This window comes from Trichosurus vulpecula, chromosome 3, assembly GCF_011100635.1.
Source record: "Trichosurus vulpecula isolate mTriVul1 chromosome 3, mTriVul1.pri, whole genome shotgun sequence".
Classification (NCBI taxonomy): Eukaryota; Metazoa; Chordata; class Mammalia; order Diprotodontia; family Phalangeridae; genus Trichosurus; species Trichosurus vulpecula.
The window spans coordinates 318,553,254-318,810,017 of record NC_050575.1 but is presented as its reverse complement, the minus strand read 5'-3'; the positions used below and the strand labels follow the sequence as shown (position 1 = coordinate 318,810,017).

The window sequence follows — 256,764 nt, the reverse complement described above, 5'->3', positions numbered from 1 at the left end:
AGGAGGTTGGAATAAACGTAAACAATTGTTCAAACCTTCACCACTTCTCTCTTGCTTTATTACGATAATAACCTAAATGGTCTCCCTGCTTCCAGTTTCTCCCCATCCTCCACACAGGTGCTAAATTGATATTCCTAAAACACAGACCTGATTATGTCACTTGTACCCTCAAAAATCTCCAATGGATCTCTATTGTCTCTAGGATAAAAAAATCTTCACACTGGCATTTAAAAGTCGTCTACAATATGATTCTCACCTACGTTCCTATTCTTATTTCATGTTACTCTCACATTCTCTCAGTTCCAGGCAAACTGAACTATTAGCCACTCCACACACATAATATTCTACTTCTTGCCTCTCTTCCATTCCTTCATGCCTAGAATGCACTCCCCCCTTCCCCACTTTTGCCTTAAAGAATCCCCAGCTTCCTTCAAAGCACACACAAATCTGCTGCCATCTCCTACAAGAGGCCTTTCTTGATACCCATCCCCCAGCTCCATTCATTAACACTTTCTCCCTTTTGAAATTGCTTTGTATTATTTCGTTTGGTGGGAAAGGGAGTTTATCTGCTAATTAACTGATTACCCTGATTAATTGCTTTCCACTTACATCACAATTATGAAATCACAGAAGGAGGAGGGGCAGGTAAGGAGACAAAAAAGTATTGAGGTCTTAAAAGAAGCGCAAAGTAGTTCTATAGTCGAGCTTGATGGGATTTAACTACTATCTGCCTCCATATAGAGAACTCTTGGTATTTTTGATACTGCTAATTTGGGTTTTTTCTTTTTCTTTTTTTTAATCAAGTGAGCCAATGTTTTATCTATTTTATTGGAGGTTTTTTCATAAAACCAGCTGTAATTTTACTTATTAGTTCAATTTTTTTAAACTTTCAATATTAGTATTCTCTCCTTTGACTTTTAGGATTTCTATTTTGGTATTTAATAGGGGTTTTAAAATTTGTTCTTTTTCTAGTTTTTTTTTTTTTAATTGCATGCCCAATTCATTGACCTGCTTTTTCTCTTTTCATTGATGTAGGAATTTAGGGATGTAAAGTTTCCCTTAAGCACTGCTTTGGCTGCACTCCACAAATTTTTTAGTGTCTCATTGCTGTCATTTCTTTAATGAAATTATTGTTTCTATGATTTTTTCTTTGACCCACGTATTCTTTAGGATTAGATTATTTAGTTTCCAATTAGCTTTTAACCTATGCTTGCACAGCCCTTTATTCAATTTAATTTATATTGTATCATGGTCTGAAAAGTGTGCATCTAATATTTCTGCTCTTCTGTGTTTGTTTGTGAGGTGTTTTTTTGGTGGGATTTTTTTTTTTTGCCCTAATACGTGGTGATTTTTTTTATAGAAAGGTGCAATTACAGCTAAGAAATGTGTTTACTTTTTTCTATTCCCATTCGATATTCTCCAGAGGTCTATCATATCTAACTTTTCCAAAATTCTATTCATTTCCTTACCTTCTTTCTTATTAATTTTATGCTTCAATTTACCTAGGTCTAAGAATGGTAAATTGAGATTCCCTCACTAGCATAGTTTTATTCTGTATTTTCTCCTGTAATTCATCTAACTTTTCCTTCAAGAATTTAGATGCTATGCCATTTGATGTATATGTGTGTGTGTGTGTGTGTATGTTCAGTACGAACATTACTTCATTGTCTAAGGTATCTTTTGGCAAAATGTAGTTTCCTTAATTATCTCTTTTAATTAGGTCTATTTTTGCTTTTGCTTTGTCTAAGATCATGATTGCTACCCCTTGCCTTTTTTACCTCAGCTGAAGCATAATAGATTCTATTCCAGTCCCTTATTTTAGCTCTGTGTATGTGTCTTTCAGTTCCAAGTGTATCTCTTGTGAAGAACACGTTTCATTCTGGTTTCTGATCCATTCTGCTATACATTTCTATTTCATGGATGAATTCATCCCATTCATATTCACAATTGTGATTACTAACTGTGTATTTCTCTCTATCTTATTCTCTTCTATTTATCATTTTTTAACCCCATCTCCTTCTCAAAAATCTGTTTAATTTTTGATTGCTACCTCCCTCGACATACTCTCCCTTTTAATACCACCTCTCTTTCTCCTAGCTCCTTCTCCTCTGTTGGGTAAGATAGATTTATATACCCAACTTTCTCTCTCTCTCTCTCTCTCTCTCTCTCTCTCTCTCTCTCTCTCTCTCTCTCTCCCCCCCCCTCCCCCCGCCCCTCCCCCACCCATGTGTGTGGTTGTGTATGTGTGTGTGTGTGTATTCTTGCCTTTTCAAAACAGTTCAGATGAGAGTGAGGTTCAAGCATTGCCTGCTCTCCTCCACCCTTTTTCCCCTCCATTGTAAAAACTGCCTCTTATGTGAGATAGTTTTCCCCATTCTTCCTCTCTCTTCCCCCCTTTCCCAATGCATCCCTCTTTCTTACCCTTCCATTCTCTTTTTTGAGATCATCCCAACATAATAGACTCACACCCATGTCTCCCCCCCCCATCTAAGTAGACTTCCTCTAATTGCCCTAATGATGACAAAGTTATTAGGAGTTACATGTATCATATTCCCATGTAGAAATGTAAATAGTTCAGCCTCATTAAGTATCTTATGATTTCTCCTTCATGTTTACCTTTTTCTGCTTCTCTTGAGTCTTGTGTTTAAATGTCAGATTTTCTATTCAACTCTGATCTTTCTATCAGGAACATTTCAAAGTCCTCTATTTCATTAAATGCCCATTTTCCCCCTGTAGGATTATGCTCAGTTTTGTTTGGTGGATTATTCTCGGTTATAATCCTAGCTCCTTTGCCTTCCAGAATATCACCTTCCCAGCTCTCCTCTTCTTTACAGGTAGCAGCTAAATCTTGTGTGAGCCTGAATGTGGCACCACAGTACTTGAATTATTTCTTTCTGGCTGCTTTCTGTATTCTCTCCTTGACCTGGGAACTCTGCAATTTGGCTATAATATTCTTGGGAATTTTCTTTTTGGGATCATTCTCAGGAGGTTATTGGTGGATTCTTTCAAATTCTACTTTGCCTTCTGAGTCTAAACTATCTGGGCAGTTTTCCATTACAATTTCTCGAAATATGATGTCTAGGGGAGGCCTGTCAGCCCCAACCTACGCGCTCTTCACTGTAGCTAGGGTGGCAGTGTCTTGATTGTGTCCAAAGAACTGATAACTTCCAGTCTTAAAAAAGATAATGAAAAAGAAAAGGGGAAAGAAACAAGGAGAAGAATTGTATACAATACACTTCTTTGGAGGGAAGGTTACATTGGTGAAGGACTTCAAGGAAAATGTGGTCACATTAACAATTGAAATGGAATTTTGAAAATGGTCTCTAGGTTCTTTTTTTTTTTTTGGTCATAGCTTTCAGATAGTAGAATAATTCTTAAATTATCTCTCTTTGATCTATTTTCCAGGTCAATTGTTTTTCCTATGAAATATTTCACATTTTTTCTATTTTTTCAGTTTTTAAATTTAATTTTATTGTTTCTTGAGTTCTCATAGAGTCATTAACTTCCATTTGACCAATTCTAATTTTTAAAAGCATTATTCAGTATTTTTGTGCCTCTTTTACCAAGCATTTGTTCTCTTTTCATAATTTTTTTTGCATTTATCTCATTTCTTTTCCTAGTTTTTCCTCTAACATTCTTATTTGAATTTTTAATTTTTTTTGCTCCCTTTTAAAAGCTCTTTTAGGAATTCATGTTGGATTTATGTCTAATCTGCATTTTTCTTTGAGGTTTTGCTTGCAGATATCTTCAAGTCATTATTTTCTCCTGAGTTTGTGTATTAATCTTCCCTGTCACGTAATAGCTTCTTATAATCAAGTTCTTTTTTATGTTATTGTTGTTGCTTGCTCACTTTTCCAGCATATTTCTTAACTTTAGACTTGATGTTAGAGTCATGCTGGGCTCATCTCAGTGGGGTGGGGGTGGGGTGGTTAGCCTGAGCTTCTGTAGCTCTTTCTGGTGGCCTATAAATTTTTGGTGCTTCCAAGGTGGTGTGATCTAGGGAGAATTCTGGTCACCATCCTCTCACTGTGAGCTCTGTTTCTCACCCAAGCAGGGCCTCTGCTCCCTCACACCTGCATTCCTCTCTACCCTGGAACTGTGACCTGGAGCAGGGAAATGGGCAAAGGAACTGCCAAGTGGTGCCTGGTCCTGCACCCAGTGCTAGCATAGGGGTCCCCATAATTTTATTTTGACCAGTTGTTGGGGCACCCCATTGTTGCTGCCACCTAAACCTCCAAACCCCACTGCTGATGCCACTTCTTCTGTACTGCCTTCCTATCCAGCCTCCACTCCAGTATCTACAGAATTCTCTTTCTGTCCTCTTAAGCTGTCCCGGGATGGGAAAATGACTCACCGTGGCCTTTTTTGGGGAGGCTATCCCGCTCAAAATTTAACTTGATGGGCTTATTAAAAGTTGTTTAGAGGCTTGGGTTGGGGGAGCTCACTAGAAATGTTCACTTCGTTCTGCAGTCTTGGCTCCAACTCCTCATTTCTTCTTAAAAAGTTGAAAGATACTCCACAATTACCATTTCATTCTTCTTCATGAACCCAGCAGACATCTCTCCCCCTCCATTACCCTAACTACACAGGCTGTCAAGATACTCAGAGGATGGGTGAATATGTATATAAAAGTTATGATAAGTCATTTGTTTCTGATTCAGTTCAACCATCCTTCTGTTGCCAATGTGATAAGAGCTTAATTAAATAGTAAGAGACAATTGGATATGTTTTATGGGGCAGTTATAACATGCTCAGGATACTGTATAAGCAATAAGGTTGAAAAGCAAATGCTTTTACCTGCTCACCATGTGTATAAATGGCTCAATTAAACAGACCTTGAAAGGAAAATTACTTTTTTCCCCACTATAAATTTTTTGAGACGTTTAAAAATTCTTCATTTGTTGCTCCTCTGGAGGTGTTTTAGCCCTCGAGCACCTTAAAAGATTTCTTCCAAATTTGTTTTCTTTTCCCTCTCATCCATCCATTTCATTCCCTTGATGGGCATTGATTCTGCTTGAAGATCGCTTTTGGTGCCAATCCTGAATAAGAGGTAGCTGTGACTAGAGAGGAAAGCCAGAAATACCCATGTTCAAGCCGTGTTTCCCACACATACCAGCTGTGTGACCTAGGGCAAAATTCACTTTATCTCTCAGCCCTTTAGACCACTCTCTAAGATGACAAGGTGCAATTAGGGTGCCAACTTGCAGTGGGAACCAGATGTGAGTTCCAGTTCCAACCCCACAATGAACTGGCTGTGTTGCTATGGGCACATTGCTTCCCTACTCTCAGTCTCAGTTTCTTCATCTATAAAATGAGAAAATTGGATTAGATGAATGATCTTCAGAGTCCTTTTCAGCACAAAAGTTCCATACTTCTGTGTTATTTTCTAGCAACATGACCCAATTTGATCAATATTTTTTAAAAAAATGTCTGTACTTTTTAGCTTTAGGTTCCACAGTTCTCAACCTTGCTTGTAAAAGGTAGTAAATAATTACTTGGACTTTTCCCCACATATGAGCTAGAAAACAGTCCAGATAGAGGTCAAGTTTTAGGACAATGGCTAGATCACATAATCCCTTCAACAGGATAACCTGCCACATTTCAGTCTGCCTGGCAGACTGCTTATTCCCTTTCAGAGGGAGCTGGAAGCCTTCTTTTTAAAACGACCATAAAGGGAGAATTACCTTGAAAATGGGCCAGGAGATATTTGAATCATTGTGTAATAGGGGTTTCTTGTACAGATAGAACATTCTATCCTTCTGTTGAAAAATAAAAGCTAAATTCTAGTTTAAAAAAAATTTTAAAAAAACAAAGCATAGAACTGTTCAGTTTTCTGAGACCCAGTCATACCAACTGAGGACATTCTGAAACTCTCTGTCCTTGGTTGACTTGGGTGATTATCAAAGAGATAAATGTGACCGAGCATGACCTTACCTAATTAATTAACTCATGGTTAGAAAGTACTCTCAGTTCCCTAAGTAAAAGAAACAATGGGTATTCAGCTAATTATGATCTTGGCTCAATAACTGGGCTAATTAAGATGAGAGTTTTGGGCTTTCTGACAGTTTTCACAAAAGTGATGAATTCAAAAGAGAGCCTCAAGGGAAGCAAACTTGAGATACTTTATAATTCAATCTGGGGGCCTAATCAGTTTGAGGATTGTAAGTCAACACTAGTATCCCCAGAATAATAGGAACTCCCATGGGCCAATGCAGGGAACTTAAGCATGATATCCCTTATCAGGCAAATTGGTTTATTGTGCCATAAATCATGAATGGGTATTTGAATAGGTCACTTGGAATTTTCAGCACCCTCCCAAGCTAGGTTCCTTCAGACAAAAGGAAAGCAAGTCACTTTAGTCTCTGTTTTTTGGGGTTTTTTTTGTTTTGTTTTTGGTAAAAACAAGGGAATGCTAAGATTTAGAACTGGAGTTTCCTTTGAGATCATCTAGTCCAATCCCTTCAACTTTACAGATGAAAACACTGAGGCCTAGTGAAATTAAATGTCTTGCCTGAGGTTAGGGTTCTGGAGCTAAAGTGTAATGACCTCTCCTTTCCCCTCTCTGGGCTCTTTATGTCCAGAAACAAGCAGAAAAACCCAAGACAGAAGTTTTTGACTTCAGGGTAAGAGTTAGAAACCCTCGCTATCTCTCACTTGTGGTTATCATTTGTCCTTCATTTTGGAAGAAGACCAATAACATCATGGGGCAATATCTTGATTCATGTGTTACTTGGATTTAAATGAGGCAGAGTTGCACAAGTCATCAGCCTCACTCTCTCTTCCAGTCATGTAAGTCCAGTGACAAGACAAAAGTCAAGATGACTGGCAACAGCCTGGGATGCGGTGGATGACCTTGGCGTCTTTGATGTCTGACCAAGTGTTCCGCAGCACCTACTTTGGCAACCTTGGCCATTGGAACAAATTGTTCTCATCCGCCCTTTCTGCTGCCTATTGGTAACCTTCAGTCTGGTTTAGCCCATGGCAGAGGTGTTACCTGGGTGTGGCCACTGCACATGCTGCAGCTTCTTGGAGCCACAGGTGAGAGTTGAGTGCCAGGTGGACACCAAAGGTGAATGAGAAGCCCTGAAAAGGGCTCAGCATGCCCTCCCACCACAGGAGCTAGTCCTCCTTCAATACCCTATATACCGCACTTGTGGTTAATGGCAAAATCAACCACAAATTACCTCTCACTGGCTGTTAATTACAAAATAAATAGCTTGCCCCTTTCACCAGAGAGAGAGCCTTTGCTTTGGTTTCCCCTCTGAAAAGTAAAAACTTCTCGAGATAGTATTCAAACCTGTGTGTCTCATATGTGCTTACATTTTTTTTGATTTAATTGAGTTGAACTGATTGAATGCATTTGAATGGAATTGAATATGAAGGATATTGGACATAAAAACTTTAATTATCCAGTTTGGCCTTCTGTATTCTGCTCCACCACAGTAACTACTCTCCAAGCACTAAGGGAGGTATTTACCACAAGGAAGAATTTTTTCTGCCCATTATCACTAGAAAAAGCAGTGAATATTTATTTAGATCCAATTGGGGGACACCTACATTTCTTGCTTACAGCATAGAATCCTCTATTCCCTTCCTATTTCCTAATAAGTGCCTTTCTCCCTTATATATATATATATATGTATATATATATACACATATGTACATAAATACATATACATGCATGCATGTGCGCATACACGTGTTACTTTCACAACACTCCCTCAAGCACCATTAGTCTTGGAAAAGTCTCAGAGGCCCATGAGTCTGCCAGTCCCTTGTAACAGCTAATCCATGCCAGGCCCCAGGCCCAGGGGAATTTGTCCTGGCTGACACAATCTCTGTTGCTTTCCTTCAGCCTCTCTTTCATCAGTTTTCTCAGCTTTAGTTTTAGTTGTTTAATTAGCAAACAAGAGGTTAGAGTATCAAAGTAGAGCATGCAAAAGTGGGATGAAGTCAGTGGAAAAATCTGATCTCTGCTCAGACCTGGCTCTTCTGTAGGTTTCTCAGCTAGATTGTCTTGAGATCCTTAAGAGCTATGACCTGTCGTGTAATTCCATAGAATTGCCCTCAGTGACTTGAGTATCAGGGTTAAGTAAATGCCTGGTGGCTGGATTTGATGATTCTTTTCTGTAAGCATAGGGACAAAGGACTGGGAAATGTTGATCTTGTTGTGATCTGGGGAAAAGAATCTTGACAGCTTTGTCATGGTGGTTGTTTTTTATTTAATATTAAACAAATAACATATCTTTTTCTCTCCCACAGACCTATACCCTCCCCCATTAGGGAAAAAAGAGAAAAATAAAAAATAAAACCCTCCTAACATATGAATGTAATAGGGATCTGGTCTGGCACATGCATAGACCCCCATCAGCTTTCTCTATGTGGAGGACACTGGGAAGATGACTCCATATGACAGGTAAAGACAGTAGCCTGGAGAGACTGAGGGCTACACATGGACATTCTGTAACTGGTTCCAGCTGGCTGACCACACATTTAGGAGGAGTCTTTTTCTATTGGCTGCATTTCCAGAAAAATCAGTATCTTCAAAAACGATCAGAAGCAGCTTCAGCAAGGGGTGTGCTGGTAAACGTTTAACAACAGGCTCTCTAAGGAAAGAAAAGTGCCCATGATATACTGTTAAGTTTAATTTTCATTATTATTATTTTCTCCATCATTATCTTAAGACACCACAATCAACAAAACAATGACTCCAAGCCCTGATTCATATTTTGCTGATTTCCAAGACACAAATGGTCATACGGAAAAATTAACAATAGTTTTAGGAAGCAGCTCCAGCACACCCCTAATCTCAGCCTTCTCTCTCTTTCCTCCATCCTCATCCTAGCGAGCATGATGACTCCTTCAAGCTAACAGGATCATTAAGAGATTTGTCAGGCCTTCTCAGGCCATATGACCCCTGAGATATATTGGTCTGATCTTGGGCCTTTTCATTTATTCTTTTCCATTCTAGGATCAGAGAATGAAGTCTCTGAACAAAGGAGAGCAAGCCAGAGGAATCTGACAACAGGAATCTAGGCAAGGTGTTGCAGCCAGCCTAGGATCAATTCACCAAGGAGCAAAAGGCAAAGAGCAATCTTTGGGAGTGAACTTGGGGACCTCGATCCAGGGAAAAGACTCATCAGGCAGTCATGCCAAATTCAGACATGAACTAGTGAAACAAACGCTTTGTTGGAACTGAGCTAGGTTTTGAACCTACCTCCTTCAGAAGCTGAAATATTATAGGGAAGAATAGGCCCCAAAGGTATTAGGGAAAATATTCTTACTGTCTGTATCTTTGAAATAAAAATCCTTTTGTCAAAGACAGTTGATGTTAAATGAAACTGAGATGCTAGTAATTCATCCCTTTAAAATGGGGGAGGCCTAGCTGATTGAGACTCAAAATAATGGCAGAAGAGATATCTCCCAAACCTTTCTGGGCCAGAGCATACATGTTATATGCATAGTCAAACAAAACAAATTCTTCACTTGGCCATGTCCAAAAATTATGTCTCATTGTACATTCTAAATCCATCACTTCTCTGTCAGGAGGTGGGTAGTATGCCCCTTCATCAGTTCTCTGGAATGGTGGAATGGTAGTTATTGCATTAATCAGAGTTCTTATTCCAAATTATTTGTCTTTACGTTGTTGTTATTGCATACCTTGTCCTCCTAGTTCTGCTCATTTTACTTTGCATTAGCTCATATAGGTCTTCCCAAATTTTTCTGAAACAGTCCTGTCATCATTTCACATGGCACATTATTCTACTACCTTCATAGACCATAACAATTTACTCATCCATTTACAATTGATAGACACCTGCTTAGTCTCCAATTCTTTGCCAGACCTTTGTTTTCTTTGCCTTCAAAAAAAAATAAGCTGCAAATTAGATAATTTTACAGAGATGCTACCAGGAAAACATTCAAATGTAGTTGAATTTTGAAAGGACAAAAAACTTTTTTATTTAACTAATCAATCTTAATTGATTTTTAGAAATATTGAACCTCTAAAAGAGAAATAGGAAGAAGCCAATGAAGACAAAAGTCAGAATGTTACAGTTAGCTTATTGGTACAGGTCCTGGTTATGGTCATAACTGGCTGGAGAAAAGAAGTAAGGAGGGAAGGGTGTTAAAAACCTACTTTCCAGAAACAGTAGTGACCACCTATATTAAATGATTCAGCCTGAATAGGTATAGATTTCACTTTAAAATTTTAATGTATATAAATCAATGAACAAAAAATATATGTGAATAATGAGAATATTTACTTTTACTTTGTCTAAACGTCTGTACAAAACCCCAAAAAAGTCATTAAGTTGGGCCTATTTTGCAACATTTAGCCAAAAACCTTCAGGGAATTATGACATAAGGAATTACATTCTCTTTAGGGGTAAAGGGATTGAATTGTGTGGAGACTTGCTTTCTTTGTCCCTTAAGGCCACCTAGCCCCATCTTAGCTATTGACTTCAAGTTTAAACTTCCTTGAGAAAGGAATCCAGGAGGAGGAGCCAGGATGGTGGAATAGAGAAGCACTCAGCTGAGCTCTCCTAACCTTCCCTTCCAGACAACTTTAAAATGACATCTCAGATTGAATTCTGGAGAGGCAGAGCCAACGAAAGGTCAGAATGAGACATTCTTCCAACCCAACACAACATAGGAAGTTGGAAAGAGAGATCTGTGACACTGGGGAGGAGGATGGCCTGGAATCCACCAGTGGTGAAACTAGGTGATAGAGACAGAAACAGCAACAGCTTTAGGAACTCTTAAACCAGAGACAGTAAGGGGATCTGGCAAATGTGCAGAAAGAGTTTAAAGTACTCTTGTGCTAGCACTGAATTCAGAACTAGACATTGTTTGGCAACTCCATTGCCTGTACCCATTTCTGGGTCATAGTTCAAAGCATGAGAGGACCACTTGCAGTCAGGAGAGAGTGAAAGCCCTGAGGGGGAGTACCATTTCTGGACCAAAGGGATCAGAGACCCTGAGGAACAGTATTGTTTCTGGTCCCAAGGGAGCCAGGGTCCTAAGGAGCAGTACCAATTGCAATCCCAAGAGATCAGGGCCCTTCCTAAGACCAGAATATAGACTAAGAAAACCATGTTCACACATCTCCTTAGATCACACTATCTTGGAAGCACCAAATCCCCAGAACTAGCTCTGTAAATAACAGTGTGAAGAAGCCTAATGTTAGAGAGTACCTCTCTCCCCACCACCACACTGGTAACAGAACCCAGCATTAACATAAAGTTCTAAATCAAGAAATAGGGTGGGAAAATGAGCCAACACTGAAAACAAAACAAAACAAAAACAAAAACAAACTTGACCATGAAAAGCTACTATGGTGATAGGAAAGATCAAGACACAAATGCAGAAGACAATGAAGTAAAAACAGCTACAAGCAAAGCCTCAAAGAAAAATGTGAATTGTACAAAAGCTCAACAAGAATTTCTAGAAGAACTAAAAAATGATTTCCAAAATCAAATAAGAATGGCAAAGGAAAAATTATGTAAAGAAATGAAAATGAGGGGAAAAAATATGAAAGGACAATTAACAGCTTGGTAAAAGAGATACAAAAAATGCTGAAGAAAATAACACTTTAAAAAGTAGTTGGCCAAATAGAAAAAGAGGTACAAAAACTGACTGAATAAAATAATTCCTTAAAAATTATAATTGGGCAAGTGAGAGCTAATAACTCCATGAGACATCAAGAAACAATAAAAACAAAGCCAAAAGACTGAAAAAATAGAAGAAAATGTGAAATATCTCATTATATCTCAATAACTGACCTGGATCAAGGAGAGATAATTTAGTAACTAATGGATTATCTGAAAGCCATGATCAAAGAAAGAACCTAGACATCATGTTTCAAGACATTATAAAGGAACAGTGCCCTGATATCCTAGAACCAGAAGGTAAAATAGAAATCAAAAGAATCCACTGATTGCCACCTGAGAGAGATCTCAAAATGAAAATTCCCAGGAATATTATAGCCAAATTCCAGAGCTCCCAGGTCAAAGAGAAAATACTTTAAGCAACAAGAAAGAAATCATTTGAATACCATGGAGCCACACTCAAGATCACACAAGAGTTAGCAGCTAACATGTTAAAGGACTGGAGGGCATGGAATATGATATTACTGAAGAGCTGGAATTAAAACGAAGGATAACCTACACAACAAAACAAATCAAGAGAAAAATGTATATTTAATGAAATAGGGGACTTTCAAGTATTTCTGATCAAAAGAACTGAATTGAAAATTTGACTTTCAAATACAAGACTCAAAAGAAGCATAAAAAGGTAAGCATGAAAGAGAAACCACAAGGGACTCAATAAGGTTAAACTGCATACCTCTTTATATGGAAAGATGATATATGTATCTTCTAAGAACTTTATCGTTATTAGAGCAGCTAGAATGATTCTACATAGAAAGAGAGTATGGGAGTGAGTTGATTACACTGAGATAATGTAAAAAAAATGAATAGGAGACAAAAAGGGATGTCCTGGGAGAAGGGGGAATGGGGAGGAAGAACAGGAAAAAATTATCTCATATAAAAGAAGCATGTAAGCAAGAGCTTTTAGAGTAGAGGGGAAAATGGCAGGTGGATGGTAGGCAGCATTTGAACCTCACTACATCTAAATTGATTCAAAAAAGGAAATATGTGTGTGGAATAGATCACATACACAATACACAGTAGTAAGTGGCCATAGTAATCCAGTGTTAGATAAACCCAAAGATCCAAGCTTTGGGGTGGGGGGCGGTGTAAGAATTCAATATTTGACAACAATTGCTGAAAAAACTGAAAAGCAGTTTGGTAGTAACTAGGCATAAACCAACATCTCACACCATATACCAGGATAAGGTCAAAATGGATAAATGATTTAGACATATAGGGTGATATTATAACTGAATTAGGGGAGCATGTGAAAATGTACCTATCAGGTCCATGGTTAATGGAAGAGTTTATGACCAAACAAGAGAGAAGATTATGGGAAGTAAAACAGATAATTTTAATTACATAAAATTTAAGAGTTTTGCATAAACAAAAATAATTGTCAAAATTAGAAGGAAAACAAGAAACTGGGAAAAAGTTTGCAACAAATTTCTCTTATAAAAACCTCATTTCTCAAATATATGGGGAACTGAACCAAATTTATAAAAATATGAGTCATTCCACAATTGATAAATTGTCAAGGGTTATAAACAAGCAGTTTTCAGATGAAGAAATCAATGCTATCAATAGTCACATGAATAATAGTCTAAATCACTACTGATTAGAGAAATACAAATTAAAACAATTCTGAGATACTACCTTACACTTGTCAGATTGGTTGAGATGACAGAAAAAGGAAAATGACAAATGCTAGAGGGGATGTGGAAAAATTGGGACAATAATGCATTGTTGGTGGAGTTGTGAACTCGTCCAATCGTTCTGAGAACAATTTGAAGCTATTCCCAAAAAGCTATAAAACTTTTTATACTCTGACCCAGCAATACCGCTACTAGGTCTGTATCCCAAAGAGATCGAAGGAAAAAGGGAAAGATCTGTTCGCACAAAAATATTTATAGCAGCTCTTTTTCATGGTGGCAAAGAATTGAAAATTGAGGGTATATCCAGCAACTGAGGAACATCTGAAGAAGTTCTAGTATATGATTATGATGAAATACTATTGTGCTATATGAAATGACAAGCAAGATGGTTTCAGAAAAACCTGGGAAGAATTATATAAACTCGTGCAAAGTGAAATGAGCAGAACCAGGAGAACATTGCACAAAGTAACAGCAATATTATAAGGGTGATCAGCTGTAAAAGACTTAGCTATTCTGATCAAGACAATGAGCCAAGACAATTCTAAAGGACCCATGATGAAAAATGTTATCCATATCCAAAGAAAGACTGTTGAACTATGAATGCAGGTTGAAGCATACATTTTTAAACTTTATTTTCCTCATTTTATTTTGTTCATGTTTTCTTTTGCAACACAGCTAATACAGAAATGTATTTAGCATGACCTCACATGTATAGTCAAAATCAAATTCCTTGCCTTCTCAAGAAGCAGGGAGGAGTGGGAGGGAGAGAGAGGATTTGGAACTCCAAAGTTTAAAAAATGCTTATTAATTTTTTATATGTAATTGGGACATATTTTATGAAATAAATTTAAATAAGTTTTAAAAATCTAAAAGAGACAGAGAAAGAAAGAAAAAAAGGAAGGAAGGAAGGAAGGAAGGAGGGAAGGAAGGAAGGAAGAGGGAGGGGGGAGGGAGAGAGACAGAGAGACAGAGACAGAGACACACAGAGAGAGAGAGAGAGAGAGAGAGAGAGAGAGACAGAGAGAGAGAGAGGGGAATCTAGAACACTCTACCAAACTGAGGTGTCTAAAGATTTACACCCAAATATGCTACTGAGCCTCAATAATTGAAAACTGTTTTAAAGAGAAAAGGACAAAAAGAAAAATCCCAAATCTTCAGATTTTAAGGGTAGAAATTAGAAAAGGGAGTAATGACACCCAGGAAGGGTGAGAACCACTAAGAAAGAGCTAAATGGCCTGAAGGGATAGAGATTTTATATTTCACATAAAGGAATTACTCTCTCAACTATAGGATAGGTGGCCAACCAATAATAAGTCAACATTTGTATGACACTTTAATATTCATAAGATATTTTATCTACGTGATTCCATTTGAGCCTCTGATCTCATTTGAGCCTCTTGCTAATCTTATGAAGTACCGTATGTATTTTTATGGTCATTTTACCATAAGGAAACTATAAAGTCAAGTTGAATGACTTGTCCATTGTTCACACAATTCAATTTAACTCAGTTCAGTCATTCACACAATTGGATCTGTAGTCAGGTTGAATTATCAAGCACTGACTGCTGCTGTTCAAGGCACTATGAAAGATGCTGAGCATAGAAAAACAAGAACAAAAGAGACTCTGCCCTCAAGAAGTTTATATGCTATTAGAGGAAGAGTTAAATTACCACAGATTTGGGGGAACTTCATTTTTTCAAATAGACAGTGACATATTTATTTTGTTGGGCATCCAATATGTAGCCTGTGGGCCAAATGTGGCTTGTTTGAAATTTTACTCCCACATTCCCCCAAACTGTATTCAATTAGTCAGCATTAGCCAATTGGCCAGTAGGGCTTAGACTCTCATATCCCCTTATTCTTTTCCCCTCCCCATTATAATTGAAGTTACTGGGTGACATGCCAACAGACTTTGATCAATTAGTAAGTGTAATTGAAGCTGAATATAATTAATTATATAGATGCATGTTACCTGCTCACATAAAGATCAATGACCATGTGCCAGACCACCCTGGATGTCCTGCAAAAGATAATCACTCTAGTTAATAGCCCCCTAAGGCTTTATCCCTTACAAAGAGGGTATATGAAATTTGTTCTAATCAGCATTAGAAGCAGAATTCAAACCCAGGTCTCTCCTGACTCCATTTACACTGGTGTGACCCTGGCTTTTCAGGTTACATGCAATTCAGGTTACGTATATATTATCAGCTATAAAAATGGGCTAGGACTAGGTCTATAACACCAAGGCAGAATGGGTGAAAAACCATTTGGTATTGCTCATCTGCAAGGGCAGGAACCAGCAGTTTGAGTTCACATAATCTAGCATTAAGATGAGTTGCAGCAAACTTGTCTAACCATATTTTAACAGTTCTAACTTCTGTTTATTATCAGTCCTATTTGGTTTCAATATGTGGATCCAGTTTCTCCTGAATATTCTTAAATAGTAATGATAACTCACATTTTATATCATTCTTTAAGATTTGCAAAGTACTTTCTATAAATTAACTCATTTGATGCACATGATAGCACTCTTGAAATAGGTACTGTTCTTACCACCATTTACAGAAGAGGAAACAGGCTAGGAGACTGTTAGTGATTTGCCCTGGATCAGACAGGTAGTAGGTGTCTAAGGCTGAATTCGAATGTGTCTTCCAGATTTCAAGTTCTCTCCCTAGACTACTGGCCCTGCTTCCAGCCCAGCCCCTGAAACTGTCATTCCAGGAAGCTATCCCTATGAAGAACCCATCAACTGCTGATCATCTGCTGTCTATGGGGCAGGCAAGGCAGTTTTTTCAGTGGAAATGACATTAAAGAAAATGCATTGTCATCTGCTTTGCAGCTGCATGCTGTATCATGTGACATTTCCATCAGATTTGCACCTGAAACCTACAATGTCCTGTCTTCCCCATTAGAATTAAGCTCCTCAAAAGGAAGAATTGTCTTGTTTTTCTTTCTTTCTTTTTTAAAAAATAGTACTTTATTTTTTCCAATTAAATGTAAAGACAATTTTCAACATTCATTTTTTTATAAGATTTTGAGTTCCAAATTTTTCTCCCTCTGCCTTCCCCAAGACGATAAACAATCTGATATAGGTTACAATCATGTAAAACATATTTCCACATTAGTCGTGTTGTGAAAGAAGAAACAGAACAAAAGAAAAAGACATGAAAAAAACAAAGAAAGTGAAATTAATATGCTTCAATCTGCATCCAGACTCCATCAGTTCTTTCTCTGTGGAAGGCATTTTCCATCACGAGTCTTTTGGAATTGTCTCTGATCATTGTGTTGCTGAGAACTAAATCAATGATAGTTACTGATCATTGCACAATGTCACTGTTATTATGTACAATGTTCTCCTGGTTCTGCTCACTTCAATCTGCATCAGTTCATGTAAGTGTTTCCAGGTTTTTCTGAAATCTGCCTGCTCGTTATTTCTCATAGCATTGTTGGATCAGTTCACAACTCTACCAAAAGTGCATTGGTGTCCCAATTTTCCCACATCTCCTCCAACATTTATCATTGTTCTTTTCTGTCATTAACCAATCTGATAGATGGGAGCTTGTACCTCAGAGTTGTTTTAATTTTCATTCTTCTATTTGATATGATTTAGAGCATTTTTTTCATATGGCTATAGATAGTTTTGGTTTCTTCTTCTGAAAAATGCCTATTCATATCTTTTGACTATTTATCAGTTGGGGAATGACTTGTATTCTTATAAATTCAACTAAGTTCCCTATATTTGAGAAATGAAGCCTTTACCAGAGACATTTGCTATAAAATTTGATCCCCAACTTTCTACTTTCCTTCTAATCTTGGTTGCATTCGTTTTATCTGTGCAAAAACTTTTTAATTTAATATAATCAAAATGATCCATTTTGTATTTCATAATGCTTTCTATCTCTTCTCCATAGATCTGACAGGTAAACTAATCCTTGCTCTCCTAATTTGCTTATGGTATCACCCTTTATGTCTAAATCATGTACTCATTTTGACCTTTTCTTGGTATGTGGTGTGACATGTTAGTCTATACCTAGTTTCTGCCAAACTTCTTTCTAGTTTTCCCAGCGGTTTTTATCAAATAGTGAGTTATTTTCCCAGAAGCTGGAGTCTTTGGGTCTATCAAACAGTAGATTACTATGGTCATTTACTACTGTGTCTTGTGTACCTAATTCATTCCACCAATCTACCACTCTATTTCTTAGCCAGTACCAAATAGTTTTGATGATTGCCACTTTATGGTATAGTTTTAGACCTGGGCCATCTTACTTTGCTTTTTTTTCTTTCTGTTCTTCTAGATGAATTTTATTATTTTTTTCTAGTTCTTATAAAATGATTTTTGGGTAGTTTGGCATGGCGCTGAATAAGTTAACTAATTTAGTAGAATTGTCATTTTTATTATATTAGCTTAACCTACCCATGAGCACCTGATATTTTCCCAGTTGTTTAGATCTGACTTTATTTGGGTGAAAAGTGTTTTATAATTGTATTCATATAGTTCCTGGGTTTGTCTTGGCAAGTAGACTCCCAGGTATTTTATATTGGTGACAGTTATTTTAAAGGAAATTTTTTCTTTCTATCATTTGCTTGTCTTGTTTTCTTTGTTGTATCCTCAGACCTTAGCACAGTGTTTGCATATAGAAAATGCTTAATAAGTGCTTTTTTTCCATTTATTCATTCATTCATTGGTCCCTCTCAAAATATAGAAAGATCTGGGGTAAATTTATGGAGAAGCACTTTTCTGCCTGTTGGGATTTTTGAAGTCTTGAAAGACTTGCAAACCAGTGTACTACTGAGACACACTTGGGTCAGTACAACTGGTGACTCTATAGAAATGACTTCTATGATCTAGAATGTTGCCCTAACCACCAGTCTTTCCTTTGTCTGAATTAGGTGTTCTTGAGCTACTTAGTTGTATGGGCAAAAAGAGGGTTTGAAATAAGGAGAATTATTGGGGCCTAAGATGTAGAAAATAAATAAAGATATATGAAGAACATATTCTTTATTCCCCATTTCTTTTTCCCTCTCCATGTTTTTCTTTCATTTTCCCCCATTTCTTTCTTTCTTTCTTTTTTTGCTTTTCCCACCCCCACACCCACTCTACTTGTTCAAATGCTTCCAAATATTTTTCTTTCACAGGACTTGCTAAATACTGTAGATCAAATGTTAGAAATATGATAGAATGCTTAAGGTAATTTATTATAAACAGCAAGACTTGAGTGAACTCAGAATTAAGCACAGCATGTTCTCTGTGTGGTTCTGGGTAATTTTTCCAGCTAAAGTGATTAGGACGCTCAGTGGGAATGAGGTGGTGGGTTTCTGTATTTTGTTGTTGTTGCCAGCCTTGTGAGAGTATCACTGCTGCCCTTATCTAGTAGTGTCTATACCATGAAATTAAGTTTTATGTACACTGTCACATTGAATGGGAACAGTGAGGTCACTGAAACAGAGGCAACATATGGGAAAGAATATTAATTCTATGTTTATAAGAAACTAGGAGTGAATTTTCATCTAGCGAGAATTAGAGTTTTATTACCATCAAAGTGAATTCCCTGAAGCTGAGGCCAGCCCATAGGGAGGTGAGAGTGAGGTAGGAGAGCAGGCATTTAGGAATCCAGCCGGGGCCAGGCAGAGTCATAGCACATTGTGGCCTTTGGCTAATGAACTGATTCTCTTGAAGGAAGGCTTTTCTGGCATCTCAAGGCCTTTCTGGGGGTACACTTTGAGGCAGTGTGGCATAGTGAGAAGGATGCTAGACTTGGAGTCAGAAGACTTCAAATCCCACCTCAGAGACTAGCTATATGACTACTGGCAAATCGCTTAGTTTGCCTGAGCCTGGAATAGCTTATCTGTAAAGTGGAGATAAGCATAATTACACTAACAACCAGGGCTGCTCTACAGCCCTTTAGGTGCTATATAAATGTGAGTTATTATTGTTATTACCACTGTGGTTATCCTTTTGGCCATTATTTTAACTAGTATCCTCCCTTCCCCCTCTCCCATCCTGTCCGGTCTTGGCCGGAGGGTGTTTTGAGCTTCTTCAGCCAGAGGAGTTGCGGAGCACTCAGCAAAGTGCCTAGCACATAGCAGGCATGGGATATATACTTATTCTATTCCCCTTCCTCTCTTATTTGTGTCTGGGTTTTATTTGCAAAGAATCACAGAATCTGAGAAGGGGAAGCAAACACACAACCTCTCTATTCCATCCTGTACCTGACCAAGAATAGCATCTGAAACAAGTGATCATTCACCTTACTATGATGGGGAATGCGGAGAGAGAAGGGGCACCCACTGCCTTCTCAACCAGCCCATTCCACTTTTTGCTGTTGTTCAGTCATGTCTGACTCTGTGTGATCCCATGGACCATTCTGTCCATGGGGTTTTCTTGGCAAAGAAACTGGAGTGGTTTGCCATTTTCTTCTCTGGTGGATTAAGGCAAACACAGGTTAAGTGACTTGCCCAAGGTCACACAACTAGTAAATGTCTGAGGCCAGATTTGAACTCAGGTGTTCCTGACTCCGGACCCAGTTGTCTTATCCACTGAGTCATCTAGCTGACTCTAGATTCATTCCACTTTCAGCTGTTTCTAATTTTTCTTGAATTGCACGTAAATCTGGTGCTTTTCAGCTTTTACCCATTGTTCCTCACTCTACTTTTTGGAGCCAAGCAGGACAAATCTAATCCCTTTTCCAACAAGACCTCCCTTCAGATACTTGTCGACAGTTATTCTGTTCCCATGAAATCTTCTCTCTTCCATACTAAACACCCTAGGTCATTCAAGCAAAGCTCCCAAGGCTCTTTGGTATCCTGGCTGCCTTCTTTGTATGATGTTCTCTAGTGTTTCCATTTCCTTCCTATAATGTGATGAATACAATACTATAGATATAGTCCAACGAGGACTGAGTACAGAATTGCTCTCCATTTCCTAGTTTTCTCAATACAGCCTAAAGTTACGTTAGCTTTCTTGATTGCCACAATCATATTGTTGACTCTTCATAAGCTTGCAGTATATTCAAAAGCCCAGATCTTTCTCAGACAAAATGCTTTGTAGCCGTGGTTTCCTCATTTTATACCTGTGAAGCTGATTTTTAAAAACCACTGTATAAGACCTCACATTTATCCCTATCAAATTTCATGGTGTTAAATATGGCCCAACGTTTTAACCTGCTGAGACATTTTTGGATTTAGTTTATGACACATCCCCCCTGTTTTATATCCTTCCCCATGGCCATCTGCAAATTTAATAAAGATATTATCTATGCCTTCATCTAAATCACTGAAAAACATGTTAAACAGAATGGGGCAAAGGAAAACCCCTGGGACATTCCCTTAGAGACAAGGGTATGCTGGAGTTAGATCTAACCAGTTCATACGAATCAATTGTTAAATTTTCGGCGTGAGCACCTACACCTCAGAAATCTACTACAAATTAGGGCTTAATTTACTGTTTTATTCATTTTCTAGACTTAAGAAAGCGTTAATAATACAGATTAAACAGATACAGATCATACATTTTAGCCCCAGAGAACCTGGTTGTTAAACATTTCCCAGCATACCTCTGTATTGCTTTAGCAACAGGAGGGCAGTAAAAGGCTCAGAAAATGAAGTCATCACTGAAGTTGACTGGAGGTCTGCTGAGTGCAGGCTAATAATAATAATAATGATAACTGACATTTGTATAGTGCTTTAAGGTTTGCAAAGGACGCTACATCCGTCATCCCATTTGAGCCTCATGACACCTCTGCCCAGAGACCTCCCTCCAAGTGGCTAGCCCAGTTATTACTGACTACTCTTTGGGATTAGCCATTCATCCAATTCTGAATCTAACTATACTATCATCTGGTTCCCATATCTCTGTCTTGTCTACAAGAATAGAATGAATTTGTCAAATGCTTTGCTAAAATGTAGATAAATTTTGTGTGTGTGTGTGTGTATGTACATATATATATATGTATGTATGTATATGTATATGTATATGTGGGTATCTCTACTGACATCAATCCAATTAACCCTATCAAAAAAAAGTTAGTTTGACATGATCTGTTCTTGGTGAAATGTTGACAGTGATCACTGTTTCCTTTTTGAGATGTATACTAATTGTCCCATTAGCAATACATTCTAGAATGTTGATGGGAATTTAAGTCAAGTTCACTGACCTAGAGTTTGCTGATTGCACTCCTTTCCTAACAAAGCAGATATATAACACAAGTCTCCATTCCCCTCACTCAATACTCTTTCCTCTAGATCATTCTGCTTCTCTCAATCATCAGCTGCAAAGGTAACCTCCCACAGTCCAAAAAAATTTAATTTTTTAAAGCTTATGATGTTATTTTTTCATTAATGAGCATTTTGTAAATTAATCTGTCCCTCCCATGACACCCCCACCATGAACAAATAAAACCACCGTCCCCCCAAAGTAAAATCCTCAATGCATAGATGCATAATCTGGTGAAGTAAATCCCCATGTTAGCCAAGTCTGAACATGTACGTCTCCTTCTGCATTTTAAGCTGATCCCCTCTTTTTAAGGTAGTGAATGGTATGTTTCATCTTCATTCTTTTGAACTATTGTCATTGCATTCACCAGGGTTATAAATTCTTTCTTACGTAGAAAAATTCTTTCCTATATAGAAAAAGAAAAACAAAAAGTCTCTTTTTCTCTATGATGTTATCTGAGAAGGTTAAATTGATTCTGTACCATTTTTATTGATCCTATTTACAAGTAACTTGATTTTGGCTTGTAACTGCCTAAGTCTTGGTTCTTTATCACTGAACTTTGTTCAAAAATTCAGCTGGCATGCAATGAGTTATTAATCACTGTTCTATTTTTGCCCCAAGGAATAATGCTATCATTGGGGAATGTGGTGGACACTAGAGAGCCTAGTCTAGAATCTTTCCACCATTAAGCTATCCTTCAATGATATTTGGTTTGCCAGCCAAAGGAGTGTGGCCCATCGTCTTCTAACTTTGTAGGCATACTCAAACAATGAAGATGAGGGAAGGAGGCAGATTGTTGCTGGCCCTTATTCCCAGCTTCTAACCAATCATATCGTCCCCCACACCTCAGCTATGTAACCAATCATGTTGTCCTTGACTCCATGATGACACCTACCCTGTTCAGCTCTTTGTTCTAACCTTAAAAAAATGAACTATCTTCATCTCAGGTGTTTGGCATAAATTGAGGCAAGCCATTTACCCCTTTATTAATAGCTTCACACACTTTTAATAAACTGTCATCTTGCTCGAAGAGAACGTGCCTCAGTCCACTTTTGCTGAATTTTATTCGTGACCTATCATTATGTAAGTTGTCCTTCTTGTTCTGCTTCACTCAGTTCATAAAGTCTACTCAATTTCCTCTAAAAACAGTAAACACACCAGCAGTTGTCATTCAATGCTGGTTTTTGTACTTAATTACGTGGTGATTTTTTTACTTTTTAAGAGCAGAAATGAGAAATCGCCCTTCCCCTGTGTTGAATATTTCTCCTGCTTTTATTCTGTCATCCTCTTCTTGATGATTTTCATCCTTGAAGAACGTTTGTGAAAAAATTTTTATTTCCTGTTATGTGTACATAATTAAAAATTCTTCAGAAAAAGTTTGATAAACTAAATAGTGGCTATAGAACTAATTTGTATTTTTTGCTTAAAGAAGAAAACAAGGTGTGATTTATTCTGTTAATTTCATAATTTTTTATGCGCTGTCATAATGATATTCCATTATATCCATATACCATAGGGGTTTTTTTTTTGGCCATTCCTCAATTGGACACCCCCTTTGTTTATACTTTTTGGCTACGATGAAAAGAACTACTATAAATATTTTTGTATATATAGATCCTTTTCCTTTTTCTTTGATTTTGTTATGGGAACAGGCTTGGTAGTGGCATAGCTGAGTCAAAAGGTATACACAGTTTGGTAACTTCTTAGGCCTAAGTTCCAAATGGCTTAACCAAAATGGCTCAACCAACTTATAACTCCACCATCAGCGCATTTCTGTGCCTGTTTTCCTGCATCCCCTCCAACACTTGTCATCTTCCTCATTTTAGATATAAAGTAGAACCTAAAAGTTACTTTAATTGCATTTTTCTAAGATATTAGTGATTTAGAGAATTATAAAAATATGATTCTCGATGACTTGGCTTTCTTCCTTTGAAAACTACCTGTTTGTGTCCTATAACCATTTATGTGTTGGGATATGGCTCTTAGTCTTATAAACTTCAATCTGTTCCTTACAGATCTTGGATACAAGATCTCCGTGTTGGGGTTTAGGCTCTGCCCACCCAGGGACACCCAAAACAGTTGCTGTTTCAACTCTGCCCACCCAGGGACACCAAAAACTGTTGGGGTTTCATGATGTGTTGTGGTGGAACTGTCTCAAAGAATTCAGAGTCAGACCACCTATTATCCAAGTATAGGCATTTATTGAGATTGACCCCTCTCATGAAGTGGACTAAGTTCCAAGAGGAACCAGCAACTTCAAAGAAAGCAAGATGGATTTTTAGAAGGTAATGCAATTACATAACAGAAATTATGAATATTAAAAAGGCAGGAGGGGTTTGTTAAGGGATTAGGTAATAGGGGAAGGGTCTCAGCCACAGTGAAACTTCGCATGTGATTACCCACAGTACATATAGAAAAACCCATTTTGGGAAAGGGTATGTATAATGATATTGATAATGATATTATAATAAGCCTCTCTATGTCATAAATTCACTCTAGGTCCGTTCTTTACTATTATTGCGCAGGTGCCTACTTAGGGAAAGTCCCTTCTATTGTTTTGGGGTCCACATCCTGCTTGGGCATCCTGGTTTTGCTGCTTTCTGATTGGCTGAGTACTGTGGTCCTCTCTAAGGCTAGATGGATGTGGTTATGGCTCAGTGCATGGACACACCTGCTGTTTCTGTGGGAAATGTGAGGAATGGGTTTGGAGGCAGTGGATCCCATCACATGGACATGCCTGCTGTTCTGCGAAAAATATGAGTTCATGGACATACCTGTTTTTCTAGCAAGCAGTGAGACATATTTGAAGAAGTTAGGATATTGAGTGTGTGGGTGGGGTGTCAGTGGCTAGGTAGGGGTAGTGGGCCTGCTGTTCAGTGGGGCATATAAGGAAATTAGAATATTGGGGCTGGGGGCACCTTTATTAGGATTCCATCATTTGGATATGAGATCTGAGAAACTTAGTGCAAAGATTTCTTTTAGATTTACCTGTTTCTCTTCTAATTTTTACTGCACTAGATTTGTTTGTGGAAAAACTTTCTACAATCCATCCATTTAAAAGGCCATGAACCCACCAAACCATATAGCATAGCACCCTGTCATTTAAACCTAGTGAACTTCTATTCACCTCCTTTCAGAAAAAGTTCTAGAGGCGTCTGCATTTTGTAAATCAAATTAAATTAGAATTGGTCCTCATTTGTCATTCATTTGCCTTTCCTTTTTTCTTGGCAAACAAACACGAATAATCAAAATAGTGATGTCTAAATGGCTCCGAAGAAAGGTCTCTGTTCAACCTTGCTTTGTTTCTTGGGGGACAAGAAAAAGAGAAAAAAAAATCTACTCCCATAGCCAAACCCTATAATTCAACTTGACTTGTCCTTACCCTCTGATTAAAGCCTTTTTTAAATAAGAGATAAGAAGCTGAGATCTGCATTCAGATAAAGATACTTAACATAGATCAAAAGGGCTTGTACACATGTCAGTTGGATTAAATGACAGGATATGGGGGGGAAGTGGTGAGTACCATATCCAGTTACTTTATGCACAAGCTCATTTGCTGAATGCAGGTACTCTAATAGGTTATGCACTCGTATATGGAAACTATGGAAATTAATGGAAAGCAATCTATAATGGTTAGAGTGTTTGTTCTGATATGGATCCAAGATTACATTTCTCCTAATTAGTATACTGCTATAATTTTTTATAACTGTCTTCTAGCCCTGTCTAGAGTAATAAATTATCCTAAAAACTTTTAACTTGCTTTTTTCTGGGTATCAGCAATGTGTTATAAGTACTTGATACTTCAGGTAAATACATTTAGTAACTTGGTATTTCCCAGCTCCATTTCTTAAGTCCATTTGAATGAGAAGAGATTAGAAAAAAGGGAATACATTCTTAAGGTTCCTCGCTGGAACCTTAAATTCTGTACGATTTTGTAAATTTCATTTACAGAAGTTCTGAGTAAAAAAAAAAACCCAACAAATTTCTTATTTAGGTTGTATTCTAGAAGATTGTAAGCTCCCTGGAGGCAGGAATAAGGAGCATCTCCTTATTTGTATCCCCAGTGCCTAGTACAATTCTTAACAAATGCTAATGCATGCTTATTGATTGACTGATTGGCCCAATGTCTGTCTTTCAGAAAAGACCTACCCAAAATATTGAAAGGAGATTGGGAAGGAAGGATACCATGGAGGAAATATGCCTTAATTTGCTAAATAAAATGATGTTCACTGCCCAAGAAACATGAAGGTATGCTATCTATGCTTTTCTATGCCTTTATCCAAGTCACTGGTAAAAATGTTCATTAGCAAGGGATCAAGGATAGATTCTTTGTAGGATCCAAAAAAAAAAAAAAAAGATAAAGCAAAACTAAAACTAACCCCCTAGAATTATTTCACCATACTATTTTAACAGTCTTTTGAATTATTATGATTTAATATGATGGAGACCAGAATTGTATAAAGCCATTTAAGGCAGTCTTCCATAGATTTGCATGAGGTGGTGGGGGGGGGGGTTGTACTTTCTTAGCTCAAAGGATTCACTAAAGTATAGAATCCTACATCTAGAAGGGACTTTCAGAAAAATCATCTAGTTTACCCTCCTCCGACCTTTTTAGCCATCCTCCTACCTTCACTGGGCCATAACCAAACCACCAAGGAAGCTATGCATCTTTTATTTTAAAGACTTAGAGAGAAGATTGATTCTATGACCTCCTCCAAGAACCCGTTCTAAAATGTAAATGCCCTTTCTGTCAGGAAATTAATCTTTCTTTCTAAACTTAATGCCTTATGTTATAGGTCACTGCCATTTTTTCCTGTTGTATCTTCAGTGGAAATAGGAAACAGTTGATCACTTGGCAGCCCTGTAGGATTCTGCTCTACATATCATGTGTACCCTTTATAATTAGATTAGAGCAACGGTAATTATGTTTGCATGCCTGAGCATACAGAGGTCAAGTCCCTGATCTCAGGAGAGTAGATTCCATCTCAGAGGTAAAGCTGTTTAGTAGCTGGCATTTTGATCACAGACTGCAGAGGTAGGTCTTTTCCCAAACAATGAATCCCTGTGCTCATAGCTCCTTTTCCAAATGGTAAACCAGGGCTTGTGAGATTTATTAATGCCCAGATCACATTTTGCTCCTCTTGAGGTCAGTTTCATCTCAAAAATTAGTAATGTCCTTTATATAACATTTCCATTTTTCATCATCTAATCTGAGAACATGAGATTCCATTAAGTCTATTTACATTGTGACTCAGAAGCTAGATTATGATTTTGGGTGTGTTCTTACTAATATCTCAGGAAACTACTATACTTAAATTACAATACACAAGCTTTTTTGTAAAGCATTATGTTTACATTTTAGGAAGGGTGTTGATAATCCAGAGCACATCCAACAGAAGACAGGCAGCATGGTGAAGGGCCTCAAGATCCTGCCATATGAGGATTTGGCAAAGACGCGCATTAGGGCCAGTTGAGAGAACCCAAGATGTTTAGCCCTCAGAAGATTTAGGGTGAAACAGGTATTGCAACAGCAAATAGATTTATTCTGCTTAGCCCCAGAGTGCAGAACCAGGAACAAATGTTGTAGGTTGTGAAGTGGTAAAGGATAGGCTTGATGGAACTCTTAGAGCTATTCAAAAATGAAATGGAGTCTTAACCCCAATTGCCTTGCCTTCCCCCCTCCAAAAGAAAAAAAAAATGAAATGGAGTGAGCTGTCTTGGAAAGTAGGGAAACCCTCCTTCACTAGAGATCTTCAAGCAAAGACCAGATGAAAACACTTGATAGATATATAATAAGTCCTGGATTGATATGTCATAGAGGGGATTCTTGTTCAGATATGGATTAGATGAGATGATGGCTAAGGTACTTTCCAAGCAGGGGTGTGCTAGAATGAGCATCAAGAAGCTCATGAGACCAAGGCAAAAATACGGACTTTCAATAAAATAGAGGACTTTCAAGCTTTCTCAGTGAAAAGACCAGAGATGAATAGAAAATTTGACTTTCAAACACAAGAATCAAGAGAAGCACGAAAAAGTAAACAAGAAAGAGAAATCATAAGGGACTTACTAAAGTTGAACTGTTTTGTTTACATTTCTACATGGAAAGATGATGTGTATGATTCATGAGACCTCAGTATTAGGGTAGCTGAAGGGAATATGCATATATATGTGTATGTATATGTATACATATGTGTGAGTGTATGTATGTATATATGTAGGTGTATATATAGACAGAGGGTACAGGGTGAGTTGAATATGAAGGGATGATATCTAAAAAAATAAAATCAAATTAAGGGATAAGAGAGGAATATATTGAGAGAGGGAGAAAGGAAGAGATAGAATGAGGTAAATCATCTCACATAAAAGTGGCAAGAAAAAGCGGTTCTGTAGGAAGGAAAGAGGGGGCAGGTGAGGAGGAATGAGTAAATCTTGCTCTTATCGGATTTGACCTGAGGAGGGAATACCCTACACACTCAATTGGGTATCATACCCCACAGGAAAGAAGGAGGAAGAAGATAAAAAAAGGGGGGATGATAGAAGGGAGGGCAGATGGGGGTGGAGGTAATCAAAAGCAAACACTTTTGAAAAGGGACAGGATCAAGGGAGAAAATTGAATAAAGGAGGATATGTTAGGAAGGAGCAAAACATAGTTAGTCTTTTACAACATGAGTATTGTGGAAGGGTTTTACATAATGATACGCATGTGGCCTATGTTGAATTGCTTGCCTTTTTAGGGAGGATGGGTCAGGGGGGAAGAGGGGAGAGAATTTGGAACTCAAAAGTTTTAAAAACAGACATTCAAAAACAAACAAAAAAAAAGTTTTTACATGCAACTAGGAAATAAGATACACAGGCAATGGGGTGTAGAAATTTATCTTACCCTACAAGAAAGGAAAGGAAAAGGGGATGGGAGGGGAGTGGGGTGACAGAAGGGAGGGCTGACTGGGGAATGGGGCAACCAGAATATACCCCATCTTGGGGTGAGGGGGAGGGTGGAAATGGGGAGAAAATTTGTAATTCAAACTTGTGAAAATCAATGCTGAAAACTAAATATATTAAATAAATTAAATTAAAATAAAATAAAATAAAGAAGCTCATGAGAGCTGATTGTTAAATTTTCAAGGCAAGCATTTATACCTCTGAAATTGCCAAATTCTGCAAATCCAGGCTTGCTTTGTTGTTTTGTTTATTATCTGGACTTAAGAAAGTGATGGAGAAAATATTGATAAGGCAAACTACATTTAAAAGTGTATCACTTTGTTTTTTCTCAGAGGGTTAACTGTTAAACATTTACCTGCATGCCCCTGCTTCTTGCTCTGATGTGGCCTGCTATATTAGCTCTTCATTTTGAAACTCTCTTTTCTATTTATCACTGTTCCTAAACCCACCCCTTCATACTAACCTCTGGCTTAATGTGGTCCTGGCTGCAACATATACCGTAGACTAGGGCTTTTTCTCCTGGTGACCTGTAACAGCAAGCACCCTGACATACCCAGGATGGCCTGCTAGCATAGGTTCTTTGATCTACTTTTAAAGGAAAGATAGCTTTAAAAGGGGTTAACAATATTACTTTAATTATATTTGCTAGTCCAGGGGAGAGGTCAGCACCCTGAGTATGAAGAATATACAAGCAGAGAAATTAGCACAAAGACCAGCAGACAGGGCTCCAGCTGTCTGAACAAAGTAATACAACCACCTACATATACCACCAGATCAGGGGAGCATGGATACATCTGAGTAGTTGGGGGACTCTGAACAAATGGCTACTCAGAGTCCTGTCCAGGGAATCAAAAGGTCCTTGAACCTCCAAAGTAAATTCTCACCTCAGAATATATATATATATATATATATATATATATATATATATATACTTCTCAGAGCCAGAAGGCATCACAACCCTCATGACTCAGTGCCTGATTAACTTGGTACCAAAAATGTGAAAGTCTTCCTACAAGCAAGCCTCCCAGTAAGCAAGCTTCCCCTTTAAGCAAGTTCCTCCTTAGGCAAGTTCCTCTCCCAGTAGGCTCTATGTGACTCAGGATGTATCACAGCTGTGATTGAACATATGTGGTCACACAGGCCTATTAATGGACAGAGGAGATCTTCTTTTTCCATTAACATTATATGACCTCTTTTTGCATTTTGGCAGCTTTCTTTCATGGCCTGACATGCACAGTGCAAAGTGCACATGCTTTGTGTTCAGAACCAAAGCTGCAATGAAGATGCAACACTGCAAAAAACATCTTGTATTCACAACGTATTTGATTTCTAATTAATTTTTGGTCATTGAGTGTTCAGAAACCTTTTACTTTCACCAAACGGTAAAAAACAGCCCACTGTTAGTTTATCGAGGTCGAGACCCACAGTTTAAGAAGGATTGCCTTAGATCTATCTCCTTTGTGATCTAGGCCTTGCCCTAACTCCTAGCCTGTCCTAGAAGCTTACCTGCATATGGCCTATTGTTTCAAGGCCTTGTGGTCTGTTAGGTGATCATGAGTGAAAATAGATTAATCCAATAAACTAACCTTTGTTAATGTATGAGTGTAATGTTGATTCTTCCCTGCCTATTAATAGGCCTCTTGTGGAGCCCATTAAGGGAAGCTTGCTTAGAGGAGGCTTGCTTACAGAAAGGCTTTCACATCTCTTGTTAATTTCTAATTAGGCACTGAGTCACGAGGATTGTGATGCCTTCTGGCTCTGAGAAGTGTATATATACTCTGAGGTGAGGTTCTGCTTTGGGAGCTTGCTTCTTGTGATCCTTTGATTGAGACTCTGAGTGGTTATGTGTTCAGAGCTCCCCAACTGCTCATATGTAAAGGCTCTCTCGATCCAGTGGTGTATGTAAAGCATATAGCAATATTGCTTTGATTCAGGCAGTTAGATCCCTGTCTGTTAGTCTTTATTTCTCTGCTTGTATTTTCTCTGTTTGTATTTTCTCTGAAGTTAGGTTGCTGACTTTTCCCTGAACTAGTGAATGTAGTTAAACAAGATTGTTGACCCCTTATACAGCTATCTTTCCTAGTAAGGCAGATCTGAGAACCTGTGCTAGCAGCCATCCTGGGTATGCCAGTGTGGTTGCCATTACAATGAGTCAGCGAATGTGTTATTCTTTTTAGGCAACATGCAGTCTTGGCTCTGCTAAAATTCATGTCTTTAAGATTCCCTTAAGAAATAATGGATGAAATTTCAGATCCTGTGGCATGAAAGGGAGGGTGATAATCTGAGTCTGTCATGGGGGCCCTGTATACTCCTCAAATCATGCCTACAAGTTATTTGCCTATGGTAACAGTACATAGACCCCATCTCTTATATCCATCTGTTCCCAGACAGCCTTTGATCCAAAACCTTTTTATTCTTTGAATAAAGTCATAATTAGGATAGGGTAGCTAGAGCTTTTCCCTAGGGCACCAATATTGAGGGAGACATGCTACTTCTTTATAGTGGTTCTCTGGCCTTTTGAGCCCATGCCTCATGGTCCTCCACCGATGATGTGACAAACAGCATCTCCTAAGAGTCCCAGACCCTTTCTAGTCACTTTTCCTCATCATGACTTTATCCTATCTGCTACCTTTATTGTACCTTGGAGGCTAGGGTCAGAATTTCTAGGGGACAAGATGCTCAGTTTCCTGGAATGACTATATGGCCAGGGTGAAATGTAATTTCTTCTTTCTCTCCTTTTCCCACCATTCGCCCTCAAATGAATTTTCTGTGGGTTCCAGAATTCCCAATTACAATTCTGAGACTGAGTCAATCCTTCCTTTCCCATTCTATGGCTCAGGCTCATTTTTTCCTATAGCTAAATAGTCCTGGGGATTGAGTTTGGCTATTCTGACATTAAAGTAATTGGAAATAGACTAATTTGCCCCCCTACCACATAGATTTTTCTGGATATTTATTAGAGAGCTTCAGGCTATCAATCTTAGAAATGATTTCTTTTTTGTTCTGTTTGTGTTGCCCAGAGTCCAGGAGCCCAAGAATCATGGTAGCTCAAGGCAGCTGGGGTTAGCAGTCCAACTTGCCTGCAGGGGGTTGGCATTATTAGGAGTGTGATGTGTATTATGGACTGGGGGAAGTCTGTTCTAACAAGGAGAGGCATATGCAGGCCATCTGTGTCTGAGGTGGGTTTGTGCTAAATGGGCTGCTCCCTAAGTAATCTACTCTAGCAGGACACAGGGGATGTATAAAAATGAGCAATTATATTTGAGCCTGTTATGTTCCTCCTGTGGCAATATATCTCCCTGACATGCTTTTTTCTCCCCAGTGAGAGAACGCATGTGAGGCCAGTGAATATACAGTTGGTCATATCGAATTTACTGACTTTTCCTCAAGTCTTTAAATGTGACGCATTTCAAACCTTCCTGTGTAAACTGTGTAAAGAGAGATGGAATGACTGGGAGAGACCCCGAGAAAAGAAAAAGGCAAAAAGAAACCCTTTCGAATCTTAATCTCTCAAGATGACAGCTTTAAATCAGTACTTTTCAGATCTCTTTGTGGGATACTTCAAAACCTCATACCCAATCATATTATAATTCTGTTTCTTATCCACTTGTGATAGCTTTCAGAGGCCAGGAATTCTCCAATGCCTGTCAGAAAAGGCCATAATAGGGATACATGCACTTGACTGAATTTCCCGTATTGGTTATACTCAAGGGTTGTCAAAGGAGAATGATTTGTCTTCTTCGCTATCTTTAAATGAATCCATCCAGTTGCAAAGGTCATGATGCACAAATATACCTGTGTCACTGGCTTCCTCAGATAATCCCTGCATTCTGGAGGATGGCTCTTGCTACTCTTCATCCAGGATGTCCTGCCACAGGTGCTCTGCTAGAAGGTGGGTCCCAAGAGGAGCTTGGCAGGATAGTGCATCAGCATCCTCAAGCTCCTCAGGGTCTCTTGGGGGAGTATATTGTTCCTAGGGCTCATCTCCAATGCCTGTCATGGTACTGGGGGAAACAGAATAGGGCCTCTGTAAGAATCTGTCTTCTGACTGCTAGAGAAAATTCTCATCAGCACCATTTGCAGCCCTCCTCTTTTCCTCTTCTGACCCTGTTCCCTTCTTACTGCTTCCAGCTCTAAAAACCTTCAACAGACATGTGGATAACTTAGCCCCTCACTCCTCTCTCTTTCTCTCTGTGTCTCTCTCGGTGTCTCTGTCTCTGTTCCTGGCTTTCTCTTTCTATCTTTGTCTCTTTCTCTGTCTCTGTCTCTGTCTCTCTATGTCTCCGTGTCTCTCTCTCCATCTCTGTCTTTCTCTCTTTCTGTCTCTCTCTCTCTCTCTGTCTCACTCTCTGTCTCTCTGTCTCTCTCTGTCTCACTCTCTGTCTCTCTCTCTCTCTGTCTCTCTCTCTCTGTCTCTCTCCGCTGCTTACTTTTCTGCCCAGCTCTGTTTCTGTTCTATGTCTCTCTCTGTCTTCTATCACTGTCTTTCTCTTCCCCCTTCATCTCTTTTACTTGTTGTTGCTATTTTTATTCAGTCATGTCCGACTCTGCAAGACCCCATGAACTTGGTCTATGCGGTTTTCTTGGCAACGATACTGGAGTGGTTTGTCATTTCCTTCTCTAGTGTGTACCCATTTGTAGATAGGGGACTGAAGGAAATAGGGGTTAAGTGACCTGCCCAGGGTCACACAGCTAGTAAGTAAGTGTCTGAGGCCAGATCTGAAATCAGATCTTCTTGACTCCAGGTCCAATGTTCTATCAACTGCACCACCTAGCAGCCCCTAATGATTCTACCCTTGACTAATTTCAACTTTACTTTTGCTCTTTTTTGTTTACAAACTTTGTTGGCATTTAATAGGCATGACTGACAATAGAATCTATACCTTAGGCACAGAGATAAAAGCACTGCCAAAAATAGGATCCTGGGATTTCTTTAGGTTGGCACTGCAACTACACAAACAAATCTGCCTTTTTTCTATGGTTTCTGAAGAAATGTGGGGAATAGGAAGAAAGGGAGAAGTAGACAGACTAATTGAGACTAGGTACACATATTTGTTCTCTTAAAGCAATAGGTAATATTTTGTGAAATGCAATGATGACTTAAGAATTCCTATACTTCCTACATTCCTAAACTTTCTACGTGACTTAAGAATTCCTATACTTCTTACATTCAAAAGCTTTCTTTGTCTATCTCTATGTCTGTTTGCATGTCTGTCCTCTCCATCTCTGCTTCCATCTTTGTTTTTCTCTCCTATATGTCCAATACTGTGTCAGGTGATGGGAATACAAAGACAGCTGAAATAGTACCTGCCCTAAAGTAGCTTATATTCTATAAAGGGGAACACTATGCACATGCATGTGTACACACACATTTCTGTGTATGTATGTGTATATATCCATGCATATTTGTATATACATGTATATGTTATAAATATATGTATATATGCATGTATATTACAAGTAGTAATTGTATTTTTTCCCCTTCCCACTGGACTACTTACTTGTCTTGGCAGAGGGGCTATGCTGTGCAGGGTTACCCAAGACAGACAGCTCATAGTGGAGAGTTCTTACAAAAGATGATCCTTTGGTGAAGAAAATGGCAAACCATGCCAGTATCTTTGCCAAGAAAACCCTATGGACAGTACTAAAATGATGGAAGAAATGATGTTGGAAGATGAGCCCATCAGGTTGGAAGGTGTCGATCTTGCTACTGGGGAAGAGTAGAGGACAATTGCAAGTAGTTCTAGTACTAAAGAAAGTACTAAAGAAACAGTTGGATCAAAGCCAAAAGGAAGCTTGGCTGTGGATGCATCTGGTGACAAAAAACAAAACAACAACAACAAAAAAACCAGACTGATGCTGACAAGATCTCTATTATGTAGGAACCTGGAATATAAGATCTATGAGCCAAGGTAAGCTAGAAGTGATCAAACAGGAGATGGAAAGATTAAACATCGACATCTTGGGTATCATTGAACTTAAATGGATGGGAATGGGTAAATTTAATTCAAGTGATCACTGCACATACTATTGTGGGCAAAAATCCCTTAGAAGAAATGGAGTAGTCTTCATAGTCAATAAAAGGATGAGAAATCAGTACTGGGGTATAATCTCAAAAATGACAGAATGATTTCTATTTAAATCCAAGGCAAAATGTTCAACATCACAGCAATATAAGTCTAAGCTCCAACCACTGATGCTGAAGCTCAGATTGTGAGCTTCTTATTGCAAAATTCAGACTTAAATCGAAGAAAGTAAGGTAAACCATCAGATCATATAGGTATGACCTAAATAAGATCCTTATGAATACGAGATCTGATAGATAGAGTGCCTAAAGAACTATGGCTATAAGGTTGCAATATTGTACAAGAGACAGCAACCAAAAAAAATCCCAGAGCAAAAAAAGAATGAGAAAGCAAAATGGCTGTCTGATGAGACTTTACAAATAGCTGAGGAAAGAAAGAAAGCAAAAGGCAAAGGAGGAAGGGAAAGATGTACGCAACTTAATGCAGAATTCCAGAAAATAGCAAGGAAAGATAAGAAGGTTTTCTTAAATTAGCAATGCAAAGAAATAGAAGAAAACAATAGAATGAGAAAGAGAGTGAACTCTTCAAGAAAATTAGAGATATCAATGAAATGTTTCATGTAAAACAATGATCATGATAAAAGATAAAAATGGTAGAAACAACAGAAAGAGAAGAGATTAAGAAGAAGAGGTGGCAAGAATATGCAGAAGAACTGTACAAGAAAGATCTTAATATCACCATGACCATGAAGGTGTGGTTACTGATCTAGAGCCAGATATCCTGGTGAAAGAAGTCAAGTGTGCCTTAAGAAGCATTGCTGTAGGCTTATTCCCAGGGGCGGAGCCAAGATGGCAGCTGGAAAGCAGGGACTAGCGGGAGCTCCCTGCCGAGTCCCTCCAAAAACCTATAAAAAATGGCTCTGAACCAATTCTAGAACTGTAGAACCCACAAAACAGCAGAGGGAAGCAGGGCTCCAGCACAGGACAGCCTGGATGGTCTCTGGGTGAGGTCTATCCCGCACAGAGCTGGGAGCAGAGCAGAGTGGAGCAGAGCCCAGTGTGAGCGGCATGGACCAACCAGACCAGGAGCCAGGCGGAGCGTGCCCTAGTGCCCTGAATCAGTGAGCTGCAGCAGTTACCAGACTTCTCAACCCACAAACACCAAAGACAACAGAGAAGGTTAGTGGGAAAAGCTGCGGGAGTGGAAGGAGTTCGCAGTTCGGCTACCGCCCCAGGGGCAGTGGAGGTGGGGCAGCTACAGAACTACAGGCTGCAGTCACTTCCAGCCCCAGGCCCACCTGGTGGGAGGAATTAAGTGGCAGATCAGAGCAGGAGTGAAGAGCCTGCTGAAGATCTAAGTCCAGTCCAGGTTGGGGGTTCTTGGGGAAGGAGGAGTGCTGGTGTGGCAGAGCTGGTGCATCCCCCCAAGCTTGGAACATAGTTCTCTAAACTCTACAAGCAGTCATACCCCACTGAAAAACTCAAGGGTCAAGTAAGTTGGTTGGGAACATGGCCAGGCAGCGAAAACGCACCCAGATTCAGTCTCAGACTTTGGAATTTTTCTTTGGTGAAAAAGAAGTCCAAAACATACAGCCAGAAGAAGTCAACAAAGTCAAAGAGCCTACAACAAAAGCCTCCAAGAAAAACATGAACTGGTCTCAGGCCATGGAAGAGCTCAAAAAGGAGTTGGAAAAGCAAGTCAGAGAAGTAGAGGAAAAGTTGGGAAGAGAAATGAATAGGATGCAAGAAAACCATGAAAAACAAGTCAATGACTTGCTAAAGGAGACCCAAAAAAATACTGAAAAATATACTGAAGAAAACAACACCTTAAAAAATAGACTAACTCAAATGGCAAAAGAACTCAAAAAAACCAATGAGGAGAAGAATGCCTTGAAAGGCAGAATTAGCCAAATGGAAAAGGAGGTCCAAAAGACCACTGAAGAAAATACTACCTTAAAAATTAGATTGGAGAAAGTGGAAGCTAGTGACTTTATGAGAAATCAAGATATTATAAAACAGAACGAAAGGAATGAAAAAATGGAAGACAATGTAAAATATATCATTGGAAAAACCACTGACTTGGAAAATAGATCCAGGAGAGATAATTTAAAAATTATTGGACTACCTGAAAGCCATGATCAAAAAAAGAGCCTACATATCATCTTTCAAGAAATTATCAGGGAGAACTGCCCTGATATTTTAGAGCCACAGGGCAAAGTAGAAATTGAAAGAATCCACCGATTGCCTCCTCAAATAGATCCCAAAAAGAAATCTCCTCGGAATATTGTCGCCAAATTCCAGAACTCCCAGATCAAGGAGAAAATATTGCAAGCAGCCAGAAAGAAACAATTTGAGTATTGTGGAAACACAATCAGAATAATCCAAGATCTAGCAGCTTCTACATTAAGAGATCGAAGGGCTTGGAATATGATATTCTGGAGGTCAATGGAGCTAGGACTAAAACCTAGAATCACCTACCCAGCAAAACTGAGTATCATGCTCCAAGGTAAAATATGGATTTTCAATAAAATAGAGGACTTTCAAGCTTTCTCAGTGAAAAGACCAGAGCTGAATAGAAAATTTGACTTTCAAACACAAGAATCAAGAGAAGCATGAAAAGGTAATCAAGAAGAAGAACAAGAAAAAAATTGCAAGGGACTTACTAAAGTTGAACTGTTTTGTTTACATTCCTACATGGAAAGATGACATGTATGAGTCATGAGACCTCAGTATTAGGGTAGCTGAAGGGAATATACATATATATATATATATATGTTTATGTATATATATGTATATGTGAGTGTGTATGTATGCACATATGTATGTGTATATATATATAGAGAGAGAGAGAGAGAGAGAGCAGGCACAGGGTGAGTTGAAGATGAAGGGAAGATATCTAAAAGAAATAAAATCAAATTAAGGGATGAGAGAGGAATATATTGAGAGAGGGAGATAGGCAGAGATAGAATGGGGTAAATTATCTTGCATAAAAGTGGCAAGAAAAAGCAGTTCTGTAGGAAGAGAAGAGAAGGCAGGTGAGGGGGAATGAGTGAATCTTGCTCTCATCAGATTTGACCTGAGGAGAGAATAGCATACACACTCAATTGGGTATCTTACCCCACAGGAAAGAAGGAGGAAGAAGATAAAAAAGGGGGGATGATAGAAGGGAGGGCAGATGGGGGTGGAGGTAATCAAAAACAAACACTTTGGAAAGGGGACAGGGTCAAGGGAGAAAATTCAATAAAGGGGGATAGGTTAGGAAGGAGCAAAATATAGTGAGTCTTTCACAACATGAGTATTGTGGAAGGGTTATACATAATGATACGCATGTGGCCTATGTTGAATTGCTTGACTTCTTAGGGAGAGTGGGTGGGAAGGGAAGAGGGGAGAGAATTTGGAACTCAAAGTTTTGAAAACAGATGTTCAAAAACAAAAAATAAGTTTTTGCATGCAACTAGAAAATAAGATACACAGGCAATGGGGCATAGAAATTTATCTTGCCCTACAAGAAAGGAAGGGAAAAGGGGATGGGAGGGGAGTGGGGTGACAGAAGGGAGGGCTGACTGGGGAATGGGGCAACCAGAATATACACCATCTTGGAGTGGGGGGGAGGGTGGAAATGGGGAGAAAATTTGTAATTCAAACTCTTGTGAAAATCAATGCTGAAAACTAAATTTATTAAATAAAAAAAAGGAAAAAAAAGCATTGCTATAATAAGGCTAGTGGAGGTGATGCAATTTCAGCTCAGTTATTTAGAACCCTAAAAGATGATGCTGTTAAAGTGCTGCACTCAATATGCCAGCAAACTTGGAAAACTCAGCAGTGGGCACTGGATTGGAAAAGATCAGTTGGCATCCCAATCTAAAAGAAGAACAGTAGCAAGGAATATTCAAATTACCAAACAACTGCAGTTATTTCACATGCCAACAAGGTTATGCTTAAGATTCTGCACCTAGGCTACTGTAAATAAGTGAACTGAGAATTACCAGAAGAGCAGGCTAGTTTTTGAAGAGGCAGAGGAACTAGAAACCAAATTGCCAACATTCTCTGGATTATGGAGAAAGCAAGGGAGTTCCAGAAAAACATGTACTTCTGCTTCATTGACTGCACTAAAGTCTTTGACTGTGTGGATCTCAACAAAATGTGACAAGTTCTCAAAAAGATGGGAATACCAGATCATCTTACTTGTCTCCTGAGGAACTTGTATATGGGCCAAGAAGCAACAGTCAGACCCAAACATGGAACAATTGATTTTAAGGATAGATAAGGAGTATAATAAGGCTGCATACTATCACCTTATTTATTTCACTTATATGCAGAGTACAACATGTGAAATTCCAGGCAGTATGAATCAAAAGTTGGAATTAAGATTGCCAGGAGAAATATCATCAATCTCATACGTGCAGATGATATCACTCTGATGGCAGAAAGTGAAGAGGAATTTAAAAGTCTCTTGATGAGGATGAAAGAGGAAAGCATCAAAGCTGGCTTGAAGCTTAAGATAAAAAAAACTGAGATCTTGGCAACTAGTCCCATCACTTCCTGGCAAATACAGAGAGAAGAAATGAAGGTAGTGTCAGGTTTTATATTACTGGGCTCAAAGATCACTGCAGATGGTTACTGAAGCCATGAAATTGAGAGATGCTTGCTCCTTGGAAGGAAAGCTATGGCAAATCTGAACAGCATACTAAAAAGTAGAGATCACCATGTTGAGAAAAGTCCATATACTCAAAGCTATGGCTTTTCCAGTAGCAATGTATGGCTGTGAGAATTGGAATATAAGGAAAGCTGAGCACCATAGAATCAACAGTTTCGAATTGTGGTGCTGGAGAAGACTTTTGAGAGTCCAAGAGATCAAATCAGTCTATCCTTAAAGAAATTAATTCAAGCTATTCACTACAAGGTCAAATACTGAAGCTGAAGCTTAAATACTTTGGGTACAAAATGAGAAAAGTGAAGTTAGTCGAAAAGACTCTGATGTTGGGAAAGATTGAAGGTGAAAGGAAAAGGGGATGACAGAGAGTGAGATGGATAGATAGTGTCATGAAAACAACGAACATGAACTTGGACAGGCTTTGGAATATAGTGGAAGATAGAAGGACGTGGAGTGGTATGGTACATGGGGGTCACAAAGAGTTGGACACAACTGAGCAACAATTGTATTTTGAATATACAATTTGAGTCAACAGCATTTGATACTAAATCCAATACTCCTGCCTTTACTCTATGTTGACTTCATTTTTTTTAACATTTAATTTCATTTTTTTTGTCACAAGGCCATCATTTGGCACACACATATGTATGTATATAAATATATACCCATATATATGTAAAACCATACTGTGCATATTTCTATTTGTCAGTTCTTTCTCTGGGGGTGGATAGCATCTTCCTTCAATAGGTCCTTTGTAGCTGATTCGAACATTTGTAATACTCAGAATAATTTAGTCATTCACATTTATTTTTAGAACAATATTGCTGTTACTGTATACAACATTCTCTTGATTCTGCTTGTTTCACTCTTCATTATTTCATGCAAGTCTTTCCGTGTTTTTCTAAAATCAACCTGCTTATTATTTCTTACAATACAGTACTATTCTATCACAACCATATACAACTTCCCATTCCCCAGTTGATTGGCATCCCTTTAATTTCCAGTTCTTTGCCACCACAAAGAGAGTTGCCAGAAACATTTTAGAACTCATAGGTTCTTTTCCTTTTTTCCTGATTACTTTGGGAAACAGACCTAATAGTGATATTGCTGGTCAAAGGGTATACACAATTTTATAACAATTTGGGCACAATTCCAGATTGCTCTTCAAAAGGGTTAGATTGGTTGTATTAGTGTCCCAATTTTTTTCCACATCCCCTTCAACATTGGACATTTTCCCCTTCTATCATTTTTGGTAGATGTGAAATGGCATATCAAAGTTGTTGTAATTTGCATTTCTCTAATCAATGATGATATAGAGCCTTTTGTCATATGATTAAATATAGCTTTGATTCTTTTCTTCCAAAAACTGCCTGCTTATATCCTTTGATCATTTATCAATTGGGGAATGACTCATATTCTTATAAATTTGACACCATTCTCTATACATTTGAGATATGAGACTTTCATCTGAGAAATTGTCTATAAATTTCCCTCTCCCAGTTTTCTGCTTTCTTTCTAATCTTGGCCATATTAGTTTTATTTGTACAAAACCTGTTTAATTTAGTATAATCAAAATTGCCTATTTTATATCTCACAATGCTATCTCTTGTTTATTCATAAATTCTTCTCTTATGTATAATATGTTCCATATTCTCCTAATTTATTTATATCTCCTTGTTTATATCTATATCATGTAGCCATTTTGACCTTATCTTAATAAATAGTGAAAGTCTATACCCAATTTTTGCCAGACTGCTTTCCAGTTTTCCCAATAATTTTTAACCATACAGTGAATTCTTATCCTACAAGTTTAAATCTTTACATTTGTCAAACACAATGTTACTAAAAACATTTACTATTGTGTATTATGTCTACTCTGTTCCACTGATCCACTTTTATATTTCTTAGCCAGTATCAGATAGTTTTGATAACTACCAACTTATAATGTAGTTTAAATCCAGTGCTACTATATCTCCTTCCTTTAAATTTTTTTTTATTAATTCCTTTGATATTCTTGGCCTTTTGTTCTTCCAGGTGAATTTTTTTTTTATTATTTTTCTAGCTCAATAAAATAATTTGCTAATTTAATAGGGATGGCATTGAATAAGTAGATTTGTTTAGGTAGAATTGTCATTTTTATTATATTGGCTCTGCCCACTCATGAACACATGAACAATTAGTATTTCTCCAATTATTTAAATCTGACTTTATATATATATATCTATATATATATGTATGTGTGTGTGTGTGTTTTATAATTATGTTTATATAGTTCCTGGGTTTGTCTTGGCGGGTATATTCAAGTTATTTTAAATGGGATATCTCTTACTATCTCTTCTTGCAGGGTTTTGTTGGTGATACGTAGAAATACTGATGTTTTATGTGGGTTTATTTTATATCCTGCTCCTTTGCTAAAAATTAATTGTTTCAATTAGTTTTTTAGTTGAATCTCTAGGTTTTTCCAAGTATTTCATTATATTGTCTACAATATAATAGTGGTATATTCACCCTTTTCATTTTTAATATTAGAGATTTGGTTTTCTTCTCTCTTTTTAAAATCATATTGACCAATATTATATTGTCTACAATTACTCCATTGCTCATTCCGATTCCTTCGATTTCTTTTGCTTTTCTTATTGCTATTATTAGCATTTTGAATATAATATTGAACACTACTGTTGATAATGAGTATCCTTATTTCACTCCTGATTATATCTGGAAGACTTCTATTTTATCTCTATTAGAAATAATGCTTGCTAATGGTTTTAGATAGATGCTTCCTATAACTTTAAGGAAAAATCCATTTATACATATGTTTTCAAGTGTTTTTAATAGGAATGAGTGTTGTATTCTGTCAAAAGCTTTTTGCTATTTTTGTTATTGATATAATCAATTATCTTAATAGTTTTCCTTAGATTAAACCATCCCGGCATTCCTGGTATAAATCCCAGTTGGTCATAATGTATAATCTTTGTGACATATTGTTGTAGTCTCCTGGCCAGTATTTTATTTAGGATTTTTGCATCCAGATTCATCAATGAGGTTATCTATAATTTTCTTTCTCTATTTTTGCTCTTCCTGATTTAGGTATCAGTACCATATTTGTTTCATAAGAGAAATTTGGTAAGAACTCCTTCTTTGCCTACTATTCAAATGATTTATTTAATATTGGAATTAGTTGACCTTTAAATGTTTGGTAGAATTAACTTGTAAATCCATCTGGTTCTGATGCTTTTTTTTCCCTTAGGAAACTCATTTATGGCCTGTTTAATTTCTTTTCTAAAATAGGTTTATTTACATATTCTATTTCCTCTTCTGTTAATCTAAGCGTATTTTTGTAAGTATTCTTCCATTTCACTTAAATTGTTAAGTTTGTTGACATATAATTGGGCAAGATAACTCCCAATAATTGCTTTGATTTCATCTTCATTAGTAGTGTAGTCACCCTTTTCATTTTTAATACTAGTGATCTGGTTTTCTTCTCTCTTTTTAAAATCATTTTGACCAATGGTTTATCTAATTTAGTGATTTTTTCTAATAAAACCAACTCATTTTTATTAATTAATTCAGTGGTTTTCTCATATTCATTTTTATTAATCTCACCTTTAATTTTTAGGATTTCCAATTTGGTGTTTAATTGGGGATTTTAACTTGTTCTTTGTCTAGTTTTTTTAATTGCATACCCAATTCACTGATCCATTCTTTCTCTATTTTATTAGTGTAACCATTTAGAGATACAAATTTTCCTCTGATTACTGCTTTTACTGAATTCGACACATTTTGGTATGCTGTCTCATTATTAGCATTCCCTTTAATAAAATTATTTATTGTTTCTATGACTGGTTCTTTAACCCACTCATTCTTCAAGATATGGTTATTTAATCTGCAATTATTTTAAAATCTGTGCTATTAATAAATATATTTTATTAAATATAATGTTATTGCATTATGATCTGAAAAGGATACCTTTAATATTTCTGCTTTTTTGTACTTAACTATAAAGTTTTTATGCCTTAATATATGCTCAATTTTTGTAAAGGTACCATATACCACTGAGGAAAAGTATATTCCTTTCTATTTCTATTCAGTTCTCTCCAGATAGCTATCACACCTAGTTTATCTAATATTCTATCCATCTCCTTGATTCCTTTCTTATTTATTTTTTGGTTAGATTTATCTAGTTCTGAGAGGGGAAGTTTGAGGTCCTCCACTATTATAGTTTTGCTATCTATTTCCACCTATCGTTCATTTAACTTTTCCTTTAAAAATTTAAATGCTATAGCATTTGGTGTATATAGGTTTTTACTGATACTATTCTATTATCTATGGAACCTTTTATTATAATATAGTTTCCCTGTTTATCTCTTTTAATTAAATCTATTTTAGCTTCAACCTTGTCTGAGACCATGATTGTTATCCTTGCTTTTTTTTTGCATTAACTAAAGCATAATATTGTTTGAGACCATGATTGTTACCCTTGCTTTTTTTTTTTGCATTAACTAAAGCATAATAAATTCTATTTCAGCTCTTTATTTTTACTCTATGTATAACTCTTTTAAATGTGTTTCTTGTAAACAATATATTGTTGAATTCTGGTTTTTAATTTATTTTGCTACCTATTTCCATTTTATGGATGAGTTCATCCTATTCATATTCAAAGTTATAATTACTAGTTGTATATTGCCCTTCATTCTATGTTACTTTGTTGTTTACCCTTCCTCCTCAGAAATCTAATTTACTTCTGACCACTGCCTCCCTAATCCACACCCATTCTAAGAATCTCTCCCTTATCCTCTCCCCTTACCCTTCTCTTTCTTGATCTGCACACCTTTCTAAGAGTCCCCCCTTATTCCATCCCCTCACCCTCATATTTCTCTGTAAGTTAAGAAGACTTTTATACCCTTCTAGATGCATATGTTATTCCCTCTTTAACCCAATTCTGATGAGAATAAAATTCTAACACTACCAGCCCTCCACCCCCTCCTGCCCTCCACTTTAATAGTTCTCTCACTCATGCCTCATTTGTATGAAGTAATTGCTCCTTTTACCTCTACCTACTCGATTTCATTTTTTAGGATCATCCCATCATACTCTACTCAACACCAAGTTTTCTATCTTTGTACACTCTTTCAAACTACCCTAGTAATGATAATATTCTTAAGAGTTACAGTTAACATCCTATATAAGTAAACAGTTTGACCTTATTAAATCCCTTATAATTGGACTTTGATGTTTACCTTCTTGTGTTTCTACTTATTCTTGTAGGTTAAATTTTCTATTCAGTCTTGGTCTTTTCCTCACAAATACCTGAAAGTCCTCTAATTAAATATCCATTTTTTCCATGCAGGGTTACATTTAGCTCTGCTGCATAAATTATTCTTGGTCATAAACTCAGCTCTTTTGCTCTTCAGAATGTCATGCTCCATGCCCTTTGGTCTTTTAATGTAGAAGTTGCTAAATCTTTTGTTATCCTGACTGTAGCTCCATAGAATTTAAATTGTTTTTTTCTCGTTGCTTGTAGTATTTTCCCCTTGAACTGAGAGCTTCACAACTTAGCCATAATGTTCCTGTGAACCCTACCAGTGGCATATTATCCTATGGCTTAGCCTTGGCCTCCTCCTGTGTAAGACCTTTCCTAATTATTCCATTATTAGCAATATCTCTGCCCCTTCCCCCCACCAATTATTCTTTACTTACTTATCTGTGTACATAGTTAGGATTTTTATGCCAAAACTTAAGGTTTAAAATGTCCTTTACAACAAAATGGAAACTCCTTGAGAGTAGACTTTTTGTTTTTGTCCTAGAATTCCCAGTACCTTGCTTAGACCCTTGGCATGCAGTAGGCACTTAATAAATACTTTTATGGAATTGAAGAGCCAAAGCTAGTGTTTCTGAGCCTCCTGTTTCCTTATCTGTAATACAGAGGACTGACTTTCCACTGCTTTGTTTACACAGTTGTGAAAAGGAGGCTTTGTAAACCATAAACTGTTTGGTACAGACATTTTATTTGAGTAATAAGTAAAACCAAAGCCCAGGTCTCCTGTTTAATTTTCTAACTAAGGAAATTCAGGTTAGAAAGGGTGAACATTTTTTCTTCCAGTGGATTTGGGGAAACCTATCACAAAAATTTTAGTAGATATAATAACAATAATGATGATAACAACAATATAACAAAATTAAATGTATTTTCCTATGGACAGAGGAAGAGAGAGATAGCTATCAGAAGCTCTACAGGAAAATACCCTCAGTATTCCTCTCTGGGTTTATATTGAGAAGAAATCTCACACATACATGTACGCACATAGGCATACCCACACATATACTAGGACCCAATAATCCTGTACACAAATGGATGAGAAAGGAGAATTGGACTGACTTATTAGGGCGTAGTAACTTCTTCCTTCCTTAAATGTTTTCCACTTTATTACCCTTATGGCAGTAACAGGTCACATGAAAACATTAAATCAGACTTAATGGCTAACAAATCAATCACCCAGAGCTTCATGGAAGGAATTCCGACAAGATGACATAAAAATAAAGAAATGCTACATTCATCATCAGACAAGGAAGCATACTGAGAAGAACATAAAATTTAATAGTTGCCACATAAACCTCCACCTCATTCTTCACATGAGCTAAATATTAAACAGAGCCAATAGAATCAATCCCTGCTGGAACTGACTGAAACCTCAGGTCGCATGCCCCTGGTCACTTCTGGATCTGTACTTTTCTCTCCTGAGATCTTCCATAAATCATCCAAAAAGGACGAGAGGTTCCTTTAGTTCTTCAGTATGGCTTTAATAGACACCAGTTCTCCATTTCTCCTTCCCTAGTATTCTGAACTCACTAAGTTCCTTCCCTTAAAACCTGCCCATCTAAGACTCAGATCTCCCACTAATTAGGTTCGTGATCTTGAACAAGTGATCTTCTCTCTTGGGTATTTAGTTTCTTCAGCTGCAAAATGAAGAGGTTAGACTTAATGATCTATAATTTATCTAAAATCTCATTCTTTGTCCTGACTTCTGAACTTGCTCCCAGCAGATCCTACCCAGTTATTGTCTTTTGTGCAACCTGACAATCTAGAGACACCCTGTAAGCCAGTACCTTTGACTTTATGAATATATTTAAGCCAACCAATCTGCAAATGGGTAGATAAGATTGGCCTAGGTACAGAGGGAATCTTGATTCAAGACTTAAAAAGCAATTAACAACAAGAAAACTCTTTCACAGAATTTAGAAACAGCGAGTTTTAAAGTTAACATTTAAAATGCTTTTTCTAGTTATTAATGTTGAAATGAATAGAAAACACTTCTGTTGGATTTTTGAAAATGAAACCATTTTTATTAACTTGAAGTTTAATTTTTAACTTAATAAAATTACATTAATTTAATATTTTGCTCAGAGCCAAGTGTTCTCTACATATAGGCAATGCTCTGTGTGTAAATTTGAAGATCAGTCTTATTCTACAATGGATTTTATATATTTACCAACTATATCTGTAAAATGTCAGCCCTGCTTAAGAGAGACAAAATGGGATAGGTCGAAATACCTGTTACTGAAACGGCACAAGTTCAGCCTGACTTCATATAACCTAGTGTTTGTCCTTTCTTCTGTTGATCAACTTCCAGGATCATCCTTCCATCAATATGTGTGACATCTAACCTGGAAACTACATGGTCAACTAACAGAAATGCTTTAGCTCAGAGGGTATGTGGGTGTTCAAGGAGGACTAGCACCTGTGGTGTGGAGGCTTGCTAAGCCCTTTTCAGGGCTGCTCATCCTCCTGGCACTCACCCCTCACCTGTGGCCCGAAGAAGCTGTAGCATGTAGCAAGGCCACACCACAGTAAACTGTCTTGGCAAATGGGCTAAACCAAGTTGAGGGTAACAGATGGGCCACAAACCCATCAGTGAGTTAGGGAGGTGTCTACTCAAGCACGTGAAGACTGCCTTCCAGCAGAACGTTCCAATGGCCTGAAGAGAGTTAAAGCAGGCATTGTGAGATGGTCAGACATCAAAGATGCCAAGGGCATCCATTGCACCCCAGGTCATTGACAGTCATCTTGACTTTTGTCTTGCCACTGCACTTCAATGATTCTGGAAGACAGAGTGAGGCTGATGACTTTGTCCAACTCTGCCTCACTTAAAGCCAATTCATAAGCAAGTCAAGATAGCCCTCTGTGATGTCATGGATCCTCTTTGAAAATGAAGGATAAACAGCGACAACTAGCTCAGGGCAGGAGGAGTGACGGTGACATGACTGCGGATGGATAATTTGGGACTCCCACTCCATTCGGTCAAGAAAATATCACCAGCTGGGAAAAAAATAAAAGCTTGGAAAGTGCAATTGCTTAATTGTCTAATGAAAAACTAGGGTCAATTAATGGAGAGGCACATGGTAGACCTAAAAAGGCGGCAGCATGTTTCTGTTGATGTGCTATAAACAAGAGGCATCAGGGATATCACTCAGAAAATACATGATCAGAAAAGGAAGCACAAGAGTAAGAGATAAAGAAACCCAGGCACATGACACAGATAAAATGTTAAAAAAAAAAAGGAAGATCTCCAGTGTGTTAGATTGATCCTCTGTGGAGATTCCGTGAGAGAATGCTGGCAAGAGTCAAACAAGATGAGACGCTTTGGATGACTAGTGTCTGCACTGATCAAGGGAATACCTGAACATCTACATAAACAACATCATACATCTATCGAAATATAAGAAGTAAAGTCCTTTCAGGTAATCAAGGTACAGCTTATTCAATGACTGCTAACACGTATTGGAATTCACTCTATGATAGGTAATTCTGTCTCACGGATTCCCGCTGGCCATAGAGTACAGATGCCTCATTTTACAGATGAGAAAACTGAGGCATAGAGAGGTTAAGTGACTTTCTCAGGGCCATATAACTCATAGGTATCAAGTCAGAATTTGAAACCAGCTCTTCCTGACTCTATATCCAGTACTTGATATAGCAATCCCTGTTGCCTTTCCTTCTCATGCTTCCAGAAATACAAGAGTTATTATACTCAACAGCGGCAGGTAGGGATGTGTATGGGGGGAGGGTGGAGGTGGGATAGAATTTGGAGGAAAATGAAAGCACTCAATCTATGCTTCTTTTTTTGTTTCTTCTTATCACCAAAGACATCTACCACATTAACTGAGAACAAAAGTAGAAGTGGAAGTGGAAGATGGGGGAGAGAGATATCTAAAGCATTGTGCAGAAGGCCCAGTTCCAGCAGAGCGTGTTATTGAACCAGATATATGCAGATTATGCTGAGCTAAAAAAGGAAAAAATGAGGGGGAGGTGATTTTTGTCCTTTTTTTTTTCTCTTCCAGTCCCATGAGCACAGTGAAAACAGGCCTATTGAATAGCAAATTTTTTTCTGCCAGAACTCTAGTCAGAGTATCATAACCAAGGATGCATTATTCATTGGAAATTCTAGTTCAGGAAGAGTTTTCTGTAAACTATTTAGACCATCTCAGCATCAACATCTTCCTAGAAGAGCTCCTCTTGATTTTTATCCCACAGGTCTGAATCAGTGCCTGGATCCCCAAGGACACGTAACTTGGGCAACACTCATGCTGAATTTCATGGGAAACTAAGTGGAACCTACTTCTGGTGGGTCATGCACAAAGGATTAGGGCCATTCCCTTCTTTCAGGACTTGTAACAACACCACTTCTCTCAATCAAATGTGTTTTTCTAAGAAATTGTTAGCCTGTTTCTGAGTCCTCACTGTTCTTCCAAGAAATCTATGCCTATGTGTGCACATGGACATAAGGGAAAAGGTGGAAGGTAGACGGATTTAAGGAAGGGGAATGGTTTGGGAAGTTATGAATGCAGATGACCCAGACCTGCAAAGATCTGATGAAGAAGCCATCAAAGAGATTGCAGAAAAGGCACAGGTAGCCTTAGAGAAGTCTGGATCTCAGAAGGTTGCTGCAGCAATGCCAGTTCGAGCTACAGATAAACTAGCTTCGGCTCAGCATATCCGGTACACATGATCTCAATAAGAAGTAGCTTTCAATTCTGGAGCTAAGCAAAGAGTTATTCAGATGGTAGAAACGCAAAAAGGATCCAGTGGAGCCTCCAAGATTCAAAACTAATGGGAAAATAACCCATTTTTACAGAGGAGGATACTGGTGCCCAATAAGAGAGTAACTCATTTAGGATCATACACAAAATCAGTGGGAGACTGTGACATCCAAAGCTTTGTGCTGTGTTAACCAGTCCAGTTTTGTGGTGTTTGATGGATGGAATGGGGCTAATGGTAAGTACCATGCAAGTATATCTCTGTTGGGAGTTGAAATAGCTGGACTTATACTATCTTCCAGTCTAGGAATCCAGATTGCCTCAATGCTAACTCAGTCACCAGCCTGTGATTATCCCTAATATTCTAGGGTCTTCATGGTTAAAGAAACAAAATCTCACAGAGCTTTTCTTTCCTGACCACAGATAGATTTCCACACTTTTTGACCCACATGCATTTTAAGGATCTGCTGCGAGATCCCGTATCTGAGCACCTGTGAGAGCTTCTCTCAGAATACCCAGGGAGTGTAGGTGATAGCCGAGTCATATGCCATTCATACTTGGTACCTTGGTAGCTAGAAAAGGAGAGAATCATGAAATAGAATTTCAGAGCTAGGAAGTCCTGAGAGATCTGATCACTTCGCCTCACATCACATATGAAGAAGCTGAGCAATGGAGAGGCTAAGTTCCTTTTCCAAGGTGATATCTGTCTCTCTGTACTTAGTGTTGGGGCCATGACAAGTTCCCACGTTTCCTGATATCCCTTTGTGTTCTGGTTTCTTCATAATAATAGCTGCAACAATTATAATAATAACAATAGCTAGCATTTATATAATGCTTTAGTCGTTAAGTCAGTCAATAAACATCTATTAAGTGGCTACTATGCATCGGGTACTTTCACATCTTCTTTTTTTTTTTTTTTTGCTTTTTGGCAGGGCAGTTGGGGTTAAGTGACCTGCCCAAGGTCACACAGCTAGTAGGTGTGTCAAGTGTCTGAGGCTGAATTTGAACTCAGGTCCTCCTGACTCCAGGGTCGGTGCTCTACTCACCGCGCCACCTAGCTGCCCCAGCCTTAACATTTCCAAAGTGTTTTACATATGTAATAACCTTACAACATCTCTGTGAGGTAGGTGCTCTTATTATCCCCTTTTTACAAATGAGGAAACTCAGGCTGACAGAGGTTCATGACTGGCTCAGGATCACACCACGGGAAAATGTTTGAAACCGAATTTGAACTGAGTTCTTCCTGACTCCAGAGTCCAGTCCTCTAGCTAATATCCCACCCAACTGCCCTCTCTGTTCATTGACTAACCAGGAAGGACACTCACCACTGAAAAGAACAAGAAGGCTCAGTGACTTCTCCCTCAGTGGCTTTATGGCCACCCTAATGTCTTTTCAATGTTCAGGAATCCCAAAGCAAACCTTCCTCACCCTAGTCCCAAAGACCTCAAGAGCTCATCTGACCCAGTTTTCACTGAGGATCAGTAAGACTCACAAACTGATTAGGGTTGTTTCTGGTGACACTTTCAAACACTCCCAGGAAGAAAACTGGACTATTTTGCTTGTGTTGTAGTTTCAATAAAGCTTTAGGGGAGATAAGGCCAGAGACAAGAAGATTCCACGGGCCCCAAGAATGAGGAGCAGAAAAGGCAAATGACAGGGGGAGCCCCTGAATCCTTCCATCTGCCCGTGGTCCTGGGGTGGCCTGACCCAGTTCACTTGATTACCTTGAAAATGAAGAGGCAAAAAGAGTATTTCATAATGACTAACATTAGTTGGTGCAGTGGATACAGCATCGGGTCTGGAGTCTTAATCTTCCTGAGTTCAAATCTGGCCTCAGACACTTTCTAGCTGTGTGACCTGGGCAAATCACTTAACCCTGCTTGCCTCAGTTTCCTCATCTGTAAAATGAGCTGGAGAAGGAAACAGCAAACCACTACAGTATCTCTGCCAAGAAAACCCCAAAAGGGGTCATAAATAGCAGGACACAACTGAAATGACTGAACAACAATAAGGTTTGCAAAACGCTCTCCAGATTCAGTTCTATCTCACTGGATTTTCACAACTACCCTGGGAGGTGGACATTACTTTCCTATCTCCATTTTTTCAAGGATTTAAGTGACTTGTCCAGGGTCATGCAGCTACTAAGTGTCTGAGGTCTGATTCGAACTCAGGTTTTTCCGGCTATAGGTCCCATGCAAGGTTACCTGGCTGCTTTAAGAATGAGGAGGGAGAAATGGTATGTGGAAAGAAGGCTGCAGTGAGAGTCAAAGCATCAGGTTTTAAATCTTCGCTCTGATACCTACTACCTGTGTTACCACTGTAGGCAATTAACTTAACCTTTCCAGGCCTGAGCTTCCATACATGTGAAACGAAGGACTGCACAGATGAGGTCTCCTCTGAGCATCCTTACCCCTCCACATGCATGGAATCCAATGGTTCCCTAACCATTAGAGCAGAGGGAGAAGGCAAGAACAACATTGGTGTCACACACAGCAGCAATTTAATGAGGAATGGAGATGTAGGAACAGAGGAGGGTTTCCTGCCTCTATGCCTCTAGCCCCTGCTGGGGAAGCACTGGCCTAGGTCACCTTGGAGCCGCCCTTAGACGTCACAGATTTCACAGAAAAGCAGAAGGGTGTAAACGGCGGTGGCAATAGATTTGAAGTCAGAAGACATGGGATTGGGGCGCTGTTCCACTACTGGTAAATGTCAGTTAAGTTTTTGATTCTCACTTTCCTTGTCTGTCAAATGGGGGTGACGCTTGTACTACCTTTCTCACAGGACTGCTGGGAGTAAAACACTGTATGAAGGGTAGAAAGAGGAACAACTCGGGTGTGGCTTCGGGAATGTAGGATAAAGGTGGTTAGCTGGAATTGTGCCCGGAGTGAAAGGCCCTGGGTTTGAATTTTACCTGGCTGGGTGATTGTGGACGAGTCACCTTCTCAACTTTTCTGCACCTCAGATTCCACAACAGTGAATTGGGGATAATAATCCTTGTACTGACTATCTCACAAATGTAGGAAGAAAACTGCTCTGCAAACCTTAAAATACCATGCAAATATGACTTATTATTTGGAGCAGAGTTCACTCCAACCCCGAGACTCTCTTGGGATAACTCCTTCTACTCCTTTTAGAGAAGGTCTGACCTATTAAAAATGTAGCAGTCATATGCAATAAGAAACTGCAGGCTTAATAATTCAAAAACTATTAGGTCAATGTATTTCCTGTCGGTTTGTCAATATGGACTTTTTCAATTAGACAATTTTATTACAATGATGAATACCAGTAGCCCAATTTAGTAGCAACTCTGTTATAAGTTATGGTCTGTTTAGCCAACAATCCATATTTGCTATCGAATAAATGTGATGACCATAGCTTACTCAAGATTAATTGGCCTTCATTGGCAGGTCTGACTTGCTGCTGTATTTAGCATAGGAGGAGGAGTGGTTTTCCTCACATTTTTACCCCCAACCCCACTCCAGCCTTTGCTTCCTCTTCCAGTGGGCTACAGCTCATGACACCTGGTGACAGACACTAGAACACACAAGTCAGGCTAACTATAAGGAGTTCTGGTCCCCCAGAATAGCTGGCTACGGTTCTCATGGTTCTCACATTTGCTAGTCAACTGAGTTCAGTTCTCATAAGTAATCACCATTGTGGCTTGTTAATTCTTAATTGTCTTGAGTCCTACTGAATGGCACCTGACACTTGGCTACTTTAACTCCTGTTTTATGTTTGCTGTATGGCTCCTCTGCATTCATACATGTCTGCTTTGGAGCAAATTCCAAACTCTAAGAAGACAGGTCTTCTTAAAGTGTTTTGTTTGTTCATGCAGCCAACAAACACATAGGGTAAATGCGAGCTTATTAATAATGATTGACATTTATAGAGTGCCTTTAGATTTATGTTGTTGTCATTCAGTTGTATCTGACTCTTCATGACACCATTTGGGGTTTTCTTGGCAAAGATAGTGAAGTGGCTTGCCATTTCCTTCTCCAGCTCATTTTACAGATGAGGAAACTGAGGCAAACAGGGTTAAGTGACTTGCCCAGGGTCACACAGCTAGTAAGTGCTTGAGGCTGGATTTGAACTCAAGTCCTCCTGATTCCAGGCCCAGCACTCTATTTACTGCACCATCTAGCTGCCCCTTAAGGTTTATAAAGTGCTTTAAATACATTATTACATTTGAGCCTCTACACAACCTTATAAGAGAGGCACTGCAATATGTTCACTTCATAAATGAAGAAACTGAGACTCAGAGAGGTGAAAAGAATTGTCTATGGTGTAGCAACAATTCGGCTAGCAGCTACTGTGGATGTGTAAAACCAACAACAACCAGCACACAGAAGGCCTGCTAACACAGGATCTTTGATCTGCTTTACTCAGGAAAGCAACATTAAGGGGTTAACAATCTTACTTTAATCAAACATATATATATATTATAAACTCACTTAGTTCAGGAGGAAAAGGCAGCAACCTGAATTTCAGAGCAAATACAAATTATGAACATATACAATACGAACAGATCACAATTCATAGTTACCAGGAAAGCATCAACATCTGGAATCACAAGCCGGGAGGCTCTTAACGGCTGCCCAGATCCCACGCCACTCTTCCAGTGACTGAGAGCCCCAAGGGAAGATGCCAACCTCTTGAGCTGATATATTCTATTCAGGGTCAAAGGACATCACACATGCAACTCACCCATGTGACCTAAAAGCCTCTGGCATCACAAACATGTCACTCAAACCCATACAAACCAGGCTTTCCCTTGAGGCAAGGAGGTCATTGAAGCCTCCTAATTTATTACTAACTTGTTTCTTAACAAAGGCTGGACTCATCAAGGGAACTTGATCAAATAAGTGCCAGAAAAGAAAACAGTAAAAAAGTCCTACCTTAATTAATATTACACATGGTCACATAGGTGCTAAGAAAAATGTCAGAGGTAGGGTTCATAGCCAGACCTCTCTTGAGTCCAAATCCAGTGCTCTTTACCCTATACCATACTGTCTCTTTAAAACACACACACACACACACACACACACACACACACACACACACACACAAATACACTAATATGTCTGTATTGATAGATAGATAGATAGACAGACAGACAGACAGATAGGTAGGTAGATGGATGGATGGATGGATGGATGGATAGATAGATAGATAGGTAGATAGACATTTACGTTTAATGGTGCTGCCAAGGACTTTAGTGGAAAGACTTTTCTTTTCCTAGTGTTCAGTAGTTACAACTATAGCACCTACAGAGTCATTTACCAGGTTGAGGTCTCTATAGGAGTTGTTCCCCTGGACAGTAGGCACTTAAATTTTTTGTAAAATGGAATAGGTCTATTTGACTCAAGTTATTTTTCCTTTAAACTTTCATGGACATCTTCCACTGGAGATAAGAGCCAGGAGTATCTGGACACTTCTGGATCCTGCTATCATGGGCCCAGTAAATGACATCCCCATTCTAAGGAACTAGCTTCCTCTCATGGGCAACTTTTCCCCAAGGCAAGTGAAGAATTGCTGGCTCTTTGGAGAGGTCTGGCCTTAATTAACAAGTCCCCTTTTCCTTTCCACCTTCCTGGGCTGCAGCCTAGAAATTTGAATGGCAGGTTTCACCCCCTTCATCACCTACAGAGGGTCATGTATCCATTCTACTGTGAGAAGGAATGTACTCCTACAAGATAGTCTTTGGTGCTGGGGATACTAATGGCTGTTCCCAACAGAACCATCTGCCACCAGGGAAGCCTGATGGAGGGAGAATCCTAGGTCAGCCCTCCCCTGTCTATTACTAATGAGTCACTGTGGGTCCGTGGCTGGCATGTTGCTGGGCTGATTGTTTGGGCACTAGGACGCCATATGATTCAACTCATTTGTTCCTTTGATAATTCTTACTCGCAAATCAAATCAGCAAATATTGAGCGAGTACTTGCTGTATGGAAGGGACCTGGTACCTAAATGTTGTAAGAATAACAAACAAGTATGAGCCACAATTCCTGCGCTTGAAACTTTCAATGAATGAGCTGCTTTGGACAAAACCTCCTTTACCTGGTGGTCAACTTTCTGGCTTACTTACGAACTCGGTTAGGCTGGTCCTCAGATGACAATGTATATTCAGCTGACAGGGTTGTAACTTCCTTCCTTGCATGATCAGCCAGAACCTCAATCCTCCTCTATCACAGCTTCAGTGTAATCGGGGTCACTTCTATGATATAACAAAAGCCTTGGAGAAAGACTTTAGTGTAGAATTTTGTTGAAGGCCAGACAGTTTATCTTTATTTCTCTGATCTGATCAGGCTGACCTTCTTCTGTATCATGAATGCCACATGATCATTTTTTTACCTCATGCCTTCATTTACATCTCTCTTCTCACCTGGAATCCTCTCCCCTTTCTTTTCTGTCTAATCAATCCTATCGTAATACATAGCCCAGACCTCTCCCTATCAAGTTTCTATGTCCTCAGGTCCAATCTTTGGTGGCCTACCAAAAGGGCACTTTTCTCTTTGGCTTACTGCTCCCAAATGGACTGTTTACTCCAGGAAAATCTCCAACTATATTTCATATCTAAGTTCCAGTTCCTATGTAAGCATTCAAGGTAAAGTACATCAGATAGAGAACAGTTTTTACCTCACCCCACAGAAAATGCTGCAGAGAGTGTAACGGGAGGTAGGTGGGTGGGGGTGGGGAGGTGTTGTTTTGCCTGGATGGGTTATTTGTGTCCACATGAGATGTGAGTCTAAGGGAAGTAAGAATCTAGACTCCAGATTCTTTTCCCCTCACCCTTCTCCAAGAGAGATTTTGATTCTTGGCAGAAGGGGAAGCAAGAAATTGAGGCCAGAGGCTGGCCACTCTGTTCTCCTTAGAGATAGGGTACCAGTGTAGAATTATATCTATATGTTCCCTTAAATATTGTTAGCCTACGGGAAATAATTTTTAGATTCAAGCTATCCCTTAATGGGGAGGGAGTGTCCCAAGGTATATCTTAGACTTGACCCTCTTCCTACCAAATACTAATTCTACAATTAAGGCACAGAGCAAATAACAAATAAAACCATTTATCCAAATCGATAGAAAACAGAAATCAGAGAAAGTATATACATAATAGACAATACACAAAGTAAATAAACTCTCCTATTAGGACCAAGATAACTCGGCTCAGTGAAGAGAGAGTCCCAGACCTTGCCCAGGGGAAATTCTCGGAAATTTCTAGTGTAGTAAGCAGGAGGAAAAGATGTAGTAAAAGTTGCCAGCTCCTTCACAAGTCAGCTTCTTCCTAGAGTCTCCCTGCCTTCAGGAACCTGAAGAGATTCTATAAGAGATTCTATTCTATGCCTTCTCTTTTGAAGCCAGAAGCCAGAAGACCAGAACCTCCCTTCTCTCCACCTCTCATCAACTCCACCTCTCCTGTAAAAGAGAAGGACCAAGTAAGCAATCTCCACCAGTAAGGAGAATCTTATGTAATAGACAAAACATACTCACAAAAGCCACAAATCAATACAAAAAAATTTTTTGCAACATCTACATAAATTATGGAAGCCCAACAGAGAAAATACGTACAGGATTGGAAATAGTTCCCTCCTGAAGGAACTGAATTCAGGGGTGGATATTCCAGTAAATCTCTAGGTCTCTCGCAGGGTCCTATGCAGTTTGGACTATCCCTAGAAGGCAAACATGGTTCGGGGCTGCTGGGCAGGCAGCTCACTTAGCACTAGACTTGTATTGTATAAATAATTCATTCATTGTAATGGCAGAAGATGACAATACCCCAAACTCTTTCCCCATCATGATAATGATTTATCCCTTATTACTTCTCTGGCTACAACAACCTTGTAGGGAATACCATTCTTTCTCTAAGAAGCACACTGCTCAGGAAACCCCTTTCCTACCAGGCCCAAGCACAAATTCTCTCTCTTTTTTTTTTTTTTTTTTGCAGGGGGGAAGGCAGGGCAATAAGTGACTTCCCCAAGGTCACACAGCTAGTAAGTGGGTCAAGTGTCTGAGGCTGGATTTGAACTCAGGTCCTCCTGACTCCAGGGCCGGGGCTCTACTCACAGTGCCACCTAGCTGCCCCACCAGCCATGAATTTTCAAACATGGGACAATTCTCAAGGCAACACTCCATGCTTTGGCTTATGCTACCCAGGCGATATCACTTCTCAGCTAGATTCTAGGATTTTCATACTTGGGATTACCCATAAGACAAGCCAGAGGCTGGCACTGCTAAGGAAATCTCTCTTCTCTGTCAAATCAACTTAAATCAACAAGCATTTATTAAGCACCTACTACATACCAGACACAGATAACAGGGGAAACAAAGAACGTTTGAGTCCTTGCCCTCAAGGAGTAGACATTCTATTTACCTTTCTAGTGTAAATTTTTCTGGTCCTTGGTAAAGATGCTTACTTGTTATGTAATACTATTTTGTGCGATGAGCTAACTGTGCTATCAAATGTTTGCAGAGGCGAGCTGAAACAGAAAGATTTGATAGAACAAACAACACTTCTAACATATTTCTACTGTGGGAAAGTTAGGGGTATTAATGATATCAATAAAAATAACTGAAAAAATATAATAATAACTGGCATTTATATTGCTATTTCTAGTTTACAAAGTCATTTTGAAGACATTTCATCAAAGCTTTACCACAAACTTGTGAGGAAGATACTATAGGTATTACTGTTGGCATTTTATAGATGAGTGAACAGATTGAGAGAAATGGAGTTAATTGTCCATTAACGAATGAATGATGAAGCATTTGTTAAGTGCTTACTGTGTGCGCAAAGCTAGAAAAGCAAGACAGTACCTGCTCTCCAGGAGCTCACATTCTAATGACAGGGAGAAGACATAGAAAAGGTTTCAGTTAAAGTCTGATGGAAATGTGTGCGATCTTTTGATCCTTACAGTGCAGCAGTAAAGCACATATAATGTAACTTCTCTAATGTCATTTCCCCTAATAAAATCATATCACTTTCTGATGTCAAACCATTTGACAGTGCTAAGGACTTTGGTAATGAGAGTTTCCTTTTCTGGGTCTTCCATTTTGGGAGAGCTCTAATTAGAGGCAGCTAGGGGAACTAGGTGGGACAGTGGTTAGTGCTGGGCCTGAAGTCAGGAAGACCTGAGTTCAAATCCAGCCTCAGCCACTTACTAGCTGTGTGACCCTGGGCTTGTCACTTAAATGCTACCTGCCCCAGTTTCCTCATTTGTAAAAGAGGGATGATAATATCATCTGCCTCCCAAGGTTGTGAGGATAAAATGAGAAATAATATTTATAAGGTTTTGCACTGAGGGCTTATCAGCTTCTTGGATGCTGAACCAAAAAGGAAAAAACCACTTGGATTATGGCCACCCCCAGATGGAATCGCTTTACTGATACTGACAATTTCCTTACCACTGGGCTTAAGGCTCACATTCCAGATCTGGTGCTTCTTCCTAGCTCTCAGCAGCTATTTACTGAAAACAATGACTTTTTAGGCCTCAATGTTAAATGTTATCTCACCCAGGTAAAGAATAAACTCATTCCAAAGAGCAAACACAACTTTACCACTTCACTTTCTCAAATAGTTTATTTGCTTCCTCTTTTTATCAATGAATGACAAGGCTTGTTTGCTCACCTGTTCTTGGTCTCTCTGTGGGAGCAGGGTTGGTACCTGACTGACTGACTGAGAAAGGAGGTTGCCTTCTCCAAAGCAGCAAATGCTGTAAGAAAAACGAGGCTGGAAAATCTGCGGTCTAGGCTTGCCTCTGCCACGAACAGTATGATCCAAAGTGTCACTTCTCTCCAGGTTTCCATTTCTTCTACTCTAAAAGGAGGAGATTGGGTTAGCTGATCTCAAAAATTCTATGATTCAGTTTGAGAGATAATGGATTTGGGTATCTTTGGGGTTGTGTGTAAAAGAGACTGAGGAATAACAGAATGGAAAACCGAACACTGGGAGTGGTGGTTTCTTTAGCTCCAAATATATGAAGACATTAAGAATACCTCAGTTTAAAGCATATTATTGAAATTCTTTATTTTAGTTCTGCTGTCCCTAAAACCTAAGGGGGCTTTATTTTATAAGACATGTGTACAGTCAAGTAGTAACTAGCTCAAACAAACAAGTGACTACCCAAAGGATGTCAGCATTAATCCATTGCAAGAGAAAGAGATGATTTCCAACCCCCCTGGGAAGTCTGCTGGGTTCTTAACCATGACCTCCCTTCAGCCACTCTGTGGTCCTTCTTACTGTTCCTCACACACATTTCATATTCCTCCTCTGTTTACTTAGGAGGTTCTTCCAAACCTGGAATGTGTTGCTTCTTCAACTCTGCCTCTTAGGATCCCTTTTTTCCTTCTAAGTTCAGGTCAGCCCATCATAATAATATCATGTAGCATATATGTATGTATGTATGCATATATATGTATGTGTATGTATATACACATAGTACTTTATATATATATACACATATAGTACTTTAAAGTTTTAAAAGCACTGTATGATCTCATTTGATCCCGAAAACAACCCTGGGAGGTAGGTGCTTTTGTTGTCCCCACTTTACAGGTGAGGGAACCCAGGCATACAGAAGTTAAGTAACTTGCTTAGGGTCGCAAAGTTGGTAAATATCTGAGGTTGGATTAGAACTCAGATCTTCCTGACTCCAGATCCAGTGCTCTCTCCACTGAGCCACCTAAAGTTTCCTGATCTTCCTAGCTGCTAGTGTCACCTCCTCCAATTCATTTTTTATTTTTTTATATGTATTTTGTAAATAATTACATAAGAACATGATTCTCTTTTCCCTCCCTTGCTGCTCGCCAAATAATGTCGGCTCCTTAAAGGCAGGGGCTGGTTCTGTCTTTGTATCCTCATTGCTGGGAATAGTAGCTGGCACATAATGAGTACTCAATAAATTAAATGGCTGTTGATTGGCTGATGGATTAGAGGCAACTACAAGACCTGCATCCTGGTTGTATCTCTACTGTTATCTTAGGTAAATCATGCAGCCTCTCTCAGGGTAACATTTGTTCCCCTTGCTTGATAGGGTTACTGTGAAGAAAGTACTTTATAAACCTTAAGTGCTGTGGAAAGGCCAGTGGTTACCCTTCACAACTGTTTACTTTTAGCCACTCCTTCAAAGATTACTGGAGGGCAGGTTCGAATTCTGTGAGGTCTCCCCTGTTCTCTCACCACCACCACCACCACCCCCAGTTGTTTGGGATCTCTCTCTTCCCAAATTACCTCATTTTCTTACCTGTACTTATGTGACTTCCTAGAAGAAAGAAAGGTGCTTGAGAGAGCACTCTATTTTTTTTTTGTCTTCACATACCCAGCACCTATCACAGGGCTTTGCGTGTAGTAGGTGCTTAAGAAATGTTTGTTGAATTGAATTGGGTGATAGATGGCTGGGTTTTAAGAAAATCCAACATAAAAATGCAGAGATTACAAATGAGATCAATTAGAGGTGATCATTGGCTTCAGAAAGAATCAGAAATTATAATTGGCTACTATATTACAACATATTTGTATTCCCTAAAGTAGGAGAGACAGTGGAGTGTAATTGACAGAGAAGAGCTGGCCTCTGAGCAGTCATGTCCTTCTTCTGATATATACCAGTTGTTTGATCCTGGGCAACTCAGCTGTAAGCACTGAGAACCTCTAAGACTGTAAGTGACAGAGAAGGTTCCCCCTCTCCTTTCACCTCTGCCATGGCGATAGCAGGGTGCCTGTGCCTAAGAAATGTTTGGTAAATGTCTGTAGACTGAATGCAAAGGATTAATAACTAAAACACACACGCACACACACAAAACATTTATTAAGTACCTACCATGTGCCAGGCACTGTGCTAAGCATGGCACAAATACTGTATCATTTGATCCTCAATGCAACCCTGGAAGGTAGGTGCTGTTATGATCTCCATTTTACAGTGAGTAAACTGAGGCAGACAGAAGTTAAGTGAATTACCCAAGATCACACAGCCAGTAAGTATTTGAGGTCAGATTTGTATGCTGGTCTTCCTCACTCCAGACTCAAGGCTCTGTCTACTGTACCACTTAGCTGTCTTCAATGGCACATTAGAAAAAAAAGATTCTATCTATAGAAATTACATTTATATGCAAATATCCAGAAATAAATATGTTGCGTAAATGAGAAGCACAACTGTACTATGTGTTTTTTTCCTAGGAAACATATCTTTTTAAATTATTTTTTAGGCTATGTCTGAGTGATCTTTCCAGAAGAGAGTTCTCAGACTTTAGGGAGGAACTCATATCGTGAGCTCTTTCTTTCTCTTGAAGTTTAGGTTTCGCTAACTAGAAGCATATGCCATTTAGAAATTAAGCATAAAAGATTTTCCATTTGTCCTTTAAAAATAAACCCCACTTTTTTCTTGTGATGTTCCAAAAGGTCTGCAATGCACAGAAATTCCCACCAGGGGGCAGAGCACCCCAGGTCTTCAAAGCAAGCATGTCTCTGTAACTTGTAAATGCACAGCCAGGAATGAGGTATCTTTATCTAGGGAAGGAAAAGCCGCAGCATTGGAGGAGTCAGGCTGGAGCTCAGTGTTCTAGGCAGAATTCAAAGTTGTGTTTTCCTGCACTCTATGTACCAGCGGCAATATGATCTCGAATGGACTACACAGCTGCCAGAAAATCACAGAAACCATTGTCCCCAAAATAAAAACTAATAATGTATATGACCTATCAGAGCCACATGCATTTCTAAGCAGATATAGCCCATTAAAAAAAAAAAAACCTCAAAAAACCTCATGGGTGTTTCTTCCTCCTTTTGTGTACATCTTCTAGGTCCATCTGGATCACATTATGGAAAGAATTATAGTTATGTTTCACTGCACATGTTACCATATTGCATTAGAATAGAAAGTTGCTTAGGATTTGAAACAGGCTATTGTTGATAAAACAAAACACCAATTTTTGTTCACTTAGATGATGGTTTCTGGAGAGAAGAAATTAGCTTATGATGGAAGACCAGGTCCATTTCTTTCTGTTATTGATGAATTTCTCTTTCTCTCGGAAGTCCTTTCTCATTTATGTAGCACAGACACTTTCCCAGCTAAACACATTGAAAAAGTTGTCTATACTTGCTGCTTCCACTGCTTCTTCCCTTGCTCCTCAATCCTTTAGACTCTAACTTCCAACCATCACTCAAATTATGTTCCAAGGATATCAATGATCTTTTAATTGTCAAATCTATTGGTCTTTTCTCAGACCTAATCCTTCAACTATCTGCTGCATTTGAAACTGGTGACAACCTTCTGCTGGATTTCCTCTCCTCTCTGGGGTTTCCAGACACTATTCTCTCCTGGTTTGCCTTCTATCTGGTCTGATTAATTGTTCTCAGTTTCCTTTATGTTCTCATCATGCACAACACACACCCCAGCTATTTCCCAAGGTTATTTCCTAGACCGTCTTTTCAGTTTATACTCTATTGGTAACCTCATCAGACCCTATGGGTTTAACTATCAGTCATTTGCAGATGACTCCCAGATATATGGATGTGTAGATATAGACAGTTGATAAACATTTATTAAAACATATATGTTTTAAGCACTGGGAATACAAATATGGGGGGGGGGAGAAAGTCCCTGCCCTCAAGGAGCATGCAGTCTAATTCAAGAAGAAAACACACAAAAGGAAGCCAGAAAAGGGTGGAGGACAGGTGGAGAAGAGGGAGAAAATACCTAGAGTAGGGCATGATGAAGCGGAGAAATCCAAGGAAGTTCCAAAGAGCACAGAGCCAGGTGGGAAGTGAAGAGAAGGCCAGCCTCAGTCCCCTCCTTAAATGGAAGTTTTGGAGTTCATGGCTTTGCCCTCCAATCAGAGAGGCAGAAAGCACTGATGAGGGGATGATGAGATTCTTGATGTTGAAGTCCAAAAGAATGAAGATCTGGGTGGGAAATGAAGAGACAGCTTAGATAGATTTAAACCTAGATCTATTTATAGATGACCTATCTATCTGTCATGTCCGGATGTATGGGGTATTCAAGAAGGACCAGCACCTCTGGTATGAGGGTTTGCCAAGCCCTTTTGGGGCTGTTCATCTACCTTTGGTATCTACCTGGCACTCAGCTCTCACCTGTGGCTCCAAGAAGCTGTTTGCAGTGGCCACACCCAGGTTGAAGGCCTCAAACCCATCAGTCAATCAAGGGGATGTCTACCCTCAGTATGTGGGTGCTTAGAGCTTGGTCAGACATCGAAGACACCAAAGTCATCCACTGCATCCCAGGCCATGGCCAGTGATCTTGACTTTTGTCTTGCCACTGGACTTCAATGACCCTGGAAGAGACAGTGAGGTTGTGCAACTCCACCTCCCTTAAATCCAGTTCATATGTGAATCAAGCTATCACCCTGTAGAGTCATTGGTCCTCTTCAAAAATGAAGGACCGACAACAACACAATATCTATTGCCCCAGTATTTCCTGCGTACAGCACTCCCACATCACAAATTATCTATTGAACATAATAAATTGAATGTCCTGGAGACATCATAACACCAACATGTCTAAAACTGAGCTCATTATCTTTTCCCCTAAATCCTCTTCTCTTCTGAACTTCCCTATTTTTATCAAAGGCATCGCTGTCTCATTTCTGGTCTCCCTGGTTTTTAATCTCAGCATTCTCATGGGTTCTTCACTCTCCCTTAGCCTTTATATCCAATCAGTTGCCAAACCTTGTGTGTTTCTACCTGCACAACATTGCGCAATCTGCTACCTTAGTTCCTGCTCTTATCAGACTTAACTAGATTATTGCCACAAGTTCACAATTGTTCTTCCTGTCTCAAGTCTCTCACCAATGCTTTCAAAATAACCTTTTTTCCTTAAGCACAGATCTGACTGTATGACTCCCATCTTCAACTAATTCTAGTGGCTTCCTATCGCTTCTATAAAATATAAAAACTCCTCTGCTTAGCTTTTAAAGATTTACACAACTTTGTCCTAACATATTTTTCTAGACTCCATGGGCTTTACTTTCCTTCCAGTACTCTGAGATCCAGCCAAACTGGCTGTCCCTCTGTTCTTCACACACAGCCCTCCATCACCTGGCTTTGCACTTGTTGTCTCCCACACCTGGAATGCACTCCCTCTTTACTCTTGTCTTGGAGACCCTCTCTTCCTTTAAGATGTGGCTCAAGCACCGTTTTCTGCAAGATATCTACAACTGCTAGTACCCTTCCCAAACTACCTTGAATTTAACTACTTTGTAAATGTTTATTCACTTTAATTTTATACTCTCTATATATACAGGTGTGCTTATCTTCTGCATTAGAATGTAAGATCCTTGTGAGTAGAGCCTGTTTCACTCTTTGTGCTTATGTATCTGGGCTTTCACCCAAGCATGGGTTTTTGGATATGCTGCTTCATGGGGAAAAAGAGATTCTGGATTATAAAAGAGAATGATGAGTATGATAGAGCTCTGATGACCTGTATGAGGAGGAAGTTGGTACAAGAATCTCTTTGGGGAGTGACGTGTGGTTCCAGTTATTTTTCCAGACACAGTGCCTGGCTCATGTGCAAAGACCTTGGAAGTCACAGACTTGTGAGGGAAGTCAGCTCCTCAACATGGCCCTAATTTTTAGCTTCTCTACTTAAGAGATTCTAGGAAATTTTCCCTTGTGTGAGACCAGTGATTCTCTCTTGGTTTGAGCTGAGATCCCATTTCACTCTCAATCAAGAGCTCATTTATTCTTGTGTATTTTTGTTATATTCTATGTAAATTCTTTGGTTTATCTTTGCTGCTTGCCTAGGTAAATGGGTTTATTCCCTGTTTGTAAGTAGTAATTTCATGCGTGCATGCACGCGTGCGTGCATGTGCGCGCATGCGTGCGTGCGTGTGTGTAACTAGCACTTGATGGGAAGGAATCAAACTGGCAAAAATTTAAGCTAAGGGCTAACAAACAAGGAAGCAACTTTCGCTGTTAACCAGGCTCATACCTCCAAACCAGCAATGTTTTGGGGGTAAGAAAGATATAATTCTAGTATGATACCCCTCTTGGAGAGAGAAATAGAAAGCACCCAGTAACGGTCCTTGTCTTGTTCCCCTCAAGGTGGAAATTAGTCTTCTTTCAGTGGGGTATGGTGGATTCCATATTTCTATTCAAGCCATTTGCCTGTAAACCACATTTAGACAATTAATTAATGGAGACACATACATCTTAGAAAGATACAAACATCTCACATTTGTATCTCCAGCATAGTGACTGGAAGAGAGTAGTTGTTTAATAAATACTTGATCATAGAATCAATCAAAAGTATAAACTAGGTCTGAACAAATCCTTAATCAGTTTTAAGAAGTGTGAAGTACTTTAATCTTTGGATGAAATTGGGTGATGACACATAGGAAGCATTTGGGGATTGTTTTGGTTTAATTGGACACACCTCTGGGCCTACATATATGCACATATGCAACATATGTATGTGTACACACACACACACACACACACAGAGTCTGTAAACTAGGATTCCAGCAATTGCTTTTGGGAGCTTCCAGGCTCAGAAACAGCTTAAAAAGGCAGACCCTGGAGAAGATGCTGGTAAGATGGCAGAACAGGTCAGAAAATTCTAAGCTCTCCAGATTTCATCCAGGAACAAGACAAACTAGAGCCTCAGGGTGAATGCAGAGCAGCAAAAATAATGGAGAAGATCCAAAGAAAGATCCCAGGATGCTGGTTTGGTCTGGAGTGAAGTGTGAACACCTTCAGGCTAGCTGCATTGAAACAGTAAGCTGCAAGCCCTGGGGGCTAGCTGGGTTGGGAAGCAGGCCTGACCTCAGCCACAGGAATTTTCAGCTCCCAGACAGCGTGGGGAGTCAGGTGTCTGAGTGGGGAAAGACTGAAGGAGCCTCTGCTGACAAGGGACTCCAGACCCAGCTGGGCGAGAAGGAACAAGCACATGCTAGGTGAGTACAGAACGCTGCTGGCTGTGGGCACTTATAAGTGAGCTGAGTTCTTGGTCTCAGTTCCAGACCCGAGTGGAGAACTGAAGGTCACAGCCACTGAAAGGTTCTCAGGGAGTGAGCCATTCCAGCAGAGGGTGCTGGGAGGCCCCTAGCTGTGGCTTGGAAGGGGAAAGGAGTGCAGAGGTTGGACCCTGGACAAAGCTCAAAAAAACAACAGCAAGAGGGACCTGAGGCTAGAGGCATTATCCCCCACACCCCAGGATTAGAGGTGATTATAATAATAAGCTGATAGAAATGCTTTTAAAAGTTGAGCAGGCAAAGGAGAAAGAACCCAACCATAGACTGTTACTATGGGAATAGAGAAGACTGAGGTTCATCTACGGAGGATACTGAAACAAAAAAAGCCTTTCCTACCCGAAAGAGTATTAGTCAAATGGTCATCTGACCAAAAAGAATTCATAGAAGAACTCAAAAAAATTTTTTTGAAGTAAGAACAATCCAAGAAAAACAAGCAGATTATGAAAAGAAAGTCAACCAACTGGAAAAAGAGATCCAGAATATTAAGGAAGAAAACGACTCCTTGAAAATTAGAATTGGGCAAGGCGAAGCCAGCAAAGTTATTAAGAGACCAAGAAATAATAAAACAAAATATAATGAATAAAAATAGGACAGAATGTGAAACATAAGAAAAACAGATCAAGAAGAGAAAACACGAGAATAACTGGACTACCTGAAAGCTGCGATCAAAAAAAGAATCTTGATATAATAATACAGGAAATAAGAAAATTGTCCTAAAGCGTTACATCAAGAGGGGAAAGTAGAAATAGAAAAAAATTCAATGATCATCACCTGAAAGAGACCTTCAAAGGAAAACCTGCAGGAATATCATAGCCAAATTCTGAAACCCCCAAGGAGAAAATACTACAAGCAACAAGAAAAAAAAATTCAAATATGGCAGAGCTACAATTACAATTACACAAAACTTAGCAGTGGCTATGGTGAAAGACCGCAGGTCTTAGAACACTATATATCAGAGTACAAAAGAACTGGGGTTATGGCTGAAAATATATCCAGCAAAGTGAAGTATGATCCTGAATGAAAAAGAAATAGACATTCAATGAATTGACAGACTTTTCAGGATTTTATTGGCATAAGACCAAACTTCATAGAAAATTCGACATACAAGATCCAAGAGAAATACAAGGTTAACATCAAAGACTAATTACAAGGGACTTAATAAGGACAGACTGTTTTTATATGTGAAAATGTAAACTGTATGTCTAAGATCATCATTAGTAATTGGGTGGTTTGAAAGAGTGGGGTAGAGCTCAGTATGATGTGATTCCAAAAAGCAAAATGATGTAAGAAAAGGTAAAAAGAGTAATTATTTCATATAAATGAGGTGTAAGAGGAAGAACTGATACTGAGGAATTAGATGGGGGGAAGGACTGGTAGTTCTGGAACCCTCCTCATCGGGAATGGGTTAAAGAGGCAACAATACATATATATCTAGAAGGGCATGAAAGTCTTCTAAATTCAGAAAGAAATGAGGGCAAGGGGATTGGCAGGGGGGGGATAGGGGATAGGGGATTGGATAGGGGAAGGATAGGAAAGAGGAAAAGAAGGGGTATAGGAGAGTGTATAGATTAAATGGGAATAGGATAAAGAGGGAACAACATATATATCTAGAAGGGTATAAAAATCTTCTAAATGCAGAAAGAAATAAGAGGGTAAGGGGTAATAGGGTAGAGGGAATTGATAAGAGAGGGGATTCCTCAGGAGGTAGGTTAAGGAACAGGAGGGCAAGGTAGCAGGTAGAAGTAAAGGAATGAGGAGGGATGGGGATAGAGTAAGAAGGATAGTGAGGAAAAGATGAAGAAAATATACAAGTAATTATAGTTTAGAATGTGACTGGGATGAATTCATCTATAAAATGAAAACTGATAGCAGATTAAAAATTTGAATTCAACAATTACTTTCAGAAAATGCTATAAAAATGAGAGATACACAACCACAAAATAAAGGTCAGGAGTAGTATTTATTATGTAAAAGAGGGATAGTAATAATGATCTCAAAGTTAAAGCTAAAATCAGAGTTAATCAAAAGAGAAAAATAGGGAAACTACATTGTCAGCCACATTAATCAGTAGTTTTAGACCATATAAAATAACTGGACAGTAAAAAAAAAAAATACGAGAGTGTACCTGCCAAAACAGACACAGGAACTATATGGATATAAACACAAAACATCTTTTATACAAAGTTAGATCTAAATAATTGAAGTAATATTTACTGTGCATGGGTAGGTAAAGCTAACATAATTTTTTAAAATGACAATTTTACCTAACTAATCTATTTATGTAATCCCATCCAAATTAAATTACTAAAAAGTTACCCTATGGAGTCAGAAAAAAACAATAACAGGATTCATTTTGAGTGGGATGGTGAAGCCATCTCATGGAATCTGGATCTTGGCCTTTCAGCCTTTCTGTGAGTTGAGTGACATGAACGGGGGTGGGGACCTTTCGGCATGGCTCAGGGCTTCTGATTGACAGCTAGGTCTAAGTTTCGAGTTACTAAAATCACCTAAACTGTCCTCACCAAATAAGGAAAAAAGGGTTTTTAAGAGTTTGGCATTGGCTAAATTGTACCTGGGGTAGTAGATTTCTGCGAAATTGTGAGCCTGGACTCCACCAATGAGAGTAAAAGACCAGTGGCTGGGGGGTGGGGGGTTGTTTACACTAGAGTATAAAGCTAAGTTCTGCCCTCTGGAACCCACCTCTCCCTACTGATTGTCTATCGGTTCGGAGATTGCCCTTTCCCGATGGATTATAATAAAATTACTTTCTACTTTCTACTTGAGAAGCCTCTGAGTTTAACTTTGGGTTTAGTTTTTGTCCCACACAATTTGGAAGAACAGAGGGTCAGGAACTTCAAGGAAACCAGGAGTAAAAGATGTGAAGGAACTAGATTCAGTCGTATCAGACCTTAAACCACATTATAAGGTGAGACCAGTGTTGATGTGTAAAATGGTTAATTTTTATTATTTTAAATTAAAAATTTCCTGTATAAATGAAGCCTATGTAGCCAACAATAGAGGGAAGGCAGAAAATTGGGGTAAAACCCTTACAGACAATCTCCTAGATATAATGTGATTGGGTTGAAATGTTGTGGTGGTGTAAGAAATAATGAGCTGATAGATTTAGAAAAATATGGAAAGACTTGGACTTATGAAGGAAGATGTTACACACATTTAGAGAAACGTATGACAGGTGGAAATAAGCATAATACAGTCTTATGTATATGCAATTGAATGTATATGTGTATATATGTATATGGATATCTACACATATGTATATATACATATATAATATACATGCTGAATTGTAGCCTGGGGTGGGGTGGAGGAAAGAGAAAAATAAAGTAAAAAGTACACAGCAGAAGACAAAAGGAAACATATAAGGAAGCAAAGATGAACAGCTTTGAAAATAATTTGTAATATTTATGACATGTTTTCTTGAAATGGAAATTTCTTTCTTTATATTGAATCTTCTCTTATGCTCTGCTGTGTACATGGCAATCTTTTTTTCTTATTTTGTATTTAAGTTTAAAATAAGTTTTAAAAATTAAAAAATTTTTAAAAAGAGGCAGACCCTTTCACTTGAAGAAGTGGATAGCAAGGGGTACATGGGATGACATGGAAGTGAGCGCCGACAGAATATTACACTCCCTCCCTCTCACTGATCAGGTGATAAAATTATGAACTTAGAAAAGTAGGAAGAATTGGAACTCTCATCAGTTTACATTGTAGTGTCCCTCAGCAGCATCGCCTGATGGCACAATCGATGTCAAGAGCTGAGAGACAGAGAACCGGTTATACACACTAAGAACAGGCAGATTCAGGACTCTATAAGGAACCAACTCTCAGAGCCCAATAGGGGATTATCTAAGGGGAATTTCAGGAGGATTCCACAAAGGGAGAAAAGTACTTCCAATGATCAGGATCGGCGATTCTACCCTTTGACCATGTGAGCTAAGTCTTAGCCCACTTTTCCCTGGGATCTTGTGTGTGAAAGGAGAGAGTGTGCCCCAGTTTTGGGGGGGACATTTCTGTACCAATCGTTGTTGCTATACATATTTAATAAATACTTCTTTCTAAAAACTAATTAAGTCTGGCTGGCTAATTGATAATCATCGGGGAGCCCATCAGTTGGGGCGGCTTGTGAGCAACACTACTAGAAAACCTCCAGCTCATCAAGGTTGCCCCTAGAAACCTGAAGGAAGCAATCCTCGCTCTCTGGGAAGCCAACCTTTGAGGCCAATGGGACTGAGCCTTGAGGGGTTCTTACACATGGGAAAATGAAAGTTGTTGTTGTTTAAGGATTAAAGGCAAAGTCTACTGCTTAACAGTAGCTCTTGTCTACTCAAAAACTTTGGCTACCTTCATTACACCTCAACACTAATGAGCTATTCTGAATAAAGCTGATTCTCTGGATAACAGAAGCATCTCCTACTAAGGAAAAAAAATCAACTATTTTGATGGTGTTTTCTCCTAATGTTACACAGTTTATCTTAAGCATAAGTTACATGCAGACCACACCAAACCTCCTCTGAATTTCCTGGGATCATTGCCGTGCATACTGACAATTGCTCTATAATAAAATGATGCTGTGTAAGCTTGGTAAAATCACCGAACCCTTTAGGGTCCCAGGCAGGGCTCTTAAGGTTCATAAGTTGCCCTGTAGGTGCTGATCTGTGTTGGTGGAGAGAGTTCTTCACGAGGAACTTAAAAAAGGTAGAAAATGGTTTCCCCTGACAATAAGTAGCTATAGGATACTATGCTTTTTCTGAGTTGTTATATACTTTTTAAATCTTTTTCTGTCTCCAAGTAGCATTTCTCACTGCTTGGCTCCTGCCAGCATATCTTATGACTACCCTTTGCCTCCTATTATTATTAGGCTGACAATCAGGATCATAAAGTTTCTTTACATTTTAGGTACTGGAAGTTTATATATATAATATATACAAAAAAGCTTTGCCAAAAATCAAAAGACTACCCAGACTCCACAATCTTGTACATCTCCAATAACCACAAATGATTACAATAAACAATGAAAAAGTCTTACAAACATAATTGAACTTATCTTTCAAGAATAGGAGTAGTTTTATTAAATTGTAAAAAGTGATTTTTGTAAATTCTAATATTTTCTAGTATATTTCATGAGCAGTACTGGTGAGCAAAAATTATTGGCCTATTCTGGGTTTTTATAAACAAAATAAATACCAAATAGTATCCTGCAAAGAAACTGACACTGAAATGCCAGAGTGAATATGTTTACTAAGAGTAATTCATGGTCATTTTCAAAGCAAACACTTTTAAACAGAATATATGTGATGTATACATCACAATGAAATACAGTTGTAAAAGAAAACCTTGGAACTTTGGAAATGTAGAACACATTTAACAGAGGCAAAATTATAAAAAATAGAGATGTTTTGCTGGAAATTTTAAAAAATACACTGCTTTGCTCTAGAAGCAACTCATCTGTAGAGCCCACTACTCCCGTGCTCTGCAGCAGGCAAGTCAACACTCAGGTGAAGAGAGCATAGCCCTTTGGATTCCACATGCCTAACCTCCAGGCCATATTTCATGTTTGTTAATATTTTCTGTACCAGCTTAATTCAGTATGTGTCAGTGGATAACAACAGAACCATCGTTCTTTTACCCAGACACCTTAAACTCTAAGATGTTTCCTTGGGAAGTTCCAAGGTCCAAAGTTCTTAGGTCAAACTTTATTGAGCTTTGTAACAATCAGCACTCTCACTGTCTGATCAAATGCACTGCAGACACAGAGACCCCTCTTGTCTGGGCTCCAATCCAAGCTGGAAATGGGCTGTGTTGACAGGGTTACATTCTGTAGCAGACTTACTGAACCTGCTACTCCCATCTCTACTCCCTCAGAATCTTTCTTCGAACGGTGAGCAGGGTATTCACTGGAAAAAAAAGGAAAGTGATAAGGAATAAGAACCTAACACATGTTGAGTTCAGTGCTTGCATCTACACACATAGAAAAACAGAACACTAATATAATCCCTTGACTTTGGTGTTCAGAAGCATGTAAAGAAAGCCCCTGACCTCTACGTCTGCCAAAAGAGATTTTAATAAAACATTTTACTGAACATGCTGATCCTTCAAATGTACTACTCTGTCAGCTAGAGGCTATTTCTGTACACTATGTACCAGGATGTAATTCTGAAATAGAGAATTGACACAGTCACTGAGGCTTCTCTGCAAACTGAGAACTGATTCCTACCTAGGAGGTTCCAACTACGCAAGTCTGATATGGATACCCCAGACTACTTTGTGCTATTCCTTTAGTTCACTATGGCTCTCGAGACCCAATTTCAGTTTCTTTGTGTAACTGTTGACAATTTCCAGGGGTATAAACTTAGAGACTCTTAGGTTAAAATTTTGAAAAGATTATAAAGGTATTTTGTTTTTACGATGAAAACATGAACCAACAAAGTAGGAACTGAGGCTTAATAACTTCTAAATAATACCTGGGATTGAGAAAAAACAATTCAGGGTGTTCAAAGTTATTAGTCAATATCAATTTATTAATTGTTGGATCTTTTAATGGGGTATATCAACTATTATTTTGTTTCACAGAGGCTAATGGAGGCAGAGTGATAAAGGAGCACATAGCAAATCAAAAATGGAGCAAGAAGATGTAATAACTTCATTCTCTGTATGGTAGACCCAACTACTTCTCATTTTAATTAAAAGGAATAAAACATTCAGATGAACAAATCGTTTAAGTGGAAAGCCCTTTGCTTATATGTCTATTGGCAAGAGCTGCAGCTGTTAAGTATTTAAAAGATCACGTAAAAATGAAAAAAAAAAACCCTTCTCCATTCTCCATTAAAGTTTTTATGTGCCTCATTAATTTTAATCCATTCTCATCAGTTAGTCAAGGGCAAACAAGCTCAGTGTATTGGGGAACATAATTTGGGGCCCAAGGCCCCACAGTTCTGTTCTCTACATAGAGATGAATGAATGGTGATGCATTCAAACTTGAAGTCATTAAATAGAGAAAAGAAATCTGTATGGGAAATACCTTTTAAGTTACATCAAACATTCAGGTGTCAAAGATTTTCACATCTCTGGGAATCGTCTCTGAATGTATGTACAAATATATGTTTACAAATACATTTTATAGAACATACATACTTATGAAATATATGTAAACAGTTGTATGTGTTTATGTACACACATAAACACAGTATAAGAGGCAACAAGGCATCAGTTAAAGTCATACCTCTGATGCACACTAGCTATGATCATAGCCAAATCACCTCTCAGGGGCCCGAGCAACTACAACAGTGAGTTAAAGAAGTTGCAGATCTCTGAGGCTCAGTTTCTTCATGTGTAAAATAAGGGAGTTAGATTAGATGGTCTTTTAAGGTCCCTTCCAGTTCTAAATCTAGGATCCCATGATCTAAATCAATGGAAGGGTTTTCTGCCCAACAATAATAAAATCAGTTATAAATACACAGTATCTAACACACACATGAATATATTTAGATATGCTGAAAATCGAAACATGCAATTGATTGCAAGGGTCCCGTGACTTCTGACCCAGGTATATGAATAGGGAATAGAGAAGGGCTTGGAAGATGTTAAGGAGGCCACAATGGCTGATCTTATAACACAACATCATCACTACCCAGCAATTGCTTAAGCCCTGAACTTACAGCACAGCCCAATCCACAGGATGTGGCCCAGGGACACATACAACCCACAGGCACATAAAAAAGACCCCAGGAAAGCCACTCAGGTAACCAGACTCTCCAGAGACACATGGCTTTGCTGCATGAAGTCTTCCCAGTAGTCCTACTATCCCTCTTTGGTCTCATTTACAGCCCCAGTATACATATGTATGGTATATTATTAGCTTAGCTTCTACTTCTAACCAAGTGTAGTGCATACTTTTAAACCCAGTTGTCATTTCCCAAGCATTTCTGAGGCTATCTCTATGCTTATGACCTTCAGCATCTCTAACTTCAACTTGAGGGAAAAATTATTTGGCTTTTAGATTTCTTCTTCTATGTAAATAATGCAGGTAGGTTTATGGAACATTGGCTCAGAGGCCTGACCTCTCCTCTCCAGAATGAATTTGAGTTTTCTCTCCCTCCCCTTCACCTTTATTCCTCCCTCCCCTTCCTTTTATGAGCCAGCTAGTCTGGCCCATGTACTTAGCAAAGGAAAGATATAGCTGACTCCCATCAGTGAGAGAAGACACGGGATAAAGGACCAAAAAAGAGGGCAATTTAGTAAATACTCGTAGTACTTTTTAATAAATCTGCCTGTCATTTAGCAAGCACATCTAAAGCTGTTTGAGTTTTCAACCTACAGCAACTGCAGTTCTCAACTATGGGAAAAAATGAATTTGCTTCTGAATCTATTCTTCTGGCTAAGTGATTCAGAGGCAACTTTAGTTTTATTTCTATCCCTGTCTAACCTCGATTACTCTGACAAGTACTTTCCAACTGGCACACTGTTTTTCACAACTACCTTTAGCTTCTTATACTTCTAATCAAACCTTATTTTTGAAATACCTGTCATTTCTCATTAAATTGTCAAGTTTTCTTTTCTTTTTTTCCTGCGTCAAATTTTGGAAAAAAGATTTTTCTTTTTCCAAGTTTATTCTGCTTAGCTAAGGGCATCAGAAGCAGTTTAAACTTTTTGTTCTTATAAGGCTTCATTTAAAGGATGCTGACGTTATGATTAGTCTGGTTACTGGACTGAAGAATTAAATTGAAGAGAATAAAAATGCCATTTTCTATGATTCTCCCCATTTGGGATATTTAACTTTATCTTTCTGGTTGTAAAACAAACCAAAATACCAGCCAACAATGGTGATTATTAGATTGTGGCAAAAAAATAGTTGTTCCTGTGCCGTATGAATATAGGTGGAATGTAATATGATCAAACATAATGCTATAATTGGCAATATTCTTTTAGTCCTTCAGAAGAAAGCAATCTTTGTGAATGTAAAATGAATAAAAACATATGTAAATGAAATGTAATGACGGTAGCACTTATGCAGCAAAAAGAAATGTCAAATTATGTCAAAAGGGATTAATCTTTTAGAATGAACAAATACAAAAAAATTCAATCTGTTTTTACTTAATGCTCACTGGCAATTTAAAACAAACAACAACAAAGAAACCAAGCTTATGTTCAGGAACCACAAACCAATAAGAAGAAAACACATACAGTAAGAGACGACTTACTACTTCCACAGATGAAGGCCCCCCGCACCTCCAGCAGTCATAAAGATCTCTCTGTTCTGGGGCAAATGTCGGACTTGCCACACAGTAGATTTATGAGCCTAAAAAGGATCAGTCATACCACTGATTACAAATTCAAATGATGAATAAGAACATACTCAAAAAGGGAATTCATCAATCACAGATTTTCATAAATTGAAACTGGTCAGTTTTTAAAGGAACATAATTGTTTTACTCATTATAATTACATATATGTTATTTATAATTATAATTTTTAATCATATCTTTTCTTTTTAAAAGTCATCAAGAAAATAGGAAAATGAAGTAGCAGTCACATGACACAGTAAAAGGAGAGTCCAATTTTGAGTTGGAGGATCCTGTATGATTCTGGGCAAGTCATCTAACCTTTCTGGTCCCCAATTTTCTTTCTTTCTTTTTTTCGGAAGCAACTGGGCTAAAGTAACTTGCCCAGAGTCACACGGCTAGTACATGTCTAAGGCTGGATTTGAGCTCAGGTCCTCCTGACTCCAAGGCTCGTGCTCTCTCCACTGCGCCACCTAGCTGCTCCTGGTCCTCAATTTTCTAATGTGTAAAAAGAAGGGTTTGTAGCAGACCATCTCTAAAGACCCTTCACCTCTAAATCTAAGATCATTTGGTAACTAGAAATACAGTGGAATCCCTTTTATAACACTGATAGCAGGGCACAGGACCAACAAAGGTTATACCAGTATAGTTACAATTCAGGAGATATTATTTTAATTACTCAATTCCTCAGTCCATGTAATAATGAATTGCATTAAAATAGGATTCTATTATTTTTAGGAGGGAAATTCAAGGAGATTTTGGAAAGAGAAAGATGCTATGATACTAAATGTCCTTTTCCACTTTCCACAGTACAATGTAATTCACTTCTCTTTAAATGGATTTTTTTTTTTGGTGAAATTCAATTAAGCCATGAATCTTTAATTGCAATTGGGGGAAAAATTCACTAATACCAAAGAACTTTAAAAGTATTACATTTTAACTTGCCATTTACTTTCACATAGGCATTTTCGGTCAACATAAAACAGAGGATCTTACGCTGATAAACAAACTATATAACAGATAACCTTTAAACTAGCTTTCTTAAGCCACAGGAAATATTTGTATTTCCTTTAGCTAATGGTTGTAATTGTATCATATTACTTAAGTCCAAGTTCTTTCTTCCAAAAATCATCAGAATAACATGGACCGAAGAGTTTTTTGACCACTTGCCATTTCTTGCTGCTGAACAGCCATCATAATTTTCTTTTGTAATGTGGTCACTTCTTTCCTAAGTTCATTTTGCGCACCTGTAAAAAAGCTTTTGTGGTTCTTCTCCAAGCCTTCCATATTCTTTACTCATTGCTCATATAGCTGTTTGATCATCTTCGTCTATGGCTCTGAACTGTTCTGGCTTGTTGAAAAACCTCTTGCTATTGCTCAAACATATCTGTTAGTTTTTCTTCCTGTTCCTCAGCTTTCTGAACATCCATATCCCACTGCTGAAATAATGTCAGGAACTTATATTCATAGTTGAGTTTCTGCCTCTGTTCTTGTTATGTTTTCCAAACATGCTCCATTTTCTGATCACCAGTTTTAAGAGAAGCCTTAGTACACACTTCCAATCTTTTCTTCTTTTCAGGAAGAGCCTTGTTAGTATCAGCTCCAAATCTTTTCAACATGTTTTGCACTTCACCCCCTATCTTCTTTAACTGTTCCATGAGTAATGACTGCAGAAGGTCTTTTCCCTCCACTCTTTTCAATTACTGCAGTCTTTCCTTCCCTAGCATCTTCCTCAGAATCACTCAGATATTTTGTCTTCTTTGTCAAAGTCATAAGCTCAACTGACCTGATCTTCCATTGCTAGCTTCCCAGATTTTCCTGGGGGATGTTTTCTTCCTGAAGGTGCTATAATTAGGCAATTTCATACTGCTACTTCCAATTATGAAGAGAATGTGAGCTCCAGCAGGTCAGAGACCACAGGGAGCTTTTCTCTACATTCCCAGCAGCTCAGTCATGCTGGGGGAGGGGGGGTGAGAGGGAGGGGATGGCTCCCTCAGCCCCTCCCTGAACTCAGCTAAGCCCTTGGGAGGTCAGTGGCCTCTCACCCAGGACCCCAGCTGTGCCTCAGGCCTTGGGAGCTAAGAGAAAGACAACCAGGATGGTGAGAGATGACAGGACAACAACTGTCATACCGAATATTTTTAAAAGGATGTTTAGATTAATGATATAATGAATTCACAAAATAACACATTTTAGACGGCAATGGTTGAATAGAAAAACTGTAAGATTTGGAGGTCCAAAGAATGAAAGAGCTCCATTTTCAAAGGGTGACAGACTGAGAGATGGAAAAGGTCAGCATGGTCATCTAGGTCAGCCCCTCATTTAGGGGGAAGTGGAGGCCCAGAGAAGATGGATGACTTGCATAGAGTCATACAGGCTGTAAGTGGCAAAGCTGGTATTTGAATCCAGGTTCCCTGAATCTGAAAAGATGCGGGTTCAACCTTGTCATTTAAGTCATTTTCTTACTCCCAGATTCTTCATCTATAAAACAAGGATAATAACATTTCTGGTAGCTCTCTAACAGGGTTGCTATGGGGAAGAAAAGTGTGAAAACTGTGGGAATTAAGCTATCTTATCATTACTACATTAAAAAGTTTTGCCTACCTGTTATAATGAAACCCCAAAAGAGGAACAACCTCTTTTTGGCAAAAAGTAGATACAGTGGCTTTCAACCTTAAATTCTCTTGCTTTGTCATCATTTTAACACCAAATGACTTATCTAAACTCTAAAACAAAAAATGTGATGATTTATAGTACGGTACTAAGGATTAATAAACTCTCTTTAGTTCCAACAATAAAAAGGGCAAAAAGCTGGTCACTGGAGAGAACACCAGCATTTTTTAACACTTTGTAAATGTCTGTCAACCTTCCTAGCTTTCCTAAGCTGTCGAGGGCACCACCATGATTCTAGTCACAAATCTAAGGGTTGTCTCTGACTCTCCACTTTCTCTCATCTCCTATATCCGTGTTTTTGTACCAGATAAGTGTTTAAAGGTTACATCTAAATGTGAGAAATCTAACTGCCCATATGTTATTTGTAAAACATTAAAACATATTCTACATAAAGTCCTGGAAGAAATTTCAGAGCCCAAATGAGAAGTTATCTTCTTCTGTCAAAATAAAAGAACCATTTTTAATAAAGACATTTACTTTATACTCTACCTTTTCTGAAACAGAGGCAAACCCTTTGGTTGGATGCTGAGTTCTCATGTCAAAAATATGGAACTTTCCTTCTAGTGATGTAGCTACTAGTTTATTCATACTGATGTCTTTCCTGTCAAACTCCACACTACAAACCTAAAAATAGAAAGTACAAACATTCATGAGGATGTCATCATTAATAACTGGTTAACACTCTTGAACTGAACAAAGCTGCCTCAAAGTTAGGAGCCAACAAGAAAAAATGCAAAGTAATCATTTTATTTTTTGAACTAGTACATAAGGCTCTTTTCCTAATAATACATTTTCTTTCTCAGAAGAAATACAACATTTTTGGTGTTATATTCTATGAACATAGGTGAAAAGCAGCATCTTTAGTTGTACAGTAAATGAACTTTGGAAAATTATAAACAGAGCATTCTCCACTGAAGGCACACAATTCTGGGACTTCAAGGGTGAGTTTGGGTTATCCATATTTAAGGTATTAGGTAAAGGCCCTCTTTGTGCCAAGGGGGTTTATATGTGCCCTTTTCCAACTCAACGGTAAAAAGATGATTGTGAAAAGGTTCAGTGAAATGACAAAGTCAAAATATACATTACCCCATTTTTAATATTTGTTTCCCATCTTAATGACATATTTTTTAGATCAAATAATTTGACATCCCCGTTGTCATAGCCAGCGCATACAACACGTTCCTCTTGATTATAAGCATTGCCTGGAAACAGACATACAACATTCCAATTTAAAATCATTACTTTATTGAAAAAAAATGTTCCTGCATATTGCCCTGTTAAATATGGAACTGAATGTGTGACCTACATAGAAACATATAAAAAAGTAAACACACAGAATTCCAATTTAATGAGTTAGAGAGATCATCAAAACTGATAAACTGTATACAACATTAAAGGCAAGTTTTAGACTATGTGGTATTATTTATTAGTTTTTACTTGTCATCTAAAACAAATGTCAGGCACTTGCAAAGCACAATGGACATTTTTCTGGTTCCATTTCGATGGAGACTGAGAGGATAGATATTGTACTGACTATATTTATCCTTTTGGCAATAGCTATGTTTCAATGTCTATCACATTTGACTAAAACTATCTTATTGTTTTTTAAAATGCTATTTGTAATTTGGATGTGTTTTTTAAGGGGAAGACAGAAGGGAAAGAATGCAAAGTATATTCTCAGATTCTAGTCTCTCAATTAGAAGTAATTGTAGACAAATGATGAAATATTCTGGATTGCGCTTTGAATGACCATATCTAAACTATTATGGTCAGTTCACATAATAATACAGTTTGACAGATGCCCGGAGTCTGGAATCCCATTCAAGGAACATCAAATCCTCTAACCAGTTTTTCAGTAAGAAATACATGTAAGGAAGTCAAGGATAGGGATTCCCTCCTGCCTGGATACCTGTTTACTCAACAAGTTGCAAAAATCAACACTCCCTCAGTCAAACCAAAATGTTCGGTCACTATATCCAAAAGTCAAGGGCCTCAAAGCCTTATTACTGTTACTCCCTGAGCTTTCTGTTCAGGAATTCATAGTCTTTATAATATAACAGTGTCAGCATAACAGGGAACGTTTATTATCAAAGCCTCCTCCAAAAATTCTTGTTTTTAACATTCTACAAGCCTAACTTATATTAGGAATACATATCCTTGTGCAGGTATTTAAATACCTGCAGGTATTATATATAAATACTGGGCCAAAATGATATTTTCATTAATAAAGAACTACCAAATTGCGACCTTATGAATAAGTGTTATAACAGATTTCTCTTTCAGTTAAATTTACTGTATTCACATCCTCAGAGCAGTGTTAGTAAAAATTGTGGGCTGGGACACAGAAAGAACTTTCATATTCACAATACTGTTACTGTATTAAGCCTTTATTCTGCCAATAGTTGAAAAAGTTCTATGCAATGCACTATAAGGAAGAACATGTTTTTAACAAAAGGAAAAAAATCTTGAACTTTGAATGTTTACATGGTAATAAATCTGGAGCTGGAAAGGACCTCAGAGACTATCATGTTATATTTATTCTCATACCATTAACAAACCACTTGGTCTTTAACTTAACACATTTAAACTTAAGCCTATATATTCTGAGTAAAATGCTGAAAGAAATTAAAGGCAAGCAATACATCAGTTATACATGTTAAACCACGCAAAACATTTCCCTATTAGCCATGTTGCAAATAAAGTGAAAAAATTATGCTTCAATTTACACTCAGAGTTAATCAGTTCTCTCTGGAGGTTGGACAGCATTTTTTATCATGAGTCCTTACATTGTTTTGGATCATTGTACTGATCACAGTAGCTAAATCTTTCACCGCTGATTATCTTTACAATATTACTGTTACTGTGTATAATGATCTCCTGGTTCTATTCACTTCCCTCTGCCTCATATTATATATATCGTTTCTATGAAACCACACTGCTTGTCACTTGTCACATAGAACAATAATATTCAGTCACAATCATATACTACTACTTGTTCAGCCACTCTCCAATTGATGAGTATCTTCAATTTCCAATTCCTTGCAAACCCAAGAAGAGCTGCTATATAAGTATTTTTATACATACAGCTCATTTTTTTAATCTCTTTAAGATATAGACTAGTAGTGGTATAGCTGGATCAAAGGGTATGTATAGTTTTATAGCCCTCTGGACATAGTTCCAAATTGTTCTCCAGAATGGCTGGCTCAGTTCACAACTCCACCAACAGTGCATTGGTCTCCCAATTTTTCCACATCCCCTCCAGCACCTGTCATTTTCCTTTTCTGTCATGATCCTTTCTTAGAGAATTCAGAATAAGCAACAACAATAAGAAGAAACCCATCTGATAGGTGTGAGTTGTTACTTCAAAGTTATTTTAATTTGCATTTCTCTAATCAGTTGTGATTTAGAGTATTTTTTCAAATGACTATTGATAGCTTTTCTTCTTTTGAAAATTGGCTGTTTATAATCTTTGACAATTTATCAACTGGGGAATGGCTCTTATTTATAAATTTTGGCCTCATATATTTGAGAAACTTGGCATTTAACAGAGGAATTGCAATAAAAATTTCTCCTCCAGTTTCCTGCTTTCCTTCTAATTTTGACTGCATTAATTTTGTTTATGTGAAAACTTTTAAATTTCATTTAATTAAAATGACGCATTTTACTTTCTAAGACCACCTCTATCTCCTGTTTGGTCAGAGTCTTATCTTATTCATAGATCTCATAGGTAAAATTTTCCATGCTCCCCTAATTTGCTTATATTATCCTTTATGTATAAATCATGGACCCATTTTGATCATGTCTTGGTATGCAATGTGAGATATTAGTCTATGCCTATTTTCTCCCAAACCGCTTTCCAATTTTTCCAGCAATTTAAAAAAAAATGAGTTCTTGCCCCCAAAGCTTGGATCTCTGGGTTTATCAAACATGAGATCAAAATATTACTATACTTAATCTATTCTACTGATCCACCACTTTATTTCTTAGTCAGCACCAGACTGTTTTGATGATTTTGTGGTTTTATTATTATTGTTCAGTAGTGTCTGAATCTTCATGACACTTCAGTTTCAGTGGCATATAATTGGTTAAAACAGCTCCTAATAATTGCTTAAACTTCCTCTTCATTGGTGGTTCACTCAGCCTTTTCATTTTTAATACAGTTATTTTGGTTTTCTTCTATCTTTTTTTCTAAATCAAGTTAAGCAATGGTTTAATCTGTTTTATTGGGTTTTTTTTAATCAAGCCAGCTCCCAGGTTTATTAGTTCAATGTTTTGTTTTGAACTTTCATTTTTATTAACTTCTCCTTTGTTTTTGAGGATTTCTATTTTGGTGTTTAATTAGGGATTTTTAATTTATGCTTTTTCAAGTTTTTTTTAACTGCACATCCAATTAATTGATCTGTTCTTTCTCTTTTTTATTGATGTGTTTAGAAATATAAATTTCCCCCTAAGTACTGCTTTGGCTGTATCCCACAAATTTTGGTATGCTGTCTCATTATTGTCATTCTCCTTAATGAAATTATTTATTGTTTCTATGATTTGTTCTTTAACCTGTTTATTCTTTTGGATTAGATTTTTTAGTTTCCAATTAATTTTAACCTGTGCTTCCACAGCCCTTTATTGAATGTAATTTTTATTGCATTATTGTCTGAAAAGGTGCATCTAATACTTCTGCACTTTTGCATTTGTTTGTGAGGTTTTTTTTTTTTTGAGGGGGGAAGGCAGGGCAATTGGTGTTAAGTGACTTGCCCAAGGTCACACACCTAGTAAGTGTGTCAAGTGTCTGAGGCTGGATTTGAACTCAGGTCCTCCTGACTCCAGGGTCGGTGCTCTACTCACTGTGCCACCTAGCTGCCCCTTGTGAGGTTTTTATACTCTAATATATGGCCAATTTTTGTGGAGGTGCCATGTAAAGTTGAGAAAAAGGTATACTCTTATCTACTCCAATTTTCTCTAGAGGTCCATCGTATCTAACTTTTCAAAAATTCTGTTACTCTCCCTAACTTCTTTCTTATTTATTTTATGGTTAGCTTTATCAAACTCTGAGAGGGGAAAGTAGAAGTCCTGCACCAGTACAGTTTTATTGTCTTTTTCCTCTTGTAACTGATTTAACTTTTCCTTCAAGAATTTGGATGCTATGCCATTTAGTGTATAAATGTTTAGTTAGCAAGATGTAATTTCCCTGATTACCTCTTTTAATTAGGTCTATTTTTGCTTTTGCTTTGTCTGAGATTGTGATTGCTACCCCTTGCCTTTTTTACTTCAGCTAGAGCATGATAGGTTCTATTCCAAAGATTTATTTTAACTCTCTGTGTGTCTTTCTGTGTCTCTTGTAAACATACAATTTTGAGGAGAGTGAGGTTCAAGCATTGCCTGCAACCTCTCCATTTTCCCCTCCATTCTAAAACTCTTCCTTACACATGAGATAATTTTTCCCATTCTTTCTCTCCCTTCCCCCTTCTCTCATTCTTTTTTCTTACTCCTTCATTTATTTTCTTGAGATCATCCCAACATAGTCAACTCACATCCATGGCCTCTGTCTAGACTCCTAACTATTCTATTAATGATAAAGTTCTTAGGACTTACATGAATCATCTTCCCATATAAGCACACACAGTTCACTTTCATGTTTACCTTTTTATCTTGACTTGAGTCTTGTGTTTGAATATCCAATTTTTATTCAGCCCTGGTATTTTCATCAGGAATGTTTGAAAGACTTCTATTTCATTAAATATCTATTTTCCCTCTGTAGGATTATACTCAATTTTGCTATGTAGGTTATTCTTGGTTGTACTCCTAGCTCCTTTGCCCTCTACTCCTTTAATGTGGAAACTGCTAAATCTTATGTGATCCTGACTGTGGGTCCACCTCATTTAAATGGTTTCTTTTTGGCTGTTTACAATATTTTCTCTCTAACCTGGCAGCTCTAGAATTTGTCTAGAATTTTCCTGGAATTTTTCATTTTGGGATTTCTTTCAGGAAGTGATTGGTAGATTCTTTCAATTTCTATTTTATCCCCTGGTTCTAACATAATGGGCAGTTTTCCTTGATAATTTCTTGAAATATATTGTTGCGGCTCCTTTTCTGATCATTGCTTTCAGGTAGTCCATTAATTCTTATATTGTCTCTCCTGAATCTATTTTCCAGGTCAGTTGTTTTTCCAATGAGATTATCTCACATTTTTTTCTATTTTTTTCATTCTTTTGACGTTTATTTTGTTTCTTTATATCTCATGGAGTCATTAATTTCTACGTGGTTCTACTTTTTCTGCATGATTCTACTTTTTAAGGAATTATTTTTCTTCAGTGAGCGTTTGTACTTCTTTTTTCATTTGGTCAATTCTGCTTTTTAAGGAGTTCTCTTCAGTGAATTTTTTGTGCCTTTTTTACCACTTGTTCAATTCTGTTTTTTTTTTAAGGTATTATATTCTTCGGTATTTATGTGCTTCTTTTACCAAGCTATTAATTGTCTTTCCATAATTTTCCTGTATCACCCTCATTTCTTTTCCCAACCTTTCCTCTATCACTCTTGTCCCTTTTTAGCTCTTCCAGGAATTCTTGTTTGAGCTTGTGTCCAATTTGCATTTTTCTTTGAGGCTTTGCTTCATCTTGTCTTTTCATCTTGACTTATTCTGAGTTTGTGTCCAAATTTCTCTGTTTTTTTTTTTTAAAGGCTAGGTTCTTTTTTTGTTGTTTGCTCATTTTCCAGCCTATTCTTGATTTTGAATTTTATGTTAAAGTTGGTCTCTGTTCCTAGGGTGGGGATGGAGTACAGTGGAGGGTCAATTTTCCAAACTTTAGGCTTTTTTTGTGCCACTGTTTTCAAAGCTAGTTATGGAGTGAGGATTCTGTAAGTTTTCAGTGCTTCCCAGTGCTACTGGGAGAGTTGTGGTCACTGTTCTCCTGGTACGTGCTCTTGTCTTTACCCAGGAAAGGCTCTGCTCCCCTCCAGTTGCTTCTTTTGGCCCTAGAACTATGACCTAGAATTGCATATGAGTACTGTGCCCAGTGTTAGCTCAAGGTCTCCTGTAATCTGTTTCTAACCAGTCGTCAAATCCCCTTACCATCTCTGAGATGAGAGATCCCAAAGCTGCTGCTGGTGCTATTGCAGCTGCCTCCAGGGCTCATTGGTGCTATTGCCACCAAATGCATTCTCGGTCAGCTCCCATCCCAGTGTCACAGACCTGTCCTACCACCCTCCTAAGTTATTTTGGGCTGGAAAAATGTCTCACCCCAACCTTTACTTGGCTATGCCACTCCAGAATCTGACTGGACATGTTATTTGAAAGTTGCTTGGAGGAGAATGTTGGGGAAGTTTAGCTAGGCTGCTGCCTCTGCTCAGCCATCTCAGCTCCACCCCAGAAAGTTCATTTTTGAGATGATTTAACATCCACAAGAATCAGCATAGTGAAAGAGTGTTTGATCTGGCACCCAGCTAGAAAAGCTTCCTTTGCCCCTTATAAACTGTTATTTAATCAATGAATAAACATTTATAAAGCACCTACTAAGTCCTAGGGATACAAAAAGTGGCAAAAGACAGTCTCTGATCACAATCCAATGAGAGAGAAAAGAAGCAAATGAATATGTACAAGCAAACTATATACAGGACAAACAGGAGATAATTAACAGAGCAAAGCACTAGAATTAAGAGAGTTAAGAAAGGTTTCCTGTAGAAGATAGCTGGGACTTACAAGTACTAGTAGCTGCGGCAGAGGAGAGAGAGCACTCCAAGCATGGGGGGCAGCCAGAGAGAACACCTGGAGCTAAGGGATGAAGCACCTTGTTTGTGGAACAGTCGGGAGACAAGAGAATGTGGTGGGGAGTGAGGTGTAAGAAGACTGGAAAGGTTTCAAACGATGTAAACGTGGAGAGAACAAAGAGCTTTACTGATCCTTGGCTTCCTCTTCTGTGAGTGAGGAAAACAACACCCACAGTATTTATACCACAGAGCTGTTGTAAGGATATTATTTTCTTCATGTTCTAAAAAATCTCCCCATAACACAAATACTACATGTAACTGAATGAATTAAAAAACACTTACTGAACACTTACTACGAATAGTGCCAGGCTGTGCTAAGTGCCAGGGTTACAGTAAAAAAGAAAGACAGTTAAGGAGCTCGCAGCTTAATCAGAAAAGACAACATGTATAACGGGAGGTGCAGTGAGGGAGGTCAGTCACAAGGATGGTGATCAGAGCCACAGGACGATTGAAGGACACGTCTTTTCCTGGAACAGTAGTGTTGATCTGATTAGTAACTTTTGCATGATATATTTTTAAAATATCTTAAAATTTTTTTTTACTCCTATTAATTAACGTCCAGCTTAAAAAAAACAGTAACCAAACAGTTCATTCCTTCATTTAACATCCACTTAAGGAAAACTTTCTGTCTACCGCGTATTATGTTAGGCAATGAGGAATACAGAAATAGAAAAGCAAACTGGAGGCAGAGCCAAGATGACAGAGTAGAGGCAAGAACTCACCTGAACTCTTCCAAATTCCAATCCAAACAATTTTAAAATAACACTGCAAATCTAATTCTGGAGCAGCAAAGCCAACACAAGGTCGAGGTGAAACAAGTTTGCAGCCCAAGACAACTTAGATGGTTGGCAGGAAAGGTCTGTCACACTGAGGCAGTGGTTGGGGTATGGAGCACAGAATGGTCCATTACACAACAAAGCCAGCAGCAGGCCTTTGAAGTGGCTGCAACAGCACCAGCACCTCAGCCCACAGATGATAAGGGAGTCGGGCAATGGTCAGAAAGAGATTACAGGGGACCCTCTGCTGGTCCCTGTTGCTGGGTATGGGAGCCTGTTGCATTGCACAGATGCAGTTCTGGGTCACAGTTCAAGGGCAAGGAGGATTGACTTCAGGAGAGCAGGGACCCAGGCCCTGGTCTCAGTTCCAAGGCAGAAAAGGGCACTAGCGCTTGCAACCACCACAGAGCAAGAGTCCAAGTCACAGTTCCAGGGTCAAAAGGACAATGATACTTTAGCCAGAGGGGAGCAGGGGCCCTGCTCACAGTTCCAGGGTGGAGAAGAGTCCTTGTGGTTGCTCACAAAGGAGTACAGGCCCAGGTTTCAGAAAGGAGGACTAATGCTTATGGCTGCAGGACAGCAGGGGATCTGGTCCTAGTTCTTGTGCCAACAGGCAGACTGGGCAGTTGTGGCTGCAGAAGAACAAGGTCCTTTCCTGAGTAAAGACCTGAGCACAAGGCAGGAGAGCACTGACCACACCTCTCCTTGGATCACAACACCTTGAAAGCACTAAAATCTTAAAGATCCCCTCTCCTCCGCCCCCAGAACTAGTTCTGAAAATAGCAGCACATAAAACCTGGAATTTAGGACAGTGCCTCCTAGCCATGGGGGAAGGCGCCCTAGCAGTACCAGATCTCAAACACAGTAGTAATCATCAAAACAATGAGGTACTGGCTAATAAATAAAGGGGTGCATCAGTGGAATAGATTAGATACACCACACACAGTAATTAAATGACCATAGTAATCTCTCATTTGCTACCCAAGCTTTTGGGATAAGAATTCATTATCTGACAAAAATTGCTGGGAAAACTGGGAAACAGTTTGGCAGAAACTAGGTATGTACCAACATCTCATACTGTATACCAAGATAGGGTCAAAATGGGTACATGATTTATGCATAAAGGGTAACATCATAAGCAAATTAGGAGAGCATAGAAAATTTTACCTGTTAGATCTATGAAGAAGGAAAGAATTTAGTACCAAACAAGAGATAGAGAGCATTACAGGAGATAAAATGAATAATTTTGATAACATTAAATTAAAAAGGTTTTGCACAAATAAAACCAATGCAGTCAAGGTTAAGAAGAAAAGCAGAAAACTGGGGGGAAATTTTTATAAGCTTCTTTGACACAGTTTCATTTCAAATATATAGAGAACTGAGTCACAAGTCATTCCCCAATTGACAAATGGTCTAATGATATAAGCAGGCCGTTTTCAGAAGAAGAAATCAAAGATAACTATGGTCATATGAAAAATGCTCTAAATAGCTACTGATTGGATAAATGTAAATTAAAACAACTCTGACATGCCACCTCACACCTGGCTAATATAACAGAAAAGGAAAATGACAAATGTTGGAGGGGATGTGGAAAAACTGGAACACTAATGCACCATTGGTAGAGTTGTGAACTGATCTGGAGCAGTTTAGAACTACGCCCAGAAGGCTATAAAACTGTGCAATACCTCTACTAAGTTTGTATCCCAAAGAGATCGAAGAAAAAAGAAAAGGACCTATATGTACAAAAGTATTTATAGCAGCTATTTTTGTGTTGGCAAAGTTTTGAACATTTAGGAGATGCCCATCAATCAGAGAATGTTTAAACAAGTTCTGGTATATGATTATGATGGCATACTATTGTGTTATATGAAATGAAAAGCAAAAAGGTTTCAGAAAAACTTGGGAAGATTTATATGAACTGATGTAAAGTGAATGGAGTAGAACCAATGTAAAATTGTATACAGTAACAGGAATATCGTATGATGATCAACTGTGAATGATGTAGCTATTCTGCTCAATACAATGATCCAAGGCAGTTCCTCAAAGGAGTTATGATGAAAAATGCTATCCACCTCTAGGGAAAGAACTGATGAAATACGAATGCAGATTGAAGTATATTTTTTTAAATTTTTCTTGGGCTTTTTTTTGTCTGTGTTTTCTTTTCCAACATGGCTAATATGGAAATATATTTTGCAAGATTTCATATGTATAACCTATACCAAATTGCTTGCCTTCTCAAGGAGTAGAGAGGGGTGAGAGGATTTGGAACTCAAAATTTAAAAAAATGTTAAAAAATTTCTAAATGTAATTAAAAAAAAATAAGACACATAAAGAAAAGAAAACAAGAGAAAAGAAATCTGACCTAGGAAGACTCTTCTCTAGTCTTGGTGGACAGCTGGTACAGGGAGCACAGATTTCAAATGGTCCACTAGTAATAAAATCCAACTTAAGAATAGTAGATAACAAAGAGCCAGTAGGCGTATTTCTTACTGTCACCATCATAATGATTAGTAATACAAAAATGTCATTCATCATGATATGCTGTATGCATTGCAAAGGATGCTAGCATTTTAATGATCACCATATGTAATAATATACTATGTAAGAATATGATATTTTTATAACTGCTATGGCTGTATGCATAAAGGCAGCCCAGCCCCGGGCATGGGGAGCTGGATTTGGGATCCCAGGGCTTTGCCTGAAGTCTTGCCTCTGAAACATGGGGGCTATGACCGTGGACGAGTCACCTAACTTCTCAGTGACCCATGAGAAAGTGCTGATCTACTCTGGTAGAGGGAGCTTTCTTACCAGGAGTTCCCTATACAAATACCAATAATATGAATACACAATAGTTCTCCACTTCTGATGTCTATACCAACAGATGGAAGAGAACATTAGGAAGATGACCTCATCACTTTATCAAGTAAGAGCAACAGTGACTGCTAGAATTGTTATTAACATGCAGCTGGTTTTGACAATGATACACTATTACAGTCATTAACAGTATGAGTTTACATAGTTACAGGAACTGTCTGAAGGTACTATTATAACTTCAGAAAACTATGAGTACTTTTAATTTCAAGTATATATCAAACAGGGAAAGCAAACTGCCACAAAGTGCTACTGAATCTTATTTTAAGCAATAAATTGGTGGCACTTTGTTCCTTCTTATTCTTTGCATCTCCTTTCTCTTTTTCTGTCCCCTTCTACTTGTTTCTATTTTCTTTCACAGACCTATTTGCTTGGGTGACTAGTGTCACTCAGAGGTATTTCTTAAGCCTGCTGATGGCATTCTGCGCTAAATAAAAAAAAAAGTTGTTGGTCCTTAGATCTAGGCAAATAATCTCTTTTTAAAAAATTCTGTATAAATCCAATAATCCTGAAGGGAGGCTACATGCATATAACCCTTAAAATTTCTTTAAGTACTCTCTCATGTTTTGTAATCTGATACCTAAAAATGCAAATGTCGATTAATAATTTACCAAATGCAACAGTCCAACAGTCTCTCTTGCTTTCTCCTTGTACAGGTTCCATATTAGCAACAGGAACATCTTTTTGCCTGGGGTCCCATACCTTTACGGTTCCTATCAGGAATAAAAAAGGATTGCTAAAATGAATGGTTACCAATTAGTATCCTTTTAGTTTTCTTGTATCACACTCCTAAAATCAAATACTGAGAGGCTGAAGCGTCTATGGTAGTGTTTTAGGCACCATGATGCCTGAGAAAATCCACATGTTTTCTGACCTGTAATAACTAGGAAATAGCGTCATGGAAAGGGCCTTGGAATGGAGTCAGGACAAAGGAAGTAACTTGTGGGACTTTGAGCAAATTACAAATTCTCTCTGTACCTCAGTTTACTCACATGTGAAAAATAAAGGGATTAGACTAGATGAACTCCAACGTCCTTTCCAGCCCTAAATCTGTCATTCTATAATCCTAAGTAATACTGCACTTATCAATCACAGAAATAACATCAATTATCACCTGACTCGTTTTTCAGATTAATGAATTTTAAAAAGCCATTCCAAAACAATCCACACTCTAGGTTTCACTCACAAAGAAAGTGTAGTTGTGACCTATTTCAGATCATATTGTTTTCTTTGCTCTAGTCTGACACTAACCTATTAAAAATGCTCATTATTGTTTTCATTCTATTCTTTCCCCCTTTTCACTCGTGTTATCTGGCTTATATAGGCACAATAAACAATATAATCAATCAACCAACAAATATTTAATAAGGGCCTACTAAAAGCTTCTATGACTTTTGTATCTTATGTAGGACTCAAAGATATCATTTCTTTCAAAACCAACTTTCATTTTCTCTTAGTAATGGGTTAAAGGAGCGCAATAAAATTAAAGGTAATTCTTCCCTAACCAATCTGGATGATAAAATCCTTGCGGGCAGAGAACCTAATGTAGCACCTAGTATACAATAAACACTGAATAAATGCTTACTAAATGAATGCTAAATGGTTGAATTTCTATTTCCGCCTTTTACTTGAACATGTAATTATTCAAGTTTAATTAACTGGATTCACCTTCTATTTCTACATCACTCCCGGAGAGATGGGAAATGTGTACCGACACAGGGCTGCCCTTCGTAGATACAGGGCAGTCAGTAGGAGGGAGAAGTTTAGAAAACCAATCGATTAACAAACATTCATTAAGTGCCTGCTATGTGTCAGGCACTGTGCTAGTACTGGGGATACAAAAAAAAAAATGAAAGTCACTGTCCTCAAGGAGTTTCTACCAGGGAAGACAAGTAGAAAAATTATATAAAAATATATTCAAAATAAATCATAAATTTTTTAAAATTTATGTAAATATAAATATATATATATGTATAAAATTTATGTAGATATGTATGTCTTGTGACTATAAAATAAGAGCCATAAAAAACTGCTTCTGAGCCCCTATTGGAAAAAATTTTCTCTTCTTTTCTTCACCTCCTCCACATGTTTTCTCCTTCAAGGAATCTCTTTCTCCTCCCCACCCTTCCCCCCAGCAAGCTTAGGTGCCTGAATTTCCTTGCCCCTCTCCATGTAGTCACAAAGAAGTCTGGCCTGGGAAAGAGCTGGGGCACTGCCACTGAAGATACCTGCGATATAATCTCTTTTTGTTAGTGGATGTAATAGAATCCTTTGCTTTTTAACAGCTGTCAATCTGGCAACTTTTACTTCCACAAAAGCTGTTTTTTAAAAAGGAGAAAAAGAGAAGTTGCCATTCATGTTATACTGGCAGTTGCTAGATTTTAAAAGTCTACAAGGTTCACAGGAAAACAGATTTCAAAGATTTGGCCCAGTACAAAGCTATACTGGTTTTATCTAATATCACTTAGTTTTATTTGAAAACTAACATAAGATGACTTAGTTTTAAACTCCAACTTGCCCACTAGCAGAAGCATGGCATAATGAGGAGGGGCCTAGATGAGGGCTAAGAATCCCTGAGTTCCGGTCTCAGTTCTGCCACATGCCAGCTGTGGAATCACGGGTAAATTACAGACAAATCACCCCTCTCCCCCTCAGTTTCCTACTTGTTAAATGTGGATAACATCACTTGTCTTCCCCACCTCACAAGATCAAATATCAAATAAGACTGTAAATGACACAGTGCTATAGGAATGTGAAATATTACTATCACAACACTATGGACATGTAGACTCAAACGAAGGAATGAATATAGATAAAACCAGGAGTTCAAAAAGACTTTTTCTACTTCAGCATCCACAAAGGTGGACGGAATTTTCCCTGGAAAAGATACAGAGTATTCTGACTCACCATCTCGGCTGCCTGTTACGATTTCTGGTGCTCCTTCCCCAATTCCTAAGCCACCTACACCATCTATAGTATTTATGATTTCCTTATGGCCTTTTACAGAGTACACTGGCATCTGTGGCGCTTCCAAATTCCTATACAACAGAAAACAGTTATAAACATAGCATACTTAGTGTTCCACTAAAATTTGGTAATAAAATAAACACAATGTTCAAATTTGAATTTAAAATAAAGGTTCTGTTATCAAAATTTTGTGAAATACATTAGTTTTAAAATGTTCTGCACTTCACCATAATATCTTCTCTTTCCACTTGATACCCCCACTGCTCACCCCCAAATCTTATACTAACTTTAATAAAAAGTAAATTCAAATTAGTTTAGATTACAACCAAAGTGGGTATTGGCATTTTGTTTGAGACATTTTACTAATATCTAAATAAGTGGACAAGACAGTTTAATTTTTACTAACGAGAAATCTCCCTTAATAGAAGGTATATTCTTTTGTTTTCAGTGTGAATTCCAGATAATGCCTCATCCACTTAAATACTTTCATCTCTTTTCTAAACTGTGCTTAAATATTGTAAATTATTTAAAATATTATCTGTGATGTTATATAGACCAAATGTTTCAAACTACTCTAATAATGGTTGGTGAAGAGAAAGACAAATGCAAGAATTGGCCTAAGGAAGTGTAGATCCTAGATAGGAAGTTTGAGAGATAAGGATGTCCTGGCATAGCTAGTTTTAACAAACTCTTTTTTTCAGTCTCTTCTCCAATTCTTTTTTCACTCCTTTTATTTCACCAATTGGAGTCTTTCCTATTCTTTCCTTCCTTTAATATTTAGTATTATATATCTTTTTTTAAGCAAAAAAAAAAGGCTATTCATGAACTATAAACCTTGCCTATTCATCAAGACAAGGTTCACGTGTACTGAATAGAGGTTAGGTCTTGGAATCAGGAAGACGTGTTCAAATCCTGCTTCTGAAATATAGGTGTGACCATGGATAAATTACAGATGAGTTGCCAATATGCACTGGTTTATACAAACTCCTATTTCTCAATCTATTCACCTACTGCTCTCATACTCTTTTGCTTTTTCTGGTGGAGCCTTTCCTAATGTTTCTCTCCTTTAATATTTCACTTTAAGTCCTAAGCATGTTGGTAGATGTTATTTGTCCACAAAGCAGTTAATACAAAGAAGAGTTCTAAATAGTCCCAATTTCCTAAAGGATATAAGACTAAGCTATGAAAAAATCGTTTCAAGACAATTTTCTTCCAAAGTGGTATGGGTCAAGATGCTAGCCAAGATAATTCTGTAGAGGAAATTTCTTGTCCAGAGAATCACTATATACTCATACATTTCAAGTCATTAATATAAGTGATGCTCCTAAAAATTAAAGTCATAGGACTTAGAGCTAGGACTGACAGATTTTAGAGAATACCTGGTCCCTTATTTTACAGATAAGAAAATTAAAGCCAGAGAGGTGAAGCTATTTGCCCCCAGTCACAAATAAAAGTGGTTTGTTTCAAAGCCTTGATTAGACTCTAGGTCCTTGGACTCGATACAGTCGGATGAAAAGATAATTCTGATAAAAGACACAGATGACAAGATTTTTACACACTTGTTATGGATCCCTTTTACAGTATAAATTTAACTTAGTTTATACAATAGCTATGTTCCTGAAAATGTACATAAATATTTGATTTAGAAAACCAGTTTTTAAATTCACTACTGGAAATTTTTATTTAAAGAAACGTAGCCAATGAATCCTTTTGTGAAGAAAATGCTACTTTTGTCATTAAATACAAAATAATTTTTCAGTTTTATAACTTTGGAACTTCACATACATAGCCTTAAAGAATATAACCAGAAGTTGAGGATCCTGAGCATTAGCATTCAAATAGATTAAATGCTGTAGCATTTTCTTAAATGTCCATATTGTTAACAATATTTGCAGTAACTAAAGAAAAATGCACCAACATTCTCAACCTGCACTTGAATATGAACACTAAAAATAGATTTTGAATAACATCTATCTTAAAACTAAATTAAGACTGAACAAGGAAACTTTTTTTTTAAAAAAAGTCTCTTTTCCAGAGGAAGAATGATAGGAATACTAAAGAATCTTTTATCTCATCTGTCTAAACACATGTTAAATAATCTTACCATATATTCAGGTTTCCATCAAAATCCCCAGTAGCTAGATATCTTTGCTGTAGAGATGCTGCACCAAATGTTCCACATTTAAAGGGCTTGGCCTTTTCAATCTTGATGTAGGGGGAAAAACGATAAATTATTCACCTAAGCAGCTATTTGTAACCCACAATATTTAAGGAACTATTACGGAATTTAAATAAGATGCACAATATAAAATGCAATAAGAATACTTTCTGATAAAATGCTAATCATGTTTTCTTTCGGCTTTTTTTCTATAATTTAAAAATGTCACATTACTGAAAAAGGAAGAGTAGTATTTAATACATTTTTAAATTTGAGCATATATTCTCCTTTCCTCTTATCTTTTTGATAGGCATTCGCAGGCTGACAACTTGCTATTTCTATTGATTTGCAAATAGGGGAATTTCATCCATTAATATATTACATTCTTCCTTGAAACCTAAAATAGCAGTTAGAACATACTTAAGTTCTCATTTTTTCTAGAAGGCTAGAGAAACTAAACAAAAAAGCAAAATGTTTATGTGCTTCTGGTATTTTTCCCTGCAGAACACAACACAACATGCTGGGAAAGATTCTCTAGAGATATTTATTCACTAGACATGCTATTCTTCCAGTTAACAAACTCTTTGGGGATTTTTTTAAATTAAAAAAAAAAGCTCAACTAATAAATATTCAAAATTTCATGGCACACCTGAGAAAACTCATGATACACCGGTGTGTCCCAAGATATCCTTTGAGACTTTGTTTCCCCCAGTTGGACTTTTCAACCCCTCTTTAGTTTACCTCAGCCACACGCAGTGAGGGTCACACCCTTTGACCAATCACAAAGGGTTCCATCTCCACACTTCATAACTCCTAAGTTTTTCTAGAAGACAATAAGGTCCCATCTTCCATCTTCCCGTGTCTTTCTAAAACTAACCTCAATTCTCACTGCCACCTCCAGTCACTCTACCCCTTTCTGCTTTCCAGACCATTACAATGATGCTCTGGTCTCACTTTCCTTCCTTCGAAATCTCGATCCTATCTCTATAATTTAAATTTTACAGTGTCTCTCCCCTTGAATCCCTTATTCCCTTGTTTTACTAAGGCTCATTGCTTTCCATCCCCATCCTAGATTAACCCCATAATCCATTACTACTTTAAATGGCTAAATGTCACTAGAAGAAGTCACACAACTTTGTCAACTAGATCCAGAATTAATTTAGGTAGTGTAATTCTCAATTGAGTCTTGACTGTTGCACCTGAATACTTTTACTGCTCCCAGATGGACTTTATGGCATGACCACATTCTTGGTTCTTCTCTCCAAGCTACCTATATCACCTCCTCCCTGGCTTCCTCTCAGTAAAGCGCTTTGTCTTATGTTTTATTGAAAAAATTGAGGCAGTTTGAGCCAAGCTCCTTCATTTCCCTAACTCAACACTTCAAATCTTAACACCATCCCCTAGTCTTTCCTTCTCTGCTCCAGTCTTAGACTAAGAGGTAGGTGGCCACTCTCCTTGCCAACACTAATCCCTCTACAGTATTTTTGTCTTGGATCTCATCCCCTTCCAGGAGCTCGTCCTTTATTTCTATTTTGTCCTTTCTCCCTAATTTCTAATCTCCCCTTATGTATTAGCTTCTTCTCTAATACTTACAAACATATGAAGATCTCTCCCATTTTAAAAACAAACCAAAAAACCCTTTACTATGCTCTATCACTCCCTCAAGCTATATTTCTCCCTTTCACATTCAAAATCCCAGAAAAATACTCTACACTCAATGCTTTGACTTCTTCATCTCACATTCACTTCTGAATCCCTTGAAGTGTGGATTCTGATTCTGCCGCCTGAATGAAAATGCTCTCAGTAAGTTAATCTCTGATCTCTTTAGTGCTCAAGTTGGTGGCCTTTTCTCACTTTACATCCTTCTCATTCTCTCTGCAGAACTTGACACTGTCCTTGCTGATTTCCAGCCTTGGATACTCTCACCTGTCTTTTCCTCCAACGGTGCTCTATAATTGGCTTTCCTGTCAAAAATGATCCTTTTGTCTTCCCTACAGCATCATCATGTCACAACTCTGTGTGGCCGTAACCTAGGGCTTTATCGTGGACTCTCTTCTTTCTCTACATTCTCCCTCTTGGTTACCTCATCAGTTCCCATGGGTTCAACTATCATTCCTATGAAGATGACTTCCAACCCTTACCTTTCTCCTCAGCTCCAGTCCTGAATGTCTGTCAAGACATCTCAAAGTGGATGTTCCATAGGCACCTAAAATTCATCATCTCCAAAACAGAACTATCCTTCCCTCTAAATTTAACTCTCAAATTCCCTTTCTGCGCAACCATTCTCCTAGTCATCCACGTTCCCAACTTTGGCATCATCCTCAACTCTTCCCTCTTCCTCATTGTCTCCCACCCTGTCCAATCAGCTGCCAGGTCTGAAATTTACCTCTATATTATCTCAAATCCAGCACCTTCACTCACTGCTCTCATCCTAGCTTTCGGCATCTCTAACCTAGACTATTGCAATGACTCCCACCTAGTCTCCCCACATCCAATTTCTGTCCACTCTAACCCATTTCCACACAGATGCTAAGTTTCTATTGTTAAAGCAGTTCTGATCATGTTACTTCCCTTTTTAAAAAGTGTCAGTGGCTCCCATTTGCTTATAGGATAAAGATGAAAATTCCTTTTGGGGGGGGGGCATTTAGAGCTCTTCACCATCTGGTTCCTCCCTTCCCCATTTAGTTGCACATCATTCTCTTTCACCAAATCTACATTCTAGCCAAATGATGCTACTTGCCATCCCCGGGACACTACCTTACCACCCATCTTTATGCCCGCATGACTGGGATGATCTGCATCCTCATCCTCATCCCCATCTCCTATTCCTTTCAAGGATCAAGTCAAGTGCCACCTCCTACAAGTCATGCCCGCATGACTGGGATGATCTGCATCCTCATCCTCATCCCCATCTCCTATTCCTTTCAAGGATCAAGTCAAGTGCCACCTCCTACAAGGGGCCTTTTCTAATTGCTCCAGGCGTCAGAAAGTATTTTGTTTTGACTTCTCTATGTATATGTTGTGTCCTCCCAATAGACTCTCTTTTCCTTGGTGGCAGGGAGTTTTGCTTTTTATCTTTGTATACCCAGGGCCTAACAGTGCTTGACACACAGGAGCTTAATAATGCTTGTTAAATTGAAATAGGATTGGAAAGAATCTTAGTGATCATCTACTCTGACCTCCTCCTTTCACAGATGATGAACCCGGAGCTCAGACGGGCTAAATGATACACTCAGGGTCACCTAGGTGGTACTGGCCAAACTAGCCCTACAATTCAAATTTCCTGATTCTACTCCAGGTAGCAATTTTACCACATTTCTTCTATCCTTCTTGTTCTGACTTTTGTGACCCTGTTGCTCTTCCTCACATTATTTTCCCAGTATCTTTAACCTTTATTTGCTGACTCCTCTTGCTCCCAACTCTTTCTCTCACATGTTATTAAACTTGGCTCTCTAGCTTAGCCTTAGACATCCTACCTGGGGGAACAAAGAGGAAGGAACTACAGGTCTCCATCTCTGAACAATTTTCCCAAGACATCAGGCCCTTTACCAACCATCCTTTCCACTAGTTACTTGTGAAGTCACACTCCTTCCTTGCATATAATTAAAAATTCTTTAAATGACACCCGAATATATCCTATTTAAAGGAATACCAGTTTATTTTCTTAGAGTTTTCTTATAACAAAATGACCCCATTTGTCCTTTATTCTAGGTACAAAAACAATTTATTTGTGGTTGTCTTATTTCTTATGAGCTCTTTATGAGCAAAGATCATATCTAATTTAATCAGCATTCCCAGTGCCTAGAAAAGTGTGCTGCATAGAGGGACTTAATCAATGTCTGAATATCTTTAATTGCATACGATCTCACTTTCCTCAGATCTATCATACCAACCTACCCCTTTCTAGATTTTCCTTCCCACTCCCCAACTTGATATTACATTTCCAGTATATCTTGTCATTTGGTACTGTTGCTCATCTCTTGCTCCATGCTATACTCTTACTGAATTAGATTTCCAAAAGGTAATTTGTGTGGCACTTTTAGAATAGTGGGAAAGGTTCTACAGATATTATTGTGTCACACTTGGTTTATCAATTTTCAAATAATAATAATAATAATAATAATATAGAAAAATCTATTTAACTTTAAAACTACAGTGAATATTATTTTCTCTGATGATTCAGAGAGACCTTTCAGATCTTATAGGGGTTCTTAAGCTTTACTATGTCAAGGGCATCTTTAGCATGCTCCTAATGATAGAGCCCATACTTTGCCTCAAAATAATGTTTCTATATGTGTATAACAAAATACATAGGATTACAAAGGAAAGTAATGATATTGAAAGTCATCAAAATATTAAAAAAAAAGTTCACAGACCCCAAATTAAGAACCCCTATTATAAGATCTGAAGGCAATCATTATGGCTATAGGAATCTTACAGTTTTGAATTTTGAACTAACAGAAGTTTTAGTTTTAGACAGGACTAAAAGCATTAACTTTCATTAAACAACATTAGTTTTCTATATGGGTGCAAAAGACCACAGATGAGACTGAATACAGAAATATTAAAAATGTCACGAAAGTTTTCCTTCTCCACATTGGACAGGTAGTCTGGAAGCAGCAACTGGATCAATGGGTTCACTGACAAACTTACTATTAGAAGTAATGTTTTAGAAAAAAATATATATAAAACATTTGTCAAAATTAACTTCTTATCTATGAACCAAAATTACTGATAGTGCAGGTAACATTTTAATTACTGAATACCGACAAAGAGTTGACTGTATTCTAACTTTAGAGGCGATTAGGTGGTACAGGAGTTGGGGTGCTGGATTTGAAGTTCAGAAGGCCTGAGTTCATATCCTGCCTCAGACACTAGGCTGTGTGATTCTGCACAAGATATGTAACCTTTCTAAGTCTCAGTTTCTTCATCTGTGAAGTGGAGAAAATAACAGCACCTTCTTTACAAGGTTGTTTTGGAGATCAAATGAAGTAATATTTGTAAAGTGCCTTATAAACATTAAGGTGCTATAAAAATACTAGCCATTACTAATATTCATGCACAAAGAAATTGAGAATATAATTGGGGTATCAATGAATGGCTCCATGTATACCATTATGTACCCAATTTGTAGACAATTACAACAGAAGTGGAAGCCCCAAATCCAGGGGCAGTAGATAGAAGACTTGATTTAAAGTTACAAAAATCTGGGTTTGAATCCCTGCTCAGACACTTACCAAATATGCAGCCCTGGGCAAGTTACTTGTTGTCTTTAATAAGTGACTCTGTTTCCTCTGCTGGAAAATGGGGACAATAACAGCACCTTTCTAGTAATGCTGTTGTGAAGACTGGTCCATGTGAGACTATGTAAAATGCTTTACAGACCTTAAAGTGTCAGCTATCATTTGGTTGGTAAGTAAAAAATAAAGACCCGGTATATTTACTTTTATTCACCACATGTGAAAAATGAATATACATCATTTAACCTTTATGTGTTCTATAGAAAATAATCATCGAGTCATACTTCATCTAGCCAATTGTTTTATTTGCTATTATAAAAAATGAACCTCCTTACAAGAATCCATAAAGACCCCTTGTTGGCTATTTTTACTCTGTCTGCAGGTGGGCCTAATCTAGCCTGTCAGAACTCCTGTATCTCCACATCCTGATACTACTTAAGTCTTAGTCAAATAAATTCAAAACTTAATCTAGCTGCAAGGGGCTACAAAAGACAACCTTATGTGTAAGGTATGTTTCCTAAGTAGCTACAATCTTCTTCCTACTAGAAGGAAGCTTGAGAATAATGAATGCAGAGTTCACAGGAGGTAGAGAAATGTGTTTTAGAATTTCAAATTCAAGAAATGTTTATTAAGCACATGCTAAGTGAAGGCACTGTTTTAATTTGTGGCAGTAATAAGAGGATTTTACTCCAACATTCAAGTGGCCAGAATGAATAAGGGGGAGAGGATACTAAGGTGAAGAATACTGCATCTGATTCTGCTAGTTAATTGCTTTTTTTCTAGGTGTATTAATTCTTCTGGTCCATCGGGCAAAGATCACCTCTTCAACTATATGAATTAGGCTAAAAACATAGTTTCTCCAACAAGTAATTCAGATCCTTTCACCTGGCTAGAAGAAGGCCATCCTAGTAGCAAAGGAACTCTTAGCAAATAGGAGCAATCTTTCTTCCCAGTGCATGAAAAAAAAAAACCAAGGAAATATTACTGGCTTTAGACAGTAAACAGGGGCTTAGAATTGACTTCTACAACTTTCTGGGTCCTGATATGTGGAAATATTGTTCCAGTCACTCAGAGAAAGGGTTGTGTGACAAACAGATTGTTGGACCAAAGGACAGTTTCTATGAAAAACACACATATGCAGGCTTTAACTTCAGGTTGTCACCACAATATTTCACCAAGCACTCATCAAGAAGAACCTATCGGATGCACAAAATACGACCTCTAAAAGTTAACAATCTAAGTAACAAGATAATGGCAACATACATGATGATGGCCTAGTATCTCCAGGATCAAACACAAAATTGTTTGGTTTTGAAAGCCCTTCATAACTGGCCCTCTTCTACCTTTTTCAGTCTTCCTACACTTTATTCTTCTGCAAGTATTCTTCAATCCTAAGATCCTGTCCTGGCTGTTTCTTGCTTAAGACATTCCATCTGATAAAAGGTAGCTAGGTGTTGCAGCGGGTAGAACATAGGGCCTGGAGTCAGGAAGACCTGAGTTCTAATTCGGCTTCAGATAGTTACTAGCTATGTGATCCTGGGCATGTCACTTCACCAGTTTCCTCTTCTATAAAATCGAGATAACAGTACCTACCTCACAGGTTGTTGTAAGGATCAAATAAGCTACTATTTGTAAAGCAATAAGCATAGCGTCTGGCACCAAGTAGGCACTATAAAACTGCTCATTCTCTTCCCCTTCTATTGTGGCTCGATCATTCTTCCTTCTAGACTCTGTCTCTTGGTTTCCCTCAAGTCTCAGACAAAATCCCACCTCCTACGGCAAGATGCCTTTCCCAATACTCCTTAACACCAGTGCCTTCCCTTTGATATTATCTCCAATTTATCCTGCATATATTTTGTCTGTACTTAGTTGTATGCACATTGTCTTCTCCATTAGACTGCGACCTCATTGAGGGCAAACGTTTTTGCCTTTCTTAGTATCCCCAGCGCTTAGCACACTGCCTGGCACACGGTAATAAATGTTGATGGACTTGATTCACAGATTATTCATCAGTTGTTTGTTTGAGATTTGGCAATTTTAGGTAACTATGGGCAGTCTTGTTCTCAGTAGTTGAAAGTAGAGTTGGAAAATAACTCGTGTGGTGAATATAAAGATGTTTGTTCACGTGCAGTATACTACAAGACGAAGAAGACAAGAAACAGTGGGATAAATGAGTGAAGAATCTGAAGAAAAAGCCAGGGAGGAATCTACACACATCTGAATCTAAACTGTGGAACACGCATGAGTCCTTTGAAACTGAAGCACAGAGGCAGGAAGTGCAGTATCTAACAGTACTTAAGCCAGCTTGATCTCCTCTTGGCCCATGGAATGCCCTGCTGCCATGGTCACACTGATGTTTATACTGCAAAATCCCTTTCAACCTCGATGGAGGCAGAGCCATCCTCTACTGCTCTGATTCCCCATTCATTAACTTACATGTTAGTGTCTTACTATTTACAAAGTTGAAGCTCTTTGGGCATAGGGATTGTCTTGTTCCTTGTACTTATGAACCCAGCACACGGCCAATCATACAAAGGTGCTTAAAAAGTGCTTGTTGACTGAATGAAGAAAAAAAAAGCCACACTAGGTTCTGTAAGGAGCGCAATGAAATATAACACATGGTCCTTTTCCTGTAGAGTCTTTACATCTATTCAGGTAGGCAAGGCAGGCACACAAAAGTATACAGGACATATGTGTGTGTGTGTGTGTGTATACACACACACACACACACACACACACACACACGGTACTATACTGATAAATAGCGTATCGATGGTATAGACAGTAACTTCTCGAGGAATCAAGGGTCACTGCAATGAGCAGGCAATATCAGGAAAGGCTTCATGGAAGGGACAGGACCCTTGAAAGATGGAGAAGATTTTAGGGGATGAAAGGCAGGGAGAGATATTCCAGGCAGGGGAATACACAGTAAGCACTATATGGATGTTAGCTCTTATTAGAAAGACAGATTAGAGAGGGCCTTGAATGTTAGACTACAGAATTTAGATGTTATCCTGTGACTGGATCTTTGGTTTGGTTTCATTTCCTTCACTTGAGAATGTGAACCCAACACTTCACCCTGCTGGCACTTCTTTTCATTTGTGGAATCTCTACGCATCCTTTAAAGCCAACCTTAAAGGCCACTGCCTCCCTGAACCTTGCATCAAGTTCCCAGCTTAGATCCAAATATAATACTTTCCATGTGTAACTCTAAAGCCTTTCTAGTCTTCTTACATTTTACTCCCCTTCGCAAACTCTGTACATCCCAGCTACAATGGCCTATTTCTCCAACGTGACACACCACTTCCTCTTGCTGTGTCCCATGCCTGGGAGGCCCTGCTCCTTTACCTCACTCTCTCAGTTTCCTGGCTTCTTTCAAGACTCTGATCAAACTTTATCTTTGGCAGGAGGCCTTTCCCAATCCCCCAGGTGATGCTATCATCATCAGTAGCAGCAGCAGCAGCAGCAGCATCTATTTCGCACCTACTAAGTGTCAGGTTCTGTGCTAAGCACTTTGCAAATATTATCTCATTTGAACCTCATAACAACCCTGGGATATAGGTGCTATTATTATCCCATCACCCTGTTTGCCTCAGTTTTCTCATCTGTAAAATGAATTGGAAAAGGAAATGGCAAACCACTCTAATATTTTTGCCAAGAAAACCCCAAATAGGACCTTGAAGAGTTGGGCACAACTGAAAAGACTGAGGAACCAGCAGAGGTTCCCAGCAGGCTGTCAGAAGCTGAGATAAGAAGTAATCTATTGATGCTCAAACCCAAACCCAAGACAGGAACTTGCAGAGCTCAGAACAGGGGTGGGGGTGGGGGGCAAAAATTACCCTCTGCCATAGGTGGGGTAACTTTGGGAGAACTGAGAAGCTTGAAAGGCCCCCCCAGCCTGAGATGTCCCTGAGAGCTTAGAATAACACAACACTCAATATTTCAAGAAAACAGTAGCAAGACCAGTCCAGACTGTCCCTACCAAAGTGCAAAGAGACTAGTCTTAATATTGAGCTTAAAGTTGGCTGGAAGAATGAGCAAACAAAAAAAAAAAGAATTCCATCATAAAAAGCTAATATAATGACAGGAATGTTTAATAAATTAATGCAAAAGAAGAAATTGATTCCATACCATTCACAAAAAAAGCTTCAAATAAAAACACACCTAGGGCATGAATTCAATTAGAATTCTTGGAAAAGATGATTCGGTTTAAAAATAATTAAAAATGCATCTTTAAAATGAAATAAAGTACAAGAGGAAAAAAAACCTGGAAAAGAAATGAGAGCTATGGAAGAAAGAATTAGAAAGGGTGAATTAACAGCTTGGCACAAGAGGTACAAAATTTTGCCCAAGCAACAAACTCCCTTAAAATTACAATGGGAAAAATAGAAGCCAGTGACTCTGTGAGATAACAAGAAATTTTAAAACAAAGGCAAAAGACGAGAGGGAAAAGGAGAAGGAGGAAGAGATGATGATGATGATGATGATGAAACATATCTCATAGCAAAACAAAAAGAGGAAAAAAAATTTCAGAATCATTGGACTACCTGAACTCCATAACCAAAAAAGAGAGCCTAGATGTCATGTTTCAAGAAATTTTAAAACTGCACAGATCTCTTTGAACCAAAACGCATAGTGGAAAAAGAAAAAAAATCCACCAATCACCTCCTGAAAAGAAACCCCAAAATGAAAACTCCAAGAAACATTATAGTCAAACTCTAGAGCTTCCAGATTAAAAATACTGAAAGCAACAAGAAAGAAAGAATTCAAGTATAGACAGAATTCACTTTAAGTAACTTTGCATTGCAAATTCGACTCCCCAGGAGTGGGTGGCAGGACGCTTCACCAGCCCAGGCTGACACACAAAGCCCCAAAAGGGGAGGGGGGAGATCTGCGGAATAGTCCACTTACATTAAGCAAGAACTGGCTGTACTGAGGAGCCAGTCAGGATCACACACAATTAGGTGCCACCACTATCAAGACTGTGGTTGTCTGCCCTTCTTTCTGGAAGAGGACCAAAGTCATCAGGAGGGTGATGTCTTGATTTGCAAATGAATTGGATTTAGGGAGAGTGGTGCAAAGTCATCAGCCTCACCCTCTCTTGCAGTCATCAGACTCCAGTGGTAAGACATAGCTCAGGACAACTGGCGATGGCCCTGGATGCTGTGGGAGACCTTGGCCTTTTAAAGCAAAAGTCGTTCCCAAGTCTCGGTTTGTCCGAGGCAACACCCACTCAGTAATACAAGGCTAGGTAAGAACCGAGGCAAAAGATGGCCTGGTTTGCCTTCACAAAAGAATCAATCTGGGAGAGGAAGACCCTCAGTGTTACTATGTAGAAAGCCTGGATTAATATTCTAGAAGGCAAAGGATTTAATAGCCTTACAGCCAAGAATTACTTAGACAACAAAAGCGAATATAATAAACACAGGGGGAAAATGTACCTTTAATGAAATAGGACATCCAAGCATCCTGATCAAAAGATCAGAGCTGAACAGAAACACTAAAATCAAGCACAGGACTTAAGAGGAAGATAAAAAAGCAAAGAGGAACAAATAATCACAGAGACTAAACAAGGATAAACAACTTAAATTCTAACATGGGAAGAAGATACCTGTGTCCCCTCTGGACACCATCATCTTCAGGGGTCTTAGAGGAAGTATGATTAGAGAGAAGGCCTGGGAATAGTTATGTCTTGATGATTTTAAAAGAAGAATGAACAAGAAGGGAAGAATACACTGTGGGGAGAGGGTGCAATGATTTACATTAGGGAAAACTATCTCACATAATCAGCAAGTAGACATCAATATTAACAAAGAAGATGGGGGTGGGGCGGGGGGGGCGGAGCAAGCTGCTGACACTTGAATTTCACTTTCACCTTAACTGGTCAGAGGAGAAAAGAATACAAACAGCTGTGTACAGAAAAACAATTCACTCAACAAGGAAACAGGAGCGAAAGGTGAGAAAGGGACATTAGAAGGAGGGTAGGTCAAGGGAGGCATTAGTTCTAAGCAAAACAAATTCTAACTAAGATGTTCAAAATTATTTACAGCTCTCTTTGAGATGGCAAAGAATGGGAATGTGATGCCCATCAACTGAGAAATGACTGAAGAAACTATGATATCTAAATGTGATATAATACAAACACTGTGCCGTAAGAAAAGATGAAAGGGATGGTTTCGGAGAAACCTGGGAAGACTTGTATGAAATGATGCTGAGTGATGTGATCAGAACCAGGAGAATAATTTACATAATTAAATAATAATAACAATACCTAACATTTACATATTTACTATATGCCAGGCACTGTTTCTAAGTGCTCTACAATTATTCCTATTTGATCCTCTCAACAGCCCTAAGAAATAGGTGCTATTATTATCCCCATTTTATAGATGAGGAAAATGAGGCAAACAGAGGTTAAGTGAACTGCCCAGGAAAACAAAAAATTAAAAAAATTGTTCATTACTTACTATCAAAGGGATTGTTGGCAGTTATGGACCGTCAAATTAAAATGCAAAAACAAATCCATTCATCTCCTATTAGAGGAGGCTTTTTGGCCACTGAGGTCTCTTCCAACTCTCAAATTCTGTGATACTGTGAAATTATGCACCCCTAAGTCACTGTGAACTAATTCTTGTGTGTTAGTCTTTTCTCTCCTACCTTGGGGGACAGGGGATGGAGAGGAATGTAACAAAGAGTACTGAATCTGGAGTAAAAAAATCTGAATTCGAATCCTGATTTTTGTTTACTATCCATGGGACATCAGGCAAGTCACCTAATATCTCTGGGCTTCAATCTCCATTATCCATATGATGAGGTGGTTCAACGTGATGATCTCTAAAGGCCTTTCTAGATCTGTAACTAGACTGTAGACTCCCCAAGAGCAGGTATCGCATCTCACACTTCTGTACCTTGCACAGAGTAGGTGCTTGCCTTTCTTAATGAACTCAATGATTTGACTACTTCGGGAACACCAAGAAGGTCAGAGTGGGGACAAGGGTGAGAGTCCCAGGAGAAGAAAGGCAGTGGGTATGAGTTTTCTGGCAAGTTGTGAACACAACAGTTTCAGCCTGGAAGAATCAGGTGCTACTAAGGCTTGGATAGGTCTTGGTAGGCTTCACCTTCCCTGCATAGTTATATATGTAGAGGTACCTATTAATTGCCTAAGAAGTGCAAGGCACTAAGCATACAAAGGCAAAACCAAAAAACAGTCCTTGCCCTCAGGAAGTTTACAATCTTGTGAGGCTTCATAATGCAACAGGTAGGCAAATAAGTAAATACAAAATATATAAAGTAATCTCAAGATTGAGAGATCACTAGTAATTCAGGAGATTAGTAAAAGTATGTATAGCGAAGTGGCACCAGAGTTGATTCCAATAAGTAATTGTAGCTAGTGGCAGGGATGGAATTTTCCATATGGGGAAAAGCAAAAAGTAGGACAGTTTAACTGGAAAGGAGACTAATATAAGGAATACTATTAAACAAACCTTGAAAGGCTGGGAGTTAGGTAACGGAGGTCTTTAAATGGTAGAGTTGTACCTTAGAGGAAAGGCAAGGGATATCAACTTGGCAGCAATGGTGAGGATGAATTGGATAGATTAGAAGCAAGGAGATGTAATTTGGAGACTGCTTCGATTGTCCAGATCAGAGGGGACGGGGAAGGAAGAAAGGAAGGGAAACCTTAATTGGACTCACCCACCCATACAAATGAGTGCACTTTCACTAGCTGAAGCAGAGGAGTTGGAACACTCTTTGCTCCCCAGTGCTACCTTCAAGTTCTCCCCCTTCCTCCATCACTAAATAACTTCTTCTCCTTTAAGGTTCATGCAATTCAGGCCTACCACACAATCAAAATCCAGGTAGCTGTTGGCTGTATTTCTCCCCTTCCTTCCTCAATGAATTCAGTACATGGCTCACAACTTTGCTTTTTTCCCCAACTCCTGCCCTCATAGTAGAGGATGTCCACATACATATTAACTCTCCCTCAAATACCCTAGCCTGTTGGTACCTCAACCTACTCATTTTCCAGAACCTAATCCTCCACCCTACTTCAACCATACACAGACATGGCCATATACCCTAGATCTTGTTATCACTCACAAATACAGCACTTCAATGTTCAAGAATTTAGAAATCCAGTTATCTGATGATAATCTGTTGGCTTTCCACCTCTCCTCCTGCCTTTCCTTAGCAAGCCTTACTTTTTGTCCACATCTTGATCTCCCTTCTCGATTATTCAATCTCCTCCTAGGCTACCTCCTTCACACTACTCACTCTATCCTCTTTTCTCCATCTTGATCCTTTGGTGAACCATTTCAACCCAACACCGCCCTTTTCTTTTGAGTCCCTAGCCCCTTTATCATATTGTTAATTGTGCCCTGCCAAACCTCAGCCTTCGATTACTCCCACCATTACCACCTTCACTCCTACGCATGTGCTGCTGAATGAAGGTGGAGAAAATCACGTTAACTGCTGCCAGGCAATCCTACTCTTATCTATCTCCCTCATCAACTCACTATCCCACTCTCCACAGTGCCTCTTCCATACCTTTTCATCCCTCCTCATGCCTTCCATAGTTCCCTGTCCCCTCACTCTTTTAGCTGAGAACCTTGCCTCCTATTTTACAGAAAAATTGAGACCATTTGCTGAGAGCTCCTTCTTCAACCCTCTTCTTCATTTCATATCATTTAGATGCCTTCTACCACTATTTCCTCCTTTAGCCCTGTCTCACGTGAAGAGGTGGTCTTACTCCTTACCAAGTCTAACCATTCTACCTGCTCAAGGGATCCCATTCCATGTCTTTTCTAATTGATTGCTTCTTCTGTCATTTCTACTCTATCGCTTATTTTCAATCTCTCCCTGTCTACTGGCTCCTTCCCTACTACCTATAAACATGCCTATAACTCTTTCCTAAAAAAAAACCAAAAAATTTTCACTTGATTCTCTTTAATTATTGATCCTACATCTCTCCTGCCCTCCTGGGCTTAACTGCTAAGTCCAATGGTCTTTTCTTAATCCTCATTTTTCTCAATCTCTCTGGGGCCTTTGATTCCGTTCGTTATCCTCTTTTCTATAGGTTTTCAAGGCTCCAATTTCTCCAGGTTCTCCTCCTACCTATCCCAGTAGATTCTCAAATCTACTGAACTTGCCCTAGCCTCTCTGCTGACCTCCAATCTAGCTTCTCCAGCTGCCTTTCAAACATCTCCCTAAACTCAACATGTTCAAAACTGAACTTATTATTTCCCGCTTCTACCCCCACCCCCACCCCTCCCTGCCTGCCGAGTTCCCTATTACTGCAGTGGGCAACACCATCCTCCCAATCCCACCTAGGAGTCATCCTGCACTACTCGCTCACCTCCCATATCCAAGCTGTTTCACCTTTGCAACATCTCTCCAATACTCCCCCTTTTCGCCTCTGACACGGACACCACTCTAGTGCAGACCCTCATCACCGCACATCTGGATTATTGCTATGGCCTACTGTAGTAGGGTCTGCCTGCCTCAAGCCTCTCTCCGATCCATCCTAAGCCACTGAAATGGTTTTCCTAAAATGCGAGTCTGATCATGTCACTTCTCCACTTAATAAACTCCAAGGGCTTCCTACTGCTTCCTGGAGCGAATTTAAACGTTCTATTAGGCATTCAAAGCCTTTTCCAGTCTTCTTACGTCTAACCCCTTCACTCTTCGATCCAGTGACACTGATTGGCTGGCTGTTCCACAAACTAGACACTCCATCTCGTTTGGGGGCATTTTCTCTGGCCGTCCCCCATGCCTGGAATGCTCCCCCTCTTCCTCTCTGGCTACAGGCCTGTCTGGCTTCCTTTAAATCCCAACTAAAATGCCACCTTCTACAAGAAGCCTTCCCCAACCCTTACTTCAGCGCTTTCCCTCTGTTCATAATTTCCTACACATTTTGCTTATAACTTGGTTTGTTTACACGTTTGCACGTTGACTCCCCGCATTAGACTGTAAGCTCCGTGAGGGCAGAAACTGCTTTTTGCCCCTTTTTTTGCCCCCTGCGCTTAGCCCGGTGATTGGCACAGCTTAATCGATGCTTATTGACTGACTGGCTGTCCCTCTCGGAGGGGCCGGAGGAGGTTCGGGGGGGACCCACGATGGGGGTCAGCCCGGGCCGAGGGGCAGCGCCGAAGGCGGGGGAGGCCCGGCCGGCGGCACCCACCTCCCGCAGCAGCGTCACGTCCCCATGCTGGATCTCGTAGAGCTGGATGACGCCAGTGCCCCGGGCATAGTTTCCTAGAGTCACGAATTTGGCGCTGCAGGGCACCCATTTGCAGTCAAACACCGTGTAGTTGAGGCTCTTCTGGATGTGCGCGATGATCTGAGGCTTCTCGAAAGCCGTCATGGCAGGACCCGTCCAGCTACAGCGTCTCTCGCTAACTGGGAAACTAACCTTTGCCTACTCTCCAAGGAAGAGACCGTTTGACTCTCCCGCTTGCCGTACTCCGTGTTCCGCTCACCGCCTCCTCCCCCCTCGCCCCCCCCCCCCCCACGGAGAAAGTTCATTTAGCTGTCGGTATCAATGCCTGATAGTTATTGTGACAGTCCACAGCTTAGGACGAAAAGCTGCCTTTCTTACTCTTTCCATTACTTTTTTGCACTCAAGGGAAAGAGATTCCGTGGGGCTCACATCAAGATTTCGGGTGCTGAAGAGATGGAAAGACTTAGGCACAACGCCGGCCAGCCTGCTAGAAGGCCAAAAGCAGGGGGTGGAGTATCCAGTGACGTAAGGGAACTGTTGGGTCTTCGACGCACGCCTGCGCTTTGCCCCATTCCATGTGCGAGAACCGGAAACATCTGGAGTAGCAGTTCCCTGTTGTGTAGCATGGAAGCCGCGATGGAAACCGCGATGGAAACCGCGATGGAAACGCAAAGCGCGGCGGAGGACGCGGACGGCTTCACCAAGATTTCTCGCACAACTGGCAAACGGGGCAAAAAGCGGCGGGCGGAAGAGCGGCAGCCGGAGGGCCACGACAGCGGTGTCCAGATGGATATGGAGGGACCCCGGCCCCACAAGACGCCCGTTTTTCCTCCATTGTCCGGGGATGCACTCTCGGTACTGTCCGACCGGGATAGGACAGGGCAGGGCGGGGCGTAGGCCAGTACCCTGGGCGGAAGGGGTTCGGGGAGAAAGGACGGGCTGGTGAGCCGAGGCAGCTTGCTTCCTTTTTCCGTTCCAGGTACTTTGAAAACGTTAGTGTGAGAGAGGATCCACAGGTTTCTCCAGGTTGCCCACGGTGGGGCTCATGACATAAAGCATGAGAACGTCAATGGAAGAGACGCTTGAAGTGCGAGTGCCCCTGGCTTTCAAAAATCCTTCCGACCCCCCAAACTCTAACACCATTTGCGAATTTATTCGGTGGGATGCGAATGTTTCAGGGATCCTCTGCATGAATTTTGCACGAAGGAAATTAATAGTAGGGATTAAAGGAGAGATTGCCTCTATATTAAGAGACAGGGACATGGCCTACTATTTCTTTAGCTGTCGGTAGAGAAGTTATATATCTGAATAACAACTGAGACGAGAGAAGTCTAAGAGTTTCATGGCAATTTCTTTAGCTGTCTGTAGGGAAGTTGCATACCTACGCAACAACTTCTGAGATGAAAGAAGTATCAGGTGAGTTTTAAAAATCACCTGTAGCGTAGAATTTATTGTAAGTTGTTTTATTTTTTGTGAGAGTGACCTGAGTTATTTTCAGTCAATTATAATACAGTTAGATAGATTTGCAGGGGATTGAATGAGAGGGAAAGAGGCAGCACTGTGTATTAACTGACTGCCGCCCTTCAGAGCTGCTGGACAGAGATGTGGGTGGGGTGGGGGGGAGGGGAAGTTCATTCTGGGTCAGGGGGAGGCCGGAGGCAACACTGCATAGTAGATAGAGCTGATCGCCATAATCTGGAAAACTTGGGTTCAAGTCCCTGCTTTGAATGTGTGGCACTGGGCATGTCACTTAACCTTTTAGTGATCTAGGTCACTCTAGGGCTGTAAGTTGCAGAGAAAGAGCTGACCTGCATTGATAGAGGGTGGTAGCTCATTGACCCTTCTCCCTGATTTCACTTCGTATTATTTTTATCTGCTATGCTGTAATCTCTCTTCTGTAGATTGTAAACTGCTGGAGGGTAGGGACTGTGTCATTTAAAAATGTATTTCTCCACCACCTAGTTTCTAGTGCCTTGCACGTACATAGTGGTCCTCAGATGACAATGTATTTTTGGATCCCAGGCACAAGCCTGTCTAGTGGTAGAAGCTGCAAGAACTTTGGTAGTTGAAATCTTCAAGAACCCGATATAACCTCCATGACCCCTGGAGTCAGGAATAGACTTTAGTGGTCTTATTTATTTACTACATTAAAATGTAACATTTAGTTTTTATTCCATAAAATAGATAAGGGGATCGTCCTCTTATTTCTTAATTGTGCATCTTTGTTATAGGGTGGCAAAAATGAAATGAGGAAAATTCCAGTGCCTGCCAACAGATACACCCCATTAAAAGAGAACTGGATGAAAATATTTACACCTGTTGTAGAACACCTGGGACTTCAGATACGATTTAACTTAAAGTCAAGGAATGTAGAAATCAGGGTAAGAAAAACACCTAATTTTCCCATGTTTTTTATCCTATTTGTATTCATCTTCTATTTCTCCATTTACTATGGTTCTTTGAAGATTGTGATATTCTCTAATCCAGAAAGCCTTATGGATACCCATAGGAGGTATTTTAAAGATGAAATTTGGAAGACCTTATCTGTTTTTTGTAGGAGTTCTCTTCATCCTGTTTAAAATATGTCGTGTTTCTTGTTTGTTTTTGTTGTTGGTGGTGGTGGTGGTGCTCTTGAGCCTTTGGATTGCTTTAGAGTTGCACAGTGAATTATTGTTTTCTACATCTTTCCAATGAAACATCTTTCCATTTAGCAGCAATTTCGTTTGCTATTTGTGGTTTTATCAAAGCACACCTGCACAACCTGCAGACTGCACACACCAAAGGATTTCCTCCACATACAAAGGATGTTTTCCTCTACATTTTTCCTGGGTGACCTGAAGTCCTTTGGCATGCTGCAAGCAGCCCACAGGCCCCAAATTGTCCAGGCCTGTATTAAAGCAACAGTTTCAGTGTTATTGTGGTGCAGTTCTTTCAGTGGTGTCTAGTTAAATGGTCTAAAAACTGTGGTTATTAGGACCCCCTGTATTCCTTCCCCCTCAGTCCCCTCCCTATGGATGTCCTACAGGGCTCTGTCTGGACCCTTTGAAGGGATCTACAGAAAATTAAGGCCTGTTTTTGTTGCTTTTCATTATGTCCAAAGAGTTCATCACCTAGTGGTCAACTTATTCATGATCATGATCAACCTTTCCATACTTAACCAGTTTGGTCCTTTCATAACATTTGCCAATCAAAGCTTTCTTCACCTTGGTCAGAGGTTATGCTGGCATAGCCTTCAAGAGCCAAGTATCACCTCCACTGCAGCACTTCTGACTTTCAGATAGATTTTTAAATATACTTTAAAATATATTGTATAAACATAGTTTTATGCTTACATAAAATATACTTTTAAATATATGAAATGAAACAATTTTTTTCCTTTCCATTTTCACTGCTAGGTTCACCCCCCCCTCGCCCCTTATGATTGTTTTAGTAGCTTCCTGACTGGTTTTCTTATCTCAGGTTCCTCTGGTCTCTCTTAAACATTGCCACCAGATTGATCCTACTAGAATTACACTGCTTTTATTGTGGTCATTCAGAGACGGTGTGGGAATTGGAAAAACAGCATATAAGTCATAGTTGAAAAGAATGGGGATGTTTATCCTGTCTTTTGTGGCTAAACTCCTTAGAAGGTCATCTACAATAAATGCTTCCACTTCCTTTCCTCTCACTTTTTAACTCTGTCTTCTGTTTTTATTTATTCTGTCTTCTGACTTACTAAACCTCAAATACCCTCTCCAAAGTTACTGACATCTCTTAGTTATCAAGGATACTGGCTTTTTCTCATTCCTTGTCCTTCTTGACCTCTCTACAGCCGCTGACATTGTCGATTACCTCTTCTCACTGCTGCTTCTCAGTCTGTCTTCACTGGATCTTCATCCAGGTCATGCCTGATAACTGTGGGTCTAGGTATTCTCCTCTCCCGCTATACTATTTCATGATGTGAAGGGCTGTTATGATAGTGATTTCATCAGCTTCTATGGATCTAATTGACTTACTGCTTATGATCTATTTATCTAGCCTTAACCTCTGCTGACTTCCAGGTTTGAAATTGCAACTGCCTTTCAGACTGTCAAACTGGGTGTCCAGTTATTTGCATGTTATCTCCCTCATTGGGAGCTCTTTGAGAGCAGGTGTTGTCTTTTACCTTTCTTTTCATTCCCAGGGCTTAGAAGAGTGCCTGGCACCATAGTGGGTACTTAATAAATGTTTATTGACTGACTCACTGAAAAGAAAAGATGGGGTGGAATTATGTAACATAATAGCCTTTCACATATTTGAAGATATTTATCTGGAAGAGAGACTAGAAATAGCTTGTAACTACAGAAGCCAGGAGGAAGACCAGTGGGTTTCAGAAGTTAAAGCATCAGATTCAGCACTTTCTAAGGGAGAACTTGTTCCATGGGTAGAGATGTTCAAAACTGCAGTGTCCTGCCTTGTTGATATACTAAACTCCTGAGCAAAAGCTGAATGATGACCTCAGGGATATGGTGTGTGTTAGGACATTTCATTCAATATTCTCTAAGATTCTTTTGATGATTTAACTTGGAAACCTTTGCTGAGTTGTCTTTATAGTCAGTGGAGAGTCAAAACTCACTCTGCTTTTTAAGACTTTTGGTAATCAGTTTTCTAACCTTAAAACACTTGATGTCCACTCATGTAGTTTGGTATACTTATTATTTTTCTGACGTTTTCCCTGACCATTGCCTCCTCCTTATTTGTACCCATGTTGTAATCTTCCTCTGAAGAAATACCTCCTTACTGCAGGATCCAAATTCATTCATCTTTCAGCATACATTTCAGATCTGTTCTACCTTCATGAAGCTGGTCATTTCATATTCCATTGACTAAATTCCTTTTATTTAATGCTGTTCCATAATTGTGTTTTTTTTTCCAACTTCTCTCCCTGTGTCTTATAATTTGTATTTTATATGCTTTGTGTATACATAGTAGGTATTTTTTTAGAAGTCAAATCTACCCAGGTTGAACAAATATTTCTCTTTTAGTGAATCTGAAAATGATTGTGATGTGAGCCTTGAAATCACTTTTTATAGTGGAGTTTTCATTTAGTCACGTAAATATTGCTTCCTCTCCATACTTGTGATTTGATTTAGAGGGTAGGGAAGAAGGGAAGACAGGGTTAACTTGCTTTGTTTGCATAAGGGATGCTCATCTAAAACAGTTTGAGCAGCTCCTACTTCCCAGAATCCTTCTGGGTTATGCTGTGCTTTCCAGGCCATTCTTTTTACTACATCCACTAGAGTAATTTTTTGTGTGAGATCCTGGCTTCCTATGTGTGCTAAGCCCCAGGATTTGGCTGTAGCTCTGCTGCTTTGGCCCATGAGTTGTAAGAGCTCTTTTGAATTGCTCCAACTTTATTCACAGAAAGCATAAGCCTTCTGCTTCCGTTTCTGTTTATCTCAAGTGCCCAGTGGTTCTGCCACATTAAGTAGTACATACCTTAGTGTATCACTTCTCACCTTGACTTTCAGTTGCTTCATATCATGGTATGGCTTAAATAATCCTGTTGTGATCAAATAGCAAGACCAATATTAATTATGGTTCATTGATTTGAGTGAAAATAAGAGAACTATGGGGCCTGGAAGGGGTGGGGGGATAGGGGCAGAAGCAGTACTTGAATTGCAGATTGGTTACCTGGGGCCACTGCTTGATGTACCAGGGCTGTGGGGAAGACCTGAATTGAGGGACATTCAGCTGGCAGGGTTTTTTAAAGGAGTCAGATGGTAGGGGGAAGGCTGGTATATTTTCGATTGACCCAGCCCGTGTTTGAATGCTAGGGGGAGTCTGTTGAGAGTCAGCAGATTGAGTGCAACAAAAACACTGTTTTAGACTGGAAAATGTGGTACACCTAGAGCACTCGGCCCCTTTTCCAAATGTCCTTCTTGATGCATTAGGGTGTTCATAGGTATCTGTGAAGGTATGGTCATGGGTTGTGCTGTTTCAAAGCCCCATAACTTTATGTACCAGATGAAGCTGTGGTCCGTTTCAGCTTAGTGCTACCTATTTGAATTAATACCAGCTAATTTACTCCCAGTTTCCTGTCCCCAGAGAAGGTTCCTCAGCATGTGTGATGATTAAATATGCTTCTATACTTAAAAAATATATAAAACTCTAGTATTAGAATGGGGCATTTTTATGGTTGAAGCAAACTTTACTTTGCCAAAAGAAAGAAGTGTCTGCTTTTAAAAATACACGCTCTCTGTTTGACATTTAAAGTCCCTTTCAGTCTGACTCTATTCCTACTTTTCCAAGATGATTATGCATTACTATATAATCTGTGCTCCAAAGAAACTCTCCTATTTACAGTGCTTTATGTATAACATTCCATATCTCACCTCCATGCCTTTTCACAACCCATCTCTTCTACCTGGAATGCTCTTCCTGTTTACCCTGATTCTTGGAATCCCTACCTCCCTTCAAGGCTCAGCTATGTCTTTTAAGAAGCCTTTTTTGGGGCAGCTAGGTGGCGAAGTGAGTAGAGCACCAGCCCTGGAGTCAGGAGGACCTGAGTTCAGATGCGGCCTCAGACACTTGACACACTTACTAGCTGTGTGACCTTGGGCAAGTCACTTAACCCCAATTGCCCTGCTTAAAAAAAATTTTTTTAAAAAGAAGCCTTTTTTGCAGTTGTTAGTGCTACCTTTGTGCACACCATCATTCCCCTCCCCGACTGGCACTCCATGCCCCACTTTTTATTTATATTTTATATATCCTCATTGGAAGGACAGAGAATTGATCTTGGAGCTGCGAAAACCTGCCTTCAAGTCCTGCTTTGGACAGACAGTGGCTGTGTGGATCTAAGGCAAGTCGCCCTACCTCTCAGTGTTCTAGGCAACTTAATATCTATGACTGCTGACCAGCATTAGTAGAAGGGAGTTTACTCACATGGGAGCTCCCTATACCAATGAAAGTACAGGTCTATTCCCTAACCCTGTTTACCCTCTCTTAAGGGCAGGGACCATCTCACTTTTGTCTTTGTATCCCCAGTGCCTGGGAGATTGTATGCTTAGCGATTGTTGGTTAAAGTCTACTGGAGACGGCTGGGCAAGCTTGAAGTATTTGGAAGTGACAGTTCGTAGATTGTGGAGCCTGAGGAAGTCTGTGTATATGGAGTCGATAGTAATTCAGAGACTTGCTTACTTTTTCTTCTACTTAGGTTCTAAACAAAATTATGTAAACACTTGATTCTTCAACCCAGTGTTTTGTGTTTTCTTACAGACTTGTAAAGAAACCAAGGATGCAAGTGCTCTGACAAAAGCTGTTGATTTTGTGAAAGCTTTTATTCTTGGATTTCAGGTGGAGGTGAGTGATCTCATTGCATCTAAAGTGGTGGTATAACTGAACCTGAAGTTTTCATGGTTTTGGCATCTCTTGAAAATTGAGTTTCTAGTTTGTTTAACTTTAGCTGTGGGTTTGGAGTTTCATATAATTTTTTTTAGCACTTGGAGAAATAACTAATTGACACTTTTTTCACTTTGAGATCTGTATTTTATTTCTTTACTTCTCTTCCCCATTTCCCAGCATTTTAATATAAAATTAACTTTTAATTTTTCCTCCTTTTAAATTGTTAGGATGCACTTGCTCTCATTAGGTTAGATGACCTCTTCCTGGAGTCTTTTGAAGTTACAGATGGTAAGTGCTCTTTTTCTGCTGTATTTATAAACTTTTGAAAGTTAAGTTTGGTTTCCTTGTATGCTAAACTGCTCAAATGTATTATCTTCCTTTTTTGACTTGTGTTTTAACAGTGACATAACAATTAGAAATAACACTGCAGTAGAGAAAGAGTTTGTTCTTACATGCATTTGTTCTTTTTGCTTATATTGTTCCCCAAATCTAGAACGTCACCTTTTCCTTCACCTAAATCTCTTGCTATTAAAATTGTACTCATACATTTTTTTAAAGTCCAACTCAAGTGCTCAACTCCTTTGGCCCATGAGTTCTAACAGATCTTTTGAGTTGCACTAGTCATACCATTAAGGAAGTATGAGCTATCTGCTGGCATTTCTTATTCAAGGGGAAGTCATTGCCTCTTCCTTTGAGGAGTGTTATCTCTTGTCTGTGCAATTCTTACATAGATAATCAGTTTCATGTATAATTATTTGTGTATCTATCTTCCTGTGTTTTTAGGAGGTGTTTGATTCTTAGAGGCAGGCACTATATTTTCTGTTTATCTCTCCTAACATTTAGCACAGTGCATGTACCTAAGTGCTAGATGAATAAAAAGTGAAATGTAATTAGATGTTGCTTAAGCTTGGGATTTGTTGAATCTCTCCCTGACAAGCTTTTTTTTCTTTTCTTTTTTTTTTAATTTAGTAAAGCCTTTGAAAGGAGACCACCTTTCAAGGGCAATAGGAAGAATTGCTGGGAAAGGAGGGAAAACTAAATTTACCATAGAAAATGTGACACGGACACGGATAGTTTTGGCTGATTTGTAAGTATAAAACCTCAGAAGAGAAAATTGTATATAAGTATGTAAGAGAAAATAAATATGTAACTTATACTTTTCTAGTTCAAAAGGAAAAGTTGCTTTAAAAATTTTTGTTTTAAATATGTCGAGGTGTTCATGAAATAGTAATATTAGAGCCGGGTGTGAGATTCTTTCATTAGCCATGAGGGGACTGTATAGAACCATGATTCCTTCTTGTCTTGTTAAAAGTCAAGATTTTGAATAGTATCCACAGAAGAATTTGTCCAGTAGGTGCTTTAAACATAAAACATGATGTTTTGCTTGAGAAAAACCTTTGAAAAATATCTAGAAAATAGCCACCTGTATTTTCAAAGAAGACAAAAGGGCTTTAAAGTGCTAAGAATGAAGCTCAGATTAACCCTAATTCAGGTGAAAGCTGATCTGCCTAGATCAGCATTGTAGTGACAGGCAGATGGCACAGAGGTTAGTATATGGTGTAATAAAACCACAGAGTTGATGGGATGATTGTGAGGAGAGTGTTTACTAGAAAATCCAGAAACTTGGGACACTGGGGGGAAGGCCTTAGAGAGGTGGAATTTCCAGAATCTGTTTTGTTCCCAAGAGGATAAAAGTGTTTTGTTCTGGGTACGGGAAAAGGGGAGGGGAGGAATAGACAAAACCTTAGAGATTTTTAGAAAATAATTGGTGCATTAAAAAATATCTTATTTAAAAATCACTTTGTTAGTTTAAGAACATTCAAGAATCTTATATACTTTGGTTACCTTATAAAATACATACTTTAGTTACCTTATAAAATTATATTTTGGTATTTAACATTTTATTGAGTAGTTTTCCTAATTAATAAATTTTCTGATTTGCTTTGCTTTTAAATGTGTTGGTTAAAATGAGTCTAGAAGCAGCTGAATTTAAAGGGATCAGTCAGTCTTGGGAGGATTCCTAGAACATAATTCCTGGCACAGATTAGGTACATAAAGTTTGTTGATAAATTTTTCTAGTTTAAGTAAAGAGACTTGGAAGAACAATGGCTTATATTTGTATAGCACTTTATAGATTAGAAAGCTTTTTCCGATGTATTATCTTTTTTAATTCTCAAATTAATTCTGCACAAGTTTTGTTTTCTGAGTTCTTTTTAGCTGCTACACATAGAGTAGCCATCAGTAGGTGACAGAATGTTAATAACAGTGGTTTGATTTGCAAGAAGTGGTATAAAGGACATTAAAAATACACACTAACTAGTTATCAACAAAGAAATAATCATAGGGCCAGATCTAGACCTGGAAGGGACCTTCAATGCTATCTGGTCCAACCCACTTATATTTTAAAATTTAGGAAAATGAGACCAAGGGAGTAAATCACTCAAGGCTATATGTGCTATAAAAAATAAAGAGTAAATAATTATTTAAGTTATTTACTTAAATTATAACCATCTAGGTGGCTCAGTGGATAGAACTCCAGGCCTGGAGTTAGGAGAACCTGAGTTCAAATCCAGCCCCAGACATTTACAGGCTGAGTGACCTTGGGCAAATCACTTAACCCTTGTTGCCTTAGCTTTTTCATCTGAAAATGAGGATAATAATGTCTTTCAGGTTTGTTGTGATAACATATTTTAGTAGGCACTATGTAATGTTAAATGGTATTACAACACTAATTATTATTATTATTAATCAGTAAACAAAATATCAGTGTCTTGTGTTCCCCTCTGAAATTTCTCCACTTTTGAATGTTTATAAATAGTTGGCATTGTGTATGTAATTCTGGTTTTCAGGAGCTCATTCCGTATTTGTTTAAGTTATAAAAGACTTTGAAGGTAGATTATGCCACCAAAAAAGTAGAAGTGTTGGTCCTATGTTGAGAATAGATTGACATTTCTGTTAGCATATTTTTAATTTGTATCCATTAGTTAAATAGCAAGAGGAAAGTTTCAGGTGAGGTTACTAAAGTTGAAGAATCCTCTATGGTGGTTTTACAAGAGAAAAAAATGAACAGAATTGGGTGCTGTGAGGTTGTGGTGTGTCAATGATAGGTACCCACATCAGTGAAATCAGAGATCCTTTCCCCAGGGTCAACTAGACATAGAAAGCACCCATTTTCAGAAAAGGAGTTGAGGGGCCCCTCCCCCCCCCCCCACCTGCACACCCTATCATTGAATACAATTTTTGACATGTGGAATTATTTTTTTGAAGCCAGGGATTTGCTTTTTATCTCTCTATCCCTCACAGTACTTCATCCAATGTCATACGTATTGTAGATGGCAATTAAGTATTTCTTGGAACATCATCACTTTGTTCATATGCAGAAGGTTTGCTTTGAGACAGACTTTTATGTGGTTTTTTTTTTTATCTGATGCAAACATGTACAAAGATACAATAGTTTCATGCACACAAAAGAGGAGTGATCTGAAACAAGAAGAGTCATGTACTGTGTTGTGCAAAGAAGGGTTCTGGCCGAATATTCAGTTGCATTCCTGGACCAAAATACCAGCAGATCTTCTAAATTTAGTCACATTTAAAAGTTACTTTAAAATTCTCACTGTGGCGCTGGTTTTATAATCAGTGCTAGCATTGTTTATATGTCTTCCTATGAATTTTGGATCCAGGAGGTTTGCTGCAGCACGATCTACTGATTCTTAGTAAAATCTTTCTATTTTTATGTACTTGTAAATGAAGGTACTTAGATTCTGAACACTTCATTGAGTCTTAGATTGAGCTGGAAGAAACCTCAGAGGTTATCTAGTCCAGTGACTTCACCCTACAGAGGAGGAAACTGGGGCTCAGGTGAGAGAACTCCCAAAGTGTCACAAGTGGTAAGCAGAAAGGCCAGGGTCTAAAGCCAGGTCCTCCTTCCACCCAGTGCTCTTTAGAGCTGATTTTTAGATCACTTGTAAGGAATTAACTGGAAAAAGAGCATGAATTGATTCTCTAACATGATAGGGAAGAAATCATCTTAAGGACCTTCCCTTTGAGCTCAGATGGTATGGGTGCTTGTGAGCTCCTTAACTGGTCACCATGTCTTGTAGGTCTTTCTTTTTTCGTAGTGAGAATGGTGGTGGTAAGGGCTAAGCATTAGTTCCCAGGTAGAACAAGGGTCTTAATGACTGGAGACCTCTAATTTATTTTATCATCAAACATTACATATCTTCCCTGGGACAAAAAGCAGGTTTGAAGTGTACACCATGGCAGAAGCTTGTACAGATGTGACTGCCCTTCAGGGGCCAGGGAGTAGAGCTGTCAGCACTTGACCTCCTAACCCTGGAACCTTTCCCAGGACCTTCTGACATGGGTGAAGGCATTACTTTTTGGTAGTATTTTCTTCAGTGGTCTTTTGGACCTCCTTTTCCATCTGGCTAATTCTGCCTTTCAAGGCATTCTTCTCCTCATTGGCTTTTTGGAGCTTTTTTGCCATTTGAGTTAGTCTATTTTTTAAGGTGTTATTTTCTTCAGTAATTTTTTGGGTCTCCTTTAGCAAGTCATTGACTTGTTTTTCATGGTTTTCTTGCCTCACTCTCATTTCTCTTCCCAATTTTTCCTCTACTTCTCTTGCTTGCTTTTCCAAATCCTTTTTGAGGTGTTCCATGGCCTGAGACCAGTTCATGTTTTTCTTGGAGGCTTTTGATGTAGGCTCTTTGACTTTGTTGACTTCTTCTGGCTTTATGTTTTGGTCTTCTTTGTCACCAAAGAAAGATTCCAAAGTCTGAGTCTGAGTCTGCATCCTTTTTCGCTGCCTGGCCATGTTCCCAGCCAACTACTTGACCCCTGAGTTTTTCATTGGGGTATGACTGCTTGTAGAGTAGAGAGTACTTTGTCCCAAGCTTGAGGGGCTGTGCTGTTGTTTTCAAAGCTATTTCTACATAGCAAGCTGTGCCACACCAGCACTCCCCCTCCCCCAAGAACCACCAAACCAGACTGGACTCAGATCTAAGCAGGCTCTGCACTCCTGCTCTGATCTGCCACTTAATTCATACCACCAGGTGAGCCTGGGGCCAGAAGCAACTGCAGCTGTAGTTCTGTAGCTGCATCACCTCTGCTGCCCCTGGGGCGGTGGCCGAACCTCGAACTCCTTCCACTCACGCAGCTTTTCCCACTAACCTTCTCTGTTGTCTTTGATGTTTGTGGGTTGAGAAGTCTGAGAACTGCCGCAGCTCATTGATTCAGGGCGCTAGGGCCTGCTTGGCCCAGCTCCTGGTCTGGTTGGCCTGCGTGGCCCATGCTGGGCTCAGCTCTGCTCTGCTCCCAGCTCCTTGCAGGATAGACCTTACCCAGAGACCATCCAGGCTGTCCTGGGCTAGAGCCCTGCTTCCCTCTGCTGTTTTGTGGGTTCTGCAGTTCTTTGTTGTCTTTGGTGTTTGTGGGTTGAGAAGTCTGGCAACTGCCACAGCTCACTGATTCAGGGTGCTAGGGCCCGCTCGGCCCGGCTCCTGGTCTGGTTAGTCCGCACGGCCCACGCTGGGCTCTGCTCTGCTCAGCTCCGCTCCCAGCTGTGTGCGTGATAGACCTCACCCAGCAACCATCCAGGCTGTCCTGGGCTGGAGCCCTGCTTCCCTCTGCTATTTTGTGGGTTCTGCAGTTCTAGAATTGGTTCAGAGCCATTTTTTATAGGTTTTTGGAGGGACTTGGCGGGAACTCACGCTAGTCCCTGCTTTCCAGCTGCCATCTTGGCTCTGCCCCCCTTTAAATCCTGTTCTTGATCACACTTTGACAAATACCAATTCCAGGTTATTCCTAACATCTGCCTCCCCTCCAGTTCACGTGGTGCTGAACACAGCTGGAGGATGTCACCACTCTGCCACTGTGGTCCACTATAAATTTGTCAGTTGGGCCCTGACTGATACATGGCAATCCTTTTGTTCTTGATCGATCAACTCTGTTGCATTTCTTGAAAGAGCTAACCTGAGTCTTTTTGCATCTCCATAAGAGCTCCTATACCCCTTCTTGTCCTACTTGAGGACCTCACCTACTTTGAGAAAATAGAGACCAACTGTCATAAGCTTCATCACATCCTACCAATTACCTCAAAAACTCCTTGAGGCTTATCTGTCCCTGTCGTCTACTCCTTTATTCCAGTCTCTGGAAGTGACAATGCCTTTTTCCTTCACAAGGCTAAATAACTCCTCTGCTTAATCTCATCTCTTCAGTCTCCTCTGTGAGCTTACCCTGTTCAATTCTCATCTTCAGTCTCTTTTGACCTTCTGGAACCTTCTCTACTTCCTACAGATATGGCCAGGTTGCCCTCAACTTTACATTTTTTTTTTTTTAAATTTTTTTTTTTTATTTATTTATTTTTGGTTTACCACACACGGTTCTACATAGTTTTGAGTTCCAGTTTTTCTCCACTCCCTCCCCCCTCCCTCCCCAAGACGGCATGAAGTCTCATATAACTGTCATGTATAACTTCGCATTGAATTAATTTATGCTCTACTCAAGTCGTGGAGAAGAATTTAGACCAATGGAATGAATCATGAGAAAGAAGAAACAGAACCAAAAAAAACCAAAAAAACAAAAAAACAAACCCCAAAAACAAAAACAAAAGAGAAGCAGAGAAGGCGAGCATGTAGTGTGCCTCAGTCTGTATTCAAACTTCGCAGTTCTTTCTCTGAATGAAGATAGCATTCTCCATCGTGAGTCCCCTGGAGTTGTCCTTGCCCCTTTAGGTTGCTGAGAGAAGTGCAGTATGTCAGGGTTGGTCCTCACGGAATCCACATATCTGTGGCTGTGCACAACGTTCTCCTGGCTCTGCTCCGCTCACTCAGCATTATGTCGTGTAGGTTTTTCCAGGTTGTTATGAAGTCTGCATCATCCCCATTTCTTATGGCACAATAGTATTCCATCACCTTCATATACCACAGCTTGTTCAGCCATTCCCCAATTGATGGGCATCCCTTTGCTTTCCAATTCTTGGCTACCACAAAGAGAGCTGCTATAAATATTCTTGTACATATGGGTCCTTTTCCCGCTTGCGTGATTTCTTTGGGATACAACCCTAGAAGTGGTATTACTGGGTCAAAGGGTATGAACATTTCTATAGCCCTTTGGGCATAGTTCCACACCGCCCTCCAAAATGGCTGGATCAGCTCGCAACTCCACCAGCAATGCAACAATGTTCCAATTTCCCCACATCCTTTCCAGCATTTATCATTCTCCTGATTTGTTATTTTAGCCAATCTGACAGGAGAGATGTGGTATCTAAGAGTTGTTTTGATTTGCATTTCTCTAATCAGCAGCGATCCAGAGCATTTTTTCATATGCCTGTAGATAGCTTTAATTTCTTCCTCTGAAAACTGCCTGTTCATATCCTTTGACCATTTCTCAATTGGGGAATGGCTTGTATTCCTATATATTTGGCTTAGCTCCCTGTATATTTTAGAAATGAGGCCTTTATCAGAGATACTAGTTGCAAAGATTTTCTCCCAATTTTCTGCTTCCCTCCTAATTCTTGTTGCATTGGCTTTTTTTGAACAAAAACATTTCAATTTGACATAATCAAAATTATCCATTTTGCATTTTGTAATGCTCTCTATCTCTTGTTGGGTCATGAATTCTTTACTTTTCCACAAATCTGATAAGTAAACTATTCCTTGCTTTCCCAAATTACTTAGAGTATCAACTTTTACTCCTAAATCATGAACCCATTTTGACTTTATTTTGGTATATGGTGTAAGATATTGGTCTATGCCCAGTTTTTGCCCTACCATTTTCCAATTTTCCCAACAGTTTTTGTGAAATAGTGAATTATTAGCCCAGAAACTGGCTTCTTTGGGTTTATCAAAGAGTAGATTGCTAAACTTGTTGATTTCATCTACTTGTGTACCTATCCTATTCCACTGATCCACACCCCTGTTTCTTAACCAGTACCAGGCAGTTTTGATGACTGCTGCTGTGTAGTACAGTTTAATATCTGGTGTGGCTAAACCACCATCCCTAGCATGTCTTTTCATTAATATCCTAGATACTCTAGACCTCTTGTTTTTCCAAATGAATTTTGTTATTATTTTGTCCAGCTCAGTAAAAAAATTTTTTGGTAGTTCGATTGGTATGGCACTGAATAGATAGATTAATTTAGGTAGAATTGTCATTTTTATTATATTAGCTCGGCCTAACCATGAGCAACTGATATTTCTCCATTTATTTAGATCTGATTTTATTCGCGTGAAAAGTGTTTCATAGTTATGTTCATATAGGCCCTGGGTTTGTCTTGGCAAATAGACTCCCAAATATTTTATAGTGTCTTCAGTAACTTTGAATGGAATTTCTCTTTCTATCTCTTGCTGTTGGGCTTTGTCAGTAATGTATAGGAATGCTGAGGATTTATGTGGGTTTATTTTATATCCTGCAACTTTGCTAAAGTTGTTTATTATTTCAAGTAGTTTTTTACTTGATTCTCTAGGATTCTCTAGATAAATCATCATATCATCTGCAAAAAGTGATAATTTAGTTTCTTCTTTTCCTATTCTAATTCCTTCAATTTCTTTTTCTTCTCTTATTGCTACAGCTAATGTTTCTAGAACCAAATTGAATAATAGGGGTGATAATGGACATCCTTGTTTCACCCCTGATCTTATTGGGAATGCATCTAGTTTATCCCCATTACAAATAATGCTTGTTGATGGTTTTAGGTAGATGCTATTTATAATTTTGAGGAAGGTTCCCCTTATTCCTATGCTTTCTAGTGTTTTTAATAGGAATGGGTGTTGTACTTTGTCAAAGGCTTTTTCTGCGTCTATTGAGATGATCATATGGTTTCTGCTAGTTTTGTTGTTGATATGGTCAATTATGCTAATAGTTTTCCTAATATTGAACCAGCCTTGCATTCCTGGAATAAATCCTACCTGGTCATGGTGTATTATTCTCGTAATGAGTTGCTGCAATCTTTTTGCTAATATTTTATTTAAAATTTTTGCATCAATATTCATTAGAGAAATTGGTCTATAATTTTCTTTCTCTGTTTTAACTCTACCTGGTTTAGGTATTAGTACCATATTTGTGTCATAAAAAGAATTTGGTAGGACTCCTTCTTCACCTATTTTCCCAAATAGCCTGCAAAGTATTGGAATTAGTTGTTCTTTAAATGTTTGATAGAATTCACATGTGAAACCATCTGGCCCTGGAGATTTTTTCCTAGGGAGTTCGTTGATGGCCTGCTCAATTTCTTTTTCTGATATGGGGTCATTAAGAAATTTCACTTCCTTCTCTGTTAGTCTGGGCAGTTTATGTTTTTGTAGATATTCATCCATATCTCTAAGGTTGTCAAATTTATGGGCATACAGTTGGGCAAAATAATTCCTAATTATTGTTTTGATTTCCTCTTCATTAGAGGTGACCTCACCCTTTTCATTTTTGATACTGGTAATTTGATTTTCTTCTTTCTTTTTTTTAATCAAATTGGCCAAAGGTTTGTCAATTTTATTGGTTTTTTCATAAAACCAGCTCTTTGTTTTATTTATTAATTCAATAGTTTTCTTGGTTTCAATTTTATTAATCTCTCCTTTGATTTTCAGTATTTCTAATTTGGTATTTAATTGGGGGTTTTCAATTTGCTCTTTTTCTAGCTTTTTCAGCTGTCTGCCCAGATCATTGATCTCCTCTTTCCCTATTTTATTCATGTAGGCATTTAGAGATATAAAACTTCCCCTAAGAACTGCTTTTGCTGCATCCCATAAGTTTTGGTATGTTGTTTCATTATTGTCATTCTCTTGAATGAAATTATTAATTGTTTCTCTGATTTGATCTTTGGCCCACTCACTCTTTAGAATTAAATTATTTAGTTTCCAATTAGTTTTTAGCTTATTTTTCCATGGTACTTTATTAAAAATGATTCTTATTGCATCATGATCTGAAAAGGATGCATTGACTACTTCTGCTTTTCTGCACTGCATTGTGAGGTTTTTATGCCCTAGTACATGGTCAATTTTTGAGTATGTGCCATGTACTTTTGAGAAGAAAGTATATTCCTTTTTATCCCCGTTCAGTTTTCTCCAGAGGTCTATCATATGTGCCTTTTCTAAAATTCTGTTTACCTCCTTAACTTTTTTCTTATTTATTTTGAGGTTAGATTTATCAAGTTCAGAAAGGGGGAGGTTGAGGTCTCCCAATATTATAGTTTTGCTGTCTATTTCTTCCTGTAACTCCCTTAACCTCTCCTCTAAGAATTTGTATGCCTTACCACTTGGTGCATATATGTTAAGCAATGATATTGCTTCATTGTTTATGGTGCCTTTTAGCAGGATATAATGTCCTTCCTTATCTCTTTTAATTAGATCTATCTTTACTTTTGCTTTGTCTGAGATTAGGATTGCTACACCTGCTTTTTTTACTTTAGCTGAGGCACAATATATTTTACTCCAGCCTTTTACCTTAACCCTATGTGTAACCCCCTGTTTCAGATGCGTTTCTTGTAAACAGCATATTGTAGGATTATGGTTTTTAATCCATTCCGCTATCTGCTTCTGTTTTGTGAGAATGTTCATCCCCTGCACGTTCAGGGTTATGATTTCTATCTGTGTCTTTTTCTCCATCCTAATTCCCCCTGTTTATGCTTTTATTTCTCCCTTTCCCCTTCTCCTCCCCAACAAAGTTTTGCTTTTGACCGCCGCTTTCCTCAGTTAACCCTCCCTCTTTATTCCCCTCCCTTATCTTACCGTTACCCACTTGCTACTTCTCCTCTTCCTTCTGCCCTCCCCCCTCCCTTTTTCCCCCCTTTCCCTCCCACTTCCCGTAGGACAAGTTAGATTTCTAAACTTATCAGAGTATGTTATTCCCTTCTTGAACTAGATCAGATGACAGTAAAGCTCAAATACTGCTCTTCTCCCTCCCTTCTTTCCCTCTACTATAATATGTTTTTTTGCCACTTCCTTTGGTGTAATTTACCCTTTTCTACAACCTCCTTACCACTTCCCTCATAGCCCTCCCTTTATATCTCTTATTTATATTTTATATCTTTACATCAGTTAATTTATACAGGCATTCACAACCTATGTATATCCCTTTCATTTGTCACAATAGTTGTACCATTCACAAGAATGACTTATATATGTATATGTATATATATATATATATATATATATATATATATATATATATATATATATATATATATATATACAAAACATACATAAGATGATATAATCCCATATAAAGATGTAAACAACCTAACCTTATTGGTTAATGAAGTTTGTGGGGTTTTTCCCCCTGGTTACCTTTTTATGTCTCTCTTGAGGTTTGTATTTGGAGATCAAATTTTCCATTGAGTTCTGGCCTTTTCATCAGGAAGGTCTGGAATTCCCCTATTTCATTGAATGTCCATCGCCTTGCCTGGAAAATTATGCTTAGTTTTGCTGGGTAGTTGATCCTTGGTTGTAGTCCCAGCTCCTTTGCCCTTCGGAATATCATATTCCAATTTCTCCTGTCTTTTAATGTGGAAGCTGAGAGATCCTGCGTGATCCTGACTGTAGTTCCACGATATTTGAATTGCTTCTTTTTCGCTGCTTGCAGTATTTTCTCCTTGAGTTTATAGCTCTGAAATTTGGCTATAATATTTCTTGGTGTTTTCAGTTTGGGATCTCTTTCAGGGGGTGATCGGTGAATTCTTTCAATGACTATTTTGCCCTCTGGTTCTAGGACCTCTGGGCAGTTGTCTTTGATAATTTCTTCAAAGATACTGTCAAGGCTCCTTTTTTCATCGTGGATTTCCGGTAGACCAATAACTCTCAAATTGTCTCTCCTGGATCTATTTTCCAGGTCAGTAGTTTTTCCAATCAGATATTTCACATTTTTTTCTATTTTTTCATTCTTTACGTTTTGTTTTATTACTTCTTGATGCCTCATAGATTCATTAGCTTCTACTTGCTCAAGTCTAATTTTAAATGAGTTAGTGTTTACATTTTGCTTTTGAGCCTCCATTTTCAATTGGTTGATTTCACCTCTCAGGGTGTCCTTTTCTCTCTCTAGATTCTGAATCTCCATAGCCATTTCGCCAATCTTATTCTTTAGGGACTTTTCCATTTTTTCCATGTTTTCTTTTACCTCCCTAATTTGGTTTTTAAAATCCTCTTTTAGCTCTTCCAGCAGTGCTTTTTGGGCTGGAGACCAGATCATATTAGCTTTTGAGGTATCTGATGTATCTACCGTGTCATTACTATCTTCTTCTATGTCGATATTTTGATCCTGCCTGTCTCCATAAAAAGAATCTATTGTCCTCGGTTTTTTTGTGTTCTTCTTCATGTTGGTTTGCCTTTTGCTGGCTTTACAACGAATTTCTATCTGTGGATCTCAGGGCTTTCTGTCCCAGCTTTCTTATTCTGGGTGTTGTGAGCCTAGAATTATAACCTTCAGTTTCCTGAGGTGTGGGGGAGGGGTCTGGCTCCCTGGCGTCTCACTCCCTGTGGGTGCTCTCCAGCACTTGCTTTTCAGCAATGGTCTCAGCTGTTTGTTGTTAGCTGATGACTGGCGCTTCCCCTGGGGGAGCAAGGTTACGTCTGGGCTCCTGGCTTGGCCCCCTGCCGACTCTTCCCCTCTGGGACTAATGAGCTTCTAGTATTTGTCCTGTGAAGCCCCGCTACTCTCTCCTCTGTTTCAGTTCTCTTTTTTTTTTTTTCCCGAGGAATTCTCTGGGTGAGGGGGGGGAGGGGTTAGAGCCGCTTACCTAGCCATTGAGTCTTCCGGAAGTTCAAGAGGCCGAGTTCCTGGGTTTTGCAAGCGTTGGGACTGGGTGTTTTCGCGGCTGGTGGCGTTGCGCTGCCTCTAGTTGCTCCCAGAGACTGCCGTCCTGTGTTGGGAGGCCTGGGGATCTCTGCCGGTTTCGGGCGCCCAGCTTTCTCCCAGCCCGTCTCCCACGTCCAACTTTACATTTTTACTTGACTTGCCATCCCTTCAAACTCTCATCCTGTGTCTCTTCTCCCGTTCACAGCCATCCTTCTAGAAAGTGTCACTTGTACTCGCTGCTTCCGCTGCTTTTCCTTCTTGCTTTTTTCACAACCTAGCGCAGTCTGGCTTTCTCAGACTCCTCTGCACCAAGGTTGTAGTGAACTTTTACTTGATGAATTTGTTTACTCTTGCTATAGCCTAAATTTAGGAATGGCTTTTTCTCAATTATTTTTGGCCACTGGTTCCATCGGGTTGATCAGGCAAGAAGCATTTATTACTTTCTATGAGTATAACTCTTATGTCCTAAACCTGTTGGATAAGCAGAGGAGGAATATAAGCCTTGTTTCTAGTCATTGCAGAAAATTAGTTAATGTTGCTGTCATTCTGCATGTTACCTCAATCTTTTGAGGCCTAGGTCCTAACTTAGAAGTCACTCCGATTTTTCACCTTTTTGTTTTTTTTCCTCTGTAAAATGAGGTGGTTGGATTAGATGAGCTCTGTAGATTGTTCTAACTCAAAATCTATGATCCTTTGATTTGAGAAACCCACATGCATAAAAAAGCACTTTGATTCTACTTTTTACTCCATGGTCCTGGCAGGACCCCTAGAAACAGAAATGCTTCTTATTCTTGCATTTAAGAGTTGTGTAAATTGTCCCTAGTTAATAGAATTTTAAGGATCTATTTACCAAAAAAATCTTTTGCATTGTTTTTATAATTCATCATGGGGGCATAAAACCAAGTAGCAACATATGAACATCTTCTTCAGTTCTTGAAGAAGTATCAATACATTTTGTTTTGACATAATGCCAAAACATCACCCATTCTGAAGTACATTCCTCTAGAAAGTTTAAGTGTTGACAGAAAGGAAGAATGCATCTTTTAACTTTTACAGTACATAGCACTAACACCAACCTTTCTATTTATCATAGTCTTGTTCCATGAGAATACTGTTTATATTGTATTCATGGTATGATCACAGTACAAAAAAAGTCATCTTCATGCTAAAAAAATATAATCACTCCCCATATGAACAAAGTGCAAGGGCTTTTAAAATGAACAAAGTCATAACCCTGTCAAGTTGTACAAATAACTGTATTATAGGTGAGGAAAGTGAAGTGATTTGTTGATGGTTTTACAGCTAGCAAGTGCCAGATTACAGATTTAAGTTTTTTTTTCCCCCTGACTTTATTGGGAAATCTCTTTCCATCATGCTATGCTAGCAATCTCTCTTTTTTTTTTTTTTGATTTGCTAGAGTTTCAGAGGGACAGGCAACAAAAGTCTTTTCAAGTATTGTGCCTCTCTTTTTGAGGCCAGTCGGGGAAGGTGGAGAGGTAAAAGGTCTTAATATGTGTTACACCAAGATGAACACCCTTGCTGTGGCCTGTTGAATCATTTTGGTTTTTTTGGAATCCCTGTTTGTTATGAGGAACAGAAGCATTGGATGAATTGTTGATTGTCCAAAGGTTACAACATGCAATTATAACTACAGTCTTGTGTATGATGTATATTATGATTCTTTAGAAAATATCACTTGGATAATTTTATAGTTTAGGTTTTGCTTTTCATTAAGTGATTATTTTTTAAAATGGAATTTGTATTACAAACATGTTTCCTTATTTTGTCTTTCAGGAAAGTTCATATCCTTGGCTCTTTCCAAAATATTAAAATGGCAAGGACAGCTATCTGCAACCTCATCCTTGGTAAATGGAATTAATAGCATTATTTTGTTCTTTGGAAACATAGTAATGTGATACTAGCGAATCTCTAATATCATTCTACAGTGAGAAAAATACTTATTAGAAGCAGGAAGTAAAAGTTAGGTGAAGTTTTTGGTGATGGTGTAAAAGAATTTCGCTTTTACCTATTATGGGGGGAACCAAGGGATTTTTCATCTTTTTTCTTCTTTTCTTGAGGTTTAACTACTGGCTTTCAGAAATACAGCTCATATCTCTTTGGGTACATAAATGTTAGTAATTTGTTCTTTAAAAAAGTAAAATGACGAGTCTGCTGTAATTTACCTGCTTGCCTCCATTTTAACTCATACAGAAATCATGATTTACTAACTTACATAGCACATTACAGAGTGGTGTATATATGCTGTCTTTGGAACCTCACTACAGCTGGCTGCTACAGGGGTATCCCCATTTTACAAATGAGGAAACTGAAGTTCACAATGACTTGTGAAAGATAATTCTAGTGCTGTTTTCTCTACATCATCTTTCTTTCCTTGGTCATTAGAAGTGTCAGTTATTCTTTGTAACTAAATAATATACTCACAGATTTGTCTTAAAATAACTTTTAAAATTTTCTTTATTTCTGGCACATGATGAAACTTTTGTCTCCTTCAGTTATCTTTTGCTAATGGTAAAAGGGTTTAAAAATACTGTTCTATTAAGGGATTCCTTGAAATTTACTATAGGGCTGAGCATATGCTGTATTTTTGTATAAAGCTGAAATCTGTAATAAGTTTTTTTTTTTTCAATATTGCTTTATTCCTTTCCGTGATTATATTTTTAGGAAAGTAGCTTATGTTGGGACTAATTTGGTACTACTTAGAATTGAGGACAGGTCTCCTGTCAACATTTAGATTAATGGAAATTTGTAGCTCCAGTCCTTACATAGCTTTTCAAGTGAATTTTGTATATGAAGTTTTATTTTTTTTTTTCCTTCTGTAGGAAGTCCTCCATCCAAGGTCTATGGTAACATTCGAGCCGTGGCTAGCAGAGCAGCAGATCGATTTTAATTTCAAAATAAAGGATTTACACTCTGAAGGTGCAGGGAGGACTGCATGAAGAGGTAGCAACAGTATCAAGCAGAGCAGTTATTTGTTTTAAGCCAGAATACCCTTTTCTGTTCTTATTCAGAAAAAAAAAAAAGAAAAACCATTTTTCTAATTATTCTAATCATAGACTTAATTTTTTTATATTTAAATAATATGAAAGCTGTTTATCTTTTTTAGGCATAATGTACCTATTTATCTACTTGATGCTAAAGTAGATCCACAGTTGGGTGTGCAGGCACAGGGCCTGCAGAAAAGTTCTGAGTTCAAATGTGGCCTTAACACATTTATTAGCTGTGTGACCTTGGGTGAGTCACTTAACCGGTCTGCTTGTTTCCTTAACTGGAAAACAGGGATTATAATAGAACCTACCTACCTCACAGGGTTGTTGTGAGGATCAAATGAGATGTTTGTAAAATGAATTTCCTGGAACATAGTATGTGCTGTTTTTAATAAATGCATATTACTTCTACTCCTCTCCTCTTTAATTTTGAAGGAAATTGACCTTGCTAGAGAAGAGTTCTGATGAGAGTTCCTTACTTGGGTTGTATAGGAAAGTTTCTGGACCTAAATGATACTTCCTTAATGCCAAGAAAGATAGCTTACAGGTGATGATGACTACTTGTTTATTGACTGTTTCACTACCTTGTGCTGTGACCCAAAAGAAATTAATCAGAATACCTGTCCTTTTTGTAAAATGAAGAAAAATCTATCCACCAAAATCGTTGAGGAAAATGTTTTAGGCACTTTTCAGATGTGTTTATTACCAATGCCAGATATTTTAATTAAGCAATAAAAATTAAACACATAAGATTGCACCTCTTACTACATCAGCTTTTTCAGGATACACTGAGGCACTAAAAAGCTGTATTGAAATTCAATTTCTAAATAAACATTGAAACAAACATACTATTTTTGTTCATTTTTGTTTCAATTTAATAAGCAAAGGAATCTTGGAAATGATGTAGTCTAAATGCCTCTTTCTACAAGAGGCCCAGAGAGTACTAAAATGACTTGCTGGAGGTCACAGATCTTTGTTGTTATAGTTGGAACTGGAGCTCAAGTTTTGTTTCCACTACACTTACCTAAATTTAAGATTTAATTTGAGCTTGGAAGAACATTGTGTCAAGTTCTGTCATGTTTGCTTGATACAAGATAATGAAGGATTTCAGAAATTCACATAACTTTTTCTTAATACCCTGCATTGTGTTGTCTAAGGAGAATCTATGATGATAAAAATTATAGAGATAAATGCTTAACAAATTAAAAAGCTGTGAGCTTGGAGGGCCAGAATCTCTAAAGGAAGGGATTGGACTTCTAGAGTTCCTTCCAAGTCCTCTTCAGAAATGACCATGCCTACCTTGTCCTGTTTAAAACCAGTAAACCCTAGTATGGTGAGGAAGGGGGACAGGGAAAAGGCCCTCATTTATGCATAACTGAAGTTGAGTATAAGTTCAGTATATCTAAGGATAGCTTATCTAGCTACCTTAGGATTCATGTTTAGGTATAGGACTTGTACACCATTGGTTATTATTAAAAACCTCATGGTTATAGGAATTTTCAGAATTTCTATACTTCAAAGAGATGAATGGCATTTTCCCCCTTCAATGACAAAGAACTAGACATTTAATATTACCTTAGACGCTCAGTGACAAGTATCATTTCTATGTCTTTTCACCCTCCCAGTAAAATACATCAAGTCCTTTTAACATGACTTCTTGTTACTGTAGATGACTGTCAAGAGATATAGTAGGAAATACTATTTTCCTTTAATCAAAATGCTAGAATTTAATATCTGCTCCTTAGCTGTGGATTGTTCAACAAAGATCATTCTGAACACATGGTAGCAAGTTTCAAATATTTTATTTTTTTATTCATATAGTATGAAGGTTCCTAAAGATCCCACACAACATGATGTAGCATGCAGAAGAAAAACTAACATTCAACATAAACCATTACCCCCAACACAAACTAAAAAACAAAACAAAAAACCCCCCAATAATAGTTTGCACTATTTTCTATAACGCCAGCCAAGATATGCACAAGCAAGAGAAATAGAAAGCATTTGCTAAAATATCTGTAACAAATACTTATGTACAAAAAATTCACAAAAGACTAGTTCCCCCTTGAAGCAGAGCACATGGCAGTTGACACTGGAACAGATCAAACCACTGGCTGGGATTATAAGCCACGTACTGATCCAGAGGAAGAAAGTTACATGTAGTGGAGATTTTCAGTTTGAACATTAACATTTACCAAAGTTTGGCAACATTATCTTTTTAAATTATGCAAATTATGTAAACAAGAGGTACATTTCAAATCGATCTACATGCAAAACTCCATGTCATGCAAGGACACCAAGCACCTGGGTTTCTCTCTCACAGACAGAGCCCATGATGTGCAGCACTCAGTTGAAGGAACAGCTATGGCAGAGAGGTGCTCAATTGAAGAAGGTTCATACAACCTTACTTTTCTATCGCTGATTATAAAACCAGTTAAATAGAAAAACTAGGAAAGACTGTACTGCCCTAAAAGTTTAATAACATTTTTTTCCAGCCAATAGTACCATTGCAGAAAGGGAAGGGTAGTTGGTAGAACATGATTCACTACTTTTATGTCACACAAATATAGCAAGTTAGCATTACAGATCATGATTTGGGCAAATCTAGAAATAAATGTCAAACTCTCTCTAGACCTGTTAAAGAGATATAGTACAAATTTGGATAATGGAAGGTTTCTTCTTTCTGTGGCATAGGTTAACGAGATTTTCCTCTTGTATGAAATATACGTGTATAAATACATGTGTACATAATACATATACACATGCATTAAATATTAGTTAATTAGACCACCTACAATAGGTTACATTACCTGCATTCTTCTAGTGCAGAAGGGAAACATGATTCCAACATTAAGTTTAACGACAAACATTTCATCTCACTACACAATGTATCAAAAAGTGAGAAACTGGATAATTGCATGATATTCTCAGATCCTCATCTTTAAGCAATGCATTGAGACAAATCTAGCTGTCATGTATAAAATAACCCATTACAGCTGATAATTTACATTGCTTAGGGATATTTTAATAAATGCAACTGTTTCCACAGTTACTAAGTAACAGAATGAAGTGGCTGCAAGCATTGCACAGTTACTATATGAACACAAGGACTAGTTCTTGGCATTAGCATTGAAATTACATTTTTTTCATTCATCAGAAGTGTAGTAAAAGCTGCTTAGCAAAGAGACACAGTCCCTGGTAATATATTAACAGGTATAAATAAACTTATAGACTCCTGTGTTACAAAAAAGTAATTAAGGTAAATAGCAGGAAGTTAACAATGCTTTATCAATCTGTCAAGAGACATCTGAATATCACAGGAAAAGGAAAATAGATGACCTAACACCCAGTTTAAATTTTACAGACTTCTACTATATATATAAAACTGTGTGAAATAAAAGTAAGCATATATCCATATTTCGAACTGTTTATGTTCTGCTTGGCACTTTTGTATTCTAGTTTTGCTTCTGAATCAAGTATATTAAATTAAAGCCAACCTACTACATATAGAAAGCTACATATATCTATATATAAATATTTACATATGTATATATAGATATTTCCTTGTTATAAAAGATGAGGAAAAATAAATTAAAAAGCCAACCCTTCCCTTTCTCCACCACACTGATATGCTCTTTTCCATCTTGCTGTCCTTCAGACTTTAAAGTGCTACACGCAGTTATTGAGAGAATAAGAGTTCAATAACACTTAGTTGGCTTCATGAGGCTCATGTTGGAAAATGTGGCTTCACAGAGAAAAATACTTCCATTTAAATACACAGATAGCATTGCTGGACGTCTTGAGCAGATCTTCAGAGATGGAGAAGAAAGCAAAAGTGTTGGGCGGTGCTCTAAAGAGTCACACATCTACCACCATCTTTTTGTGGATATCTAGGCCTCCTACGACCTGAAACAGACAGGAACAAATGAAGCTTAACACAAGCTGAGAAATCTCTCTTTATTAATGCAATAGCCTTGCCAAAGTTACAATATAAACAAACAAGCAGCTGCCTCAAATCTATTACTTTCAGAAGCTGGAACTTCTCACAAAGTTGTCTCAAGTTACAATTTCTCATGGGTTCTCTCTCTTCCTCCCCAAGTCAACAGATGATTAATTTTTAATCCGGATAAAAACGACATTGAATTATATTTGAAAAGCTAACTTCACAGGCCTTTTCTTTGTGCTCTGGGAACTTAATATCGGATGGTAAACTCAGTTTTAAAAGTTGTTCTGCAAATCCAATACAGCTTCCCTGATTATTCTAGAAGAATAGCCTATTAAGAAATGAAATGACAAATGAGTGAAAATTACTGTGCATCATTTTCGTATGGTCAAATTCTATTATGTGACAATAGCTAATACTATTATTAATAAAACTACTGTCATTTAATGACAGCTAATATACTTAACAAAACAGCTACTAAATGAGTGAAAATTACTGTGTATCATTTTCTTATGGAATTAAATATGTATAAATATTATCTGATAGAAAAGCTATTATTAATATTATTTAATAGAACTATTATTTAATAAAATGGCTATTACTTAATAAGATATCTACTACTGCCATTATCTAATAAGACAGCTACTACTATAGTATTTAACAAAATAGCTACTATAGTGAACATCTTGCTGTATTTTATCTAAATGTAAAATCATCTGTATCCCAAATACAGGCACAGTTCCTGACTTGAACACATTTAGCCACCTGACGAACAAAAAAAAGCCACCCCAGCTGGGGTAAGCTTATAATCTGCCAATGCTCATGAGATTTCCCTCTCTTTCTAGACTGCTGCTGCCTGTGGGAGGAAATAAGAGGAAAATAAATCCCTAAAGCTGCTGTAGAGCCTTCTTCCTTCCCTCTTCATTCTCCAGCCAGTGTTTTGTACTGACCTCACACAAATCCTCAACCTTGTGGCACTTCTCACCCTCAACAACAGATTCCTTCTCTGGTGGTAAAACAAACCATGTTCCTTGAACCTGCTTTCTCTTCAAAATTTTCCTTCAGTCCTTTGTACCCAGACTTTATTAACAGCTATACAGCAAGCTTTCTCTGCAGTGCCAACAAGAAAAGGAGATGGGATGGGGCTGGAAAGATAATGTGTGGTGTTCAAGAACTGGCTGCAGCCTGACTCCTAAGCCATGTCTCCAACTACTCCCCTTCCCAAGCCCTCTTCTTATGCGGCCAGCAATCAGCTCTGCTCTTTCCCAGGCATGGCAAGTCCTTTCATGCCTCCATTTTTAGACTGTTCCTTCTGTACGAATGCTTCATAAACCCTGAGAAAATACATTCTGTAAGTCTGTCCTTATAAACAAGATTCAGAGAATACACGTACTATATTACAAATAACATTATGCAGAGCTTAGAAATACATTTGTTGAACAGATGACTACACTCTAAACTTCTTAATAGGAGCATCTATAGGCATTCATTTTCTTTAACCTCTCCCTATCACCACTCAAACTGTTCTAACAGTCAACAACTGCATATATATATTTTTAATAGGATTTGTAATTTCATTGGTGTAGGAAGTCCCAGGGAATCCTGTCTAGCACTAATGCAGAAAAGAACTTGCTGTACAGTTCAGAGCCTTGGAGCATGCACTGTGGGGTGGAGGCGGGCAGAACTGAGCCATCAAGTGACTTGTCCAGGGTTATGTATACAGCATGTGGTTAGAGAAGGCACCTGAGACCAGGTTTTTGTGATGCTGAAGCTGCCTATCTACTAAATGATCCTGCAAAGTATTTTGCAAATGTTATCTCACTTGCTACTCTTAACAACCCTGAGGCAAGTAGTATAGGTATTATCTTTTTTTTTTTTCTTCTGTTTCAGAAATGAAGAAACTGAAACTCAGGTTAAGTGACTTGCTCATGGTCACACAACTAGTATATAAATATATAAATAATATAAAGAGGTAAAAGTGGGACCTGGGTATCTCCTGACTCCAGTCCAGCACTCTTTCTATTACATCTGGCTGCCTCATAGGTACCTCTAATAACAGAAAAATACTATTCCCACAATCACGGATTCCACCATTAAACCAACTGTTAAACAAAGACTCTGTTGTGGTAAAGCTCAGGTTTAACAAGAAGCAGCATCACACTTAAAAAGAAACATGCAGAATAAATGTCAACATAGAAACTTAATTTAAACTATACTATTCAACTTTATGGTTAAAAGCTTTATTTACTCAATGAGAATTCAGTTACTGGTACCATTAATTTATACCACATTACCAATATTTAGTGAAGTTACCATCATGAACATCAATTACCCACAACTCTTGAAATATTTTAATTTTCTGATTGTAATGTGACTAGCAAAACAACTCATTTAAAAATAGTTTAAAGTTACTTATATGACAACTGAAAAACTGATACACAAACATGGTAGCAGAATTAAATGATATAATGAAAATCAGATGCAAGATGTTTTTCAAAATATTTTTGCCCAAACTATTGGCTTTTATAAGTTATAACTAAATGAAAAATCTGTAAATACATACAGCACAGAATTCTTCAAAGGATATTCTTCCATCTCCATCCTTATCTGCATTAATTATGGTTTTGTCTACAATTTGTTGTAATTGTGTATCTTTCAGATTGTTCCCCACCATCATCTTCAGCACCTGGAAGAGCTCCCCATTGGAAATATAGCCATCTTTATCCATGTCATAGATTCGGAAAGCAACTTTTAAAAAATAATGAACAGTCAATAGTCAGTATCACACACACACACACACACACAATCATTAATATTATACAAAAAAATCTAAAGGATCCCTAACTATAATGTTTTTAAGAAATTTGAAAGCAATTTAATTGCCAATGCTTATGGGTTTAGTTCTAAGGCCCCATGTACGTTAAGTTATTCTACAAATGCTACTAGAAAGTTTTATTATATTTCTATCAAAAAATACATTCATCCATGTTCACTAGGCACAATGCATCAGCAAAAACTTAGAACTTTTATCTCAGAATATGAAAGTAATGTATTTCTTTCATAAAAGTTGAGGCTAAAGACTTTTTAAAAAACAGTTTATACAACAGTAAAACTTGTATTTGGATCAACAATTTGTAATATTTTGAAATATGATATCCACTACTCCAAGTAGTTAAAACATTAAGTATTGTATTAGAACTGACACTATGAAAAATATTTAGATGACAGAGTCAAAGTTTTAGGAAAATGAAATGTTGTCTGCACATTTCTCTAGCTAAAAACCAAAATAAGTGGAAAGTGGTACAGCTGAGAGGAAAAGAAATCCACTTGATCCAGAGTCATCAGAACTCAATTTAGGTCTCTGCCTAATACTGACAACCTGGGCAACTTTGGACAAATTACTTCAACCTCTTTCGGCCTCCATTTCCTTATCTGTAAATTGAGGAATACGATCTCTGAGGTCCCTTCCAGTGCTAAATCCTATGATTAAAAGTGTTAAATACTAAGTCCCTCAAAAAATCCTTGACTATGATTTTGACCATTACATCTACACCAAGACTTGGGCAGTGAAGTTTTCTTTGTTTAAAAGTATGTAATAAGTACCATATATAGTATATGTTACATATTTTAAAAGCAGCTACTATAATATGAAAAAATAAAGATACTTACACCTTAATTTCTGTTCTTTATCTCCTTTGACACTGAACTGAGAAACTCCTTCAATGAATTCTAAAATGTAGAAAGCACAAAAACAGCATTTATAAATTAGAGGGATATATTGTTTTCCAACTGAAAAATAAAGATTATTTTACATATTCATGAAATAAAGGATTTCTGCCCATTTTCAAAATTGGAAAATGCCCTCAAAAATAAGTGCACTGTAATATCCATGGAAGGAGTTATGTTCCAAAAGCTGTAGCTTGATTGGTTTTGAGTAAGGTCATTGCCTGACATTTTCACCACGATAGTAAGCACAGGAATACATGACACCTTGCCTAACAAGAGCTACCCCAATAGAGACAATGGTAACTATTCAATTCAGCTCCTACTATGTGATAGAGAGACTTCTTAGCAATAATAGGGCCCTCAGATGCTCCTGTTGTAGATCCATTGTGCTGATGGCATCAAACCTCAAATTAATATAGCAGCGGTTTCTCAATTAAAAAGCTAGTTTTTTAACAACAAAATGATGATGAATTTTATAATCACAAAAGATACGGAAATGTCCAAGTTTTCATAAAAATGTAGGACTAAATTTATAATGTATCTATTAGTAAAGCAATTGCAGAACTCTAGCAGATTATCACTGTAGGTAAAATAATCCTGGCTAAGGTAATACATGTGCTTAACTTCACTAACTGCAGTGCATTTAAAATTTCACACCATATATTCCCATAAGCTACAATTGACTTTTAAAGTTAATCAAAGTTGAAAGTCGTTTTTTAAGCATGAGAAAAACAACTTGATCACAATGCTTACTAAGGCATTTTGAAGGGAGCCAAATGTCAGTGTTCTTATTTTCTTCAAACTAACTCTGTATTCATAAACTTCCTAACTCTTACTGCTTTAATGATATTTTAATAAACTGTCATAAATGAATATATTCTGGTCCTGACATGTATGGAAACTGTATTATTGCAATCTGGATTAATAAGAACAAAAAGACTTTTAAAATGTTAAGAACTTTGTCAACACAAGAACCGTAATGAAGAGAACACATTTCTTAAGATTCCATGTTAAAACTAATTTCTTACCTTTGAAGTCTACTTCTCCATTTCCATCTGTGTCAAATATATCTATTACTCGCTGAACTAATGGGTTCTGCTGCAACTCAGGCAAAGACATGAACTCTTCCACACTCAAAGAACCAGAGTTGTCCAAATCAAGCTTCTTAAATCTCTTTCCTAGCCTTTTAATTTCATCAGCATCAACTAAAAAAAAAAAAAAAAAAAAGAAAGGTGGCAGATGATTAAAAAATCAGTTTTACTATACTAAGTTTATCACAGAGAAAATCACTTTTTTTTTCCTGGCAGTTTAGTAACTTAATTTCCAATTATGACATGACAAGCATATGCTTTAACTCCACTTTCCTATAATACCCCTCTGATAAAGTCTAAACAAGTTTTAGAAACAAATTTCATTACCTTTTTTTTTGCCAATGCCTGCCATAATTACAAAACGTGTGCTTCAGTAACAGTATGTAGGAGTCCCTAGGACTTCACAGAAGGATTTAATAATGCTTATCTTATCTTGGTGGTCATGTGGCTTTCCACTAAGACAACTAAATCCTTTATGCTGTTTAAAAGCACTATCTCTCTTATTCTTAATCTAAACAATTTATATACAGTAAAATCATTCAATTTCAATTCTTTTTAAATACTTCTCCTTTAAACTAATAAAGAGCATATCATGTCGCCGGTATGGTACAGGGAAAGAGCATGAAATTTTTAAATTTATTTATTTAACATATTTGGTTTTCAGCATTGATTTTCACAACAGTTTGAATTACAAATTTTCTCCCCATTTCTACCCTCCCCCCCACTCCAAGATGGCATATATTCTGGTTGCCCTGTTCCCCAGTCAGCCCTCCCCTCTATCACCCCCCTCCCCTCTCATCCCCTTTTCCCTTCCTTTCTTGTAGGGTGATATAAATTTCTACACCCCATTGCCTGTGTATCTTATTTTTTAGTTGCATGCAAAAACTTTTTTTTTGTTTGTTTTTGAACATCTGTTTTTAAAACTTTGAGTTCCAAATTCTCTCCCCTCTTCCCTTCCCACCCACCCTCCCTAAGAAGTCGAGCACTTCAACCTAGGCCACGCGTGTATCATTATGTATAACCCTTCCACAATACTCATGTTGTGAAAGACTAACTATATTTTGCTCCTTCCCAACCCATCCCGCTTTATTGAATTTTCTCCCTTGACCCTGTCCCCTTTCCAAAGTGTTTGTTGTGATTACCTCCACCCCCATCTGCCCTCCCCTCCATCATCCCCCCCCCTTTTATTTTTTTTTTAATCTTCCTCCCTCTTCTTTCCTGTGGGGTAAGATACCCAACTGAGTATATATGGTATTCCCTCCTCAGGCCAAATCTGATGAGAGCAAGGTTCACTAAGAGCATGAAATTTTAGGCAAAATTAGCACTGGATTCCAGTACAAGTTCATGAACCAACTAGCAGCATGACCGGAGGCAAGTCGCAATTACAATTTCAGACATTTCTTCTATAACAAGCCCTATAGATACATCATCTATCTCTCCTTGCTTGAAAGGTCTCCAGTGAGGGTGACCCCCGCCTAGGAAGTTCATTCCACTTCTGGAGAGTTCTGATCTTTAGGAACTTCACAGAAGTTAAAAGTCATCCCTGACTCCTCACTCTTACTCCCATATCCAATCTGTGGAAAGTCTTGTCTATTTTACCTAATACATCTCGCACAAGATCCTGTTCTCTTCTGACACTGCCGTCACACTGGTGCAGGTCCTCCCCACTTCACGCCTGGATCATTACAATAGGCTACGGGTTGTCTTGTCCTGTCTCAAATTTCTTCAGGAAGAGATGAAACCAGTTCATCCTCCACTCAGGTGTCAAATTTATCTTTCTAAAATACAGATCTTAACCATTTCATCCTCTTCCCATTTACTAAACTTAAGTAGCTCCCTTATAACTTTGGGATCAAATATAAAATCCTCTGCTTTTTAAAACTCCTCATAACCTGGTCCCTGACCACCTTTCCAGTCTTCTGTACTTTATTCCTACCCTGTACTCTGCCACTCTGTGGTACACTGGCCTCCTTGCTGTTCCTCTCATGAGTCACTCTCTCTTGACTACAAGTATTTTCACTGGCCACTCTGCACACCTGGGATCCTCCTCCTCCTCCTCCTCATCTTCACCTTCTGGCTTCTTTCAAGTCACAGCAAAAATCCCACTTTCTAAAATAAATCTTTCCCAATCATACTCGATGTGAATGCCTTCCCTTTGAGAGACGGTCTCCAATTTGTTCTGCGTATCATTTGTCACCGTTGTTTGCACGTTGTCTCCTCCATTAGACTGAGCTCCTTGAAGGCAGGGCTCAGCACAGTGCCTGGCACACAGGAGGTGCTTAATAAATGCTTTTTGACTGACTAAATCATAGATTCAATTCTGGAAGAGATCGTAGGAGCATCCTTATTTCACAAATGTGTAAATAGCCTTAGAGAAATAAAATAACTTACCCAAAGCCACACTGGTACTAAGTCAGAGATCCAGGATCTGAGCCTAAGTTCCATGATTCCAAATCCAGCATTTTTTTACACTGTACTATGCTAACAACTTGAATAGTATGAATAGCCCCAAATCCAGAAGGAGAAAAAGCTTTTCCAGATGTTAGTAACAAAAAATAACTTACAAAACCTATGTACTTTATTAGAAAGTAGCAGTCACCACCTCCATGTTTGGCTTATGTTTACAAAAAAATTATGAGAGCTGGTTGTCTTCCATGCCCCATTTCCCTTTTCTGACCTAGATTTTAAAGAAGTAAAACAATAGAAGTGACTGAAACATATTAGAATAAGCAAGGCAGCATGGGTCCAGAGCAAGAAATGGTCTGAATATCTTTTTTACCTTAGGAAATATGTGCTATATATTTTCATAGAAAGAGATTCATAAAATAAGTTTTAATTTTGGCTATGGAATATTCACATCTATTCTAGCAATGTGATCACTTGGTGCTCAATTGTTCATATGTAATATTAACTGCTACATCAGAATAGTCATTCCTAAAAGTTTGTGATTTTCTTTTTTCTGGAAGGGGGGGCACCATTCCCATCACTAATATTACTAGAAGTCTTCTCTGACATTTTCAGAATTTGATTGGTTGTTGGAAAAGGAAGACAAGAACAGAAATGTACAATCATCATTTAGTTAATGAAAGTTTGCAGGGCATCTTCACTGACCATCCCCCATACCTAGAAAGCTCTCCCTCCTCAAGGCTTCCTTCACTACTCAGCTAAATTTCCACTATCTAAAGGAAACTTTCCCCAGTCTTCCTTAAAAAATCTTGGTGCCTTCCCTTTGGGATTACTCCCAATTTATTTTGTATAAGGCTTGTTTCAATGTTGCCTCCCCTATTAAACTGTGAGCTCCTTGGGGACAAAGACTGTCTTTTTACCTTTTTTCTTTTTGTATTCCCACTACTTAGCCTGGCATAGACACTTAATAAATGCTAGTGAATGACACCCCCTCCCCGTTGTGTTTAACAATTCTGCTTTTAACACAGTAATTTAATTGACGGCTAGTGTCCTTTCTGAGGCTGGCAATGTATTATTTTGATAAGGATCAATGCTTTATTCCTATCAGAGATATTGCTCCATTGCTAGAATTTATATATACAGCAATGATAGAGTTAGTTGGTGGTAGCACTATGACTATGGTAGTAACCAGAAAACAGTGAAATTTTTATGACTTTCGGCTTTACAGCTATTCCTTGCTGTCACTGATATAACGTCTTCTATTAAATGTTGAGCTGCCAAAGAATAACAAAGCCTGGTACATGCCCAAAGATTTTATAGCAGTATGACACAGACATCATCCAAAATTTATTAACATCCTGACCAACAGTGAAAAGTCTAGATAAGACCCTCTAAAGGAGGGGTTATTTTAACTTTTTTATCATACACCCCTTTGGCAGCCTGAGGAAGCCTTTGTACCTCTTCTTGAAACAATTATTTTGTTGCCTGCAATTCACAACAGCAAAACTACAGATGTAATTCCATCCAAGTTCATGGACTCTCTGGATATTTATATACATATTCCTTTGTCCATGCACTCCCAGGTAAAAATCCCTGAACTTAAAAAAAAAAGACTTAAGAGGACAAGGGAAGGCTAAGCTTATCTTCTAGAGTCAGTGGTTACAATGTGGCAATAAGTCTCTCATAAACCGTTAAGATCCAAAGAAAGCCCATCCTGTCTGAAAACTTGTTTGAAAGTCCAAAAATCAAATTGAGACTTTCTCTTTGTAGTTTCCAGTAATGAAACAAGCAGTTCTGAATATGTTTCAGATATGTACAAAGCATGATTAAAAAAAAACCTTACTACTATCCTTGCAATTACATAAAAGCAGAAAAATTAAGTTTATTAAGATTTCTAATAATTTCCTTATTTAAATCAGTAAACTTAATTAAGCAGACTTTGTGGTAGAGTGAAAATATAAAAGAATATCTGTCATCTTCAGCAAATGGGTGTACCTTCCCAAGATTTTATCTTTTTTGATGTTATGATATGCCTATACAGTAAGATGTTTTGTCCTAAAATGGCTATTCTCCTTTTTTTGAACAGGTTTCAAATTTAAAGTTATGCAAAGGCTTGGTCTCCAGATAAGTTTTTTTCATTCTTAAGGTGGGGTATTTGGTAGTAAATATTCAACCAAAATAATGCTTTATCAATCTGGTAAAGATCTATTATAAGAATTAAATTTAGCTACAGCTAAGCTTTTACATTTGCCCCTCAACTCACTTCACATACCCTCCTCAAAGACACCTTAATTGCCTGAACTCACCTAAATACACAAATCAAGATGCAGTTCATGCATCATAATACCCCTTCTTTTCCAAACCTCAAAGGCAGAAGCTACAGTTAATTTCAAAACACTGATAACTTAAAATGTGATTCCTAGTAATGTCTAAATTTAAATAAAATTCTACCACAATACAAAAATCTGTTTGCACTAAGTTCATTTCTATGGCATGCTAACAACTATTTATAGAAAGTCTTATTCGGGGCAGTCTTATTAGGATTATCCCATCATTTAAAATACTGATGTTTAAGAATGAAAAAATTATTTCACTAAGTCTGAATGTTCTGAAATAATACTGTGTAAGTCTCCTACTGCAATGATTTAACCACCTATCCTCTAGCTCTGCATTTTTGTTATTTCACTCTTTCAGAGAAATATAAAATAATTATTTTAAATGTTTCTTTGATTTTCAAGTATCTTACTTAAAATTATAAAGGGAAATAACCTATAGAGGCATCTTGTATCTACCTCCCATGCCTTAGGTTGTTAGAAACGCTGGCATCATTCCCTCAACCCCAGATGACTCATAGACAGTGAGTAAGCTTACATACTGGGTTGGCTATACCTGAAAATTACACACCTTAGGAAACAAGAAATTGCTAGATTTGGTGAACAGGCCTGCCCCAGGGTTTAAGAGACCAGGGTTCAAGTTCAATCTCTAAAAGAAAAGCATATATGTAGGGCATCTCCAAAATGCAAAGTTTTCCCCAATGAGCAGAAGAGACTAATTGTTTCACTCACTCAACAATCACTTGAACATCTATGTGCTAGAGGCAGATAACACCACAAAATAAGAATTATACTTCTATCCCTCAAGAAAAATTTGCTTGAATATCAATTTGTCAAATTAGGTTTAGTTGCTGTTCAGTGATGTCTGATTCTTCATGACCCCATTTGGGGTTCTCTTGGCAAAGAGGAGAGGACTGGTTTGACATTTTCTCCTCTAGCTTATTTTACAGATGAGGAAACTGAGGCAGAGTTAAATGACTTGCCCAGGCTTACACAACTACTAGCAAGTGTCTAAGGCCAGATTTGAACTCAGAAAGATGTCTTCCTGACTCTAGGTCTGGCGCTCTATCCATTGGGCATGGTTTTTAGAACAAGTTCTGCAATATATTCTTAGACCACCTGTACTTAAGCACAGGCTAAGGAGGTTTTTCCCAAAAAACTTTAGAACAATAGTGAACTTTTTTTTCATATTGTTAAGTACAATTCCTACAAAAATTAACTAACAATTTTTATTAAGTTTCATTTGTACATCACTTACATTTACCAATGTTGTTCCCCCTTTGCTTCCTGGAAGTGAGGGGTGGAAGAGGGGAACAATCATTTATTGTTGCTGTCAAATTGTTTTGCAGTTGTGTCTGACTCTTCATGATCTCATTTTAGGGCAAAGATACTGGAGCGGTTTGCCATTTTCTTCTCCAGCTCATTTTACAGATGAGGAAACTCAGTCAGAGTTAAGTGACTTGCCCAGGGTCACACCGCTAGAAAGTGTCTGATGAGTCTTCCTGACTCCAGGCCTGGCACTCTATGAGGTGCCTGCCATGTGCCGGGCATTCTGCTAAAAGCTATCCTCACAAACACCCTGCAAATTAGGTGCTATTATTATTACCATTTTACAGTTGAGAAAACTGAGGCAGACAGAAGTTAAGTGACTTGCCCAAGGTCACTCAGCTAGTAAGTACCTGAAGCTACATTTGAACTCAGGTCTTCCTGACTGCAAGCTCAGCACTTTATTCACTGGGGCCTCTAAGCAGCTAGAGGGTCATCTCTTTTAAGAAAGAATAAAAGAGAAAAAAAAAGTTCAAGAAAGCTAATCAACCCATTGAAAAAGGGATATTATATAGTGTTTTATTATGTATTTTATTTAATATATATTATTCTATTATATTATGTATTATTATATAGTATTCTATATTATTATGTATAATAATATTATATGTATATAATATATAATATATGGATATTATATAGTATTTCCTGTACAAAATCCACCCACCTCTGCAGGGAAGGAGCTGCCTTTTCATATCATTATATCCAGTTACAACAGCTTTGTCCTTGCTCTTTCCATTTAAACTCTTGTACAAGTCACTGTGAATATTCTTTTCCTGGATTTGCCCAGTTCACTTGGTATCACTTCATATGTCTTTTCACGTTTCTCTGTATTGGTCATATTCATCATTTTTTACCACATCTTTTTTCAAAAAATAAGGTGGTTTTTTTAAACGTCATTTATTTTTTACATATCACTATTTTTTGCCCCTCCCTCTCCCAGAGAGCCATCCCATGTAACAGACAGTATCCATTTACATTTATTGTTGTAGTCATTGTACATAGTTATCTTGGTTTTGCTTTACTTTACTTTTCCTCAGGTCATGTAGCTTTGAGGCTTACTAACACCAATTCTTACAGTGCAGTAATAATATTCCATTATATTTATGTTATATTATGTGGGGTTATTCCCCAAATAGATGGGAAATGCCTATCTACCACTTTCCACTGACTTGCTATCACAAAAAGTGCTGCAATAAATATTCTGGAGTATATGAGGACTTTCTTCTTATCCATGGCTTCCTTAGGTTGTAAAACCCCAGGGATGGAGTATCTAGTTCAAAGGGTAAGGACATTTTAGTCACTTTACTTGCACAATTCCAAAATAACTATAACATTTCACACAGCTCCACCAACAAATGAATTACTGTGCCTATCATTCCTCTCCAACAATAAATATTGCCAATTATTATCATCTTTGCCACTTCATAGGGTATGAGATGAGGGCTTTAATTTTTATTTCTCTTATCAGTCAATTTGGGCATTCTTTAATGTGGTTATGAATACTTTGCAACTCTTCCTTGAAGAACTATCTGTTCATATCCTTTGACCATATGCGTATTGGGGAATGGCTATTAGTCATATATATATATTTGTTAATTGTTTGTATACCTTGAATACCAAATACTCCTAACAGAAATATGACTACTTTCCTTCTTAACCTGGGTATGTTAATTTTGTCTTTCCCGGGACTTTTCAATTTTATGTAATCAACCTTACCTATTTGATCTTTTGTAATCATCTCGATTTCTTGTTTGGTTAAGAATACATCTCCAACCACAGCTGTGAGAGGTATATGATATGCTTTTAACTTTTTAATATTTTTAGTATTCATAGTTGTCTATAAATTTAGAATGCATTGTAGAGTATGGTGTATGATGTTGGTCTAAGTCTAACTTCTGCCAGATTGCTTTCTCATTTTCCCAGCAGTTTTTATCAAAGAGATCTTTCCTATTGAACCCTGGGCTACTGAGTTCCATTGTCTCTGATTCTCCTTTGTCTAGTAAATCTTTGTAATTGAACCTCAAATCCTTTGTGTGTGGTAGATCAACTCCCAAATACTTTATGTACTTCGTAGTTAAATGGAATGAGATTTCCTTCTCCATTATTCCTTCTTAAATTTTGTTATTAATATAGAAATACAGTTGATTTCTGAAAGGTTACTTTGTAGCCTGCAACTTGGCTGAAGTTTTTGTCTATTCCCTAGGACTTTCAATATACTATCAGATCATCGGCAAGTAGGGATAGTTTTATCTCTTCATTACCTATCTTTAGGCCTTTAATTTCTTTTTCTTGTGTTATAGTTGTTGCTAGCATTTCTCTATTTCAAATAATAAAAGGGAGAGTGGGCATGTTTGCTTTATTCTTGTGTTGACTGGAAAAAGTTCTAAGGTATCGCCATTGTATATGATACAGCTGGAGGAATATTTTATGCTGCAGGGCTGGGCCAATAAAATAAAAATGAAAATAATACCAAAGTTAATTCAAAACAAATTAAATTACTGAAGGGACACTTTAGAGAATTTGATAAAACAATAACAAAATTCATTTGGAATTCCAAAGTTGTATTTCTTAGATAAACCAATGGAATATGTTTGACAGGATTGTTTAAAATTTTTTTTAGTTAATATTCATGAATTGGAATAGTTTTCCTTCTATTTTATCTTTCTCTGGTTTAGGTATTAGGAATACATTTGTCTCATAATTGCATAGGGTGCAGTCTTTATTAATTTCTGAGAATAATTTGCAAAGTATGTGTACTCAGCGTTTTTAAAAGTTTGACAATTCTCCTATGAATCAATCAGGTCCAAAAGGTGCCCACTCTCTCTCCAACCCCAACTTTTGGTCATTTCTTTACAATTCTTTTTTGAAACTGGGTTATTTAAGATCTCTATCTGGTCTTCTGACAGTGTGGGCATTTTATATTTTTGAAAGCATTCCTCTATTTCTTTTGTGTTCTCAGTTTTGTTAGCATATAACCATATAAATAGGTTCTGTTTATTCTTTTAATTTCTTCTAGTTTCGTTGTCATTTCATCTTGCTCATCTGCTATTTTACTGATTTGATTTTCTGCCCTCTTTTAATAAGATTAGCTAATTGTTTCTCAAATTTATTTGACTTTTCGCCAGCTTTTAGGTTTTTTTAATTAATCATTTCTATGGTCTTTTTGGTTTCCAGTTTATCTCTAATTTTAATATTTCCTTCCTTGTGATGGTTTTAAGTTTATTGGCTAACTTTTAAAAATGCATATTCTGTTCAACAATTCTTTTTAAAATTTTGTTAATGTTGTCTATTTTTTTATGTTTGTAGAGATATGATTTCTCCCCTGAGGATCATGCTACATCCCCCAAATTCTGGTATTCTGTTTCATTATTATTTTCTTTCACATAATTATTTTGACTCACACCTTAACTTTTCATTGTTAAATCATTTGGTTCTGTCTTTTGTTTGTGGTCCTTGAAACAATGATTATTTTTATTGTGTTATGTTCTGTATAATTTTTGTACTATTCTGTACTATTTCTGCCCATTTACATTTGTTTTCAATATGTTTCTGGCCTAACATATGGTCCATTTGGTGCTGAGAAATATGTATTATTCTTTTGCAGTTCCATTTAGACGATGCCATAAGTCTTTTAGCTCCAGTGTCTCTAGCAATTTGTTCATTTTTAAAAACACAAAGGAAGACTGAAGCTTCCTGTCACTATTGTGTTATTGTTTATGTATTCTTGTAGTTCATTTAATGTTTCCTTTATGAATTTGGGTAGCAAGGCAAATGAAGCATATAAATTTAATACTGACACTTGTTTGTTGATTCCTTTCAACATAATGTAGATTCCTTGTTTATCCGTTTTTATTTTTTGGAATATTTGTTTTTGTTTTGTCAAATAGCATAGCGGCAAATCCTTCTTTTTTGGATTTGCTTAATGCACAGTAAATTTTTTTCATCCCCTCAATTTTATTATACACGTCTGTAAAGAGTTTTTTTTTTAAAGCAACAGATTGTGAAGTTTTCTTATCTGTCACTCATTTTTATTTTACTGAACTGTTTAATCCATTCATAAAGTTATGAGAATTAGGCTTATATTTTTTTCCATGTCTTTTTTTTTTACAAGTTATGATTTTTCCCCCTCCTCTGCTGCAAACACGTTTCTTCAGTCCTGGTAAGCTTAATCTTTTTAAGGTGGTTCTATTCCTACTGGCTCTCTTCTCATTCCCACCCTCCCATTTGTTATATCTTTCCTTTTGGAACTTTACTTATTAGCTCTTTCTTCTTTCTATTCCTACTGGCTCTCTTCTCATTCCCACCCTCCCATTTGTTATATCTTTCCTTTTGGAACTTTACTTATTAGCTCTTTTTTCTTTCCTGCTTTTTTCTGGATGATTCTTCCCCTCTTTTTCTATTAGCCAAGTATATTCTCTCTTTCTCTACTTTCCTTCAACTAGTCCTCTAAATTAGTTTTCAACATTTCATTTTTTTTAGATCCTTTCCAGAGAGGGCTTCTCTCCCTTGCTCTCTTCACTATCCAGCCTCCTTTTCTGTCTACTCTAGACCTTCATTCTCTGGACACATCAGCCTTATAATTTAGTTCCTTTCTATTCACTCCATTCTTCATGGAATCCAAACTTCTGTGGTACCCTTTCTGTGTTCTTCCCTCTAGGCAGTTTCTGTCACTGCCTTATAGAATTTACCTCGATCTCACCATCTCATCCCTTTTTTCCCTTGTCCCTCACTTTCAGGAAAAAAAAAATGGCAGTTCCTGCAGGTGACAGAGTACACTGCCCCCTGGCAGGATCCCACCCCCTTCCATGTTCTTGATTGTGCACTTCAACACTGACCTACAGCCTTCCCCAATCACCTTCCTTTCCCATTTGCCTCAAAAACTCCTCCATTGGTCCACTCCCTCCTACTCCACCAGGTGCCAGTTGCCCACAAGACTTCTAATTCCCTAACTCCCTCCCCCCTCACCCCCATTAGGATGAGTGGTCTTCATCAAACCACAAATCCTTGTAGACAATAGTTGAAAATTTTCTGTTTTGGGGAGGTTTGAGAGGTCTTGTGGATTAGAGAAAATGTCTAGTCCTCCAAGTTGTGAAGTCACATGACCCAGAAGTTCCTCAATATTTCACTATGTTCACATGTCCTGATTTATTAAGCCATTCACTAATTTATGGGCATCCACAATTTCAGGGTTTTGCTACTACAGAACTGCTACTCTCAAAATTTTGGCATATATAGAGACCTTTCTTTTTATTGAAGATCTCCTTAATATTGACTATTCTCATATCTTGTCCTCTTTTTCCAACTTGCTACATGTGAAACAAAGCCTCAGAGTTGTCTTGATTTACATGTCTTATTAGAGATTTGGAGCATCCTTTCAAATGGTCATTAATAGTTTACAATTCTTCTTTTAAGAATTATTTATGTCCGTTGCCTGTTTAGTCAGACTTTGAGACTATGGGATCAGCTGCCATTTCACCCTGAACTTCCCTCAGCACTTAGGACCCCCTTTACCCTGGAACATTTCTAAACCAAGCTAACCCATTTTCCCACAGGAAAGTTCTTCCCGGGGCCTCCATTTTGGAGAAGGGCCCAGGCCAGCCAACTTCCACCATTCCCTTTCCATGGTTGCATCTGAATTTCTGAACTTTCACACCATTCCCCAGGGTAGATACCCCACCTCCTTCAATTTCCTTTTCCGTGCTGTCTTCCCCCAAGATCAGTGCCCTGGAGAGCAGGAAGTATTTTTCTTTATGCCTGTATCTGTATTACCAGTGCTTTAACACAACACCAGGCACAAAATAAGCACTTAGCGAATACTTTCTCTCTCCCTGCCTATTCTATTTGGGAATGGCTTGTGGTTTTACATATTTTTATTACTTGCATGTAAATCTGGGATATTAGAGCCTTTTCAACAACATTTAATACAATTTTTCCTGCAGTTAATTGCTTCCCTTCTTAGAAAAGTAAGCTCCCTGACAGTATATTTCATTCTTTAGATCCATGGAACCTATAGCACAGGGCACTTAGCCAATGCTTAATAAATGCTTATTGATCTTAGGTGCTCTAATTATATTCATGTAAAAGTATTTCAACGCATGTAATCAAAATCATCTGCTCTATCTTTTATAATAGCCTCTCTTCTGGGCTTAGTTAAGAATTCATCCCCTAAATGTAAGTATGTTTTTACATAAATATATGAAAAGTATCTGATTTGGGTCTATATTGTTTTATGGTAGAACTGTTAATTTCCAGATCAAATATCCATTTTGAATTTAGTTGCATACTTTGTCATGAGACAGACAACACAGTGCAGCAGACAGAAAACTGCCCTTCAGAGTCAAGAAGCCATAGGTTCCAATCTTGCCTCTGGATATACATTGGCTATATGACCATGCCCAAACAACATGAAGACTAAATTGCAGAACACTGATGATCTACACTAGTGGAGGAAATTTCCTCACTAGGAACTCGCCAATGAAATCACAGATTAAAAAAAAAGTAAAAGTAGGGAGGAAGAGCGTGAGGAAGGAATTTGTTAAGTATTTATTACACGCTAGGCACTGTGCTAAGCACTGGAGATAGAAATATAAGCAAATAGCTAATACCAGCCTTCAAGGAGCTTATATTCTAATGGGGATAAAGATAATACACAAATGGGGAGCAGGAAAGCAGGGAGTAGAGGGGAATGAAAGTGCAAGAACGTTGTTTTGAATTATGGAAGTCAGGGAACAACAGACTCGGAAGGGAATGAAGAAGACTGGCTTGGGCCTCTCTACAGAATGCTGGCTCCATAAAGATCGTGCCAATGAGAGAAGGGTGAAGGCCCTATAGAGGGATATTCCGGGTTGAAAAGTTGGCAGGGGTGGCTGGATATTCCAGAGTAAGGAAGACTTAGGCATTGAGGAAAATTTCAGGATGAATCCTTTTATGCCTATGCTTTGTAAGCTTTTAAAAACAAATGAGTGTTGTACTTTTTCAAATGTTTTTTTTTTTTCTGCACTCACTGATTATAATCGTGTGGCTGTGAAAAATAACATTTGTTTTTAAAAGAAACCAAATAAATGTTGACAAAAGCAAGATTAACTCAACAAATCTTATCCAACATAGCGACTGCAAGCCAGTGATTATTATTTAATACAATGTATAGATGATCCTTGTTGTTCATCCTCAAAGAGGACCGTGACTTCAGGAAAGTGATGCTGTGACTTGAAATTAATTAGATTTAAGTGAGGGAGAGCTGTGCAAGTCAATCTGTCTCACTTTCTCCCATTCAGTCAGTGCCTGTCAAATCTTGATGCAGGTATGATCTGTCACCATCACTGTGTTCAGTACTGGAGGCTCCATCAATGAGTTGTTGCCACATCACAAGCTGCCTTCTGCATTTGATAAGGAAGTATGTAAACATGAGGTTCATATGATCACAGGTCTAGACCTGAGAGGCCATCTATTCTATTCTCATTTTATACATGAGGAAACTGAGTCCCAGAGAGATTAAGTGACTTGCTTATTAGGCCATTCTGCTGCTGGCCACTTTCCCACTTCAGGATGAGAACTTTCACAGAGACATCTAGAAACCAAGGCTGGAGGAACAAATCCACTCAGTTTTGGAACTCCTCCCCTGGGGGTTTACCTGTCCTTATTGATGAGCAAGTACAAACTCACCTAGCCCTCTACAGCTGCCACTTTCATATCTTATCTAGCCTCCACATATCCCCTTAAGTCATATTGTCATGTGCCCTGTGGCAATAAACATACCACCTTTTAATCCCACTTTCCATTCCTTACTTTGGTTACAGAAACTGAATCAATACTAATATTGCTTTAACAAAGAATGTGTCAAAGGACTGTCCACCCTATGGATCAACTTATCATCTCTGTGGCTCGGCAGACTTTAGTCTGCATTGATACTGCCTGATACGTGCTACAACACAAACTCATGGGGATGGGGGGTAGAGGTGGAGTGTGCAGACAAAGGTCTCATGTGTGTCCTTGAATTTCCAGTGCCTGGAACATAGCACTTTTAAAAAAAGTATTCATTTGTTATATTTCTAAATATCCTTCATTTTATTGGCTATAATTTGGTTTCCAAAAAACCTTCAACTTGAAAAATTAAAAGAATAAAAATCATCAGTTAGTTGTTTGAAATTTTCAACAATTACCTTAAAATATTTTCTGTAATTTTTTAAAAATTGAAATAATACAAATAAACTCATAACCAATTTGAAGGGAAACTCTGTAATAGCACCTAATACTAGTACAAGCAAAGACAGTTTAAATAGTATGGAAATATAGGAATACAAAGTAAAAAGCCCAAATCCAGAAAATATGATCTACTATACTGATCACTGGGTTCCACAAGTGCTGTTATTAATACGGAAAAAAGACCACTATGTTTGCTTTGTATAAATGCTTTAGCTGCAAAATTGTATGAAGCTTAATAAATTGAAATAAGTACATGCATAAGACAATAGAAATTTTCCAAAGAAAATTAGATGTTTTTAATAAACAAAAATAAACTTTCAAACCAAATCCATAACGTCAAACGGACTGTTTGCATTATATAAGGTTGCTTACAGAATTGCTAATTGTAAAAATGACTCATCGCAAATAATTATATGTGGCAGTTAGGTGGCATAATGGATAGAGAGCTCTGGACTTAGGAGTCAGGAGGCCCTGAGTTTAAATCTGGGCCTCAAGACCCTTACTAATTGTGTAACCCTGGGCAAGTCACTTAACCTCTGACTACCTAAGTTTTCTCATTTGTAAAATGGGGGAAAATAACATCACCTTTATCCCAGGGGTACTGTGAGGATAAAATGAAATAATGTTTGTAAAGTGCTTTGTAAACCTTAAAATACTATGTGTTAGCTATTATTATTGTTATCATTATTATATGTAAGGTGGCTCTATATGGTTCTACTTGGAAATAGTACAGCAGTGAGAAGGTGAATTTCCAACATGTTTGAAGATCTGTGGAAAAGTTAACTGAGAAATGAAAATCTTAGGTTTTTTTTTGCATTTTAAGTAGATATAACAGATGAAACAACAGATGTAATTACATTATGTTGTTGAAACTGACAGTAAGAAGGATTTGTTACTTTGCTAGTATATTGCTAGCAATGCAACATCAAGAGAAAATTTCAATATAACTGATAGATTTAAAATATGAAAACGAGAATGTGGGAGAATTACACTGGACTCTACCCTGACAGTGATCAATCAATATTAGGATAAAATGGTCTACATGCACTAGTTAAAAATTTGGCTCCTCACTGCAATTTGGACATACTATATGCCTCAAAATTACTTTTATTGAGAAATGAGACAAATGGCATATTTGATTTCATGTGAACAAGAAAAGCTAACAGACTGGTCTTGTGATAGTTTTGAGGAAACCATGTGCTAGAAACAAGCCTACTCAATCATATAATGATTTATAAATAAACTATAAATGTAAAAATTACAAAGCAGTGAGTAAATATCTGTATGTTATATATTATTCTTACTCTATGATTATGATTTGTGTGTCATAAATGGTAATACATCTTAATTTTATTTAAATGAAGAGTTAAAATTATTTGTGTAGATTACTTTATATAAAATGTGTGGGGGTGGTTACAATTTTATTTTAAAAAGGGAAAAATCTCCACATAAAGTTTGGAAACCATTTGGTTAAATGCTGAGGAACAGATAACCACCTCTTTGGCATAACCTTTCAGTCAAGTTTTCCTACTACTTAGGATCACAATCCTTCCCTTTTAAAACAGATGGAAAAGAAAAAACAAACCTCACCCTTCTTGACTCATCTTCTGACTCAGAGATACTGTTTTTATGCATGTTCTGCCAAATGGGAACCATGTTCTTTCCACGTTTTATAAGAATTAAGAGAGTGATTTTTAAAAACCATAGCTCAAACTAATACCCATATATTTAACTTTTAGTTAGTGTATCAACCTCATGTACAGAGTTTCAGAAGGCTGAAAAATGTGAACTAGGTTCTAGGCTATTATGAAAGCCATTACAACCAACTGGTTATTAAATTTTAAGGAGACGCTGAAAACAAAAGGAAAATGGTTAAAATTAAGCATCTTTTTTCCTCAAAAATACTCCAATCATAGACTAAGACTATCAGCAAATATCTAGCTGCAGGGCCAGTAAGGATTAAAAGGAAGAAAGTGTACACGGATGAACTTCTTAGTCTCTTCTAAGAGGCAGCATAGTTCAGTGGATAGAGTATTAGACTTGGGAGGCAGGGAGATGAGTTTGAATCCTACCTTACTTACTAGCTATAGGATCCTGGTAAAGTCACTTAACTTTTCTCAGCTTGAGTTCCCTCATCTGTAAAATGGGGATATAATAGCACTTACCTCATAGGGTTGTTTGTAAGGTACCAAATGGGTGAACACATATAAAGCACTTTACACTCTCTAAAGTGTTAAAGCTACTGCTATTATTAAGAATAGTATAATACGTAGCTGTTAGTAGCAATTTGTTGATGAACAGGCCACCTAGATAATATTAAATGGCCAAGCTGTAAAGAAATTTAAAGTTCTGAATACTTTAAGAGATTTGACTAAGTAATTTAACGATAATAATGATGATAGCTAGAAAGTTATATAGCACATACTATGTGGCTGGCACTGTGCTAAATTCTTCACAAATATTATATTTGCTTTTTATACTGTAGTATCCATGTTAATACATATAATCCTAACATGTAAGATGGATTCAAGTCAACCAACATTTGTTAAGTGCCCACTATATGCAAGGAACTGTGCTAAGAACCACTGTGGATTCAGAAACAAAAATTAAGCAACTTCTATTCTTAACAAGTTTCCATTCTTAGGGGGATATAACACATGCACACAAATAAGGAAATACAAAATAAGTCAAGAGGAAAAGAGTATTAATAACTGGAAAGAGGAGTCTAGATTAGTCTCCTACAGTAAAGGTGTTACCTGAGGTGTGTTTTGAAGGGGCAAAGATATCAATGAAATACAGACAAAAAGGGTGCCCATTCCAGACATGGGGGTACCATACAAGCAAGGCATAGAAGTAGGTGTAGGGACAACTAGCAGGCCAGTTTGACTGGAATAAAATACTTGAAGGAAAGTAAGATGAAAGAGGACTGAAAAGGTAGGTGATGGCCAGACTGTGAAAGCCTTTAAATCTAAACAAGAGGAGAGGCAACAAGGAACTACTGAAGACTTTTAAGTAGAGATGACATGGTCGAACCTGTATTTTAGGACTATCCATTTGGCAGCTTTATTGAAAATTGATTTGACAGTTCTGACAGTGGGGACAGACTAAAGGCAGAAAGACTTGGAGACTACTGCAGTAGTATAGAAGGGAGGTGATGAAGGCTTAAACTAGGGTAATAGTTAATAAAGAGAAGGAACAGATGTGAGAGATGTAGTTGAGGTAGTATAGACAAGATAACAGCTAAAAGGCTACGGGGGTAAAGGGAGACTGAAGAGTCAAGGAAGACCTTGTTTTTGCAATGTCCTTGAGAGTCAAGATTTTAATTTTTTTTTTCTCTCTAGCACACAGTACCTGGCACTTAAAAGGCATTTAGTAAATATTTATTGACTGACTCCAAGGCTACAAACCTGAAAGACTGGAAGAATGGTGCTATTCTCAAAAGAAACAGAAGAAGTTACAAAGGAGATTGAGTTTGGGGGACAGGGTTGGTGAAAAACACTTGAGTTCTGTTGAGTTTAAGATACTTAAGGGATATCCAACTAAAAACATCTAATAGGCAGCTATAGACATGGAAATGGGGCTCAGGAAAGAGAATGGAGTAAGATATACAGAGAACTGGAAAGAATTTGCATAGACATAATTAAACGCATGAGAATTTACGAGATCAGTAAAAAAGAAGGGGTAAGGTAAAAAAGATGACTGCCTATGACAGTTCTCCCGAGGCACTGACATTTGGAGAAGAGAAAAGACAGGGAGACATGGATGACGATCCAAGAAAGAATACTAAGAAAGACCAGAGAGGGGGTAGAACCAACAGAACAGTATTATGAAAATCCAGAGTGGGGAAAGAATACTTAAAAAGATGGGATGGGTAAACAAAATCAAATGCTGCAGGAAGGTCAAGAATGAGGACTAAGATATGTAAGAAATTTTATGAAAAAAGCCAGTCATCACTAGATTAATATAGTATTTGAAAGGAATGCTGAGTGTCTCTAGTAAGGGAGAAAAAACAAATAGATTCACACATCTTACAAGCTGAAAGAGAAAGCAGACAGGGGCTACTTCCTCAGGGCAACCCCTATCCTAGGGCCTCACCTCAAGGTAATCTTCAAGCATCCCTCTCCTGGACTCCTGTACTTGTGGTCAGACTATTCTCAGCACCACATATACACTCTACTTAATTATATTTGTCCTGGAGGGGCAAAATTTTACTTACATTTTCAGCTAATAGAGATCTCAAGAAATCTGGTCCAGTCCCATGACCTCAGGAGGGTACAAGATCATTAAATTTTAAATGTTAAAAGGCCTAAACCTTAGGAGGAAAGCTAAATTTCTCTTCTCTCCATCCAAAATAGGCCTAGTAGAGAGAAAAACAAACAAAAAATACTTCTCAAAAAAGAATGTGTGTGTGTGTGTGTGTGTTTCACATTTCTTTTTTCGGAGGCAATTGGGGTTAAGTGACTTGCCCAAAGTCACACAGCTAGTAAGTATCTGGCACTAGTAAGTGCCAGATCTGAACTCGGGTTCTTCTGATTCCAGGATTGGTGCTTTATCTACTGTGCCAGCTAGTTTTACCCTTCTTTCTTTTTTAATGACTGGATCTCTCCTGTTACGCACATAAGCTTGAGTATTTTTTTCATTTTTTGTACTTGTATTCCAAGCCCTCAGAACAGTGCTGGTGTCTCGTCAAAAGTTAACAAATGCTTATTGATCTATCAATTCCTACCTATTATCACCTTTGCCAATTTTATGGGTAGAGGGTGAAACCTTGATTTTTTAAATGTGCATTTCACTTATTTTAATGCTTTGGAAAAATCTTTCATAAGGGTGTGTGTGTGTGTGTGTGTGTGTGTGTGTGTGTGTGTGTGTGTGAATTGCCTGTATATCTTGGTGATCTAATCCTCATAAAAGATAGTCAATGGGAACATTCCCCTCCACTCCCAATTAACAATGTTCCTTCTTATCCTAGCTGCACTGACTTTGTTCATAATTTCCTTCTCTCCACTTATAAGATTTACATGAAGTTCAAATAAAAACTATGTAAAGTGCTTTGTAAACTAAACCTATGACAGCTAGCATAAGTACGTTTGGAGAATCTATTTTGTTTTACTGAAGATGAACTCTATAGCCACCATAAGAAGCAAAACATGTACTCAATACAGATGTCCTCTGTGCCAACAAAGGCCATCAGTAAAGCTGAAAATATGAACTCTAATTTAAAAAATAAGCTTGAAATGTAGTCATAATATTTCAGAGGCATCAGAGACCATGTAAATTCAAAATACTTGTTTTAAAGAAACTCAGGCCTTGGGATTTATCCAAAGTCCCACACCTGGTTAGTGATAGATGAGAGATAAGAACCCAGGCTTTCTGGCTCCTAGTGCAATGCTCTTTTAACAATATCCAATAAAGCTTCGGATAAAAAAACAAAAACAAAACTGTGGCTATAGAGCCGCTAGGGGGCGCAGAGCTAATGGTCTCAGAATCCTCATTGAAGATGCTTAAAAAAAAAAAACCTCAAAAAAATCCAAGTCTGTAAAAAGTCTCTCAGAAACCAAAGCACTTAAAGATTGGAAAACTTTATATGCCATATAAAATATGAAAAAAGCAAATAAGAAGTTAATACAGAAATCTATTATTAACTAAAAAGCCATATTTTGTCACATACTTTGTGACCTTTAAGCTTAAGGACATTTATCTGAAGTTACAAAATACCTTCTTGAATTCATAAAAAGTGTTTCCTAGAAAAAAAATTCTAAGAATTAAAATATATCCTATCATTTATCAAGCTAAACTTCACTACACATTGGGAAATGTAAAATATGTAACATTTCCAAACTCTAAAATACTAACACCTGATAAACACATTTTTACAGTGCAAGAGGTAATGGGATATGATTATAAAGGAGCCTTAGAGATCACCTGCCCCAATCTTCTCATTTTAAGGATAACTATGACATCATTTTCCGAAGATACATCACCAATAAGTGGGAGAACTTGGGACTGGAACCCAATATCCTGCTGGGAATAAGGGCAAAAGTCTAATTCCAGATGCCTGGGAGTCAGATGGTGGATCTCTTTAACTCAGAAGTTCTCACCTGCAATGGGCTATTCTGTTTGGATGTCTGCACTAAGTTTCTCACTGATATGGTGAGGGGTCCTGGGTTGTGCTACCAGGTTGCTTGGGAGTAGGGGGGAGGTAATCTAGGTTGGAAATGGAGGACGTTACAACTCTTGGGCTGATCAGCAGTGCCCACTAAGACCGCATACTTGCCTGTGCAAGATAGGGAGGCCCAGTCTTTTAAAGGGAAGCTAGGTGGTGAATAGAGCACTGAGCTTGGAATCAGGAAGACCCTTCTTCATGAGTTCAAATTTGGCTTCAGAATAGGGGTGTGGCTGGTGGAATAAAAGGGCCACTACAAGAGAGCCATGGGCAGCTTGCTGGAGCAGCAGATAGAGTGCTGGGTCTAGAGTCTGGAATATCCTCCTTTGTGAGTTCAAATCTGGCCTCAGACACTTACTAGCTGTGTGACCCTGGGCAAGTCACTTAACTGTCTTTACCTCAGTTCCTCATCTGTAAAACAAGCTGGAGAAGGAAATGGCAAACCACTCCAGCATCTTTGCCAAGAAACCCCCCAAATGGGGTCACAAAGAGTCACACACAACTGAACAGCAGCAGCAGTAATTTTTTAGAGAATGGAAAGAAACCCAATGTCTCTAATTCAGTGCTTTTTTTCCAGCACACCACTGAACCCTAAAAGGACAAGTAATCATGGTTAGTGACACCATAAAAAGTATTAAAGTCAACGAGCATTTATTAAGTGCCTATGTGCCAGATACTATGCTAAACTATTCTGAAGAGAATACTGATTTTGATTTATAGATGATTTTGGTTTTTTAAATTAGTACTGTAATCTCAACGAGTGTAGCAGATTATGATATGAGTATAATTCTAATTTGTAAAGTAATAAACATTCAGTCTGCTTTCCTTAGTTTTGGCTGCTGACCTTCCACAGATGCTTATATAAAAAGGGGGGGGGAGGGAAACTACTTCGAATATCTAACTAAACGTATAATTTTAATTTTTTATAGAGTCTAAAAATTTAGTTACAAATGTACTAAACAGATTTAAACAAAGGTTCATTATCAGCTGGCTATGTGGGCTAAACAATTATTTCCATTATTAAAATATATGCAACAAAAAGAGACTTTTCTGATTTGTTATTTTTTCTTTAAAAAAAAAAGTTAAACACAGCAAGCATTTATTAAGTGCCTATTATGTGCTAGGCTCTGTGCTAAGGATACAAAAAAGTAAAATCCTGCCCTCACGGAGTTTGTATTCTATTAGGGGGAACAACATGTATATGGATAGGTAATTTTCAAAGAAATATGTTATATATGTGTGTATACACATACACACACAAGTTTTTTTTAAGTATAAGTCACTTTTAAAAGTTACAGTGCCTATACAGTACTGGGACCAAAACCACATACTAGGTAATAGTAATACATTATACAGGGTGTCCCTAAAGTCTGGACACACAGGCAAGGTGGAGTTATTGCATCAAGTTCACGTGAATCTTGCAAAAGCACATCAACCTTTGCATCACATATGATGGAAATCATACTGAAGATGTTATTTGTCAATATTCCAATTAAATAAAATGTTGAAAATTTCATTCATTTCGTTTCTTGAAAATATGCATTTTTGCCTATGTGTCCAGACTCTAGGGACACCCAGTATATTCATCAGCAAAAACCTATTGAAAAAACTTTAGCAGAATCTTCAAGGGTGTCAAAAAGAATATTTTAATCCCAAGAATTTCATGTCAATTTGCCACATTATTTTTTAAAAAATTATGTTTAAAATATGTACTATTGTCCCACGCAAAAAGATCTTAACCCTAGCCAGATGTTTATTCTTTTATCAGGGACCAGATCTTTGCCAAAGATGTATGAGAAACCACCACACTGTTTCCAAAGAAGGAAACTAGGGAAAGTAAAAAATTCATGACGAATATATCAAAACTCATCTTGGCTCCGGAGTCTTGTTAATAAATATCAGATGTAACCAACAGAGGCAACATTTTAGTTGGAAATGTCTTAGGAAGAGAATAATATATTATTTAATCAATGTCACTATGGGATTCTTAGAGAAATAATGAAAAGAATAGTAGTTAATTTTTTTTGGCCCAAAAGTACATGATATCAGAAAAAAGTTTATATTCAATGCAACAACATACAAGATACAAGATAAGGAAAAAAATGAGGCAGATCTTGAGCCTTAGGCCTAGAGAAATTAAATAATTTTCCCAAACAAGTTCAGAAAGATAAATAGCAGAAGTGAGATTCAAACTCAACCTCGTTGGACCTGTGATGTTTAACATTTTTATCACTGAATTAGATAATAGCTTAAATGGCATGCTAACAAAATCTGCAAGTGGTGACACAAAGTTCAGCAAGAGAGCTACTATGCTAGGAAGAGTCCAGAAAGATCTCTAGTTGGGCCAGATATAGTAAGATTTTATTCAATAGGGATAAGCCAGAAGTTTACAGCTGCATTCAAAAAATAAAACTTCACAAGTATAAAATGAGTCAATATACATTTGTCTGAAAAAAAAATTAAGGAATTTTTGTGAGTCTGGGTAATACTATTTTACAAAGAACATTAACAAAATGGAAAGGGTCCTAAGTTTACACCATATGAGAATCATTTAAAGGAACTGGTGATGTTTTAGCGTGAAGACATGACATGTATCAAAGTGCCTGAAGGATTCTCATGTGGAAGGAGGATTAAACTTGTTATGCTTGGCCTCCTAGGACAAAGCTAAGAACAATGTGGGACTGTGAAGTACAGTGTAAAGCACGCTGTATTTGGAGCCAGGGCACCTGGTTTGAATCTTAGCTCTACCCTTGCATTGTGTGATCTGTGGCAAGTCAATTAATCACTGGCCTAAATGACTTCTAAGGTCCCTTCTCATTTTAAATGTACTACTTCTTTTAGTTTAATGTAAGGAAGCACTTCCCAACCACTTGGGGTGTACCAAAGTGGAGTGGCGCAGCTTTGGAAGGTGATGAGTATTCCCTCACTGTTGATTTTCAAGCAAAGACTGGTTATCACCTGTGAAGAATGTTGCAGTGGAAATTAAGTGGTTAGGGGTAGGTCGGTTTAGAGCAATCTAATGGAGATGTGAAAGAAAAAAAGTTTGATAACTGAAAAAAAAATCCTGATGGGAGATTTATTAATTTATTAATTTTAGAGGCAGGTTAGTATAAAATGCTCTCCTACTGGGCCTTGCTTCCCTTAAGAGTGAGATTTAGAACCATCTGTGCCACCTTCCTCCCTTTCTAACACTAGATTTGAAGAGGGATTTCTATAACACATTTCCATCTTAGTCCTTGGATTGGGTTGCTTAGAGAATTTGGGTAACATCAAGAGATTACATTGGTAGAACACCAGTGTTTTTAATTTATACATTCAACATAAAAATTAGGAGTCTGTGTTCAAAAGCATTAGCTACACAAAGAGATATACAACACAGACCCTGCTCTCAGATAACTTATTTTTCTGTGCTACAATCTCTAGAGAGGTGTCCACTTACTTGCACCCTGCAATCCCCATCCTCTTCTAATTCTTCCAGGAGGTTGTCCTATTGGTTATTTCTCCTTTGTCACTAATCTTCGATCTATCCCTATCTACTGGCTCCTTCCCCAATGTTTGTAATCATACCTAGATTTTCCCCATCCGTAAAAAAAAAAAACCTTTCATTTGACCTTACCATTCATTCAAGCTAGTCTACTTATTTCTTCTCCCTTTCACAACTAAACTCCTAGAAAGCCACCTATTAGCCATTTGCTTCTTTACCCCTTGGCCTTCAACATCACTGCTCACCTATGAACTCTTTACTGCTCTAAACCCAATGCAGTTTACTTAAGAGAGCTCCAGATGATGTGACAGCTCTAAGATAAAATAGAAATTTTTTAGTCTTGCACTTAAGGTCTTCTAAAATCTGGTTCCAACTTATCTTTCTAGGTAAACTCATCATCATCCCCTCTTTGAATATTCTGCCTTTCAGCTAGAATGCAATCAATTTTCCCAAACTCCTTTCTATTCCTTACCTTTTTTCTTATTTTTTAAATTAATTTTTAAAATTCTGAAATTGAACATCAAAAAGGGGAATATTTCCACATACACAGAATAATACCAAAAGGAGACTGTATAGGAAACCATAAATCTCCGTTTTGTACTCCTTGCTTTTAGAAGTACAGTATCTAATAAATTAAACATTAGTTTCAAACTGTCCTGCTTGTCTAATGCTTCCTTTTGAATTTCTTCCTATCTCTGTGCATTCAAAAAATACATCCAAAGTCTTCTGTTTCTGACGTCATTACTTCCCCGTCAGTCTTAAGAAGTGTGCTTTACTGAAACTGCTCCCTGCCCACAGGTGCCCTTTCTCCTGTCTCCAATTTTCACTTGTTTACCAAATTTTGTGTGTGTGTGTGTGTGTGTGTGTGTGTGTGTGTGTGTGTGTGTGTGTTTGGGAGGGGGAGGGGTGGGGGGAGGGGGTTAGCACAGCAACTTCACTCCTTCCTCCATGTACTCTTCTTTTTACCTCAAATAAGAGTAGATCTTTTTATTTCTTCTCAACTGTTAGAAATAGATAGCGCAATGAAATGGGTGAAGCATAGAACTTAAGTTAACCAATCAATCAACATTTATTAAGCAAAGTAGGGGGAAAATCTGACTTCAAATTCCAACTGGGCCACCTATTAGCTACAAGATCATGGGCAAGCCATTTAAACTCTATGGGTCTCAGTTTCCTCATCTGGAAGAAGAGTAAGACAGACTAGGTAATATTTCTAAGACACTAGCTCATTTGTACAATTATGAGCAAACTACAACCATAAATTTTAGTATTTTCAACTACATAATGCTAAAATAACACCTGCACCATCTACCTCACAAAATTCTTATGAGGAAGACTTTTTTAAAGTGTCACGTTAATTGTAAGCTATTATTCTGAATAATAATAATATTTTGAATAAGTTGACCAGAACACTTATTGTGTCACGTTCCCTTGTAGATCTCCATAACATCTGGAAACACAGACGTCAAGGAAAACATAACTTAAAGAGATATCATCACCATCAGCTTTGAATTTATATATTTTCTCCTCAGACCCCAAAGTTGTTAAATGAATTAAAACTTCCTCTCTTAAAAACACTTTTAAGGTCAGGTATTTTCCTGTGATATAAACTTCACAAAATGAATTAATAAACAAATGTTGGATTAAAGACTGATTTATTATGTACAGTGTCAATATGAATTTTTAAAATATAGTTAAAACAAATACAAATTTAAAGTATTATTTGGATATGCAAGTTTTAGGCCTTTAAAGGAATGGGCCTTAGAAAACATTTATATCAACTCCTTCATTTTACTGAGAAGGAAACTGGGTTCCAGGGGAAGTCAAATAGTTGATAGAGCAGTCTCTATATCTCAGTACCCTCCCCACCACTCCTCATACAAATCTTTAACCAATGAAATTATCTTTTAAGTAAGCTCATTTTGTGTAATTATCTGGTCCTTGTTTATTTCCACAATATAAAGAATGAATAGATTCTTTTTTAATACTTCAAAAATTTTGTGGTTTCATATGGGTATTTCCTTCACCAACAAAAGACCTTAGTTGATAGTTATGAGCTGTGGAATCTACTGCCCCAAATCTTCACCTTAAGGCCAACCTTCTAGTGATAAGCCTCCCTCGATGTTTCTGTCCATAGGGCAGCAAGGTAGTACAAGGGGAAAGAGCACTGGGCTGGCAGTTGGGAAGACCCCACTTCCAATCTGGCCTCAGACACTTACTAGCTTTGTGACCTTGGGTAAATCACTTTAAGTTGGTTTGCCTCAGCTAAGCATGGTCTTATTTTCCTCAAAAACAAAATGAGGATAACAATGGCACTTACCTCCCAGGGCTGTTGTGAAGATCAATGAGAAAACATTGGTACACAGTAGGAGAATAATAAATACTTATTTCCTTCTTTTCCTTCCTTCCATAAGCAAATTGTCATCAGAGTTATATTCTACTAACATAACTTTTAAGAACCCTGCATCATCTCCATGTTCTGATGTGACATCAGAATAGGTCTTTGAAGGCAATTGGAAATACTCTTTTTCCCCCCATAACCTACTAAGCTTTAAAAAACAAAAACTTATAAGTCTTAAAAAATTAATTTTGAACATCAAAAAATTATCATAAGTCTGTCCCTCCTCAAGTGAATAAGATTTTTTGATTTCCACTTTTATTTTCTCTAAGAAACAAACCTTAAGAAAAAAGAAGTTACATTGGATTCAAGATTACAAAAAGGGGGTGAAGGGTGGGGTATGCAACTATAATAGAGCAGCATTTGCAACTCTTATCCAATTAGGGAAAAAAAATAAGGAACGGGATATTCAGGATTATGAAAAATAGCTGATGTATTCAGTGCTTCTTTGATTTATAAAATAAGAGGGCTAAAGTTAAATTATCTCAAGTCCTAGTTTTGTCTAACTTGCTATTAAATTAGTTTGTAGTAAAATAAAGATAGAGCACTAGTTGGAAAAAGTAGAATGAAACACTTAGTCTTGTTTTTTCTGCTTTACTTCTTGAAAAAGCAAGTGCCCACCTACATAAAGGTAACCCAAAGAGAATGGAATTGCAATGGGTGAATCTGCTGTAAAGTCAATCAGCTCCTGCCCAACCCCTCCATTGATTTCCATTGTAAAACAAGAACTTACGGAGTTTTTTAATAATGAAAGTTTTGGTCTGAGATGTAAAATTTAGCAATGCAAAATATCCTTTTAAAATCACATAAAAGAAAAATTGATGAACATTAAAAAATACTTAATATTGACAAAATAAATATACTACAAATGAAAACAGAATTTTGGCAGTATAAATACAGTAATGATTTCCTTATCTGAAGTCCACCTATTCAAAATACAACAGAGAATTATCTTCCTTCCTGCCCCCCCCCCCAAAAAAACCCCCAAAACTTGAAGGCTGATTAGTAATAATAACTGATATCCCTAAGTCCAGGTATTCAATACGCGGATAATTTAAACAAGGAACCACAGTTTAACTACAGGCACTATTCTCAAAGAATCCTCTTCAAGCACTCCATTTAAAATAAATTTCAGTGGCTCCCTACAACTTTCAGAATCAAATATAAAATCCCTCTGTTAACTTTTTGAAGATCTTTATAACCTGATCCCCTCCTACCTTTTGAGTCTTCTGATAACTTCCTCTTTCCCAATATATTCTGTGATCCAGTGACACTGGTCTCCTTGCAGTTACTCAAGAGACATTCTTCATCGCCTAATTCCACGCATTTTCACTGGCTGTCCTTCATGCTTGAAATTCTTTCCCTCACCTCCATCTCTCAGCTTCTGGGGCTTCCTTCTGGTACCAACTAAAATTCCACATCCTACAAGAAGCCTTTCACAATTCCCCTTATTGCTAGTGCCTTCCCTCTACTGATGATCTCCACCTGAATATATCTTGTTTATACATAATCATTTCATGTTGTCTCCCTCAACAGACTGAATTCCTTGAGAACAAAGCCTGTTGTTGTTTGACCTTTCTTTTTACCTCCCAGAGTGTAGCACAGTGCCTGGCATATAGTTAAGTGTTTAATAAATACTGGCTGACTGACCAATTCAATATATATTTAGAACACTTAGAAAGCTTAAATTACCTGAATTCTCAACCCAAAAGGGAACAGGGGTTTCCAGAGGCATCACTGGGAAACTACCGGTTACATAGTCTGGCAATAGCAGAGTAGCCAGAAAAAATATAAAAAGATCTGAATTCTAAATGGTCTCAGGCTGCCATTCCTCAATAGAGCTAAAAGCATCACAGTAAATAAGTGATGCTCATGACAACTGAAATTATTCAAGAAATGGTTAAAGACAGAGGTATATGGAAATCATTATAGAAATCTTTTCATCAAACTAATGTAAAAATTTTGCACATAATTTTAATAACTTCAGCGATACAGAAAATTTCATAGGACACCATTCCCCAAGGACAGCAGATAAGTGAGGAACTACAATATGCAAGCTCAGGTAAAACTGATAAAATAACAATAATCCCTATTTAAGCAATTTTAGCCAAGATTTTCACCAGTAAAAACTGCTTTAACATTCCTCCTATCTTATCTACCTACAGTAATTCTCCTTCCCTATTCCCAGTATTCATATTTACTGGTCATTTCCCAGAATCTCCTTTTATACTTTGTTAGAAAGTCCTTATGAAGAATGAAGTAACAAAGCCAAGAGCTCAATTGTTAATTAGTAACAGAGGTTCAATCCAATAGCTCCTGGGATATGTGGGATGCTTGTTATCTAGAGGCTGGACAAAAATCAAATTAGTAGATTGTGTCAATACACAATGATTTATTGAATTGATGATTTATGCCTTATTCAATATTAGCATATCAAACTATATATATGGAGCCTATCTATTATGTTGACAATTTAATCATAACACACAGGTACAGGATTCCTACTCAGGCATTGGTTGGACTTTGAGGTTCCTTCCAATTCTCAAATCTGATATGAAGAGATTAATCTTTGTGTGTGTTTCAGAGAAATAATCTCACCATTTGACAGCCATAAAGATGGCAGGATCAAGACACAGGACCTTCAAATTCTCTAAGTTCACATGACACTTGCTGGTCATCAGTGAATCTGTTATTAAGCATATATATATATAGTATAACTACAGGAATGAGTGCTAAGGCGAGGGAGGCCCTTTTATACGTGTCCACATTGGCAAATAAGTTTCACATTTTTCCCTAGGATAAGGTAGATGAATGTAGGGATTAGCAGCAGAAAAAAACTATTAACAAATACAGGCTGTCATCACTTCATATGACCTCCAAATAAATTTCAGAGAAAGACTGAAGATGAAACCTCTTAATAGTGTTGTCTTCAGTAGTTTGTTGAATAAGGCTTCTGAAGATACCTTATTTTGCAAAAAGAAACACTCCTTAAGAATCTGATAGCCTTTTCTTATGTCACTTTTTAAAGTAAGATATATAAGATTTAAAATGAAAGAATAATCTCTCCATATTCAATATACTGAACACCCAAAGAAATTTATCTTCAGAAAACTTTTCTTATACCCTCTCATTTGCAACTCTTTCAAACAAGGAAGATAATTCCATAAGAAAAATTTCTTTAAAGCCTGAGTCCGGTTTACCAATGAAACAAACCTAATGTTTAAGTGTGACCTAATCTAATCTACCCCCTATATTATCTAAAGTAGTATCTTGCACTCAGTTACTCCTCCAAGTTATCATGCCAAGATACAACCCAAGTCTCAGCTTTGAGGAAATCACCTCAAGAGTATACATTTCCTTCACTGGCCAGGGAGGCCAAAAGACTCAAGTAAACAGGACATTCATTACGATGGCTTAACAACATAAAGTATCCATAATACAATGAAAATCCAAAAGTAATACAAAAAGAAAATCATTCAGGCAATATCAATGCTTTCTAAACTAGTCTAAGCTTGCCTTAAGCCTAACCTTGCACATATGGATGTAAAATTACAAATGTCTCTGAATACTACAGGGTGTCCCTATAGGCAATGTGGAGTTATTGGAGTTATTGCATCAAGTTCATATTAATCTTACAAAGCATATCAACCTTGGCATCACAAATGATGGAAATCATATTGAAGATGTTATTTGTTAATATTCCAACTAAATAAAATGTTGAAAATTTCATTCATTTCATTTCTTGAAAATATGCATTTTTGCCTATGTGTCTAGACTTTAGGAACACCTTATATATTGCATTCTATAAAATATAGGCGGAAAACAGATTTTCTCAAAGCATGTAATTCAATTCTTCAGACATTGTCTTCTATGCCTTGCAGCTACATATAACCACCAGTAGAAGACAAGTATTAAAAATAATGGGTTTTTTTTTCCAGGTAACACTTGTGCTGAGCAAAGGCAATCTGCAATTTCCTAAAGGCAGTCTGGCCTATTCTCTTCCTCCTGCTAAATACTCCAAAGATTTGAAAATGAAGACCACCCAAGGGCAAATGGAGAGGTCTAGGATGTAACATACAACCAGTGAGAAACTTTGAAAAAGAAGAGTAAAAGATATTACCAGGGAAATATATGTTAAGGAAAGAGATGGATTGGTCATATGGTAAGGGATGACAAATGGACTGCCTGAATATTCTATTGTCTTCCCCACGTCAAGAGAAAGCAAGAAAGGATTCATGCTGAGTAGATCCTCTGCAGAAAACTTATGGAACAACATAGACAAAAACTCCCTAGGATGAGCAAGTTTCAAACTTCAGCCTTGGAAGGAACATTTAGATATATGACATCACAAACTGTTTACCAAGGAAGAGCCAAACTGCTGATGAAATATGTGCCATACCAGGTCAATGTCCCTCTACTTCAACTAGGCAACTCTATGAAAATAACATTTTGGTTTTATAAAAACTTGTTGTAGTGCCATATTTAATTACTATTTAATAATTCTCTAGGTAAATTCCAGATTATTAGTTTTAAAAAAATGTTCAATTAAACAAATTTAAGTATGGTTTAAATGACTTACTATACGTGCAAGGACGGTACTATGCTAGGTCCCTAGAAAATGGAGCTATAAAGACACTTTCAGCATTTCACAGCCTCAAACGCTTGTAAACTATTGATGAGATAAAAACTACATGGAAAAAGTAAACATCAATGTTTTATCTTTTTAACTAAAAATAACCCCAATTCACATTTATTGAAATCTATGAAAAAATCTGCAATCATTAAAAGCAAATTATTTCTGAAAAAGTACCAACTGGTCCCTATCTGAACAAATAGACTGTTTATACTGATTTCATTCTATAGGAAACTTTCAGCTTCACCCATGCAGACCAGCAATCCATTGGAAACTTAAGAGTCTTAAGAAAACCACTTGGGGTACCTAAACTTTTCAGAATCATATGCTTAACATGTGTCAGAGCCTGGACTTGAACTCAGCCTTCCTGTGCAAGGTTATTTCTTATCCATTATGCCATGCTTCCTCAAGAAATATCTAGTATTAAAAAAAAAAGAAATGTCTAGTATTAAGTTGTGTATAATAATTTCATAATGTATATAAAACAAAAATAGCGATATATGTACCTTGTGGTGAGAAATATAGACAGGAAAGCATATGTTAAGGAAAAAAAAATTTCATATTCTAATGTAATAAAAGCAACAACAAAGTATATTGCAAGTGTTCTATTTATTCTTTAATTTTGTATTTACTTATTTTACACGAAGTATCCTTAAGAAAAAGACAGCATGGCATAGTGGATAGAGGGCCAGCTTTGAAAGTTGAAAAGCTGGTTTCAAATCTGCCTCTGACACACATTAGCTGTGCGATCAGGGCAAGTCACTTTAACTCCAAGGGCCCAATATAACTCTTTACGGCTCTAAATTACAAATACCCTATTTACTAATGACATGATGATTTACTCAGAAAATGGCAGGAAGTTATCAAGGAGACTAATTAGGGCAATCGACAGCTTCAACAATGCATCAGGGTAAAAAAAGAAATCCACAGAAATGATCAACATTTCTATAAAGCAATAACAAAATCCATGAGGAAATAATATGGAAGTCTCATTCAAAATAATGACAAAATGAATAAAATAACTGGGAGGCAATCGGTCATGGTACATTTTGAGATTGAATTACAAACCTTTTATTGCCTTTCAGTGCTTTATATCTTCAGAAATATCCCTTGTGGATATCATGGCAAAGAAATGGGAAGTACCCCACCTCACCAACTAGAGAATGACCAAGCAAATTATATCAGTATAATGTAATATTACTGCAACATAAGAAATGATAACAGGGACAGAGTCAGAAAATCCTGGGCAAACTTATATGAGCTGATACAGAAAGAAGCAGAACCAGGAAAACCATCTATACAATAACAACTGCACTGTGAGTCAGTCAACAAGCATTTATTAAGTACCTACTAGGTATTGAGTCATTTCAGTCATGTCCTACTCTTCATGACCTCATTTGGGAATGGTTTGCCATTTCCTTCTCCAGCTCATTTTACAGACGAGGAAACTGAGGCAAAGAGTTAGGCAATTTGCCCAGGATCACATAACTAGTAAGTGCCTGAGGCCAGATATGATCTCAGGAAGAGGAATTTTCCTGACTCCAGGCCTAGCACTCTTTCCACTGCACCACCCAGCTGTCCCACGTACATACTTACAAGAAAATATGCTAAGTGACAGGTACAAAGAAAAGTAAAAACGTAGTCCCTGCCCCCGAAACATCTCCTGCATCTACTCCCTTCTCACCTCTACCATGGTCACCACCGTAGTTCAGACCCTCAAAACTTTTTGCCTAAACTGTTTTCATAGCTTCATAATGGCTTCCTTCCCTCCAATGTCTCCCCTCTGCACACTCTACAGAGTTACCACATTGATATCCCTAAAGCACAGACCATCATCTGTCCTGCTCAAGAAGCTTCAGTGGCTCTTTACTGTAGCTAAGTAAAATACAAGTGTTTCTATTGCATTTAAAGTCCTCTGGCTACAGATTTTCTTTGGAGACGTATTATACATCGGTCCTCTTCACATGCTACAATCTAGTCCAGGGCTGTCCAACCGTATATTTTTATTGAAACAATAGACAATATATTTTGATTTGCCATTTTAGTGAGAGCTCTGCAGTAGCTAGGCTTGGTTTACTAAAGCATTTATGTAAATTTCTATGCTTGTAGGTGGGCTGCAAGAGGCCCACGGGCCGCATTTTGGACAGCCTTTGTATGACAACCTACCTCTGGTGTCTCTATGTCATTGTGAAAGCTGTTCTGACAGGATTGGAATGAATCCCTCTAATTTTCTTTGTAGTTAAAATTTTTTTTTCATGTCTTTTTTTTACAATACATCTTCCTGTATTCCTCCTCCTCTCAAAGGGCCATCTCACATAATAAATTATATTTTAGAGACCAAAAAAAAGAAAGAAAACCCCAGCAAAACTGGTCAAAATATCAAAAATGTCTAAAAATAAATGCAATGTAGCAAGATGTATTTCTCATGACACCAAGGAGTGGGAGAATAGGAGGTGTCTTTTCTTTCAAGCCATGCTTGTTCTTTGTTATTATCCAACATCCACTTTTTGTGTGTGTGTCGTTCTTCTTTCCCCCTACATTTTTGTCTTTGTGTACTGTTTACTTCACTTTGCAACAGTTCTTTCTTTGCTTCTTTGTATTCCTCTCTTACCTTCTATTTCTACCCCTCAGAAACACTAGCTTCCTTCAAAACTCAGCTCAAACATCCCCTCCTACCTGAAGCTTTTCCTGATTTACCTGCTACTGATATACCCTTCAAAATTAACTTGTATTTTGTATCTCCTTATATGTGTATGTATTCTTTCCTCCAGCAGAAATGTAAGCTCCCCCAAGCCAGGGACCATTCCAGCTTAGCACCTGAAACTTAGCAGGCATTTAATAAATGCTAGTTGATTTTTTTTGTTAGAAGTTAGACCACAATGAACTCAAGAGCTACATGACCTGGATATTACAAATCATGTCATAAAAAACAAAAATAAAAGTGCATAACTAAGTCAGTTACCCTTCACAACTAAAGCTAAGAGAAGAATTCTTAACCAAACAAGGAATTCCAGCAATCACAAGAGATTAACCAATTGTATAGTGCCTATTATGCGCCAAGTGCTTTACAAATATTATCTCATTTAATATTCACAACAACCTTGCCAAGTTAGGTATAATTTTTGTGTTTGTTTTAGAGTTGAGGAAACTGAGACAAACAGAGTGATTTGCCCAGGATCACACAACAAGTATCTGAGGACAAATTTGAACTCGGGTCTTCCCAACTCCAGGTATAGTGCTCTAGCTACTGCATCACCCAACTACTTTATCAAAAATATTAAACAGATAATTTTGATGACAAGAAATTGAAAAGCTTTTGATGAACAAAATCAATACAACTAGACTAAAAAAAAAAGGAAACTCAATTAGGAAAAAAATCCTTTGCACTAAATATCTTTTATAAAGGCCTGATAAGGGCATTAGTACAAATAGATAAAACCTAGAGCCATTCTTCTACGGATAAGCAATCAAAGGATATGAACAGTAGTTAAAAGAAGATACGCAAACTATTAAGAATTATATAAGAGAATTCTCTAAGCATCAATAATAAGAGAAAGGCAAAACAAAACAACCCTGAGGTTTTACCTAGTACCCAGCAAATTGTCAAACATGACAAAAACTGGGAATCATCAGTGTTGGAGAAGCTTCAGAAAAACAAGCACGCTAATATACTGTTAGGAGAGCTATGAATTGTTCAAACTATACTGGATAGCAATTTGGAATTACCCTAAAGAAGTGATTAAAATAACCATACCCTTTAATCCAAGGATCACAATGGTAGGCATATGCTCCAAAGAAGTCAAAGATAGAAAAGAAAGGTCCTATATACACCAAAATATTCACATCAAAACTTTTGTGGTAACAAAGAACCAGAACCCAAAATACAAGAAAGATTTATTAGGAACCTAATGTGTGCCAGGCACTGTGCTAGCCTCTGGGAAGACAAACAATGAAACAAACTCTGTTTTCAAGCTTATATTTTAGTGGGGTACACAGGAAGTACCCAAATAAACACATACATAATAAATAAAAAGAAGTTAAATTACAAGGTAGGTTGGAAGGGCAGGCAGTAGCACTTGAAGGTGCAAGAAAAGCTTGATGTAGAAGGTGTTGTTTAAGTGGGATCCTGAAGGAGAGAGTTTCCAAGATCCACAATAAGGCAGAAATGCAGTGCAGGCACAGGGCAGGGCCAGTGCAAAGGCAGATGGTGAAGATGCAGTGTTGTGTGTGAGAAACAGTGAGAAGGTCAGTTTGACTGGATTCTAGAATGCTTCAATGTTTGGTTTGGAAGTAATGAAGGTCTTTAAAAGTTAAACATAAGAGCTTATGCTTTTATCCTAAAGGCAAGAAAGAATCACTAGAGTTGAATAAGCATGGTAGTGATATGGTCAGATCTGTGATTAATGCAAATCATTTTGGCAGCTCTTTGTAGGACCAATTGGAATGTGAAGACATTTGAGGCAGCAAAGTTAAGAGGGAATGACTAACAAATGGCTAGACATCAAACTTATCGGAGAACAACTGAACTGTGGTACATGAATTTAATGAACTATTGCTATGTCCCAAGAAGTGACAAATATGAAAAAAATCTGAAGCATGGGAAGACTTTTCATAAAATTATGCAGCGCAAGCAGAACTAGGAAAATAAATGTACACAAAGAAAACAAATATAAATGAAAATAAGAAAGAAATGAACCTGACTGTAGTGTGATTTTTTTTAAACAGACTCAGAGAAGCATTGGAAAAAAAATGGAGTTGAAAAAAATCTGACACCTTCCTTCTTTGCAGAACTGAGGGATTATGGAAATATAATATTACTTATATTGCCAATCACTGCTTATGTATTAGTAGGTTTTGCTGAGTTCCTTTCTCTTTTTCCTTTTTTATTCTTTGCTACAAGGTGGGGAGAGGGGTTGATTTGGAAATGAAAGTGATATGAAAATGATAGAAACAAAATATATTTTTTCAAAGAATATTTCATTCATCTATCAGTTACAATCTAGAAACAGGTCTAAGAATTATAACCCAGTTCCTAAAGACATCATGTCACCATCTCTGGTCAAAAAAAAGCTAGGTGTCATATCAAAAAAGGTGGATGTCACCTAGTAAAACAAGAATATTCTACTACTACATAAAAATAGAGTTTATCTAAGCTCACAATAGCATATACTCTTCTACCAAACCTCAAAAAAAAAAAAAGGAATAAAACAAGAATGCTATTTTATACCAGTAATGAGTTCTATATAACATCACTCAAAGATATAGTACATCTTGATACTACATGCACAATAAAAAAAGGACAGAAACTAAGAATCAGATGAGATGAGAAGGGAAAGGGTGGGTATATATATACCCTAACCTTTATTTCTGTAAAGATGGCTTGTGATTGTACTTATGTGGTTCCTATATATATCACACATACACAAACACATACATACATGTATATGTTAATTACTTACATGTATCTTGAATAAAGTATTATATTTTTACTACCTATTTTGTGTGTGAATATTATGGAGCTTCCTTAATTATCTTTTAGCCAAGTGTATTTTTTTGATACTCCTGCTTTTTTAGACCAACTGAAACACAATAGATTTTGTTCCAATTCTTTATTTTAATTGTGTGAATATTTGTTTTAATCATGTTATTTATAAGTAATGTTATTGAAATAACATTATTAGATGCTGCTTTTTTATCTAGTATCTCTATGTTATCCCTTTTATAGTTTTGATTATTAAATGTATATTTTTCATCCATCCTATTTTTACTTCATATCCCTAACCCTTTGTGCTGTCAGAGGGAGTAACAGGTTGAATAATTACATTAGCATGATTCAGTATGCCATTATTTGTGTTCTAATGTTTGAATTGGTACAACTAAAACTAAGCTTTCCATCATGTGAATGGAGCAAATTTAACCTATTAAAGCATTAGAGCAGTTTACAGCCAAAATTAGAGAAAAATTAACCCAGAAATCAAACTACCACAGATTACATTGCATTTTAAAAAAAAATAAGCACAAGTAAATGTTAACAACTTATAATTACTCAACACATTTAGTATCATTTTTAAACACTTAAAATGCTTGGCTTGGTTTTAAAAAGGTCAAAACATTAATGAATGACTTACAATGTGAGCACATTTCCAGGGGGTAGCTTGCTTCATTTCCCTGAAATTAAAAAAAAGGTTTGATTAGTCATAACTAATTAGTCATTTGATATGCTAAATGTAAATATTTTTGTTCAGAGCATGTGAAATGGAGAAATGGCAAAATTCTACATGTTTCCATGCCAAAATTGGAGTTTATACACAAAACCCAAAGTAAATATATTTTAGAAAGGCTAATTAATAAGTTCAGATAAATCTTAAGCCAATAAGCAAAATCAGGAAAATAACACACATACATACATAAACTCCTGAACACTCTGTAATTGCAATGACCAAGCATGGCCTGAAGAAGACATAAGAAAATAATTCTGCTTCCTTTCTTTACAGAAATGAAGGGCTTATGAGTGTGAATTAGTGCAAAAAAAAAATATAAGAAATGATGAAGCACTTCCAGGTCATGTGAACAACAAGATGGCAGAATAGACATTTTTTCTGATTCCCCACTATTTCTCAAACCTTCCCAGAAAAGAAATTATATGCCAAAAATAACGCAACTTCAGTTGTTTCCATGGTCTAGGATAACAAGAATCAAAAACAAGGTTAAAAACAAAAACAAACCCCAAAACCTAGGAAATGATGTTCACTGAACAACCTATTCGGTATCCCACCCCCACTACCAGCAGCAGGGCTGCAATAACAGACCCAAGGATACCACATAGGCTTACATCAAAACCCACCCTTATATCTTTGTCCTACCTCTCCTCCTCCTAGTGCCATCAAGACTCTGGTTCCAGGCTATAGAAGTTTTCTTAGGCCTTAATAGCCAATTTAGCCACAGCCTTTCGGTAGCAAAAGCCTGATACGGTCTATACCCCCAGAAGCACCAATGGGGGTACCGAGGAAACCAGCTCTGAACTGCTAATGCCTGGCCAAAGAATTAAGGAGCAGAAGGAATGGGACTGGTCACTAGAACAGGAGTGTGTGTGTGTGTGTGTGTGTGTGTGTGTGTGAGAGAGAGAGAGAGAGAGAGAGAGAAAGAGAGAGCGAGTGTGTAGGGCGGGGGGGAGGAAGAGATGCACTTAGTCTTCCACAAATGCTGAGGGAAGAGCATAGCATTGAGGTGGGGCCAGTTCTGATCACCCAAAATTCAGCTAGAGCGGAGACCCAGGCTGGTGAACAGTAAATTGCCTAGTGCGGGAGGAGGCTGAGTTGCTTTGAGATCCAGTCCTCAAGGAAACCACAATCAGAGGGGGAGGGAGTCAGAAGTGAACAATAAGCCAAATAAGACTCGAAATACCAAAGATTCCAGGAAGAAGAGATCTCAAATTATGTTAAATTCTTAAACATAAACTAAGTCAACAGAAAAAACAGTAATAACAGAAATATGACCTCTAGATTAAGTAAATGTATTGATCCAACACTTGAAAGACAGGACTCTGTGGAAGTTGAGGAGACCATGAAACCATGGTTTAAAAGACATCAGAATCACAAAATTGGAATTTATATCCTGCACTGCAAAAACAATAAACAGAATAGAAAATTTTGAATCTGTAATGGCTAGCCTCACCAAAGAAACAAAAGATAGAACAATAAATTAGGAATGCAAATACATAAGTGAAAGGCAATCTAGAAGAGAAGCAAAAAATACGAACATCAAAATAAAATATGCTCACTATGCAAGCAAAATATATGGATCTGGAAGGTAAGATACACGGAGAAAACCAAAGGATCATAGGTCTCTCAGAAGAACCTCATTGGACCAAAGAACCTTAATATCATAATGAATCATGTAATACAAGAGAACTGCCCAGAACTTCTGAACATAGAAAATGAAATTCCAATAGAAAGAATAGACAGATAGCATCCAGAAAAAACCTAAGACTACAATTCAGAAACAAGTTCTGCAAGCCATCAAAATAATCTGAATAAAGCAAGACTACTCTGAATCACTAGAAACAAGGAAGAGGGAACAGAATGTGTTCAAAAGAGCACTAGAATGCAGGATGCAGCCCAAGGTGACCTATATCGAAAATCTGAGCCTAAACTGTACAGGACAAAACGATAACTGTTCAATAACACAGAAGAGTTTTTGACACATATTTAGAAAGGAAACCGGAACTGAAGAGATTATTTGCATCTCAAATACCCAAACAACAGAAATGCATAAGTGAATAAATGCAGAGAACAATAGCAACAGAGTGGCAGCAGAAGGATCAGTAAGAGACTTCTTTCAAAACACACACAAGGAGACAGGTGAAAATACAAATCTGGGACAGGCATCAGTGAAGAGGTAGGCAGGGGGCATTATAGAAAGAACCTGGTGACACAATGCTAACAGGTGAAAGCTTCCTTTGTGGGACTACATTAAAAAGAAGGCAGACACATGAAGGGGGTGAGTCAGGAACAGGGGGATAGAGAGGAGTAAATTAGGGCTATCTATGAGGGGAGGGTGACCTCTTTGATCTCAGAAAGGCAAGAGCCTACAAGAGAATAGGTGAAGAGAAAGGGGTAAAGCTTGAAAGGAGAGGAAAAGAAAGGTCTTGCTTTGGCAGAGGCAGAGGGTTCCACTGATGAATGCTCCTTTGGGTGAAGGGAAATGAGGACATTACACTGTGTGAGGACTACAGGTCTCGCTGCATGAAAAGTCTACTTATCCTGGGATGAGGGGAATTGGAACCTCTGAGGGTAACTGGCACCAGGAAGGATAAAAAAGTATAGATCCAAGGAGGTTCCAGGTAAATGTAGGGGAAAAAAAATGGTCAACAAGACAGGATACAGATAGAGGATGGAGAGGAGGTTCCTCACCATGGGGCAGAGTCCTCTCTGATACCTGCAATAATTGGCATCGTTTTGATAGTGAAGCACAATAGAAAAGCAGAATTCATGGGATAAGCCCTGTAAGGCAGTGGCAGAAAGTGCCTAGAGAACAAAGCCTAGCATGGATACTTTAGAAGCTTTGAAAGAAGAGGGAAAAAAGAGAGACTAGATGATTACAGGGGTCATGAATCAGAGAATGAGGGTTTGGAGTAAGCAGAAAGAGAAAACCAATAACAGAAAGAAATCCTTTTTTGAAAGAGGTGCAAAAAAATGAAACAAAAAAAACTAATAAACATGATAAACCGAGAAGTTGCTTTACTAAGGAAGAAAAGAGGGAGTAGAAATATTTAGCCAGATAAAACCACGAGAGAGAAACTAATAAGCAAAGCCCTAGACGGAAAGGAAAATGAGAACAGAGGATCAAGAGTGAAGGGAAGAGATCCAGTGGGGGGAAAAAGATTAAAGTAAAAGAAGTGAAGGAATATAATATTATGTTTACAGCAGAAGAGGAGGGAAACATAACTTAAACCCCAATTTTACATATGGAGAAAAATATAAAACTTTCATAACTTTAAATGTAAATGGATTAAGCAATCTAATAAAACAAAAAAGAATGACAGATTGGATAAGAAAACAAAACCTTACAATCTGTTGTTTATAAGAAACACATTTTTTAAAAGGCATATACACAAAATAAAATTGAGGATTGAAAAAAATTTACTATGCATCAAGTGAATCCAAAAAAGGAGGAGTTTCAACCATGCCATTTGACAAAGCAAAAACAAACATTCCAAAAAAAGGGGGGGGAGGGATAACAAGCAAACTATATTACGCTGAAAGGAATCATAGACAAACCAGTATCAGTAAGAAATTTGTATGTTCCAAATAGCCAAACTTAACACACTGTTCTCAAAAACTGAGAAAGAACTCTACCAGAGTCCTTTATGAAATAAATACAGTCATAGTATGCAAACCAGGGAATGATAACACACAGAAGGAAAACTGTAAGCCAGCATCAGGAATACTGACTCAAAATTTTTAAACAAAATTGTATCAAACAGATTTGAGCACTTGATCCAAGAAATCATTCACTATGATCAAGTGGAATTTAATACCAGGGATGGAAGGATGGTTCAACATTAGTGTAGTAGTGTAGAAAACAATCAACCATAACTAATCATATTAAAACCCAAAACATCCCATATCACAAGAAACTGCTCTGTCCCCCCAAAAAGGTGGTCACAAAAAGGTCACTACTGAAATGATTGAATAACAAATTCGCCTATAATCCTCTGACCCTTCTACTAGGTTTGTGTTACATTTCTTCCAGTTCACACTCACTCCTTTAAACAAAAACTTTTTCAGATTTACCTTTAAACTTACTTTCCGCAATAACCATCAATGTACTAGGCATAAGGTGGCATTTCAAGCTACATGCCTTTATATATGATCTTTCATATGTTAGGGACCAATATGCAAAAGGGTTAGGCTCCACCCAATGTATTTATCAAGTTCAACAATTATAGTTATTTTTAACCACATTATGCTATCATGTAATTTGAATAATATTGAGTATGATCATACTTTTCATGAAATAGAAATGAGAACTAAGAAGCTCTAAAGCATCAATTATTTCACATACTGCAAGACTAGGAATAAAGAGCCAAGAGTTTTATAAATCAACTGTCATCTAATTATAAATTACAGAAACAAAGAGTCCTCTAAAAACAACAAAATACTTATAGCTTGTTAGTATTAAAAACTACAACCAAATAAGGCAATGCTGTCCTCAATTAAATCTAATAAACAGATTTTATTGAATATTCTGACAGCATACCCTTTGAGAGCATTCAGGGGTTTACAGTATCCCTCTATAAAATTTACTTCTACTTACTTTAACCCTGACTGACACTTTAAAGATTAAAGTAGTATTAAACAAACTTGGAGAGTTACAGCACGAGAAAGGGTGTTGGGTTTCATTTTGTTTTTTTTTTTTTGAAGGAGGTTTGGAAAGTATGCCTCTTCTCTGTCAAAAATGTGCATTCTTTCATAAAACAATTTTGAAAATAAATTCTACTTACTATTCTTATTTAATGACAATACAGGTACTCTTAGTATTTTGCATATAAAGTTTTCAAGAATATTAATGGATTCTGACCTGAAAAAGATATTTTCTTAATTTTTAATCTAATTAAAGGGCAACTCCTAATCACCTATACCCTAACGATTACAAGTTACCTTCTACTCTGTACACTGCTCTGTCAAAACGACTACAGTGTCAACTATACAACCTTTATACCTAGGAACAGCTAAATAGGTTGAAAAGAATAAATAGAATAGCTTAATGCTTTGCAAAGGGGATGTTGGAAAGGAAAGGAGACTTAGATAATGGTGTGGTATAAAGTTAACTGGGATAGAAGGTAGGAAATGTCTCCTAGTCTCAATTTTGCTATTTACTGTATGATTTTGGATATTCATATAACATCTCTGGACATTTTCTTAATCTATAAAATGAAGAAAGTTGGGCCAAAAGATCTCTATTGTTGTTTTCAACTCAAATTCTAGACTCTAAGTTGAAGATAGTGCTGAATCCAGGCCAGGGGAACAGAATAGGTCTGAGGACTTACAGCTTCTCCAAAGGGTATCTGATTTATGCAGAAGTCACATTAATACCAAGAGTTTCCACACTAGCGACTTACAAAGAGATGAGAAGGGAACATGGTGTCAGTATGTGTAGAGGTTTCCAAAAAGAAGCTATGTGACCAGATGTTGGGTATGTTATAAAGAAAATTCTTCTGGTATGGGTTGGACATGTCCTCTTGAGTTTCCTCTCAGCTCAGCTCTTGTTACTTTGTGACTTGTTGTGATGATGAGTCAGATTAACACTAGTGAATTCATTTTGGGGGGAAGGGCAGGAAGGGGAAAGAAAGACCATTCATGTTGAGGAGATTCCTCAGGACATATTTTGCTACTCGGGGGATAAGGGGTGTTCTTTTATACAATATTCTTTTCTTACCAAGAGACAGAAATACAACATAAGCAAAATATCCTCAGCAATTAAAGTTTCTTGGCTGTTAAATCTAATATTACTTTGGTTAAATCACCTACTATTGGTGTTACCAACTTGCACTCTAATATTAGCTAATGATATCATGCTTCAGGTATGCATGTTAATGTAATATATTAACTTATAAAACAATTTTAGCTAATAGCAGGTCTATACTTGTCAAAACAACTTGGGGGGAGGAGGAGAATGTTAAATGTCTACCCTATTGTTTGCTTGGAGTATTAAAGATATTAAGCATTAACTCTTTTTTAAAAATCTTTTGCCAAAAATAAACTATATACTGCTCCTGAATAATGTTTTGCAATGAAAACTTCATTTATTCAACTATTATGTTCAATTTAAATATTTATTAACACTCTATCGATTACATATACAACAAAAAAGCAAAATGATGTATAGTAAGACAAAGGACAGTTTTCCTTGGAGTCAGGAAGACCTGGATTCTAGGCCTGCCTCAGACACAAATCACCTGTACAGCAACAGGCAGTTCACTTATCCTCTTAGCAGACTCAGGGAACTCTAAGCTTAAAGTATAGTGGTGCAGCAAATCTGCACTGGAAGAGCAAACACTAGAAACTCCATACACTGGTCCAGACCCCTCCTTCAATGAAGAAAAAAAATGTATGTAAGTATTATGGTGGAGGAGTGGAGGCCACAAGAACAGTATCTTCTCCCAAGGAGCTTTTATACCGAAGGGACAAGATACAAAACGTACACAAATAAATAAGCACAAGGCATGTGAAGAAGGAAAATCACAAACTAGAGGGAAGGATTTACAGAGAGGGTGACAACCTGAGAAGAGCTCTGAAACGCAGAAGGAAAAAATTCTAAAAATCAGAAATGAGAAATTATTTTGAGGCATGAGAGCATGGCTTGTGCAAATACAAATAGACAAAGACTGAATACAGAGAACACGGCCATTAGTCTTACTTGGCTGGAACATAGCTTTTGTGAAGGAGATTAATATGGCATAAGAAAGGTAAGATGGAAACAGAGAATTAAAACCCAAGCTGAAGTGAAATTTCATCAGAGGCAATAAGAAGCCACAGAGAATTTCTGAGCAGGGGAATGACATGGTCAAACCTATGTTCTTTAGAAAAATTCTTTTGGAAGCTCTGTGGAATATGGGAGAAACTAATCCCCGTGTGAGGTGATGATGAATTCTTTAACTGGAGTGGTACAGTGGGTGAAAAGAAGAGAAAGGATAAGAGAGACGTGCATTAAAAAGACTGGGCAACTGATTTGATATGAGGGGGTGGGGGGGTCAGTAAAAGAAAAGGAAGAAGTTAAAAATTATTCAGATTATGAATCTATCCCCTGGGAGGATGGTGGTGTCACTAAAACTAGGGAAATTTGGAGAAGCAGTTTTGGGAATAGGACATGTGAAGGTAATGGGTGCAATTTTGCACATAATGAGTTTGAAATGCTCATAGTATGCATCATCAAGGTGGAGATGTTTAGCATGCTGTTTGCAAGCAGGACTGGAATTCTGGAGAGACCTTTAGTTTTGGGAGTCATCACTATAGAGATGATAAGATGAAAAGAGAACAAGGGTCAGGACTGAACCTTTGGGGACACTCATACTTAGGAAAGAGGGGTGGTGTGGAAAGGAGATGATGCAGCAAAGGAGACTGAGAAGAAACAGTTTGACAGGTGAGAGAAGAGTGTAACATTGACACCGAAGGAAGGAAACTAACAAAGAAGAGAGACGGACAGCATCAAAAAGGGTTAGTAAAGGAGAAAGAGCCCTAAGAAAAGGTGATCAGATTTAGCAATCAGGAGGTAGTTGGTAATTTCTGAGAGCAATTTTGGAACGAGATTGCAAGAGGTTTAGAAATTAATGCGGCTAAGGAATACCAGGGAGAGTGTAGACATACTGTTGTAAACATACATGTTTAAACTCTTCGATCTTTCCATTGCCTGCCTTCTTCCTCTTTGTCTACCTACATACATGCACTCTCTACTTTGAACAGGTCTCTTTGCTTTCAATTAATTTCAACATAAGTTTATAAAACATTTACCATGAACAAAGCATTTTATTAATCCCTGGAAAGACAAAGCTTAAGAATGTCAGTTATTGTCCTCAAAGAGCTTACAATCAACTAGACTTCACTCTTACTATTCATCCAGCTTGAAATGCTCTTCTCTTTCCTGTCTGTCCAAGTCCTGCAGATCCGTTAAGATCTAGCTGAAGTCTCACATTTTTCCTGAAGTCTCCCCTGACTAGTCTGAGGTGATACTTCCCTCCTCTCATGTAAAAGTACTTACAAAAATATATTACTTGGGACAAGCAATCATTTTGATATGGTTTCTTTCTGCAACATCAGTGGTCATGTGTGCTTTTACTGACACTAAGCTGACTCATAACATTAGACCGTGACCAGATAAAACTAAACTGAGCTGGTTTCCCCAACTCTTGTCACTTGGGTGCTGAATTTTGTGCCACATATACATTTCATTGCTTTTTTGGCTATATTTTTTAATTTTTGGTTTTTCAGAATGGATATTACTTCAAAAATATGCAAAAGTTGTAAAAGTCAAAGATTTTAAGGATCATTCAAGCCTACAGTAAAACAGGATTAGTCCCACCAAAGCCTAATAGAAAATATGCTTAAAAACAAGCACCACCATCAAGGCAAATTACTGATGAAAAACAGCCTAAGTATTCTAAGAAAACAAGCACCTTCAGAGGGATCTGGCAATTGGATGGGGCTGTTATTGCTTCTACTCCAGGGCAGCATAGGACTCTAGAAGCAGAAAGAACAGTGAGAAATCCAGTAAAAAGAACACAAAAGCTGCTAACTATTGCAATGAAGAAATGACATTTATTATAGAAAGAAAATAAAAAGACTGGAGTACTGCAAGTTGAGGAAAGGTCAATTTTATTGATTAAACTCACATTTTCATGCAAGGTAAATTATCGGGAAAAAATATATGTAAGTGAACATATAAGATCTAGGCATCTTCATTAGATTTAAAAACACCCAAAATTATGTTTTGGTGATTTTTTTTAAACTTCCATAAGTCTTTTCTGATGAATATACTGATAAATCAAGAAGCAAAGCTGTTATAAAATTTTTAAAATTCCCAAATGGCAACAGAATACTGTTTACTAAAGGCACAATTAATATCCAATGAGATAAGTGTGGTTTTCTGATGAAGAATTAAAGAATGTGTCAAAAATGTCATAAGCTCAATGCCAAGTCATGTAAAACAAGTTGTTGCAGCAAAAGGATACTCTTTCATGTGTGTTTGTTATTTCATCATTCAACAAGCATTATCCCTGCTCTAGCTTCACTTTCCTCCCTTCCCAATCTTGACCTTATAGTTAACCTGTTCAACATTACACCATTTTCTGTTTTGAAATCTCTTACTCTCTTGTGGATGGATTGTTAACTGATTACTCATGCCTAGAAACATCCAACTACAAACTTAATCATGTGGTGATGAAATAAGTCCTAAAACTGTGCTAAATAGGTCCATTAGAAACTTATGTTAACTAATCTCAATGGTTTACTCATTAGCTCAAAGCAATCCTTTAATTCTTCTCTGATTTTCAACTGCATTTCCCATAGTAGTTGTTCCTATCATTCTCTTCTCAAGCCCCATGCTCCTTCTCCTCCCTTTCTTCTCAGCAGAGCATCTCACTTCAAACTTTACTGAGAAAATAGAGGCCATTCACCTTTCCTTCCCTCTATCTCAAAACTCCTTGACATCACCCACATGATACTCTCCTCTGGTCTCTGATAAGAGTGATCCTCATCACCAAGATCAGCTTCTCTGCATGTATTTTTTTGATTCCATCCCCTCCTACTTCCTCTGGCAATGTTTCCAAATCATCTGCCACCTTCAGTTCTCAATCTTTCTGGTTCAGTTCCCTGCTGCCTAAAATGGCCCATTTCTCCTCTACACTTAAAAAACCCTCACTTAACTTTCTCACATTGACCCTTCTAACAGTCTATTTCTCTCTCATCCCTTTCTTCCACAGACAAACTCCTAGAAAAAACTATTTTTGTTGCCTCCACTTTCCCACCTCTCTGGCACTTTCTGACACTTTATAATCTAGCTCCCAACTTCATTGAAATTATGCCCCCCTTAATTTCCAAAGATTTCTTAACCACTATATCTGATGGCCTTTTTGCAATCCCTATCTTTCTTGATTTTTCTTTAGCATGTGACAATGGTCAACCACCCTCTCCTTCTGGATTCTCTCTTCTCTCTGGGTTTTTTTGTGTGGCACTATCTCTTTCTCTTTCTACCTCTCTCAACACTCCCTTCTCAGTATTTCCTGGACCTTTACCCATATAACAATCCCTAAATAAGGGTAAACTTCTCCTCATACTTTCCTGGTGACCTCAACTTCCCCAGGTTCAATTACCATCTCTATCATATTACTCTCTTGCTACTCCAGTAGCTTCTTATTGCCTCTAGGATCAAATGGCAACTTCTGTGTTTAGCATTCAAAGCCCTTCATGACCAGGTCCTCCTTACCTTTCCAGCCTTATTACATATTACTCCCCTCTATATACTCTACACTGTAATCTAACTGGCCTTCTTGACAACTTCATATTTGCCCAGACTATTCTGTCCCCCATACCTGGAATGTTCTCCCTCCTCCCCTTTACCTTTTGGAATTCCTAGTTTTCTTCAAAGCTCAGCTCCACCCACACAAGGCCTTTTCTAATTCTCCAGATATGAGTGCCCTCACCCTGCCCCCCAAAACAATATACATTTTATTTATTTGGTATATACATTTATATATGCACATGTTGTCTCCCTCTATAGAATGTAAACTCTTTGAGAACTGACTTCCATTTTTGCCTTAGTAGCCACAGCATCTAATGCAGTACATGTCATTAAATAAATGCTTATAGAATGGATGCATATTATATGCCAGACTGGAGACATGAGGACAAAAATGAAACAGCTCTAGAGTGCTTGTATACTAATGGGAGGATACAATAGGCACACAAATGAGTAACATGCAAAACACATACAAAGTGATCTTGGGTGGAGTGGAGTAGGAAAGGGGAAAGACCTCTTGAAGGAAAAAGCATTTGAGCTGAGTCTTAAAAGGATCTATGGGTTCCAAGAAGCTAAACTGAAGAGGCAGAGTGTTCTAGGGAAGAGAGGGCAGGAAAGGGAGAAGAGAAGAGGTAAAGGGGGGGGGGGGAAATCACAGAGGGTTTAGTTGTGCATCCAGGCAAAGGTTGGATTGTTGGGGATAATCCAACAAAGCTCTAAACTCCTTTAAGATAAAGACAATTGTCTTTCATAATGCCCGGGATAAAATGAGACTGCTATATGGAGAAAGCAGTAAATAGGAGCACATTTATCTTCAAAGTCTTAAGAATAAGTTGAATTCTACAGAACTATGAAGCAGACGAAGAAGTGTCCCTGAGTAATCTTACCTATCCTGCCCCAACCTCTCCACTGATCTCTAATCGCCCACCTTCAACTGCCTTTCAGACATCTCAAACTGGATGTTTCAGTAGACATCTTAAACTCAACATGTCCAAAATTGAACTTATTATCTTTCCCCTTAAACTACTCCCCACTATTTCCCTATTACTGCAGACAGCAACACCCTCCCAATCCCTCAAGCTAGCAACCTAGGAATCATCCTGGATTCCTCATTATCTCTGTTGCCAAGGCCTATCAATTTCACCTTTGTAACACCTCTTAAATATACCTCCTTCTCTCCTCCGACAGCCATCACTGCAAGCCCTCACCACTTCACACCTGGAATATTATAACAGACTCTAAAAGAAACTGTCTAAAAAAATGGATTGGGAAGGGATAGAACTAGTAGACACTAGTGTTAATCCATGAGGTATATGTAAGTAGGGAACAATTTTAAAACTCATCACATTTGCTAGTATTTTCCCACTGTGCCAACTTCTGCTTCCTTATAAAACTTTGTGGTGGTGTAACACACAAGGAGTCCTAGGTTCAGGCTGCAATCTCTGAGGCAAATTAGACTGTTATGTGTTGTAGACTGGTTACTGATCTGCAGTGGTTGGAGGATTTTTATTGCTGGAAATTCCCCTACACCAATGATATCACAGATTTGGACCAAAAGGGTCCAAATTTTAACTGCAGGGGTCAGATGAGTATTCCTTTTATACCATTTTGCATTTGTTAAGGTTGTTTTATAAGGATATATCTTCCCCAACCAAGCAAAACTGGAAAGGGCAGAGGAATATGTTTGTGTCTTTCAAAGATATCCACAGAGCCTTTGAGGATACTGTGCACAGAAAAGTGTTCAAATGTTACCTGATTCATCCAGACGTTCAACAAGTATTTATTAAAAACCAAGTATTTATTGGATAAGGTACAATAGGCAAACCTCCAATGTGCAATTAAAGGGTCCCTTCAAAATATATCAAATAAATTTACTTTAACATAATTATTCAAAGGTTTCTAAGTCCCCAGATACTTTTTTTCCCCTCCACTATAATCCTAAAATTAAGTCACTACAAATATGGTCAGTTTTCAATGGCTTATACACAACGGGCTCCTTGATTAAAAAAGAGAAAGGAAAAAAAGACACCGAAAGATCAAGATAAAAAAGGACGTACACAAAAGTTTTTGGCAATTTTTTAATCGTATATGTTGAAATGCTTGTGATTACCGAACTTATGTCCTCTAAATGAATACAGTATTTGGCAAAATATGCTATGTGGAAAACGTGAGATAAGATTTTATATTAGTCATGTATCAAAATACTAATACTAATCAAAAGTCCACTGTCACCTAGGCACAGACTGAACTACTGTTTAGAACTGGAAACAAGTAAGAGTGAAATTCTTGTCCTCATTAACACTCAGCATATGCTGACCACAATACCAAACTGACAGCCATTTAATAAATGAGCCACTAACACTAATGTCTGTGGCATTATGTACATGCCAAAGGTGGCACAGATGATGTCTCTGAGTTGTACACTCAAGACCTACTTCAAATTGTGAAAGAGATCAAGCTTGTCTTTGACATTCTTCCATCTTCTTCCTGTTTGCCCCTCTTTCTTCTCTTGTATATAACAAGCCACCCCCAAATACCCAACTTTGTCTGGTTTATGCTCTAAGCTGCTTTTCCATCTACTTATATGTTAAGGCATGGTTGACTTCCAGGGGAGATAAGAGGGAGGGAAGTGGGCATTGGGCCCAGCAGTCAAGAAGGAGGCCCAGAAACTGGCTATGTTGCATATATTTTTGTCATTCTTGACAGTATTTGTCAATCTGTCAACTATTTTTTGACATCCATTGTGAAACTGATGAATTGTAAAGAAAATATGAAATACCAAAGTCTGTCAATTACTGCCCAATATAGACTCTAATAAACCAAAAAAATTATATGTAAAGAATGGAATATAAATATACATTAATGTGATTCTTAACAAATATACAATACATATATTTCATATTCAGTGTGCACACAATTCTTAATAACAGCTTGAGAACTTGCAACACGAACTGAACATTTCTAAATATTCCATTTCTATATATTCATTTCCATGCTTTAATAGTATGACAGTACAGTCTCACGTACATAAGACTTTTGAGAAAACCACAATTTCTGTTTTTTTAAATGTAATTTTTTGTGAATAAAACTGCAATCTGGGAATTTAGGGTCAAAATTTTATATAGATAAAATGTTGTATATAAAATTATCATTTTATTGTAATAAACATATTTTAAAGTAATAATTTAATAAAAGATTTAGAGGCCTACACATCTTACAAAAATAATTTTTAAAATATATTTAGGGGCAGCTAGGTGGTCAGTGAGAGCACCGGCCCTGGAGTCAGGAGGACCTGAGTTCAAATCCGGCCTCAGACACTTGACACACGTACTAGCTGTGTGACCTTGCGCAAGTCACTTAAACCCAATTGTGCCCTGCCAAAAAACAAAAAAAGAAAAAAATACATATATTTATATTTTCTTAGTTTCCAACTACACAAATCACATTTCAAAATTATAAAAATTTAACATTATAGTGAAAAACAAAAAAACCAGTCATATTTTCCAAGTATTCTAAACATGTTGCAACATAAGAGTGCTGCAACTTGAGGCTGCATTTGGGGAGTATTTACTGAAATGTGAATTAAAATAGTGTGATATACTATATGTGAATTTGATTTAGGTTTTTATGTGTGCTTTAAATTTTCATTTGTATATTTTTTTAAGGATGTTTTCTATTTATCTTCCATATTTCATTTGGAAAGGCAGCTAGGTGGCATAGTAGACAGAAGGTTGGACTTAGAGAAAGAAAAACCTAAAAATGAATCCTACCTCAGGTTGGTGACCCTGGAAAAGTCACTTAACCTTTCTCAGCCTCAATTTTTTCATCTTTAAAAGAAGGATAGTAACACCTACTTCACAGGGTTGTTCTTAGGACAAAATGCAATAATATACATCAACAATCCCAAAGAGCTATGTTAATGCTATATAATATAATTAGCAGGAGCAATAGTAGCAGCAGCAGCAGCAGCCGTGGTGGTAGCAGCAGCCGTTACAGTATCAGTAACAGTAGCAACAGTAGCAAACTAAGCAGGGCACGTTTTTTGTGCACATAATGATGAAGATGTAGTAACTACATATTCATTTACACCTCAAAAAGGAAGTGATAACACGATATAACTTACTCTATCCTCAAGTAAATAAAAGGGCAAGACAAATGTAATTTAATTTATTTAAGTCACCTCAAAACCTATTATGTGTTCTTTCGCTTAGTTCCTATCTCTGCCTCATTTCCTTCACCCACTTGCCTTTGACCCCACCTTTCCTTTTTGTCTTTTCTCTCAGGTCTAACCAACTTTCCTGGTCTCACAGAACTTCAGTGAGAAGGGACCACAGTAACTATCTAGTTCAGAAGTCCTTAACCTGGAGTCCATGAACTTCTCCCCGTGCCCAATATTTTGATAACTGTATCAGTTTTATATATTTCATTTCACACATTTAACAACATCAATCTGAGAAGAGGTCCATAGGCTTCAACAGACTGCCAAAGGCATCTATTACATAAAAACATTTAAGAACCTCTGATCTATAAAGAGGAAATGTGCCTATATATACAAATGCTCTATTCATATAGTAGCTAAAAACTAGAAACTGGGCAGGGGGAGGGAGGCAGGCAGGGATAGGAATGGCTAAAAAAAATTACAGTATATGAAGGTAATATAATATTACTCTGCAAAAGAAACAATGAAATTCTGAGGCGGAATTTGAACTCAGATTTTCCTGACTTCAAATACAGTAATACTCTATGCACTATGTATGCTTGTCTCATCCCTGTGAGACTAAAAGGGACAAGAGAGGATGAAAAAACTTTAAATTCAAACATTTCCAGAAGTGGCTACTGCTTTGGAGTTTAACACTGTTAACTTTATTTTTGTTGTACCAAGTGAATTTAAAAACCTATATGCCAAATTGAGTTTTCTTCAGGCAGCTAGAAGTTATAAAAACAGAATGCTGAATTTGGGAATTAAGAAGCCCTGAGTTTGAATTCTACCTCTGCTGTGACCCTGGGCAAGTCATTTAATTCTTCTCAGCATCAGTTTCCTTACCTGGAAAATGGCGATAATAGCATCTACTTCAAAGGGTTATGAGCATTAATAAATGAGATGTGTGTAAAGTGCTTTGCAAACCTCAAAGCACCACAGAAATGATATTATTATTATTACTATCATGGCCTATGGTGGGAAGAGAACAAGATCTGAGATACAGGTGGATGGGAACACAGGAGTCAAGAGTTATGAATTGTTTCAGGAAATTAACTTCCACATACCTAGATTCCAATGTCAGAACAAAGAGCACCAACGAAAAAGCTAGAACAGCAACATTTTTTTTGCACATGCTCAGTGTAAAATGAGCAAGCATAGATCAAGCTTCAAGAGCCATCTGGTTGCTTACACAGATGGAGGAGGCCAGAGCAGCTGCTCCAAGACTCTGCCACCCATACACAATCCAAAGAGAACCCAAATTGTCCCCATGCAAGATAAGGATGGCATTTGGGAGATTGAGGGAGAAGAGAGATTTGTTTGTTTAAAGAAAAAAAATCTAAAACCTTAAATTATTTTTTTAAATTTTGATATGACTCTTGAGAGCTCAACTTCACTTAAATATAACTAACTGATGCTTCCCAGACTTGGCTTATACTCCATTGTATCTTCTTTTAGAGCCTTTTCACTCAAGAAAGTCCAGTATTGTCTCATATTCAACATTCCAAACACCAACAGTCTATATCAAATCCTAGCTTTTGCATGAAGACTTCGAGACTAGTCCTCCCTAATCTCCTCCATCCTAAGCTTTTATAGTACCTATAATCTATCCCACAGAATTTTAAAACCCTATTTTTCTATCTTGAGATCCAGTTCCCATCTCTAAGTGCCTGAACATTTGTACTTGGATGCCCCACAGGCATCTCAAACACGATCTATTCAAAACAAACTCATCTTTCCCCCACTGAATCCACCAGTCCTACTTTTCCCTTTGTGTTGAGGGCACCACCATTCTTCTAGTCACACAGGTAAGAAACTTTAAATCTAACAACTCCTTACCTTTCCTCATCCCCCCAAATCAAGTATATAGGTCTTGTAAATTCTATTGCCACGTCTCTCATAAAAGTCCTATTTTCTCCATTCAGAGACCAGCCTAGATCAGGTTCCTATCTTGTCTTGGTTAAACAATTAGAAAAGCCTCCTAGCTGGTTGCCAGACCTCCAGTCTCTCTTTTCTCCAGTCTCTTCCATAGAGCTGCCAAACTGATATTCCGAAGGCACATTGGGCTCAAAAAGATTCAGAGGCATTCTACTAGTCTCTACTATGGAATACAAACTTCTGTTTTATATTTAAAGCCCTTCACAATCTAGCTTAACCTATTCTTCCAATCCGACTTCATTATTCCATCTCGTTTACCCTCTATACCATATTCCATTTCCTGCTTCCAGGCTTTTGCACAGGAGGAACCCAAATGCTCTCCCTCCTCACTTCTATCTCTAGGAATGACTATCTCTCTTCCAGGAGTTTAAAACCAGGCTTTTCTCAATCCGCACCCCTCACTCCATCAGGTTTTTTTTTTTCCTACTCAGTGTTAAAGTTTTTTCCTCCTACCCCCACAATCCCTTTTCATTTACCTAGCTGTATACATATGATTTCTCTACAACAGACCATAAGCTGCTTGAGGAAAGGTCTTGTTAAATTTTTTGTTTTTTGTTTCTCCAAAGCCTAGCACAGTATCTTAAGGATGATGATGATGACGATGATGATACAGGGACTTCACTGGTATATAGAACTTTTAAGTAAGGAAATTGCCTCTATCAAAGCAGGGGGCTGCACCTTCTCTGCAATTTAGTCTTATGGAGTTGCTTAGAGCACTGAAAGACCAAATGAGTTGCCTGAAGTCACAGGGTTGGACCTGAACTGAGGTCCCTATCCACTAAGCCATACTGACTCTTTAGTAAATAATAATAAAAAGTAGTGCTATACCAAGCTTCATGGAATGAAAAGCTTTAAAAATAGAGATCTAACAGAAATCAAATTTATATGGAAACACAATGAGATATATATCAAACCTATCATCCTATGAAAAGCTTTAAAAATAGAGATCTAACAGAAATCAAATTTATATGGAAACACAATGAGATATATATCAAACCTATCATCCTATCTGTTAATGAACTGTACTAAGGATACTTTCAGTAGCTAGAGAAGAACTCAGAATTCTAATACTTTTAGTTCAACTACAATGTAGCTGACAGAAAGATATGTTTGCACCATCTCTAAATTAGAAGCTGAACCATTTTTCTCCATAGAATTTCAGTTACATTAGGAGTTGAGCAGACAAAATTGAGGCTTTTTGTAGCCTGGCTTGGGAACCTAATCAGTGTTGTTTTGTGGAAACATATCCACTAAAAGCTACCCTTCTTACTGACCCTGGACCTGACTTTAGTTTTCATCAAGGAAGACAGATCACGTATGGGTGGGAGGAGGGAAGAGGGTCCTACAGCATTAATATGACAAGAGTTTTGTCAGTAAACTAAAAATCTTAACACTAAACTTAAAAAAAAATACTTAAAAAAAATCTCACCAAAGGAATTTTTGGTTTTTTTGTGTTTTACTATAAAATGTAAGTACATGACACTCATGTCCAGAAATATTTTCCATGTTGAGAGGGAAACTATCCGTTTAATTCTCTCTTTGAAGAGAACTGCCTGGATATTAATAAATTGTCTCTAACAGACAATGTTTAAAAACAAAGACCCAGCGCATTTCTTCCATAGTTTCAATGGGAAAAAAAAATTCTAAGTTTTAAATCAAGGATTTAGCAATATGCCATTGGAACAAAAATAATTTGTAATTTGAGATCTTCCTGGATGTATCATCTCATTTATATGAGAGACATGCAACCCGTTCTTCTAGAAAGTTGGAAGTTAAAGATCACATTTTATGTTCAAATATTGCTCCTTACACTGGCTCTAAAAAGAAAACAAAGAGGAAAACATTTGCATTAAGCAATAAGATTTAAAAAAAAAAAGAATGTGTAAAGAGGCCACTTTTGATATATGGGCAGGTACCAGATGTTTATTAGAGCAGAGATCTTATTATGTAACAGGTTCACAAAAGATAACCACTGATTCTTCTCATTTGGGTTCACTAAGTAAAACAGACTTATTCTCTACCAAATGAGTATTTCTGTTTAAATTGTGGCCTTTGAAATAATGAACATTTACTTTTATTTTTAAAAATACAACTGAAAATATTAACAACTGAACTAAATGTTTAATTATAACGTAAGAAAAAGAGGAAAGCTAAGGAATTTTAGCTAAAACATGCGAAAAATAGTTCTAAAAGAAGTTAACTTTACAAATAATATCAAAATTTGCCTGGTGTTGGAAAGGAAAAAGTAAAACGAGAAAACAATTTTTTTGGCACCTTCGAACACTGGCCACTTCCAATTCATATGAAAGTAGCAATTTTGAAAGGTGTTCTTATATGTAAACAAAGTATAGTTACAACAAAGGAAGCCTGACAGTAAGAGAGTATGAGAGCAGCTGGGAACAGCTGACAAAGGAGGGTAGTTGATCATTCAAAGCACTAATATGGGGAACTGGTAACAAGTATGTAAATAGTAGTAAATTTGTTACCAATAATTATAAGGGTCATGAATCTGAGAACAGGGTCTAGATTAGAAAGAAAGGCTGGATAATGAGAGAGAGATCCTCTTTGCAAAGGGTCTAAAAAAAAAAGGAATTTTAAAAACTTATGAACAAGACTAGGAGTAGGAGAAGGAGGAATCTACTTGACTAAGGAAAAAAAAGGAGAAGTATATAACCAGATAAAAGCAGGAGAGAAAAAGGAACTAATAAGTAAAATACCAAAATGGAAAAAGGGTAACAAACAAGAGGAAGGATCAATGGTGGAGAAGAGAGACAATAGGAATAAGACTACTACTGAAGGAACACAGTAGAGGATTGTATTGTATTTAGAGCAAAAGCAAGGGAAAAATCCTAACTTCAAAAAAAAAAAAGACAGATGAAAGGAAATATATAACTTTAAAAGTGAATGGATTAAGCAATCCAATAATATTAAAAAGTAACCGATTAGCTACTTCTACAGTCTGTTGCTTACACAAGAAATATATTTAAAAGACAAAAACACACCCAAAATAAAACTGAGGTAATAGAAAAAAAATTTACTATGCACCAAATGCATCCAAAAAACAGGAGTCACATTCATACTGACAAAGCAAAAACAAATACTCAAAAATATATCTTTACAATATTTTACAAATAAGAGAACTATCTTAGGCTGAAAGGAACCACAGACAATAAACCACCATCAGTAATAAACATACACTCCAAATGCCTTAGCATCCTGATTCATAAAGCAAATATTAGCTGAGTTATGAGAAAACAAAGATAGTAACACAATAATAACATGAGACTTCAATATCCTTTTCTTAGTTTTGGCTAAGTCTGACAAAAAGATTTTTTAAATAGGGAAAGCATGGAACTGAACAAATAGCTGAAGAAACCAGAGTTAAAAAGAATTATGGTGTTTTCTAAACAGGGCAGCAAATGATTACACATTTCTTAGCACCACACAGAACTTTTGCAAAAGCTGACCATGTACTAGATATGACCATGCACAGAGATATTGTAAACAAATGTAAAAAGGTAGAAATAGTTAATATATTCGTCAGACCATAATGCAATAAAAATAGCATAATTGACTTAGGGCCCACAAACAAAACATACAGAATGAAATGGAGACTTAACAACGAAATCCTAAACCAACATGTGGGTCGAAAGAAAAATTATTGAAACAATAACTATATAAAAGAAAACAAAAATGATGAAACAACATACCAAAATTTCTGGGATGCAGCTAAAGCAGTCCTCAGGGGAAAAATCAAATCCTTACAAACATACATTAACAAAACAGAAAAAGAGAGGATTAATGAACTGAATGTGCATTTAAATATTAGAAAATCACAACAAACCTACACTAAGAACAAAACAGGAAATATTAAAAATTAGAAGGGAAATAGATATATTAGAAACAAAAAAATTAAATAAAACTAAAACTTGTTCTTTGAAAAGACTAATAAAATTGACAAAATGTTAGTAATCTGATTAAAAAGGAGAATACAGCAAATAAATGAAGTGAAATCAGTGAAACAGTAAGAAATGAAAAGAATAATCAGAATTTATTATGCAGTTGGATACTAACCAAACTGAGGACACGTAAGAAATAGAGGAATACTTTCAAAAAATATTAAATACCCAAACTAAGAGCAGACCAAATAGACGTCTTAAATAACCCTAACTAATCGCATAAAAGGAAGTAGATCTTGTTGTTAAGGAACTACCAAAGGGAAAAAACTCCTGGTTCTGATGGATTCACAGGAGAATTCTAACAAAGTGTTAAAAGAACAGTAGCCATGCTTCACAAACCTTTCTGAAAAACTGAGAAAGAACCTAACGGAAATCTCTTAGGAGACAAATATAGCCCTAATACCTAAACCAGGGCAAGATAAAACACAGAAAGAAAACTATAAGCCAATATCATTAATGAACATTGACTCAAAAAAAATTTTTTAAATCCCATCAAATAGACTGTAGTGATTTATCCAAGAAATCATCATTATGAACAAGTGGGATTTATACCAGAGTTGCAGGCATTATTCAACATTAGGAAAACAAGCAACATAATTTGATCCAAAATCACATAATCATCTCAATAGATGCAAAAAAATATTCTTTTATTCTAAAAACCCTATGAAGTATAGGCATAGAGGGATCTTTTTTTTTAACACAAAAATAATCAACCTAAAATCAAAAACAAGCAATGGAAACACACTAGAACCTTTTCCAATAAATAGAAGAGTGAAGTAAGGATGATCACTTCCCCCAGTATCATATGATGCAGTTCTGGAGATGGTACCAATAGCAATAAGAGAAAGAAATTAAAGATATAAAGATCGGTAAAGAGAAGTTAAACAATCTGTATTTGCTGAGGATATGATGGTTTGCTTGGAAAACACTAGGGCATCACCAAAGACACTCACTGAAATGAGTAAGAGAACTTCAGCAAAGCTGCAGCTAAGTAAATCCCCCAAATCAAATAATAACAAAACACAAGAAACAACACAGAGGGAAATCCCATTCCAAATAACTATAAAATGCATAAATTATCTAGGGACTGACCCATGAAAGCACACAAAAGATTTGTATGATTACAAAGTGCTGCTTAAAGAAATACAGAACAATTTAAATAACTAGAGGAATATTCAATATCCATGGTTAGGCCAAGCTAATATGATAAAAATGACAACACTATCAAAATTAATTGATACTTTTTATGCTAATGGTAATCAAATGACCAATTAAAATACTTATAGAACCTGATAAAATAACAAAATTCATTTGGATAAACAAAAAGTCTAGACTATCAAGTGAAATAATGAAAAGAAATAAAGATTATGGGGAAATAGTGCTTCCAGACTTTAAAGCATATTATGAAGCAGCAGTCACCAAAATAATCTGTTATGTAATTAAAAAGACAGGTAGATCAATTGAACAGATTAGACAGGAGAGAATCAAAAACACGAGAACTCAATAACTAAGTGGTTGATAAAGTGGAAAACATAAATCACCTAGAAAAAATTCCTCGTTTGATAAAAAATGCTGCAAAAACTGGAAAAAAAACTGGCAGAAACTAGGCTTAAACCAACACCTTACACCACACATCACAATACATACTAAATGGATACGCAACCTTAAATTGGAAGGGAAACACATTACATACCTCTCACAGCTGTGGGTAAGAGATGTGCTCTTAACCAAACAAGAACTAAAAGCAATTACAAACGATAAAATAAATAACTGATTACGTGAAACTGAAAAACTTCTTCAGGAACAAAATGTAGCTAGGATAAAAGGGAATTGGTTGAATCAGAAAAAGGAATCTTTGCATCAAATTTCTCTGATAAGAGTATGGTATCTAAGATATATAAACAATTAATAAAAATAAATTTAACACTAACAGCCATTCCCCAAAAGATAAATGGCCAAAGAATATGAACAAACAGTTTTTAAGAACTTCGAAGTATTAACAACCATATAAACAATGCTTCAATTACTAACAATTAGAGAAAGGCAAATAAAAAAAAAACCAAACCCTGAGGTTTTGCCTCACACTCTGCAAATCAGCAAAAATGACAAAAAATGGCAGGGTTTATAGAATGATAGACCCACTAACACATTGTTAGTGGAGCTGTGAAATGGCACCACTATTCTGGAAAGAAATATGGAATTGTGCAAATAAAGTAACTAAAATGTTCATACCCTTTGAATCAGAGACTTTATCACTGGGCTTATACCCCAAGAAAACTGTCAATAAGAAGAAGGTCCCCACATACTCCAAAATATTTATAGCAGCAGTTTTTGTGATAGCTAAGAATTAGAAATAAGATAGATGTCCATCAAATGAGGAACAGCTAAACAAATTGTAGTACATGAATGTAGTGGAATATTATTGTGCTGTAAAAAAATTATTTCAATAATGAATACATAGAAGCATGGAAAGATCTATATGAAGTAATGTAAAGTAAGCAAAGCCAAGAAAACAACACACACAGTAACTATAACAATGTAAATGAGAAGAACTAAACAGAAAAAAAAATCAAAAGTGAATGTAACAAAAGTATAAAGGGCAAGCAGGAACTGAATTAAAAGACATGAGAGGACACCCCCAACCAACCCCATCAGTTGTACTAATTTTTTTGCCTCTCTTAAAAGTAGTATTTGTTATATGGAATGGCCCTCTGGGAGAGGAAGGGGGGAAGGACACTTGGGATAACAATGATGATATAAGAAATAGAAGATATCAACTAAAAATTTATTTTAAAATATTTTGAAATTTTGAAACACGTAGTCATCTTTTAAGATTCAACATTATAATTCTAGGTCATAGATTCCTCTCTTATGTTTTGGACTTGACTTAAATTCTCACCCCAAAGAAATAGCTTCCAACTCTGTATGTATAGTCCTATGATCCTATTTTATTCTTCAGAGAACAACCTCCTCTTCCAGGTACTATGATTAGTCAGCATGTGATAATATTATTTCTTCTACAGCAAGCTATAAGATTTTTTAGTGTATTTAAATTTTTTAAAAAACATAACAGATTGTAAAAGGAAGCAATGTTTATACATATCTTTAGGGGAAAAATATGTTTTTAGCTCTACTAAAGGATACATGAATATTGTAATTAAAGCTTTTAAAGAAGGTGGCACCTGGTGATAGATGCCTTGAAGAAATAAAATTTCAATAAGCAAAGAAACAGAAGGAACAAATTCCAGGAGAGTTTGTACTAATGAACAGAGGTAGAAGACTGCAAGATAAAAATCAAGAATAATTAGCAGTCCTATTTGATTGGAACATCAATAAGTGCAATGGAGTAGGCTGAAATAAAGTTGGGAAGGTGAGTTGGGAAGACACTGGAGCTTTTGTTTCATCCTAAATACCCAGTGGTCTCCATCATTTTGGTCCTGTAACACTATCATTAAAAAAGTTATTGAGCACACACTCTCAATATGTATATATTTACTTAGGATTTATAACATGTGCTACTCCACTACTGTATATATTATAAACAAAAATTTCAGCAGGAAATATATTTTAATTTTATTATATTTCAGCATACAAAAATTTTGCTTTCACCAAAAAAGTATTAAAATTTTAAGAGCAATGTTATTGAATATGCTTCATTATTTTGGAAAATATGGGGTTAACACCTCATAATACAACAATTCAAAGGTCTGATTCCAAGTTCACTTTATTTCAATACTTGGTTTTAATGGCTGCCATTGCTAGGGAAAAAAAAAAACCGCTGGCTGCATTTACTAAGTAATGTTCAATGCCACCTACCTATTATGCAAAAGTTTTTGCTGATATTTGGTTAGTAAATTTTCATTTTCCCTGATATGTATAAGTTTTCCTTCCAAACTAACTGGAAGACAATGCATTTTTGTATTTTTAACAAATGTATTCAAAATACTCTGAAACCCATTTGAAGATCTTAAACTAGGTTAGAAAATTTTGTTTCCAAATTTGCTGGTTTTTTGAAAGTGTGCAGATAGGAAAGTATGCAGTTATTATAAGTGATACAACGTGTTTGGGGCAACAAAAATTCATTTTGTTAATCTGTTTTCTAATTATGATAGCTTCATACTATTTTAGTAAATATCTAAAGGCACAAAATGTATACATTTAGGGTGAGATTCACTGTTAGTATAATCTTGTAAATTTGCGATGTGCAATTTGGCCAACTTATTCAGATGTGGTTAGCTAATCACTGTATTTACCTTATAAAGCTACTTTATTTGTGACAAGGGATTTCTTTCTAATGTGTGGGGGGAGGGGGGGGAAGTGGGTAAAATTTTAAAAATAAAAAATGTGCTAAATTGAATAGACATCAAATCACATGCTAAGTGGTAAACAAACTAGGAAATTGTAAGGAGGGTGGGCAGAAAAAATGTTTTAAGGACATAAATAATTATTCAAAGGATTCCTTTTCAAAAAAAGTAAAGTTAAGAAGTTAACCGATTGTATGCTACATCTCTTCTAACATTACTCCAACACCTGAATAGGATACGAGTTCTAGGACAGAAAACATACACATAGGATACCATAACTTTTAAAAAGCTTGCAAATTATTTAATTGAAAAAAAAATACAGAAGCTTTGTCACTTTTTTTTACATTTATTTGTGTTTGATTGTATCTATGTCAGTTGTTCATTCATCATATACAATTGAAAAGAGCAGCCAGATGAGTGACCAACTGACCAGCCAAAAAAAGAAATATGCTAAAATGCTTAATCAAAAGATCTGAGATGACAGGAAATCAAAGAAACCCATGTGCTTTCTCCATGAGCCAAATTCACTAAAGGCACTAAAGGTATCACTTTCTCCAAAGCACAAATTTAGTCCACAATATCTCCAACTAGTCATCATCCAATCTTTATTTAAAAACCTGTAGTAGTGAACCAAAGGAAAACCTGATGGTCAGCTACCACCACCATCACCCCACACCAAAGTAACCAAACCCATTTTGAGACAACTAATTATTAGGAATATCTTCTTATATTAAGCCAAGATCTGCCCCCTCCCCTCTATAATTTCTGTGGATCCGTGGTCCTCTGAAACCAAGCAGACAGAACAAATCTAATTCCTTTTTCACCAGATACTCCCTCAAACGTTTTTAAATATTAAATTACGAAGTTTTTTTAATGGCCCCAGACTTCTCCTTAAAACAAAGGCCCATCTTTTTATGTCAGTATTCTTCTATTGGAGTATGGCTGAAAGACATGGAACATCCATAACCTTCAAAGAACTGAAAATAAATATGACCCAGAGAGCAACAGTGAGCCTGGTATGTGGCAATTGTAAATAGGCTTCAACACACTACAAATATAATTACTACAATGAAGTGGGGGAAAAAGGCATCCAAGTAACAGCTAGGTGGCATAGTGGATTGAGCACTGAACCTGGAATCAGGAAGACCTGAATTCAAATCCAACTTCAGATATTTAGTAGCAGTGTTACCCTAATCAAGTCGCTTATGCTGTCTGGCTCAGTTTCCTTATCTGTAAAATGAGGACAGTAATAGCACTTACCCCTCAGGATTTTTGTGAGGATCAAATGAGATACTAGCAAAAAACAAACAAAAAACACCTTTTTGCAAACCTTAAAGCACTATATAAATGCCAGTTACCATTACAAACATGAGCAAGAGAGTAGATGGGCTCAAGCAAGGTAGCTACCCCGCATACAGGTGGATCCCTTTATGAGGAACTTATAGGTAAGAGCTACAAAATAGGCAGGCATGGGTGGGCTGAAATCTGCATTATTAGAGGAAGCACCACCATCAGTGAGGTCACAAAGTAACTCGTATATTTTAACAGTTGATACTTTTAGTATCTACATATCTTGTCTAACCCTGCCAAGCCTCCTTTTTTTCAAGTTAAACATCATCTGTTTTTTCAAATAATCCTTATAGAATATCAGAGCTTCCAATCCCTCCCTTCTCTGTGTACTCTAGCTTGTCTTTTTCTTTTTGGAGGGAGGAATCTAGACCTCTGATTTCTTTAGGATAGAGAACTCCTCAGAAAGGAAACTCCCCTCAATGATGCAAATCTGCAATTTTCTGTAATTTACACTCTTAAAGAGTTGCATGGGACTTGCCCATGGTCACAAAGCTGATTGTTGTAGTTTGTCATTCTTGATGAGAACCATGACATCAGGAAGGTGTACCACCATGCAGGTATAATTGACTTAGAAAACCACAAATGAACAATATGGTATTTTATTTATTTTGTTAAATATTTTGTTAACTATTTCCCAATTACATTTAATCTGGTTCAGGCCTACTCAGAAGGGTTGCAGGCAGCATTCAGAGTGTTTGACATCTCTGTACTACACTACACTACAACTGAAAAAAACTAATTTTGAGCTACACAAGTAAAGCAGCATAGTGTCCAAATCAAGGACCATGTTACTCATACTTTTCTGTTCTCATAAGACTGTTTCTTTAGTTATGAGTATCTTGTTTTGAGTGTTTTAGAGAAGGGACGCTGACAAGCCTACTGCAGCAGGGGAACAGCTACTTACGTACTATCAATCAAAGAATAGTAGGCAATAACTGGGTTACCTCTGAGTGAACAGCTTCAAGAGAGATGCACATGAGGCAGCAAGTGAAGAAGGAAAGGGACACCCGCATAGTCACTCAGATTAGCTGAATCAACTCTGGCACTCAATGAGGTGACAGATGTCACAGCCAGATCACCCTCATTTGTAAAATGAGTAAGTTGGACTAGATGGCCTCTAAGGTCTTGACCAGCTCGAAACTTATAATCTTAGGCTTTGGCCTTCCTAATTGCATTCTTGAAGGATCTTGCCAGCACTTTGTATTCATCACCAGCTGCCTAAGAGAGATCTTCAAGAATTATTGAATTTTCATACTATAAAATGTTGGAAGCTACCGGTCAGAAATACAGAGACTATATCTGGCAAGCCTTTCCTTATCATGAATTCAGCATATTCACTGTCTTCCAAGGTTTCTAACATTTCTACTTCACCAACAAGTTCCCATAACAAGGCTGACCAGAATCAGGACCAGAATAACACCTCTCCTCATTAATTCCCCCACCTTCTGTAAGATGAAATTAACAAGGCAAGGACTTCCTTAGGTCAGGTTCAAGTCTCTTATCACAACTATCTGGTCTCTGTGCTACCTTTGTGATCTACATCAGGCAATTATCTATTTCCTTTAGCGGGCCTGTAGCTAGTATTATACTCCTACTTGTTCCACAGCTCCCTCTTCGATACTCAACTAAATGTTCTATGCCATAATTCTCCTTTGAGTTCTTATGTTTTCACATAGGTGACTATCTTCTTGATGTTCAATACCCTTCATAGGAGGTGGGGCCAAAAGAAAACTTACCTATCTATGGCTGTATTCCAATTTTAAGTCATATCCCCGCAAGTCTCAGTGGTATTAAGTCATATTTATCTCCTTACACAGAAATCTCCAGTTTTCTTTATTATACATACTCCAGGTATTTACTTCTGTATGGACATCTGAGCTCATGGTTACTGTTTAGATCCCTCTTCCCCATTATCATCTTCTGTGACATATTAGGAAACTACAATGCTATTCTTATAAATCTGCAACTTTTATGTGAATGTAACTATGCAATCTGGATACTTCTCTTTCTTTCCCTCCATTTACGGCATTGTCTTCTAAATTAGATTGTCCAGCTTCAAGGAAAATAGATTCTTTCTACTTAGTCCTCTTAAAAATATTCCATCCCTGGCCAAAAGCATCACCTAGCACCCTTATCTCAAACCACAGTCCATAAAGGAAGATCTCATTCTCTGATTAAACCTTCTTGTTCACTTTCCATATCCTACTTTCCTTTTTGTGGTCCACACTTTCTAATCAACAGCAATGATGATGATGAAAATCAATACTCTTGTGCCACCCCCCCCCCAATTCTTCAGTTTACACCCCAGTTCTTCATAATCTGGAAACTATTTCCAAGTTTCTTTTGGCAGCAACTGTTTGCTTACACTTAAATCACCAGAAATGAGTAATGGTAATTCAGTTTGACAAATCTCAGAAAGTTCTCCTCCAATCCAAATACAAAGCCTAAGAATATAGAACACTTCTAATTGTTTATCTCATGTTTTCATATGGCTACCTCCCAACCTCTCAGCAAGGAGTCACATAAAACCAAGGTAAATCTTTATTTCCTAAGGCCAGTAATTAAAGTCTTTACTTTTTGTGGTATCTGCTGATCTTACTTATCCTTCCTTGGAACATGAGAAACCACTATTTCCTCAAAAAGTCCAGATCCATTCTTTCTAGGTAGAGCTTCAGACCTATTAAATAGCTCCAAGAACTCACAGGTCCCTTTTTTTCTAACTTTCTTATCATATTCTTCCACCTTCTGACTTCACACTCATGGCATCTGCTTCAGGAGACTTTTGCTACTTCGTTTTTGTTTTTTTTTTCTTCCACCATGTCAGGAAGTACTTCATCTTATGTGCTTGGCTGGACAACAGGCGTTCCTCAAATTAAAAAAAAATTCTCCTCTTTTAGGAAGCTTCATCTTCACTTAATAACATATAATTATTATTTGTGGCAGAAACACAAACATGGCACAATTTGCAGGCAATTACAACAGTTCTATAATTTTCTTTACCTGCTGAAATTAAGATTCTCTTATTTGTAAGCCCTCCTAGCTAGTTGTATTGCTGTGGCATATAATTTAGTTGCCACAGACCTATTTGCTATTCAAAAGCGAAGCTCTCTAGCTTTATAATAGACTGCCAAGTTAAAATCAAGAACTATGGTTCAAATCTACAATCTGCCACTGTGTGACTCTCTGGGCCTCAGTTTCTTCATCTGTAAAAATAATGAAGTAGGACTAGATGACCTCTAAGGTCCCCTCTTCCAGCTCCAAATCTGCAATCTCAATCTCCTAGTCTATAAGATATTAATAACTAGCAATGAGCAAACCACTACCATAATACAAGGAGTGGCCTCAAACTAATAAAGAGCAACCTCAAGTTAGCAGATATCTTGAAGAAACCCTATTAAAAAAAATACGAGGCTCACCCAACTTCATCTTTCTCATTCCCACTGTCCCCTTAAAATAGGAGGTCAACGATTTCTCCTCATAACAGATTTTAAAATCATAGCATCTCAGATCTAGATTAACAAGCACTGTCAGCAGTTGTCTTGAGTTCAATTCCTCCATCTTACAGAAAAGGAAACAGCTCAGAGTAGTAAAATGACTTTCTCAAGGTCACACAGGTACTAAAGGCATCTGCATATACAGCATATGTCTACTGCAACATGCTTCCTTAAATTAGAACCCCATCACTAATCCCAGCAAGTTTATGAACCTCATATTCATTTTTTTTTTAATTTATTTAACATCTTTAGTTTTTCAGCATTGATTTTCACAAGAGTTTGAATTACAAATTTTCTCCCCATTTCTACCCTCCCCACCACTCCAAGATGACGTATATTCTGGTTGCCCTGTTCCCCAGTCAGCCCTCCCTTCTGTCACCCCACTCTCCTCCCATCCCCGTTTCCCTTCCTTTCTTGTAGGGCAAGATAAATTTCTACACCCCACTGCCTGTGTATCTTATTTTCTAGTTGCATGCAAAAACTTTTTTTTTTGTTTTTGAACATCTGTTTTTAAACCTTTGAGTTCCAAATTCTCTCCCCTCTTCCCTTCCCACCCACCCTCCCTAAGAAGTCAAGCAATTGAACATAGGCTACATGTGTATCATTATGTGTAACACTTCCACAATACTCATGTTGTGAAAGACTAACCATGTTTGCTCTTTCCTAACCTATCCTGAATTTTCTCCCTTGACCCTGTCCCCTTTCCAAAGTGTTTGTTTTTTATTACCTTCACCCCCATCTGCCCTCCCTTCTATCATCCCCGCCTTTTTTAATCTTCTTCCTCCTTTTTTCCTGTGGGGTAAGATACCCAATTGAGTATGTATGGTATTCCCTCCTCAGGTCAAATCTGATGAGAGCAAGATTCACTCATTCCCCCTCACCTGACTTCTCTTCTCTTCCTACAGAACTGCTTTTTCTTGCCACTTTTATGTGAGATGATTTACCCCATTCTATCTCTCTCTATCTCCCTCTCTCATCCCTTAATTCGATTTTATTTCTTTTAGATATCTTCCCTTCATCTTCAACTCACCCTGTGCCCGCACTCACTCACTCTCTCTCTACACACATACATATATACATACATACACTCACATATACATATATACATGAACATACATACACACACACACACATATATATATGTATATATATATATATGTGTGTGTGTGTGTGTGTATATATATGTATACATATGCATATTCCCTTCAGCTACCCTAATCCTGAGGTCTCATGAATCATACACATCATCTTCCCATGTAGGAATGTAAACAAAACAGTTCAACTTTAGTAAGTCCCTTGCAGTTTCTTTTTCTTGATTACCTTTTCATGCTTCTCTTCATTCTTGTGTTTGAAAGTCAAATTTTCTATTCAGCTCTGGTCTTTTCACTGAGAAAGCTTGAAAGTCCTCTATTTTATTGAAAATCCATATTTTGCCTTGGAGCATGATACTAACTTTTGCTGGGTAGGAGATTCTTGGTTTTAATCCTAGCTCCACTGACCTCCGGAATATCATATTCCAAGCCCTTTGATCTCTTAATGTAGAAGCTGCCAGATCGAGAGTTATTCTGATTATGTTTCCACAATACTCAAATTGTTTCTTTCTGGCTGCTTGCAGTATTTTCTCCTTGATCTGGGAGCTCTGGAATGTGGCAACAATATTCCGAGGAGATTTCTTTTTGGGATTTATTTGAGGAGGCGATCGATGGATTCTTTCAATTTCTATTTTACCCTCTGGCTCTAGAATATCAGGGCAGTTCTCCTTGATAATTTCTTGAAAGATGATATCTAGGCTCTTTTTTTGATCATGGCTTTCAGGCAGTCCAACAATTTTTAAATTATCTCTCCTGGATCTATTTTCCAGGTCAATGGTTTTTCCAATGAGATATTTTACATTGTCTTCCATTTTTTCATTCCTTTGGTTCTGTTTTATATCTTGATTTCTCATCAAGTCACTAGCTTTCACTTGCCCCAATCTAATTTTTATGGTAGTATTTTCTTTAGCGGTCTTTTGGACCTCCTTTTCCATTTGGCTAATTTTGCCTTTCAAGGCATTCTTCTCCTCATTGGCTTTTTGGAGCTCTTTTGCCATTTGAGTTAGTCTATTTTTTAAGGTGTTGTTTTCTTCAGTATATTTTTCAGTATTTTTTTGGGTCTCCTTTAGCAAGTCATTGACTTGTTTTTCATGGTTTTCTCGCATTCTTCTCATTTCTCCTCCCAATTTTTCCTCTACTTCTCTAACTTGCTTTTCCAAATCCTTTTTGAGCTCTTTCACGGCCTGAGACCAGTTCATGTTTTTCTTGGAGGCTTTTGTTATAGGCTCTTTGACTTTGTTGACTTCTTCTGGCTATATGTTTTGGTCTTCTTTGTCACCAAAGAAAGATTCCAAAGTCTGAGACCGAATCTGGGTGCATTTTCACTGCCTGGTCATGTTCCCAGCCAACTAACTTGACCCTTGAGTTTTTCAGTGGGGTATGACTGCTTGTAGAGTTAAGAGAACTATGTTCCAAGCTTGGGGGGGATACGCCAGCTCTGCCACACCAGCATTCCTCCTTCCCCAAAAACGCCCAACCCGGACTGGACTTAGATCTTCAGCAGGCTCTTCACTCCTGCTCTGATCCGCCACTTAATTCCTCCCACCAGGTGGGCCTGGGGCTGGAAGCAACTGCAGCTGTACTTCTGTAGCTGCCCCACCTCCGCTGCCCGTAGCTGAACCGCAAACTCCTTCCACTCCCGCAGCTTTTCCCACTAACATTCTCTGTTGTCTTTGGTGTTTGTGGGTTGAGAAGTCTGGTAACTGCTGCAGCTCACTGATTCAGGGTGCTAGGGCAAGCTCCACCCGGCTCCTGGTCTGGTTGGTCCGCATCGCACACACTGGGCTCTGCTCCGCTCTGCTCCCAGCTCCGTGCGGGATAGACCTCACCCAGAGACCATCCAGGCTGTCCTGGGCTAGAGCCCTGCTTCCCTCTGCTATTTTGTGGGTTCTGCAGTTCTAGAATTGGTTCAGAGCTATTTTTTATAGGTTTTTGGAGGGACTCGGTAGGGAACTCACACTAATCCCTGCTTTCCAGCCGCCATCTTGGCTCCGCCCCCCACCTCATATTCATTTCTAAAATAAAGCACTATATTCAAAGAAATTCAAACACCTACTATGCACTTATTTAGGTATCGACTAGAAGCTAAGATCACTGCAGCCATTAAACTAAAACACGTTTTCTCCTTGGAAGGAAAATTATGGCAAATAAAAGCAAAAGAGCAGAAGACATCATCTTTCTGACAAAGGTCCAAAGTGGTACCGTATGGCTATGAGAGGTGGATTATAAGAAAAACTGAGCCTCAGAATCGACAGTTTTGAATTGTGGTACCAGAGAAGACTTCTGAGAGTTCCTTGGAGAGCAAAGTGATCCAATCAGTCAATACTTAATCAAATTAACTGACTATTCATTGGAAGGACAATACTGAAGATTAAGCTTAAACACTTTGGCCAAGTGATGAGAAGACAGGATTCATTGGAAAAGACTGATGCTGGGGAAGATTGAGCAAAAGGAGATGAGGATGGCAGAGGATAAGATGGATAAGGTCAGGGAAGCAAAGAACATGAGCTTGGACAGAATTTGGGAGACAGTAGAGGACAGAAGGGTCTGACATATGCTACAGTCCATGAGATCACAAAGAGCGGAACAGGATCGAACGACCGAACAAGATGCTAGGGATACAAAGCCTAATATGACACAAACCATGCTTTTCAATAGCATACAGTCTTATAATAAGGAAAGACTTGCATACAAGTAACTATGATACTGGGGGAAATGAGATGAGTGCAAAGGTCCAGGCAAATCCCATGAAAAAATGTGAGTGAAAGATCACTTTCACCTGGAAGCTGAGAATTGGGGAAGACAATGGAGACTTCCGGAGGATAGGCATCTGAGCTAGACTTCGAAATAAACGAGAGCCTTCAAAAAGATTAAAGAGTGTTATGTTCAAAATAAGATAAAGTGAGGCAAGATCAATTTGTAAGTAAAGCATGAATTTCCCAATAAATAGAATTTCAGCTTCCCCAGCAAAGCTAAGACCCCAAATGAAGGAGAACAGCTCCCTTAGTTTTTTGGGAAGTACAGAACAAAAGAGAACTTAGTAGAACTCAACATCATAAATGGTAAAATCAGTGTGTTTAGTTATAGAACTACGGCATAGTAGACAATATGATTGGTTGGAAATTGAGAATGAGGGGCTAGCAACAAACCCCTGCCTTCCCTCCTGTGTTCATTGTTTGAATCCACCTGCAAGGTCAGAGATGTGGATCACACTTCTTTGGATAACAAACCAGGTATCCTTAAGGATAGCTTGGTGGCATATAGATACTGGACTAGACTTTCTGGTTTCCACCTGCATCCCTCAAGGATAGTGGACTTCTTTCAGGCAAGAATAGATACAACTGTGATTAGCAAAAGAACTGGATTTCTAAACTTAACTCATTACAGGCCAGCTGAATTTCTGAACTAAGTTCAGAGACAAAGAACCATGACTTGGGCGGTTACAGGACAAAATCAATTAAATGTACACAGGTTCAATTAAAAAAAGACAGCATCAATCTGATAATTTCAGGGAAGAGCAACAAGTTACCCTGGAAAGGTAGGTTGAAGACATTGTGGAAGGCCTTGAATGCTAGCATCAAGACCTCATTTTACAGCTAAGAAAACTGAAGCTCAGGAAGGTTAAGTGACTTGCCTAAGATCTCCTAGGTGGGAAGTATCTAAAGCTGAGAGAGGTCAATTGATTTGGCCATGGTCTTGTGACCAGAAACTAATGGTAGGAGTTGAACCCAAGTACTGCTTCTCATATTTTGAGTAAAGAAAATAAAGCAGAACCATAAACCAATTTTCAAATGAAGACAACTGAAGTTAAATTAGTAATTATCTTTCTTATGTAAATACATTTATGAAGGGGGGAAGGAAACAAGCATTTATTAAGCACTTTCTATATGTCAGGCCCTGTACTTTAGTACAAGAAATACCATCTCATTGGATCCTCATGACTGCCCGAAGGTAAGTGCTGTTATTATCCCCATTTTGCATATGAGGAAACTAAAGGAGAATAAGTGACTTACCCAAGGTCACACAGCTATTAAGTGTCTGAAACTGGTTGTGAACTAAGGTCATCCTGACTCCAAGCCCAGCTCTGTTCACTGTGCCACCAGATGCCTCAACCACTTTTACTGGTAGAAGCACTTTAAGGAAGGAAAATCAGTGGGTGTGGAAGAAAAGAGAAATATACTCCAAAAGAGAAAGGGGGAAGTAGAGCTTCAGATTTAGTATTATTTCAAATGAACACGAACAGCAATTGTAAAAACTTCCTCACATGAGTATATGATGGATGAATGAAAAGGGCATTCAAAGAATCCCAGAACTGAAAGGGCACTGAAAGAACCATTTATTTCAACCCCTTCCTTTTACAGATAAGGCAACTGAATCCCATGAATGTAAAGTGACTTCCCCAAGCCCATACCAATATTTAGCAACAGAGGGAGAACTAGAGCTAGCTTATTTCAAGTTCCTGGCTATACAGCACCATGCTACCTTAACATACCATTTTTACAACTGCACCATGAAATCAAGCTAACTCGGGAACAAAAACTCATGAAGAAGAATTACATTAATATCCTAAAATGTAAACTGCAGTAAATGAACTATGAAGTATTCTGGTCTCACAAAAATTTTACATTTAGTCTTATTCCATACTTATCCAAACCAGTTCACAAATTAGATAAATTAAGGGTAATTACTTGCTTTTCAAAAGGATTTAACCCTGAAGGCGCTTACTAACACATCTAGAATGGACTGGAGAGAGGCTGTCACAACTCTCTAAGTGAGAGATAATGAAGAGTCTGAATCAGGATGATGGTCAAAAAGAGACTGTGGAGAAAGAAATGATAGGACTTGGTTATTAAGACATGGGGGGGGTAGGGGTGGGGAGCTGAAGGTGAAGAAAGACTCAAAGATGACAGGTTTCTCTAGCCTGGATAAGCAGTTATAGTTATCATTTTAGAGGGAAGGAATAAGCAGGCAGGACTGTGATTCCATCAATGTAGGGAATTTCTAGTGTTTGCTGTGATAACACCATCCATTACTGAAGATCAGCAATTCTATAATTTATACTTAATTTTCTGAAGTACTAAGGTTAAATAACTTGCTCAGAGTCATAAAACCTAATTCCAAAGTTAGGCTTCTTTCCCCTATGCCATGCTTCCTTTTCCACTACTGCCAATTTAATATACCTAAGTCATACTATTGGTTCATGCCACTCTCTTGCACAAAAAAATCTGTCTCTCCATTACCTACCAAAGAAATTCCAAACTCCTTCACTTGAGATTCAAATTTCACTCAATCTCATGTCCTACAGACTACTTAGAGATTCTCTAAATATGCCCAGTATTTTCCTGATCTTGTGTCTTTACTTATACTGTTTACTTCCCCAATCCTCCCTATTTAATTCCTACCCATTCTTCAAGTCCCAGTTCAAATACCAACTTCTCCCTTCCCTGATTGTCCTCCCTTTCTCCAGCCTGAAGTGATTTAACTCCCTGAGAAAGTCATCTACAATAGGTGTTTCTACTTCCTTTTCTGTCACTCTCTTAACTCTCTACAATCTGGCTTCTATAACCTCATCATTCAAACTAAACTGCTTTCTCCAAAGCTATTAATGATCTCTGAATAGCTAAATCTAATGGCCTTTTCTCAATCTTCATCCTTCTTGACCTCTCTGCAGACTGGAACATATTTGATCATCCTCTTCTCTCTGTGAGTCTCTTCTCTTTAGGTGTGCATGACATTACTCTCTCTCCTGGTTTTCCAATTGCTCTATCTCAATCTCTTTGGCTGAATCTTCATTCAGGTCATTCTTTCTATCTGTGAGTGTCCCATAAGATTCAGTCCTGGGCCTTCTTCTCCCTTTATACTATTTCATTTCATGATCTCATCAGTTCCCGTGGATTTAATTATTATTTCAATGAAGATTATCCTCAGCTATACTATTACTGTTGTGAATACCACCCTCTTCCCACTGACCCAGGCTCCCAACCTCAGTGGTATTCTTGATTCTTCACTCCTCCCTCCCCATATCCAATATGCTGCTAAGTTCTGTCAATTTAACCTGCATAAAATCTCATTGATCCCCTCTCCCTTCCAGGCCCCTTAGACACTGACACCATCCTAGTATAGGTTCTTAACAGTTCAGAACTGGATTTCTGAAATAGTCTGCTGGTAGGTTGTTCTGCCTGCCACGAGTCTCTCCCCTATCTGATCCATTCTCCAATCAGATGTCAAAGTAATCTTCCTACAGTGTAGGTCTAACCATGTCATCCTTCTACTCAAGAAACTTCAGTGGCTCTCTATCACCTCCAGGATCAAATATAAAATCCTGTCTGGCATTCAAAGCTGTTCGTGACCTAACTCCCTGACCACCCACCTTTCCAGTCTTCTTACAACTTGGAATTGTGCCCTCCCACATATATAGCTTGATTGGACACTGTTTCCATGTCTCTCCTTTAGATTGTTAACTTGAGAGCATGGTCTGGCTTTTACCTTTCTTTGTATCCCCAGAACTCAGTACAATTCCTGGCACACAGTAGGTGCTTAATAATTGTTTCACCCTCTAAACTAATATAGGGCTTTGCACACCATTCGCATTATACTTTCATATCATACTCTGTACTACAGTTATGTATATGTAGCTCACCTTCCCTTCTAGGTCAGAGGCTAGGTCAGGGGCTATTCTCCTATATCCCCCAAGCAGTCTGGTCTTCTATATTGGGGCCATTGAATCATAAATATTTGTGTTCAAGTACAACCTCTGAAACTGACCAGCCATAGTACCCTGGGAAAGTCATTTGAAATCTCAGTGCTCTAAGCAACATTCTAAGTGCAGAGAAAGTGCTGACCAGCACTGATAAGGGTGAGTTTCCCCATCAAGAATTTTCTTTATCAATAAAATAATAGGTCCGATCCTTATCCCTATTCCCTACAGAACCTAAAATGGTATCTTGAGCTGAGTATCACAGAATCTCAAGTTGGAAAGGACTACTGAGGCCACTTGGTCCAACCTCTCCTTGGAATGAGAATCCCATTCACATTATGCCCAAATGCTCAATAAACTTTTGCCTTTTTTGAAGAAGAACACACTCTCTCCCCCAATGCGACCCATTCTACTTTTGGACAGTTCTAATTGTCAAGAAACTTTTTCCTTATATCAAATCTAAATTTGCCTCTTCTACCAATTGTCCATAGTTCTGCCCTCTAGGCCTTTAAATTCTTGAAGATAATTCTCATCTCTTTTCTAAGCTAAACATCCCTAATTCCGTCAGCCTAGCTTAGATGTCATGAACTTGCCATCATCCTGGTTCTCTTTCTCTGGACACTATCCAGCTTGTCAACATCCTTCTGAAAATGTGGCACCCAGAACTAAACCCAATACCACAGCTGTGAGATGATGAGGGCAGAGCACACTACCTGCCTAGTCCTAGACAATATGGCTTTCTAAATGCTGACTGAGGTTGCATTACCTTTCTTGGCTGCCAAATCACACTGCTGATTGATATTAAGCTTGGAAAAAGCAATCTCTAGCTCTGCATTAAGACTACCTGGACTGAAACTGCCCTTTTGGATAGTTACTACTCTATGTGACCTTGAGCAAATCATTTAAACTCTCTGAACCTCAGTTTCCCCATCTTTAAAAGGAGGAAGACAGATTATCCTCTAAGGTCTCTTCCAGCTCTGACCAATGTTCCTACAATCTAATCACATCACCTAGTATATCATAACCCAACCCTGAAATTGATTTTTCTGAACTGAGAGCTGTAAGATTTTGCATTTGTCTCCATGAAATTTCCTATTACTGAATCTGGCTCTTTGTTCTAGATTGCCAGCATTTCCTTTTTTTTTTTCACTCTCTTAATGATCCCCAGTCTGGTTTCTGACCTCATCTTTCAACCCCAAACTGCTTATCACTCAAATATTTGTACAGTTAAAAATTCAGCATACTAGTATTCATTCAATTAGCATTATTAAGTACTTACTACGCACCAGAAACTGGGGAATACAAAGACTAAAAAAAAAAAAATGGTTCCCACCCTCAAAAACCTTTCATTTTATTGAGGAATAATTAACACATCTACAAGAAATTAAATACTACATCTATACAATACACACACACACACACGCACACACACACACACACACACACACACACAATAATTCCCTTGGTAGGGCACTAACAACTGGGGGTGGGAAGGTGGTGGAAGAACTAGAACCGTCTTCTAGGACATGGCACTTGAGCTGTGCTTTGAAGGAAGCTGGATAATCAACAAGATTTAATTGAGAAGGGAGTACATTCCAGGCATGGGCACAGCTTATGCAAAGAACATTCAGGAGATAGAATATCATGTATGGAGACTAGCAAGCAGGTCAGGAACACAGAGTACATGAAGGAGAGTAATATGTAATAAACGTGAATAAGAGGCTTGATGTGGTCTTCTAGCTAGAGAGCTAACCTCAAAACCAGGAAGAGCTGGGTTCAGGTCCTACCTCTGACACATCCTGGGACACAGGGACTCTGGGCAAGTCACTTAACCTCTCAGTGCTCTAGGCAACTCTTTAAGACAATGGTTTTTAATCTGGGGTCTCTGGATAGATTCCAAGGGGTCCACGAACTTTCGTAGAAAAAAAATTGCACTTTTATTTCAATATGATAGCATTTAATTTTTTCACAATCTTATGTATTCTATTTTATGTCTTTATAAGCATCCAGAGGCTTCAAGAACTGCCCAAGGGGTCCATAACACGACAGGTTATCAACTTCTGTTCTAAGACTATATGTCGCAGAGAAGGTGTCAGCCTAGATTGACAGAGAAAGGTGCTTCCATCTGGAAGTTCCCTATACTACTGAAATCACAGGTCTTGGACCTATCCTTGTATTTTTTACAAGAAAGATCAAAATTTCTCAAGCGGGGAATGACACAGTCAATTCTATGCTTTAGAAATATCAGCTACACAGAGACTTGAAGCAAGGAGACAACTGGGAAGCTATAACAATCGTCTAGGCAAGAAATGATCAAGGCTGAACAAGGGTGGTGGCTGTGTTAATGGAAAGAAGGTAGATCCGATGAGGCCTGGCAACTGTCTGAACGTGAGAAGGAAATATTTTAAGATGATTCAGCTTTGTAAAATATGGAGAAAGTTGGGAGTGCCCTTAATAAAAATTGGTAAGTTAGTAAGGGAGGATGGTTGGGAGGAAAGTAATCAAGTTCTGTTGTAGATTTGTTGAGCTTGAGATACCTACCTATGGGACATCTATCTGGAGGTACCTAATAGGCAGCTGTTGATATCTAGAAAAAAGACTGGGGCCAGATATACAAATCTGGAAGTTATCTGCATAGAAGAGATGGCTATATCCATAGAAGCTGATGAGAACCTCAAAATAATGTGGAAGAAAGAAAGAGAAGGCATAAGACAAAGCCCTGGGGCATCCATGAATTTGAGCAAAAGAATGATGCCTCAACAAAGAGGATAGAGAAAGAGCATCCAGACTGATAGGAATCAGAAAGAGGGCAGTACATGAAAGAACACGGAAGAGAGTGTTTAGGGAGAAGTGGTGGTCAACAGTGACAAATAACACATAACAAAAACAGTCTAATATTTCTGATAAATGTGCTAACAACTCTTGTTTCTTCATCCTCATCTAACCAAGTGCTCCCACTTATTTTTATCCACAGGTCCTGAGTCATTCGTTTGAAGAATGATTTCTACCTTAGAAGCCACATAAAATTTCCTGAAGCAAAAAACTGCTACAGATAACAATTTTCTTTTTTGTCAATGGTTCTCAGTCTCTTTTGAACAGATCCTTCTCCTAGCCCCCAGCTCTTCTCACCCATACCTAAGTCTTAACCATTCTTTGGTAATCCTCACAGTTTCACTTTCTCTGTCTCTCTCTCTTCCAAATCTTACATAAATTGCTCAAGGCCCCAAATCTCATCCCTCTCACTCTCAGTAGATGACCTTTTTTTTTTTTAACCAAGATTTGGACAAGGCCAGAAATGTAATTTAGGAAGGTCATTTCACCTACCTACAACTCAGTTTCCTCAGCAGTAAAATGAAGGCATATGACTGATGAACTCTGAGATCCCTTCCAATGTGTACCTCATATATCAACTTTTCTCCCCGGACTTTCTTGATGCTGCAGTGTCCTGGCTGGCTCTCCATCCTGACCTCCCAGTTTCATGGACTCATGGAGATTAGATGGGCCTTAAGAAATCATCTAGTGCTATCCCCTCCTCATTTTAAAGAAAAAAAAAAGCATAAATAAATAAAACAACTTGTCCGAACTACACAACCATTAAATATCTTGGCTAGGGCAAGGATTCTGGTCTTCCTAGTTCCTTTTCCATACTGAATCAGTGCCTGTTACTAAGTATGGGCATTCACCAAGATCTATATCACGAGGCCCTCTTGTCTCTATGATGACTAAGTATTTAATAATGGGTAACTCATTTAAACTATAGCCCTTAATTTTCTCACCTGAAAAATTATGTGGTGGACCTAAATCAAGAGATCGTGACCTGAGGTCCCTGAACTTGTTTTTTTAACTATATTTCAACATAATTGGTTTTCTTTGTAATTTTATGTATTTTATTTGTGCATTCAAATTGTGAGAAGAGGTCCACAGGTTTCAGCAGACTACCAAATAGGTTCATGACACCCCTGGACCCAAAGGATCACTTAAGATTCCTCCAGTAATCACCTATATTCACTCCCATGGTTTCTACCATCAATTTATAAAGATGACTTAGGTAAACTAATTTCAGAAAAATAAAAAAATAAGGATCAGAAGACACAAAGTTTCTTCTTAACTCAAAGACATTCCTTTTCCCAATTAGGGTCTTTCTATAAGTAAAGTGAAAGATTTTCATCTTGAGTCTTGCAGAATAGTACTCCACTGAACAATCTTATGTGACCCCAATTAAAAACTCATTTTCCAGTTTCCCAGGTCCAGAAATATAGTTTAGAAAATAAGGATGGGGGCTATTGGGTAGAACCAAAAAGGAGGAAGGGTGAATCAAGAAGTACATACTGATAAGGATTATGTGGAGGACAGATAGTCATTTGTGAGTAAAGGTTGGGGGGGCTAGGGGGGGTGGAGGGAATAGTTAAGTAGAACAAACCATGGGAAAGCTCACACAGCTAACCAGATACATTATATTAGGAAAGGAGTAAATTTAACAATTAAAGTACAATTCCCGAAATTTCATCAAATGTCAAAGGGAGTTTTTGATTTCAGCCCTGCCTTATAATTAAAGCCACATGAATGTACTATATATTCTTGTTTGGGTCAAACTTAAGGTAATCAATTTAATTCACAAAACAATTTTTATGATCCTTAAGTAAAATGTGTAAATCCAAGGAAACTACTAAAGTACCAATGACAAAGCCCTGATAATGACTCCTAGTGACCAGACTGATAAAAAGGTGCATTCTATTAAAGAATCTGATCTTTATCATTTTCTTCCTATAAAAATTTAATAGAATCCAAACTTTGTGATATTTAAGGAATACAAAGATTTTTAGAGAAAAAAGAGGATCTTCTTTGATTACCGTATTGGCAAGATCTTTACATGTCAAAGCTATTATACTGATACAAACTACACCTCTTCTATATTATATTGCTCAGAGTTCACTGAGAATTCATTTATAACTTGTACAGGCCTTTAAAATAAAAAAAAATCCTACTTCATAAGCTTAATTTTGTTGTGCCTCCCTAAAATAAATAGGCAATATTTTTTCTTTTCCATGACTTACTAGTCCCATTTTGAAACATTTAACCACATATATTACTGTGAAATCATAAAAGCAAAAAATACTCTTTAGCATCAAATTTCGTTTAAAAACCCCAAAGCCAACTGTCAGCTTTAGAGAAAATGTGAGGGGAAGTAACACTGCTAGACTCTTGGTTTCAAAACTGATAAGCTGCTCCAGAAAAGCATCACGTGCCTAGTTTGATTTCCACTGATAATGTAAAACAGGTTTTTTTTAAAAAAAAATGATAAAAAATAAGTTATAGCAGTGGGCAAAGAAAAGTACAGGTGAAGCAAAATGCAGATCTAATAGGGCGTTGATTTCTTGGCAATGTTGGCAGAAGCAATAGACACACCCCTAGCGTCAGCCTGAAACACTACAGCAGTGAATCCTGTCTGGGGATTAACGTTAGAGCTCGGAAGGCAAATTTAAATCGCCATGATTCAAAAACAACCACCACCGCAGGAGAGATATTTTTGGAGGTAGTAAGGAAAAAATCCGTGGTAATGAGCAAACATTCAAAACAATCATTCCCGTCCTTTGGGATTGGATCTACCCTCCGGTTTGCCACTAAATGTTGTGTTGGACCTTTCCCGTTTGCTCATTTTGAGAGAAAAGGAGCCAACTAAGAAAACCCCCGTATGGCTGCAATCAACATCAAAATAAACACCAACAGGAGACAGGAAAGGAAGACTCTTCCCTTCCCTCTATAAGCTTTCCAGTTCGGTAGTCAAGGCAGTGGGAGAAATACCAGCTAAAGAGGACCGCAGGCACTAAAGTGCTATTCGCCCCCTGGCATTTGTTTTTATTTTCTTAAGGGTGGTAATCAGGCCGACATTCCCAGGCGGGGGAACGGAGGAAAAAGGACATGGGAGAAGGAAAAGAAATCAAGAGAGGAGGGGAGAAGACGAAGGCGGGGCAGATCTGGGGAGAAAGAGCGAGGAGGTGGTGCGGTAAACGGGGTTTGGGGGACACAAGCTGGCATTGGAGGGGCGAGGGTGTGGGTGGCATGGCAGGTTGCAGCCGCGGAGGAGTGGGAGAAGTGGGGTGTCCTCCCAGAAAGGAGATTTCGGGGGGGGGGTGCCCAGGGGAGAAGTGAGGAGGCGGACGAAGCAGGCTGGAAGGCGCAGTAGGGGGTCCTGCCCTGGGAGCCCGGGGGCGGAGGTGGGGGAAGAGGGGGTGCGGACCTGCAGGGGCCCACGCGAGCTCGGCCCCACCGAGACAGATACACACATATACACACACACACGCGCGCGCACGCACACACACGCACAGACGGCGGGGGTCTCTCGAGGGAGGCCGGAGCAGAGGGGACAATGGGGGTGGGGGTAGGGTTGTCACCCCTTATCCCTGCCCCCGCCTTCAAGCCCCGCTAAGTGGGTCCCAGAGATGGGGGGGGGTCTCTCTCTCACCATGTCGGACGCTGGGTCTGCCGCTCGCTGGCTGGCTCGGTCGGAGGGGCGGGCGTCGGCTCACGGGCTGGATCCCCAGGGAGGAGCTGCAGCTGGCGGCGGCGGAATGGCCCGGTCGGGGCTCTCGGTCCTGGGGGGCGCGGGGGAGGGCCGCGCGAGGAGGAAGACGAGGGCGCTTCTGCGGAGGACAAACTAACCACACGGATGACGAGAAGAGGAAGAGGAGAGCAGAGGGGCGGCAGCGGCGGCGGCGGCGGAGGAGGAGGAGGTCGGCTAGAGAGCAGGGTCGGGAGAGGGGGAGGGCGGCTCGGCGGCGGCAGCCTCGCACTCGCGCCGGGGCGGAGCGCTAGCTGTCTCACTGTGGTGGCTCGCACTGACCCGCAACCTCCGGGCGAGAAAAAGAGGGAGGAGGGCGGGAGAGGAAGGAGGAGGAAGAGAGCGAGCGAGAGGGAGGGAGAGGGGAGAAAAAGAGAGAGAGAGAAAGAGACAGAGAAGAGGAGAGATAGGGACAGAGCGCGATGCTGCGGCGGAGTGGGGGCGACGGACGGGGCACGGCGGGGCGGTGGGGGCGGAGCTTCGCGGAGCGCCGCCGCACATCCGGGCACCTCCGGCAGAGCAGGAGCCTTGGCCGAGGCCCCGGAGCTCCCTCTGGTTGGGGAAGGAAGGGAGGGAGGAGCAACGCGTACTCTCCGCCCCTCTCTCATCCTTCTTCCTTCCCCCTCTTCTTCCTTCCCTCCTCCCTCTTCCCTCCTCCCTCCTCCGTCCGTGCGTTCGTCTCCGCCCCCGTGCGTGCTGTGCGCGGGAGGAAGCCTCTGGGAAACAAGGAGGGCGGTGCCGGTGACGTATGTTGTCGTAGCCCTTCCTGTCACGTGGGGCGAGGGAGGCGGGGGAGGAGGAAGAAGAGAGGGCAGGGGAAGGAAAAGGGGAACTGGAGTATCTTGGGGGCGGTGTATGTTTTAGCGCGGCGGGGAACCTGGAGCTCGGGCGGAACGGCCGCGTTGCCTCAGAGTTTAAGAATCCCGCTGACCCCCGGGCCCCCTCCCCAAACCCACCCTCAGCCTAGAGGCTGCCACTTTCCCCGAGAGGACGACGCGGTTCTGGCTCTGGACCCGCCGGAGGCTTTGTACTAAGCGCCCCTGGACCGCTTTCCTGGGAGTCGACGCCCCCTGCCCCACCGCCCCGCTCTAGCATGAGTTGGCAAAATCGAGATACCCGGTGGTGAGGCCTTCGAGCCGGGTGGAAACACGGATGAAGGACAAAGTGTCCGAGCCACCCGCAGCTTTAATAGTGCGGGAAGAGCTGTGGGGGCTGCTGCGCCCCATCCCCGGGAAAAAGTACCCGCAGGCTCTGGGCTGTCGTTTTTCCCAGCAGCCTCTAGGCCCTTTGGCGCGGCGTGGTCTAACCTGGCCGGGGGAGGGGGGGGAAGGGAAGAGTGCCCCCTAATTACTCTGAATACTCTGAATCAAGATTGTTGGGAGGCTCAGATGAGACAGTGGATCTAAAATACTGTAATAAACCTTTAAGCGATATATAAATGTCAATTTTTATTGGTCTACTCTCACCAGGCCCTCCCTGAGCCTAAGTTCTGCGCTCTTGCTGAGCTCCAGCAAGGTTCAGAGTAGTTCTGGGTGTGCTGGTAAATGTTTAACAATGGGATGGGGCGGGGAGGGGGGTGGAGGGGAAAGCATAATGTGTAAACTTTTAAGTTTACATTTTTAGCAACTAAGGTCTAGACAATCCTCAGATCAAGCCCGAATTTGTAGTGCTTGCCTGTTTCTGATGTGTAAATGTTCACACTGAAAATGTAACAACCAGTTTGGAGTTTGTTCCCATATGCCCTTGCTCCAATTTCCTTAGTAGACCAAACAATTAAGATAAAGATAACATTTGCTCCCTCATTTCTGGTAGTAGCTGCCACCCCCGGAGAAATTCAAGCTTTCACCTATCTCACTAGAGCAAAATCAGTATCTTTTTCATTTTTGACTTAAATCTATTTAGGGATAATAGCCAATAAAAGGGAAAGGAGAAGTTTCTTGAATTCAAGAAAGAGAACTAAAACAGGAGGTGGGGTGGAAGGATAACAAAATACTTAATATTTACAGCACATATTTTACAATCACTTACAAATTCCATGTACATATGTAATAATATTTCTCAGATAGTCAAAAGGGGCAGCTAAGTGGTTCATTGGATAGAGTACTAGGGAAGACCTGAGTTCAAAGGCAGCCTCAAATGCTTACTAGCTGGGTGACCCTGGGCAAATTACTTGACACTTTTGGCCTCATTTGTAAAATGAGCTGGAGAAGAAAATGGCAAAAAACCATTTCAGTATTTTTGCCAATAAAGTCTAAAATGGGGTCATGAAAAATGGGACTGATTGAACAACAATCAAAAGTGAATTACTGGCATTAGTTATCCCACTATCTTTGTAAGCTGTGTAGGGAGTATGTATTAATATTTTAAGGGAGTGAACTGTCTAAAGCGGGCTTCTTGAGTTACTGAAGGTATGATTCAGAAGCAAGAGGGAGGCTTAACTAACTACTAAATTCAGAGTTTGGCCACCACATAAATTGGAAACTAAAAGGCCAAGAAGTGAGACAGGAGCTTCAACTACTGCTGAAGTACTTATATTGAATGTTCATTGAAGTAATCATAATTATTTAAATGTCTGTGTTGTGTGACAACATTCAAATTACAGTCCCTGAACTGAAGGAATTTAAATCTGTATTTTATCATTGTATTGGCAAGGTGGGGATAAGGAAAGAGGGCTGGACTGAGATTAACAGAGCTTTGAGTTTTAATCTTGGAATAACATTTGACAAGTGTGGTTGTTATCCCTCAAAGTGTATCATACTGGTGAAGATTATTGGTACTTGCAAGTTATTTTAATCTAGCTCTAAAACTATATTAAGACATAACAGAGAACAAACCACGTGCCTTTTAATGACAAGTTTGTTCATTCAGGACTCAACAAATATTTGACTTGCTCATGTAGACACATTCAATATGTATAAAGTCTTTGCCCTCAGGTATACAATGTAGTCAGGAAAATGAAGGTGTGTACACAAATACAAATAGTATAAGGCAGTATTTAACAAATCCAGGAGTAGAACAACCAAATGCTATAGAAGTTTAGAGGTAGGAGAGGCCACTTCTGGCTGGAATGCAGATTTCAACAAGGATGAGACATTTGAGGCTGATCCTCAAGCAGGTGTAGGATGTCTGTAGGCAGAGATTGGAGTGAGGAGATGAAGGGTATTCCAAGCATGTGGAATCACAAGAGCAAATGTTTCAGTGTGGTAAAACGTGCTGAGGAAAGGGGAGTGATCCAGTTTGCTTGGTTTTCATGATAAAGGCACCACACTCCTTTGAAACTTCCTAGGGAATGTACACAATTGTGAACATCAGTAGAGGAAAACAATGGATGTTGATCTTCTCTCAACTTGGAAACTGCAAGAACGGTGATCGGCTGGTGGTCTTGAGCTCAGCATGGGGTTCTTGAGCCCTCTGATAGTGAATTGACTCTAGCCTGTTTGTCAACAGTGTCTGAGTGTGAAGTGGCTTACCAGTATTCCAGATTCTACAATGGTTGGCTCTTCAGTCGTATCATCTTGTGATATATAAACTAGGGAGAGGTTGAACCAGCTTAAGAAGATCACAAATTACAGTTTCTGGGCAGTCCAAAGATGCTGCTTTAGGTTTCTGTGGTCCATATACAATAATGTGAGATGCCAGTTCCCCTCCAGATGTCTTCAAGAATCAAATTCATTCTTTATATCCAGTAGATTTACAGAAGTACCCAAAAGCTCTCCATCACTTTCTTAAACTCTAAACCAGGAGTGGGGAACCTGTGGCCTCCAGGCCCCATGCAGCCCTCTTAAATCCTCAAGTGCAGCCCTTTGGGTGAATCCAAACTTCAAAGAACAAATCTCCTAATAAAGAGATTTGTTCACACATTCAATATGTATAATCCCATACTAAAGAGATTCATTCTGATTTGTTCACACATTCACTATGTATAATTCCATACTAAAGAGTGAAGTTTGGATTCAGGCAAAGGGCCATATATGACCTTGAGGACACAGGTTCCCCACCCCTGCTCTAAACCATCAACAAAACAATAAATGCAGGCTTGATTTGTAGTATTGGCTGGTTTCTAAGATGTAAATGCTCACTTTGAAACTTAACAATTAGCCCTTTTGAGCCAATATGTATCAGTTCCAGCATACTAATGGGTTTAAAAGGTCTAGCAACTTATGAGAAGATATCTTCCTTTGCCATATCTGAAGCATCTTTAACCAGTAAGAATGATTTGAGAGAGTCTGGTCAAGTTAATATGGGGGCCAAAATAAAGCCAAGATAAATGCCTGAGCCTACCTCAGTCAGTTTCTGCCTATGGTATCCTACAGAATTCCTTCAGATACACCTCAGTAGGTCAGGGAGATCAGTTGCCAGGGCTGAGAATTTAGGGATAAAATGGTAGTAATAATCCACAAACATGAGGAACTATTAAAATCTTTTGTTGAAATGGGAGTGCTCACTGAAACAGTACTTCTAAGTTAATGCAGTTTTGTAGAATCTCAGTGTTGAAGGGGACCTCAGAAGACATTGGATCATAGAGCTGGAAAGGACCTCATAGGTAATTTAGTCCAATCCCCATATTTTACAGATGAACCTGAAGCATAGGTGGGTTTGGGGACTTGCCCAAGGTCATATAAATAGTACGTAAAAGGGCTGGAATTTGAACCCAGGTCCTGATTCCAAATCCAGAACTTGTTCTACCTTACTATATTGATTCTAAGCTATACCCAAAAAGGAGCCCCTCTTTACAGTATCCCTAACACTAGGCATCTAGCCTCTACTTATGACCGCCAGTGAAGGGCAACTCAAATCATCCCACCGTGTTTGAAGATAGCTCTAATTCAAAAGTTTTTCCTTTCATCAAGCTGAAATCTGCCTCTCTGCAACTCCTTCACCCCCTTCACCCACATTGCTCCTACACTCTGGGGACAGGAAGAATAATTCTAATCCTTCTTTCACAACATGACAGCCCTTCAAGTGTTTTTAGACAGCTATCAAATCCCAGTTAACCCCTCCCACCTACCCCCCCAACCCCATATATTCCAATATCTTCTTAGGTTAAAAACATCCGGTTCTTTCAAACAATCCTGGTATGTAACAGTCTCTAATCTTATTACTACCTTGGTGCCCTTTTCTGGACATGGTTCAGATTGTCAGTGCTCTTCTTAAAAGGAGGCACCCAGAACAGATTGCTGCAGATGTCTGACCAAGGCAAAGTGTAGTGGAACTACCACTTCTTGTTCTGGACACTGTATCATGATGGCATTAACTTTTGGGTTGCTACTTTATATTTTGGATTCCTTTCGAGTTCACAGTCCATTACAACTCAATTCAACATTTATAAATCACCCAATTCAGCCAGCTACATTTTGCATTTGTTCCGTTAGGTTTTGAAATCCTACCAGAGGACTTTACATTTATCTCTGATAAATTTCACCTCATTAGATTCAACCCATTATTCTAGGTTGCTGAGACCTTTTTGAATCCTGATTCTGTCATCTAATTCAATTAAACTGGCATTTATTTAGTGCTTACTATATGTTAGACAGTAGAGATACAAGGACGAAAATCAAACTGCTATTGCCCATAAGGAGCTTACATTGTCACTCCAGTGTGTTAGCTATCCTAGCTTCACATTATCTGCAAATCTGATGAATATGCCAGCTATATGGTCAACCACTGATAAATCACTGATAAAAATATTCAGCAGAATAGGGCTAAGGATAGGTCCTGAGCACTCCATTAGACCATTCCTTCCACATCCCCTGCTGGCCTGTGATAATGTCTAGGAACTTGTTTCCCACTGCTTTAGGTGGCATTTTTCCAGCTTGGCAAAGAGGTGGTGCTGGCAATGCTCTAAAGTATAGTTTGGACTGGCATATTGGTCAGTTTTCTGAGAGTCAAATGGGATATAGTCCAGATGGACAACTACTCCCCCATTCCACATGCCCTAGAAAAGAAGAGTTCATGAACTATTGAAAAACCATGGGAGCTCTGCAAACTCAAACAGTATGACTTATTTACCCTGACAAAAGTGCATTTGGTGTACTGTCTTCTCACTACATTCTAAGTTGTGAATGAAGTTGTAGATGTCCCCTTCTCCATCCACACCACTCTTCCACAATGATCCATCTTGGTAAAGATAACCATCTGGTCCAGCAGGTCTGGAGTTCATTACAGTGTAGGTCAGTCACAAAATGCTTATATCATTGAGTGTCTGGTAATTATGATTGATCCTAGACACTATGTTTTTCCCTCCCTGTCACAAACAAGACTAGGAAACCTGTAAGTGGGATGGATGAGCAGAATTTCTTTTATATATTCTTTTACAAAAATTCTCAGGGCATGGCAGTCTAAGATCTGGTAGAAGAATATAACCACCTGTTTGGTTGGTTTCAAGCTTATTGCACATTCATGCCATCTGTTGGGAAGCAGTACCTCATCTTTTAAGCACAGAAGACAATTTGAAATTGTTGATGTTGTGGTGGGAGGTGTAAGATTCTGTCTGAAGCCAGATTGGCACATGTCAATAGTTAAGGAAACTGGGGAGGAGGGTTAATCCTTATGAGGAGTGGGTTATAAAGGTGAAGCTTAAGACAAATGGGAGCAGGTGAGTCTGAAGACAAGCTAGTTACCTGTATTTTTTATCTTTTTGACTCAGTTATCAGAGTGAATGCAGGATACCAATATCCAAAGAACTAAGATAAGGGATGAGTTGGTTGCCACTCAGGGCTCAAAGCCAAGAAAATATGCTGAAGTTTAGGATTCTAAACTTCAGAAAGTAGGGGAAATTAACACTATCCAAAGTCGATCTGCCTCTTAGAAGTCTAGGTCTTTATTTCAGAGGCTTCTATTCTGTACCCTTCACTATCATGGGCAGAGTTCAGCCACATCCTGATGATTTAGCCACATCTGCTGAGTCGGGGTTGTAACACCACTCTTCCTCACAAGAAAGTTTGCTAGGCTTCATGCCTGTGGCATGGTAGGGTTGTATTGGTGGGAGAAGACTCTGCCAAATCTAGGGCATATCCTCTCTTCAGGCCCACAGATATGTCAATCTAGCAGGTATTTCAGGTGACTCTAATGCCTCTTTGAGTCAAAGATATGCAGCACAACACATTCTTCCTGCCAATCCATTTTTAGTGGATTTGAGGGTATAGTTCAGGGTTGAGGTGATGAGTAATAAGTAAGGAGGGCAGCTCCAGCTAGTAGGTAGGAGGTGCCTTCTGACCTTTCTGCCTCTTTCTGAGAAGATGTGGTGGTGCAGAGGTTTCAGGTTCATAGCCACACTTGATACTAATGTTTAAGGGCTACCAGTGGAAGTAGGCTCCTTATTTGTGTGCACTTTGGCTACACATATACAAGTACAAGGGAACCTAAGAAACTTCCAGCTCTCTCAGTAAATCATTGACTTTGGAGACTGAAGTATATGGTATGAGTGTCAGGAAAAAATATGAATGGAAACCATAGTTTGTATAGAAAGGCATATTCTGAGTCAACATATGGACTGAGCTATTCAAATGAAATGCTGCAGTGGACATCGTGGCAATTAAGTTGTCTTGCTACCAGAAATTTTTGCACTGGAAGTACTTTTCCAAGATTTGGCCTGTGCCATTGTCTGTCCATCAGAATGGTGGTGATAAGACATAGCAAGGGGAACTTTTATGGGGGGAACTTTCATGTTCTATTTTATGAATACAACAGTCTGGAAATAGAAGAACCAAGTGACCTTACTGGTAGTAGAGTGAGAAAAAATGATACGGAGTCTGAAAATTTCTTTCTGTAAAAGGTAGGCAGATTTGGCTTCAGTGGAACATCCATTGTTTCTGCCAATTTTGCAGCAGAGATGGATCCCACCCCCCTTTTCCACCTTTACCCCTGCTCATCAGGAGGGATGTGGAAGGCATGAATGAAGATGCAGAAGTTAAGTAACTAATAGCCTCTCAATTGCCAGGTCTTATGGCCTTTTCTCAAACCTCATGGTTCTTGACTTTTCTGTTGCCTTTGGCACTGTCATTTACTCTTTTCTCCCTGATACTTTCTTTTCTCTAGGTTTTCATGACACTGCACTCTCTTTGGTCTCTCCTACCTTTCTGGACTTTCCTCAGTTTCCTTTGATGAGTTCTTCATCTAGATTTCAACTGCTAACTATGCGTGTCCCCCAAGGTTCTACCCTGGGCTCTCTCCTCTTCTCCCTCTCTACTATTTACTTGGTGATATCATCAGTTCCTATGGATTCAATTATCATCTCTATGCAGATTATTCTGAGGTTTTTTTGTCCAGCCCTAACCTCTCTCTCGACTTAATCTTACATCTTCATCTGCCTATTGAATATCTCTAACTGGATGTCTTATATACATCTTACATTCAACATGCTCAAACTGAACTCGTTATCTTTTTCCTCCAAAATCTCCCCTCTTCCTAATTTTCCTGTTACTGTTGAAGGCACCACTATGTTCTGAGGCTAGCAACCTAGGTGACATCCTAAACTACTGTCATCCCCCATATTCAATCTGTGACCAAGTCATTTTTATTTTTATAATATCTCTCATATATGTTCCCTTCTTTCCTCTGACACTACCACTATCCTGGTATGGGCCCTCATCACCTCTTGCCTGGAGTATTGCAATAATGGCCTGCTGGTTGACTTTACTACCTTAAGTCTTCCCCCATTGCAGTTTGTTCTCCACTTAACTGTCAAACTGATTTTCCTAAAGGACAGATGTGACCTTGTCACCAATAAACTCTATCTCTCTTTTGCCTTCAGGATCAAATGTAAAAGTCTTTAGGTTTTACATCCCTTTACAACCTAGCTCCTTCCTATTTTTCCAGTGTTCTTTACCTTACTCCCCCTAACATACTCTGTGATCCAATAACACTGGTTTCCTTGTTGCTCCTCAAACATAACACTCCATCTTCTCACCCCATGCATTTCACTAGCTGTCTTTCATGCCTGGAATTCTGTCCCTCTTTATTTCTACTTCTTAATTTTCTTCAAGTCCTAGCTAAAGTTTCATATCCTACAAGAAGCCTTTCCCATGCCTCCTTAACCTAAGTGCCTTCCCACTGAGATCCAATTTATCTTCAATATATCTTGCATAATTATTTGCATATTGTCTCCCCATTAGACTGCAAGCTCCTTGAAAACAAGGACTATTTTTTGCCTATCTCCAGCATTTGGCACAGTGTCTAGTACATAGTAAGTTCTTAATAAATGCTTGTTTGATTCCAAATGAGATCATATGAGGTTTCCTTGAGTTGCAAGTTTTATGCCCACCTGGAGAACAAATGGCCAAGCCTGAGTATAGATATCCTATTCTAGATACTAGTGAATTTGATGGAGTTGATCCTACTAAAAAACAAATTTCAGAAGATTTGACGTTGATTGAACTATTGTGAAGTCTGAAGGCATTCTAAGTTTTCATGGTCAGCGTGGACAATGATAGAATGCCACATTTCTCTGAGATGTTGCCTATATACTCCAAATGAGGAATAAGTATGTTTAGGATTAGGTCATGGAAGGGGACAGGTTGGCATATGAGAAAATGACTCCCAGAGCAATGTTGGGGACACTGAGTTCCACAACAAACTATTTTAGATTATCAATATATTTTAGAATTAGGAATTGAAGTGAGTCAGTTCTTTAGTTCAAAAGTAATGTCGTCACCATAGGTATTGGTTCTTATGGGTCACTCATCTTCATCTCAGAGGATGTCTCTCTTCTTTGCAACACTATTATTGATATCCGTTGTTGAATAGGCTCATGCTTTTGCTAGACCAAATTAGTATCTAGGAAATTCTCCAAAGTTCCCTGGATCCAAAACATTAGTTAGTCTAGGAATTTTAACTTGAAGAGTAGAACAGATGAATCAGGTGTTGTCCCAAGGGGCCCTGGAAACCAGGATTAGACTTAGGCCATAGGGGTTCTGTTATAACTGGGTATCCGAATGTGATACATGGTGTGGGGATCAGAGGATGGGGAGGGTTATGGCTCATCACAGAAAAGACCACAATAATCTTAGGCAGGAGTGGAGTCTGTACTCATCATGGATGCATTGCCTTATCAGGGCGGGTTGGTAATCAGCTATTTCCATCTATATACTTTTATCTTTAAGAGGAACAGATGATCCCCCTATTGATTGGTTCCCAAAAGTCTGACAGGTTCCAAAGTAAGCCTTGACTCAGCATTAAGAAAGAAGTTGAATAGCTCAGCATGGATCTTTTCTCCAGTTGTAGGTGGCAGATCTATTGATTGGCAATCTAGAACTTTATGGCATCATCAAATTTGGCTTGGCACTCTTGCAAGAATGCTTCTAACTTGTCAAGTATTGAGCCAAACTCCACACTTCAAGGTGTCCCATCAGGCAGGCAGCCAAGTTATCCACAAGACCACAAAATCTTCCTTGGCCCAATCTTTGAAATCCCATAGATGAACCTCCAGGATCAATTTCATCTGGGCCAGGATGTTAAAGGAATGTGCAGTTCAGCTAATAAATTTCTCTCCAGCACTGACCTGATTCCCAAAAGATGATACTAGTGCTTACAGTTATTTTTTAAACCGGTCATTTTCTTTTTATCAGGGTTCCCAGATATTTATTTTCTGTGGAGGTCTGACTCAGTTGTCATCACAGTCCAATGTTCTGGACCTCTAGTTCTGACAGTTAATGCTGCCAGGTCAGTAAGGCTTCTGCCTGATCTTCCATGGCCTATGGTCATCAAGGAGGTAGCAAGGAATACATAAATATCCAGAACCCTCTGGCCCTGGCCAGAAGTGGGATTGGTGTGGGACCTGCCTTCCCCAACCCTGCCCCCATGCTTAATGATGAAAAGCTGTTGGTAGGAGTAGCAGTGGAGAGTAAGGAGAAATTGAATGAGGGAAAGACTGGAAGGAGAAAGACCAGTTACAGTTACGAAACCATGGTATTATGGTTATAATATGGAGGTGTATTATAATCACCCATTACCATGTAGGAATGGAAAGGAATAGATAGACATAGAAATCTCATGAAGGAAGACAGCTTTTGAATGGATGTGGAGCCAAAAGAAAAAGAGTGAAAGATGACTTGGGGTGGGGGTGGGGATTGATTCTTTATAACTTAACAATGGTAATAGCTTTAACAGAATTAGGAAAGTCAGAAAAAAAGAACTGTGGGAGGGTGATTTGGGGTTGAGGTCAGCCATTGTTGTGGTGTTAGAAAAGTTTGAGATGCTGATGGATATACATGTAGTTGGAAGTATAAGGATGAATTTGGGAGCTATCTACACTGAAGTGCTAGTTGAAGCTGTGAAATTGAATGGGGTCACTGAGGGGGAAAGGAAACTTAGAAAATGTGCATGTTTAGGAAGCAAGTTAAGGAAAAAGCATCATAGAAGACAGAGCAGTCAGAGGTTGGACAAAAAGCCCTTTGTGACACGCACAAAAATCAAAGAACAAGAAGCTTTCAAGAAGAGATGCTATTCAGTGGCATTCATATGGAACTCATATGCCAGAGTAAATCTGATCTTAGAGGATATTAAATGATTAATACTCTTGCCTCCATCCAGAGAGTCTCTTGGTCCCTTTTAAAATCTCTGAATGTAGCTCCTTTCCAATGTATTCCAGTTGGCTCACCTGCTAGAATTTGAAGTAAACAATAAGCACTTTGGGTATAAAAATATTTGTTACAAAACAGATAAGGACATAAATGGGACTTGGACCTCAGGCTAACAGCAGGGAATAAACTCACAGCATTAATAGGGAAGTCCTAATAGGATGAGTGCATTATATTGCTGGTCCTATGATAAAGATTCTGTAACCTTTTGACCATCTACCAAATGCTGTACTTGTTTGCTGCTGTCCATGCTTCCATAGCTAACATCTGTTTGTCCCAGTCACTTCTGCGTCACCTTTTGAGTGGCTTGCATCTACTGCTATTACTGCCCAGAACTCCACATATCCATGGTAACTCCTCTCGGGTAATCCTTTCTTTCTTTCTTGCCTCCCATCTCCAGCCAGTGATGCAACATGGAGCTCTTTTCTTTCTGTCTTCATGGCTATTCTACTCCATTCTGGCTCCCTTGTGGTGGTAGTGGTGGTGTTGGTAGTGACTGTTGGTGAGTTTCAGTCATGTCTGACTCTTCATGACCCCATTTGGGATTTTCTTAGCAAAGATGCTAGAGTGGTTTGCATTTCCTTCTCCAGCTCATTTTACAGATGAGGAAACTGAGGTTGAGTGACTTGCCCAGAGTCACACACAGGTAGTGTCTGAGGCCAGACTTGAACTCATAAAGATGAATGTTCCTGACTCCAGGCCCAGCACTCTGTCTGCTGGGCCATGAAGCTGCCCATGGCTCTCTTGTAGCGGCCCCTTTTTTTTCTACCAGCTATCCCTATTCATTGCACCAATTCATTGTGCCAGTTTAGCTTATAGCATTCTGGGAAATTGAACTTTTTCTACCAGCACCCTGTCAGTGACAGCATATTCCCCATGTACTCTTGTCTCTCCTCTCCCCACTCCCCTTGAAAAGGGTCCAGAAGAATGAGGAAAAAAAAGTACAGGAAAGGTAACCATGCTGATTTGCTCAATATAGACAGTCTCAGGCTTCGATAGCCTTTTGAACTTTAAGAAGTCAAAGACGAGACAGCAAGTCTTTAGACTTGAACCTGTCACAAAAACAGGGTTATGGGCTCAGTGTCACAATGGCTTCTTTTGAAAGTTTTTTTTTTAATGTAAAGGGTACATTACTCACTATATATCTACAAGTAGGGTTAAAAATGGATCTATTATTTTCATTGATATAGGGATCTCTTGGATAAACAGACTCTCTCTACCAATGCAGGTTGGCACCTTCTCTGCAACATATAGTCTTAGAGAGTTGGATAAAGTACAAAAATGTTAAGTGACTTGCCTAGGTCACACAGCCAGTGAGTGTCAGAGGGGGACTTGAACTCAGGACATCCTGACCCCAGCTCCGTATCCACCATCAATCACATGCTGGCTCTGTATCTAAACATGTAATTTAAAATCTCGTGAAAATACTCAGATTACTGTGATTTTTATTGATGTATATATTTTGATGAGCTATGTTCCTAAGTTCTTTCTCTAAATGAACTACCAGTATTTATTTTTGTAAAAGATAAAATGTCCAATATATAATTGTATTATAATGGACCAATTCCATTACTTGATTTGCTGTGTGATATTTCTTTATAATGTACTATTTTTCATTTACCTATAGTACACAGTAAAATAAAAAATTTAAAACTATTTGGTTTAGAGGAAATTATATGAGTATAAATTTATATCACTTAAAAGGCATTCCTACTTCTATTAAATGTGTATTTTATTCTAACAGTTTCAGAATCATAGAATCTCAGAAGACATCAAAGGTCGTCTAATCTAACTTGTAAATGTTCAGGAATCCTCTGTATGATATTTCTGACAACTATTCCCAGTCTTTAAGATCTCTAGTAAGGGGGACCTCATTGCCTCCTGATGTAACCTATTTAACATATGGATAGCTCTAATTGTTAGAAAGTTTGTCCTTAAAATAGAACCAAAATTCATTTCCTTGACTTTTTCACTCACTGATCTTAACTTTTTTACCATGAGGCTATGGGGAACAATTCTGTAAATGAATAAAAATTCATTAAAGTGCTTACTGTGTGCAAAGCATAGGGCATATGAATAAGAAATTCACAAGACAATTCCTGCTTTGAAGCAGTTCTCCAGGGAGACATGATAAATATATGATATCATAGGATCTGGAAGGCCTCTTAGAGGCCATTTAGTCCAACCCTCTCATTTTACAGATGAGTAAAATGAAATCTAAAGAAGTTAGGTGACTTGTCCAAGGTCACACCGGTAGTAAATATCAGAGGTGAGATCTGAACACAGGTCCTCTAATTCCAGAGCCAGTGCTTTTTCTACATGTTTCAAGAGTCAGACAGAATAGTCCCAATAGTCTTTAGGGTATGGCCTCAAAGGAGACAGTCATTCGCCTTCTTTAATGTTATTTCCAAAACCATGCCCATTTCAGAAAATGGTTGAACCATTTGATAGTGCTAAGCACTTTCTTGGCAAGAACTTTATTCTCTATTCTTCATTTGCTGTGGGGGAAGGAGCTGTAGCACTTTCAGAAGCAGCAGTTTCGAGGTCATGTCTTCACAAGCATGATGGAATCATGTCCAGTGGCCTGGGAGGCATTGCTTATTCCCCTAGCTCTTAGGACTAAGATCCTGGGCTGATTCTACTTGAGTTTAAGATGAAAAGGTGGTTAAGGTAGTTGTTAATAACTTCCTGCCCTTCTTTTCTAATAAACTTATCTTCCATCAACAGCAAACATATAAATTTGACTTTTGCATCCAAAGTCTTTAGTTCCTTGACCAGTACTTCATAATCATTAGCAATGCTTTTGGAGTTTTTTTGGTAGTATCATTTTTCTCCCCATGAATCACCAGGACTGGGTAGTGGTATCAGGTTTATTAAGTCTCAGTGGCTCTCCATCATATTATGGACACATGCCCAGGGTAGAGAACAGACGTCTCTGTTCTTTGAGTCAGATTGGCAAATAGCCATCTTGGTATTTCTCAGTAGGCAGTTAACAGCCACTCACCATCGCTATTTAACTTCCCTTCTTCTGACCTTTGCTGGATGACCTCTCTTAAAAGCGCCTGTGGATCCATACCATCGTTCCTTGGAGCATGTGAAGGTGCTATTTCCTGAGAGAGTCCCAATCTCTCTTCAATTTCAAGAGTCTTCTTCTTATAGTTTAGCTACAAATGTCTTTCTTCCCCTTCCTTCTTTGTGCCTTGTTCCTCTATCTTCCAACCTTTCCATCTAGTTCTTTGGATCCTTATTCTTCTCTGTTTCCTACTTAAAGTACCTTTTCCCATTATTTTAAGGAACACTTTATTTTTCCCAATAACGTAGAGAGGTGTTCTAACTTCCTTTTCACCTTGGCCTCTAGGAAGGAGAACCACCTTCCCTTAGTGTATGTTTAACTGTTATTTGGTACTGGCAGAAACCCAAATTAAAGTGCACTCTCTGCAAGTGACTATAAAATTTACCTTTTCCTCCATAATTGTTTTGAGTGAGATCCTCTTTATCATTCTTCTTAGTGGCTTTTATGGCTAACTGCAATCTTAAATGAACTATCTTCAGAGAAATTACCAAAGTTAATTTATTCATGGTGGGCTTCCTGCTTCTCATCAGTTGAAGCTGTCTTGCTTAGCTGCCTTTGATTAGTAATTAGAAGATTCTTGCCAAACTCTAGTGCAAACAGAAGCTACCACCCCTCCCCCCTTCTCTGGGTAGGCACCAGAGAGCATCTTAAGTGGGAATCTAATTACCATCAAGGATTTATCTAATTAAATTGAATTACCTCCCTCTTCCTTCTTTGCTTCCCCCTGATACTTGAGATACTGCTTTGCCACAGTTCCTTTCCCCTTTGGTGGAGAATCTAACTGCTTTGCCACCTGACAAACATTTGAATACCTGAAAACAGTTGCCATTTCTCTCTTTAGTCTTCAATCTAAATATCCAAAGTTTCCAGCACCTACCTCAGTGCCTTGCACAAACTAGTTCCTTATATATTTTTTGAAATATTTTTTTATAATTAAAATTTTTTATTTTTAGTTTTCAACACTCAGTTTCATGTAATTTTGAGTTCCAGATTTTCTCCCCCCCCCCTTCCTCCCCAAGATGGCATGGAATCCGATATATCTTCTACATATAACTTTGCATTGAACTTATTTACACAATAGTCAAGTTGTACAGAAGAATTATGACCAATGAGATGAATCATGAGAAAGAAGAAACAAAACAAAAAAAAAGAGAAAAAAAAGAAGAGCATACAGTGCACCTCAATCTGCATTCAGACTCCATAGTTCTTTCTCTGAATTTTTGAATTAAATTCAAGTTCCTTCAACCTATCTTCATATGGCATAGTCTTCAGGCTCAATTCTTGCTTGGGAAAGTATGGTTACCATACCAGTAACCAGCATTCCAATTCAGAAAGGAGTGCTTACTGTTTCCAACTTTTAAATATAATACTGTTGGTTTAGGGAACAGATAGGGAGCATATATCATGGGGTTGTAAAGATCATCTCAACCTCTCTATCTACAGTTCCGTCCACTGACCCAAATTCTACCAATTCTTCAGGATACATTCCTACAACTTCCATAGATTCACAGTGATTTCTCCTTTCTCTGACCAGATCCTGTATCACAATGCCTTTGTTATAAACATTTCTACATTTGATATTAAAAACAATAGCTAGCATTTCTGTAGTACTTTAAAATTTGGAAGGCACTTTTCGCGTGTTATTTTATCTTTACAATGCTCCTGTGAGTTGGCTATTATTATCTCCATTTTACAGATGAAGAAATTGAGGCAGGGGCAAAATGATTTGCTCAGGTTCCCACAGATAGTAAGTGTGTAAGGCAGGGTTTGAATTCAAGCCTTTCTGACTCAAAGTTCCGTGCTCTAATGTACCACCCATCTGACTATATATTGTCCTGTATTATAATTTAATTTACTGAAGTATAGTTAAATCTCTCCAGCAATACTTACATCATCAACATTTCTATAGTATACCCTACTGTATTTAGTATGGTGCTTAATAAATGCTTATTTGAATGATGCCAAAAATCGAACTGCCCTTGAAAATGCTTTTGGTGATGTTTGTTGATCCATAATACAGGAGTTGTTGTTGTTCAGACATTTATGACTCTATGTGATCCCATGGGAGCGGTTAGCCATTTCTTTCTCCAGATTGTCCCCATTTTACGGATGAGGAACTGAAGCAAATAGGGTTTAAGTGACTTGCCCAGGGTCACACAGCTAATAAATGTTTGAGGCCTGATTTGAACTCAGATCTTCTCAACTCTAGGCCCGGTGTTCACCTAGCTGTCCTAATACAGGGGTACTCTAGCTTAAAAAAAAACCAAACTTACAAAATACATATATTGGACAGTGCTTGAAAGATGTCATTACTCTTGTCTAATATACAAAATGTAGGTAGACCCCATAAATAACCAACCTTATAGGATGATTGTGAACCCTGGGCCTTTGCCATGAGGAATGGTGGGGAAGTGAAGACCAGATGATTCCTGGACCTCAGTTGTTCTTTTTTCAACAGTAGCTGCGTCTGTTCCTTAGGAAAAAAAGGTTAGGGTGGGGGGGAAGGGGAAGGCTGCTTGTCACTGGGCTTAGGGAGGGAAGGGGAGATGGGGTAGTCCCTTCTTGCTAGGCAACAGAGATGGGTTACCAACATCCCGAGTTCCAAGTTGGAATTCAGAACATTGTCTCTTAGAAACCATGTTGTAAATACTGGTTACTTACCTAAAATATATCTACAAACAGTAACTTAGAGTATTTTAGCTACCTTATGGATTAGGTGACCATATCCTGTGTTCCTTTTGCCAGTGTTTCAACAATCCGGCTAGCAGCTGTTGTGGGGGTGAAAGACCAGCACAAACCCAACAACAAGCATGCTGCCAGCACACTGCCAAAGCCCAGGTTCTTTTGATCTGCTTTACTAAGGAAAGCAACATTAAGGGGTTAACAAGTTTATTTTAATTCAGCATACAAATGCCATTCACTTAGTTCAGGGGAAAAAGCTAGCACCCTAAATTTCGGAACAAATACAAACAAATTACAAACATAGACAGACCTTGTCTGATTCAAATCCCAATACATAGTTACCAGAGTTTAACAAAGTCTCAACATGCGGGTTTACAAGCTACAGCTGCCCGAGTCTCCGCATCAGCGAGTGAGTGCCACCAAGAGTGAGAGCCCTGTGCAAGTGGCTCTGTCTTCTCTTCTTATACCATTTCAGACATCATCAAATGTCATCTGAATGACTAGAACTTAGGCTCCTAAGATTGGCTCTTGAGTTAGCATCTCCCCTTAGTACCCTGGGAGCTTCACATCCATATAGGCTTAGCACCTAATAGGGGTTTGGGCCTGGGGCTTAGCACCTAGTAAGACTCAATGAAATACACTGAATTAGTCAAAGGAAACAAAAGCCAAACTCTTCAAGGGCACTTGGTTGAACTGAGTGCTAAGAGCCCATTTTGCTTACCAACCCAGCCAGTCTTCGTACTCCTTGAACTTTCCATAGCATTTAACACAATTTTTTATTCCCTTCTTCTTGTTTATTCTCTCCTACCTTGTCTTCTATGATACTCCTTCCTGGTCCTTCTGCCTCTGTAGTACTCTGTAATACTCTTCAAAGATTCCTTTTCTCTTCCCCTTACCCTAAGTATGGGCATCCCTCAAAACTGTCCTTGATCTCATTTCCATCTCTCCCTGAGAAATCTCCCTCAATCCTATAATTTCAGTTCTTGCCATTATTCAGATGATTACCAAATCTATCTTTAGTCCTACCTGCTAATCTCCAGGGTGAATTGGGCTTAAGGCTCATAAATTGGACAATAGGTCCCTGCCCTCCTAGCACAGAGTGAATGGAAATACTGAATAGTAACTGTTTGTCTTTTGACCAGGAGCTCCAAGGGTCTTCCCCTCCCAGTTTGATTTCCTTTTTTTTTTTTTTTTTAGTTTTGATTAGAGGGGCCATACCTTGATGAACTTCTTAAAGAGGCCTACTCACTGAATAGACATTACATCACTCAAAATGAGAACCTGAAAAGACCTTAGCCTGAAAGGGCCATGGTCTCCCAATGCATCCTGGGCCATCTCCAGTCATCCTGGTGAATATCAGGCCACTGGACCCAAATGGCTCTGGAGGAGAAAGTGAGGCTGGTGACCTTGCACAGCCCTCCCTCACTCAAATCAAAGTCAACTGCAAGTCATAGCGTCATTTCTCTGATGCCATGCTCCTCTTTAAGAAGGAACAAACACAACAATCTCCAGGCCCACCTTTCCAATTATTTGTGGAACCTCAGTACCTAAAAGCATAACTTACACCTCAAACACAAAATATACAAAACTGAGCTCATCATCATTTTCCCTCCAAGAAGCTGCACCTCAACTCACCCCTTTATCTTTGAGGGTAACAAAATCCTAGCTGCATCTTTGACTCTTTGTCACCACCCTTCATTCAGTGTCTTCAAGGGATCAGGGAAGGCTTCTTGGCATTCTTTGAGCTGTACCTTAAATGAAGGGCAGTATTTCAATAGCTGAAGTTATGGAAGGAATTTGTTACAGATATAAGTGACATGAATCTTCTTCAATGATGCAGATTATAGCCTTCCTTTCCTTTGCATCCTGTGTTACTCTTGTCTGTTTCCTACTATGATTTCACCATAGAGGGTTTACCTAATGAACTGGGGACTTTCCTTGCTTTTTCTTGACATTGTGATGATAACACCCAAGCTCATTCAGCAGTTATCTTTCATAGGTCCTTATTTCTATGTTGTAGCCTGATGATACTCATAGTTACTTGTTATTATTGTAGCCTGCTCATACCCAGTATGTACCTTTACATTGCCCTTTGAGTAATACTCATTTTAAATTCTTTGGTAACTAGTATTTCATAACTCAGCCACACTACACCCATAGCCTATTGGTATTAAAAAGATAGGTCTTCCTTTTAGGGAAAAGTTTGGGCTCACCAAAAGAGCTCTGCAGTTTCTCATAGGTAATCTAGCCTACTCTCCCTCTCCTGTTTAATTCTGTGCCCAACTTGTTACCCATTTAAAGTGTCTGCCCAAGTTATATATACTGATGAATAAGCTGCATAGGCTGTCCATTATGCTGTATCCATTACATGATAACTAATTTTGACAATAGGTATTCTTTATACACATGGTTTTGCTTGTATGGATTGTTAGGCCAAACTCTTTTGAATGGTTATGGCTCTCATCCAAAAGGCTCCGCGGTGTTCCAGGATTTACTATAACCAGTACAATATTATCCATAAAAAGAAGCATCTGGAAAACTTCATTATCTATAGAGAATCTCTCTTTGACTTGGAATCTGCTCCAGATATCTTCTGTGACAGTAGTGAATACAACTGGTGCACCTAGGTCTCCTTATTGTATGTGAGATCGTATATTTGTTCCATCTTTTAGCCCATTGTGTGATTGTGAAAATGTGGTTTAGTGCAGAAAAATTTCCTTTGAAAGCTTGCCTGTCGTTCCCTTCTCATATTTTCACAGAATCAAAGTATTGGGAAGGACTTCAGTGGCCATCTAGTCCAATACTTTCTTGAACAAGAAGACTCTATATGACATACATGATAACTGGTTATCTTGCTTTTATTACCTCCATGCCACAATGAGGTATGGAATTAGGACATTTTTGGAGGCATTATCAGGGCATCTAGGTGGTACAGTGGATAGAGTGCTGGGCTTGAAGTCAGGAAAACTCATCTTTATGAGGTCAAATCTAGTCTCAGACACTTACTAGCTGTGTGTCTCTGGGCAAGTCCCTTAACCCTGTTGGCCTCAGTTTCCTCAACTGTAAGAGGAGCTGAAGAAGGAAATGGCAAACCACTCTGGTATCTTTGCTGAGAATGGGGTCACAAAGAGTTGGACACAACTGAAAAAACTAAACAACAACATGGAGGCATTATATTTTAATTTGTATTTGAGTTATTTATATATACATCTTATCTGTTCTAAAAGATTTAAAATTTCTTGACAGATTGATTTTTAATCTTTATATTTCTACTGCTTGGCATGTATTTAGCACTTAATAGCTATTGAACTGATTTGAAATTGCAATTTGTGGGGGAAAATGTTCCAAGTTTTAACACAAGTAAATGTAAATCATTTAAAACCTATGTCTGGAATTATGTCCCAAGAGTTATTAAACTGCCTATACCCTTTGACCCAGCAATACCACTACTAGGTTTGTTTCCAAAGATGATTAGGGAAAAAGGAAAAGAACCTATATGTTCTAAAATGTTTATAGCAGCTCTCTTTGTGGTGGCAAAGAACTAGACATTACAGGGATGCCCATCAAATGGGGAATGGCTGAACAAGTTTTGGTATATGATTGTGATGGAATACTACTGTGCTACAAGAAACGATGAGCTCAATGATCTTAGAAAAACATGGAAAGATTTGCACAAAATAATGAAGAGTAAAATGAGTAGAACCAAGAGAATATTGTATATAGTAACAGCAATATTGTTTTGAGATCGGCCTTGAGCAAATAAGTAATTTTGACTATTATAAATACCCAAATTAACTATAAAGGACACATGAAGAAAGGATCTATCTGCATCCAGAGAAAGAACTGATAAATAGAAGTATGTGTAGAATAATTTTACGTATATATGTGTATGTGTATATGTATATATACACATACATACATATATACACATATACATATATATGTGTGTGTATATACATGTGTGTGTATATATACATATACATATACTTGTATCTAATGGTAGCCATATCTGGGGGGAGGGAAGAAAAAAAGGGAAAAAAAGAAATGTACATGATAACTTTATGATGTATTTAAAAAGAATAGCAAGTTGTACATGGTGGATTTGTGGTTTCATGTGCAATCATCATTTTTGTTGTGCTGTGCTGTGGAAGTGCTTCTTTTGTTCCATGAATTAAGAGTAAAATAAGTTTAAAAAAAAACAAAGAAAACACTACAATTTCCTGGTTCAGGAGAATTAATATTATATAAGAATGAATAATGTTGCTTATCTTTGTAAACTTCAGACAATTATCTTTTTATAATAATAACATAAATGTATTTGTTTAAAATATAATCTCTATCTTCAGCCTTCTATATAAATGAAAATAAGGAAAGGCTTATTAGAAAAATACAGTGTTTGGAAAATTGTTTACATGGGTTGTCTTTTGGCCTTCCTATATTATTTGCTTGACAAAATAAAAGGCTATTCCTGAAAAATATGCTGCATAGCTTCAAATTTATTATCTTTATTATTTATATTATTTTTATTATTTATTATTATGTATTCACTATATGTTATTATAGTATTTATTATTAAGATTGGAGGAGAAAAACTAACATATTTCAAAGGACAATCTATTATGCATTTTAAGTTTTATCTTCTTTTTAATCTTCATAGATAATTTTTAAATGGCAAGAAGTACATTAAAATTTAAGACCAGTATTATTTCCTTTTAATCTTTATTCCCTTAAATTATCTGTGTGTATGTGTGTGTGTGTGTGTGTGTGTTGTGTGTGTGTACACTAGCATTTTTTATACAAAGCACTTTACAAATATTTTATCCTAACAACAACACTGGGATGTAGGTGCTGTTATAACCCCCATTTTATAGATAAGGAAACAGTGGCAAACAGAGGTACTTTATGCCTAGAGTGACACAGTGAGCATCTGCAGTCAGGTTTGAACTCAGAGGGTGGGATTTGAAAGCAATTCTTCCTGGTCCTGGACTGAGGTCCAATGCTCTATCTACAGCACTTAGTTTCTCGCTTAGCCAAATTTGTAATAAAAGCTACCTATGCTTGTCATCTCTGTTTCCCCTACCCTCATTCATCAGGCCCATATAGTCTGGTGACTTCATCACCCACCTGAAACTGCTCTCTCCAGTTGCCAATTTAATGGCCTTTTCTCAGTCTTCATCCTTCTTGTTGACCTCTCTGCACCATTTGACACCACTGACCATTCACATTAATTCCAGGAGCAGGCTCAATTTCCGTGAGAACATTTACACCTCAGAAATAGCCAAATGCTACAAATCAGGGCTTGCTTTATTGTTTTGTTTCTCATCTAGACTTAAGAAAGTGATGGAGAAGACATTAATAAAGCAGATTAAATTTAAAACTGTGTCATGCATCTATCCCCGCCCCCCCCCCACCTTGGTTGTTAAACATTTACCAATATACTTCTAACAGTTCTCATTCCCAACCCTCAACAATTTAGCCAAACTGACTTTTCCCACTATTCTTTACATACAATAATCCATTTCCCATGGTAAATGCCTTTAAATTAGCAAAGGTACCTCCCAGACCTGAAATACAATTTCCCCTCGTTTCCACCTCTTAGAATCCCTTGTTTCCATCAACTATCAAGCTCTGCCCCTCTATGCAGAGGCTTTCCTGATGCCCCCAGCTGTTTGGTGCTCTCCTCCCCCAAATTATGTATTTTGTGTGTATATGTATAATACATATATTTCATGTACTTATATACGTACAAGTTATCTCTCCAGATAGAATGTGAGCTTCTTTAGAATAGAGACTGTTATTTTCGTCTTTGCAACTTCAGCACCTCTAGCAAACTGACATGTCGTACATCTTTATTACATACTTATTGATTGCAAAGCCAGTTTCTTACATCAGATGATTTCAGTTGTAGTAACCCTAATTTTACACAGTTCAATTTAAAATTTCTTTTTCAATTTTTTAAGTCAATATTTCTTGGTATTGATTGCATTGGGTGATTGTCTATTGTTCTGAATATTTTACTCCAAAAATTGGCAAAGGTAATAAGAGCTATCAGGAATTCCATTTTTCTGGAGTAGTGGACAGAGAACTGGTTCTGGAACCAGGAAGAGTTAGGTCCTCCCTCTGACACCTACTGAGTAGGTGACCCTGAAGAAGTCACTTGCTTCTCATTGCTCTAGGCAGCTTCCTAAAATTATGAGATATCAATCGGCATTGGTAGAAAGAATTTCCTTACTAGGAATTGTCTGTTCTCTGAAATCAAGGTCCATTTTCTATCCCATTCTTCAATTTATTCTAAATATTTTCTTCTTTAAAAAAAGTATGTAGTAAAGAAAAATAATTTAAATATTTTCCCCAGAAGGATGGGGAGAAAAAAAATGAGCAGACTACACCTATTTGGACTCTTTCTTCCTACAGCACATATCTGAAGCTTTTCCTACTCTCCCCTGACCTCTCTCCCAAAACTAGCTTCTGTTAATTTTATAACCAATCTGTATGTACTTATTTTTGTGGATGTTGTCTCCTCCATTATAATGTAAGCCCCTTGCATTGTAAGGATGAGCATTTTACTTTTGTCTTTGTATCATCAATGCCTGGAATGTAGTAAGTGCACGATAAATGTTTGTTGATGATGTATGAATACATGTGTAAATAAATACATATGTGTGCATATATGTATATCTAAGATTTATATACTATATATACATGTGTATGTATATATACGATTTATATACCATATATACATACACACATACTTGTGTGTATAGACTGTTGAATAGTCAGAGGGAGACTATGGTTCCATTCTCCTTTGTCCTGTTACAGAAATCTGGTTTGCTCAAAGCTTAAACTCAGTTCTAGTTAGAAATAGCAGGTAAAACTCCCCAGTGAGCTTGTTGATGCTGCATAATTATAATTCTACCTTTCTCATTCTGAGTAGCCATTGCTGGTTAATTTTTAGAAGCCCACCTTTTGTTAGAGGTCCACCTCATTGCCCCATCTGCATTATGGTAGTTGCCATGGCAAATCCTTTGTCTGAAAATCTAGATAGACCCTCAGCAGCTCTGAGTCTTCTCCAGAGAAGGGAGAGCACACATCCTGACCACCACCCACGCTTCTTGCCCTTGGAGTGAGGACAAGAGACCTATCCCCAGATGTATCTGTCTATACCTTCGTACAGCTATACTTGGCTGTGAGTGTCAACAATAATGCATTCTAACCCGTTCTAACATTGCTGCCTTGTCATTCACTCAAGTTCTGTCCTAAATTGGCATGATACCTGTGATATTTCTCATGTGTGATAAGGACCATTCTGTAGAATAAGCTCACAATTTCCCTTATTGATTCCAGTTAGCCTCATGGAGGTTTTGGGGTATCTCTCTGGTCATGGGTAACCCACAACTAAAGAGCTCATTTGTTGAGATGAGATGTTGAAGTTGTCCTTTTATTGGCTGTGTTAGCCTGATTAGCTCTCAATGGATTATGTAATCCCACCGGCCCACACCTTGCTTTTTCTTTCTGCCTGAGAGTCATGTCAGGACTGTTTTGAGTCACTTCTCAGGATGGTCAATTTGACCTCCATGCAACTGTGAGCATATAGCATCTATCCAAATCACTAGAGTTAGTGTAGCAAACCTAAGTCCAAGTTTGGGATGCCTCTTTTCCATTTTCTGTCAGTTCATATATAACCTGAGATGAATGTATTCCAGCTTGTGGACAACTGTGTCAGTTCTAGATGTCCAGAGGTTCTAGGTAGGCCCTTTTGAATGGTAGTTGAAGGGTGTCAGGGAGGATTCTCTGTCAATGAGTCTACTACATACGGAAAGGACAGACACTAACAAAAGGGTTGACCCAAGCCTGGCTGTTTTTACCAATACAACTGTACAGGTTATTGTTCGAATAGTTCAGAGCTAAAGTGAAATGTGAAGTGCCTATTAGTAGTTCTACAGATTGGTGTATATTCTGTTGACATTTAAGTATCAGCTTCCCAGCAGATTGTAACAATAGTTATGAGTTACTGGATTCTGCCTTAAGTTTACTTTTGTCAAAGGTACATGTGGACTCTGTTTTTTTTAGCATTTCTTTTGTGGGTAAGAAATAAATACCAGTCCCATACCTGATTTATATTGTATATTGAGTCCCTTTATTTTCCTCTTACTGAGAAAACCTTAGTCATGAGTCATAACCTGAACTATAAATAAACTTGTTCCCAGAGTCCCAAGGTTTCAGGGGGTTTAATGATCTGGAGAGTGTGAAAAAAGGGATCCCAATCTTTCTCGTTAGTGACCAGGCTCCTTCTTGGACTGAATCAGGTCCAAACTATGTTCCTCAGGCCCTAGCAAAGGTACCCATAGTGGAGAAAGGAATCACACAATATCCCAGCCCCTGATGACACACACATGCATGCACATGTACACATATAAACATATAATAATAATTATGATAGTTGTCATTTGTTTAATGCTTTGAAGTTTTGCAAAGTGCTTTACAAATATTTCATTTTGTCTTCACAATGAACCTGGGAGTTAGGTGCTGTTATTATCCCCATTTTACAGATGGGAAAATTGAAACAGAAGTTAAGTAACTTGCCCAGGATCACATAGTAAGTGTCATTGGTGGGATATGAATTCAGGTCTTCCTGACTCAAGGTCCAATGCTCTATCTACTGAGTCACTTAGCTGTCTTGTACAACCCAGTATATGTCAGAAGTGATACTTGAACTAAAGTCTTCCTGACTCTAAAGTCACCTCTCTATCCACTGCCTCACAAAACATTATATCAGACCTAATTTGAATTTTTCTCATGCCTCTGAAGGCACTACAGGATCTTGCAGTGACTTGGGATATTGACTATAAACACAAATCATCATTGTACAGATGTAAAGTATTTAAGAAGTTCGGTTCAATCTGTAGTGACCCAATGATGAAGAATTTATGACTTGGCCCTTTCTCATAAAAATAAATTAGAAAAAATCTAACTTTAGAAATCTGAAACAATGTTGGTCTATGTTATTAAATTCTAAATGGAAAAAAGTATTGTCATTCAGAGGCATAATATAGAGAAGAGACATAAAAAAACACAGCCCAAGGATGCATATAGCCCACAAAACTCCCAAATATGGCCAGAACCAGATTAAAATATAGTTCCTCTCTGATTTAATTTGTTGATGAATTATTAAAAATGAAACATATAAACAAGTGGTTTTCTAAGTCAATGTGTGGCCTACAGGGATGCTTATGTGTGATTTACCAGCACCTATTTCTATTTGATTTTGATGCTTCTGGTGTAGAGTGTTTGATGTGGAATCAAGTCCCATCTCCACCAAGTACTGGCTGTGTGAAATAGTCACTCACTTTCCTTATGTAGTAGCTATCACACAGGGTTGTGAATCACATGTAAGATGATGTACTATGCAAATTTCAAAGCAGTATATAAATGTCAGTGATGATGATGATGATAATGATGACGATGCTGCTGCTACTGATGATGATGATTGCTTGTCTGAATTTCCCTATTACCATCAAGGACAACCACCATCCTTCCAGTTAACCAAGTTCTTAACTTTGGTCTTAGCCTTAACTCCTTTCTCTCACTCTCCCCACATATCCAATGAAACACCAGTCCCTATAATTTTTTTCTCTCTAGCATCTCTCACATCTTCTCTTCACTCATACAGCCCCCATCCTAGTTCAAGATTTATCACTTCTTGCCTACACTATCATAATAACTCTCTAACTGGACTCCCCATTTCATATCTCTTCCCTACTTCAGTCTATCTTCCACTCAGCTGCTAAAATAGGTTTCCTAAAGTATGGATCTGACCATGTCACTCCCCTTCCCAATAAATTCCAACGACTCTCTATTCTTTTTCAATTTTTAAAAATCCCAAACCTAAACAAAATAAAGATTTCCATCAATATAATTGAACAGAAAAAGAAGCCTTTACAAGAAACTGTGAATCTCTATTATGTACAGCTTTCTTTACAAGTATATAAAAAGTTCAACATATAACTTTCTAAGTTGTTCTATTTGTCTGTGATTCCTTCTGGCCTTCCTTCTGTTCTCTTCTGTGCTTAAAAATGTTTTCTCTAAGATCAAATATAAACTCCTCTCTGGTATTTAAAGCACTTTGCAACCTGGCCTTTTCCTATCTCTCTAGTATTTTTAACACATCATTCTCTTCCATACACACTCTAGTCCAGCCATAGTGGACTACTTGGTTTTCCCACAAATCATACTTTGTCTCAAGTCAGTGTGTCTGGAATGCTCTCTCTCCTGACTTCTGACTCTTAGAATCCCTGGCTTGCTTTAAGACTCAGCTCAATGCCACCTCCTGCAGTAGTCATTTCATACTAATTTGTGTATATATGGCCTATTTTAGGATATAACCTTCTTTGTGGCAATGACTATTTTTGTTCTTTGTATCCCCAGTGCTGAGCACAGAGTTGTTGTTGCGTTTGTCCTTCATTCTTGAAGAGGACTATGATATCAGGGAAATGATGACATGATTTGCAGTTGACTTTGATTTGAGTGAGGGAGGGTTGTGTAAGGTCACCAGCCTCACTTTCTCCTCTAGAGGCCATCTGAGTTCAGTGACCTGATATTCACCAGGATGACTGGAGATGGCCCAGGATGCATTGAGCACAGAGTGGGTGCTTAGGAAATGCTTGTTGATTGATTGATAATGTTATAAAGGTTGAGCCCAAAGCCTACTCAAACTTTGCTGGCATCATCTGCACATAGAAGGCCTAGAGGATGGTTTGGCTAATAGAGGAGACAATGACCTTGCCCCTAGAGAGTAGCTTCATCTCTGAGGCTTTTCCCTGGTCACTTATCTAGATGAGAGAACTGAAGAGGTTTTGAGTCAGAAAACAGGGAACTCTGAATCTCAGAGTTGTTCGATAGTCATTAGGCAAATACCACTAACATGGGCCATAGTGTAAACTTCAGAAATGAAAATCAGGATGTACAGGAAAACTCACCATGAACTAGAGTGTGTTTACTCATAGAGACCTCAAGCTCCATGATCAGGAAATGTAGTCCAAAGAAAAGACAGACTTGAGACTTAGTCTACTAGCTACTTAGCTTAGAAGTTTTTAATTGGGGGCAGCTAGGTGGTGCAGTGAGTAGAGCACTGGCCCTGGAGTCAGGAGGACCTGAGTTCAAATCTGGCTTCAGACACTTGACGCACTTACTAGCTGTGTGACCTTGGGCAAGTTATTTAACCCCAATTGCCCTGCCTTCTCCCCTCAAAAAAAAAAAAGAAAGAAATTTTTGATTATTTGTCCCAAAGATTTTGGCATTTGATGTTGAGAACCTCCTGTTTGCCAAGTTTCTGAGAGAACAAGACAGTTCATTCAATATGGGGAAAAATGGCAAGATCTGGGTAGACTTATTGCTCATTATTTATTCTCTTAAGGAGCTATAAAAAAGCCTTTGGCCTTGCACTTAAAGAGTAAGGTGGAGATAGTAATATAGGACTTCAAATGAATGACAGAAGCTGGAAGGAGAGTTATGACTGACGGATACCATGCCAATGTTCAAGTCTACCAGAAACTATATATATCCAGTGTAGATATGTCTGGCAGAGCAGCATCCAATAGACCACCTGTCCATTGGAACCATATCTAACAGCTACCAGCAGATAGAAGGCCTGATAGGAGCATCATGACAACATATCCACAAGATATCAATGGATTGTCCATCTGAGCATGTGCTCTGGCTGCAAATTTCCTACCTAGATGCACCTCCACCCTGCTCACATTTGTGGCCTACGCATGTGCCACAAGTGTTGATTGTGCACTCAGTGCAGCCTCTGAGGTTGAGATGCAACAAAGTATGGATTGATTCTCTGCTGCTTGTGCTAATTTTGGTCTAACAATTAGCACCAAGAAAACACAGTATTCAGCAACGAGCACCATACCATCTATAAAAGAAAACATCAGTTACAGCAAATGGGGAAATTTTGAATGTTGTGAATTAGTTCACTCACTTTGGCAGAATACTTTCCAGAGATGTACCCAGAAATGATGAGGTTGACACATGTATTCCCAGAACTAGATCATTTTTTGGGAGGCTCTGAAGGAAAGTGTGGAAGAGAAGAGATATAAGATTGCCTACCAAATTGAAGATCTACATAGCCACTGTGCTGACCTCATTGTTGTATGCCTGTGAAACCTGGACAGTATACCAGTGCCATGCCAGGAAACTGAATCTCTTCCATTTGAATTGTCTTAGCAAGATTCTGAAGATCACCTGGCAAGATAAGGTAGCAGACACTGAAGTCCTTTCTTGAACTGACCTGCTAAGCATTCGGACTCAGCTGCAGAAAGTACAACTCTGATGGGCTGGCCACTTTGTTTGGATGCCAAACATACATTTGCCTAAAAGACCATTTTACAGAGAAGTTATGCAAGGAAGGGGCTCACACAGAGCTCAGAAAGACACTCTCAATGTCTCTCTGAAGAACTTTGGAATCAATTGCATATCATGAGAGACACTGGCAAAGAACCACCCCGCCCCCGCCCCCCAGAAGGTACTGCGCTCTATGAGCAAAGCAGAATTGCATTAGCTCAAAAGAAACATGAAATGCACAAATTTAGAGACATTTCCACTCCAAATGTTCATGCGGACTGTTTGTGCTTGACCTGTGGTAGAGCCGTCTGAGCTTGTATTGATCTGATCAGTCACAGTTGGACACACTGTACCTTGACTCCCACATGGTGATGTCATTTTGGTCTTCTTCATGAACAAAAGACAGCAACCAATGCATGTGCCTCTCCATGAACATTTTCTACTGATGTTCATTCTTCCTGTTGATGATGAGGATGGATTTGTAGTAGGAAACACATTAGATTTATGGGAAAATAATTATTGATCTTTTACTTACTTTGCTATTTCATTAAATGCCCTTGCTTTAAACTAAGTATGTCCTCTGGCTGACTATTAAAAGTAAACATGTTAGGCAGAGCTCAAAAAGTATATGGTTTGTAGTGGATATAGATCCACAAGGTAACTTGATCCTAGGTTGAAACACTGGCATTGTTCCTTACCTGCGTGACATCGAGCAAATCATTTCAAGCCTCTGTAGGCTTGGCAGTGTTGGGCTGAACTGTTTCTGCAAGCTTTAAATCTGTGTACCTACGTTTGGTTCTACACCAGTCTGGCCCTAAGAGAGTAATAATTTGAATGAGGCCTGCAGTCAAAGAAGGGAAGGGAAGGGAAGCATTTGTATTGCACCTACTATGGACCAGGTATTGCAGGAGGCACTTTACAAATGTTAAATCATTTGATTCTCCCAACAATCCCTTCAGGTAATGCTGTTACTATCCTTATTTTACAGTTGAGGAAACTGAGGCAAACAGAGGTTAAATGACTTGCCCAGGATCACACAGCTAGTAAGTGTCCAGCTGTTTATATTTTCTTCCTTCTTACTGAAATCCTTCTTTTCCTTGAAGGCCAGATCTAGTGCCACTTTTTTCAAGGTTTCTTTAATTATATACCTTCCCTAGCTTAATATGATCTCTTTTCATATTTCTTACAGGATTTTGTCTTGACTCGTCCTTTGCCTGTATCACATTCTACCTCATATGATACCCACGTGTGTATGCGTTTTATTCAGCCTAAGAAAGGGAAGGGAATAAGTATTTACTAAGCGCCTACTATGTGGCAGCACTATACTAAGAGCTTTATAAATATTATCATCTAGGATATATCTGTAATTGGTACAGAATTAAAGCAATTCAGTCTAACAATAAGCACTTATTATGACCAAAACATTATGCTAGGCACTGAGATATGATACAAACATGAAAAACAATACAGTCCCTGCCCTTAGGGATCTTATAATCTAATAAGCTGAAGCAGCTAGGTAGTACAGTAGATAGAGCCCTGGATCTAGAGTCAGGAAGATCTGGGTTAAAATTTGGCCTCATGCGTTTGCTAGTTTGTGACCTTGGGCAAATCATTTAAACTCTATTTGCTCCATTTCAATGGCTTTAAAATGGGGATAATAATAGCACCTACCTCATGGGGTTTGTGAAGATCCTGACTCTAGGCCAACTGCTTTTTCCCTACTGTGTTGCCTAAATCCCTAGGGAGAGACTGTAAAAGAGCAATAACACTTACTAAAAGTAGCAATAACCAAGAAGTAAGATAAATGGTTGCAAATAAGCTTAGGAAAATATAGGCCAAGAAGTGTCTTTAGAGATTGTGAGCATCAATGTAGGCAAGGTTTTTGAGAGTGACAGTATCAGAGCCCAACTGTTAGCAAAAGCCTTGATACAAGGCGGTCTTTCCTTGCCTCAGAATATGAATTTTTGCAATACGAATTTTTTTTCTTCTTCTCCATTGGTGTGTGTCAATGGAAAATTGTTCACAATTAATTAAAGCAGGAGGACAAGATGGGGAAAGGGTATTGCTATGAATGATCTTACTGTGTTTTTCTCTTAGTCACTTTTCTAGCGTGTTTCAATTAAATGTTTTACTATTTTATTAGTAGTTCCTGCCTGGTCTGTGAAAGCCTGCACTGCACAGTAGCTCAAATAATATATTTTACCTACAATGAACCTGAGTAACATGGGAAACATGAATCTAGGGTGAGATCCATTAAATGTAGAAACAAAAATATGTATACTTTATGAATATTCAGCAGGTGGAGGTACTGTACTGAATTATTCATTATCACATATTTAGTATAAATTATTAATATTATTTTAACAAGTGTGTTATTTGAAAGGTGACATAATACCGTATTTATACCAAGTGTATTTTCTACATAAGTGACATTGCAATATTAGTAGGAAGATCATAGTTTGAAAATGGTGCTGTAGATAAAATATTATGCATTTAACAAAATGGCTACTCAGGAAGCTGACTTTATTTTAAGTAAGCATTTCAGCTAAAAAACAAGTTGTAATTTTTTAGAGTAAAGAATAACTTTTCACAGTACTTTGCACATTTTGTAAGTGCCTAATAAATGCTTTTAAAATTTTGTTATGGCTTATTGCCCTTAAAAACCCAAGTATTTTTCTTCCAAGAGTCAATGCATTGGGGGGTCTTAGAGAGGTTATGTTTTTAAGTACAACTGCAAATATTAAAATGACCACCATAAATCAGAAACAAATCCAAGGGTACAAAGATCACTACAGTTAGTGATGGCAGCAGAGTGTCAGAAAGGAGCAGCGAGTGCTAAGAATCACTGTTTTTAGACAAATATTGATTTAACTGTTTTTACTCTTCAGATGAGATCTTTATCAAATAACCATCGCATGAAATGGAATTTGAGGAACGGAACCACATTCATATTGACTTTCTTGCCATAAACTAAACCATAGAAAAGAGGAGGAAGGATGGTTCATAGGCCTTTTTGGAAAAAAAGGATAAAGATAGGGGATGTGTGCAAACATGAGTCCAAAATGACTTATTTAAACTAGCTATTGACTCTGAAAAATAGTTCCTCTGTTAACCTAAGGGAAAAAGGAAACATCATTTTGTGAAGGTTCTGGTTATTTTGCCATATAAAACTCACAAAAAGCTTAAACAAAAAGACCATCGTGATAATAGTGGCAGTTTATATGTCAAGATCTGTGGCAGTGCTGGGAGAACTCGACAAAATTCAACAAATTAAATCAATATATAATTTGATATCGGGATATTCCAGTGAGAAAGTGAATACTATGAAGAATAGTGAAAATATGCTTACTAATATGGTTTGGAATAAAGAAATGAAATGAGCCAAAATATTAGATTGACACAATGGATAGACTGTACTTGGAGTCAGAAAGAACTATATTCAAATTTGTCTGCAGAGATTAGCTGTGTGACCATAGGCAGGTGAGTCTCTTAACAGCTCCCAGCCTCCGTTTCCTCATCTGTAAAATGAGAATGATAACTGCATCTACTTTACAAGGTTGTTGTGAAGATCCAATGAGCTATATCAATGAATGCCCTCACCCCAATTGCCTGAAGGTTCGACATGCTACATTTCACCCCTCCCCCATGTTCTCCAGTACCTTTAAAGGGGATTAGGTTCTGTCATTGGCTCAAGCCCTCATTGATTTCATTACCCCAATTTTGGATGTTTCCCAGTAGCATTTAACAGTCAGATTAGTTTTTACAAAGGAATAATTACTTCAAAGGTATACCAAGAACAAACACACAAATGTCCTCTTAGCACCTGGGAGCATAATTCCCCTCCCTTTATTTCTGGGGGAGACTAGATTCACAGCTTATTTTTGTTCCTAGACTGCATCAGTCCCACCAAATGTCAAGTCCAAAGTCCATTTGGGCTCTAGACCTGGCTTCTACAGAGAGGGGGGGGAGAGAGAGACAGAGAGAGAGAGAGAGAGAGAGAGAGAGAGACAGAGACAGAAAGACAGAGG

At 38.1% G+C, this 256,764-nt stretch overlaps 3 protein-coding genes across 3 annotated transcripts; 1 reads left to right on the top strand and 2 right to left on the bottom strand.

Annotated features, from left to right (window-relative positions):
- Window positions 1–69,080: 69,080 nt before the first annotated feature.
- On the bottom strand, window positions 69,081–110,360 carry WDR92 (WD repeat domain 92). Its single transcript, XM_036751848.1, has 8 exons — window positions 110,062–110,360; window positions 94,591–94,691; window positions 92,427–92,557; window positions 90,131–90,232; window positions 79,201–79,316; window positions 78,604–78,738; window positions 75,361–75,458; window positions 69,081–72,057 (listed from the first exon to the last, which is right to left on the bottom strand). The coding sequence occupies exons 1-8, from the start codon at window positions 110,242–110,244 to the stop codon at window positions 71,850–71,852; spliced, it is 1,074 nt and encodes a 357-aa protein (XP_036607743.1). The 5' UTR covers window positions 110,245–110,360; the 3' UTR covers window positions 69,081–71,849.
- A 316-nt stretch (window positions 110,361–110,676) lies between these two features.
- PNO1 (partner of NOB1 homolog) lies at window positions 110,677–134,092 on the top strand. Its single transcript, XM_036748061.1, has 7 exons — window positions 110,677–110,955; window positions 112,332–112,481; window positions 117,337–117,420; window positions 117,690–117,750; window positions 118,432–118,549; window positions 132,034–132,104; window positions 133,080–134,092. Exons 1-7 carry the CDS (start codon window positions 110,725–110,727, stop codon window positions 133,145–133,147), a joined length of 783 nt encoding a protein of 260 aa, XP_036603956.1. The 5' UTR covers window positions 110,677–110,724; the 3' UTR covers window positions 133,148–134,092.
- A 937-nt stretch (window positions 134,093–135,029) lies between these two features.
- PPP3R1 (protein phosphatase 3 regulatory subunit B, alpha) lies at window positions 135,030–223,624 on the bottom strand. The gene is made up of 6 exons (XM_036751373.1): window positions 222,962–223,624; window positions 179,081–179,120; window positions 141,942–142,118; window positions 140,857–140,916; window positions 139,751–139,935; window positions 135,030–137,150 (listed from the first exon to the last, which is right to left on the bottom strand). Exons 1-6 carry the CDS (start codon window positions 222,962–222,964, stop codon window positions 137,103–137,105), a joined length of 513 nt encoding a protein of 170 aa, XP_036607268.1. The 5' UTR covers window positions 222,965–223,624; the 3' UTR covers window positions 135,030–137,102.
- Between the last annotated feature and the right edge of the window lie 33,140 nt (window positions 223,625–256,764).

Coding starts and splice junctions, on each gene's coding strand:
- PNO1 (XM_036748061.1), top strand. CDS start 110,725: ATGGAAGCCGCGATGGAAACCGCGATGGAAACCGCGATGGAAACGCAA. Junction 110,956..112,331: donor TGTCCGGGGATGCACTCTCG/GTACTGTCCGAC, acceptor TCTTTGTTATAG/GGTGGCAAAAATGAAATGAG. Junction 132,105..133,079: donor TATCTGCAACCTCATCCTTG/GTAAATGGAATT, acceptor TTCCTTCTGTAG/GAAGTCCTCCATCCAAGGTC.
- WDR92 (XM_036751848.1), bottom strand. CDS start 110,244: ATGACGGCTTTCGAGAAGCCTCAGATCATCGCGCACATCCAGAAGAGC. Junction 90,233..92,426: donor CGTAACAGGCAGCCGAGATG/GTGAGTCAGAAT, acceptor TATTCCTGATAG/GAACCGTAAAGGTATGGGAC. Junction 78,739..79,200: donor AAACAAATATTAAAAATGGG/GTAATGTATATT, acceptor TTCTATTTTTAG/GTTTGTAGTGTGGAGTTTGA.
- PPP3R1 (XM_036751373.1), bottom strand. Junction 142,119..179,080: donor CCTGGAAATGTGCTCACATT/GTAAGTCATTCA, acceptor TTTTTTTTTTAG/TTGATGCTGATGAAATTAAA. Junction 140,917..141,941: donor TGGAGAAGTAGACTTCAAAG/GTAAGAAATTAG, acceptor TCTACATTTTAG/AATTCATTGAAGGAGTTTCT.